The following is a 288358-nucleotide window of genomic DNA, read 5'->3' on the forward strand; positions in this document are numbered from 1 at the left end:
AGGAGATTATTAACTTCAAAAGAAAACTAAACTTATCCTTACTTCTTTCCCTCCCAAGCCCAGAGAAGGCCCACGCTGGGCCTGTCTGCATCATCAGGGGCCCCTGGGAAGGTGGCCAGGCCTTGGTTCCCATGCCTAGGTGCTGACTCTTACACCCACTCTAGAAAAAGAAAGGGGTTTTTTCCTCCCTCAGAAACACGTGGCTTCTCTGGGTAAAAATACAGTTACTATAGACTTATAGGCAAAGAATTGGAATAAAAGAAGTAGAATATAAGAAACTACACTGCAAATATGTTAGCTTCTTAAGGGTCTCCAAACCGCCAAACTTTACCCTTAGTGAGAAAATCCTGAACCCAGACAAAACTTCTCCAGTTCTTACCACTTGTTACCAATCAAGTGTACTTGTCAACATTTAGATGATAATATACAATGATTCCTACACAGATTTAACTGAGCAAAGGGCATGTTTCCATCCCTCCAGTTGCGTGTATAAATTTAATTGATGTGCGTAAATTTAAATGATGTTATTTTTAAATTGTATATTTACTATCAATGCATTGGTTTGGAGACTCTTTTACCTTAAATGGAGTTTTCAGTCTTTGCCCCTCCGGATTTCATGTCTAAGCCATAGCCACCAGAGAATTCTCATGCCAGTGTCCCACACCTCCCAACCCTTCTCTAAAAACCACCATTTTCATCACATTCTCAAATCTCCCCTCATGGCTCTTGGACTTAGCTGTTTCTCATAGATTTCACCTCAAAATGGCCTTAGCTGCATTGCTATGGTTCTCTGACCTCCCACGACCCAAGCTTGGGACTCAGGGCTCTGCCCAAGGCTGTCACTAGATGTTACATGTCCCAGTGCACCCCTGGCCTGGCAGAAAGCACAGGGGCCCATTCCTCAGGCTTTTGTAGGCCTGTCCTGAAGAATTCCAGTATTGGAGGGGGTGTGGTGAGGGCATGTTGTACCCCACAAAGAATCCTGGCAGAGAGACAAATCCAGGAGGGCACTGCTGTGGCGAGGCCATGCAGACTCAGCTCCAGCTGGCCCTGAAGGGGTGTGTGCTCTCTGCCCCCCACCTTGTCACTGGAGAGAAGGAACCTATCATAGGCCTCTCAAGAGACCCTTTGTTGCCCTCCCAAGACCTAAGAGGGTTCGCATAAGTACGTGCAATGAAGCCTTTCTAGTCCCTGCTCACAGTCAGCCTTCTGGAATGGCTCCTGTGCCCTCCTGCCCTCTCACAGCCTGGCCTGTTGGTCTCCTTCACTCTCAGGGACCATCTGGTCATTGGTCATGCCTGAATCTTGCTCTCCTGCCTGAACAAGCTCTCCTGCCCTGTTTCCCCTGCTGCCGTTAGCAGCACTTTCCAATTATGTCATAGGAAAGGAGATTTGGAGGCTGGCTTTGACTGGAACTGTCAGCTTCTGCCCAAAATCTGAGCAAACCATCTTGAGGACCAGGCCCATCCTGCGTGATACTGTAAGACATTCCTGGTGGCCCCAGCCTTCGTCATTTAGTCAGAACCTGTGATTAACACCACAGAGGCTGCTTATATAGATGCTTTAAAACAAGCCAGCAAGATGCTGAATTACCCGCCAATCCACTCCATCTCTCTGCTCCTTGACATTGCTATACTATAAATTAATGAGGTGTGTCCAATTGAAAATTCGAAACCAAATATATTCATTAACAATCTAAAAATAGATGATTCCCTATGTGATTTTAAAGCCCGTAGGCTCTTCGTCCAATGTTGATTGTCTTGGTTTTGCTATAATAAAAACAAGAAAATAATCTTTTAAGGTTAATAGCTCTGAACAATTAGTATAAATAATCACACACTTGATATTTTCTGTAATATTAATTTCAGAACTGGGCCTCTATTTTGCTGAGCCACAGTATTCAGCTAACTAAGATTTATTTTTCTTTTTCATTTCATCCATGGAAATGAATCATGGTGTTTACCATCTTAGCTCAATGTTCCCACAGCCATCTTAACTCTACTGGCCTGACTTTCAATGGTCATGTCTACAGGAGGCCACGGAGTCTAGCTGTGCTTTACCATCTGGACAAGAAATGGTCTTCCCCTCCTTAAGGCTGTGCAGAAGACACTCAACAAGTGCTCATTGGGCACACAAGTGGAGCACGACAGTGTTTCAGGTGCTTTAAGAACACTGGCACCCTGATTTTCTTAGCCTCAGGGCCTAGCACAGTACCTGGTCCACAGGAGGTATTTAATACTTAATTGTGGGTGTTGGCGTAGACATTGGCAGCACCTACACCAACAAATAGTCCCAGGTTAGGAACTATTCCTGCCCACCCTAGCCGCGACTTACATTTCCAGTTTCCTGTGGAAGCAGGATGAAGCCAATGGACTTAGGTATTGGTCCTGTTCATGGGGCTATAATAAAACCCCAGACTGAGGACTAAGGCCCAGTGCTTATGTCAGATTCCCTTATCCTTTATCTCTGGAAGGTAAAGGAATCCTATAAGCCTCAGAAGAAATAAAATCTGACCAGATGAGTTTTATCCTGAGAATGTAAGGGTAGTTTAATATTAGTGAATCTATCATTGTAATCCATCACATCAAGAGGTCACTTAAGAAAAACTTCACCAAATGCTTTCAATGACAAAAAATCATCTGGCAATATGCTGCCCAGTTTCTATTAGAAAGATGAAGAAAAGAAGGAAGCATGGACTAGTGGACACACAGACACATCTTCAATGTAGTCAAGATGATCTACCTTAGACTACCAGTTACTATTAATTGCAAACATTAGAACTCAGAGAAGAATGCTTGCTATCACAATAACTATTTAACGTTCTGCTATAAATTCCAATTAAATGATAAGATATGAAACAAAAATATACATAATAGATAATATTTTATATGACATGTTATCAATTATATGTTTTATATTATATACATGAATAGATGCATTACAGTGATTTATAAATATTACACACCTCAAAATACCAAGATGTTTTTGTAAACTTTGAAACTCACTAACTGCATTCAAGAGTTGTTAATATAGGTCGGGCACAGTGGCTCACACCTGTAATCCCAGCACTTTGGGAGGCTCAGGCAGGTGGATCGCCTGAGTTCAGGAGTTCGAGACCAGCCTAGCCAACATGGTGAAGCCCCGTCTCTACTAAAAATACAAAAATTAGCTGGGCATGGTGGCATGTGCCTGTAGTCCCTGCTACTCAGGAGGCTGAGGCAGGAGAATCGCTTGACCCAGGAGGCAGAGGTTGCAATGAGCCAAGATCTGCACTCCAGAGCCTGGGCAACAGAATGAGATTCCGTCTCAAAAAAAAAAAAAAGGTTGTTAATATAAGATAAAAATTCAATAATCAATAGCTTTGTGAATATCAGTAAGAAACAGAGCTTATAAAGAAAATAGAAAAAAATACATATTCACAAAGCATTCATGCCACTGCACTCTAGCCTGGGTGAAAAAGCAAATATGTGTATATTTTTTTTCACAGAAAAATCCTAAAAATAATCTCAACAATAAATGTGTGGTATTTATGAGAAGAAAATTTAAAACCTCCCTGATAGACATAAAAGAATTAAATGAGTGGAGTGACCCAGCATGTTCCTGCATGAGAAGACTGAGGGCTGTAAAAACACCAGTGCTTCTGAAATTAATCTTTACCTCTATCAGAATCAAAACCAAAACATCAATGGCAAGCAGGAAATGGGAAAGTGGGAGAAGTGAAAAATACATCTGAAGCAATGAAACATGCCAATGGCTGGGTAAATTAGGAAGAAGAGTAATAAGAGGAATCTTACTCTGCCAAATATGAAAACACAAAGCCAATTAAAACAATATGATCCTGGCACAATAATCACTCTGCAGTGACAATTTGTTGATTACCAACAGAGAAAAAATGGAGAGCCATGAAACAGCCCTCGTACATTATGATAAACCATCACAAATAATGAGCGGGGGAGAAAGACTATTCAAAAATCTGTACTGAGAGGATTAGCTATTTTCAAAGAGATCAGGTATGAGCTGGAGTTCACCCATTGCACCAACATAAAATCCAGATGTATAAAAAAGAGTTAAATGTTAAAGACAGAGAAAAACAGAGAAAGCAAGGAGGAACGAAGGAAAAGAAAACTAAGGGAAAGGGAGAGAAGAGAAAAGAAAAGTCACAAACTCAAACTCAAGGACTGTCTAAGCATAAAAGCAAGGGAAGAAATATTTTTTAAAACAGGCAAATAGATCTGACCACATAAAAATTTTCACAAAATATTTTCAGCATATTTTTTAAATGAAAATCATTGCCAACCAATAAACCAGACAAAAAAATTGCCACTAGTCTGATAAAAGTTATAGATCTCTTAGAAATCAATAGGAAAAAATACCAATAGCCCACTTTTAAAAATTCAGAGGAAATAAACAGCACCTCAGAGAATGAAAATTCAAATTTCTAAAAACTATACTCATTAGTAATCAACGAATATGCAAAAAACTTTAAGTTGTGTACCACTTCACTCTATCAAATTGGCAAAATTCATTAATTCTAAAATAAAACAATAATTTTAATGTAGTAAATGTGCATGCCATAAAATGGACATTCTCATACACCCCTGAGAAAAATGTAATAGACACAAACGTTTCAAATTGCAACTTGAATATACACATAAACAGCTTTTCGCTCTAGTAATTACACTTTCACCAATTTATCCTAAGAAAACAATCAGAGATATGGACAAAGATTTATGTACAGGAATGTTAATTATGCATTATTTATAGTGGTGAAAAATAGGACCCAATCTAAACAGGGAAGAGTTAAATTTCTTATGGCTTCTATTGACTATATAATGGAATATAAGTAATATAATAGAGCCATGAAAAATCATATTTTATAAGACTATAAAATGGATTACTCAGAATGTGTGTAAAGACCAAATATGTACACAGACCCACAAACACATAAATTGGAAAGAAATACACTAAATGGTAAACAATGTCTATTTCTGAGTAGTTGGATCATGGGTGACTTTAATTTCTCCTAAAAATTTTTCATATTTTCTAAATTTTCTAAAATAGTTCTATATTATATTTAAAACATTGTCATGAGCTAATAACCATTCAGTGCTTATCCCGTGCCAAGCCCTATTCAAAGTATCTAGTATGATCTCAATTATCTCCACAAATCTATGCATTATCTAATGCACTCATTATCTAATGAGTGTTTTCATTATTCCCATTTTACTAATTAAGAAACGGAGACCCAGTGAGAGTAGGTAGCTTACCTAAAATCACATTCACCTAAAGTGGCAAAGCCAAGATTCAAGCTCAGATCCTGTGACCTCCACACTAACCATCAGCCTACACCGGCAATTCTCAAACATTCCAGGATGGGACCCAGAAAAATAAAGATAGTAAAAACTCTCTTAAAAAATCACTGAGGCCCACAGAGAGCTTTTGTTTATGTGGGCTGTCTCTATCGATATGTCTACCGATATTTACTGTTTAAAATATTTAAAACTGAGAAATGTTTAATTTATTTAAAAATAACAATGAGAAACCCTTAACATGTTAACATAAATTATATATATTTAATTTTAAAAATCACTTTAATTCCAAAACAAAAAATTATAGTGATATTGTCTTATGTTTTTCAAATCTCTTAATGTCTGGCTTAAGAAGAGAGCTGAATACTCATCGTATCTGCTTCTGCACTTACTTTATTACAATATTACATGTCACATAGCCTCTGAAAAACTCCGCTGTAAATTCTTGAGAGAAAGAGAATGAAAAGGTCAAATAATGTGTTAGAACTATTATCATAATGTTCTGGATCTTGTGAACCTCTTCAACAAGTCTTGGGGACCTCCAGAGATCCTGGAACCACACTTTGAGAATCACTGATCTACACTGAGTTTTTGAAAAAGGATAAACTGACTCTCTAGTATTTACAGCACACTATGCACTCATCACCCCTTCTGATGTTTGAAGGGCACCAAGGCAACAGTCCATAGAGGAGGGAGAGGCATTGTGCTCTGACCCAACTCCTTAGCCCAGAGCAGCTTCTAAAACACCAGTCACCTCCAAACCACTAGCTGAGCCGCAATGAAAATTTGGGTCAAAATAGAGCTCTGGAACTCTGTTAACCTTGGACACATCAGATCAGAAGAGACAGAGACAGGAGATTAGACAGGCTGAGCAGAGAGAACCAGCCTCAAGGTGCAGGCGCTGCTGTAGACAATCAGAGGAAATCCATGCAAGAAGCTGAGCACTGTACCGTGAAGTAAGTTGTAACAAGTCATTCGTTCATTCATTCAACAAACATTTGTTGATCACCCACTAATTAAAGGAATTGTGCTTAAGGCTGATGCTACAAGGAGAAAAGGAAAATGCCGAATGAGAGTTAGATGGATGGACATGGGGACAGATGGAGAAATGATCCAGTCACTGCCCTCAAGGAGTTTACTGTCTATTGGAGGAGACAGATATGTAAACAAGAAATCAGCACGCCTGCAGCCAGTGCTTGAGCTGAGGTGTCCAAATAACAAAATGTGATTTTCAGCAATTGCCCATGTACACCATCACCTTGAAGTCTCTGGAAGAAGGCAAGTGGAAGAAGTAAAGATGGCAGGCCCTTCCAGAAGGAGAAGGAGTGCTGGCAGGAGCAGGCCCATGCCTGGAGGCCTATGTCCTGGCTGGATGTGCAGGCACATGGATCATGGTAGAAGCCCGGTCCCTAGAATGAAGTCTGGCCTTGTGGCTTGGTTACAAGGCTAGGGCAGAGATCTAGGTACCAGAACTATGGCGGAAGATTGGAGAATAACAAGTAATCCATTCAACCTGATCTGATGGTAGATTATCCAAACCTCTGAACCAGGGCTCCTAACATCCCTTGGCATGTGTCTTAGTCTGCTCCAGCTGCTGTAGCAAAAACACCATAGACCAAGGGCCCTAAACAACAAATATTTATTTTTCACAGTTCTGAGGCTGGAAGTTCAAGATCAAGGCGCCAGCAGATCTTGGTGCCTGGTGAGAGCATGAATCCTGGTTCACAGGTGGCCAACTACATGTTGTATCATCATATGGCAGAGAGCAGAGAAGCTCTCGTTTCTCCTCTCTCTCTTTCTTTTGGAGACAGGCTGGAGTGCAGTGGTGCAATCTCAGCTCACTGCACTGTCACTGCAGCATCGACTGTCTGGGCTCAATCAATCCTCCTACCTCACCTCCCTAGTAGCTGGGACTACAGGCATGCCCCACTGCAACCTTTTAATTTTTTTTTTTTAGGAGATGGAGTTTCATCATGTTGCCCAGGCTAGTCTCAAACTTCTGGGTTCAAGTGATCCATCTGCCTCAGCCTCCTAAAGTGCTGGGATTCCAGGTGTGAGCCACTGCACCCACCCTTGCTTCTCTTCTTATAAGGGCATTAATCCCATCATGAATGCTCCACCTCCATGACCTAATCCCTTCCCAAAGACTCCATAGCCCAGCCTGCAGGTGAAGGCTAAATGGCCAGGGCAGACAGGGAAAAAGCCTGGAGAGCAAGGACCAGACTGGGGTTCTCCTCTCCTGCCCCAGCCTCTTCCACCTACCTCCCACTAGGCAGCTCTAAATCGTTAACCACTGTTATCCTAACCATTGCTAATATTAAGTCACATTAAAATAAGTGAAACAACCATTGCATGCACAGCCCAGACCCCAGCATGTAGCTGGCTCTACCACATCTAAATCCAATCATTCATTCCTATGACAGCAAATCCCAGACACTGCAGACGTCCACTAACAGCACCCTACTGTACTTCGATTCCCAAAGCAACAAAGGCTGTCAATGTTCTTCGAGTTGGGGTATAAATAGGGTGAGACAATTTTCAGTGCTATGTGGGAAGAAGTAACACAATATTCTCAGCCTAAAAATAGTTGGATTTGTCACAGCAATGTTTTGTTTTATTGTTTTGTTTTATAGAAAGCCAAGTCAGTTCTTTTGCATTTCAAGGTATAGAAAGGATTTGCAAACTGTAAATACAACCTAATGAGCTCAAATTCTCACCTGTATAGCACTTTTCACACCAACCTCCCAAGGTACCTCACCCAGAAACCAGAGCACCACAGGTGTTTGAGAATGTGGCACGTTAAACAACATATCTCAGGCCGCAGCCAAAAGCAGAACTCCCCAGCCCGCTGAGGCTAGAGAGGAAAAAGAGTCCAGAACTCCATAAACAGCCACTCCCACACGTATGAGTCGACAGTGCTGGCTTGCTGCCACATTCCAGACCCTTCTCAGGGTCTGCCCCACCAGGAGAGGCACACAGGATGCCTAGCCATGTCAGGGATTCACTATGACAGTAACGAGAGTTGTATTCTCACTGCTTTGTGAGATGGAAGACCAGTCAAAACCATGACAAATAAATACATAAAAAGAAGATGATCATCAATGGGACAAGGGAAAATCAACTGCCCCAGCCAATCTGGCTTCTCAGATTTGAAGGCTTTATTAAACTCGGTCAGCATGCCCACCAAACAAAGAATATATGCTATTCAAAACAAATTTTTTTTGGCTGGGCATGGTGGCTCACACCTGTAATCCCAGCACATTCGGAAGCCAAGATAGAAAGATCTCTTGAGCCCAGGAGTTTGCCTGGGCAAAACAGCAAGACCCCATCTCTACAAAAATAAATTTTAAAAATAATCAGCCATAATGACGTGTGCCTATAGTCCCAACTACTTGGAAGGCTGAGGCAGGAGGATTGTTTGAGCCCATGAGTTTGAGGCTGCAGTGAGCTATGATCATGCCACTGAGCTGCAGCCTGGGCAACAGAGCAAGACCCCATCTTAAAACCAACATAAATTTTAAGAGATAGAGGCCCCACTGAGTGAGCATAAGGCTATGGAGATCAAAATATGCCCCCAGGTGATACAGTCATGGACAAAACATCCTGAACCTCATATTTGAGCTGTGTTTATTTTAAAAAGAAGGGTGATTTCCAGGCTGCAACTAAATGAGAATTGCTGCAAACTAGAAGATCCCACTACTTCCATTATATCTTTCGGCATGACCATAGTCCCCAAATCTCGGCCTCTTAAAAGCTTAAGCGAAAACATAGAGCCACTTACGGCAGGGAGGGCAGACAGAAGAGAGAAGAAAGAGAAAAACCTGAAGATCAAAAAGATTCTCCTGCTTTTGAGTGACCTTTATCAGCTCTCTTTCCCAAGGTAAATTTCATCTCTGCTAATCTCAGAGGCTAATATTAAAACTAAATATGACAAACTGCTTCATATAACATTTCTCTCTATGTGGCCATCCTCAAGACTGTATATTTACCTAAGAAACTCCCACCGGATTTCCAAATTGAACTAGATCTAACAGCCCAAGAAAACAGGATTACCGCTATTTACATATGACTTAATCACACTTACAGACTGGTTGTCCTTTAAGCATAACTCCGTTTCGGCAGACGGGCATAGAATAAGCCATCAGCTCCAGGACCTATTCAACATGCTTTCAATTAACTAAAGCTGCAGCACAGTAAATAATACTTTAGGAACCTCAAAGAGAATGCATCTTCCGAAGGACCCCGTCTTATTGGAAGTGGAGGCATATTTAGGCACTGGAAACACTTGGCTCAAAATAATTAAAGGAGAAAATGGACTTGCAAAACCTGTTTACTTTCCATCTACTTCCCGACTTTGACATGCTGTATTAGGACCTAATTAAAACTGTGGGTAGATACTCGAGGAAAAGTTTCCTGAAAGACGCAGGAAACCACATTAGATTAGAAAGAATTTAAGTATTTTCCTTTATGTAGAACTCTGGCTTATATACAAAATTTGGAAGACTGAAACCAATTCTTGGAGTACTGAATTTAGAGTGGAGGCAAAATAGGTTAAATGGGCCTATCCAATTGCAAGAAAAATCTCGCAAAAAAACTAAAAAGTAGAATTAACAAAGGGAAGAAAAAGATGAACCCATAGAGACAGTAAAAGATCAGGGATTCGTGGGGAGGGAAGACGGGGCAGGAAGGAATAGGTGAAGCACAGTTAAAACCACCTTGTATGATACTGTATTGGTGGATTCATGACAGTATGCATTTTTCAAAATCCATAGAACAGTAAAACACAGAGGGATCCACAATTAAACAATGGACTTTAGTTAATAATAAAAAGTATAAAATGGGTTAATCAATTGTAACAAATGGAGCACACTAATGCAAGATGTTTATAATAAGGAAAGCTTTGAGGAGTGGTGTATACGGGAAGTCTACTTTCAGCTCAATTTTTTTTGTAATATTCCATTCTCACATTGCTATTAAAAAAAAAACCCTGAGACTAGGTAATTTACAATGAAAAGAGGTTTAATTGGCTCACGGTTCTGCAGGCTGTAGAGGAAGCATAGCGGCATCAGCTTCTGGGGAGGCCTCAGGGAACTTACAATCATGGTGGAAAGCAAAGAAGGAGCCAACACTTCACATGGCCAGAGCAGAAGAAGGTGGGGAGTTGCCATACACTTTTAAACAACAAAATCTCAGAGAACTCTATCAGGAGAATAGCACCAAAGGGAGATATCTGCCCACGTGATCCAATCACTTCCCACCAGGCCCCACTGCCAATATTGGGGATTATAGTTCGACATGAGATTTGGGTGGGGACACAGATCCAAGTCACATCATCTGTTTAAAAAAATAGTTAGGGGGTGGAGCACAGAATGGGAGAGAAGGAACACTGAAGTTAGATTACACAACCAGTATAGAATCCAGGTAGGAAAGAAAAATAAGTTGTAAATTACTATTGGTTAGGGTATAAAATGCCCAGGCAAGACATATAGGTCAGCCCAGCCATTGGGTGCCTTATCCATTCTATTTCACCTTCTCCAGGCTTAGCACTGCCTCGGGTATATGCAGGTTCAGAATCGGGAGGCAGTGCTGTTTTTGCTGTATACCATTAACAGAGCAATAGTAATTATCAATGAGTACACCTCAGAATAAGTAAACAAAACACTTGTCTCCCAAAGGTATTTGGAAGAGACACAAACTTAAAATCTATTTTCCTTTGGCCCGAATGTTGATACTTACCTTAAGAAACAGAAATAAAATAAGGAAAACACCTGTTTGTTGTTTGGGTTGAAGACTCAGTTTTGCCACATGCCCTGAATTTAAAGACCAGCAATTTAAATAGCTGACACTTCCCTACCTTCCCTGCTGGTTTTCTGACTTTCTTAAATTCCATATAGGCTGGTGCCATGAGCACTGATACATACTTGGGCCTAAATTAGCCAATTTCATTAAGCATTTTTAGAAATCTAAATTAAATATATGGCATGATTCAACGTTTCCATTATTTTGACCTAATTTTTCTCTTAATTTCAGTTCAAAATTTATTATAAAATCTAGTTAGCCAGTTTTTTCTATTTATTAACAGTAATAGCTAACATTGAGAGCTTGGTTCAAAAGCCAAGCACTGCCCTGAAACAGGAGAAACAGCCAAGTAGTTCTCTAAATGAACAGTTTCTGTCTTACTCTCACTGCAGGAGGAGTTTGAAGTGGATGAGAGGAAGCATTTTTCCCTTTCTCTTTCCTCTCTGCCTGGGCATGAGGCTGGGGGTTGGGAGGGGCTTTAGCACCCCTCCTATTTGGGGGCAAAGGAACAGAAGTCGGCCAGGCACCTGGAAGATTAACCTTCCTGGCTTTTGTTTGCAAAGTGTGGTCTTAGAAGAGAAGTTTCCCCGATGATGCTGCCGGAGGAAGAGGTGGCTGTACCTGGGCAGAGCCAGGTAAGGGGGAAATGAGGATGACGGAGAACAGTGGGTTCTGCCAGGGACCAGGTCCATGCACGACTCTGATGAGGCTGGACATGGGTCCTGGAGAGACGGGACACTAAGAACTGATGCCTGAGGAGCCAGTGTAAGATCTCCACTTCCCTCCTGCCATGAAAGAACAGAACTGCCAACCTGGGCCAAGACGTCTCATTGGCACTGTTGGAGGAAGACTATTAGAGCTCCTTCTCCTGCTTTCTGGCACTTTGCATGCCTGAAATGTTAGCTGATCCTCCGATAGGAGAAGGCAACCCGTGCCATGCTGGAGCTGGCCTCACCAGCTCAGGAGAGTCAATTATTAAACTTGCAGGAATTTTGTGAGCCAGTTGTTAAACACAGCCGTCATTAAAACTTAAATCATATAAACTTACCATTAAATTATATTAAATACAAAGGCAATAAATACTCAACACTCATTGCTTCCTAAGTGTTCGACTACACTTTACTGTTGTCCGTGCTCTTGGTGTCATTTACCTTTCACTATATCTACATGATGGAAACGCTATTACAGGGTGAGATCGTGATTTATCGTAAGCAATACATATTTGGTCTGCATCCCAGTTCCTGTCACAGAGCTCCTAAACCCTTGAAACTTCCTATGTGATAGGAGCATCTTTTCTTATTCATAGCAAGCCTCTCTCACCCACACCTGAGTTTATGCTAATGAGGTGGCGTCTGGAAAGCCTCTAGATAACGACAGGATTGGGGCTGGTTGCCACAGGAACCATCCTTGTGATATGAGGTTGGAGCTTCCAGCCCCACTCCCAGACCTCCAGCAGAGGAGAGGGAAGGGAGAGTGACTTAGTCACCAAAGGCCAGTGATTTAACCAATCACACCTACATAATGTAGGCTTCATAAAAACCCCAAGGACAGGGTTTGGAGGGCTTCTAGGTTGGCAAACGGGTGGAAGTGCTGGGAGGGTGGGGCTCCTCTAAGGGGCATGGAAGCTCTGTGCCCCTCCCCACGCCTTGCCCTATGCAGTCCTCCATCTGGCTGTTCCCGAGTAGTATCGTTTTATGATAAAACAGAAATCCAGTAATGAAACTGTTTTCCTGAGTTCTGTGAGCCATCCTAGCAAACGACCAGACCCGAGGAGGGGTTCGTGGGAAGCTCCAATTTGCAGCCCGGGCAGGTCAGAAGCACAGGTGACAGCCTGGACCTGCAGCTGGTGTCCGTGGTAGAGGCACCCTCGTAGGACTGAGCCCTGAACCTGGGGGCTCTGATGCTGCCTCCAGGCAGAGTGTCAGGATCAGTGTAGGATGCCCAGTCTGTGTCCACTGAGAGGCAGAGAATTTCTTGGTGTGGGGGCAAAAAATCCCATGTCTGGTGTCAGAAGTGAAGACGTGTAGGCAGAGCAGAGGTTAACGTGAGGAGTCGTCCTCTCCAGAGGCCTGTAGTTGTGTCTGAATAGCACAAAAAAATTAAAGAAATATTCTTCCAATAATCAAAACTATTATCCAATTCAGTAACAAAGATGTTCCCATCTAGTGATGCTGTAAACTAGTGAAGCTTTGAAACACATCTTCATTCTTTCATTTTCACACAACTCATTAACATAAATGAAAATATCAACCAACATCGGTATCAAAACTGTACTCAGGGAGCCAGTTGTTACACATTTAGCAACAAGCCCATCACTGAAGCCAACTGAATAATCCTGTTGAATTGCACACCATTCTGGTGAATGGCATGCCTTTCTGCTGAGTGTGTTTGGTTTTCAGAAAAAGAACCTTATACATTTCTTGCAAGTGTTGTGGAATATACTCATAAGGTGCCAGTTACACTTTACAACCATCTGATGATTCTGGTATTATCAACCCCACTTAATAGATGAAGTAATAGAGATAGAGCGGATAAGAAACATCACACAATATTGACTCTAGGATTCAAACCTAAGTTATTGAAAAGCTGAGTACAGTCACTTGAAAAATATAGTTTTCGTAACCATTTGAGAAAATACACCATAATTTTATTTTTTATATTACACTTTAAGTTTTAGGGTACATATGCACAATGTGCAGGTCTGTTACATAGGTACACATGTGCTATGTCGGTTTGCTGCACCCATTAATTCATCATTTACATTAGGCATTTCTCCTAATGCTATCCCTCCCCCTTCCCCTCACCCCACGACAGGCCCCAGTGAATACACCGTAATTTTAAAAGGAAAGCAACTGTGAACTCGGTTATACTTTACAATAAGTTTATATTTTATTCATTACATTATCAATATATGTTTGAAAAAGTGACATAAGAAACATTTACCCATTCCACAGGCGTTGCTTGGCACGGAATCACAAGCCCCTGATAATAATTCAGCAGCGACCTCAGAGTCCTGCGGCCAAAGGCTGGAAACTTGGGCAGCAATTCTTGTGGCTCATCTTGAAGATTCCTCCTGCTGAGAGGCCGATTCTCTACCACATACTTGACCCCCGACTTGGCTCCTTCCCCGTGAACCATCACTCACCATCTTCCTGGAACTCAAGTTGGCTTCATCAGATCCCCCCAGCCTGATCCCAGAGTTGGCACCCAGGGATGTCCCTCCACCATGGGGGCCTTCCACGCTTTGGGAACCTCTCAGAGTGGCTGGGGTTGGGGGGCATTCCTTATAAAGGCTCTGTGGTGAGACAGCAGGCACTCCAACCTTCCAACAGGCACAGACACTCCAACAAGCAGACTGGAGCCACCAGGAGTGAGAGATTTCAGAGGAAAGAGGGAAGAGGCCTCTGAGAACAGTTCTAAGCTGATAAATTACACAGTCTGACTCAAATGATATCACCAATCTCTGTCACAGACTGAATCCCACCACATCCTAACCTTTACCCTCACCCCAGAGAGTGCTATTCCCTGGGCCAAGATCAGGTGCAGAGACCTCCGAGGGTGGGCAATATGGGAGGGCAGGAGAACAGAATGACTGGAAGCTTCTGCCCAAGAGGCCAAAGGGGTAGTCTGAGTAGTTGCAGGGCAGGGAGGCCCTGGCAAAGGTGCAGCCATGAATCCAAGAGCCAGGGCTCCATGAGCGAGGCTGGGTGACATGGAGAGTCAGCCTGGAGGGTCCAGCCAAAGGGCTCAGAGGCACTGCTGTCAACAGTCCTCTGCAGGGTGCTGCCCAGGAGGCCTCGCCGGAAAACTGAGCGTAAAGAGACGATACAGGGCTGAGTGAGATGGCTCACGCCTGTAATCTCAGCACTTTGTGAGGCCAAAGCAGATGGATCACTTGAGGTTAGGAGTTCAAGGCCACCTGGCCAACATGGTGAAACCCTGTGTCTACTAAAAATATAAAAATTAGCTGGGTGTGGTGGCACATAGCTGTAGTTCCAGCTACATAGGAGGCTGAGGCACAAGAATCACTTGAATCCAGGAGGCGGAGGGTGAAGTAAGCTGAGATAATGCCACAGCACCTCAGCCTGGGTGACAGAGCGAGACCCTGTCTCAAAAAAATAAAAGAAAGAAAAAAGAAAGAGACTATACAGACAGTGATCAGAATTACCTGGCACAGAAAAATCAGGTTTTCAGTTTTTCTCTTTTGCTGTCTTAAGTCATTAATTGAGGTTTTGATAATAATGGACTGAAAAGTAAAACACATTCCATGGAATGCTTTAATCAATTATTTAATTCAAGGCGGCAAATAATCTAGACCAAACCAATGTGCAGAGGGCAGTTGCATTGTTCTTGGTCTGGAGCTTGTGCAGTGCCAAGCCTTTCCAGGCAAATAGCCCCACACAGCCTAGATGTCTCCGTGCGGTCGTGAATTTCAGGCACGCGCTGATTCACTGCAGACAGATGGGGAGGACGGAGTACCCGCCATCCCCAGCCCCCTCGATCACCGGCACCATCCAGGAAATAAAAACACAGAGGAATAAGAGGACCAAAGCTGTGATGCTGGCCTGCAAGCTTGGATGAGAAGGATCTTCTCAGTTTTTTTTTTTTTTTTTGCCCTTCGAGTGAACAAACATCCTATCAGAAATTAATCTGTGCAAGGTGTAAGAGCCTTCTCCGTCACATTTTGCTTTCTAAAGCCCTATTTAGTCCTTTGAGGTCTCACACACACTCTCCTATCGTTATGCTGAAAACCCTTTCAGAAGGGTTGCCCATGATGACCATACTGCCAAACCCATTGATCCTTTTAAGTTCTCATTCCTCTTAGTTTCCATAACACACGACTGCCTCTCTGTGCAACCAGGCCTTTGTCAAAGGAAAAACTCCAAACGATTTGATATCTACAACATGGAGACGGAGGGAGAGGCAGGGGGCCAAGACCACATTAGTGGGCATGCGTGTTTGACATGTATTGCCAAAACAGAAACTGGGAAGCTGGGAGGGGACCGTGGTCTGCGGGGAGTCTTGGATGTGTTCGGCAGGCTCTTGGAGACCTGAAGTCCAAATCAGGGTAGGGGGCCATCCTTATGTTGTAAAAGTTGTTCAAGTCGTGGAAAAGAGTGTGGCCATACCAAGAAAAACTGTAGGCTGCCTTGAATTCAGCTTCCCTCTGTTCAGCCCAGTCCTCGCCACTGACAAGTATTTTGTAAACACTCTTTATTTTCTCCAGTTCAAAATCAACTCTCTTGATTCAATTCTAAAGCCCCTTTGCCTGGCATTCAAGGCTCCGTATAAGCCTCTAATTTTCCCATTGGATTACTCACTACTCTGCGACAGCTCATGCCTTCTGGGGGCTCACCCCTGCCTTGCGCCAGGCCATTTCTCCCATCTTCACGGGGCCCCACTTTTCTCCTGCCTCCAGCCACGCTGTCTTCCCATCACACACTCCTCCCTCTGCAACTTGCGTTCACTGCACTGCCTCCATATCGGGTGTCGTGAGGATCACCTAATTCATTACTGAAATGTCACCTTCCATTTCCCCTCCTTCGTCTGAGTGCAGTCTTTTCCCAATCAAATTGGCAAGAAGGTTGTATCCTGCGTTACTTTTTTTATGATCTTCTGAAACATCCAACAGAGAGCAAGTATACACTATATTTTTGATGGATGGATGGTCCTAGAGTTTGGATATGCTTGCCCCCCAGATTTGATCCCCAATGTTGGTGGTGGGGAGTTGGGAGGTGTTTGAGTCACGGGGCCAGATCTCTCATGGTGTGGCTTTGCAGTAGTGAGTGAGTTCTAAAAAGAGCCTGGTACCTCCTCTCTCTCTCCCTGGCCCTCCCTCTCCCTCCTCTTCCTCCTCCTCTCTCACCATGTGAGCACAGCACAGCCAGCTCCCCTTCCCTCCCACCAGGAGTGGAGGCAGCTTGAGGCTGGTGCCATGCTTCCTGTATAGCCTGCAGAGCCATGAGCCAAGTCAACCTCTGTTCTTTATGAATCACCCAGCCCCAGGGATTCCTTTGTGGCAACACAAATGGAAAAGACAGATGGATCACCTGACATGGGGAAATGCCTCAGTAAAACTAAAACGCTGATTATTTGCAGTATTGAAGGAGTTTCTCTTTGCAAAATTAGTCATTACATGTTTTTTGTTTTTTGAGACAGAATCTTGCTCTGTCACCCAGGCTGGAGGGCAGTGGCACGATCTCGGCTCAATGCAACCTCTGCCTCCTGGGTTCAAGCGATTCCCTGCCTCAGCTTCCCAAGTAGCTGGGACTACAGGCACCTGCCACCACGCCTGGCTAATTTTTGTATTTTTAGTAGAGACAGGGTTTCACTATGTTGGCCAGGCTCATCTTGAACTCCTGACCTCAGGTGATCTGCCCTCCTCGGACTCCCAAAGTGCTGGCATTACAGGTATGAGCCACTGAGCCTGGCCCATTACATGATTTTACTATGGTATAATTGGCATAACATAAAATTTAGCATTTTAACAATTTTTAAATGTGTATTTCGGTGGCATTAAATGTGTTCACAATGTCATGCAACCCCCACCACCTTCCATCTCTAGAATTTTTTTATCATCCCAAACTGAAACTCTGTACTCATTATGCAATAACTCCCCATCCCCTCCTCCCACCCCCTAGTCACCTCTATTCTACTTTCTGTCTCTATGAATTTGACTACTCTAGGTGCCTCGTATACGTTGAATCATACCCTATTTTTCCTTTCGTGACTTGTTTATTTCACTTAGCAAAATGTCCTCAAGGTGATTACATATTCTTTTAGCAGGTTCCCAGCGAAACTTAAAATACATTCATTTCTAAATATTTGACATTTGGTGTGGCAGGAACATTGACTACAAGGGAAGAAATCAGGACCAATCAGAACAGGTGATAACCAGAAATGACCCGTACCCCAGCCCTGCCTCCACCACACCAGAACCCTTCCAAGGCTTCTCAGAGACATGTCTGTTCTGGAATATAAGGAACACTGCGTCTTAAAGTAATGTAGCCAGGAACCAGCATTGTGCAAAATTCTTTATCATCTCACTGAATCCTCACAACAACTAATGGCTTGGACCTGTATTGTTCCCATCTTAAGCATGGGGAAAGCAAAACTGAATGAGACCAAGCAATTTGCCCCAAATCACAGTCAGGAAATACTGGAGCTGAAACTCAAACACTCAAACTGATGTCTATTGACCCCAAATGCCACGTTCTTAAACAACCCCCACAATCGCCCCAATACCCCCACCGAGTGTACAGAAAAGCAAGGAAGTCAACCAGATGATCCCAAAAGTAGAACCTGAAAGTGGGGTTTGTAGCATTTAAGTTAAGAACACTGAGAAGGTGACTTCAAAACATTCTGAGTGTATAAATTGCAATCAGACTATCAAACTCTTTTTTTTTTTTATTATACTTTAGGGTTTTAGGGTACATGTGCACAATGTGCAGGTTTGTTACATATGTATCCATGTGCCATGTTGATTTCCTGCACACTCTTTTAAAGAGAGAACAAATGAGGTTCAACAGTACCAGAAGGAATTTCATTATCAGACGCATTATCTAAGGGTTGTGAGTTCCCTTCCCAGGAGATGGCAGGAGCAGGAGGGGCTGGAACCTGTCTCGATGCAGCCTGCCTGGAGGCAAAGAGCTAACCCGGTGATCTCGTGCAACCTCCCCAGCAGGAGAAGTCCCCGAGGTAACACTCGTGAAGCCTTTGAGTTCCTGGAAGAAAGGCTCTCTAGAAACACTAGGCAAGTGTCATAAATATGCATGTGTATTTTATCCTCTGTTATCATTATAGTCCTACTGGGTGGGGTGCATGTCTGACACTCTCAAAATTTAAGGGGCAATGTCCCCTTTGATTACAGGGCATTCTGCAGTGAACTAACTTCCAAACTATCTCCAACTTGCATTCAAGCAGCATCTTTTAAATTCAAGCCAAGCGGTGAGTTTGCCTTGAAGTGACTATTTCACCGAGCAGGGAAGATGCCGGCTTTTCATTTCCATGCCTTTATAGCTGGTTCTCTATGCATTGCCTCAGAGGCTGACTTTGTCAAGATATGTAAACAGCAAAACCCAGTGTGCTTTTTCTCAGGACGACCCCGTCTTCTGAGGCAGATTAAGTGTAGTGAAAGCTGACACCCAAGCCATTCTACCTTCAGAAATTCTCTAGGAGGAAAAATGAACTCAAAAGCATGCCCATTCCAGGTGACAGGGAGCGTCTAAATGTTGCAGGCATTCCTAGGGGTAAATTTATGTCAGATGTAGGATTTTTCTACAGCAGACATGTCACCTTTGTCTTACCTTCATTCGGCCAAACCTATGCACTTTCGTAGTTCATGTTCAATTTCTGCTCCTCGGCCGGGCGCGGTGGCTCACGCTTGTAATCCCAGCACTTTGGGAGGCCGAGGCGGGCGGATCACGAGGTCAGGAGATCGAGACCACGGTGAAACCCCGTCTCTACTAAAAATACAAAAAATTAGCTGGGCGTGGTGGCGGGCGCCTGTAGTCCCAGCTACTCGGAGAGGCTGAGGCAGGAGAATGGCGTGAACCCGGGAGGCGGAGCTTGCAGTGAGCCGAGATTGTGCCACTGCACTCCAGCCTGGGCGACAGAGCGAGACTCCGTCTCAAAAAAAAAAAAAAATTTCTGCTCCTCGTGTGGTTTTAAAGGGACTCCAAGTGAGTCCACATCCATTTAGCTTGTTAAGAGGGTTTTTTGGCCACCACCATTGCGTCCACCTTCTCCTGCGTGCTTTCTACTGATGATCCATCACCAGGCAATCCTCAATAGAATGTAAATGGTGTTTTGAAGCTGCATGCATTCTTTAGCTTCTGAGGTCAATTCATCTCAGGGATTATCCAGATTTTCACTGTCTAAAACAGTTATTTTGTATGTGGCAATTATATAAACATCTGGATGAATCTAGACTTGTATTTGCTAACTTTTGTACCAAATGCAATTGGCTCCAAAGCATTGGTATATATGGGGGCTAAATGGAAAATAGTTTCTGTATGAAAATGTGGAAATTCTGTCTTCTAAAAATATGGTTATATCTAATTCCCAAGATTAACGCCTTCCTAGTATTTACAGAGCAGCCGATGTCTACGATGGACCTCTAACCCTGGAATGCAGACTTTTTTTAGCATGCAGTCAATGCACTGACAAAAGCTATAGGCAGCTTTTGATCTATTGGCATTTTTGTATTAAGAGGAGTCAGAACATATATACACATACAGCCACCAGAATCAACCTTGACACAGTCAAGTCAGTTATTTCAGCTACCTTTTCCATGAAGTACAGGATGGGACCACAGAGAACTCCTAATGGTGTAGCAATACACATTGACCATTAAGATGGATGGAAGGTCAGGATACACAAGCCATGACCCAGTCATTTCTGCTCTAGAGACATGTCCTGCACCTTCTCCCAGGAAGACATCAATTCATGTCTACTTCTATACCACCAAGCCATTCAGTGGCTATTGTCAAAGTGCCTGAATTAAAAGGGTGAAGAGAATCTCCCAGAAATTCACCCCAAACCCATACCAAAGCCAGACTTAAAATTCACAGTTATTATTCAGCGAGTGGATGGAGCACTGGTACCCCGCTGCTGGTGAACATGGAGAGCTCCAAAGTTGATATTGTCTACTCTAGTATAGCACAGTGGGCACGCAGCAACCACGATTATGCAGAAGGGGGTAAGAGGGACAAAAAATTAGACACACAAATTTGGAGACAACATTGTCTTATGCAGTTGAACCATAAAATTGATATCTATAGACTAAGGAGACAGGCAAAGCCTCCTAAAATTAGAGAAAGAGCATAGGCCTGTATGACATGACTGTCACCTGGTGATTAGGTTAAATATAAAGAAAGGCTTGATCAGTCAGGAGGAGTTTGACAATCATGAAAACACAGAAGGCCAGGCATGGTGGCTCACACCTGTAATCCCAGCACTTTGGGAGGCTGAGGCAGGAGGATCAGGAGGTCAGGAGTTCGAGACCAGCCTGACTAACATGATGAAACCCCATTTCTACTAAAAATACAAAAACACACACACAAAAAAATTAGCTAGGCGTGGTGGCAGGTGCCTGTAATCTCAGCTACTAGGGAGGCTGAGGCAGGAGAATTGCTTGAACCCTGGAGGTGGAGGTTGCAGTAAGCCGAGATCGTGCCACTGCACTCCAGCCTGGCTGACCGTGCAAGACTCCATCAAAAAAAAAAAAGGAAAAAAAAAAGAAAGAAAAAGAAAACACAGAGAAAGGAGCGCCTCCAGTCCTGAATGAGAAGGAGAGCCACCTGGTCTGTGGACACAACAGCTAGTCTTGGGGGCAGGTCATCTCTGAGGAAGGCAACTGGGCTGTTTCTCAGAGCTTAATGCCAGTAAGCATTCATGTTCTTTCACCAGGCCCTGTTAGAAGTGCAGGCTCACCCACATGACCCTCTGACAACAAGGCACCTTCCCAGGTCATGTGCACATTTCAAAACAATAAACTGGCATTCTAGTGTATACATCAGCCTTTTGGAGTTTAACATTGGTTAATGTCAACCAATTAACATTGGTTAATGTTGGTGCATCCAGTGAGACACATCCAGTGAAAACTGCCTTCCTTCATGGTTACATTTCAACCCCCTTTTTAAAGCAATGAACACGCATTATTTACAAAAGTGGGTAAACATATACTAATACATTTTCCATTATGATGGCTGAAACACTATGATGGCACCACAAGGGCAACGATAAGAATAAAATTATCCTATTTGAGGAAAAGATGTTAATTAAGTAAATTATTTTCTCACCTGACTGGCTTGTCAGCAGTTGGAGGGCAGAAGCTGGGTTTTTATATTGGATATATCTCTACTTTATGTTTATTTTGTCCCTTACAATGCCTGGCCCAGTTCTGGGTATACGCACATGCAAACATTTGTTAGTTTATCAAGCCAATGAACAACAGCAGCTGAACGATACATTGCAGCCAACCGCAACTATGGGATGCAAACTAAGCCAAAAGCCTCGATGCATGAAGCCAAAGGGCAAAGCCTCAAACACCAGTGGGCCCAAGAGGTTTCCTCAGGACTCAGGCCATCCTGTTCCCAGCAAGCAGGCACCCGGCTCAGATGCTTGATTTCATTCAGCCACATTGTCTTCAGCTCCCCAGTGCAGTATGTAAAGGAGCAAGGAAATCCTGGCACCGGGAGGTCATTGAGGGCCCATCGCTTACTCCTTCTGAGGTCACTGCTGGTACTGGGACAGGTTGGGTCCTGGGATGTCTCAGTGTCTAGATGTTACTGCAAGCGGCGGCAGCATTGACGGAACATTGTCAGCTGTCCCTCCCTGCTCACTGGGCGAGAAAAGATTTTTCATTTCATACATCATTTACAACTTGCTGCTGTGATTCTAAAAAACCAGTGGGCTTTATCAAGTTAATGAGCAAGAAAAACATATTTGGTGAGTGTGTTAATTTTTTGAAAGTTTTGCAGAGCCCAGGACATTAGGCAACATGCATAGGGCAGCTCGGCACACTGGGGAGTCCCCTCCCCCCTAAATTTATTCTACCCAGCTATGGGGGCACCTGCTATTGACTAATAAGTCAGCAAATGTGTCTTGATAGAAATTCAACAACAAATAATACGTCACTCACTTTGTGTTCTCTGTACGTTTTCATGTGGGAACATTTGGAACCATGAGCAAGTTACCAATGGCCTAACTGAGTTTCTGTTTCTATACAGGGCAGTCTCTACTACAAGAGAGAGCAGCACGGAGGAACAGCTCCAGTGACAATTCAGATCAGAAGGAGAAGGAATCATACTGAATCTTAGTGTGCAGGATTTCTAAAATGATAGGAGACAATCTATCTAAAGAACGACGCAGTAATGAAGGGGAAAGACTAGACCTTTGGATGAAATGGCTCTGTCAGAGCACCAAAAGAAGATACTGAAATAAGTCTTCATTTATTAAAGGATCCTTTTAGAGTTCTTAGTCTTATCTATCAAAATCGGAGACTTTAAGCTGGTTAAATACATCTCCGAATTAGTCTGCCCATGAAACCACTGAACCAGGAGAGTCACATTACATTTTACAGTTTGTGTCTTTGAGTTTCATCATAAATGAGACATCTGAGATTATCCCCAGCAAGTTCATGGTGCTGGCAGAACTCACACCCAGACCTGAAAGACTGTCTGTATTTTTCTCATCTCTTTTCGACACACTGGAGATGTGTGAATTTGTGTCTTATTAGAGATGGGGAAATGTTTGCAGCACTATTAAATTGCAACTATGTGAATTGAAATGAATTTTAAATTGAAACACAAAATGATAGTTACTACCTCAGGGCTTAGACTATTCCCCTCTCTACACAAAATTGAGAATGGATGGGGCAACATTTTAAAATCTCATAAAATTCATTTAAAGGGGGTCAATTTCTGGACTCCCACCTATCACAAAGATGACCACGTATAAACACACATACACACACACACACAATTCAAAACTCCCGGAGACCATAAATAGAATAGATCATTTAGATGAAGCAAATGGCATAGGAGACAGAATACTTTTGCTGAGAATCATTGTGCTAAACTAGTTGTTTTCTAGATAAGACAAAATGTAAAACAGTCTATTTCAGAAAAGATACGAAATAAGTATCACTATTTTGGGGAGGAACATAATTGTGTTTTGTTGGAGAATATAAATCCAGGAAACACTTTTGTATTTTGATATTTAATGGCATTTTATATTCCTTCTTGCTGTGGTGGTGATAAACCTCTACTTGACAAAGAAATGCAGTTTTCAGTAACTGAGGCTGCAGCCAAGCTATCAGCTCAGGAAGGTGCGGACTCATTCCACACCCAAAGACAGGATATGTCTGTGGCACCCGGTGATTGTTCAGGAATGTCAGTGAGAAAAGTCTTGATTTGCAAATCATTTCTGGAGAAGAGATTTGAGAAATGTGACCCACAAGAATGAGGCCAAGGAAAGCAAAGAATCAGCACTGCCTTGGGTGTTAAACACCTGCCTTGGGTGCCCCACTTCTAGGAAGAAGCACACCGCCTTCCCTGCATCCTCTCAGCATCCCAGTCACCTCCCTGGGCTGTACAGGGCAGGCAATGGAGCCAAGTGTCTGCATCTATACAAGGACCTTATGGGCAAGCACCCCATGCCCTCCAGCACAACCCTCAGGCCCTAAGTAACTCCCCCATCTAAACCTTAGGCTCACTTGCCACAGCTCACAGTAGTAAATGTTTGCAGGTCTACACTGTAAAAGTAAGGCCTGGCCAGACCACTTCACAGGAAACCTTCAAAATTCCCAGCAGAACCCATACACAGATGGGGAGAAACAGTAACAAATGAATGATGGGGAACGTTGGTCAAGAGACAGCTGCCTAGGGCAGGACCCGACTGCAGTGAGGAAAGAATATTCTGGAAAGGCTGGAAGAAAGCCTCCCTCCCTTCTTCATTGTAGTAGGAGTCTTAAAGGCCACCTGGTCCAACAGCTGCCAGGCAACCAAAACACCCCACCCCACCCAGCTTCCAGCTCTGTAGGGACACACCAGAAAGTGACCCTAGTGAGTCACACACTTGCATCCTCCCCTCCCCTGAATACAGAGCCTGTGACTTGCTTCCAGCCCAGAGAAATGGCAGAAGTGATTGGACAGTCCTTTCCGTGACTTTGTCACATTAAATTCAACTCCATTTTAGCAGACTAGAATGAGAGATTCTCTTGCCGGCTGTGATAGGCAGAGGAATGCTCCCCACCCCACCAGAGATGTCTATGCTCTAATCCCAGGAGCCTGTAATGCTACATCACATGGCAACAAAAGACCCTGCAGTCCGGGTGCTGTAGCTCGCACCTGTAATCCCAGCACTTTCAGAGGCCATGGGGGGTGGAGTACTTGAGCCTAGGAGTTAGAGACCAGCCTGGGTTACACAGGAAGACCTGTCTCTACAAACAAAGACTCTGCACATGTATTTAAGGTTACAGAATCCCAAATATGAAAATTATCCTGGATTATCCAGAAGGATCGCAAAAGCCATTAAAAGCAGGGAATGTTCTCTGGTTGGAATCATGGAGATGCTGGCCAAAGGAAGGCAGAGACGTTTCCAGCATGAAAGGGATTCAAGGCACCCTTGCTGGCCCCGAGATGCGGGACCCACGTGCAGGGCTTCCAGGAGCCGAGGGTATCCCTCGGCTCACAGCCAACAAGGCAGTAGGGACCCAGTCCTACAACTGCAAGGACCTGAATCCTGCCAACAACCTGAATGAGCCTGGAAGCCACTAGCTCCCCAGAGCCTCCAGAAAGAATCAAAGCCCTGTCTACACCTTCTGGGACCTGGAGTCGAAAAGCCAGCTGAGCCCAGACTTCTGACATGTGGAAATTATGAACTAATACACTCGTGGTGTTTTTGGCCACTAAATGGTGGTGATTTCTTATAGCAGCGATAAAAAACGAATACACTGGCCGTGAAGAAGTAGGCTGCCATGCTGCAAAAGAGCCAGCTGGCAAGGAGCTGACAGCAGCCCCACCTGATGGCCACCAAGGAAACAGAACCTCAGCCCCACAGTCACAAGCACCTCAATTCTGCCAGCCACCACAGAAGCTGGAAAGAGGACCCCAACTCCAGACAGGAATTCAGCCTGGCCAGCACCTTCACTGGAGCCTTGTAAGGCCCAGACCCCTGTGGCTCAGCAACTAGGAGATGGTGAATGGAGGTTGTTTTAAGCCCCAAGGCAATCTGTAACTAATGCACCCCCTTCAGGACTGTGGTCCAGGCTGCTTCCTGACCACATCATCCCAGCACCTAAACTCACTTTTACTGATTCAGAATTGGGACCATAGAGGCTTGTGTGTAACATATAAGAGTTTAGGATAAAGACCTAACATAACTGAGCACCAATTACATGCAAATATAGAGTCTCTCTTTCCCAGCACAATTTAAATCATGTCTGTTTAAGTCTAGAGACCACGCCCTGCTCTTCACAACGGCGATACAGTTCTCAGATGTGGACGCCACACAATAATGAACCCCTTTTCATGGCATTTACATTCAGAGTCTGCCTCTGCGTCACGCAAGAACACCATCCCATCGTTTTACTCCAAACATTTTCCTCCTAAAGTATCTTATCCAATTTGTAGCCACCAAAGAAATTTTCCTAGAAAAAAAGCTATCACACCAGGAAGACAGCCATATACTGTGTCTGGACTAGACTACGGCTTGGAACGTCCGTTCCATCTTGAGAGTCTGTGATTCTAACTCCCACTGGGGCCTACTTGGAAAACACATTTGGTCTCCCAATATAAGTATCTTTGAAATTATTTTTGAAAGGACAAACATTCACCTGCTTGTAAAACCAGTCCCATCGCTTCCTAGTGGCCCCCAGGGTCCCCTTCTTGCTTGCTCCACATTGAAGGGTCACCTAGCCCCCCATCCACTACCGCTAACACCCAGACGCTGACTCTGAGTGTCTGTGAAGGGGAGGGAGGATGCTTGGGAGAGCGCTGAGCACGCACTTTCTCAACTCTCCGAACTTTCTTTTTCAAAAGAAAATTTCTTCAAACAAAGCAGTTACGAGTCCTTAGTCCGTTGAAGTTTGAAAACAAAGATACCTTTGAGTTTTCTAAACGCATACTAAAATAAAGGTTATTTTTTCACTTTCAAAAAAAGACAGATCGATTCTTTTGGTGTTCAAATACAGCCAAGCAGAATTTAACTAAAAACTTTCCCGAGTACTATTTTTGCAACAGAGACCAGGCACCAACATTTTTTAATCTGAAAGGGGTTATTTTTTCTTTCAAAAAGAAAAAGACATCATTGGAAGAAAATGAATAAAGGAGCTAAATAGGAAAGCCTTGCCAACCATATAAGTGCCTAATATTAAGATATCATCAAATGAATTGTTCATACCTTCTCGTTAGATGTCATTTTTGGATCCAGATGATAATTTTAGCGGAAATCACTCAAACTTCCTTGAGGTAGAACAGCCACTAAATCTCTTCCCATTTCAGAGATATATTGTACCATTCTCCTATTTTTAGTGCCCTGCCCTGCCTCTTCTTCAGCATAATCCAGGTGGGTGAGGGGAAGAATGTTTAATCTCCCTCCACAGGCGCCACATGTGTTATTTTCTAGTACCTATGTATAATTATCGGTGTTATTTTAATCATCAATTTCAGTGTAACGGCGGGATTTGCTTCAGTTGCATTTAAATCATAATAAAGCTCAATAAAAAGAAAATGAGAAAGAAAGAGAAACTATCATTCGGAGGATTAGCCAAACACTCCAACAAAAGAGACCTTTTTAATTTTCATGACGTGATAAAGTGATAGCCTTTTGAATAGACAATTAGGCTCATAAACCTGATACACCAAGGGCTTAATTCACAAACACACATTGCCAGTAATACATTTGCAAAGGAACTCTCTGCTTAACAGGATTAGAATACAGCAAATCATTCATTATTAATGGGAATCTACATTGCCTAGGCCTTCATCCCTAGATAGACCAGTATTTAAATCAAATAATTTAGCACAATTTCAGGAGCTTAATTCTGCACATAGGTTGCTCATAGACAGCTCTGTGTTTCTGTGCATAGAACTGGGAATCATTACTAGGGGCATTGCTAACCTGCCTCAGCTCCTGTTACAGGGAGGATTTCGATTCCAGAAGCTCTGTACCTTGCCCTGTTCACCCATACAATGAGAAGGAACCACCTGGCTGGTGCATTTGCTTCCAGAAGAGGCTGTGAGCTCCACCATATTCCATGCTCCCTGTTTTCACTTTAGCTCTGGTCAGTGATTTTGCAAAAATGCAGAACACATGTCACAAGGGGATTCAGACAAAAACTCACCTAGAGTAGAGATGGAATTTACAGAGTTGTCATTTCAGCAGTGTTGTGAAGGGCGTTGTCATCCCACAGAAAAGACATGGAAGATTTCCCTCCCTTTGCCTTACAGTAGGTGTAGCTGCCTTTACAGGCAGGTGTAACAATGTGAGGTGTAACAACTCAGGGGAGGTGGCACCGGGAAGTGACTCATCTTTATTATTGAGCGTCTAATTTGTCCCAAGCCTAGAGTCACCAACTGTCCCAATTTGGCTGAGACTAAAGGGTTTCCCAGGGCACAGACTTTTAGGTTTAAAACCAGAACATTCCTGGGCAGACCGGATGAGCTGGTCATCCTGGCAAAGCAATGAGTTTTCCATTATTTCATGATACCTTCAACCTTATGAAGGAGATATCCTTATGTTTAGAGGTAGAAAATGAGCCTCAAAGAAATTAAATAATTTTCTCCTACATCACAGCCAGTAGGGCTGGTACACAATCCCAGATCTCTCTAACTTCTCTGCCCATCACCTCTGGTTCTTCTCAGGCAGCCAAACACCCAGCCAACCTGTAGTACTTTGCTACTGTGGCTGCTGCTGTAGCCACCTAGGTCATATGCTTCCCTGCCCAAAGGAAATCAAGACTTTCTAGGACTTAAATAAAAGCTTCAGAGGATCTGAGAACTAACCAGACCTATGAGCAAGGCTTAACTAAGGGCCAATTCAATTAGCACCTCACTGCCACCCCCGAGGGTCCTGGAGAGACTACTGTCCACTGGAAGAAGAGTATACAGCAAAACCACTGCAGATATTTAAAAAAAAAAAAAAAACTCTCCTGCCTTCAACCAGGAGACTTTGATTCAGTAGGCTTAGTGGTGTGCCTGACACACTTAGTGGTGTTTTCAGATAAAGATCTCAAGTCCCCCACAGGATTCATGAAGCCTTGATACCTGCCCAGTTCTGCTGCCCTGGGCTAAGTAAGACTGAGGCTTACTCCACAGCCTGGTCAGCCTCTGGGCCTCATAAATGAGCCCAGGGTAAGCCCAGGCAAGCCTTTGTCTGCAATCAAATAAACCACATGGAGGGAAAAGTTTGAGGAAGAAAAACTATCCTAGCTCTACTCTGCAATGTAAATCCCTTCACCTCTTAGCGCACCCACATCCTCCTTCGTAGCGTGGGGATCATACTGTTGCCCACCCAAGGATGGCATACATGAGGCACTGGGCACATCAACTCCCCTGGCGCTGACTCCCACACTCTTTCCACCCTGGCACCCACTCAACCTCAGCTGAGATCCTCAACAATCACATTATTTTGTTTCAAAGAGGTTCTACCCCGTCGGCAGACACCACGGAGACTCGCCCATTTTGTTCTGGCCTCTGTACGGCTGTCCATTCTCATCTTTGGAATAACAGTGCCCTTCACTCCCTTCCAGAACCCAGTCCAGCAAGAGAGGCCTCAGTGGGTGCAACTCATAGATGAAATTATAGACTGAAAACCGTATGTTAAGCTGTGGGCTATTCTCATTAGAAAAGGAGTGTTTGCTTCACAAAAGGATTAATGAAAGTTTTTAAAATAGAGCCTGAATTGCATTTGTCATTAGTTTTGAGTAACAGTAAGTAGTAGTATATTTCCAGCCTCTGAAATCTAGAATCCTTAAGATCTGGTCTCAGGAAGCTTTCTAGCTTATGGAAGAAAATAAGTTTCCATGCTCGTAATTCCCTTCCCTTTTCAGTCTCCTTTGCACATTGGCCCCTCCAGGTCTTCGGGACTGATTTGGTGGCCCTCTCTCTTCATCCCCTGCATTTTCTCTCTCTAGGGGATCTCATCCATTACTGTTTTGTATCCGCCCCAAGATATCATTTCTGGACGTCAACGGCCAATCTTGACCTGAAGGTCTACATGCATGTCCAAGGTGATGTGCCTGTTATGGGTTGAATTTTTGTCTCCAAATAAAAGATCTTTTGACATCTTAACCCCCAATACCTCCAAATGTGACCTTACTGGGAAACAGGGTCATTGCAGATCTAATTGGTTAAGATTCAGTCTTAGTGGAGTAGAGTGGGCTCCTTATCCAATATGACTGGTATCTTTATAAAAAGATGACCTTGTGAAGACACAAAGACACAGATACTCTGTGAAGATGGAGGCAGAGGTTGGAGTGATGCTGCCACAGGCCCACCAGAAGCTGGAAGGGGTAAGGAAGGAGCCTCCCCTCCAGGTTTCAAAGGCAGTGTGGGCCTGCTGATGCGGTGATTTCAGATTTTTGGATGCCAGAATTGTGAGAGATTACATTTCTGTTGTTTTTGAGCCACATGCTTTGTGATCCTGTCATGACAGCCCAGGGGACTCATACAGCTCCCAGCCTGGACTCCAGTGTCCCCCTCAGGAAATGGGACCTCCCGCACTCAGCTTCAGGTAGCAGACACCTGGTCGCTGTCCTCGGCCCTCCCTCTCCCTCTCCCTCCCTGTGTATCCAGCCCATCCCAGAGCCCTCCAATCCCACCACTTCACTTACAGCCACCTCCACCCAGTGACGGCGTAGCCTCCTGACTGGCTTTCGTATCTATCTGGCTGCCCTGGTCCACCCTCCACAAGCATCCGGATTGGCCCTTCTCCACATGGGTTCACATCACCGCACTGCTTATTAACACTCTGTGGCCTCCACTGCACATCAGGTGAAACCCACACCACCACAGAACTGCCCTGCATTGCCTGATGTCTGCTGTCCCTTCTGGCTTCATCAGCTGCCACCACCATCCCCTTGATCATAAAACTGGACAATGCTGGCCTTTGGGTCTTCCTTCATGTGGCTGTTATTTTTGCGAAAGTCTCTAACTCCCATTTGCCATTAGGTCTCAGCCCAAAAGCCACTTCCTCAGAGAAGTGCCATCTGTTTCCAGCCCTCCTGCCACACAATCTCTCTTCACAGTCCCCGTTTTCCCCTCGCAGCATTTGTCACAGCTCTTAGTCACATATTTATTAGTGTGGGGGCTGTTCGCGGGTGCTGTTGCTTTTCATGTCTTTCTCTGCCTCACTGTGGGCTCCATACAAGCAGGGACAGTATCTATTTGTTCTCCTGGTGTTGGCAGAGAGTAGAACAATGCCTGGCTCCTAGGAGGTGTTCTATAAATATTTGTGGAATGGTCCAGCCTAAATGCCTCTCTTTGTGGCATGATGAGGTATAGGGATGTGTTGATTCTAAAATAAACACTATGAACGCTGGCACTAACTCTGCTCACACCAGGAGGGCTGTAAGAAGGCAGAGCTGCTGAGAAACACCACATCAGGACTGCTGCCTATGGAGGCGTGGCCAGGCATCTGAGTCCTTGATTTTCTGCGGCCTACAGGGTGCGTCCAGCCAGATTCCTGATGTAAGTGATTACCTGATTGGTTCTTGATGCTTTGCAAAGCTCTTCCTCAAGGATGACCTTACGGAGACTCACAACAACCCCATGAGGGAGGTCCCATAGGCGTCACTATCCCCATTTCCCAGATAAGGACAGAGGGGCAGGGTTCACGCAGCTCATCAGGCCAGGTCTGGTCTCCTCACTGGGTGGAGAGGCCCTTAACACAACAGGAAGTACTGCGCTTCTAAAGAATGACTTTTTGACAAAAAGCAACATATGATTCTAGCAAGGAACTGATCCTAACATATGGGATTATCATCTGGGTTCCATCAGAGCCACCCCTGTAGTCACATGATCATTTTCTAACAGTGTCATCAGAAGCAGCTGGTGGTTATCCATAACTCTTGGAACAAGAAGAGAAACACCAGCCTGAGTGTTTCCTGGCTACAAGTCATTAAGACAATTTCACTTTCTCATTAAGAATTAAAGAATTAGGCTGGACGTGGTGGCTCACGCCTGTAATCTCAGCACTTTGGGAGGCCAAGGTGGGTGGATCACCTGAGGTCAGCTGGCCAACATGGTGAAACCCCATCTCTACTAAAAATATAAAAATTAGCCAGGCATGGTGGTGGGCACCTGTAATCCCAGCTACTTGGGAGGCTGAAGCAGGAGAATTGCTTAGACCCAGGAAGCAGAGGTTGCAGTTGGCTGAGATCGTGCCATTGCACTCCAGCCTGGGCCATAAGAGCGAAATTCTATCTCAAGAAAAAAAAAAAAAGAATTAATTAGACAAAATACTGGATTTTTAAAACCAAATCTGTAAGGAAAAACAAAAATTTTAGTTCTAACTCTCTAGTGAATGGGAGTAGCCTAATGAAATCAGCAACTCCACCCACAAATTGAAGTTACCGCTCTGGGACCTGCAGTACTCAACTCATCTCACCTCTGCCTTTCCAGGCAGAAGATCCAAACTAAAGCAACAATGGGTCAATTTGCCAGACTTGTTTATGTGTCAAGTGCCTTTAATGATAAAAAACGATTGATGCTGCATTCAAGAATGACTCAAAGGTGATGATGGAGGCTGCCCCGGTGATGGCCTCAGCCTGGAAGGACAGATCTGCCAGCTGCTGTTAGAAGCAAAGTGGTGGCCCCGCACAATGGCTCATGCTTGGAATCCCAGCACTTTGGGAGGATGAAGGAGGAGAATCACATCAGCCCAGGAGTTTGAGACCAGCCTAGGCAACATGGTGAAACAACATGTCTATGAAAGAAAGAAAGAAAGAGAGAGAGAGAGAAAGAAAGAAAACGGAAGGAAGGAAGGAAGGAAGGAAGGAAGGAAGGAAGGAAGGAAGGAAGGAAGAAAGGAAGGAAAGAAGGAAGGAAAGAAGAAAGAAAGAGAAAGAAATTTTTAATTATCTGGGCATGGTGGTGCATTCCTGTAGTCCTAGTACTCACAAGGCTGAGGTTGGAGGATCACTCGAGCCTAGGAGGTGGCGGCTGCCTGAGCAACAGAGCAAGACCTTGTCTAAACAACAAAGAAAAAACAGCGAGCCACATACAATGCTTTTCTGTTGACTCCAGGCTTTAGCAACTCTCAAAAAGGTCTCCCCTGCTCACAAAACACTCACCTTACTGACAATCACTGTGATCACTCAACACCTCTCAATCCAGCCGCTCTCCCCATCTCCAATATCACTGCCTCAGCTCTAGCCATCATCTCTCATCTGCATTGCCACCAAGGCTGCCAGCTGGGTCCCCAGCCTCCTCACCCCTTTCCAAGCCAGATGTGTTTTCAAACATAATTATGCGACTCCCAAACTCAACTGTGGCTGAAGCAACTGGACACTGCTGTGACCATCCGGGGCTGGCACAGAAGTTTTTGAGGAGAAAAAACAGTACTCAACATCTGCCAGGCACTGCCCAAACTGCCAGCTCAAGGTAGCTCTCACTTTCCTCATTGAGTCAAGGTACATTCCTTTCAATGATATCATGTGTGTGATGCTGGATTTTCCAGACTGCTGTGATAAAAAGTAAGCACCTTCTTATATACCCAAAGGAACTGAACACAGGAGCTCAAAGAGATGCTGGTTCACCTATGCTCACAGCAGCACTATTCACAATAGCCAACAGGTGGAAACAACCCAAATGTCCATCAACAGATGAATGAATAAACAAAATGTGGTGTATCCATACCATGGAGTATTACTCATTCTTAAAAAGAAAGGAAGAACTGAAACATACTACAACATGGATGAAAACTGAAAACATGCTAAGTGAAAAAAGCCAAACACAAAAGGATAGGTATGATTCCACTGATATGAGGCACCTAGAGCAGTCAAATTCACAGAGACAGAAAGTAAAATAGCGATTTTCAGGGGCTGGGGGAGTGCAGAATGGGAAGATATTGTTTAATGGGTCCAGAACTTCCCTTTGGGGTGATGAGAAAGTTCTGGAAATGGATAGTGGTGATGGTTGCACAACATTGTGAAGGTACTTAATCCCATTGAATTGTGCACTTAAAAATGGTTAAAATAGTAAACTTCATGTTAGGTATATTTTATCACAGTAATAAAAAAATACATACCATGTAAAAATCCAGATGAAAGAAGAAATGAAGGTAGCAGTGTTCCAAAGTTTGAGAAACCATTTGGTGCCCAACTAGTAAGTAATTGTGATATTTAAGAATGCAATGAAAATTTTTTTCATTTAATTTACGTTCATTCATTTTCAAAAAACCACTAAGTTGTTAGAGCATAAATACTTATGAGGCTTTTTGAATGTGCTACTTCATCAACAGAACTGTTGGGTATTCTTTTGCTTTAAGGGTACCTTGGAAAGGTTACTGACACTCCAGTGCTATGAATCGAGACACCACCCATGAGATTTACAAAACAAACCTGAATCTCACCCACCTTCCAATTTACAGTAAGTACAGGGGACAGAGGAACACGTTAAATGACACCACAAGGAAGTAGTCAGCAAATCTAAACTGTGGGGAACACAGGACAAAGAAACCATGTTCTTCAACAAATATACTGCCCAGAAATAAAAAGAGAGAAAAATGAATTAAGAGGCATATCAATCAATTGCAATATATATATATAATTATTGGATCCTGATTCAAATAAAGTATAAGAATATTTTTTAGAAAAATCAGAAGAAATTTAAGAACCACCTGGATGTTTGATGTTATTTAGGAACTGTTAATTTTTTTATACAATAATGAAATCATGGTTCTGTTTTTCAGCAAGTTCTCGTCTTTCAGAGATACATGTTAAAATGTTTTTAAAATGTTATTAGGACCTTGCTTCAAAATCATCTAAGTTGGGAGAAGGGAAGGGAGTGGTAGAAGAGATAAAGCCAGCTGTGAACTTATCAGTATGGAAGCTGGGTAGTGGGTACATGGAGAGCTTGGGATGAAGTTTGGACTTGGGAGCAAGGCACCATACCCCCGCCCACATACTCTGGCCCCTGACACTAAACCCCACGCTGGTCCCCAGACTCACAGCTCCCTCTCATCTTGTGGCCTTTGGCAGAGCCTGTTTCCTTTGCTCTAATTCTCTTCTCCCTCCTCTTCATCTGAAAACCCTCCACATCACACAGATCCCAGCACGGCCCCTTCTCCTCCTTGGATACACTGTCTAACACCCTCTCCATCACTGGATTGGGAGCTTTTCCTCAATGCTTTGTGGTCCCTATCATAGAACTTTGTAAACTATACCTTAATTTCCTATTAACTGATTGATTGGACTGATGTCTGGTATGTAGTATATATTCAATAAACATTTGTCTAATTAAGAAATGAATGGCTAAACAACTGAATAAATACTATTATTATTACAGATCATTCTCTCCTGTGCCAGTTTGCCATCAACATAGATACCATTATAAAGCTTTTATTGCAGGGAGAAATGGAGTTTCTCTCTTACCTGGAAGGAAGGACCTGAGAAGACACCTGTAAGAATGAAAAGGCACGCATATGTAAGGCCACCTCACTGTGTCACAAGTGGAGACACAAGGAATTGAGCCAACAACACAGCTCCCAGAAAGGCAAGATCCTAATGGAGGGTAACAGGGTTAGAAGGGGGCCAATCTGGTAATGGAAAACGTGACTGCAGAGAAATCCCGGCTCACTCTCCAGATGCTTACCTGACTCTGAGCCACTCCTGGGGACTCACACGTCTCTTCAAATCCCCTTCCAGGCTGAACCCTGGTGTCTGACAGGCATCCACCCTGCTTCATGTGTTCATTACACAAGAACGAGTTACCGCTCACTGACTGCACTGAGCCTCACCCAGACTGTGTGCTGGGCAGTGAGACCAATTCAAACGTGAATATTGACAGAGACAAGACAGGTGCAGACACAACCACACGTCAACACAGGGCCCACTCAGGAGCGGGAGGGGGAGAAGGTCAGGCAAGTGGGGAGATGGTGACTGAGCTGGCGTCCTGCCAGGTAAGCAAGCCGGGACAGAAGCCCAGAACCTGAGCCACAGCCCATGAGGGGTGGCATGGGACAGCTGCCTGGCAGCGGGTGCGAGGGGCTGCCTGAGTTGGGTTTCCAGTTGGACCAGGGAAGGCTTCCTCCTGTGGCAAGTGCAGAGGCAGAGTGGCCACGGTGCTGTCAGTGGCCCCGTCAGGGCAGGCTCTTCCCATCCTCCCCGCCTTGCTCAGATGGGAGTGTCCGGGAGTCAGGGCTGCAACACCCAGGCGTTGCCCCCGATACCACACAGTTCAGAGGAAGGAGAGGCAGTGAGGTCAATGTGCTGTCTCCTCCTGGAGCTCTCTCTTAAAGGAAAACAAAATCTCCCCCAGGAGACCAGCAGCCAATTTCTGGTCAAGCCACCTGGCCAAAACTGGATGGCAGCCCACCCTGGGTTTGGCAAGCACACAGTGGCAGGTCCACGTGGGACCTGTTTGCCCGGCCGTTAGCCCTTCTGACTCCTGGGTAGAATCAGGTGATGTCTTCAGCAGTCTCCCACAACCCAAGCAGGCTGTGAACTGAACAAATGGCCTGGGGTGCTTCCGAGCAGAGGTCTGGAGATGAGACAAGACTTGCCCCGAGTTCAATTCCCACCATGCCATTTCTCTGCCCCACTGGGCCTGGGGCCTGGCTGCACGGAACAATTTCCCAGGCCCCACCCAGACCAATTACATCCAAGGCTCCAAGGGTTGGGGTCCAGGCCCCTGTGGCTTTGTTGTTTAACCTCCCAGTGGATTCGGATGCACGGCGAGGGTTGAGGACCAGTGCTCTCTAGGTCAGTGGTTCCCAAACTTCAACAGCATCAGAGTCACCAGAGGGCTCCTTAAAAATACAAATCCCCAGCCAGGTGTGGTGGCTCACGCCTGTAATCCCAGCACTTTGGGAGGCTGAGGCAGGTAGATCACCTGAGGTCAGGAGTTCGAGACCAGCCTGGCCAACATAGAACAACCCCGTCTCTACTAAAAATACAAAAATCAGCTGTGTGTGGTGGTGCACGCCTGTAATCTCAGCTACTTGGGAGGCTGAGGCAAGAGAATCACTTGAACCCGGGAGGCGGAGGTTGTAGTGAGCAGATATCACGCCACTGCACTCCAGCCTGGGTGACAGAGCAAGACTCCATTGCAAAAAAAAAAAAAAAAAAAAAAAAAAAACAGATCCCCAGCCAGGCATGGTGGCTCATGTCTGTAATCCCAGCACTTTGGGAGGCCAAGGCAGGTGGATCACCTGAGGTCAGGAGTTTGAGACTAGCCTGGCAAACATGGTAAAACCCTGTCTCTACTAAAAATACAAAAATCAGCTGGGTATGGTGGCGGGCACCTGTAATCCCAGCTACTCGGGAAGCTGTGGCAGGAGAATTGCTTGAACCCGAAAGGTGGGGGTTGCAGTGAGGCGAGATCGAGGCACTGCACGCCAGCCTGGGTGACAGAGTGAGACTCCATCTCAAAAAAAAAAAAAAAAAAATGTACAGATCCCCACACCCCACAACCAAGTTTCTAAGGAAGTCTAGGGTGGGGCCAGGAATCTTCATCTCTAACAAGCTCCCAGGCAATGCTGATGCTGTCAGCTGAGAACCACTGCTTGACCCAATCTCCATCCAATCATTAGCCCTTTTGGAGCTTCACCGCCTTTCTCATCTGTGAAATAGAAACAAAACAGCTGCCCCACCGCTGTCACTGGAGGGATTAAAGAGAACATCCACAAAGCACCTGGCACAGAGCTCACAAGGCACCTAGCACGTACTCACAAAACAGAAGGCGCTATTATTAGTCATGTTACAATGGAGGTGAAGGTGTGCTGTACGCATGCAACCCTGTGCTGGCCCAACCTCCCCGAACCTAGTTTTTTTTTTTTTTGCCTTCTCAAAATGTGTAAGCACCAAAAAAAAAATGTGCATTCCTGCTTTCTGCACTGATTCTAACCCTCTGGAGTTTGCTTATAGAATGATGCTTATCAGAGGAAAAACATCTGTTCCACTTTCTTTAATCTCTAATTTATCTAATCTTCCTGTATAAAATAGGTATATTGCTAATGAGTAAATTCCTGCCAAGGGAATGAAAATGCTTCTTACAATTACTTATTCTGCTCATTGACTGTACCCTCTGTGGTCCAATATCACACAACATAAATATAATGGATGGGCCACTTTTTTCTGGCATCTTCATCACCGGCCACTAATAGAGAGCCTTTCAGAATAGAAAGTTGTCATTTTCCATCTCTCTACCCGAAGCACCAGACACACGTTTGCCAGAGTAAATCTCCTCCTCAGACAAGTGAGTGTCCACGCCCAGCCCAAGACACAAGCCCCGAAGAATCCTGTGCGGGTGGCGACGGTGAGGGAGAGAGGCCACCAGAGGGCGCGGAAGAGCAGCAAGGCTGCCCCCTCCAAGGCCGACGCCTCGGCCACCTGGGCCGCCAAGCCCCGCCTGGGGTGTTTATCGTTGGAAAGGGTGTTTTTCAGAACCTATAGCACCTTGGTGGTTCTTAATTTTTTTTAAGTTAATAATCAAATACAGTTTGCTCCCATGTGTTTATAAAAAGTAAGCCAAGATTTCATTATTTAAAAGAATAGAACTAGATCAAAAGAAAGTGAATGAACTTTGAGAATTGTGGTGCTATGGGGGTGAGGTGGGGGCGTGGAAGGCCATCTGGAATAAACGCCTTATTTTACAGAAGAAACAAGGATAGGACAAGTAAACGGAGGGCCACAGCCAGGTCCAGGCCCTGGCTGCTGGATCTGTGTCTGCTCAGCGTCTGCTCAGCCACCAGGCTCGGGCAAAGCCGAAAACGTCAAGGACCAACAGACAGGCCATCAGCCCTCGTCTCCTCTCTTTTCCATGTCTCTCTTACCCTGGGAAAAAGAGAACTGACGTTTCATATTCTAACCTGAATTTGTACCATGACTTTCCATGGTTATTGGAGTTTTTTGCTATTTTTATTTTGGTAGAGTATAGACAACACAAAATTTACCATTTTCACCATCTTTAAGGTACAATTCAGTGGCATAAAGTGCATTTGCATTCTTGGGCAACCATCACCAACCATCCATCTCCAGAACTTTTCCATCATCCCTAACGGGAACTCTGGACACATCAAATTCCAGCTCCCTAATCCCCTGGCCCCCAGCCCCAGGAACCCCCATTCTCCTTTCTGCATCTACCAATTTGCCTATTCTTGGAACCTCACATAAGGGGAATCCTGCAATATTTGTCCTAATGCGTTGCCTTCTTTGATATAGGATGATGTTTTCAAGGTTCAGCCGTGGCGTGGCAGGTGTCAGAACTTCCTTTTATGAATGAATACGACTCTTGCACCTTTGTTCTTGATACCCAGAAAAATGCTGCAAGGCAAAATGGAGGGGCAACTCTGGTCTTCATCTTTCAGATGAGGACTCTGAGCCTGGCACTTACCTGCCCACATCCATACAATGTGACAGCAGATCTTGGACTCACATCCAGGGCTCTTTGCCCTCCTTGTCCTGGGATTTTTCCGGGCACAGACAGTGGCCTTCTGTCATCGCTCTCTGCACACAGACATGGAGAGATGCTTCCTTCTCAGGAAGGCATTCAACCCACCTAACAAACACATGTGTGTCCCCACTGCGGGAAGAAGGTGAACCAAACTAGAAAGAAACAACTCCGTGTGGTAACGTTCGCATAGGTTCTACCACCCAGTCACAAAGCTCTTCTACACACGGGGTCTCAATGTTAATAAAAACTTAGCTGGGGACAAGGGTGTGAATATTCTGTCTCATCCCAACTGAGGTTAAGACAGCAAGCCACTATGTATGCCGAGGCCCTTTAAAGTCCCAGCTTCGGCTGAGAGCACTCAAGGGTACAGTGGCTGGATGTCTTTATTCCAGTGAAGTTTCCTGGGGCCATAATTCACAGAAGTCCTCTGTCCTGGGGCCACTAAGGATTAACTTTACAAGTGAGCTGTTTCTCACATCTACCTATGCTTTACAAAAGCACACACTGTAGGTTATCTCGCGTTCCCATTATCGAGATGACTGTTAATAGTTATCTGTACACTTTTTGTACATCACCTCAGTTAACTCCTGCATATGCTCTGTGCAGAAATGAAGGTTTAAAGATCATGTAACCAGCTCAGGGTTATTACATGGCTGGTATACCATAGTCGGGATTCCAGCTTAGTTTTAGGACTTCAGAGCCCAGCTGGCCAGCATGGAGTTAAGTTAGGTCATGTTAAACTCTTCCCCACTGCTCAGCAGGTGGAAGCTGCCTTTGAGGCGTATATACTCTCTCCCCAAACCAAAGCGTAGGCAACAGGTCCAATGCAATAAAACCCATTCCTGTACCTGCCTTTATGCTGCTGTGACAGATGCTTTGAGGAAGACCAAGATGAAGAGGACCGGCCTCCCGGGGCTCACATCCAATGAACACATACTTGTTGAGTTGTATCTGTGGCTTGTTGGACTTAGAAGTAATACAGAATTTTGAGCGTAGTAATTTCCTGGTATGTTGTGAACGAAACGGAGAAATAGTTTATTGGATGGCGTTCAGGTGGGAAAACATAATACTGTGATTTTTACTAAAACACTTTCCCCAAGCACTTCCACACTTCCCTTCATGTTTCAGAGATACCTGACGTTCCCCGAGATTTGTAATCTCGGTCCAATAGCTCCAATAGCGTGTTAAAGGGCACCACTTGGAGAAGGGCGAGTGTTGCCAAGATTCCAGCCAAAATGTGTTTCAAAATCACACGGGGTGTTTTCTGAAACCGTATTTACTCTAGAAATACTGGGAGAAATAAAAAGAAAGAAAGAAAGCCTGGATCCATCCTGCTTTGTATCCTAAATACTGAATTTTCTTGAACTCTAAGAATTTACATAAGATGAAGCAACACTTAGAAAAGGTTGGCTGATCCTGAAAGGATTAAAAAACCTGTCTCAGTGGTCCAAGAACCCTTTGTAATTTCAGCTGCTCATCGTCCTTGACTATATTTGCCAATTTTCTGATATGAAAATGCTGGAGGTGTTCAGCAGCGTGCCTCAGTTTGGGAGGTCTGCAGACACAGTGGCGGGAAGAGATGCTGTCTGATTTTTACACTTTGATTCCCTCGGCTCCCACCCACCATGTTACCAAGGAAAAGGAGGCGTATTCTCTAGTTTGTGGTTAAGCAGGAACACTTGTATCAATAAATGAGAAATATAAAGGAAGAGTGCTTTCCCTTCTATTAAATAACCTAAGACAAAAAAATAGGAAAAAGTTGTTACCCAAGAACAATGTTTTAATATCTATGTATCCTAAGAATGAGAAAATGGGGCCAGGCGCAGTGGCTCACTCCTGTAATCCCAGCACTTTAGGGGGCCGAGGTGGGCAGATCACGAGGTTAGGAGTTCGAGACCAGCCTGGCCAACATGGTGAAACCCCGTCTTTACTAAAACTACAAAAATTAGCTGGGCGTGTTGGCGTGCGCCTGTAGTCCCAGCTACTTAGGAGGCTGAGGCAGAAGAATCGCTTGAACCCAGGAGGTAGAGGTTGCAGTGAGCCGAAATCACACCACTGCACTCCAAACTGGGTGACAGAGCAAAACTCCATCTCAAAAAAAAGAATGAGAAAATGATAACACAAAGGTTATTTCCACTAAGAAAGTCACTCTGAAGGATGGGTGTGGTGGCTCACGCCTGGAATCCCAGCACTTTGGGAGGCCGAGGTGGGAGTATCTCTTGAGCCCAGGAGTTCAAGACCAGCCTGGGCAACATGGCAAGACCCCATATCTACAAAAAATATAAAAATTAGCTTGGCATTGTGGTACATGCCTGCAGTTCCTGCTACCCGCTACTTGGGTGGCTGAGGTGGGAGGATCACTTGAGCCCATGTGGTTGAGGCTGTAGTGAACCCAGATCATGCCACCGCTCTACAGGCTGGGCAGCAGAGTAAGACCCTGTCTCAAAAGGAAAAAAAAAATAAAAGAAAGTCACTCTCAGTATAACTTTTAGGTAATATTCTAAAAGAAATTGGAAAAAAAATTTCCTACAAATAATCTAGTAAATAACCAACTACTTACTTAACACGGTAAAACCACATGGATGGTTCCAAGGTATCTCAAACTGAACATACTCAAAACCAAATTCATGATATTTTTCTGTCAAACATGCTCATTCCCAGTGTTCCATTTATCAATGCCCTCATTCACCCAGCTACATAAGGCAAAAACTGGGGGGGTCATCCTTGACATTCACTCTCCCTCACCCACAAAGTGGTCACCAAGATTATTCTTTTTGCCTTCAAATTCTTTCTCCAACCTACTTTCTGCATCTCCACCTTCCCACTACCACCTCCTCACCTGGAGCATTACCTGAGCCTCTTCTTGCCTCAGTTATTTACCCTTGCACCCACTTGGGTCCAATCACTACACCTTTCAGAACAGATCCGATTCTGTTACCATCAGTCCAATCGCTGCACCTTTCAGAACAGATCTGATTCTGTTACCATCAGTCCAATCGCTGCACCTTTCAGAACAGATCTGATTCTGTTACCATCAGTCCAATCACTACACCTTTCAGAACAGATCTGATTCTGTTACCATCAGTCCAATCGCTACACCTTTCTGAACAGATCTGATTCTGTTACCATCAGTCCAATCGCTGCACCTTTCAGAACAGATCTGATTCTGTTACCATCAGTCCAATCACTGCACCTTTCAGAACAGATTTGATTCTGTTACCATCAGTCCAATCGCTATACCTTTCAGAACAGATCTGATTCCATTACCAGCAATCCTGTGCACAAGTAAAACTCTTCAAGAGTCCACAGGAAGGGGCCCTAATCCTAATTATTGCTGCCCCTCTCTCTCTGCCCATCCCTGTAGGCTCCTGGCTGAGGTTTGGCCGTGGGATTTTCTTTGACCTGAGGATGTGATCAGAGGTGGCACATGCCTGAGGGCCCTACAGGGCTTTGTCAACCCTCTTCTCCCTCTGCCACGAGATGGGCATGACCCACATTCAAGCTGCTTCTTCAGCCTGGGTCCCACAGTGAACAGGGTCCACGGAGCATAGCTGCAACCGGCCCAGGGTCAAGATGGAACATGAGTGAGAAATCAACCTTTGTTACTGAGCCATGGAGATCTCTGCATCTGTTTGTTACATAGCATTACCTAGTGAGTGCTAACTAATACACAGGGCTTCTCACTACTGTTAGATTCAAATCCAAAATCCATAATTTGGCTTCAAAACCCTGCTTCCATTTCTTTGTTGAACTTGCTTCCTCACACCAGTGTTCACCCTCTTTAGAGCCCCACTCCCCTCTCGGATGTGTTGGCAATGACCAGTTTCCACTTCAGTTTAGAAGTCACTTCTTCAAGGAAGAAACTCTCTGACCCCTCTGTCAATCCACCACATACCGCTCCTTCCCTTCCAAGAATGTATCAGATTTGTCATTTGATATTTATTTTCTGGTTTGATTGCTATCTCTACCTCTTCTTGAGGCATTAATAACCACGAAAATTTCTTTGCTTATTTGTTTAGTGTCTGTCCCTCCTCCAGCCTCCACACACTCTCAAAATCTCAGAAGAACAGATACTTTCTGGTTTTGCTAACCATTGAACTCAAAGGCTAGCTAATTGCCTGGCACATAGTAGGTGTTCAATACGTTTCTATGAATGAATGAATGATTCATAGAGGACCAAACACTATAGCTTAAAATATATTCTAAAATGTAAACATAACAATTATTAAAGCATTTGCTGAATTGAGTAACATGATTAAATGCTTGTATTAAGAGCAGTAACAAGATTATAGTAATCTAGATGTCTGTCTTCTCCCATATCATTCCTGCCTCTGAAGGGCTGATTATAAATAACACCCTACTCCGGTGTCACGTGGCCTGACAGCAGTGCTTCTCAAGCCCCAGCCTGCGTCAGAATCAGCTGGAGGGCTCGTTAGACACACACAATGCTGGTCCCACCCCCAGAATGTCCGATTCCGTACTATAAGGTAGGACTCAAGAATGCACATTTCTAACAAGTTGTAGGGGGTCCAATGCTGCTGGTCTAGGGACCACCCTAGGAAAGCCACTGCCTTAGAATTTACAAAGCACTTTCACTGGGAGAGGTGGGAAGAGACGAGAAGCAACTTCTGTGCCTCGGAGACTTCCCGTTGGTTATCGCAAAGATTCCAGAAGCAACCAGAGACTCCGACTGAGACATTCCACAACCCATCCAGGAGCCACTTCCATCCAACAAGCCGGAGCCTCTACTCCAAAATGTCCATTCTTAATCATGCCACGTTTTCACAAAGGAGAAAAAGACACATCAGAAACCACAACCCAATGTTTCCTTTACACATCTGTGTATTATAAAATGTCAGGTTTGCTCAGCAGAACGAGGAGAGCGAAGGGGAAGTGGGAGCCTTGCTTCCAATTGAGTAGAGGTTAAATTCGCCTGTGCTCAGGAATGACATTTGAGCATGAAGTGAACCTGTTGGGGAGTGGCCCCCACAAACACTGAGGCTCAGAAGAGGCTTGTCCCCCACCAGCTCCTCCTTGAGTGGAGGCAGGCATCTGAGAAACACCGCCCAGGCTATGCAACTCTTAGTCACTCTAAGAATATATTGATTTGGTCCCGTACATGCTTCATTTACTCATCTGCTGCTATTCCTTGCCCTTCAGTCCTTGTCCTGATTATTTTTATGCACAGAGAAATGTCTTTCCTTGAGCTCCAAACCCCATTTATTTTCCTGAATCTGGAAAACCTGGTGTGACCAGCACATTCCAGGCACCCGGTCCACCCTGTCTCACCCCATCACTGTGTGCTGCCTGATGCCTCTATTGGACGCCCCACACAAGGAACAAGATGTCCAGACTCCTCAGGAAAAAGTGGGGACAGGGCAGAGGAACTTGTTGATTCCACCCTAATCAAACCCCATTTCAAACCCTGAAATGAACGTTTCTCACTTAATCCCAATTCTTCACACTCGTCTTAGGATGTGATTTAACATGAAATGTGAAATATTTGCTTTGTGGCACTCGGGTCTGGTCTGCACACCGATTCCACGGTGCTAATCCCCTCGGAGTGCTGCAATTTAAAACCGGAGCTGGCAGGAAGCGCCTCACTCTCTGCGGAGCTGCAGCCAGTCTATGAAACCTACTCAGGAGAGAAACCAGGGGAAGGACTGAGCAGGAAAGCAACTATGTCTAAACTGCCCCCAGGGGAGCCCTGTGTGCCTCTGACACTCACAGCTCCATAGCACCTGAGGACCAAAAGCAAGAGGCCAAGTCTACCACCTGTCCTCTTTGAGAGGTACAAAATACAGCACTGTACACTCTTTTCCATCTTTCTCTCATTTTTCTGAGAAGCAGCAGTGGTTAAGAATGCAAGTTTTGGGACCAGGCACAGTGGCTCACACCTATAATCCCAGCACTTTGGGAGGCCAAGGTGGGTGGATCACCTGAGATCAAATAGTATTCAAATACAATACTATTTGTCCTCAAAAAAGAATAAAAGAATGTCATCTGCAGCAATATGGATGGACTTGGAGGTCATTACGTTATTGAGACTAGCCTGGCCAACATGGCAAAACCCCATCTCTACCAAAAATATAAAAATTAGCCAGGTGTGGTGGTGCATACCTGTTGTCCCAGCTACTCAGAAGGCTGAGGCAGGAGAATCGCTTGAACCTGGGAGGTGGATGTTGCAGTAAGCCAAGATCACACCACTGCACTCCAGCCTGGGCATGCAACAAATCTGTCTCAAAAAAAAAAAAAAAAATGCAAGTTTTGGACTTTTATATTAGGTTCAAATTCTAAATCTACCACATTTATAATACCTTGGACAAACCATTTTAAACTTTCAGCAGACTTAAACTCTGGAAATTGGGATGGTAGCAGCAACTATTCCATAATGATTTTGTAAAAATTAAATGGGGTAATTTCTGTGAAACACCCAGGATAGTGATGGTAAATAGAAAGAGATCAATCCAAGGTAGTTGCTAAAACTATTTTATTGCTGTTATCACTAAGAGTGCTTATAAAGAAGAAACCAGGTTGTTGTGGTTGTTATAAAAGATGTCGCTGATGCTTTGGCTCTCCTGGGTACCACGTTTTTGCATTGTTTAGGTGACTGTTGGATGTCTCCACATCTGTATTTCACTGGAGTTGTCTTGTGTAGACCTATGCACAGCAGAAATAATGCATATTTGTGATTGTGGCTATTAGAAAAGCCAACTAACATTATATTCATTTTACAGGCAGAAAAACAAAAATAGGAAAAGACTGCATCTCTTGTGCATGGCAAACCAACGTGAAAAATGAAATCCCAGCTTCATAATTCACCAAGTATTAGTCCCAGAGGTGGGCCTGTTAGTGATGCCTTGGAGGAGCTCCCAGAGAGAAACCCCACGACAGCGGCAGCAGCAGGAACAGCAGTGGTCTTCTCATTAGTTCAGGTGATGGTTTGCCCGGGAACACGGAGGCTAACCCATGCTACTCTAGTGAGATATTGACGGTGTGACCCTCGGTTTAGTGTGTACCCCAATGCCATATGCTGCAAAATCAAGGCAGATCTGAGAACATGTTACTGTTGGGACCAGGGATATGGGTTCGACACCACTGCTCACACCATGCCAGGGGACTCGATTCAAATGCTCTGGGACACAATACACTGTGACTGATGCTCCCTGTCGTCACACAAACTGTGGGCTGAAGAAAAAAAAAGAAGAGAAATTACTTCATTCCTGCTGTGTCCCAACCATCCACGTGAGAGGCTAGAGCCTAAAGAAAAAAAACAAATTCATGATCCCTGGAAGCAGGAACAGTCAAGGGATTTTCATGAACAAGAATGGCTGATATTCCATTATTAAACCGTTTGTGACACTCAACGGTGATGCTGCTCCACTCGGCGACACCAGACCTACATCCATCCATGTGTTGACAGTGCCTTGTTCTACAGGGGGATTAGGGCATGGTGTGCTGGGAAATGTTCAACACTTCGCTGCCTGGGAAATAAAAGTCTTGATTTCCCGATTTCCATGGTGTAAATACTGCCACTATGGTCATTTCCAAGTTACCAATGTGATTTGAATGCAGAGTTGGGAAGGGAAACACATCTTTTAGGGTTATGGCTCCCAAGGACATGGGGACGACAGGGAGAAAACACAACACAGAGGTCAAATAAGTAAGAATTCAACAAAATTAAAATCTGAAGAGGTGTGACTAGGGAAAATGGAAATCACTTGTAAGAATCCCTCCATATATTTGCAATGATGCTGATTTTTCTGCTGTGCATAGGCCTACACAAGTCAACCCCAGTGAACTACAGATGTGGTGATATCCAAGAGTCACCTAAACAATGCAAAGACATGGTACCCAGGAGAGCCAAAGCATCAGCAAAATCTCAGCCAAAGCACACAAGAGACTACTGAGGAGAGGGGTCTAAAACATTTTTCTTACTTATGAAACAAACAAAAAAACTATGAGAAAGCCGAAAGGTATGAGATTTTCTGAGTTTAAGATTGGAGCATACTTATCCAAATTCTATTCATCTCTTTTTGAAACTTTGTCACTCACTCCCCAGGCTTCCAATTGCTCATGCCTCAATTTCTTCCTCTATGAAATGGGTGTGCTAATCATGAATTTCCTATCCCACAGCATGATACAACTACCTTTTTATTTTTTTATTGATACATAATATTTGTACATATTTATGGGTTACATGTGGTATTTTCTTGCATGCACAGAACGCACAAGGATCAAGTCAGGGTATTTAGGATATCTATCACCTCAAGCATTTATCGTTTCTATGTATTAGGAACATTTCAAATCCTCTCTTCTAGCTGCTTTGAAATATGCAATACATTATTGTTAACTGTAGTCACTTTACTCGGCTATCAAATATTAAGAATGTATTGTTTCTATCAAACTGTATGTTTGTACCCATTGACCAATCTATCTTCATCCTCCCACCAACCACACACCCTTCCCAGCCTCTAGAATCTATCACTCTACTCACCACCCCCATGAGATTAGCTTTTTTAGCCTCCACATGTGAGTGAGAACATGTGATATTTGTTTTCTATGTCTGGCTTAACATAATGACCTTCGCTTAACGTAATGACCTCCAAGTCCATCCATGTTGCTGCAGATGACATTCTTTTATTCTTTTTTGAGGACAAATAGTATTCTATTTTCTTCATCCATTCATCTGTTGCTGGCTATGTAGGTAGATTCCATATCTTGGCTTTTATGAATAGTGCTGCAATAAACATGGGGGTGCAGGTGTCCCTCTGATATACCAGGTTCCTTTCCTTTGGATTAAAACCCAGTAGTGTGACTGCTGGATTGTATGGTAGTTCTATTTTTAGTTTTCTGAGAAATCTCCATACTGTTTTCCATGGCAGCTGTACTAATTTACATTCCCACCAATATCATCTTGAACACCCTCCTAACTACCTTTTAAAATGAAAGCAAACCACAGAAAGTTCACTGAGGGCATTTTTTCACTCACCCCTTAGATTGCAAGAGCTTGGAATTCAGAAATGCTCACCTTTCAGAACTATAAATTCTAGAATCTCTAAAACTAAATATCAGCAAACAAAACCTGAAAATCAATTTTTAAAGAATGTCACTTGAGGGTAACCTGGACAAAATCTGAGAAACCTCTGTTCAAAGGTATCAGAGAACCACCAAGACGGAAAAGACTTGAAATGCCAAGATCCTTCTAGAGAAAGGAACTCACTGGCATCACTTTTTCCCTGTAGGCACTTCTATTTAAAAGTAACAGCAGAGAGGCTAAGAAGCTGAGCAAAGATTTCAGGCATTTCACAGAGCTGAGAAGGCAAAGATTGGAATATAGCACTCACCAAGAAAGAGAGTCCTACTAAACATCTGATGCTTTTAGTTGGGACCCCTCAAAAGTTATTCCTAGGAAAATATTTGCCTTTCTATATAGGAAGATATGGAGATATATAAACCCCTAGAAATACTGGAGATGAACTTGAATCAACCCAACATCTGATTGAAGTGATCAATTCCTATACTTACTACCTACCAAAAGCAAAAATAAATTTTCTTGAGAGGAAAATAAAATAATCTCAATAATTTTATACAAATTGAAACTTAATCAAAATAATAATTTGATCAAAAGTAACTAGGCAAAGCCAGGCATGGTGGCACGCACTGGTAGTCCCAGCTACTGGGGAGACTAAGGCAGGAGGATCACTTATGCCTAGGAGTTAAAGACCAGCCTGCAAAACATAGCCAAAAAACTATCTTTAAACAAATAAATAGGCAAATTGATAAAAAGACAAGAGTGTGCCAAAAAGCAAAAGAAACAAAAAGAAATAGAAGACACAAGAGATCAAGATACAGTATTAGAATTATATGACATAGATGTGAAAAAAACATGTTCAAGAAAATAAATGATAAACATATTCAAGAAAATAAATGAGAATATGGTCAATTTCAGTTGAGAACTATAAATTACTTAAAAAGAATAAAAGGAAATTTTTGGACAGAAAAATATTAATCACAAGAACTCAATGTGTTTAATAGCAGATTCAAAATGATAAAAGAGAGATTTAGTCAAATGGAAGGTAGTTAATAAGAAAATATATAAACTGAAGGACAGAAAACCAAAAGAATGCAAAGTACAAAATAGAGTATAAGATATATGGGACAGCCAGAAACCGTGTCATATTTGCATTTGGAGTCTCGGAAAGAGAAGAATGAGATAATCAGTTGAGAGATGAATTTGTATCATGCAAACTTGGCCAAGCTGGTATTACTTTTGTTAGACTTTCCTTCCCTGAATAGCATGGGTTCGTGTGGGTTACAAGAGATGTTTTGTGCTAGCTTCAGAAAACAGAAGTGAGGTAGCAGTCATACTCCCTTCCACTCAGAAGGTCATAGCAAGGCACAGGGTGCTATTGCCACTCACATACCTCATCATTTACCTGTGGACTGAAATCCTGTCAGATTTCCCCCTTCCAGTAGAGGAGATGGAGCAAGATGGCTGAACAGAACCCTCCAGCAATCATCCCCTGGCCAAAACACAAAATTGAACAACCATCAAGGCAAGAAAGCACCCTCAGAAGAACCAAAAAATCAGGTGAATGAAGCATTGAAGAGGGTAAGAAAGACAGTCCTGCATTGCCTACACCACCCCTCCACCAACCCGAGGAAACACAGCACAGACAGGAAATCTGTATCCTTGGAGTGGGGAGAGTGAAGTGAGTGTGGGACTTCACATTGGAACTCAGTGCTGTCCTGTCACAGTGGAACATAAAACGGGCCAGAATTCTGCTGATGACTATGGACGGAGCATCCAGACCAGTCCAGGGCCAGAGATGAATGCTCCACCCCAGTGGGGGGAAACTGAGTCCTAGCTGGTTCCACCACCAGCTGACTAATGTGGCCTGAAGCTTGGAATAAATATGACTGGCAGTCAGGCCACAAGGACTGCAGTCTTTGGGCAAGCCCTGGTGCTTCACTGGTCTCAGAGGCAGTAGATTTGTGGTGCAACCAAGTGTGACACCGGCTACGGTGGCCAAGGGAGGGCCTATGTCACCCCTCCCCCAACTCTGGGCAGACATTCAGAGAGAGACTTCTTCTGATTCAAGGAAAGAGAGGAAAGAGAGTGAGAGACATTGCCTGATAACCCCGAGAAGTCTCCCTTCTTTTCCCCAACAGTCCATTTTTAAAAGCAGCAGAACAACATCAAATGCTGACAAGGATGTAGAGCAACAGAAACTCTCATTTGATAGTGGTGGGAATGCGAGATGGCACAATACTTTGGAGGACACTTTGGCAGTTTCTTATAAAATTAAACATACTCTTATCATGTGATCCAATAGTCATCCCCCTTGATATTTACCCAAGTGATTGAAAACTTATATGCACATAAAAACTTTCACACAAATGTTTATTGCAGCTTATTCATAACTGCCAAAACTTGAAAGCAACCAAAATGTCCTTCAGTAAGTGAATGAATAAATTGTGGTACATCCAGATAATAGAATATTATTCAGCACTAAAAAGAAATGTGTTATCAAGCCATGAAAAGACACGGAGGAATCTTAAATGTACATTACTGAGTGAAAGAAGCCAATTTGAAAAGACCACATACTGTATGATTCCAACTATTTGACATCCTGGCAAAGGAAAAATGATGGAGATAGTAAAAAAAATCAGTGGTTGCCAGAGGCTACCAGGGAGGGAGGCCTGAATAGGCATAGCAGAGAGGATTTTTAGAGCAATGAAACAGTTCTTTATATCATACTGTAATGGTGGACACATGGCATAATATATTTGTCAAAACCCATAGAATATACACCACCAAGAGTCAACCCTAATGTAAACTATGGACTTTGGGTGACAGTGATGTACCAATGTAGGTTTATCAATTCTAACAAATGCACTACTCTGAAGTATGATGTTGATAGTGAAGGAGACTGTGTGTGATGGGGGAGAAGGGTATATGGGAATTCTGTACTTTATTTTTTTAGACAAGGTCTCATTCTGTTGCCCAGGCTAGAGTGCAGTGGCATGATCATGGTTCACTGTAGCCTCTACCTCCTGGGCTCAAGTAATCCTACCGCCTCAGCCTCCTGAGTATCTGGGACCACAGGTGCACACCACCATGCCTGGCTAATTTTTTGTATTTTTTTGTACAGGCAGGGTTTCACCATGTTGGCCAGGCTGATCTTGAACTCCTGGGCTCAAGCAAACCTCCCACATCAGCGTCCCAAAGTGCTGGGATTACAGATGTGAGCCACCATGCTCAGCCTCAATTTTTCTATGAATTTAAAACTGTTTTTAAAAATAAAACCTATTTTTTAAAGCAGCAAGGAGAAAAAAGCATATTACCATCAAAGGAGCAACAGTAAGACTGACAACATACTTTTCAATAACATTGTGGAAACCAATGGACAACAAAATCACACAAAAGGGCTAAAAATAAAATAATGTAACTTCCAAACTTTAGAATTGTATCTGAATTTTATACCCAGCAAAACTACTCATATAAAAATGAAAGCCTGCACAGCAAAAGAAACTATCATCAGAGTGAACAGGCAACCTACACAATGGGAGAAAATTTTTGCAACCTACTCATCTGACAAAGGGCTAATATCCAGAATCTACAATGAACTCAAACAAATTTACAAGAAAAAAACAAACAACCCCATCAAAAAGTAGGCAGAGGACATGAACAGACACTTCTCAAAAGAAGACATTTATGCAGCCAAAAAACACATGAAGAAATGCTCCTCATCACTGGCCATCAGAGAAATGCAAATCAAAACCACAGTGAGATACCATCTCACACCAGTTAGAATGGCCATCATTAAAAAATCAGGAAACAACAGGTGCTGGAGAGGATGTGGAGAAATAGGAACACTTTTACACTGTTGGTGGGACTGTAAACTAGTTCAACCATTGTGGAAGTCAGTGTGGCGATTCCTCAGGGATCTCGAACTAGAAATACCATTTGACCCAGCCATCCCATTACTGGGTATATACCCAAAGGACTATAAATCATGCTGCTATAAAGACACATGCACACGTATGTTTATTGCGGCACTATTCACAATAGCAAAGAGTTGGAACCAACCCAAATGTCCAACAACGATAGACTGGATTAAGAAAATGTGGCACATATACACCATGGAATACTATGCAGCCATAAAAAATGATGAGTTCGTGTCCTTTGTAGGGACATGGATGAAACTGGAAAACATCATTCTCAGTAAACTATCGCAAGGACAAAAAACCAAACACCGCATGTTCTCACTCATAGGTGGGAATTGAACAATGAGAACTCATGGACACAGGAAGGGGAACATCACGCTCCTGGGACTGTTGTGGGGTGGGGGGAGGGGGGAGGGACAGCATTAGGAGATACACCTAATGCTAAATGACGAGTTAATGGGTGCAGGAAATCAACATGGCACATGGATACATATGTAACAAACCTGCACATTGTGCACATGTACCCTAAAACCCTAAAGTATAATAAAAAAAAATAAATAAAAAATAAAAAGTTAAAAAAAATTAAAAAAATTTAAAAAAAGAAAAATAAAAAAAAAAAAAAAAATGAAAGCAAGCTGCTTGGGGATATAAACAGCTGAAAACAGCATTGCTCCCACACTAATATGAAAAAGCTGGACAATCTGAAAGTTCATTACTTTCTAAAAACTATCAGAGAACTCGGGTTTCAGAGAAATCAAATGGCCCCAAATCTAAAGAGCTATAAATCGAAGACCTTCAGGGAAAGATTAGATATGAGCACTGGTTTCCCAGAGGTGGACACAAGTGTATGCTTGTAAGAGCAGTTCAGCTAGCATAGTTAGTGAATTGCTGAAAGCTGAGCATGCACTGGCAAGTGTGTGAAGCCCCTCCGAGTCAAAAAAAAAATTGGAGAATCTTGACCAGGCGTGGTGGCTCAGACCTGTAATCCCAGCACTTTGGAAGGCCAAGGCGGGCAGATCACTTGAGGCCAGGGGTTCAAGACCAGCCTGGCCAACATGGTGAAACCCCATCTCAACTAAAACTATAAAAATTAGCCAGGTGTGGTGGAGCATGCCTGTAATCCCAGCTACTCAGGAGACTGAGGCAGGAGAATCGCTTGAACCCAGGAGGCAGAGGCTGCAGTGATCTGAGATCGCGCCACTGCACTCCAGCCTTGGCAAGAGAGTAAGACTCCATCTCAAAAAAGAAAAAAAAAGAAATTGGAGAATCTGTCCCTTCTTCAGGCTTTTTTTCCATGGACCCCAGTGGGAGCTCACAAAAATTGGAAAGGGCCCTACAAAAGTGTTTTTTGAGGTGTAAAACAGGAGAAAAGAAGAGCAAACACAATGGGAGGGGTGCAAAATCCATCCACAGCCTTCTCTTCTATCACCTGTCTGAAATAAATCCTTAATCTGTGCAGAGAAGGGCAGCAAACACTATTTTCCTTGGGGCACCAGTGAAAATACATTGCAGCTGGTGGAAGAGAACCAGAAAAAAAAATACCCTATCACCCTGAGGAGAGAGGGGAGTAAGAAATATGTGCTGGGTCCAGGACTACAGCCAGCAGAGGAGCAGGGTCACTGAGTCTTAGGGACATAGTGCCCATCTAAGACTGAGATTCAATCAGAACAACAGAGAATATTACCCTCATTATCCCACTACTACAAGGCTAACTAGCATTGAATAACAGGTGAGAGTGTAGAACTCCTGGGACAGGGAGAGAAGAGGGACAAGAGCGTATAAACAGACTTTCTCTGAAAAAAGAAAAAGAGGAAGAAGAAGACTTAAAAATGAGCATGGAACACACATTGAAGGAAAAACCCTCTGGCAAATCTGCCCCCTCTCTAAACAGTAGGTGTCATTAGAGAAATTTAAGGCTTGTGATGCACTGAAGTTAACCATAGCAACAACAAACCTCAGTCCAACCTCATCCCTAACTAGCTTATTTCACATCCCAGCACAAAAGGCCCAGGAGGAACCAAAAGTGAGCTCATCCCAGCCTACAAAATGATTGACCCTGGTTTACCGCATATGTGAGATACCTGGCTTTCAGCAAAAAGTGAAGAAACACGTGAAAAGGCAAAAAAATAATAACACTCTTGAAGAGGCAAGGCACTCATCAGAACCAGACTCAACTATGATGGGGATGTTTGAACTATCTAATAGAAAATTTTAAATAACTGTGATTAATATACTAAAAGCTCTAATGGAGAAGGTAGACAACAGGCAAGATCAGATGAGCAATTTCAGCAGAGAGACTGAAACTCTAAGAAAGAATTAAAAGCAAATGCTAGAAATTTTTAAAAAATGACAGCAACAGCAACAACAAAAAGTAGCAGGGATGAAGAAAGTCTTTGATGAACTCATCAGTAGATTTGACCCAGCTAAGGAGTGAACCAGTGATCCTAGTTCATAGGAACTACCCAAACTGAAAACAAAAAGACAAATAAGGACACACACACACATATATATACATATACACCCTTCACATATATTTAAACTGCTGAAAACAAAAGACAATAAGAAAACCTCAAAGGAAGCCAGAGAAATAAGACACATTATAAATGGGAAAACAAAGTAAGAATTAAACAGCCTTCACATCAGAATTCACACAGGCTAAAAGATAATGGAGTGACATCTCCTAAGTGATAAGTATAAAAACAAAGACAGATGGAACAAATAGAAAATGGCTAACAAGATAGATTTTAATATAGATACATCAGTGATCGCATTAAATGTGAACAGTTCAACCATACCAGTTAAAAGACAAAATTGACAAACTGGATAAAAAAGCAAGACCTGTCCACATTATATCTACAACAACAAACTTCCTTTAAGCAAAGATACAAAAATAGGTTCTTAGAAAATGAAAAAAAAAAAGGACAAACACAAATGAAAAGAGAGTTGGAGTAGCTATATCAATATCAAAGTGGACTTCAGAACAAGGAATATTATTAAGAATAAAGAACTTTATATAATGATAAATAAGTCCATAGTCCAAGATGACAAAACTGCCCTAAATGGACCTAAGAACAGAGCTTCAAATTACACGAATTACAGCAAAACACAATGAAACTGAAAGAAGAAACAGACCAATCTACAATTATAGCTGGAGACTTCAATATTCCTCTCTCAGGAATCAACAGAACAAGTAAACAGAAAATCAGTAAGAATATAGGGCTGATCAACACTATTGATCAAATTGACCTAAAGCAGAATACACGTTGTTTACAAGTGTACGTTCCTTAAGAGAGACCATATTCAGACCATAAAACAAACCTTAACAAATTTAAAAGAATAGGAATCATACAAGGTATATTCTCAGAACATAATGGAATTAAACTAGAAATCAGTAACAGAAAGATTTCTGTTAAACTCCAAAATATTTGGAAATAAACAATATACTTCTAAATTATCCATGAGTCAAAGAGGAAGTCTTAAAGGAAATAAGAAGATATTCTGAACTGAATGAAAATGAAATCACAGTATACCAAAATTTATTGGAAGCAACTAAAGCATTATTTAGAGAGAAGTTTGTAGCATTAAATGCTTATATGAGGGAAGAAGAAAGGTTTTCAATCAATACTCTAAGTTTTCATTTTGTGAAACTAGAGAAGAAAAGCAAATTCAACCCAACATAAGCAGAAGAAAGGAAATAATTAAGAGCAGAAATCGATAAAATTGCAAACCAAAGAAATGAAAGCATGAGAAAGACATTTTCAAACAGAATCTGACAAAATTCATTACCACAGACCCACATTTTCTTAAAGGAAATGACTAAAACAAGTTCTTCAGATAGAAGCAAAATGATTCTGCATGAAAACAGAGATATAGAGTATCAGTTTCCATTTGCCGCTGTAATAAATGGCCACAAACATCATAGTTTAAAACAATGTGCATGTATTATCTTACAGCTCTGGAGATTGGAAGTCTGACATGGTTCTCACTGAGCTTTAAAATCTGTGTCCACGGGGCTGCATTCCCTTCTGGAGACTCCAGGGGATAGTCTGTATCTTGACTTTGCTGGGTCTAGAGGTCTCCTGTGTTCCTTGGATCAAGGTCCTGTTCACCATCCTTAAAGCCAGCAATGTTGGGCTGAGGCCTTCTCACACTGCCATCTCTCCTTCTCCTCTCCTGCCTCCCTCTTACACAGTTAAGTCCTCCTAGTGATGATTAATTGGGCCGGCCCAGGATAATCCTTCTGAACTGATGAGCAGCCTTAGTTCCTCCTGGAACCATTATTCCCCCTAACATATTCACAGTTTCCGGAGATTAGAATGAGATGTCTTTGTGGGGGCCATTATTCTGTCTACCACACACAGAAACGAAGAACAAGAGAAAGGAAGGCTACACGGGTAAATCTAAAAGAATACTGGCTGTCAATAATGACTGATATTTTGTGAGGTCTTATATATATTTAGAATTAAATCCTGCATAAAAGGCAGGATTGAAGGTAAATAGAGTCAAACTGTTTGGGGTCTGTGCATTGTCCAGGAACAGATAGATGTGCAACTTTATATTCAATTTTAATAAGGCAGTGCTATTGTCATCTCTGGGTCCTTGGATAACCAGTAAACGAGTGTATAACTTAACAGCTGATAGAGGTGGCACACGGAATAATATTTTTGTTTCTTATTTTCTCTGTCACCCAGGCTGGAGTGCAGTTGCATGATCATAGCCCACTGCAGCCTCAAACTCCTGGCCTCAAGCAGTCTTCCCACCTCAACCTCCAGAATAGCTGGACTACAGGTATGGGCCACCATACCCAGCTGCTTTTTTTTTTTTTTTTTTTAATAGGGATGGGTATCACTGCATTATCCAGGCTGGTCTCGAACTCCTGGGCTCAAGCAATCCTCTCACCTTGGCCTCCCAAAGTGCTGGGATTACAGGCATGGGCCACTGTGCCCAGCCATGAATAATTTTTAAATACATAAATAATCCAAAAAATGGGCAAGAAAGGAGAAGAAAAGGAACATAAAACAAGTGAGATAAATAGAAAATAAATTTTAAGATGATAGATCTAAGTTCCAAGAGTGTCATTTGAGAAATCCATAGCTCGGAAATTTAAGGTAAGTTGCCTACAATCACAGGGCTTATGAGAGCAGACAGCAATTCTGAATCCCAGTCTCTGTTAACCAAAGCTCATTGTGCCCAAGCCCTAGCTGCCTCTAGGGTGCTCCCTGAGCTCCTCCACAGTCACCTGGGCTCTCCTGGTAATGGCCACCCTTTGCTGCCAAGGCACCCACACCTCCTGGATCAGTTTCAGCTTGATGGGAAGTGCTTTGTTTCTATAACTGCATGTTGTGGTCATGTACAGGTGTGTCTGCTAAGATTTATGACCATAAGCAAACGTCTGTCGCTGAGCTCTTCTGTAGTGGCAGCTGAGGTGCTGCTTGGTGCAGCAGGGGCGCCCAGGGAACGCATCACACAGAACAGTAAATTACACACCTGAAGTGAAAGAACCGTTCCCAGGCACAGACAGATCCATTTTGCACTCAGAAGCATCCCACGCACAGCCGTGAGTACTTGCATTAGTGCCAATTAATGTAAGGTGGTACCAACTCAGAGAGGCCCTGAATTTGCTCTAGGGGATAAAAATGGAGGTGGGGGAGGTGAGGAAGGAGAAAGGAAAAATAGAGTTTTCCCTGCTAAATGGAAACGTCTCTAGGAGAGTCCAGCAGCTGGATGACTTGGTTAAGAAGGAGTGACCTGCCCACTTTGTTCAATTAGACATTTTACTTTCCCCAGCTAAACCACAACAACAAACAGAAAAGAAGGGGACAAGGAATGGTTTAGAAGCAGGATCACTGATGTTGCAGAAAGGAGCACCGTGAATCAGGACCTCTCACCACGCATGCCTCATGGGGTTCAGAGCATTTCAGCCCAAATGAAAATCAGGCAACAGCTAAAAATTCCAACACTGCCTTCTCCTCCCACCCACATCCAGGCCCACGTGTGGGGCAAGGCAATTCAGGTATGGTATTACAAACAAGCCCCTCATAACTCTTCATTTTGAAAATCATAATATGTTGATTTTTATGTTTTTCAAGTTTTCATACTCTCTCTGTAGTAGGACCTTCCCACCGCCTTGATACCCTTCACTGTGCTTCAATTTATTGTGTTTTTAGATTAAACTCATGACCGTTGGTGTCTTCACCACCACAGAAAATGAGACATAAAGGAGTAGGCCACACCCTCCTGAGCTTTCCCTCCCCTCACACCATCCTGGCCTCTGGAGAGATTTGCTGTTCAATTCAACAACACATGTTGAAACCTATGCTGTCCTAGACTCTGCTGGGAGTTGAGACTGCGAAGATGACTAAGACCTGGCCCCCATCCTCAAGCAGCTCTCAGTGCAGGAAGGGAGAAATACCTGTAAGCAGACTCTGCAGTGGTAAGGAAGGTACAACACCCAGGGGGCTACCCCATTCAGAGACAGTCTCAGAGAATGCTGAGCACCAGCCCTTATCACCGCCAACAACTCATCCCTAGAGGTGAGCACATTTTCCTATGAAAAAAACAACTCATCCAAATGGGATCACATCAAGTTAAAAAGCTTCTCCACAGCAAAGGAAACAATGAACAAAGTGAAGAGACAACCCATACAATGGGAGAAAATGTTTGCAAATTATCCATCTGACAAGGGATTAATAACTAGAATATACAAGGAGCTCAAACAACTCTATAGGAAAATATCTAATCATCCAATTTAAAAATTGGCAAAAGATCTGAATAGACGTCTCCCAAAAGAAGACATACAAATGGCAAACAGGCATGTGAAAAGGTGCTCAACGTCACTGATCATCAGAGAAATGCAAATCACAACTACAATGAGATGTCATCTTACCCCTGTTAAAATGGCTTTTATCCAGAAGACAGGCAATAACAAATGCTGGTGAGGATGTGGAGAAAAGGGAACCCCCCCTACACCGTTGGTGGGAATGTAAATTAGTAGAGTCACTATGGAGAACTGTTTGGAGGTTCCTCAAAAAACTAAAAGTAGAGCTACCATATGATCCAGCAACCCCACTGCTGGATATATACCCAAAAGAAAGGAAATCAGTATATCAAAGAGATATCTGCACTCCCATGTTTATTGCAGCACTATTCACAAAAGCCAGTGTTTGGAAGCAACCCAAGTGTCCTCCACAAATGAATGGATAAAGAAAATATAGTACATATACACAATGGAGTATTATTCAGCCATAGAAAAGAATGAGATCCTGTCATTTGCAACATGGTGGAACTAGAGATCATTATGTTAAGTGAAATAAAACAGGCACAGAAAGACAAACTTCACGTGTTCTCACTTATTTGTGGGAGCTAAAAATTAAAACAGTTGAATTCATGAAGATAGAGAGTAGAAGGATGGTTACCAGAGGCTGGGAAGGGTAACACGGGGGTGAGGGGAAAGGAGGATGGTTAATGGGTACAAAAAAGTAATTAGAATGAATAAGATCTAGTATTTGATAGCATAACAGGATAACTATAGTCGATAATAATTTAATTGTAGATTTTAAAATAACTAAGATGGCATAATTGGATTGTTTGTAAAACAAAGGATAAATGCTTGAGGTGATCAATACCTCATTTACCCTGATGCGATGACACATTATGCACCTGTATTAAAAATCTCATATGCGCAATAAACATATACACCCAGTATGTTCCCACAAAAATTAAACATTATAAAAAACAACTCATCTATTCCTCTTTATGCCTCCATCAGAAACCATTTCAAACAGCAACTAGAACTCTCACACACTGCCTGGGGGAAGACAAAATGGTACCATCAATTTGCAGAACTGTTTTGCAGTTTCTTAAAAGGTAGATACACATTTACCATGTGGCCCAGCAATTCTCCTAGGTTTTTACCCAACAGAGATGAAAACTTATGGCCACATAAACATCTATAGTTAAGTGTTTATAGCAGCTGTGTTCATTGTAGCTCAAACTGGAAACAAGTTAAATGTTCAGCAATTATTGATAAGTCAAATTGTGGTACATTCATAAAATAAAATAATCGTGAATGAAAAGGGAAGAAACTACTGATACACACAACATAGATGAAAAAGGACACACACACACAATTTCGAGAAAAACAATTATTAAAGTGCATAAGCCTTTCTAGATTTGAAATATTTTTGGAATTCAAAAATTTTGGAATTCATTGTTCCTGAATGCTGAAACCAAGAAAGTTACTTTTTTTGGTAACTTGAATAGTAACAGGATAATGACCAATAATGCAGGTAAATTCAATTGGATCATGGGCCAGCCCATGTTTACTTTATGATTGATGTTATTGATACTGTTTTTCTAAAAACTATGACAGGTTCACAAGCTGATATGGTCATTTTAAGGAGGCCAGAGCAGTGCCTTCCTGATTATGTTACCTAATTAAGGGTTCCAGTTGTGAGGTGTCCAGGTTCTTGGTGTGTTAAACAAAGAATTGAATGACACACACAAACGAGTGGGGAAGAAGTGGATTTATTAGAGCAGAAAGCAGGGAAGGAGCAAAAGCAAAAGTACACTCCACAAGATGAGAGAGGGCTCTAGCAATTGGCTCAAGAGCCCTGGTAGCAAAGTCTTTGGAAGCTTAAGTACTTGCTAGAGGTTTCTTCTTGGTTACACCCTATGTAAATGAAGGACTGGCTGACAGCCAACTAGCAGCTGAGGTGAATTGGCCCATGGCCAATCCAAGACTGATGTGGTTTGGCACCTTATGCAAAGGAAGGTCCTAGAATGAACCAATCATTCGCCAGAGTGCAGATTTGGCCTGTGGTCAATCAGAGGCTGATATGGTTTGGAATCTTATGCAAATGAAGGTCCTGGAATGGGCCAATCATAGGTCAGTGTGCAGACTCTTCTGCTCCAGGGAGCCTGTCCAAGTCATCCTTAGATTCCCTATCTCCAGACCCTATATTCCCCTGCCTCAATTACACAAATAAAATGAATTCATGTTACAGTATTAATATAATACCAATTCTGAGTATTTTAGAAATAGCCCAAATTAGGGTTGACTTCTAGGTCTTTGCCTCTGTAAAGACATGTTATATCAATGACAGTAAAGTATCAAGGCATCAGAAGACCTTGACCAAAGACTTTTGCCTCCCTTTTTTCTGTAATCAATAGATTCAAGCAAAAGTCACCGTACACTACTGAAACATGAATTTTTTTTCAAATATCTGAATAGTCCTGATTATTCAGCTGACACAGCCTACTTGGATTATTCAGCTTACAGATACAGAGGAGTTATCCATGGACTTGGCCTGGCAAGTATCCAGGTGGGGAAAGAGATGGGAGGTTCTATTTCCTTTTATTCCCCCTTTGGGGAAGAGACAGGAGTTTAGGGCTTTTATTTGAGATGCTGTTGGGCAGGTGACTCCCTGCACTTCAACTAAATCATAAAACAACAAACTAGTAAATTTCCCAAAAAGAGAGATATTTTGAAGAAGTAAATGTTCTGATGTGACTATTCTCCCATGTTGCAGGATCTAAGTATCTTTGGAAAATGGATTCATAGATCTTGGTGTAATTGGAATAAGAATAGTGACTAATTTCTTTGCTCTCAAAAGAACCCCAAAAAGAATTGTGACCCAATAATAGCAGAGGATCTTGAGAATTTTTCAGGGATCCCCAATAACATCAACTAATTGCATTTTAAAAATAAAAGAATACACGGGGTAACAGGAAACAACTAACTCCTAATTCTAGGAGTTTGAGGCACATTTACAGCCTGGCGGCTTTGGGATTGAGAATAAGACATTTAAAATCCCACCACATAAACTGAAAAACATACATTCATTTTTATCTTATAACCTCACCTCATGTGACTGCCCAGATATCAATTTGTTAGTGCTCAACCCTTGATAAGTCCCTACCTTCTTTTGTTTCCATTTCCTCCACTGTAGAAGATTTGTAACAGATCAGTGTTTCTCAAATGTTAATAAGCATCACAACCACCTGGGAGGTTGTATAAAATGCACACTCCTGGGCTTCCACCCAGGTAACTGGATTTATTACTTTAAGGATGGAGCCCAGAAATTGGTCTTTTATGCTGTCTCCTTAGGTGATAGATCTGAAACACACTCGACCAAATGATATTTTATATTTCTCCCAGCTCTAACAGTTTATGATAAGCCATTTAAAAGCGAGGCTAGAGTTGGAAGTGGTATCACTAAAGCTATCAACACTTGAATGAGAACAAAACAAAGAAATGAAAGTTTCAGGAAAAGGTCTTTGGGGCCATAGCCAGAAATATTCTGGTTAATTTTTCATCACTACATTTAAACAACTAGACAACTTAAAAGTACATTACTTTAAGTGTCATCATATCCAATCTTCACAAGTAAAAGATTTACTTTTAAACAGAAAATCTACATTTAACCATAGGGATGAAAAACAACACCTTTTCCGCAGTTGATTTCCTGGAAAATGTACATTTTTTTACATTAGATATTTAACATAGAATAAATACCAGGAACAACTTTTAAAATATGTGGAAGCTGGGCATGTTGGCTCATGCCTGTAATCCCAACAACTCAGGAGGCTGAAGCGGAAAGATCACTAGAGCCCAAGAGCTCAAGGCTTCAGTGAGCTATGATTGTGCTACTGCACTCTGGCCTGGGCAACAGAATGAGATCTGCCTGTCTCAAAGAGAGAGAAGAGAGAAAGAAAGAAGAGAAAGAAAGAAAGACAGGAAGAGAGAGAAAAGGAGGGAGGGACGGACGGAGGGAGGGAGGGAGAAAGAAAGGGAAAAGAAGGTTACAGTGTGGTTTAAGAGCACGAAGAATTGCATTGATCATCTCCAGTGCCCAGAGACTACCCAGACTTACTGAAACTTGAAATTCCACAATGGAAGTTCTATTCCTTTCTTTTTAATCCATGCCCATGACTCTAGCTGAGTTTTAAAGTCCATGAGAAAGGTAATCTATTAAACCTGGGGTGGTAATAAGTGGCTCCTAAGCGCCCACTTCCCCAGGCCCCATCCATGTAGACATTGATAATTGATCACAGCACTCTTTCCTCTAAGCCAAGATGAGGCTTCAATTCAGTGCTCAGGGCAGCCCCTTTGTCTGGAGTTGCCCTAAATTTTATGTCACTTACAATATTCGATAAACATTTATTGTTGTTGACTATGTGCCAAGCAGAATGCTCAGATGATCCCCTAAGAAGAGAATAAGGAAGGGTAAAAATATATACCAAAAGGCACCAATGACAAGCTTTGTCCCACTTTTTTGTCCTCTGGTGTTGCCAAGAGTTGGCCAGGGTAAAGATGCAGCTTGTGCCCATTTTTGGTAGAAAAACAAATACATAAATTACACTATATCCACAGAGTGAAATAACACCCAGCAGTAAAAACTCACCACAGCTACTTGCTATAAGATGAATGAATCTTAGAACACGATGAAAGATTGAAATAAAAAACTGAAAAGAAAAAAGAGCTAGCCCCAGAAGACCCCAAGAGGAACGTACAGGGAAGGGTAATGAAAAACAGAAGTCACTTTCAATGTTCTATTAATTGGGTTGGGTGGTGAATCTTCAGATATCCATTATTTTACAGTAAACAATAAAAGCTGTGTATGGATCAATAATGAGAATATGCCATAAAGCCAGGATTGTGGCTAATCAAATCCCCCCCCCGCCCACCCCCCAACCCCCCCACCCCCACCCACTGAGGTCCATTCTTGGGGAGAAAAGACATATTGTAGCAACGTTGTTAAGAAAGCCAGACTAAGGATCATAAAAGCTACTGCCTACATGCTCCTTGAACCAAACCTCAAGAATCCACCTCACCACAAGAATTCATAAGATAGACTCTTACAGACAAGGGGCATTGCAGAAAGGGCAATGCATGAAGTTCAAGTTACTGGTATGAAAAAAATCCTAGAAGCCAAAAAGTCTTCAGCCAATATGATGAACTAATTCATGTTACTGATATTTTCTTTACTTTTGAAAGGAAGTTTGGAATACCCTAAGAAGCACTTTAGTTCTGAAATTGCTACAGTAAATAAAAGAAATGTTATATAACTCATTTCTAAAAGAACAAGAGAACTATATTAACAGATTGACAGTATTCATAGGTTAATTAGGAAACCCGTTGATGCTGTTAAGAAACTCGGCATATTTTAATTTAGATTGACGTTCTTCAAGATATAGGTAGAAGTGATGTTCATTCAATAATAGATGTCACAGAGTCTGTGAGAGACTGATTCCTGGAAAGAGCTTACAGTCAAGTAGTACATAAAATGTGTTCTGGATCATGACCATGTTTTCAAATCAAAGCTATGTCTTTGAAAAGGTATTCAAGACATGAAATTGATGCACCCTTGAGATAAAAGAAAGGAGTTAAAAGAAAAGTCTTATTAGACTGATTTGAAACTGGTTTAAAAAGGAATCATCTAAACAGGTTTGTACTGTGGCTAACATTTTAAATATGGCCACTACAGCTTTTAAGGGGAGGGGTAGAAAAGTCCTCTTAATTATTTATTATGTTATCTATTAGATTGAATCCTAAAGAGTCAGACGAAAGAATAGGTTCTTGGCAAGAGCAATGCAAATATTTCTCTACTGTCATTCAAAGACCAAGTGATGGCTTTCAGAAATAGTTGGATCTTTTCTTAGAATTTTTATACCCGTCACCTCACTGAGTCCTCACAACCCTCTAAGATGAAAGCTCTTCTTTCCCACAATTTCAGATAAGGGTTAGAGACATTAAGTAACTTGCTCTAAATCACACAGCTAGGGAGCTGTGTGAGCAGCACATCTAAGACAGGAGGAGGTCTACCCAACCCGAAGCCTGGGTCCGCCATTATCAGGCCAACATGGTGCAGGGGTGCCAGCAGCCTCCAGAGGGGGATTCCTGGATTGGATGCCCTACTGGGCTGGTGAGGAGGAGAAGCATTGGAGCACATGCTCAATATATAGACTCTTACTGGATTACTTGTTATCGCTGTGGCCTCTGCCTTCAGTTGAGCCTGGTATTCTCTCTGCTGGAGGGACTGGGTCGGGAAGGGTTCTCATTGCTTCCTAGCAAGACTTTAAACCAGTCTCCCTGTTTATGCTCCCACCTGCACCTCCACGAGGTTGCTAATGACACCAATTCCTGAGGCTTCCTAGAAGCTATGGCTCAATTCAGCCTGTGGCTCGGTTTCCTCTTGACTAGCTTAGGCTGTAGGTTTTCCCTTCTGCAAAATCAGTGACCAATATCCATCTGACTTAGAGCCTCCTCATTGTTGTTACTTTTAGCAAGCATATCTATCCTCCTACTCTCTTTGCCCTTGTAGGACTATGCCTTTTTAATTCCGTTTTTATTATTTTAATGCAATTTTCAGAGGAAGCAACAATAAACGTATTTGTTGAAAGCACCATACTTACCTGGCTCTTTGAAACAAAAATATGTCCATGGACAAGAAAAATTTGCACTGAAGACTTTATGCAAGCTAAGGGTTATAGACAAAGTCTACTTTCAACATGCAAAACATTAGAGCCCACAAGCTCTAATTGTAAACAGGTGAGCTGTGTCCTTACTGCAGACATTTTTGTAAATATGACCACCTACAATTATATGGTCTGTTTTCAAGCTTGGAGAAAGAACTGAGAAAAGCCAGCCCCAGCCATTTTCAATTGTTCATGTCTCCAGTAACAAGACCATCATTTGTAGCATGAGCTGGACCATTTTTCACAAAGCTTAGCCACTGTTATTTTAGGGCAACCCTATGAAATGGTGCAGCCTACTAAATTGTACCATTGCCAGAGCTCTGGACACTTTGTAACTTCTAAATTTTGCAGCTGTAAAATAGAGCAATAATATATCACTTGCAAGAGAATGGAAGTAATTTCTGGCCATAGTCCTTTAACACCAAAACCGGGTTAACCAATCCAGTTGTCTGGGATGTGTTTCTGTAGCCCAACGGGAAAACTTAGATGATTGCTGATATTAACTGGGCAGTTCCTTCACCTGACCTTGCTCCCTGGCATGGGCAATAAGACATTGGCAAGAAAAGACTTGAGCAGAAAATAACCACAAAGCCTAATTTCCTGACCCTTCCCCCCATGCACACTAGAAAATACAAGTTATAACAAAGCGATTTTATAAGATGTCACTTCTATTGCTCACCCCTATTCTAGAACACCCTTGAGGAACCTTGCCCTGACAGTGTCCTAAGAGACTTTTTGTCAATTTACCACGTGATAATCCTTCCTTCATTTGGAAGTATAAGTTCTACACTATATCATGTCCCAGAGAAAATGTATATAAATTACAGTAAAGAATAGGAATGAAGTGGGAACATGTCCTATAAATTTCTAACATCATGCTTTCTTGTCCTAAGATCTTGCACATGCTTGAGACTGGAGAAAGCCCACCTCTCAGATCCACATAGAAAGAAGGAAAATCACAATAGATTTCATCATGGCCATCATCTCAGATATAAAAAAGAAGTAAGTAAAGATGCTTCACACCATATATCATTAGAAAATTGCAAACTAAAACAACAATGAGACACCACTACATACTTACACACCAAATACTGTCAAAGATGTGGGGCAACAGGAACTCTAATTCATTACTGATGGGAATGCAAAATGGTACAACTACTTTGGAAAACAATTTGTCAGTTTCTTACTAAGATAAACATACTATTACCATGTGACCCAGGAATCATGCTCCTTGGTATTTACCCAAATGAACTGAAAACTCATGTTTGCATAAAAACCTGCAACAGATATTTATAGCAGCTTTATTCACAATTGCCAAAAATTGGAAGCAACCAAGATGTCCTTCAGTAGGTGAGTGGATAAATAAACTGTGGTACATCCAGATGGTAAGATATTATTCAGCGCTAAAAAGAAATGAGCAATCAAGCCATGAAAAGACATGGAGGAAACTTCAATGCATATTACTAAGTGAAGAAGCCAATCTGAAAAGGCTACATACTGTATGATCTCTACTGTATGCCATTTCTGGAAAAGGCAACATGATGGAGACAGTAAAAAGATCAGTGGTTGCTAGGGGTTGGAAATTGGAAGAGTGTTAAATAGGCAGAGCACAGAGGATTTTTAGGGCAGTGAAACTACTTTGTATGCTACCGTAATGGTGGATCCATGTCATCAAACGTTCATCAAAACCCATAGAATGTACAACACCAAGAGTGAAGCCTAATGTTAACCATGAACTTTGGATGACAATGGTGTGTAAGAATTTAACAAATGTGCCACTCTCGTGCAAGATATTGATAATAGGAGAGATTGTGCATGTGGGGGATACATGGGAACTGTATTTTTGCTCAATTTTCCTGTAAACCTGAAAATGTTCTACAAAAAATAAGATATATTTTAAAATAAATAAATCTTAAATGAATTCATCTCAACTCAGGGAAGCAGTAACCAGGTTACAGCCATAGAACTTGACCAAGTTTGTCAAGGAAGGGAGGGAGGGAAAGAGAGAAAGAGGGAAGAGGGAGGAGAGGAGAGGGGAAGACAGAGGAGGGGAAAAGTGGGTAAGGGAGGGGAAGGGAGAGAAGGGAAAATGAGGGGAGGGGAGGGAAAGGAAGGAGGGATGGAAAACTCTCATTAACAGAGGGCTGAGAAACCAGAATGGATGATAACTGATTATTACTATAGTTGACCCCTTGAACAACATGGATTTGAATTGTGCTGGTCCACTTATATGGGTGCATTTTTCAATAAAAGTTACACCAAATGTGTCTACCTCTCCTGCCTCCACTTCCACCTCCTCCACCTCTTCTGCCTCTGCCAACCCAAGACAGCAGGACCAAGCCCTCCTCTGCCACCTCCTCAGCCTACTCAACATGAAGAAATGAGGATAAAGATCTTTATGATAATCCCTTTCCACCTAATGAATAGTAAATATATTTTCTCTTCCTTTTGATTTTCTTATTAACATTTTCTTTGCTGTAGCTTATTTTATTGTAAGAATATAGTATATAATACATATAACATACAAGACATATGTTCATCGACTGTTATAGGGAAGGCTCCTGGTCAGTAGTAGGCTATTAGTAGGTAAGTTTTGGGGTAGCCAAAATTACATTCAAATTTTTTACAGCATGGGTGATCAGCACCCCTAACCCCCGCATTGTTCAAGGGTCAACTGTGTATTAGTTTTCTGTTGCTGCCTAACAAATTACCACAAATGTAGTGGCTTTAAACACCAGGCGTTTATTGTCTCACAGTTTCTGTGTGTCGGGAGCATGCCAAGGCTTAGCTGGTTTCTCCACTCAGGGTCTCACAAGGTTGCAGTCAAGGTGTCAGCTGGGCTGCATTTCAACACAGGCTTAACGGGGAAAATTCGCTTTCGAGCTCCCCAGGATTAATCTCCTCGCAGCTGTAGAACTCATAGCCACTTGCTTCTTCAAGGCCAGAAGGAAAAAGTGTCTCTGACATCAAGGAGGGTCCCAGTTCCTCTTTTAAGGGCTTTCACCTTTAATTCAGAACCACCCAGAACAATATCTTTGATTAACTCAAAATCAACTGATTAGGGACCTTAATGATACATCCATTTATCTTTGCCATACAACATAACATCATCACAGCAGCGGCATCCCATTACATTTACCATATTCTATTGGCCAGAAACAAATCACAGGTGCCACAAATATTCAAGGAGAGGCGATTATGAACAACTGTGACTCATTGGGTGTCACTTTATAGTGTATCACCCAAAATTACTCCATTTTTTTTTTTTTTGAGATAGGGTCTCTGTCACCCAAGCTGGAGTGCAGTGGTGCAATCATGGCTCACTGCAGCCTCGACCTCCCAGCTCAGGTGATGCTCCCACCTCAGCCTCCCAGGTAGCAGGGACTATAGGCACAGGCCACCACGCCCAGCTAATTTTTTGAGATATGGGGTTTTGCCATATTGCTCAGGCTGGCCTCAGACTCCAGGGCTCAAGCCATGGAATTACCCAGGCATGGTGGCAGCTGCTTGTAATCCCAGCTACTCAGGAGGCTGAGAAAGGAGAATCGCTTGAACCCGGGAGGCAGAGGTTGCAGTGAGCTGAGATTGCACCACTGCACTCCAGCTTGGGCAACAGAGCAAAATCCTGTCTCAAAGAAAAAAAAAATTCGCTGGGGGTAAAGGTGCAAGAAGTAGTGGCCCCTCTGGCTGTCTTTTGACTGTCAGTTACACAAAACAATGAAAAATGACTGGACACCGTGTTTATGAGCTGAAAAGGGGCAATATTTTGAAAATGAGTCATGCTCTTTTCTTTTTGCCTTCCCTAACCTGATCCATCTGAGGTATTTCTTGGCCTGCAGGATGGCTAGGATTTGATACCAAAAGAATGCCAGAGAAAGACCTTAGCTTTTGACACACAGGCAAAAGAAAATTTTCAGCAAGGAAATAACTTTAGAGTATAGGCCACTCCCTTCGGATGGCATTGTCTGTATTCCTTCACTTCCCCTGTTGGACGTCAAGGGCCAGTTTGGTAGAATGGGCCATGAAGAGGCCTTGGGCTGAGAGAGAACGTGTGGTGTAGGAACCCTGGCAGCAGCAGGAGGAGGCCCCACAGCAAAGGCTAGAGGAGCTGGAGGTTGCAGGCTGGATGGAGGATGCAGCTGGGAGCAGCAGAAATCAAGGGAGCTGAGCCAGCCGGGGAGCTTCACAGGCTCTGACCAAGCTCAGCCAGGCCAAAGTGGCATCACCCCACTGCAGACGTCACTGGGAACAGCAGAGGCAAACTGCTGCCAGCTGAGCTGGGGCCATAGCCCTTGCACCAGAGGAAGCAAAAACACTGATTCCTAAGACCCCCACCCCTTCTAGCAGCTCCGAGATAGCATATGCCATGCCCCTCCAACCTGTGTATCTGCACACCACCTTCAGGCAAAGGGGAGGCTGAGAAACTGACCACATGTAAAGAATGCTCCCATTTCTATTTTTAAAATGAGTTCATAAAACAATATTATGTATTTTGTATTAGAATAAATCTATATATGTACGTTCCTAGAAGTGGGTCTAGATGTATACAGACCAGACTCTGTGGGAATGGGGCTGGAATGAGAACAGGATGCGAGAGCAACTTTATCAAATATAAATTTCTGAATTATATGTATAATTAAAACTTAACTCACAAAAGAATCATTTGGGAAATTTGTTTAAAAATATGTATTCTTTGGCCCTACCCTGAACCTTCAGAATCAAACTGTACTAGGTGGAGAACCGGGATTCTGCACTGTTCATAGGTAGCTCAGGGGCCTATTAACCTGAGCTACTGATGTAAAGAGACAGACACCTCATCTGCAGACCTGCATTTTGGAACTGCTGCAGAAGATTCTGTTTGTTCCAACACTGATCTACTAGACTTTGTCAACAACAGGTATGTGGTTTGAGTCCTATCTGAATGATCTCCTGATCTGTCAAAGCAGATAAACAGCAAAGTTTAATTCCAACTGTGAAGGCATTCTCTACATAGAATGTGAACTCCATGAGGACAGGGATTTTGTCTGTTTTACAGTTGGCTGAATGAATGAATGAATGATGAGCATATAAAACCTATTCACATCCCCAACAACAAGTGAAATAGTCACACGTAAAAGGATGTCTGTCATGGCCTCAAAATGTAAGGGATTTATTTCCTTCCCTATTCTCTCTGCTCCAATACATCTCAACAGGAGAAATCAAATTGCTTCTGCCTTCTGAAGTAGCTGGGTCTCCGAGCAGCCTTGCTTCCCTCCAACGCTAACCTGGCGCTCTGCCACATGCACCACAAAGAGACATAAACCAGGCTCCAAAAATCCTTGCAAAGCCACAATTTTTACTGATGACTCTAGAAGAGTCCCCAAAGGGAGACACACAAGAAGCAAAACCTCCCCCAAACCCCATTCCCCTATTTCTCCTCTAGGAGTCTTGGCAACGCATAGCAGCTGCCACCAACCCCTCCCCTGTCCCCCAGCTTGCCGGCCTGCACTTTCCCCATAATGCCCCCTCCTCCTCTGCTGCCCCAGCTCCTCCTCTGGCCTTTTTGCTCTCTTCCACTTTTCAGGGAGTAGTGACCTCACACCCTCTTAAATGACTGGATAGTAATAGATTCACACTCTTCACACAACTAACGCCAGCAGCACCCTAGAGTTCTTTCTCCACTTCTCAGATCAACGGAGGGGGTCCAGGGCATGATAAGAAAGAACCTTCTCAAAGGCAAGAGAGGTGCATGGGCTATGAATCTATGAAGTGGAATAGTTTGTCCCTACGATCGGTCAAACCCAAAACGAGACTGAGACTCTACCTCGTGTATTATTATGAAACAGGCTTCACATTAAATGATTTTGTCCAGCTCTACAGTTGGGTAAGGTAAGTGTTCTGACCATGTTTGCGGAAGGCTGGGCTAACCTGTGATGTTCAGTAGGCTAGGTGTATTAAATGCATTTTCAACATGATATTTTCAATTTGTGGCAGGTTTATCGGGACATAGCCCCATCGTAAGTCACAGAGCATCTGTATTTGCAGATTAGGTGCTGGATAAATATTTGCTAATTTCCAAAAAAGCTTCAGGTAACACGTCTGCCTTTTCCAAAAAGAATATGCCTGGGGAGTAAAAAAGCAACCAAGTCATCTCTGAATACAAAGGACAACTGTGTATGTAAATATATGACAGGAATAGTCATTCAAACATGAAATTGATCCTGGAGGACTCATAAAATAAACTGTAGGCGATCCGAACATCTCCTGTGGATTAGCAGCCAATTAATTCTACTGACACTGTACAAGGAATGGTTTCTATTAGAGTAGGCTTTGAAAGGAGGCCGTGGCAAGTCATTGCCCGTTATCCCCCCTCCTAATGTGAAAAGTGTGTCTGGCTACTGGACCAGATTTGTATCCGTGACTATGCCCTGCAGGGTGGATAAACCCCAGCTGGACGGGATTATGCCTGAGGACCCCATATTCAGGGAATTTGTCTTTTCCCTCTGGTCCCCAAAATACCTGAGAAAGAGCTATCGCAGGAGGAGGAAGAGGAGGAGGAGGAGATCAGTATGGCATAAAGGAAGAACTTAGCAGGGGTTTTAGGCTCATTAATACCGAATGGTACAAAATAGTCCAGTGCAAGAAAGTAGGTCATTGAGAAAGAAAGGAGAGACTCCCGGAGAAAATCATACGTGCTCTTCACCCTGACACAGCGATTCCTGGGAGTCGAGTGAAATGCCTTGTTGTTGTTGTTGCACCACACACACTCTCTGAAATGCAAATCGGCAGCAAATCGCCTCGCAGGCCGGCAAGAGCAGCGAGAACTCTCAGCCTCCGAGCCCTGTCAAGTGCAGTTCACGCAGAGCAAAATTAATGCTGTAAACGAGAGGCAAAGTTCACTTATGAGCAACTCTCTAATGGGCAATTACCTCTTCACTTTGCTTTCATTCCTTTTTCCTTTTTTTCCCCCTAGCGTTAAGGTATAGTAGGCAATAGAGGATATGAAGGAGACTGCAGTTTTATTTAGTCTGGCTAAGAAGGCAGCTTTTATGCATTTTCTGAGGTGTGTATAATTACAGGTGCAGTTAATGTGCTTAAGAGATTAGGGGAAGCAATTGTATGTGAAAGATAACTTCCTAACAGACAGCTTTATTACAGCTGGGCCCCGCAGCCTCTCGGCTCCGGAATTATGCACACTTCTCCACACTTCCCGTCCCTCTTGTCCTAGCGGGGCTTAGCCCTGGAAAGATGTGTCGCCTGTGGAAATATGTCAGCTAGGCCTCAAGAGTCACACATATGCTTAATACACGTCCTCAAATCTCTCAGAGCTCCTTGAAAAAGAGAAACCCAGAAAAGGGCAGGCCAGGACCAAAGATCCTAAACCACCTACACCTGGCCAGAAAGGGCCCCAGGCAACCACGTGGAAGCCTCTTAAGAACCCAGATGGGAAGTTCCATTCGGGCCATTTTCAAATGAAGATGCGATTGGAGTAGTAGGACAGCATTCCATGTTGGTCTTGGCACGGAGCCCACTGAATTAGGTACCACTCAGCGCCCTACAAAAGTCCCATCCAGGGCAGTCGCCGACAAACCATTGTTGGCTTAAAAACGCCCCTTCCCTGAAGGATCAGATGACCAGGTGGGGAACACGTGCTCTGCCAGGGCCACTGGCCCACACCGGGAACAGAATCAAGACTATGGTTACGGAAAATGTGGTGTGGCTCAGTGTTTTCGTGGGGCTGGATCAGAGATCAAACTCAAGGGAAGAAAAAACTAGAAGGACATGAAGAGCCAGGAAGGGTGAAAGGGAAAACATGAGAGAGGAGAAGCAACAGACCAGCACCGAATCACCTGTCTCCATCCCTCTGTGTCCCTCTCTGTCTCTGTCTGTCCCTCTCCGTCCCTCTCTGTCTCTGTGTCTATGTCTCTTTGTCCCTCTCTCCCTATTTTTCTGTTTCTCTTTCTCAGTTTATACCCTGCATTTTCCAGGGTTTTCTTACACTTATCCTCTTCAAATTCCTGGAGAAACAGAGTCCATTCCAGAACTCATTCTCTCTCCCTGTCCCTCTCTGTCTTTGTGTCTCTCTCTGTCCTTTGCTGTCTCTGTGTCTCTGTCTCTGTTTTTCTGTTTCTCTGTCTCTTTCTGTTTCTGTCTGTCTTTGTCCTCCTCTCTCTCTCATCTCACTCTCTCTCTGTCTCTTTATATCTCTGTCTGTTTCTCTATCTCTGTCTCTCTCTGTCTCCATGTGTGTGTCTCTTTCTGTCCTCTCTCTCTCTCTCTCTCTCTCTCACACACACACACACACACACAGAGGAGAGAGAGAGGGAGAGAGAGGGGGAGGGGGGGAGGGAGGGGGGAGGGGGGAGAGAGACAGAGAGAGAGAGAGAGAGAGAGATTGAGATTTGCCAAAACTACATAACTGGGACAAAGACACAGATGCAGAGAATGATGCATTGCGAGACTCAAAGGTGAAGACCCCCAGGGAAAGCCGCAACTCCAACCCTCCTTTACCCCTCAAAGGCTGAGACGCAGACTGCTGTTTTATCGTTTTGTTTTTGTTTTAATGTCAGAGCTTTGTACTTTTGTGAATGTAAGCACAATTCATGATAACATCTCCTGGTACTTACTACATTTTCTGCCTGAAACAGAGCTAAGAACATCGTGTCTCTGTCCACATGGGTTGTTAACGGGAAAAGCAACAGGCCAAGGCCTAGACTAGATGTGATAGTTTATAGCCTGCATTTTCCAGGGTTTTCTTACAACTATCCTCTTCAACTTCCTGGAGAAAAAGAGTCCATTCCAAAACATATCTTCTGAGTCTTTTGCCTCGTTCCTCGCTCACCTAAGCCCTAGTCACATGGCTTTTTATCTAGATCCCTCCTCTCACAAAATATTTGTTTTCACAGAGAATCCAACACTTCCATCCTTCAGTACCAGCAGCCCCGTGCCAGGTTTTTCTCTCCCAAATACTGTGTTGGGTAAGCATTATGAAAATGATCTGGGATGGTGCTGGTCACGTTGCTTAACGCCGTGCCACAGAGGCACCAGTGACTACTGTCTTTCTGCTTTTCCATTTGAGCCTGCCCCTTTCACCCCGGTGTCACCTCACAGTCCACAGTAGCTGCCAGACCTCACTTATCATGTCCACTTGGAAAGGCTACAGAGGGCCTCTCCCAGCTGAGTGGCTGTCCTTACAGAGCCTCCTGGAAGCCCCCACTCAACACTTCTGTTTCCATATCTCGGTCAGCCTGTCACCTCCTTGTATCTTACTGCAAGGGAAAACAAATGATCCAGCCTTTTACTGAGCCTCGTTACTCCAAGTCAAATGAGGGTGCTGCCATGAAGGAAGAAGAGAACATTGGATATCAGAAAGCAACTGATAAATTATGTTTTATGTAAAACTGAAATGAAAAAAACTTTCATTCCACAAACGTGTACTGAATGTCAGCTCAGTGCCAGCTCTCTTCTGCAGGGTCCACACCCAGCCCTCTGGGGATGCTCTCATTTTTCCCTGACAGATGCTGGCCTTGTAGTTCATTCCAGGCAGCCCTGCTGTGGTGACACCTGGCAGGGGCAACCACACCTCACACCTCAATGACCTCTTGGCAGATGCTCAGTTCCTATGTCCCCAGACTTCAGGGAACACATGTCAAGCCCTCTGAATAATTCTCCAGAATCAACTCCCAGCATAACTTGTGGAAGTTCCCCGTGGCAGGTGGGAGAAGGGGACCCAGCACACTGATATTCTGTCCGCAGACACCCTCACCATCAACCTCTGGCCTCTGGGGTGGGTTTGTACTATATTCTCCAGAATTCTCTTCCATCTATGGTTCTAGGCTAGTGTAGGCCACAGAGACATTTTGCACAAGATCTGGAATATGGATGTGGAACTGCAGCTGTGGTTTTGATGTCATGAAGGCAGGCTAGCTGCAGGCTTATCTGCTGTCTCTCCTCTTTGCCACGGAGCAGCATCCACACGCCCACCCACTCCAGCTCCCATAAGATCTGCTCAGCCTCTCCGGGTCCTGCACCAACTGGGTGCAGCCCCCAGGCCTACAGCCCTGCAGGCCCCGACAGCACTGAGTTGATGCCAGTGAGAGTCAGGGGCTGATCCTCGCAGGTTTCAATTGTCCTTGTGGGTCCCAGCTCATCTCACAGGTTTCATTTTCTCCCTGCTCTCATTCACCTGCAATGTCCCTTCTCACTGCTCGGCTGCCTGGTCCTCAGCTAGATCCAGCTCAGCAGCAGGTGCAAAGGAGCAGCCCACATGGCTGCCTGGGCTCCCACAGCTGCATCGCATCTGACCCTGTGGCATCACCCATCACCCACAGTGCTTACACTTCTCCGGCCAAGCCCGGACGCCTCCTGTCTGACCCTGTGGCATCGCCCATCACCCTCAACAGTTATGCTTCTCCGGCCAAACCCAGATGCCTCCTGATGAATTTTCCGCTTCTCCTAAAGAGCCTCACACAGGTGGGCACTGGGCTGATGCTGTCGGTGCCTACATTTTCACACTCCCCTCTGCAAGGCCTCCCTGGGTGATCTAGCACCTCACTTCAGAATGAGGTTACACGTGACAACTAATGCTTGCTCTCAGCCTTTGGGGCTTCGTGACTTTCAGCTGAAAGTCAATGCCTGGAAGGATTGTGTTTAACATACTGTCAAATGTGATTGATTGATTGATTGATTGATTGATAAATAGATGATAGCTAGCTAGCTAGATAGATAGACAGACAGACAGACAGATAGATGTTAAAAATAAATACGCAGGCCGAGTGGGGTGGCTCCAACCTGTAATCCCAGTGCTTTGGGAGGTCATGGTGGACGGATTACTTGAGCCCAGGAGTTTGAGACCAGCCTGGGTGACATAGTGAGACCTCATCTCTACAAAAAATACAAAAATTAGCCAACTGTAGTCTCAGCTACTCTGGAGGCTGAGACGGGAAGATCACTTGAGCCCAGAGTGGTTGAGGCTGCAGTGAGCCGTGATTGTGCTACTGCACTCCAGCCTGAGCAACAGAGTCTTGGAAAAAAGAAATAAATCAATAATTTTAATTAAAAATTAAAATAATAATAAAATAAATATGCAGAATTCCTCTATCATACCACCCTGAGAGCTCACGCCATGGGGCTATCTAAAAAAACAATTACTATAATAAGGTTTTTGCCACTGAGAACTTCTGTGGCTCTGATTTTATTAATGGAAGTATGAGAACCCACTTTATGTTAATCTCTCCATTACACTGAGTAATATAATATTCAATATAAATATGTCCCAAAAATGATTTGACTAAATTGGAAATATTATTAATATTGAAAAACAGAATTCATACTTGAAATGTTTTCTTATCCATATGTTAGCTTACAGTTATCAATTAAAAATCATGTTTAATAAACTTAAGTGCTTTTATAGATAACAAAATGATTTTACCTTGTAGGAGAAGGACATTGTTATGTAATTTTATATATGAATTTAATTTTATTTTAAATAAATAAGATTCGGATAGTAGAAGATTACATGGAATACTTCTTGTGTGTAAATTAACTAAGAATTTAAAGATTATCTTGACAAAAACATGCTCAAAAGCACAGCATCTGCCAAATCGTGTTTTACAGAATGGAATACTAACAAGTGTTACTTAAAACAATAAGAATATTTCTTTGGTCAAATAGGTTTGGGACACACTGCGTTAGCAAAATTCAAACTAATTTCTTTACCTCAAGGTTCCTAGTGTCATATACTGACATTCTTAAAATTCATCAAGAAGAAGTATAAGAAGCAGCAAGATTTTCCAACTTTATCTGCTAGTGGAACACTTTTTGTAAAATATTTTGGGAAACCAGTTGATACGGTTTGGCTGTGTCCCCACCCAAATCTTACCTTGAATTGTAATAATCCTCACATGTCAAGGGCAGGGCCAGGTAAGATAATTGAATCATGGGGGCAGTTCACCCCATACTGTTCTCATGGTAGTGAATAAGTCTCACGAGGTCTGATGGTTTTATAAACAGGAGTTTCCCTGCGCACGATCTCTTGCCTGCCACCATGTAAGACATCCCCTTGGTCCTCCTTTGCCTTCCACCATGACTGTGAGTTCTCCCCAGCCATGCGGAACTGTGAGTCTATTAATAAACTTCTTTCCTTTATAAATTACCCAGTCTTGGGTATGTCTTTATTAGCAGCAAGAGAATAGACTAATACACCAGTGTACTAAAGAACACACATTGGGAAAATATCACAGGAAAGTTATATAATATCTCAAACAACTTTTAAGTCAATAATGGACAATATTTAATTATATATTACATACATACTAAATATATGTCATATATACGATATAAATATTTACAAATTTCAAGTTATATAATTGAAATTTATGTTACATACATTATACAAGTTATATTTAAGTTTAACATATGCAAGCCATATATTATATTTGGCTTACATATCAAGTATATATTATATATATTAAATATTATACATTATATATGATAGTATGTATATACACACACACACAAATTTCAAGTTATATACTGGCTACATGTCTTGACTGTGTTCTACTGAAGTCATTATTTTATCATGACAACTTCATATTATTACTCCCACATACACAATGCCAATGATACTACAGCACATTCTGAAGTCAAAAATAAAGGACTCATTTAGGAAATTTCACTGCTAATAACACAATAATTTGTAGAGCATTTACTGCCAATAATGTGATTTTGCACTTTATTTACCAAATTATTTCTCTCCAACCTACTTGACACTAGAAGGCAGGAGTTCAATGCTGACATGTAAGAAACAATCATGATCAGTTTAGTTCTATCTGTTGATGAAATAAATAACCTGAAAATCCTTCCACTAAAAGTATACCTTAAAAATGTGAATAGGGGTGGAGCCAAGATGGCCAAATAGGGACAGCTCCAGTCTACAGCTCCCAGCATGAGCGACACAGAAGACATATGATTTCTGCATTTCCAACTGAGGTACCGGGTGCATCTCACTAGGGATTGTCAGACAGTTGGTGCAGGACAGTGGGTGCAGTGCACCGAGCATGAGCCAAAGCAGGGTGAGGCATCGCCTCACCCGGGAAGTGCAAGGAGTCAGGGAATTCCCTTTCCAAGCCAAGGAAAGAGGTGACAGATGGCACCTGGAAAATCAGGTCACTCCCACCCTAATACTGCGCTTTTCCAACAGTCTTAGCAAATGGCACACCAGGCGATTGTATCCCGCGCCTGGCTTGGAGGGTGCTATGCCCATGGAGCCTCACTCATTGCTAGCACAGCAGTCTGAGATCAAACTGCAAGGCAGCAGCAAGGCTGGGGGAGGGGTGCCTGCCATTGCCGAGGCTTGCGTAGGTAAACAAAGCAGCCAGGAAGCTCGAACTGGGTGGAGCCCACCGCAGCTCAAGGAGGCCTGCCTGCCTCTGTAGACTTCACCTCTGGGAGCAGGGCATAGCCAAACAAAACGCAGCAGAAACCTCTGCACACTTAAATGTCCCTGTCTGACAGCTTTGAAGAGAGTAGTGGTTCTCCCAGCACGCAGCTTGAGATATGAGAACGGACAGACTGCCTCCTCAAGTGGGTCCCTGACCTGCAAGTAGCCTAACTGGGAGGCACCCCCTAGTAGGGGCAGACTGACACCTCACACGGCCGGGTACTCCTCTGAGACAAAACTTCCAGAGGAATGATCAGGCAGCAACATATGCTGTTCACCAACATCTGCTGTTCTGCAGCCTCCACTGCTGACACCCAGGCAAATAGGGTCTGGAGTGGACTTCCAGCAAACTCCAACAGACCTGCAGCTGAGGGTCCTGACTGTTAGAAGGAAAACTAACAAACAGAAAGGACAGCCACACCAAAACCCCATCTGTACATCACCATCACCAAAGACCAAAGGTAGATAAAACCACAAAGATGGGGAAAAAACAGAGCAGAAAAACTGGAAACTCTAAAAATCAGAGCACTTCTCCTACTCCAAAGGAACACAGCTCCTCACCAGCAACGGAACAAAGCTGGACGGAGAATGACTTTGACGAGTTGAGAGAAGAAGGCTTCAGATGATCAAACTACTCTGAGCTAAGGGAGGAAGTTCGAGCCCATGGCAAAGAAGTTAAAAACTGTGAAAAAAGATTAGACAAATGGCTAACTAGAATAACCAATGCAGAGAAGTCCTTAAAGGACCTGATGGAGCTGAAAACCATGGCACGCAAACTACGTGACGAGTGCACAAGCCTCAGTAGCCGATTCGATCAACTGGAAGAAAGGGTATCAGTGATGGAAGATCAAATGAATGAAATGAAGTGAGAAGAGAAGAAAGAATAAAAAGAAATGAACAAAGACTCCAAGAAATACAGGACTATGTGAAAAGACCAAATCTACGTCTGATTGGGGTACCTGAAAGTGACAGGGAGAATGGAACCAAGTTGGAAAACACTCTGCAGGATATTATCCAGGAGAACTTCCCCAATCTAGCAAGGCAGGCCAACATTCAGATTCAGGAAATACAGAGAACACCACAAAGATACTCCTCAAGAAGAGCAACTCCAAGACACATTGTCAGATTCACCAAAGTTGAAATGAAGGAAAAAATGTTAAGGGCAGCCAGAGAGAAAGGTCGGGTTACCCACAAAGGGAAGCCCATCAGACTAACAGCTGATCTCTTGGCAGAAACTCTACAAGCCAGTAGAGAGTGCAAGCCAATATTCAACATTCTTAAAGAAAACAATTTTCAACCCAGAATTTCATATCCAGCCAAACTAAGCTTCATAAGTGAAGGAGAAATAAAATCCTTTACAGACAAGCAAATGCTGAGAGATTTTGTCACCAACAGGCCTGCCCTACAAGGGCTCCTGAAGGAAGCACTAAACATGGAAAGGAACAACTGGTACCAGCCACTGCAAAAACATGCCAAATTGTAAAGACCATCAATGCCAGGAAGAAACTGCATCAACTAACGAGCAAAATAACCAACTAACATCATAATGACAAGATCAAATTCACACATAACAATATTATCCTTAAATGTAAATGGGCTAAATTCTCCAATTAAAAGACACAGACTGGCAAATTGGATAAAGAGTCAAGACCCATCAGTGTGCTGTATTCAGGAAACCCATCTCATGTGCAGAGACACACATAAGTTCAAAACAAAGGGATGGAGGAAGATCTACCAAGCAAACGGAAAATAAAAAAAGGCAGGGTTTGCAATCCTATTCTCTGATAAAAGAGACTTTAAACCAACAAAGATCAAAACAGACAAAGAAGGCCATTAGATAATGGTAAAGGGATCAATTCAACTTGAAGAGCTAACTATCCTAAATATATATGCACCCAATACAGGAGCACCCAGATTCATAAAGCAAGTCCTTAGAGACCTACAAAGAGACTTAGACTCCCACACAATAATAATGGGAGACTTTAACACCCGACTGTCAACATTAGATAGATCAACAAGACAGAAAGTTAACAAGGATATCCAGGAATTGAACTCAGCTCTGCACAAAGTGGACCTAATAGACATCTACAGAACTCTCCATCCCAAATCAACAGAACATACATTCTTTTCAGCACCACACCATGCCTATTCCAAAATTGACCACATAGTTGAAGTAAAGCACTGCTCAGCAAATGCAAAACAACAGAAATTATAACAAACTGTCTCTCAGACCACAGTGCAATCAAACTAGAACTCAGGATTAAGAAACTCACTCAAAACTGCTCAGCTACATGGAAACTGAACAACCTGCTCCTGAATGACTATTGGGTACATAATGAAATGAACGCAGAAATAAACATGTTCTTTGAAACCAACAAGAACAAAGACACAACACACCAGAATCTCTGGGACACATTCAAAGCAGTGTGTAGAGGGAAATTTATAGCACTAAATGCCCACAAGAGAAAGCAGAAAAGATCTAAAATTGACACCCTAACATCACAATTAAAAGAACTAGAAAAGCAAGAGCAAACACATTCAAAAGCTAGCAGAAGGCAAGAAATAACTAAGATCAGAGCAGAACTGAAGGAAATAGACACACAAAAAACCCTTCAAAAAATCAATGAATCCAGGAGCTGGTTTTTTGAAAAGATGAACAAAATTGATAGACCACTAGCAAGACTAATAAAGAAGAAAAGAGAGAAGAATCAAATAGACACAATAAAAAATGATAAAAGGTATATCACCACTGATCCCACAGAAATACAAACTACCATCAGAGAATACTATAAACACCTCTACGCAAATAAACTAAAAAATCTAGAAGAAATGGATAAATTCCTCGACACATACACCCTCCCAAGACTAAATCAGGAAGAAGTTGAATCTCTGAATATACCAATAACAGGCTCTGAAATTGTGGCAATAATTAATAGCTTACCAACCAAAAAAAGTCCAGGACCAGATGGATTCACAGCTGAATTCTACCAGAGGTACAAGGAGGAGCTGGTAGCATTCCTTCTGAAACTATTCCAATCAATAGAAAAAGAGGGAATCCTCCCTAACTCATTTTATGAGGCCAGCATCGTCCTGATACCAAAGCCTGGCAGAGACACAACCAAAAAAGAGAATTTCAGAACCAATATCCTTGATGAACATTGATGCAAACATCCTCAATAAAATACTGGCAAACAAAATCCAGCAGCACATCAAAAAGCTTATACACCACGATCAAGTGGGCTTCATCCCTGGGATGCAAGGTTGGTTCAACATACACAAATCAGTAGATGTAATCCAGCATATAAACAGAACCAAAGACAAAAACCACATGATTATCTCAATAGATGCAGAAAAGGCCTTTGACAAAATTCAACAACCCTTCATGCTAAAAACTCTCAATAAATTAGGTATTGATGGGACGTATCTCAAAATAATAAGAGCTATCTATGACAAACCCACAGCCAATATCATACTGAATGGCCAAAAACTGGAAGCATTCCCTTTGAAAACGGGTACAAGACAGGGATGCCCTCTCTCACCACTCCTATTCAACATAGTGTTGGAAGTTCTGGCCAGGGCAATCAGGCAGGAGAAGGAAATAAAGGGTATTCAATTAGGAAAAGAGGAAGTCAAATTGTCCCTGTTTGCAGATGACATGATTGTATATCTAGAAAACCCCATGGTCTCAGCCCAAAATCTCCTTAAGCTGATAAGCAACTTCAGCAAAGTCTCAGGATACAAAAATCAATGTGCAAAAATCACAAGCATTTTTATACACCAATAACAGACAAACAGAGAGCCAAATCATGAGTGAACTCCCATTCACAATTGCTTCAAAGAGAATAAAATACCTAAGAATCCAACTTACAAGGGATGTGAAGGACCTCTTCAAGGAGAACTACAAACCACTGCTCAATGAAATAAAAGAGGATACAAACAAATGGAAGAACATTCCATGCTCTTGGGTAGGAAGAATCAATATCGTGAAAATGGCCATACTGGCCAAGGTAATTTATAGATTCAATGCTATCCCTATCAAGCTACCAATGACTTTCTTCACAGAATTAGACAAAACTACTTTAAAGTTCATATGGAACCAAAAAAGAGCCCACATTGCCAAGTCAATCCTAAGCCAAAAGAACAAAGCTGGAGGCATCATGCTACCTGACTTCAAACTATACTACAAAGCTACAGTAACCAAAACAGCATGGTACTGGTACCAAAACAGAGATATAGACCAATGGAACAGAACAGAGCCCTCAGAAATAATGCCACATATCTACAACTATCTGATCTTTGACAAACCTGACAAAAACAAGAAATAGGGAAAGGATTCCCTATTTAATAAATGGTACTGGGAAAACTGGCTAGCCATATGTAGAAAGCTGAAACTGGATCCCTTCCTTACACCTTATTCAAAAATTAATTCAAGATGGATTAAAGACTTAAATGTTAGACCTAAAACCATAAAAACCCTAGAAGAAAATCTAAGCAATACCATTCAGGACACAGGCATGGGCAAGGACTTCATGTCTAAAACACCAAAAGCAATGGCAACAAAAGCCAAAATCGACAAATGGGATCTAATTAAACTAAAGAGCTTCTGCACAGCAAAAGAAACTACCATCAGAGTGAACAGGCAACCTACACAATGGGAGAAAATTTTTGCAATCTACTCATCTGACAAAGGGCTAATATCCAGAATCTACAATGAACTCAAACAAATTTACAAGAAAAAAACAACCCCATCAAAAAGTGGGCAAAGGATATGAACAGACACTTCTCAAAAGAAGACATTTATGCAGCCAACAGACACATGAAAAAATGCTCATCATCACTGGCCATCAGAGAAACGCAAATCAAAACCACAATGAGATACCATCCTACACCAGTTAGAATGGCGATCATTCAAAAGTCAGGAAACAACAGGTGCTGGAGAGGATGTGGAGAAATAGGAACACTTTTACATTGTTGGTGGGACTGTAAACTAGTTCAACCATTGTGGAAGTCAGTGTGGTGATTCCTCAGGGATCTAGAACTAGAAATAACATTTGACCCAGCCATCCCATTACTGGGTATATACCCAAAGATTATAAATCATGCTGCTATAAAGATACATGCACACGTATGTTTATTGCAGCACTATTCACAATAGCGAAGACTTGGAACCAACCCACATGTCCAACAATGATAGACTGGATTAAGAAAATGTGGCACATATACACCATGGAATACTATGCAGCCATAAAAAATGATGAGTTCATGTCCTTTGCAGGGACATGGATGAAGCTGGAAACCATCATTCTCAACAAACTATGGCAAGGACGAAAAACCAAACACCACATGTTCTCACTCAGGTGGGAATCGAACAATGAGAACACATGGACACAGGAAGGGGAACATCACACACCAGGGCCTGTTGTGGGGTGGGGGGAGGGGGGAGGTATAGCATTAGAGATATACCTAATGTTAAATGACGAGTTAATGGGTGCAGCACACCAACATGGCACATGTATACACGTGTAACAAACCTGCGCATTGTGCACATGTACCGTAAAACTTAAAGTATTTAAAAAAAAGAATATCGATTTAACAATAATTCATTAATATATACTTAGAAAATAGTTTATAAAGCAACGATTCTGAATAAATATATTCTTTCATTTTTTTAAAATGTGAATAAAGTACAGTAAGTGCTCCATACCTGTGAGTTCCCCTTCAGGGATTCAATCAACTGTGGATGAGAATATGCAAAAAATAAAAATAAAAAATAATAATATAACAGTTTTTAAAGTACAAATTAAAAACAATATGGTATAACAACTATTTGCACAGCCTTTTTTATTGTATTAGGCATTACAAATAACCTAGAGATGACTTAAATTATATGAGAGAATATGTGTAGGTTATATGCAAATACGAGCACCGCCATTTTATAGAAGAGACTTGAGCATCCACAAGATTTTGGTATCTGCAAAAGATCCTGGAACCAATCCCCTGCAGACACTGAGGGACAACCGTATAGGAAATATCCTGTGAAATTCATAGTGAAACTTATAATAAAATAAAGGAATCACCCAATGGCTAAAAATGAACTGGAAATTAGAAACTAGAAAGTTAAGGCTGACTTTGTTGGAGCAAGAGTAGCTCCAACCAAACCAAGAGGCTTAGGTTTTAATGTCTCACAAGCACAGACAATAAGACCTTAGCCCCCAACAAGACTGGGAGTTAGAACTGAGACCCCCAGATGAAGACAGGGTCCTCACATGATTATATTCTCAATAAAAAGGTGGTTTTTAAAAATCCATTCACTGACCCAGAGAAACATCAAGGAATTTCTTTAATTATTAACTGAACTTTGGCTGGAAATAGATAGCCTCTTAGAATTTGCAACAATGAACTTACCCTCTCTCAAATTTTTGGTTTGAATTTATAGGCTCAGATGGTCCAGAAACCTCCATGCCAAGAAAATAGATAAAAATATTTCCAGTATGCTTATATTCTTAAGGTATCTTACAGAAGCAAACTCAAAAACTACTCAGAAGACTGGAGGGTGGGGATTGCATCACACACTCACATTCCCAGAAAAATTCACAAAGATAAACCCCACCAAAGAAATGCTCGTGACCTAGAATGTAAAATACATGAGGAAAAAAATCCACTATGAGAGAAAAGGATCAACAAGCACCAAAAACAATGCAATTAAACCCCTAAGAACTTAGGATAATAGAGCAATTAGATACCCTATGAACGAATGTATTTCTAAAAGATGTAAAAGAGGAAACAAAGACATAAAACCAAGAAACTATTTTAAAAAGACATTTAAAAAACTATCCAAACAGAACACCTAGAAATGAAAAATGTAGTCACTGTGTTTTAAAACTAAATAGATAGGTTAGACAGCAGGTTAGACAGAGGTGAGTGAAGGAATTGGTGAATCAGAAGATATTTCTGTGAAAATTTCCCAGAATGAATAACAGAGAAATAAAGAAATGGAAAACGTTGTAATTTAAGAAACATTGCGGATAAAATGAGAGGATCCAAGAATTTTCTAAAAGAATATCCAGAGAGAGAATATAGCAAGAGGAAGAGGCAATATTTTCAGAACTAAAGAAAGACAGGAATCACATAATTCTAGAATCACTTCAAATACCAAATATAGTAAATAAAAATAAATCTCACTTAACACATTTAGAGAAAAACTGTAAAATACTAAAGACAAAGAGAAAAATTTTATATGAAGCTTTAAAAAAACATATATTACTCATAGAGGACCAAAAGTCAGATTGACAACCAACTTTTCAACTATGATAATACAACCCAGCAAACAATGGAAAATATTTTCAAAATATTAAAAGGAGAAAAAAATAGTCATCTTAGAATTCTAAACCCAGCTAAACTAGAATTGAAGAATGAGGACAAATACAGACTTTCAAACAAACTAAGACTTCACTTGAAAAAAATGACAAAATATTATTTCAGCAAGAAGAAAAATTAAACATAGAGGAAAAGACTGAGGTGAAAGAAAGTTGAGCAAAGAAATCAGTAAATATGTGGATATTTGTAAAGAAGCTTTAGCTAGTATAAAGCAATGATAATAATAACACATGGGGTGAAAACAAGTAAAACTAAAATACTGGGCATGAATTTTTCTTAAATGGTGTATTAATCTGTTCTCACACTGCTGTATAAAATCACTACTTGAGACTGGGTGATTTATAAACAAAAGAGGTTTAAATGACTCACAGTTCCACATGGCTGGGGAGGCCTCAGGAAACTTACAATCACGGCAGAAGGTGAAGGGGAAGTAAGGCATGTCATACACGGCGGCAGGAGAGAGAGGGTGCAGGGGAAACTGCCAAACATTTTTAAAACCATTGGCTCTTCTGGGAACTCACTCACTATCATGAGAACAGCATGGGGCAAGCTGTCCCCATGATCCAATCACCTCCCACTTGGTCCTGCCCTCAACACCTGGGGATCACAATTCAAGATGAGATTTGGGTGGGGACACAGAGCCAAACCGTATCATTCCACCCTGGCTCCTCCCAAATCTCATGTCCTTTTCACATTTCAAAACCAATCATGCCTTCCCAACAGTCTCTCAAAGTCTTAATTCAGTATTAACCCAAAAGTCAAAGTCCAAAGTCTCATCTGAGACAAGGCAAGTCCCTTCCACCTATGAGCCTGTAAAATCACGTTACTTCCAAGATATAATGGGGGTACAGGTATTGGGTACATGTTCCCATTCCAACTGGGAGAAACTGGCCAAAAAAAAGTGATCAAAGGCACCATGCAAGTCCAGCCAGGCAGTCATTAAATCTTAAAGCTCCAAAATCTCCTTTGACTCCATGTCTCACATCCAGGGCACACCAGTGCAGTGGTAGGCTCCACAGCCTTGGGCAGCCCCACCCCTATGGCTGTGTAGGGTACAGCCCCTGCGGCTGCTTTAGGAGGCTGGCATTGAGTGCCTGCGGCTTTTCCAGGTGCAAGGTGCAAGCTATTAGTGGATCTACTTTTCTGGGGTCTGGCGAACCATTACCCTCTTCTCACAGCTCCACTAGGTGGTGCCCACATGTGGACTCTGTGTGAGGACTCCAACCCCACATTTCCCTTCCACACTGCCCTAGGAGAGGTTCTCCATGAGGGCTCTGGCCCTGCAGCAGACTTCTGCCTGGACATCCAAGAGAATCCATACATCCTCTGAAATCTAGGCAGAGGTTCCCAAACCTCAACTCTTGTCTTCTGTGCACCCACAGGCCCAACACCACATGGAAGCCACCAAGGCTTGGGGCTTGCACCCTCTGAAGCAATAAACTGAGATGTGCCTTCACCCCTTTAGCCTGGGCTGGAGCTGGAGTGGCTGGGACACAGGGCACCAAGTCCCAAAGCTGCATAGAGCAGTGGGGCCCTGGGCTGGGCCCAGGAAGCCATTTTTCCCTCCTAGGCCTCCAGGCGTGTGATGGGAGGGGCTTCCCTGAAATTCTCTGAAATGCCCTGAAGACATTTTCCCCAATGTCATGGCTATTACCATTCATCTCCTTGTTAGTTATGAAAATTTCTGCAGCTGGCTTGAATTCCTCCCCAGAAAATGGAATTTTCTTTTCTTCTACATGGTCAGGCTAAAAATTTTACAAACTTTTATGCTCTGCTTCCCTTTTAACCATAAGTTCCAATTTCAAACCATCTCTTTGTCAATGCTGAGTATTTATATATTATAACTGAACATTTTCGGAATAAGCCAGGTTATCTTTTGGATGCTTTGTCACTTAGAAATTTCTTCTGCCAGATACCCTAAATAATCTCTCTCAAGTTCAAAGTTCCACAGATCTCCAGGGCAGAGGCAAAATGCTGCCAGTCTCTTTGCTAAAGCATAGCATGAGTGACCTTTAATCCATTTCTCAATAAGTTCTTCATCTTCATTTGAGACTACTTCAGTCTGGACTTCATTGTCCATATCACTATCAGCATTTTGGTCAAAACCATTCAACAAGTCTGTAGGAAGTTCCAAACTTTCCCACATCTTCCTATCTTCTTCTGAGTCCTCCAAACTGTTCCAACCTCTGCCTGTTACCCAGTTCCAAAATTGCTAAACATTTCCAGGTTATCTTTACAGGAGTATCCCACTCTGCTGGTACCAATCTTCTTTATTAGCCCATTCTCACACTGCTATAAGGATACTAAGTGAGACTGGATAATTTATAAACAAAAGAGGTTTGATCAACTCACATTTCCACATGGCTGGGGAGGCCTCAGGAAACTTACAATCATGGCAGAAGGTGAAGGAGAAGCAAGGCATGTCTAACAAGGTAGCAGGAGAGACAGAGTGCAGGGGAAACTGCCAAAACCATCAGCTCTCATGAGAATTAACTCACTATCACGAGACTAGCATGGGAGAAACCATCCCCATGATCCACCAGGTCCCTCCCTTGACTCCTGGGAATTACAATTTGAGATGACATTTGGGTGGGGACACATAGCCAAACCATATCAAATGGGAAGGGTGGTTGAAATTAAAATATTCTAAGATGTTAGTCAAGTATTAAGTTATTAGTCAGGAAGTATGTAAATAACACTTACCTTGACACGAATATGAAGTATCATGTTATACTTTTAGGGTAATCAGCAAAAAAAAAAAAAAAATAGGAATAGTATGCATAGCTTCCAGTGAAATTGAGGTGCAGGGGGAAAAAAAAGAGTGAAAACTAAATTAACCAATAAAGTGGATAATAGGGAAGTTAAAGCAAAGAAAAGGTAGAATAAGTGAAAAGGAAAAATTGATCTGTAATCATAATAGATATCTATCTACCAGGTAGAAGAAAGATTCTTCAATCACTTTTTAAAAATCAAAATCTGGCTATGTGTTTCTATAAGAGATATGTTTAAAACATACTAGTAAAGAAATGTTATAAATAAAGAAATAGAGAAAAAACATGCCAGCCGGGCGCAGTGGCTCATGCCTATAATCCCAGCACTTTGGGAGGCCAAAGCAGGTGGATCACTTGAGGTCAGCAGTTTGAGACCAAACTGGCCAACATGGTGAAATTCCCTCTCTACTAAAAATACAAAAATTAGCCAGGTATGGTGGCAGGCACCAGCAATCGTAGCTACTTGGGAGTCTGAGGCAGGAGAATCACTTGAATCCGGGAGGTGGAGGTTGCAGTAAGCCAAGATAGCATCACTGCACTCCAGCCTAGGCGACAGAGCGAGAGTACGTCTCAAAATAAACAAATAAAAAGTAAAAAGAAAAGAAAAAAGCATGTCAAATAAATACACACTAAATGTAGGCTGGTATTGTTACATAATATAAGGAGACACAATACAACGTTAAGACAAAAAGCTTAACCGGGGAAAAGATGTTCATACACAGTGATAAAGGGAAAGCTCATGGGCAAAATCTTCCCATCTGAAACTTATATTAATTTAATAAAACAACCTCAGAATATATTAAATTGTTAGAATTATAAGGAAAAATAGACTGATTGAAAAACATGGTGGGAGATTCTAGCACATGTCTCTCTGAATGTTTGGTAGATTAAGCAGAATAAAAAATAGAAAGGGCCAGGGCTGGTGGCTCATGCCTATAATCCTAGCACTTTGGGAGGCCGAGGTGGGTGGATCACCTGAGGTCAGGTGTTCTAGACCAGTCTGGCCAACGTGGTGAAACCCCCATCTCTACTAACACTACAAAAATCAGCCAGGCGTAGTAGCAGGCACCTGTAATCCCAGCTAGTCAGAAGGCTGAGGCAGAAGAATCACCTGAGCCTAGGAGGCAGAGGTTGCAGTGAGCAAGATTGCACCACTGTACTCCAGCCTAGGTGGAGACTCCATCTCAAAAAAAAAAAAAAAAAAAAAAAAGAAAGGATGTAGGAGATTCATATAGAAGGATGCAGAAGGATGGCGAACACCATAGTTACCAAGGGGTTGGATGGATAGATGATAGATAGATAGATAGATAGATAGATAGATAGATAACATATATACATAGATGACAGATAGATGGATACTAGATAATTAGATGATAGATGATAGAGAGAGGAAATTATTTTTAAATGTTTTTTATGTATTTGAAAATAAAGTATATTTTCTAATTTGAGAATCCAGTAATTTTTTTTAATCCTAGCTGTGGGTAATATAACCAAGACATAAGTGCATCAGGATTTTGAGGTACTTTTCTCACTCTCAACAGCATTTGTCAGACTTTTATTCGAAGCATCATGTTTCACGCCACTGCACTCCAGCCTGGGTGACGGAGCAAGAACCTGTCTCTGAAAAACAAACAAACAAAAAATTTTTTTAAAGAAGCAGCATCGTGTTCTGTTCAGGATACCCACTCAGAAGTGAAGGACAAGAATACAGGAAAGGCTACAGCAAAGGAACAAAGGAAACCTGAAAATTTTGGAAAGAGACTCCTTCCATTCAAACCAGTGGCCAGGAGCTCATACAGACTTCTTTAAGAGGTTAAGATAAGAATTTGTTTACACTTTGGAACAAGATAATGGGATGTGGGAAGAATGCTCTTCACTAAGGTAAGCTCAAGCAGAAAGGAGAGGAATTTAAGGTAAGGACAAGAAACATCTCTCAGAATCCAAGAAACCATGCACAGGTGGCATTCCTGACGCCCTTGGGAACCGAGTCCCTCTTTCTGCCTCTCAGGGCCACACAACATTCCATCCGTCTTCCGCTGCTCACTGCCCCACTCTCCTTCCTGCAGACCAGCTTCCTAGGTGCCTCATTAGTCTGCCAGGGCCCCAGACAGCGCCCCCAGACCAAAGTCTACATGGCCTGCATTCCGGCAGCACTCTCGCTCATTTCCTAATTCCAAATGACTGGCAAAGAGCCAAGCCATGCAAGACTTAAGTTCCCAGACAGGGCAGAGTCAGGAACGCACCCGGCCTTATCACCCAAGGCCAGGAGGAGTGGTGGATTCTAATGGTGCACGGCCGTTTACAGCAGGAAAAGCTGTGGGCAGAGAAGCTGTAATAGATGTACCCTCTACATTGAGTAACGTGAATCGTTCTACTCAACTTCAAAGAAAGAAATAAGTATGCCATTTGCAAGAAGAGATATTAAGGTTGATAAATGAGAAGAACAGACTTAGTGGAGGAATTGTAATCACTTTGATATTCATTCAACTAGCGTGTATTAAACACTTAACGTGTGTCAGGGACTAAACCAGGCAAGGATGATACAAAGGTAGAAGGCCTGCCCACAAAGAACTCACACTATCATAGAATACATTGCCTAGAAAAGCAATGCCATCACCTTCCCTAGAAAATGTAAGGATCAAGTCTTCTGCAGAACTGTAAATTGGCTAGAGTCCAAGGCACTCCAACTATTCTTGAATGCCCCCTTGAAATGTCACTCCTCTCTTGCTCGTACGACTCTCTATGTGTGAGCCTTGGATTTTTTGTGACTCTAGGAATAGCTACTTCATCTTAGGAAGCCACTTGTAGAAAGGCAGCTAGAATCAAGCACCTTTGTATTTTGTTGTGTTTATTTTAACAAAGTTCAGATGCCATTTAGTCAATTTTCTCTTAAAGTGTGTAGTATAGAGACCTAGGATTTACCAGCACACATGATCTAATATGACAAAGTCGGGGTGTCTTCAGCTCGTTACATTTTTCCTGCCATGGCCATCTGTTCTGCAGACAGAGTGCTGCTGGGTTTGCACAGTAGCCCCTTGTTCTGGGCTGCTCAGGAAGCATCACAAACATATTAGTCCTAATGCACGACTACGTTTCAGATGCTAGGAAATAAAATATTATTTTCTGGTGGGAAAGTTAAAACACAGTAAGAGGGCTTAACTCACTGCACAAAATTCGTGGGGAAAGAATCCTGGGCTCCTAATTTCCAGTTTCAAGTGAGAAACAGAAAACTCACAGCCCAGGCACTATCCCAGATCACCTGCTTCTAATTATCCCATTTTGTGGCGATGAGTTACTCATTAAGCTCAGTCTGCAGAACAGAACCAGAAGAAGCAGAGGTAAAAATTTATTTTCCTTAAAAGGGTCTGGAGGGCACTCAGCACAGTCCTGCAGGGACCCCAGCGATGACAGTCTCAGTTGCTCTCGTAGCTTCTCCACCAATAAGCTTTGGAGGTGGCTCTGTACAGAGCTGGCCAGAACCCAGTCTGCTTGGGCCTTGGATTATTGGTCATAGAAACCCCTCCAAGTGGCTTGTTTGCATGCCACGTCTCTTTGGTTGAGAGGGCTCAAGGGAGATCAGTGGGAAAAGAAAGCTGGGTGCTTAATACAAATTAACTGGGACTTTGAGGAGTTCGCTCACTGGAGTGTGAAACCTGATCTCACACAAGCCCATGCTGGAGCCCTTCCAGGGGGGTTCTGTTACCAAAAGCAGCAGACGAGCTGTTTTCTAGCATAGCTCCCTTCTAAGCCAGCCCTGCCTGCGCACCCTGAGGTCAATGATGGAACGACCCCCAAATGGGGGCTCAGCTGAAGTGCCACTTGCCTCTCCTTGAGAAAGACCCTCCCCAGAGCTGACAGTTTTGACCATGGCTTCATTTCCACTGTTCTATTCCGAGAATTTGTCCTCATGAAGGTTATTTTTCCAAAAAAATAAATGGATCCAACTTGATGCAGAATTACATTGAATAAAGTCCATTGTACTGTCTAATTTATTTTTTCTAAGAACAGCTACAACGCGTCTTACCAACCACCTGTCTGGCCGGGAAGGTCAGTGAAACGTGCCTTGAAACTTCCACATTGTGGTCCCACTTATTAACCGTAGGACCTCGGAAAAGTTATTTAATTTACGTAAGCCTATTTCCCCATCTGTGATATTAGGACAATAGTACTACCCATCTCGTGGTTGTAGATTAAATGAGAAAATGTAAGCATCTGGCAACCACCACAGTGATAATTGTTTCAAGCAAAGAATCATCAACAAATGCTAAAACTAGTGGGTGACGGTAGGATAGAAAGTAGGCTGGGAAGCAGATATTTACATAGTCTCAAAGAATCTCTTCAAGAGATACCAATTAATTACAAAGTGAAAAATACTAACTTTACAGAGAAGGAAATGGCCAGATGCCACCCTAGTCAAGGGATAAAAATTAATGACACCCACACTAATGGACAGAGGGGTAGCACACTCCTCCTAACACACAGGATTGAGAACACAGCAGCAGAACCACCTGCCAACATTGCATCTGGATTAGTCCATTTTCACACTGCTGATAAAGACATAGCCAAGACTGGGCAATTCACAAAAGAAAGAGGTTTAATGTACTCACAGTTCCACATGGCTGGGGAGGCCTCACAATCATGGCAAAAGGTGAAAGGTACATCTCACATGGTGGCAGACAAGGGAAGAGAGATTGTGCAGGGAAACTCCACCTTATATAATCATCGGATCTCATAAGACTTATTCATTATCATAAGAACAGCACAGGAAAGACCCACCTCCATGATTCAATTACCTCCCACTGGGTCCCTCCCACAACACGTGGACAGTGGGGGAGCAACAATTCAAGAGGAGCTTTGGGTGGGGACACAGCCAAACCATAACAGCATCTCTGAATCGAAGCATGTGGAAACACAAGATAAACTCAAATCAAGAAAGAGTTCACAACATAGCTGGCCTGTCTTCTTCAAAAATGTCAAAGTTACAGCAGCAGAGAGAATAATGACCCCAGTAGTACCTGGAACTTGTGGAGAGGTTAGCATGCATGGCAAAAGCGTCCTTATAGATGTACTGATTATCCTGGATGAGCTAGGCAGACCCAATCTAATCACATGAGTCCTTAAAGGGGCTTTCCCAGCGGTGATCAGAGATCAGACAGACGTTAACGACATGAGAGGAACTCAACTAGCCATTGATAGCTCTGCAGATGGAGAAACGGGCCACACGTTAAGGAATGCAGGTGACATCTAGAAGCTGGAAAAGGCAAGGAAACAGATTCCCCACCCCCTAGAGCCTCCAGAAGGGAATTCTGCCCTCCCCACACCTTTTTTTTTAAGCCCACGGAGACCATCTTAGACTTCTGACCAACACAACTGTAAGGTAATAAACTTTTGTTGTTAAAGACACTAACTTTATGGTAAATTGTTACAGCAGCAATAGAAAACTAATACAGTCATGAAAGACAAAGAATGAGAAACAGGCCAGGTGCTGCAGCTCACGCCTGTAATCCCAACACTTTGGGAGGCCAAGGCAGGTGGATCACTTGAGGCCAGGAGTTTGAGACTAGCCTGGGCAACATGGCAAAACACTGTCTCTACTAAAATACAAAAACTAGCTGGTCATGGTGGCTCACACCTGTAGTCCCAGCTACTCGGGAGACTAAGGCATGAGAATCACTTGAACCCAAAATGTGGAAGTTGCAGTGAGCCAAGATCATGCCACTGCACTGTAGCCTGGACAACAGAGCAAGACTCTGTCTCAAAAAAAAAAAAAAAAAAAAAAGAACAAGGAACTGTTGCAAATTAAAGGAGGCTAAAGATGCCTGACAACTAGATACAAGGTGTGATCTTGGATTCAATCACGGATCAAAAAGAGATATTAGTGGGGCAACTGGAAAACTCTTAAGATCTTTAGCACAGCAAATACTCTTGTATCAATGTTAGTTTTCTGATTTGGGTTATTGTACTGGTCATGGAAAAAAATGACCTTGTTTTAGGAAATACACACTGAAGTATTTAGAGGTAAAGGAGCATCATGTCTGCAACTTATTCTCAAATGTTTCATATATATATGTGTGTGTGTAACACACACACACAACATATATACATACTTATGGAGAGAGAAAGAGAGAATGAGAGAGAAGTGTAGTAAAATGTTAGCATTTGGTAAGTCTGTGAAGAATACACAAGAATATTTTATACTATTATTGCAAACTTTTGTGTGTCTTAAATTTTGCAAAATGAGAAATTTGAAATACAGAAAAAGTAATAAATGTATGTAAAATACTTAGCACCCTCCCTGACACTCAGCAAATTTTCAGCGAATCTCGACTTTGGTTGAGCTTTCAGAGTTTAGTATCTATGCCCTCCTTGCCCATGGCAGGAGTAAATCAATGCACAGACCTGGGGCCGGACTGGGTTTCCGTCCCAGCTTTGCCACTTACTGGTTGTGTGTGACTTTGGACAAGGCATTAGCCAGTCTGATCTTCAGTTTTTCCATCTATAAAAAGCCAATAATATCTGTGCCATTAGGTTGTGAGGATTCAATGAACTGATTTATGTGAAGTACATAGAACAAGGCTGGGCCAGTTATAAGTTCTGTATAAGGATCACTTGAGCCCAGGAGTTCAAGACCAGTTTGGGCAACATAGTGAAACCCAGTCTCTAAAAAAAAAAAAAAAAAAAAAAAAAAAAAAAAAAAAAAAAAAAAAAAATTTAATTAGCCAGGCATGGTGGCACACACCTGGGGACTCTGATCAGTCCAGAATGGTGAGAGAGAGAACAGTGGAAGAGATTGCTAAACAGGTGGCTTGGAGGTGGCAAAGAAGAGGGAGGCCAGCCTAGGGCACCAGCATAAGCCCAGGTACCTGGGCTGGACTCCAAGAAGGAAGGTAGAGTGTGGTAAGCAAGACAGGAAGCCAAGATCCTATCCAACTCACTCAGATTTCAGTATCTATTCAGCTGCTATTTGTCCTGTGCGTGTTTAATGACTAAGAATTCAGTGCCACTCTGTGCAGACTGCTGAATCTAGAACCATCATGGATATCTGTGAGTAATAGATGATCCTTGCCCTCAAGATACTCAGATTTTAGTAGAGAAGAGAGGCATCCTTTGCAGTAATTGAAGAGTATCAACCAGAGCTGGGAGGAGGGTGGAGAGCTGAAAGGGAAGTAATCAGTCTCACATTCTGTGATGAGTAACAGCATGGGATCTTTGGTACAGAAGATGTTAGGGACATGCTGGCTCTTAGAAGCAGAAAACAAACTGGCTGTGCTAGAGAAAGATTATTTGTAAATCCCTAACCAGTGGCAGAGCTGTACTATGCATCATTCTGGTTTCTAAGATAGTCCACAAACTGGAAAAAAGCAGAGGGATCTCCCCTCACCTTCCAGGCAAGCAACTAAATATTTTCCCTCTTTTACAGGGCTCAGCACACCAAAGCTCTTCATTATGTGATGAACTCTGGGTGTTTCTGAAAATATGGACAGACCATAAAAAACCTCAATGTGATTCAGGCAATATGTTGCACTAAAGATACTTCAGCCTTTTTATTCTAAAAGATCAATTATCGTCTATTAGTTCAACAATTCTCATCCCATCAAAATTTAAAAATAAAAAGATTTTACATGACTAACGAGCTACTCCTCTCTGTTGGGTCATAATCTTCATTTTAAAGTGTCTGTATTCACAAGAGCAGGGTAAACTGAACCTCACGATGTCATTGTTACTGACTTTGTGGTAATTAATGGGAATTTTTCAAATTGTCCGAATCTCTATTTAAATGATTTATATAATGGACTTTCACATTTGCTGTTACAATCTATCACATTGTAGTGAAGTAACTTAGATGTGTTTATTACCAATTTATAGGGAATATAGCAGACTAGAGGTGATAAAACTTTTTTTCTTTCTTGGTTTTTTTAGTTCTAACATTCTGTGATTGGAATAAGCAGGACAGACACATCTTAGCACATGAGACATTTGTAGTCTAAAGCCAAAGTTATTTTTATTTTAGGTGCTGGCCAGTCCCCTGTGATTTATGACATTATTTCACTACGAATTGCTGTAAGGACAACCATTGCTCACCCATGAAGTGTTCTACATTTACTCATAAATTTTCAGGAATTAAACAGTGTGTGTGCCAGGAATGACGGCATGCTATTTGCTGTTCCCTCCAACTTTGTAAAAACAAAAGAAGGTTTTAGGAAATTGGGGTTTCAGAGTCCACCTTGAGAAAAGAGGAGTGATTCAAGCTAGTATGTGTGTGTCTTCGTTACATCCCAAAGCAGACACACAAATATAGGAATGATGTTCTCCCATCTATCAGTATGGCAGAAGTCTGCAGTAGTGGAGCAGAGTTTTTGGAGCAATATCAGTTCCTTTAGGGTTAAGACCAAGATTTATTCAAATTTCTTATGTCCTAGGCCTATTGCATTGAGTGCCTAGAAAAATGTAGTTGCTCAATGAACATATAATTTGAATTAATCTACATAAGTGTTTAAACTGTGTAATATGTATTTGAAAAATAAAATCAATATCCAAAAAAAATCTTTGTTTGAAAGGTGCATGCAATAGGGAAGTTTTTGCAAATTATAAGATATTTGAATATGATTTGAGGTCTTGAGGGTAATGCCATTTCAAATTCTTAATATCCTAATTATCTTTCATGTTTCTTAAATATTGTAAATAAGCAAAATGATAATTTTTATCTGACATACATTGAGAGAAAATAAAGAAAACAACACTTTTAAAACACAGAGTTCTATGTAATGATTAACAAATACAGTATTTCCTATTTCAAGCAAGCTCAATATATGAAAATGTGGATTTTTCTAGATATATGGGAGTTCTTTATACCACTATTTTTACTTATGTAAAAAAGCATTTGACATTTTTTAAATTAAAAACAAAAGTTTTAAGTTAAAATGGTTGAGTTTTGCTCATCAATTGTGTTACAGAAGGATTTACCCAGGATTGTGAGACCCTCAAAGCATTTTTCTAAATTAAAGCATTAAGTTTTTTACCACATACCCTCCTTTTGAAGCTCATTTTTTTCTTTCCTCCTAAGTATTTTACAAGTTAATAAAATTTAAATTGTCCTTATCTTTGTATATCTAAAAATGTCTTTTTTATACCCAGTCCATTTTTCCTTAACATATTTATTTAGGAATAATTTATATATGTGAACTGAAACCATTTAAATGAGTCTCATTAGATACAAATAGTCATAAAACACCCACCACAATAGAGATACAGAACATTTCTATTACCTCAGAAGATTCTTGGTACCCATTTGCAGCCCATCATTGCCCCTACCCCAGCCCTGGGCAACCATAGATCTGCTTTCTGTCACTACAGAATTCTCCACGGTTTATATAAATGAAATAATACAGTATGCACTCATTCGTATCTGGCCTCAGCATGACTGTGCATCTGTAATTCAGCATGATTTAAAGATTTCTCCATTGTTGCTGTATGTTTCAGTAGTTTGTTCCTTTTTGCTGCTGAGTAATATTCTACATATTGGATATACAATATATTGTTTATTTATCAGGTGATAGATATTTGGAGTTATTTCAGGTATTAGCTATTATTACTAAAGCTTCTATGAATTTTTTTATGTAAGTATTACTGTAGACATACATTTTCCTTTCTTTTGGGTGAATACTTAAGAGTGGAATGATCCTATGGTAGCTATATGTTTAACTTTTTAAGAAACTTCCAAACAGATTTCCAACACTGCTGTACAATTGTATATTCCTAACAACAGGTTATGAGAATTCCCCTTGTCCTGCAACATTGCCAACACTTGGTTTTGTCAGTCTTTTTAATTTTAGAAATTCTAGTGAGTAAATAATGGTTTGTCATTGTGGTTTTATTTTTGCATTTCCCTGATGGCTGAGGACACTAGACATCTTTTCACATACTTTTTGTCCAGTCATTTTTCTTTTGTATTCAAATATTTTGTCTATTTTATATTCAGTTGTTTGCTTTCTAATATGAAATTTAAGTGTTCTATGTACTCTGCATACAAATTCTGTCAGATATATGGGTAGCAAATATTTTACTTCACTCTGTAGCATTTTTTTTAATAGGGTCTCACTCTGTCACCTAGGCTAGAGTGCACTGAGGCAATGACAGCTCAGTGTAATCTCAAACTCCTAGGCTGCAGCAAACCTCTCTCCTCAGCCTCCTATGTAGCTGGAACTACAGGTGTGAGCCACTATGACTGGCTTAAGCTTTTAATTTTCTTAAGGGCATCTTTTGGAAAGCAAAAGTTTTTAATTTTTATAAAGTTCAATTATTAGTTTTGGGGGTTATGTTTTATGCTTGTGTTCTAGCTGAGGAATCTTTATCTTTCCCAGGTCACAAGGCTTTTCTCCTACGTTTTCTTCTAGTTTCGTGGCTTTAGCTTTTCTGTTTAAGGCTATGGTCCACACTGGATGTTTTCATATCATTTTTGTTGTTTTCTTTTTCTACTTTTTACGTGCTCTGAAAAGATGATTTAGCCAGATGCAGAATCTAACTTTGTAGTTGTTTTCCTTCAGCACATTTTTTTTTTTTTTTTGAGATGGAGTCTCACTGTGTCACCCAGGCTTGAGTGCAGTGGCACAACCTTGGCTCACTGCAACCTCCGTCTCACAGGTTCAAGCGATTCTCCTGCCTCAGCCTCCCTAGTAGCTGGGATTACAGGCCTGTGCCGCCACACTCAGCTAATTTTTGTATTTTTAATAGAGACAGGGTTTTGCCATGTTGGCCAGGCTGGTCAGGAACTCCTGACCTCAGGCAATCCACCTGCCTTGGCCTCCCAGAGTGATGGGATTACAGGCATGAGCCACCACGCCCAGCCATCCCTTCAACACTTTTAAGATATTATTCCATCATCACCTGGCATCTGATGTTGCTATCAGTCTGATTGCTGTTCCTTTGTAAGTAATGTATATTTCTCTCTGGTGCCTTTTAATCTAGTTCTTTTCCCTTGTCATTGTGCAGTTTTACTAGCATGTATCTAGGTGTGAGGTGGTTTGCTCTGTTTGACAAACAAAATGCCCTTTTAATGCCAGGATTATGTCTACCTTTAATTCTAGAAAAGTCTTAGCCATTACCTTTTCAAATATTGCTTCTCTGCTATTCTTGCTATGGTGTTTTAGAAATACCTGTTGTAACAACTTGCAATTTCTCAACTTACCTTTCATTAAAGCTCCCTCTTAATTCACCATTATCTCTCAATGCTGCGTTCCAGGTGACATACAAAATTCTGGCTTCTCTCTCAATTTCTTCAACTATATATTCAGTTCAGTATTTCATTTACAAGGGTTGCTTTTTTGAGGCCTCTATTTTTCATTTGCAAGATTTCTAATTGGTTTTTATTTATATTCATCTATTCTTGATGTAATTACCTACTTAATTTATATTTTATAGTTGTTGCTCATCATATTGAAGATTGTAAATGTATTTACTTTAATGTAAGTTTCAGATTCTTCTATTATTTGTAGTTTTCCAGGCATGAATTATTTCAATTTTGTTTGAGAGTCGCCTACCTAACAGCCATTCCCCACTTCTTCACTAATGAAACCTAGTTTTATCTCAAGTGTCAATGTGTCCAGCCAACAGGTGCTCCAAGACACACCTGCTCTAAGACAGTTGTGACCAAGTTCATCCTAACAATACATGATGGAGATTCTGTTTGGGAGCTTCTGAGAAGACAGGAATCACACGTGATACCTGGAGCTGCAGCAGCCATCTTATGACCTAAGGCAACAAACAGCAAACTAAGCAGTAAAGAGAATGTTAGAGGGAGCCTGGATCCTTCATGGCATTGTTGAGCTGCTAGACCACCCTAAAGCAGCCCACCTCCATTCTCTTTTTATTAAGAAAAAGCATTAATGTCTGTATGGTTTAGGCCACAGTCACTTGCTGCTAAAATCATTCCACACTGGCACAGGAGGTTTTTCCCCTCCCCAGGCTGGGATGCCTCAACATCAGAAGCTCAGAAGTATAGCCTCACCCTCCTGGGTCTTTACGGTTCCCAACCTTAAGCCAGGACAGAACTTGGTCCACCTTCTGATCACGCGGGTGTCTCTGCTTCCACCTCTGCCACAGCTGGTAAGCAGCTGGTTTACTTACTATGCACAGTTTAAGTATATAAACCTGCTGAAACCCCAGGTGGGTTAGCTGGAGTTTCCTCCACTTCCAATCACCTGCATAGAACCACAATCCCAGCACTGACTTCATGACAGCAGCCTGAGGTGAGACTCCACTCACCTGCTCTGTTCCACTCCCACTTTGAAATCCTAGATACTAAACTGGCTACCTTCTCCCCACCTCCCACGGGCCTCCAGCCTCAGCCAACACTCACTGCTGTGGGACTCTGGTCCTAGATTTCCCACTTTTCCTTTAGCACAGCTATGCAGTTCTAACTTTTGTTTCTAAGTTGTCCCTAATTTGTGTATGTATGGAATAGAAGTTTCCACATCTACTCATTTTGACACCTTGCCTGAAAGCCATCCCAGTGCATTTTTTAATTGTTATATTTGGGCTTTTTACAAATAGGCCTACTCTTGTAAAAATTTAGAAGCACAGAGAAATGTAAAAATAAAAATCAACATTAACCCGCCACCACTATTAACATTAAGATACACTTCTTTCTAGTCTTTTTCTATGCATATATATAAACATACTGTTTTATAAAATTGTGGCATACTTATAGACTGAGTTATATCTTACTTTTTTAATATAAACATTTTCATATATATGTAATATCGATCTATCATAATTTCCTGACTCCCTTATTATGGATATGCTACTGTTTTTAATTCGTACCCACCATACATAATGTTGCATTATAAATATTTCATTATTTCCTTAGGATAAAGTCCTAGAAGTAGGCTTACCAAGACAGAGGGTACGAACATTTAAACATAAAGATACATATTGCCAAAGCATTCTCCCAACAGATGTTTATCCTCTCAAATTCTGAGTTTAATAATGTTTCAAACTTGCCAATCTGATAAACAAGAGTCAGTGTTCTTTTAATTTGCATTTCTTTGATAGTCATAAGTTTGAATATTTTTTATGTTAATTAGCCATTTGTCTTTCCTTCCTGTGCATTTTAAATAACATTATATTTACAACTTTGCAGAAACAGCTATTCCACAAATTAAATCAAAACACCTCTTTGTGCATAGTAAGTATATAAACCAGCCTCAAAATTGTCCATGTTTATATCTGTTTTATAATAAATATCTCTATTTTTCATGTTGAAACGTCATCTTCATTTTACTTTGGGTTCAAATTCTAACTGGACTCAGTCTTTAGGTAATTTACAGCCAAAGGTGTGGGAATGTAGAGAAGACATGTATATGAACACAAGTGACAAAATTACGTGTGTGTGTATACATATATGTATATGAGTATGTATAGCCAACAACAACATATGGGTCAATGGCAGACCACATATACGAAGATGGTCCCATAAGATTATGATGGAGCTGAAAAATGCCTATCACCTACTGATGTCATAGCTGCCATAAAGTCACAGGGCAATGCATTAGTCACCTGTTTATGGTGATGCTGGTATAAACCAACCCACTATGCTGCCAGCCCTATAAAAGTCTAGCACATACAATTATATATAGTACATAATACTTGATAATAAATATGTTACTGGTGTATGCCTTTACTATACTATAATCATTAGAGTATATTCCTTCTGCTTTTTTTTAAAAAAAAAAAAAAAAGAACTTAACTGTAAACAGCCTCAGGCAGGTCCTTCAGGAGGTATCCAGAAGGCAGCATTGTGGCCATAGGAGATGACAGCTCCATATGTATTATTGCCCCTAAAGACCTTCCAGTGGGACAAGTTGTGGGGGTAGAAGACAGTGATATGGATGATCCTGACTCTGTGTAGGTCTAAGCTAATGACTGTGTTTATGTCTTCATTTTTAGAAAAAAGTTTTGAAAGTAAAAAATAAATTTAAAAACAAAAAAAGCTTATAGAAAAGGATATAAAGAAATATTTTTGTGCAGCTATACCATGTGTTTGTGTTTTCAGCTGTTACTGAGTCCAAAAGTTTTTAAATTTTTAATTTTATAAAGAAAGTTACAGTGAGCCAAGGTTAATTTATTGTTGAAGAAAAAAATTTTTAATTAACTTAGTGTAGCTTAAATGTACAGTGTTTATAAAGTCTACAGTCATATGCAATCATGTCCTGTGCCTTCATATTCCCTTATCACTGACTCACTGACACCCAGGGCAACTCCTAGTCCTGTAAGTTCCATTCATGGTAAGTGCCCTATACAGGTGCACCATTTTTTCTGTACTTTTTCTATGTTCCCACGTGTGTAGATACACAAATACTTACTACTGTGTTACAATTGCCTACCTACAGTATTCAGAACAGTAACAGGTGGTACCAGTTTGTAGCCTAGGAGCAATAGGCTCTACCACATAGCCTAGGTACGTAGCAGGTGGTACCATCTAGGTTTAGTAAGTACACTCTATGATGTTCGCATATCATTAAATCGTTTAACAACACGTTTCTCAAAATGTATCTCCATTGTTAATCGACACATGACTGTATATATACAACACACATGCAAATAATTCATATGTAATTAACCACAGGCGTAAATGACTTTTAATCTGTGTACTCCAATGTAATTATGTATTTCCATGATCTCTGGTCATGTACAAACTTGCTTTGAAATCCATTAAAAAATGCATTTAAAAATGTTACCATTTTGGCCGGGAGCAGTAGCTCATGCCTATAATCCTAGCACTTTGGAAGGCCGAGGCGGTGGATTGCCTGAGCTCAGGAGTTCGAGACCAGCCTGCGCAAACTGGTGAAACCTAGTCTCTACTAAAATACACAAAATTAACCGGAGTGATGGTGGCACCTGTAGTCCCAGCTACTTGGGAGGCTGAGGCACAAGAATTGCTTAAATCCGGAAGGCGGAGGATGCAATGAGCCGAGATCGCTCCACTGTACTCCAGCCTGGGCAACAGAGTGAGACTCCCTCTTACAAAAAAAAAAGAAAAAAAGAAAAGAAAATTTTACCATTTTGTCTCATAAACCACAAATCAAATCTAAGACTCAGAATGAACTAAAGACAAATGCTCTGTGGTTGACTTAAGACTCACCCTTTCATACGTTCAACGATAATGCAGTGGCTTTTTACATCATGTCTATGGAAACTGAAAAAACTATTCAGGGAGATTATTAGGGGAAAGATGAGTTCAGTTGTAGGTAGATTTTAAGAGTGTCTGTGAGGAGATGGGGCCCTCCTCTGCGGAGAGGCGCGAGAAAGGCCTTGGGTTTGGGAGAAGCCTAGAGGTCACGGTCGGGTGCAAGGGCGTAGCAGACCCGGTTCGGATCCTGGCTCAACCGTGCCCCTGGTTCATCCTTGCGCGAGGGACCGGACATCTCCGTGGATAACAGGTTAATAATAGCAGCCACCTCACAGTTTAGCTTTCAGGAGGTAATACCCATGCCTGAAGCAACTCAGCGCAACGTCCGGCATATGGTAGGTGCTCGAAAGTTGTTACTCTTACCTATGAACAGTGGTGATGTGCGATGACCACAGTGACGCTCGCAGGAGACCGGGCTGGGCCGGCGGGCAGCCAGAGAGCAAGGTCCGAGCGCAGGGGCCCCTGGAGATGAGGGCCAAGGCTGCTATGGAAAAGTAGCTTTAGCGCAACGCCTGCAGCTGACTCGTGTTTTGCATTAGGAAGCGTTTCACTGCCTAACGACGGATCACCTGGCCCAGCCTAAGGAACTGCAGCCTCGCAGATCCACGGGACCTGCGCGCAGGGCTCCAGGTGAGGGCCGAGCGCGGCCCCCACAACCGGGAGCCCGGTTCCCGGGCTAGGATGTGTCTTAATAGGGTGACTTGTCAGGTTTGAGGTAGGCTGCTGGGGACAGACAGGGAACAGTGTCCTGCGTGCTCAGACCAGGGCTGTTCACACTTCTGGATTTGGTCCCACACTTATCACAAACAATTAGGCGTCATAGCCTGTGTGTCTGAATGTGGCACTGGCTTCTCAGATGACAAATTTCTTCGTGGTGGTAGCAGCACATCTCTAAGGCGTCCTGAAGCATCCTAGCGTTTCTAAATTTCAAGATACCCTGTTTCTCCAAAACTTTGTTTGGCAGGTGTCTGAGTGCTCGCACGTGGGACTACTAAATAACGCACCTGGAGGAGCACTTAGCATCCAAAGAACCATCACGATCATGGTTTCGGAAGTCTCGGATGCTCCCAGGGACGGGACGAAATCCTGCTGTATGAACCTCCCACCCAAGTCCGCTGATCACAGATTTGCTTCCCGTTTGCCAAATTTCGGTGGAATTTACATTAACTCAGTGTTAGGAAAAATCCTTTACCAGATTTTGTTGGTTTATTATTTAAAACAGTGTAATTTTTTAATCCTCTTACCCCTAATCATTTCTGCTTTTGGACACCCTGAAATACACAAACATTTAAATTATTGGGCCAGTTTCTTAACATACTTCTTTTTTTCTCTCAGTGGAGACCTAGAAAAATAATACCAAACAGTGGAGATGAAAATTTGATCTGATATTTCAACCAGTATTTTAAATCCATTTCTTGATCATTACCAAAGTATTTCACAAAAGAATCAGCCCAAGGAAACTGGAGTTATCCTTTCACATTTTTTTCATGAAAAAGCCTAAATAAATGTGTCTTGAAATTGTTCTTCACATTTTCTGGTCAAGTTACAAAGTCTCCCTCCAGTCAGTCTTGTGTATCTCAGATCTGGCTAAGCGGAGGACCTGGGTGTCTGTCTCCCTCAAGCCTATTTTAATCATTTGTAGCTGGAACTTTTGTTAATAAAACTTAGTTTAAGTGCTTCTTAAATAGAAAGGAACCATGATAGGGCCATGGGAGGGCCTAGGTGTGAAATATATTAAAGTTAAGTCTTGTGATCTTAGTTGCCTCATCAATTAATATAAGATGTCATTAGTAATAATAATGCAAGCTTCAAAAGATTTTGTCAGAACTAAGAGCATATACCTATATATTCCTATATATAGGAATATACAAATATATATAATATTCCTAAGAATATATAAATATATTATAAATAATATATAAATATACAGTATATATATTGCTAATAGTATATATAGTATATGTATTGCTAATACATATTTATAGTGTATATATTCCTATATGCTTAGAATATATATATTTTTTTCTTTTTTCCTCTTTGAGAGAGACTCATTGCCTAACATGGAGTAAGGGTGCAATCATTGCCTCCATCCTTATTTTTTCATTACTGTGACCTCCTTTTTTGAAATCAGAACATGGGATTTTTCATCAGAGGGTCTTGAAAATTCATGATCTATGTGCATAGCTACTACCACACCTCCGACTTCCACTCCAGAACACTCACTCTAACCTCAGCTCTCTCACCTTGTAACGGCTCAGGCTTGTAGCCAGAGGTACTTAATAAATCTTTGTTGATGATAAGCCAATATGTTTCATATCATAGCAGCTTTAAACGGCCCTGGCTCACTTAAATAAGGGCCAGAAGCACGGAAAACAACCACCAGAGTGCTGGCACCCTCTCTAGATTCCATCTGGACCACCTCTGAGGCACAAATTCTTTCCTGGGCGAATCTCACACCCATCATCATCCCAGGTGGTTCTCTGCGCGTTCTCTGGGGAAAGCGCCTCAGTTCCCGATGCACAGTCGGGTCTGCTTGCCTTTGTGGCCCATGTTAAACCCACCTTTCTAGTGCAATCTCCAGCCTCTCCCTCGCTCATGGTTCTGGCGTTTGCCCCCTGCTCTCTCACCCAGCAGCCATGGAGGGGACCTACCCCTCCTATTTCCCCGATATAGGGGAGAAGAACCAGACACTCAGGCACTTCAGGACAACATCAGGTGTGATGCAACCAAACAATGCAAAAGAATGCTTTCCAGAAAGATTGGATGCAAGAGTGGCCCAAATGGGCTAGAACAAGGAAGGTCTGAACTGGTCGTCTGCAGATGGACACAGGGCTGGGCTCGGAGCATGAAACCAAGTCCCAGGATGGCCAAATGAGGACTTGGCACACAGGGCCAAGAGTCCAGAGATGAACCAAAACCAGGAAGCTGTTGGAGCTGTCAAATCTTCTGCCAAAGATCTAGACCCAGCCCAACCTCAAAGGGCTGCTCTTGTCAGGGGAGAACAGGTGATCTGAGGGAGTCGAGTAGGCACTCGGGTGGCATCAGCGGGGCTGAGTCCTGCAGATGCTGGCTACAGGACAGAGAAGCACAAGGCTGTCATTTTAGAAGCACCGAGGACAGTGCAGGGCCAGGTCCTCCCAGAGGCTCCTACAGATGAAGAAAAGGGTTGGTTCAGAGCCAAAGGCAGAGCTGAAGCCACAACTTCCAGGTTTAAGTGCTGACTCGGGATGGGTGCTGGAACATGCACCAGGCAAGCCATTCTATAATGTGTATCTGCATGTCTGGAGGTTGCATGGTTGTCACTGAGGAGCTCTCTCTGACTGGGGCCCAGCCTGCACCTTGGCAGATGAAGCAAGGTCCAGGGGAAGGCCCTGAAGCCTAGGAGCACTGGGATTTCTCTGTGGGCCCCTCCTCTGCCAGAGCAGCCATCTTTACCAAAGGGAGAGAACATGGAGGGCTGGTGGGAAACCAGGGAGAGTTTATGGGCTCGCCAGCTGTCTGAGCAGCAGGCAAGCAAGTCTGTCTAAGCTACAGGACTTCAGAGGCAGCCCATACTCCAGACATCCCAGACCTCTCCTAGAGGATGTGGGCAGGCAAGAAACACATCAGCAGCTTGGTAAGACACCAAACACAATCAGAGGTGAAGGAGGAAGTGGGTAACGCCCAAGCACACACAGGCTTGATGGTAGAGGTGGCCATAAAACTCACTTAGGAGACCTGTTCTTATTTACTCCTAAGGCCATCTTACCATTCCCAGGCAAGAACGGTGCTAAATAATGGCTTCCGAGTGCCCATTCCGGAGGGAGACCATCATTGCCATGAGGCAGACCATCACTGCCATTAGCCCACGCTTGCGCACTGCACCCTCTCTGCTCACAAGGGGTAAAAACACAGGAACTCCTGCTTAATGCTGGTTTTTCATTTGGCTCTTTATTCGTGTCTGTTCTTGATTCAATGACGATCTGCAGTTAGATTTTTTACCTAAATGGATGATGGTCACCATTTTTTTAGTTACCCCATCTCCAGGGCTTTGACTGCACAAAACTTAAATCCAACTCTTTAGCTAAAGTTAGATTCACCTTGTGTCTTGGCTCTTAAGATTTTGACAAGTTGGCTGGCCTTGCTTGAACTCATAGCTCTGCAAATACAAGGTCTGTTGGAAATCTGGAGTTGTCACCTTTTTCCCCTGGGCAATCAACTGTACAATCACAAGGAATGTTCGCGATTGCTATTACTGTAACTCTCGGAACACAGGCACCATATAACTCTGCTGAATAAAAAGAAGAAAAAGACTCATAACTTAAGAAGCTGCCAGGGTTTAAAGACTGGTCTTCAGAAGCCCAGGACTGCTGAGCCACTAACGCCTGAAACGCTTGAGTCTGAAGAGAGACATAATGCATATTAGCATTCTCAGCAAAAGCATTTTAGCCAACTCTGTTTTCATATTCCTCACTCAGTTCCTTTGAAAATGAAAGTAAAAATAAAGCAATACTCCTTATAATTTCCTCAAGACCTTGGAGTGTGGGTTAAAGAAAATCTGCTGATTCTGCTGACCTTCGCAAAGGTGTCGTGGGGGCAGGGAGGAGCCACTGCATTTGGGTCTCATGCAGGTCCCTAAGAGCTGGGCTTTCGATATTTTCTTTCAAACTTGCCATTTTGCTGCTGCAGCTGGGCTTGTCAGTTTTCAGTACTAATGGGTTGTGATGGGGTGTCAGGGGAAGTCAACAATCAATGCTTGAAAAAAACTGGTGGGGGCCGTTGGGGGGCGGACCATCACTGCTGATATGGCCAGGAACAGAAATACAATGGCCTTCTTTTGTAGAAAAATAGACAAGAAATACCGCACTGTGTTTTGCTTTTAAGATTAGTATAGATTTTTATCCTTTGAAGACTGGGCTGTCTGCCCTTCCCCCACTGTAAGTTTGGCTATCAAACAACATAGATTCTGGCTTTCAAATAAACCACTTTACAGTATAGTTAACATTACAATTCATGGTGTGAATTGGAGTTGTTTCTTGCAGGAAGATGAATGAAGATGGGGAAATGTCTGCCGAAACAAAGGCATGAAAGAAATGGTGTGAGATGGCTGGGCTCACCTTGTGAATAGGCCTGTTTTAGGAAAAACTCATTTAGACTCCAGTGTTGTGTGACAGTAGAATACCATTACCGTAACATTCAGCATAATGATGCTAATGGGAAAAGCATCAGTGCCTGGCTGAAGTTTACATCCAGGGCAAGAAATCTCACTGAACATGATTTTTACTAATAATTCAGTAGAACCCTATTGTGATACTGGTATCAGAATGCAAGAATAATATTTGCCTCATACGTTGTTTTACTCAAGTCATATGTCAGGGATTATACGTGGAAAACGATTTGACCCTACTGTAATATAATCTGTGATAGCAAAGCACTTTCAAAACAGGAGTTTACTGTACTTATTGATGTGAATTCTATTCATGCCAAGAATCCCAGAGTGATAATCAAGTAAAATTATTCTGAGTTGACTTTATATAATACTTGAGTTCCTGAAAAATTTGGGGTGACTCAGAGTAAAACTCAGAATCACATCCTTATCTATTCACTTTGTAAATTCAAATCTACATGTAACAGGTTTTCTTTTTTGAGACGGAGTCTCTCTCTGTCGCCCAGGCTAGAGTGCAGTGGCACAATCTCGGCTCACTGCGAGCTCTGCCTCCCGGGTTCACGCATAACAGGTTTTCTTAAAAGAAAGTTTATCTCTATTCATCTTTCTTTATAAAACTGAAAATTTTTGCCTGTAATCCCAGCACTTTGGGAGGCCAAGGCAGGTGGATCACTTGAGGCCAGGAATTTGAGATCAGCCTGGCCAACATGGCGAAACCGCCTCTCTACTAAAAATACAAAAATTAGCTGGGCGTGGTGGCAGGTGCCTGTAATTCTAGCTACTCGGAAGGCTGAGGCATGAGAATCACTTGAACCCAGGAGGCAGAGGTTGCAGTGAGTCAAGATCGCACCACTATACTCCGGACTGGGTGATAGAGTAAGGCTCTGTCTCAAAAACAAGAGAAGAAAAGAAAATTTTTGTTACAGAAAAAAAAATGTGAACACAAAGTGTCTAAAGTTGTAGTGAAATAAAAAGCAGCTTTGCTAATCCCATATTCTTGCCTGAACTGTGTTTTTTCTTTTACCTACTTCACAATCTTACCCAGCCCAATTATTACTCTCAATTTCATCATTTCTATACCATAAAGATGTTAATAAGCATATAGTAATGTAATTATTGGAGTAAAATAACACAAGTTTATTTTAAAAAAAAATCATCCACCAAGAAGATAGGGTGTACTTCTCCTATTTCTCCCACTAATTGCAACTAAAAACCCTAGACATTATATATGTATATAAATCAAACATAAGAAGACTTCAAAAGGTAGATGGAAGGAGGTAGACTGAATAGGGGACTTGGGACGCAAACAATGAAGAGTGTTGAGTTCTCTGGGTTTTCTTTCTGTCTCATATAGCCTGGATTTGGAAAGGAAGAAGCTGGCAACCCTGAAACCAATAGGTGCAGACAAAAATAACCCCAGCGAAAGTCTCACTGGCCTTTTTCTTATCTGCAGAAAATTCTTGATCTTTGCTGATATGCTTGTTACATGTATATTAAATATTAATTAACAAGGCCATGTCTCTGCAACGTAGGCTATTTTATAATGCATGTTGCAAAAATGCCTGCCTGTTCTTGCTGATTGATGCAGATTGACGCAGGAAGACTCCCGTTTCTTCTGGTGTGTGTGGCTCCAGGTCTTCTCTGCAACCTCAGTGCTCAGTGCTCAGAGCTCCGGCCCCGCGGGTCTCTGTACCCTGAATCTGGCTTCACAAGGGCATGGCTTCAGGAGGGGCTCATTGTGCAGCTTTGGTAGGAAGACAATCTTTCTGTTTGGGATCCAAGCTAAAAATGGATTCCACTGCCACAATTGCACAGCAACATCTATATCTTGCCTGTTAGTGTATTATGATTTAACATCTTCCCGAGTTACAGGAGTTCAGAAGATTACTATTTAGTCATCTTAGGCTTATCATTGTGTAGGCTATAAATGGTCAGAAAATCTTGAATGAACAAATAAATATCTATTGGCACCACAGTTCAAACAGAACTGAAAGTAGGTACACACATACACACACACACACACACACACACACACATACACCCCAAACACTGAAAATGCTGAATAAACTATTTTTTAATGCACACTCAAAAGCAAGGGAAGAAAATTCCCTGATGTCAGGAAAAAAGAACAACTCAAAGAAAAAGAGGTGAGTGCGAGCTGAAGCCAAACAGATGACGGGGGCGTTGTAAACAGATACAGCCTAACAGGCGTGGGACTCAAGTTTTAATGCCTGTACAGCAAAAGGAGATGAGGCCTTGGGCCTGTGCAAGACAGAAAGCTGAAACAAAACTCCTGTTTAAACTGGAAGCCATGAAGCTGTGCCTAGGTGGTGACACTGAGCTTAGAAAGTCGGCGCCTTGGTTTAGAGAATCAGCAAGGGAGCTTGCCATCAGCTTAGTGCAAGGGGTAGGAAGGCTCACCCATAGGAAGCTGAAGCCAGTGTCTGCTACACACGTGTGGTGTTCACATCTGTATTACCTACGTGAGGAGAGAACCCCAGCAGAGAAATTAAGACAAGCACTGATCCAGCAATCCCACTTCTGCAAACATATCCAAAACAGTTGAAAGCAGGGTCTCAAATAAATGTTTGAACACCGATGTTCATAGCAGCATTATTCACAATAGCCAAAAGGTGGTAGACACAAGTACTCAGGTGTCCATCAGTGGGTGAACCGATCAATAAAATGTGATATATACATACAAGAAATATTATTCAGCCTCAAAAAGAAGGAAGATTCTGTCACATGCTGTCACATGGATGAACTTTGAGGACATTATGCTAACTGAAATAGGCCAGGTACAAAACGACAAATACTGTTTGATTCCATTTATATGAGGTACCTGGAGTAATTAAAGCTCATAGAGACAGAAGGCAGAACGGTGGTGGCTAGGGGCTGGGGAGAGGGGAAAACAGGGAGTCACTGTTTAAAGGGTATAAAGTTTCCATTTTCTAAGATGAAAAAGTTTTGCAAATTGATTGCATAATACCATGAATATATTTAATGCCACTGACCATTACTGTACACTGAAAAATTTTTAAGTTGAGCAAGGTGCAGTGGCTCATACTTGTAATCCCAGCACTTTGGGAGGCCAAGGTGGGAGGACTGCTGGAGCCCAGAGACTTTGAAGCAGCAATAAGTTATGACTGTGCCACTGCACTCCAGCCTGGGTGACAGAGCAAGACCCTGTTTCAAAAAAAAAAAAAATTGTTAAGATGGTAAACTGTAATTTAAAAATTAACAAGAAAACTGGTACAGAACCAAGGAAACCTTTGGGCGTCACAGAAGAGCAAATGGAAAACAAGAATATCTAGACAAGAGCACGGTCGGGATCCTATGTCACTCCAGAAAATTAATCCCCACCGAAGATGAGCTCGTGCACAAAGATGACAAGCCACATAGGGAAATGAGTCACTGTGGAATAATCGGCAGAGGCAGCAAATGAAAAAAAAATGTGTTCACCGAGAGAGATAAAGCAAACATTCCTACCCAAGACACAAAAGATTGTCTATAAACCGTAATAAAAGAACAGAAGACTAAGGAGGTTAGGAGAGGGAGAAGGAAGAAGTAGCATTAAAAATAAAAGACAAACTAAATAGGAATTATAGGAATAAGCAAATAGACCATCATTACAATTTTCAAAAAGAACATCATTGCATGGGTTAAACACTGGTCTAATTGATACTGCTAATGAATCCAGAGCATGGAAAATAAAAGCAACACGTTTTATTCAGGCCCAGACCTTTTCCCAGCCAATTGTACGATTTATGACCCATGATGCAACACCCATTCTACAGCCAGGCACAAAATAATATCAGGCATTCCTTTTGTTCATTCTCAAATATTCAAACTTTGGATCAGGCACTATTTTTAAGCCCTGGAAATACAGTTACAAATGAGACAGACAAGGTCTTTCTTCTGGTTCTTACATTCTAGTAGTTTGTTATCTAGAAGATAACAAATGGGCATAAATAAAATAATTTCAGATATTGATAAGTATAAGGAAAAAAATAATACAGAACATAAGATAGAAAGTAATGGGGCTGTCATTGGGACCACCTTAGACTGGGTGTCCAGAAAAGGTCTCTCTGTAGAGTTGGCATTTAAGCTGAGCTTAAATGAGAAGGTGCCAGTCAAGCCAAGATCTTTGAGAAGAGCAATCCAAAGGGAAGAAGAGTTGAGGACAAGGGCTCTGAGAAAAGAAAGGAGTATAAGCCTTTGGATTATGGTTTAGGATACACATAGTAGAAAGAAATGAGAAGGATGTTTTCCATCAGCCATAGTTATATAAGATGCCCTGGTTCAGATCCGCCCAGTTACTTGCATTGCCATATTGCTATTGGTTCCCTTAAAGTTCAAGTTGTAACTGGGTTCTAGGATACAGTCTGTAAGAATCAAAGCCCCAGGCCAGAATTTTACTCCCAATGCAGACACAGAACTTTGTTCTCCCAGAATTTCCTGGGTGACTTTGTACTGCATATTGCCTGCCCCTGCATGAGGGAACAAGTGAGTTGATGCTAAGCACCCTCAAGCTCCATTTATTTTCTAAAACAACAGTGGTGACCTTCTGTAAAGGGGCATATAGTAAATAGTTTGGGCTTTGAAGCTCACATCATCTGTTGCATGTGCCCAACTCTGCAATGGTAGCACAAAAGCAGCCAAGATAATACATAACCAAAGGCGTGTTGCTGTGTCCTAATGACACTTTTATAAAAACAGCCAGTACTTTGCCAACCCCTGTTCTAAAACATTGGTCTTTAAAGATGAGGCTTGGGCTGAGTGCAGTGGCTCACACTTGTAATCCCAGTACTTTGGGAGGCTGAGGCAGGCAGATCACCTGAGGTCCAGAGTTCGAGATCAACCTGGCCAATGTGGTGAAACCCCATCTCTACTAAAAATACACAAAATTAGCCAGCATGGTGGCACACGCCTGAAGTCCTAGCTACTCGGGAGGCTGAGGTAGGAGAATTGCTTGAACCTGGGAGGCGGAGGTTGCAGTGAGCCAAGATCAGGGCATTGCACTCCAGCCTGGGCAACAGAACAGAATCCGTCTCAAAACAAACTAAAACAAAGCAAAACAAAGATGAGCCTTGGGATGTGGTGGGGGAGAAATGTTAGTACTTTTATTTTATGATTTTTATCCACCCCACCAAAAAAAAAGCCAGAAAGACACTAATCTATTAATACTTAATACACAGGTTGACATTGGTGGCCTCACTCAATCTGATGTCAGAGCATGAGATCACCTGGTACAGAAAGAATTGGAGGGTAAAGAGCCATCCAAGCACAGCCAGTGGTCCTCAGTCTTTCATCACTTTCAGTGCCTCGTAGTACATTAGTTTGCATGTAACATCCAAAATACAGACAAGTAGCTTAAAAGATTTCCACAAAGAAACCTCAGACTGAAGACAATACCAACAACACAATCACAAATGAATAAAACGAATAACACAAACATGACAGAATCAACACTTCTCCAAGTCCTAGTGTGACATTTGAAAGTCACATAAAAGAAAAAAAAATGGAAAAATTAATCTAGCAGAAAAGCAGTCCACAAAAATGTTCAAATCTGTATTCATTATCTATTGCTGTAAAACAAATCACTGCAAAACTTAGTGACTTAAAACAATAATAAGGACTTAGTATCTCCCATAGTTTCTATTGGTCAAAATTTGGGTGCAACTTCTCTGAGTGATTCCGGCTTAGACTCTCACATGAGATTGTGGTGAAGATGTTGGCCAGGGCTACAGTCATAGGAAGGCTTGACTGGGACTAAAGGAGCTACTTCCAAGATTCACTCATTTAGCTGGCAAGTTGGTGCTGTCTTTTGGGAAGAGGTCTGAATTCCTCACCACGTGAGCCTCCCTATCAGGCTGCTTGAGTCTCCTCACAACATGGCAGCTGGCTTCCTCCAGACTGAGTGTTGCAAGAGAGCAAAGCGAAAGTGGCAAAGTCCTAGCCTTAGAAGTCAGCACCATCGGGCCAGGCGCAGCGGCTAATGCCTGTAATCCCAGCACTTTGGGAGGCCAGGGTAGGTGGATCACATGAGGTCAGGAGTTCAAGACCCGCCTGGCCAACATGGTGAAACCCCATGTCTAATAAAAATACAAAAATTAGCCAGGCATGGTGGTGCATGCCTGTAGTCCCAGCTACTCAGGAAACTAAGGCAGGAGAATTGTTTGAACCTCAGAGGCAGAGGTTGCAGTGAGCCGAGATCGCCCCACTGCACTCCAGACTGGGCAACAGAGCAAGACTCCTTCTCAAAAAAAAAAAAAAAAAGAAGTCAGCACCATCACTCATCACTCTCACCATACTCTGTTGGTCACACAAACCAACCCAGATGTAGTATGGGAAGGGAGTATACCAGGAGGTGAGGACCACTGAGGGCCACCTTGAAGGCTGGCTACCATAGTCCACCCTTTGACCCCTAATAATTCACATCCTTCCTACATGCAAAATACACTCGCTCCCTCTCAAGTGTCCCAAAAGTTTAATCTCATCACAGCCTCCATTCAAAGTCTAGAATCTCATCATTTATATCAGGTCCAGGTGCATATGAGGATCCTCAAAGGCCAGTGAAATTTACCCCAAAGGTATCTGGGGTTTGAGGGTTTTGAGATATTTAATGAGAGCAAAAATTATTCATATCATGGTATTAGTCTGGGTCCTCGTGTGTGTGTGTGTGAGTGTGTGTGTGTGTGTGTGTGTGTGTGTGTGCGTGTGTGTGTGTGTGTGTGCATATAGAGAGAGAAAGAGAAAGAGAGACTGACATTGTAAGGAATTGGCTCATGCACTTACGGTGGCTGAGAAGTCCCATGATCTACCATCTGCATGCTGAAGACATGGGAAATCTGGTGATATAATTCAGACCATATCTGAAGGCCTAAGATCCAGGAGCACCCCTGGTATAAGTCCCAGTCTGAGGGCAGAAGAAGACCAATGTTCCAGCCCAACAGTCAGGCTCAGAGAGTGCATTCTCCCTTACTCTGCCTTCTGCTCTATTCAGGCCTCCAAAGGATTGCATGAGGCCCTCCACACTGAGGAGCGCCATCTGCTTTACTCAGTCTACCCATTCAAGTGTAATCTCATCTGAAAACACCCCCACAGACACACTCAGAATAATGTTTAACAAGATACCTGGGCACCCTGTGTCCCAGTCAAGTTGACACATGCAATTAACCATCACAACCATTAAAACAAGATAAAATAAATTAATGCTTAACGTATTATCTATCTCACGTCTCATCCCATTTACTTATATTTGTATGTATGTTTCATGATATGCATAATACAACTATGCATAAGTACACTTATATATGTACTATATCTAAAACACGCATATGTTACATTGTGTGTTTACACTATTCTTTGTAATAGAGGCACAGAATCAATTGTGTATAAGCGTTCAGGCCATGGTAAGATGGCCCTTGGAGAAACAATTTGATTGGGAAATTCTGCATTGGAATTTACAATATTCTTTTTAATAGAGGCACAGAATCAAAAGAAGTTTGGAGACAACTGGTGTAAAGAGCCTGAAAGGTGAAAGAAAATGCTCATCCATTCCTAGCTGCTATTTTCAGTAATCATTGTCAGGGCTTCTATCTGGTGGTTGGTAAGTAGTATCAAAATATAGTTACCAGCTTGACTGCCTTATGGGAAGTGGCAGAAAATGAGGTGGTTTTTGAGGGGAAGTAAGTGTAAAAATCACATCAAGGAAGAAGAGGTGGTAGCTGTGGCAAGCATTTAGCCTGTTCTTGAAGATGAACGGAAGATTTAGAATCAAGGACAAATTTCCCTTTTAAAAAGCCAGTAAATGCATGACCCATTTACAAGACTATAGCAACAAATACACCTAAGAAAAGTACCTAGGGAAGATTTTAAGGGGGGAAAGTGTATCCTTTCCTATAAGAATTATGTCTTATTTTTTAAAGGGAGGGCAGTGCAGAGAGATAGTGGAAAGAAGAAAAGAGAGGGAGGACCGAACAAAGGGAGGGAGAGAAGGTGGGAAGGGAGGAAATTAGCAATGTCTACCACCATTAGCTGCCAGCTCATTCCCCAAAATGTTTAATTTTCTTCTCCCTTTGCTGCTCCTTTTCATTGAAACTTTGCATTTATAGAACCAAAGGTCACAAGAACAATCCTACTGCAGTTCTTCGCCAGTAGGGCCGTCCCCTGTGGTAGTTCCACCCAACACCACAGTGCCAGTCACCATAGGCCCTCCAAGAATCCTGCTCTTATAAACCCGCTTTCACCTAGTCAGCTCCTGTGGACCAATACAGAATGTCCTAATTGAATTGTTTCTCCAAGGGCCATCTTACCATGGTCTGAACACTTACTCAGACAACTACTATTACCCATATTTACAGTGTGCATTGTGCCATAAGTGGTGTAAGTTGGTACATGTTGTCACCAAAAGGTTTGTATAATTTTTAAATGTCTTAGTTAAATTATTAAGAATTACAGTCTAGGCTATAAACAATATCTACCATTTACTGAGCCCTTGTTTTCAGCCAAACACTTCATATATGATTTTCATACATTATGTCATTTCATCCTCACAATAATCATATGTGGTAGGTTCGATTACTATTCCCATTTTACAGAGAGAAAACCAAGGCTGAGTTCTCTTACGGCAGAAACTTTCAAAACAAAGTGCCAAACACTGCCCATAAGCTGAACAAAAGTGTTTGACCACTAAAACTGAAAAAAAAAGGCAGAATTTCCAATGCATAGAAAAAGAGACTACTGAATGTAGCTTTAACCATTTAAATTTGTCTCCTATATACTTTTCTTAAATATTTGGTACTTGTACCACTTATCTGCTCCTAAGGAAGAGTTGATAAAGAAGCAAACAAACATGTACTAAGCAATTATTAAAGAAAAAGGACCAATCATGTCACACTTGATAACCTGATTTTGGGGGGATTTCATGCTTGTGATTCTATATTGCACTTACATGGTATAGTCATACCTTCTGCTGGTAAAGTTGTCCCTGACTCACGTGATGTTACAGAACGTGTCTCTGACTCACGTGATGTTACTGAACGTGTTTATACTGGAAAGAACATCAAGACTTCTAGTTATACAACCGTCTAAACAAGTTTGTGAACAACTGGCCTAGCTCTCTCTAAACATGATTTTACTTATATCATTTCAATAATATACTTTGCAGAAACACACTTATTATGTAAGATGGTATGTGAAAGAAATACCATCTTCTCTCACTGTGAGTTGAAGCTGTTGTTCTTGTAGTTCTTTTCGTGTTCCAAAGCAATAGTGACACCACCCAGGAGGGCCACATCTCTGAAAGCCATGAGCAGAACTCTCCAGGATAACTCGCATCCTGGGCTCCTGGATGTCATCACCTCTGCTCTGCAGAAGAACAAGGGGCATGGCTCCCCAAAGACGGAGGAAGTGAATGGGAGCACCCCGGAGAGCATGCTGGAAACACAAAGTTAGTTGTGCTGTTGGTGGAGCGAATGGAATGTAAAGAGGCTCCAGGGATGACTAAGTCTAGATTCCAGTTGGAAGTTAAGAGACTGAGCTTCATTTCTGGATAGAGTCAGCTTTCACCATCAATTATGTGTCAAGCTCAGTAGCCAGTTCAAGGAAACAACTCAGGAGGGAGGAGTGGGCCTGAGCGAAAGGAGGCAGGAACCTCCTGAGTAAGGACAAAGGAGTTGGGGGCAGAGAAGTCCAGGGCTGCACAGAGCCCAAAGGCAGCCTCCAGGAGCCTGGAGATGAGCAGCACTCCCCACGCGGTGGAAGTGCAGCCCCCACAAGCCCCATCCACTCACTCAGTCTTGGTGCCACCAATAGCCTGGTCCTGGGGCAGTGTCCCCAGGTGGATGGAGACAGTTTGTCTCTTGGAGCCACAGCACTGCCCACTTCCACTCTCGTTGGGCCCTTTGTGTGTGTCAGAATCTGCCCTCCCCTCCCACCAGGGCTGATTACAAATCTGTCATCATCTTTTCCATTCCATGCATCCCAGCCAACATGCCCACGAGGATACTGGGTGGCTGGGATGGGCATTAGGATGTCTTGACTTAATGAAGCCCACAGGTCCACAGTCCACTTCACATCCAAGAACACCTGCCAAAGCAACCTATCTACAAACAGAAATTGACACAGACCAAACAGAGCACAGGGGGCTGAAGGGATGCTAAGCACAAAAGTGGGTCAGATGCAAGTTAGGTCAAAAAGGGGAAGGAAGCTTTCCTGGGGAACCTCAGCTTGAACTGGCAGAAGACCATGGATGAGTGTTTGGGGCACCATTCCGGAAGAGAAAGGAAGAGACAGAGGCTGACCCACTCCCAGTTTCCCTGATCAGCCAGGAGGGCCCTCCTAGGTAGTGAGTAAACTGTATTAAACTGCGCTGGAGAAAATATCTGTATGCGTCTTTAAAGTGTTCCATGCATATATGCCAATGTCATCATTATTGCACTACTGCCGTGGTGGTGATGACTGATGGAATTCCTCACTTTAAATAAGAATGGCTCATTCATACTGAACAGTTGCCATGGCCATGAACCCTGATAAGTGTAATTTCATTTAATTCACCCATCTGCCCAATGAGGTAGGCACTACTGCCTCTCTTTTACAGGTAAAGAAGTTGATTCTAAGAAAGGTAAAGTAACATGCCTTCGCTCAGAATGAGCAGTGAATGATCTGAGCCATTCAGCATAGCCAAGCAGTCCTAGGTAACGCCATGGCCTGGAGGGACAGCCCTGCTTTACAGCACAGCAAAACCAGTAAATGCAAAGATGCCCCCTAATCCCTGAGATAAGGCTACATCATGTGTGTGGAAGCCATTCGAGAAGGCAAGAGTTTAAAACATTTTAGGAAAATCGTTATTCAGAATGATGAAAACAAACTAAAGTTTGACGCTCAAAGAAGCGACATCAGTGAACTGGAAAATGTAGTTATGTGGAACACTAACCCCAGATGAGGCTGGATGAATGAAGTGTTACCATATTAGTAATAGTAATAAGAGAGCAGCACAATGGAGATGAACAACATTAGTCAAACTGCAATGGCTGGACAAATTGGTGCAGGAGAGAAGGGAGAATCTGAGAAACATAGAAATCATTTGTCTGTGGAACAGCTTCACAGAGACCTGGAGGACCCAGGCTATCCCACCCACTTCCTACCACAGTCACTGACTGCTCAGAATGTGATGCTGGAAGCCAGGCGTGCACCTGTAGTCTCAGCTATTCAGGTGAGGTGGGGCTGGGCGTGGTGGCTCACGCCTGTAATCCCAGCACTTTGGGAGGCCGAGGCAGGTGGATCATGAGGTCAGGAGATCGAGACCACGGTGAAACCCCGTCTCTATTAAAAATACAAAAAATTAGCCGGGCGAGGTGGCGGGCGCCTGTAGTCCCAGCTACGCGGGAGGCTGAGGCAGGAGAATGGCGTGAACCCCAGGGGGCGGAGCCTGCAGTGAGCCGAGATCGGGCCACTGCACTCCAGCCTGGGTGAAAGAGCGAGACTCCTTCTCAAAAAAAAAAAAAAAAAAGAGGTGAGGTGGGAGGACCGCTGGAGCCCAAGAGTTTGAGGCCAACCCTTAGACAACATAGCGAGACCCTGTCTGTTAAAAAAAAAAAAAGGAATGATAAAAAGACCAGATGGGTTTTTCCAGGTAATATATTTATTTCTTGCAGCAAATGCTTGGCTCTTCTCTAATTTTGAAACCCCTGACTCTGGGTTCCTCCGTACTTTGGCACTGCCAGCATTAGAAAATATATATGTGCTGCAGCCTTTGTGCACAGTACAAGGCTATAGTAAAAGCAAACTGATTCTCCTTGTCTGGTATATTTATGCTGTGCAGCAGAAAACCAATAAGTGCATGACCTTGTTCCACACACAAATATGTTCTTTTAACGGGCTTCTCCTTTAAGGCAGCAAGTCTGCACTGGCTGGGAGAACAGAATGACTTTTCCTTCTAAGAAACGTGTACGATGGTACTATTTTTTTTCAGCAATTTTTTTTGTCTTTTATTTTCTCGGTTTCACAAAACATACTCATAAAAGCATATCCCTTTTTTTCACATGATGACGTTAGCAGAACCATTGTGCAGGAGGGCTTCCCTCCCAGGGCTGCTGGTTTGGTTTTATCGGGTGCTAGAAGTAGACCCCTGCGACAGAGACTCACACCAATTCAGATTCTTATCATTTACATTAGAGGCACCATATTTCTGGCTGTATTCCTATCTGACCTCTTGACTGTGTTAGTCACATGGATATATGGATGGACAGAAAGACAAATAATGAGACTCTACAGGTCAATAACTGCTTTCAAACCACTACTATAATTAAGAAAGCACTGGTTTGATTTTCCTGCTCCTACATAACTCTTGTTCGGGGTTGAGCAAAGTTGAGACTGATTTATGCCACAGCACTCCATGAATAAAGCTTTGGAAGTAGAAAAGTGTAGCCACAAATGTTGTGTTTAATTCACATGTGTATTAATAAGCACTTCGCTCCACGCGAGAGCCCCTGTGTGCTACACAGAATCGAGTGTACCATCAACATTCTGTGGTCGACACTCACCAGAAACCTGCTCTGTGCCAAGCACTGTGCTGGGTGCTGCACATTCAAAGACAAGCAGAAAAAGAAAAAGGAGAGGGTGGAGCCAAGATGGCCGAATAGGAACAGCTCCGGTCTCCAGCTCCCAGCCCCAGCGACACAGAAGACGGGTGATTTCTGCATTTCTGCTTGAGGTACCGGTTTCATCTCACTAGGGAGTGCCTAACAGTGGGTTCAGGACAGTCGGTGAAGCGCACTGTGCGCGAGCCGAAGCAGGGCGAGGCATTGCCTCACTCGGGAAGCGCAAGGGGTCAGGGAGTTCCCTTTCCTAGTCAAAGAAAGGGGAAACAGACGGCACCTGGAATATCGGGTCAGTCCTGTCCTAATACTGCGCTTTTCCAACGGGCCTGGAAAACGGCACACTAGGAGATTGTGTCCCGCACCTGGCTCAGAGGGTCCTATGCCCACAGAGTCTTGCTGATTGCTAGCACAGCAGTCTGACATCACGCTGCAAGGCGGCAACGAGGCTGGGGGAGGGGCGCCCGCCATTGCCCAGGCTTGCTTAGGTAAACAAAGCAGCCAGGAAGCTCAAACTGGGTGGAGCCCACCACAGCTCAAGGAGGCCTGCCTGCCTCTGTAGGCTCCACCTCTGGGGGCAGGGCACAGACAACCAAAAACTCAGCGAGAACCTCCACAGCCTTAAATGTCCCTGTCTGACTGACAGCTTTGAAGAGAGTAGTGGTTCTCCCAGCACGCAGCTGGAGATCTGAGAACAGACAGACTGCCTCCTAAAGTGGGTCCCTCACCCCTGAGCAGCCTAACTGGGAGGCACCCCCCTAGTAGGGACAGACTGACACCTCATTCAACCGGGTACTCCTCTGAGACAAAACTTTCAGAGGAACTATCAGACAGCTGAATTTGTGGTCTCACGAAAATCCGCTGTTCTGCAGCCACCAGTGCTGACACCCAGCCAAACAGGGTCTGGAGTGGACCTCTAGTAAACTCCAACAGACCTGCAGCTGAGGGTCTTGTCTGGTAGAAGGAAAATTAACAAACAGAAAGGACATCCACACCAAAACCCATCTGTACATCACCATCATCGAAGACAAAAAGTAGACAAAACCACAAAGATGGGGAAAAAACAGACCAAAAAAACTGGAAACTCTAAAAAACAGAGCACCTCTCCTCCTCCAAAGGAACGCAGTTCCTCACCAGCAACGGAACAAAGCTGGATGGAGGATGACTTTGATGAGTTGAGAGAAGAAGGCTTCAGACGATCAAACTACTCTGAGCTACGAGAGGAAATTCAAAACAATAGCAAAGAAGTTAAAAACTTTGAAAAAAAATTAGAAGAATGGATAACTAGAATAACCAATGGAGAGAAGGGCTTAAAGGAGATGATGGAGCTGAAAGCCAAGTTTCGAGAACTACGCGAAGAATGCAGAAGCCTCAGTAGCAGATGCGATCAACTGGAAGAAAGGGTATCGCTGATAGAAGATGAAATGAATGAAATGAAGAGAGAAGGGAAGTTTAGAGAAAAAAGAATAAAAAGAAATGAACAAAGCCTCCAAGAAATTTGGGACTATGTGAAAAGACCAAACCTACGTCTGATTGGTGTACCTGAAAATGATGGGGAGAATGGAACCAAGTTGGAAAACACTCTGCAAGATATTATCCAGGAGAACTTCCCCAATCTAGCAAGTCAGGCCAGCATTCAGATTCAGGAAATACAGAGAACGCCACAAAGATACTCCTCGAGAAGGGCAACTCCAAGACACATAATTGTCAGATTCACCAAAGTTGAAATGAAGGAAAAAATGTTAAGGGCAGCCAGAGAGAAAGGTCGGGTTACCCACAAAGGGAAGCCCATCAGACTAACAGCTGATCTCTCAGCAGAAACTCTACAAGCCAGAAGAGAGTGGGGGCCGATATTCAACATTCTTAAAGAAAAGAATTTTCAACCCAGAATTTCCTATCCCGCCAAACTAAGCTTCATAAGTGAAGGAGAAATAAAATACTTTACAGACAAGCAAACGCTGAGTGATTTTGTCACCACCAGGCCTGCCCTAAAAGAGCTCCTGAAGGAAGCACTAAACATGGAAAGGAACAACCGATACCAGCCCCTGCAAAAACATGCCAAATTGTAAAGACCATCGAGGCTAGGAAGAAACTATAGCAACTAACGAGCAAAATAACCAACTAACATCATAATGACAGGATCAGATTCACACATAACAATATTCACGTTAAATGTAAATGGGCTAAATGCTCCAATCAAAAGACACAGACTGGCAAACTGGATAAGGAGTCAGGACCCATCAGTGTGCTGTATTCAGGAAACCCATCTCACGTGCAGAGACACACATAGACTCAAAATAAAGGGATGGAGGAAGATCTATCAAGCAACTGGAAAACAAAAAAAGGCAGGGGTTGCAATCCTAGTCTCTGATAAAATAGACTTTAAACCAACAAAGATCAAAAGAGACAAAGAAGGCCATTACATAATGGTAAAGGGATCAATTCAACAAGAAGAGCTAACTATCCTAAATATATATGCACCCAACACAGGAGCACCCAGATTCATAAAGCAAGTCCTCAGTGACCTACAAAGGGACTTAAACTCCCACAGAATAATAATGGGAGATTTTAACACCCCACTGTCAGCATTAGACAGATCAACGAGACAGAAAGTTAACAAGGATATCCAGGAATTGAACTCAGCTCTACATAAAGTGGACCTAATAGACATCTACAGAACTCTCCACCCCAAATCAACAGAATATACATTTTTTTCAGCACCACACCACACCTATTCCAAAATTGACCACATAGTTGGAAGTAAAGCTCTTCTCAGCAAATGTAAAAGAACAGAGATTATAACAAACTGTCTCTCAGACCACAGTGCAATCAAACTAGAACTCAGGATTAAGAAACTCAGTCAAAACCGCTCAACTACATGGAAACTGAACAACCTGCTCCTGAATGACTATTGGGTACATAATGAAATGAAGGCAGAAATAAAGATGTTCTTTGAAACCAACGAGAACAAAGACACAACATACCAGAATCTCTGGGACACATTCAAAGCAGTGTGTAGAGGGAAATTTATAGCACTAAATGCCCATAAGAGAAAGCAGGAAAGATCCAAAATTGACACCCTAACATCACAATTAAAAGAACTAGAAAAGCAAGAGCAAACACATTCAAAAGCTAGCAGAAGGCAAGAAATAACTAAAATCAGAGCAGAACTGAAGGAAATAGAGACACAAAAAACCCTTCAAAAAATTAATGAATCCAGGAGCTGGTTTTTTGAAAGGATCAACAAAATTGATGGACCGCTAGCAAGACTAATAAAGAAGAAAAGAGAGAAGAATCAAATAGATGCAATAAAAAACGAAAAAGGGGATATCACCACCGATCTCACAGAAATACAATCTACCATCAGAGAATACTACAAACACCTCTATGCAAATAAACTAGAAAATCTAGAAGAAATGGATAAATTCCTTGACAAATACACCCTCCCAAGACTAAACCAGGAAGAAGTTGAATCTCTGAATAGACCAATAACAGGTTCTGAAATTGTGGCAATAATCAATAGCTTACCAACCAAAAAGAGTCCAGGACCTGATGGATTCACAGCTGAATTCTACCAGAGGTACAAGGAGGAACCGGTACCATTCCTTCTGAAACTATTCCAATCGATAGAAAAAGAGGGAATCCTCCCTAACACATTTTACGAAGCCAGCATCGTCCTGATACCAAAACCTGGCAGAGACATAACCAAAAAAGAGAATTTCAGACCAATATCCTTCATGAACATTGATGCAAAAATCCTCAATAAAATACTGGCAAACCGAATCCAGCAGCACATCAAAAAGCTTATCCACCATGATCAAGTGGGCTTCATCCCTGGGATGCAAGGCTGGTTCAACATACGCAAATCAATAAATGTAATCCAGCATATAAACAGAACCAAAGACAAAAACCACATGATTATCTCAATAGATGCAGAAAAGGCCTTTGACAAAATTCAACAACCCTTCATGCTAAAAACTCTCAATAAATTAGGTATTGATGGGACGTATCTCAAAATAATAAGAGCTATCTACAACAAACCCACAGCCAATATCATACTGAATGGGCAAAAACTGGAAGCATTCCCTTTGAAAACTGGCACAAGACAGGGATGCCCTCTCTCACCGCTCCTATTCAACATAGTGCTGGCAGTTCTGGCCAGAGCAATCAGGCAGGAGAAGGAAATAAAGGGTATTCAATTAGGAAAAGAGGAAGTCAAATTGTCCCTGTTTGCAGATGACATGATTGTATATCTAGAAAACCCCATTGTCTCAGCCCAAAATCTCCTGAAGCTGATTAGCAACTTCAGCAAAGTCTCAGGATACAAAATTAATGTACAAAAATCACAAGCATTCTTGTACACCAATAACAGACAAACAGAGAGCCAAATCATGAGTGAACTCCCATTCACAATTGCTTCAAAGAGAATAAAATACCTAGGAATCCAACTTACAAGGGATGTGAAGGACCTCTTCAAGGAGAACTACAAACCACTGCTCAATGAAATGAAAGAGGATACAAACAAATGGAAGAACATTCCATGCTCATTGGTTGGAAGAATCAATATCGTGAAAATGGCCTTACTGCCCAAGGTAATTTATAGATTCAATGCCATCCCCATCAAGCTACCAATGACTTTCTTTACAGAATTGGAAAAAACTACTTTAAAGTTCATATGGAACCAAAAAAGAGCCCGCATCGCCAAGTCAATCCTAAGCCAAAAGAACAAAGCTGGAGGCATCACGCTACCTGACTTCAAACTATACTACAAGGCTACAGTAACCAAAACAGCATGGTACTGGTACCACAACAGAGACATAGATCAATGGAACAGAACAGAGCCCTCAGAAATGATGCCGCATAGCTACAACTATCTGATCTTTGACAAACCTGACAAAAACAAGAAATGGGGAAAGGATTCCCTATTTAATAAATGGTGCTGGGAAAACTGGCTAGCCATATGTAGAAAGCTGCAACTGGATCCCTTCCTTACACCTTATACAAAAATTAATTCAAGATGGATTAAAGACTTATATGTTAGACCTAAAACCATTAAAATCCTACAAGAAAACCTAGGCAATACCATTCAGGACATAGGCGTGGGCAAGGACTTCATGTCTAAAACACCAAAAGCAATGGCAACAAAAGCCAAAATCGACAAATGGGATCTCATTAAACTAAAGAGCTTCTGCACAGCAAAAGAAACTATCATCAGAGTGAACAGGCAACCTACACAATGGGAGAAAATTTTTGCAACCTACTCATCTGACAAAGGGCTAATATCCAGAATCTACAATGAACTCAAACAAATTTACAAGAAAAAAACAACCCCATCAAAAAGTGGGCAGAGGACATGAACAGACACTTCTCAAAAGAAGACATTTATGCAGCCAAAAAACACATGAAGAAATGCTCATCATCACTGGCCATCAGAGAAATGCAAATCAAAACCACAGTGAGATACCATCTCACACCAGTTAGAATGGCCATCATTAAAAAATCAGGAAACAACAGGTGCTGGAGAGGATGTGGAGAAATAGGAACACTTCTACACTGTTGGTGGGACTGTAAACTAGTTCAACCATTGTGGAAGTCAGTGTGGCGATTCCTCAGGGATCTAGAACTAGAAATACCATTTGACCCAGCCATCCCATTACTGGGTATATACCCAAAAGACTATAAATCATGCTGCTATAAAGACACATGCACACGTATGTTTATTGCGGCACTATTCACAATAGCAAAGAGTTGGAACCAACCCAAATGTCCAACAACGATAGACTGGATTAAGAAAATGTGGCACATATACACCATGGAATACTATGCAGCCATAAAAATTGATGAGTTCGTGTCCTTTGTAGGGACATGGATGAAACTGGAAAACATCATTCTCAGTAAACTATCGCAAGGACAAAAAACCAAACACCGCATGTTCTCACTCATAGGTGGGAATTGAACAATGAGAACTCATGGACACAGGAAGGGGAACATCACGCTCCGGGGACTGTTGTGGGGTGGGGGGAGGGGGAGGGACAGCATTAGGAGATACACCTAATGCTAAATGACGAGTTAATGGGTGCAGGAAATCAACATGGCACATGGATACATATGTAACAAACCTGCACATTGTGCACATGTACCCTAAAACCCTAAAGTATAATAAAAAAAAAAAAAAAAAAGAAAAAGAAAAAGGAGAAGAAACAAAAAAAGAACTCGCAACTGATGGGGCAGTGCCACACGATCCAGATTCGTGAACACCATTTGTGAAAATTGCTTCAACATCGTTCTATGTTTCAAACGGAAAACCACCCCTTCCTCCCTCCACCCATGAATCAGTCAAGAACAAAAGGAAATGATTCTGAATTTTTCCTTTCTTTCCAAGCACCTTGGGAAGAGCCAGGCATAGAGCCAAAAAGAAGAGGGGTTTTACTAAGGAAAAACACCACCCTGTTTGGCTTTGATGGGAAAAAAAAAAAAAAAGAAAGAAAGAAGCAACTGCATCATGTACAGAGGCTTGAATGATGTGTATGAGAAGAGTGTTTTTATGGATAACAGCCATGGGCAAAACAGCAGATCTAATCAAAAGCACTACACACATGGACGTTCCCGGCCTCTGGGAGAAGGGAACTCATACAAGGCTGAGTTTCTCCATTTTTCTTCTTCAGTTCGACACAGAGGGTAGACAGCCTTACTGTGCATAAAATATTCCTCACAGCCTTCCTGTCCTCCATAAGAAAAAAAAAAAAAAAAAAAAGACTCCATCACTGAGACAAGCCATTAATTCCAAACTAATAAAATACTCTTCCCTCTATCACACAGGTGAGTTGTGGTGTGAGTATCCATGCGGTTCCGCACATGTAAGCGGCCAGAAATCGCCACAGCTACCCACCTCTCCCTTCTTCAGAGCCCAGGAACCCAGTCCTGGCTAGGGGAAGCAAGGAGGCTAAGAGGAATGCTCCCCCTTCTTCTCTCCACTCTCCTCCTCCCCGTGCCCCTCCTGCTCCACTGTTGGAGAGGCTGACTCTCTGTGAAAGGCCCCCGTAGGGACCAGCAGTGATGGGGGGCAGCAGCTGCTGTCACCCTCCACAGGGCGTCATGTTCTCCCAGCTTAGGAGTCTTCACTGAGGTCACCTGCTCAGGTTCCTGTTCTCCCCGTCATGGGCCCAAGACGCAGGGTTGCCATGTTTTGGAAAATCTGAACAGTGAACAACAGCCTGAGCAGACAGAAGCCGGGAGGAAGTGACCAGAGGAGCTAGGGCCTGGGAGGAGGAGAGAGGCACTCCTAGCATGTGCTGGGAAACAGCAGGCCAGACACCAAGGCCAGACAAGACAGCGGGGCACCGAGAACCGGTATTAGAGTCTTGTCCAGAAGAATTCTGGGTATTGGAAAGCCAGATAAAAGATACCAAATCCACCAGGACGCTTCTTGACTAGACTCCAAATGGGTGCATTTTGTGCTTTTTTTGTTTTTACTTTGTTTTGAGACAGAGTCCTGCTCTGTCACCCAGGCTGGAGTGCAATGGTGCGATCTCAGCTCACTGCCACCTCCACCTCAGGTTCAAGCAATTCTCCTGCCTCAGCCTCCCAAGTTGCTGGGATTACAAGTGCCCGCCACCACTTCTGGCTTTTTTTTTTTTTTTCTGGTATTTTTAGTAGAGACTGGGTTTCACCAGGTTGGCCAGGCTAGTCTTGAACTCCTGACCTCAGGTGATCCACCTGCCTCGGCCTCCCAAAGTGCTGAGATTACAGGTGTGAGCCACCGCGCCTGGCTGAAATTGTTGCATTTTAAAGCCACATCCACATTCCACTATTTTCTAAATCACTCTTGACCATCCCCAAATAATCTGACCACAACGGTTGATGGAAAGCTGGGGCCCTGGCTGCATACCCGGCACCTCACCGAGTGTTTACCAGGATCTCATTCACAGCTCAGTCGTGCTCTGGCCTACATGTGGTTGCTCCCTCACTTAGAGAGGAAGAGGCAGAGACTCAGGGTAAAAACCCACCCAGGTTTGCCCAGCCAGCATGGACCAGAGCTGGGATCTGCACCCAGCTGATTTGATTCCCGTCTCCACATCCTAACTATGCTCATGCCATACTTTTAGAAACAGCCAGAAAAATACATTTTTGTAATGTGACAACATAGCTAGGTTAAACTGCAAGTCTGAGAATTTCCTAACCTGTGTGGTTCTGGCTTAGGACTGGCCACCGAAGAAATAGATGCAAGATATATAGGGCAGGATCAAAGCCGCAGGCTACCACTCAGAGGTCCCACACTGGTGCAATCTGCTGGCTCGGGTGTTGGCCTGGAGCCTCCTCCTCCCGCTGGACCTCCCCCTCCAGCTTCTCTGTGTCCTGAGTCAAGCACCACGAAGCTCCACAGCAAAGGACGCCAGCTTCTTCAGGTCACCCATGTCATCCAGGTTGCAGGTGGTCAGAGACACAACTGACCATTTGTTCTTGTGGGTTTAGTTTGTCTTCACAGTTTCCAGTTCCTCCTCAATTTCCTGTGCTTCATTCATGTCTTGCTTTTCTTCCCAATTTCTGGTCCTGCTGACTTAGAATAGACCCTCCACTACCAAACACAGAGGCTACAGCCTTCCAAGATGTCTTCATCAGCTTCCATGATTACATACAGCCCAACTGCCGTAAGAGAGGATCCCAAAAGCACATCACTCACAGTGGTTCTGCTTCTCTGATGCACATATTGGGGCTGGCAGTGATTTCTGGGGAACAGAACTTTAAAGATGAGTTCTTAGACTTGGAACTGGCGTATCTAGAATTGGTTCACTGATCTCATTAGACATAAAGGCACTAATAGCCCTGTGATGATAGCCAAGGGACATTGGTAGCCTGTGACACACAAGGGCAAAATATTCACTAAATTGTCATTTGTAATCAAGTGTCTGAAAGACAAGGCTTTAGGTGACCAAGTAGTTGCTGCTATAATGTTTTTGGTAAAAATAAAGAGTCTAATGGAGTTGGTTGCCTTTAAGAGTAGTGCAGAACTTAGCAAAAGAAAATGAAGAGATTCGGGCTTCTAATTCTCAGCTCAAAGTCTGGGGAAAGAACAACATGAAGTTTCTAGGCCTTCCCTAAAGGATCTCTTGTCTTCTGTAGCCAACATCTCTGAAAAACAATCCTGAATTCAATCCTAAGGACTGCTGAATGACAAAGCACATTGAATTCACAAACTTTCAAAAATCTTATATGTTAAAACCAGGGCATGAATTGGGCCGCTGAAAATGTGAGATCATTTCTGCCAAGCCTTTTTTGTCAGTGGAAATAGTGCTTCTTCCTCATCCAAGCTTCCTTTTTCTGAGGCCTTCCTGTGCCTGAGAAACTTGTCATGGTCTCCACTGAGGTCGCTACCTTGCAGGGGACCGATTCTCCTCTGACCTTACCCAACTGCCTCCCATTGCTTCTAGACCTCCAACCAGGCTCAAGTCCTGGCAGGCCTCAGGAGTGAGGGCACAAAGTGTAACCCACGGGGAGGCGCCATACACACCAGAAGGACCAAAAGACCGTGAACTTTATCCACAGTATCCTGGAAAACATGTTTGGGAATGAATCCCCATGGTGTTGGATCCAGGTGGAAGGAATATTCCAGATTAAGCCAAATTTGTTGACACATGTACGCTGAGCAGAGACCCTGGATTCGGTGTGTTAATGTGAGCAGTTGAGAGTGGCTCTAAACGTCTGTACAGGTCACTTCCTGAAACACAGTAACAAAAGTGGCCTTTACTGACTGACATTGAAAGGCCGGCACTTCCTCAGCAAACTTTAAAAGACAAGATCCAGAGGCTTAGGAAATCAGAATTGTAGAGTGGATTTATTACTTAAGACCTGTTCAGGCTGGGTATGGTGGCTCACGCCTGTAATCCCAGCACTTTGGGAGGCAGGCAAATCCCTTGAGGTCAGGAGTTCAAGACCAGCCTGGCCAACATGGTGAAACCCTGTCTCTTCTAAAAATACAAAAATTAGCTGGGCATGGTTGTGTACACCTGTAGTCCCAGCTACTCAGGAGGCTGAGGCTGGAGAATCTCTTGAACCCAGGAGGTTGCAGTGAGCCAAGGTTACACCACTGCACTCCAGCCTGGGAAACAGAGTGAGACTCCGCTTCAAAAAAAAAGATGACCTGTTCACCCATTTCTAACTGTACCTGCCAGGAGAATCCAAGGCTGATATAAATTTACATATCTACCAGAAGATAGAAGAGGTTAGGTTGGCTCTTCTCTGCAGGCCAGGAACAACCGTGGGAACTGCAGTCACTGAATTGGACTGCCAAATTCACGAGGATAGAAATGCCAGGGCGGCAGGCACCCTTATTCACAGACACAAGGCTGGCACCATTACTGTAATGGGCAGCAGAGCTACTGCGGCAATCACAGTGGTTTGACCCACAGAAATCTTTGGTATCTCTAGATTGAAATAGACATACCACCTGCTGCGTCTGATGAATAGAATTCTGACATGAATCATCCCAACAGAATTGTGACCCCTCAACCAATTTCTAGATTTGAGTCATTAGAAAGCCTCAGAGCCCCTTCAATGAGGGTAGGCTGGTTTCCCCTTCACAAAGGTCCCAGTTACATCGCTAATGGTCAACTAACGTGTCTCCTGAAAGTCGGCCGTGACTCCTGGTTGCCAAAATACTTGCCTGTGGGTGAAAATGCTTGGCACCACTGACGACTCTCACTTTAAACTTCCAACCCTGGCATCCCTGGTTCTTCTGCCTGTTCCACTGCTCCTCTGACTCTCCTTTGTGGCTTCCTCTTCTTCTTTGTAGGCCCTAAATGTGAGAATCTCTGTGTTTCTGTTCTGGTGCCTTTTCTCTTTCCATTTCCTAAATATCTGTATCTCCTCTAGGTAGAAATTCCAAACTTCCCTCTGCAATCCCAACTTTTTCTCTGAGCATCATCCCTGCTTCTCCATTAGCTAAACATCAAACCCCTGGGTGCACTATTGCCATCTCTAAACCATCCCGTATCATTTTACTTCTGTTTTCCTATCGGTGAGGCCGCCATCTTCCCGGTCAATCAGATGTGAAATATCAGACATCCTTGACTCCACCTGTATCTTCTCTTCCTACATCTAAACAGTCACGGAATATTAGCCATTTGTTTGTATCGTGTCTTACCTACCTTTCTATTGCTGGAAACCCAGCCCTAGCTCAAATCGTGAAGCTCCGGTTCTCTCCAGAGGAACCATAGCAGGCTTCCACTTCTATTCTATCCCCCAACCATCCCCCAACCAGCCTATTCTCAGCATAGGTTCTGTTTTGGTGTGTGTAGTTCCATTATTCAAAAGCCCACCATGACTCCTCCTTGCCTGCACAACACAGTCCAAGCTTCAGAATTTAGTATTCTTGCCGTTTATTATCAGTTCATCAACCGACATTTTTCATGACCAATTTTTGCATCCTTTACATAATGGATATTCCAACCGAACTCCACCATTCCCAGAATCTAACCCACAGTTTCCACCTCTACATCTTTATTTGAAGCATTCCCTTTTTCTTTCATACCTTCCTCCTCTCCACCTTTTCCCTTGTTCCATAAATATTATTGAACATCTCCTTTGTGTAAGGTCTTGTGAACATCAGGGCATCATTCTTCCCTTGGGTTGCTCAGAATCCAGCCTATTGAAATCGTACAAATCTTGCAAGGTTTAATCTAGGTACCACCACCTCCTTGGACTCCTCTTTGATCTTGGTCAGAGGTGACCACTAACCATTGCACTCTTGCCCTTGCTTGTGATGTTTTCTCAATGCTAGATGCCAGTGCTTCATCCTTGAAGGTCTTTGTGACGGCTCTTCCTTCTGGCTAGCATGCCCTTACTCCATGTAGCCAAATTCTTACTTCCCTTAGTCTTTGCTCAAATTCACATCTTCAAAGGCCTTTCCCCACCACCCTATCTAAAATATCCTCCAACCCTTCCCCTGATTCATTTTTCTTCCTTGACGTTATCAGCACACATACAGAAGTACGTGTGTATGTGTGTGTATTTGTGTGTGTGTGTGTGTAGTTTGTTATTTGCGTATTGTACGTCTTCCCCACCAGGCTATAAGCTCCATGAGAACAAGGATGCTATATCCGAGAACTGTCCTTTGGCAACACCAATCATCTTTCCCTCATCTTCCCTCTTAATTTCACAAAGAAGACACAACTCTAAAATTATGGTTTATACGTTCTTTGGACCAGATCAAATTCCTAGACAGGGCCTTCTTTCCCCAATAATTATTTCCACAAGCAGAAAGGGAGAGAGAAATGCATTTATCCTCTCCTGTCCAGCTCATTGTTTTTGATTCTGGTTACATCGAAAACAACCACTGCCCTCTCCCCAAGCTTAGCAGACTCTCAAGTAAGAACTTGATCTATGTCTCTTGAATGAATTCCCCCTACCCAAGAAACAACCTCTTACATATCTTTTCCACAGCTCAATATCCTCCCCACAGCCTGAAGTATTGATGGTGTAGACCACTGACCACAGTTTTCTCTTTTAGGGCAGCTGCCTTCAGCAGGGACTACCACAGTTCCTTCTCACAGAACAGCCACGGAGCCCAGGAGCTGCAAAAGCAGAGAACACTAAAAGTGGGAACAAAGGTGCTCAGCCCCACCTGTGCCTGGCTTTAAGACAGAGCACCCCTTGGTGTCCCATTAGGTCCAGAAAGAAAAATCACTGGAAGTGGGTCTTTCCTCCTGGTGCCCTGGCCTCTCAAGACACTTTCTCCTTTAATTTTTCTTCTTGCTGGGAGTCAGTATTTTTGTAACCATCACTGACTGGATATAAGGGCTCGTTGGGGGAGACCCAGTCATCCTAAGTGACAGAGACGCTTGTTCCTCCACGATGTATCTTTCTGAGAACAGCACATTGGTAGCAAAGGTTGTTTTGTTCATTACTTTTTTCTGGTATGATTGTGAGCACCCTGTGGAAAAGCAAACCTTGGCTTTTCTTCTGCGATGGCGTGGTCCCCTACTGCAAGATCAGACACAGAAAGGCCTCTCTTTGAGAGGAAGAAGCACCCACACCCTGACAGTACTAGGACACCCAGAGCACAGCCTGTAAAGACCATGAGCTCTGCAAACAAAGCTCTCCAGGAAACAGCCAAGCCAGGACAATTCCCTTTGGTGACCTGCAGTGTTGATCATTTCCAATGCCTTTATCTGTGGTCCATCGAGGGCTCTGAGTCACTTATTATTGGCACCTGTGACATGGGGGTCCTCATGGTACACACGTCTGAGCCTTTATTACCTGTCTTCTAATCAGCCAGATCGGTACCTTGCACATCTCTAATACGTGCTCTGTGTCTATGACTTAATTATCTAGCCTAGATTCATGTAATTCGCCATAGAATCTGGCAAACTGAAAATTGTCAGTCCAAAGACATTCTGTGCAGCTCCTCTGATGGCCACCTGAAGGTAATAACAACCTGTCACCTTTAGACAAGCCGCTTGATTTCTCTGGGCCTGGGCTCCCTCACTAATCAAATGAGAGAGCTAGAAGTATTCGGTGGCTCTGACCATGGCTGCATATTAGAATCACCTGGGGAACTTGTAAACTAACTATGGTGCCTGGGCCCCTCCTTCCCAGACTAATTAAGTGAGAATCTGGGGGAGGAGGTGGAGGCCAAAGCCCCAGTAGGTTTTAAAAGCTCCCTAGGGAATCCTAATATGTAGCCAACATTGGGGAACCACCAGATTGGAAGATCCTCAGGTCCCTTAGTGCTCACCTCACTCTGCTCTGCAAGGTGCCCAGGACGTGCCCAGGAGTAGCTATTGCTGTTTGAGCACGGAGAGACATTTCTAACAATGGCTTGCCTGGACAGAAAGATAGCCACAGGATGGAGGACCCACCCAGTGATATCTTACTGTTCAAAGTAAAAAAGTTCAATTACAATCACAATGGCCTCTGCAGGGGCTTAATGTGTCCATGGAGAACACGGGATCGGAGGTCTTCAGGATTTTTCCAAGAGTTTCATCTCAACAAACAGTGCTCAAAACAGAGACCTGTCAATCTAACAGTATAAGGAGCCCTATCACTTATAGGGGCCTTGTCCCTCTCTACAAAGGTGTATGTGCCCAGCCTTTGAGGCCCACCTAAATCCCACCTCTCTGTTTCTGCTTTCTGTCCCTACTTAACCTCATCCATCCATTCATTCCTTCAACAAATGTCTATTTCAGTGCCTAATTTATTGAGGCACTGTTCTAGGCACTTAGGATATATTAGTCAACAAAAGCAAAGAAAAAACAAAGGAGAGTAGGCTAAAGCTGATTAGCAGAGCTGGGGGAAACACCAAGGTGTAAACTGCAGTAATAAAGAGGTAGTGGGGCTCAACCCCACTGACAAGGTGGTATTAGAGTGAAAACTTGAACCTGTTCCTCTTAATTCTGCGCTACCGTTCCCTTCCACCCGGAATTTTATATGGCTGGCCAGGTGCAGTAGCTCACACCTGTAATCCCAGCACTTTGGGAGGCCAAGGCAGGTGGATCGCTTGAGCTCAGGAGTTTGAGACCAGCCTGGGCAACATGGCTAGACCCCATCTCTACAAAACATACAAAAATTAGACTGGGCATGGTGGCTCACACCTGTAATCCCAGAACATTGGGAGACCAAGGCAGGCAGATCACTTGAGGTCAGGAGTTCGAGACCAGCCTGGGCCAACATGGTGAGGCCCTGTCTCCACCAAAAAATACAAAAATAAAAATAAAAAAAATTAGCCAAGCATGGTGGTGCACACCTGTAGTCATAGCTACTCAAGAGGCTGAGGTGGGAGAATCACTTGAACCCCGGAGGCAGAGGTTGCAGTAAGTGGAGATCGAGCCACTGCACTCCAGCCTGGGCAACAGAGCAAGACCCTGTTTCAAAATATATATATAGATATATACACACATATATATATATACACAAAAATTAGTTGGGTGTGGTGGTGTGAGCCTGTAATTCCAGCTACTTGGGAGGTAGAGGCTCAGGCAGGAGGATAGCTTGAGCATGCGAAATGGAGGTTGCAGTAAGCAGAGATCAAAACATTGCACTACAGCCTGGGCAACAGAATGAGACCCTGTCTCAAAAAAAAAAAAAAAAAAAGAATTATCTGTGGCTCCATGTTACTATTTCATATGTTAGTGACTTCCTCCACGAAATGTTAAGCATCCTAAGGGAAGGAATATGGTTTATACTTTTCTGAACCTGCTCAGCACAGAGCAGATAATATGCACCGAGGGAAAAAAAAAACACCTTTGAAATGGGGAAAGGGAAAGGCAAAAATAAGGCTAAAAGGAGTGTTTTATCCTATCTGCATTACAATCCATTCCTCCATCATACACACACGCAGAAGGTTTTTGGTTCCAATCTTAGATCAAATGGGCTTAATTTCATAGAATCATAGCATCTTAGACTGGAGGAGGACCCTGCAAATCATCTAATCCAGCTCTCTCATTTTATAGGCAAGGAGCCTGTGGCCTGAAAGTCTGGGATTCTCCCAAGTGGGTGAGTGGCAGGCATTCCCCTGAAGGTCACACTGCTGCTGAATGAGCTGTCACTGCCACTTAGGAGCACCACAGGCTGCAGCACCAGCCGGGGCCACCCCTCACCCACTTGGTGACTCCTTCGAACAGACACTGACCTGCAGTGCAAGGCAGATGTGGGGGCAGCGCGAAGCATCACCACGCCTCATGCCCCTGTTTCTGCTGGGCCCTCCACAGCACTGGAGCTCCCTTCCAATTCCCTTCAAATCCAGAAATTTGGCCCAATCAATTCACAGAACAAAGTTTTTTCAACATACTGTGTTTTTCTGTAATGAACCTACCTGCACCTTGGTGTCTCTCTCAGAAAAGACGTAGATGGTAACTATCACTTTAAATGAGCAAGGAATTCATAATAAAACTGAAATCTACAACAGTCTTTTCAACCTTTATTAACCCATGCCCTCTAAGATAAGCACAAAATCACCCATTCCTTTAAGGGTCATTAAAGTTGCAGAATAAACCACATACCATAGCTAAATACAAAAACAGTAATATTTAAAATGCATTTTTATCTTGAAAAATACCTTAACTTAAAAACATGTAATATTGCTATGAACACTAAGTCTGCTCGCTTACTTGCTCCTCAGTTTTTTTTAAGAGGAAATAGATTTTTTTGTTTTTTTTTTTTCCAAATACAAAATACTGTAATATTCACAGTGCTTTTCTAAAACTACATAGGGTCTTATTAGGTGTTAATGGAAAAAGGCAAAGCTATTTTTTAAACTCTGTTGACCTAAAAGTTAAATGATGCCAGAAAACATAAGACTTTTTGGAATGAGTACACAGCTTGGAATCTGGCACCATGTTTTTTAATTCAGATAAAAGGGGCGTTTGGCAGGGACAGCTTTGCCAAGTCTGCATGATTTGACTCTGCAATCACGAGTTCTGAAACCTCAATCTAATTCCCAAGATTACTGAGATCTTGGGGTCTGTCGTCAGCACCATCCCTGACCAGAGTGGACAAAAGATGAATGGAAACTGAGTACCACGTGTGTAGCCTTGGAAAAAAAAAAAAAAAAAGATTTATATGTCTGCGGCGGCCTGCCAGAGGCTTATAATAGAACCTCAAATAATAGCCAAGCAGGGAAATAGGCAGGGGCTTGTAGTTTCATCCCCTGTAGGAAGAAATCATAATATTGTCAAGTAGTGAGAAAAATAAAAAATTGGAAAGGACCGACAAGAATGTTGGGCTGAACTGCAGACTGTATTACACTTTGTTGTCCTTTGTATTCAAAGATAATGTGCCTGACAGTGATTGTTTGCTGAGCCTCAGAATGTGGCTTAAATACCAATGGGAAGCTCCAGAGTCTTTTCCATGCTCCATAAATTGTGCCGTGGTTTGCTGCTGCTGCCTTGTCACTCTTTGTGCTCTGCTCTTTAGATTCATGGGTAAGCTGAAGCCTTTGGTCCAAGGGGAGGGAGCTCATACCTTCCTGCCCATGGTGGGATGGTCAACTCATGCCTCTGGTTTGACAAAAATTGATGCTACAAAGAGGAGCTTGGGAAGCCACTGTTGCTGTAGGAGGAACGTACTTCCTTTGCCCCCAATAACCCAGGAAACAGCAAGGGTACCAGGAAAACGCTGAGCATCCTAGCGATAAGGGCATTGAGTAGAGAGCATGGACAAGTTCCAACCCCACACCACTGCCCAAATGAAACGTTGAGCTTCAGAGAGTCCCCCCACCGCAGCTACCATCTATCAAGCATCTATGCCAGGAGATTTACAAACTGCGAAGTCAATGACTCGTATTATAGCCCTCAGAGAAATGAGGTCAAGGGCACACTGCTGCCCCAAAATTAGAGAGGCAGGCAGGCAGATACAGAGAATCACAAATTACCAGAGCAGAAACCGCTATGGGAACCAGTACCAGGGTGGAAAACCCTGGACTGTAATTGATAAATTGTTGGAGGCTCAGTGTGGACAGGTCTGAGAGTTAAAAATTCCAGGATGACCCAGTCACAGGGGGCCCCCACACTTCTGTAAGTTTACCTTTAGGAGCTCCAGCAGCTGCACAGTGAATGTTAAAGAAAGAAAACCCTCTTGAGCTTCCAGCAGGGGGAGGAGAAAAGGAACCATTTTGAGATAAAACAGAGCATTCTGTTCCTCTAACAAGACCTGCCCTCAAGAAAAACTGTTTTACCCGAGCCGCACCTGTCGGGTGCTTTTCAGAGCCTAACAGACCTGGAGAAGGGAAATAACCAATCCCAGCCTGCTGTAGCCTTCCACGTGGAGCAAGGGAAAATCCCAACTCCTACTCCCTCATATAAGTTAATATGCAAAGGGCTTTAATGAAGAAAGTAGACAACATGTAAGAACACTTGGATAATGTAGGCATAGAGATGGAAATTCCACAAAGGAATCAAAAAGAAATACTAAAGATTAAAAACACTGTAACAGAGATGAAGAATGCCTTTGACATGCTCACAAGGAGACTGGACATGGCCAAGGAAAAAAATCTCTGAGCTGGGAGATATGATAACAAAAACTTCCAAACTGAAACACAAAGAGGAATAAAAAAGACTGAAAAACACTGAACAGAACATCAGAGAACTATGGGACACTTACAAAAGGTGTAATACATGCATAAGGAGAATCCCAGAAGGAGAAAAAAGAGAAAGGAACAGAAGCAATATTTGAAGCAATAATGACTGTGAATTTCCCTCAAATTAATGTCAGACACTAAACCACAGATCCAGGAAGCCAGAGAACATAAAGCTGGATAAATGCAAAAAGGAAAAAAACTATACCTGAGTAGGCCAGGCTTGGTGGCTCACACCTGTAATCCCAGCACTTTGGGAGGCCAAGGCAGGCAGATCACAAGGTCAGGAGATCCGGACCATCCTGACTAACACAGTGAAACCCCGTCTTTACTAAAAATACAAAAAAATTAGCAGGGCGTGGTTGCGGGCGCCTGTAGTCCCAGCTACTCGGGAGGCTGAGGCAGGAGAATGGCATGAACCCGGAAGGTGGAGCTTGCAGTGAGCCAAGATCACACCACTGCACTCCAGCCTGGGTGACAGAGCAAGACTGTCTAAAAAAAAAAAAAAAAAAAAAAAAAAACTATACCTGAGCACATCATATTCAAACTTCAGAAAAATCAAAAGGAAAAAATCTTGAAAGATGCCAGAAGTTTAAAAAAAAAAAACAAAAAACCTTACCTATGGAGGAACTAAGATAAGATAAGATAAGAATGAATAAGATAAGAATTACATCAGACTTCTCAGAAACATGAAAGCAAGAAGAGACTGGAGTGAAATATTTAGTGTTAAGAGGAAAAAAAAAAAAAAAAAGAACACCAACCTAAAATCCTACCCTGTAAAATTATCCTTCAAAAGTGAAGTAGAAATAAAGACTTTCTCAGACAAACAAAAATTGAGGGAAATTGTTGCCAGTAGCACTGGTTTGCAATAAATTTTAAAAGAAGTTCTTCAGAGAGAAAATAAACACTGATATAGGTCAGAAAGTCAGATCTGCAAAAGAAAAGGAAGAGCATCAGAGAAGGAATAAGTGAAGGCAAAATAAAAAAATGTATTTTTCTCATTCTTAATTGATCTAAAAGATAATGACTTGTTTAAAATAATAACAACAATATATTTATTTCTGTATGCTTTTGTGTGTATGTGTATACATGCTTGTGTATGCATATGCGTGTGTGTTTCTGTATGCTTATGTATAAGTGAAATGAATGACAGCAATGCTACAATGGACACAAAAGTGGAATTAGGACTGTGTTTTGTGATAAGATATTTGTGGCCAGATGCAGTGGCTCACACCTGTAATCCCAAGGGAGGCCAGGGCAGGCAGATCATCTGAGGTCAGGAGTTTGAGATCAGCCTGGCCAACATGGTGAAATCCCATCTCTACTAAAAATACAGAAAAAAATTAGCCAGGCATGGTGGTGCATGCCTGTAATCCCTGCTACTCAGGAGGCTGAGGCAGGAGAATCGTTTGAACCTGGGAAGTGGAGACTGCAGTGAGCCAAGATCGCTCCACTGCACTCTAGCCTGGGTGACACAGCAAGACCCTGTCTCAAAAAAAGAAATACATAAATAAATTTTTAAAAAGATATTTGCATTACTCCTGATGCAATATAGTGTAATTTGAAAGTGAAGTTAGATTAATTGTGTATGTATATTGTGAGCTCTCAGGCAACCCAATTTTTTTTTTTTTTTTTTTTGACAGGGAGTCTCGCTCTGTCGCCCAGGCTGGAGTGCAGTGGTGCAATCTCGGCTCACTGCAAGCTCCGCCTCCCGGGTTCACGCCATTCTCCTGCCTCAGCTTCCCAAGTAGCTGGGACTACAGGCGCCGGCCACCACGCCCAGCTAATTTTTTTTGTATTTTTAGTAGAGACGGGGTTTCACTGTGTTATCCAGGATGGTCTTGATCTCCTGCCCTCGTGATCCACCCGCCTTGGCCTCCCAAAGTGCTGGGATTACAAGCGTGAGCCACCACGCCTGGCCAGGCAACCCAATTTTTTTTTAAAAAGTGTAATTGATATGCTGAAAAAGGAGAGAAAATGGAATCATATAAAATGCTTAATTAAAACTGCAAAAGGAGCCTCTCTTGCCCCACCTTCGTTGTCTAACACCAGCGCCTCCTCTACCTCTGTGCGCTCCATGAAGGAGATGGGGCTAGAGCCAGGAGGTCTCCACACCTGGGCTCCCACAAAGCGGACTGCCCACAAGGCCACCAATGTAAAGCGCCCAGGAAGCCACCGGCTGCAAAAGCTGCTTGCAGAGTGCGCCCTCTACCGGAGGGGTGGAGGAACCTCATCGTCCCAGGCCCGGTACTGTGGCACTCCAGGAAATCAGACGTCATCTGAAGTCCAAGAATTCCTGTTTCACAAACTTCCTTCAGAGCATCTGGTGTGAGAAATTGCTCAGGACTTTAAAACAGATCTGCGCTTCCAGACCGCAACTATTGGTGCTTTGCAGGAGTCAAGCGATGCCTTTCTGAAAACATTAACTTGTGTGCTGTCCATGCCAAACGTGTAACAATGTGCCAAAAGACATCCGGCTAATATGCCCCATATGTGGAGAACGTGGATAAGATCACTATGATGGGAAACATTTCATTCTCAAAAAAAAAAAAAAAAAATTCTCTTCACCACCTGTTAGTGATAGTTCTGAATGTTAGGTTTTTTTTTTCCCTGGGGTCAAAAGGAACCTAAGAATGTGATTGTGAATGGAAAAATACAGGACTTAAATCAGGTATTGGCAGTTTTTCCATTTTTATTTGTGTGTGAATTTTTAATATAAATGCAGGGACACAAGGCATTAATGCAAGTCAAAATGTTTCAGTGAACAAGTTTCAGCAGTTCAACTTTATAATAATTATAAACAAACCTGTTAAATTTTTCTGGATAATGCCAGCATTTGGATTTTTTTAAAACAATTCAGCTTCTATGGACAGCAAGCAAATGGGGTTTGTAGCATTTTTATCATACAGTAGACCCCATTCATTCACTATTCTGAGTTATCCTACATGACAGTACATGTTTCTAATATTGTCTGTCTTCTGTGCTGTTCCTGTAAGTTTTAAAATGCATTAAATTTTTTAAAAAATTAAAATAGAAATTTAAAAAACAAACTACAAAGGGCAAAAAAAGTATGGAAGACAAAAACAGGAACAAAGAACAACAGCAACCAATAGAAAACAATAACAAATATGGCAGACATCAATTCAACTATATCAATAATCACTTCAAATGTCAATGGTCTACCTACACCACTTAAAAGATTAATAAAGAGCTGGGTGTGGTGGCTTATGCCTGTAATCCCAGCATACTGGGAGACCAAGCCAAGCAGATCTCTTAAGCCCAGGAATTCAAGATCATCCTGGGCAACATGGCGAAAATCTCATCTCTACAAAAAAATACAAAAACTAGCCAAGCATGGTGGTACACACCTGTAGTCCCAACTTCTCTGGAGAGTGAGGTGGGAGGATCATTTGAGCCTAGGAGGTCAAGGCTGCAGTGAGCCAAGTTCATAGCACCGCACTCCAGCTGCAGTGACAGAGCCAGACCCTGTCTCAAAAAAAGAAAAAAGAGAAAGAAAAAGATAGATATTCAAAGTCATCAAAACACATGACCCAGGACCGTTCCAAGATGGCTGAATAGGAACAGCTCCAGTCTGCAGTTCCCAGCATGATCAACACAGAAGATGGGTGATTTCTGCATTTCCAACTGAGGTACCTGGTTCGTCTCATTGGGACTGGTTGGATAGTAGGTGCAGCCCACAGAGGGCAAGCTGAAGCAGGGCAGGCTGTTGCCTCAGCTGGGAAGTGCAAGGAGTCAGGAGATTTCCCTTTCCTAGCCAAGGGAAGCCGTGACAGACTGTACCTGGAAAAACGGGGCAATTCTGCCCAAATACTGCACTTTTCCAATGGTCTTAGCAAATGGCACACCAGGAGATCATATCCTGTGCCTAGCTCGGTGAGTCCCACGCCCATGGAGCCTTGCTCATTGCTAGCGCAGCAGTCTGAGATCAACCGGCAAGGCAGCAGCCTGGCAGGGGGAGGGGCATCTGCCATTGCTGAGGCTTGAGTAGGTAAACAAAGCGGAAGGGAAGCTAGAATGGGGCGGAGGCCACCACAGCTCAACAAGGCCTACTGCCTCTGTAGACCCCACCTCTGGGGGCAGGGCATAGCTGAACAAAAGGCAGCAGAAATTTATTCAGACTTAAACATCCCTGTCTGACAGCTCTGAAGAGAGCAGTGGTTCTCTCAGCATGGTGTTTGATCTCTAAGAACGGACAGACTGCCTCCTCAAGTGGGTCCCTGACCCCCGTGTAGACTAACTGGGAGACACCTCCCAGTAGGGGCCAACTGACACCTCATAGAGGTGGGTGCCCCTCTGAGACAAAGCTTCCAGAAGAAGGATCAGGCAGCAATATTTGCCGTTCTGCAGCCTCCGCTGGTGATACCCAGGCAAACAGTGTCTGGAGTGGACCTCCAGCAAACTCCAACAGACCTGGAGCTTAAATATCTGTTAGAAGGAAAACTAACAAACATAAAGGAATAGCATCAATATCAACAAAAAGAACATCCACACCAAAACCCCATCTGTAGGTCACCAACATCAAAGACCAAAGGTAGATAAAAACACAAAGATGGGGAGAAACCAGAGCAGAAAAGCTGAAAATTCTAAAAACCAGAGTGCCTCTTCTCCTTCAAAGGATCGCAGCTCCTCGCCAGCAATGGAACAAAGCAGGACAGAGAATGACTTTGACGAGTTGACAGAAGTAGGCTTCAGAAGGTCGGTAATAACAAACTTCTCCGAGCTAAAGGAGGATGTTCAAAACCATCATGAGGAAGCTGAAAACCTTGAAAAAAGATTAGAAGGATGGGTAGCTAAAATAAACAGTATAGAGAAGATCTTAAATGACCTGATGGAGCTGAAGACCACGGCACGAGAACTACGTGATGCCTGCACAAGTTTCAGTAGCCAATTTGATCAAGTGGAAGAAAGGGTATCAGTGATTGAAGATCAAATGAATGAAATAAACTGAGAAGAGAAGTTTAGAGAAAAAAGAGTAAAAAGAAACGAACAAAGCCTCCAAGAAATATGGGACTATGTGAAAAGACCAAATCTATGTTTGATTGGTGTACCTGAAAGTGATGGGGAGAATGGAACCAAGTTGGAAAACACTCTTCGGGATATTATCCAGGAGAACTTCCCCAACCTAGCAAGGCAGGCCAACATTCAAATTCAGGAAATACAGAGAACACCACAAAGATATTCCTTGAGAAGAGCAACTCCAAGACACATAATTGTCAGATTCACCAAGGTTGAAATGAAGGAAAAAAATGTTGGGTGCAGCCAGAGAGAAAGGTCGGGTTATCCACAAAGGGAAGCCCATCAGACTAACAGCTGATCTCTTGGCAGAAGCTCTACAAGCCAGAAGAGACTGGGGGCCAATAGTCAACATTCTTAAAGAAAAGAATTTTCAACCCAGAATTTCATATCCAGCCAAACTAAGCTTCATAAGTGACGGAGAAATAAAATCCTTTACAGACAAGCAAATGCTGAGAGATTTTGTCACCACCAGGCCTGCCTTACAAGAGCTCCTGAAGGAAGCACTGAACATGGAAAGGAACAACCAGTACCAGCCACTGAAAAAACATGCCAAATTGTAAAGACCATTGATGCTAGGAAGAAACTGCATCAACTACCAGGCAAAATAACCAGTTAACATCATAATGACAGGATCAAATTCACACATAACAATATTAACTTTAAATGTAAATGGGCTAAATGCCACAATTAAAAGACACAGACTGGCAAATTGGATAAAGAGTCAAGACCCATCAGTATGCTGTATTCAGTAGACCCATCTCATATGCAGAGACACACATAGGCTCAAAATAAAGGGATGGAGGAAGTTCTACCAAGCAAATGGAAAGCAAAAAAAAGCAGGGGTTGCAATCCTAGTCTCTGATAAAACAGACTTTAAGCCAACAAAGATCAAAAGAGACAAAGAAGGCCATTACATAATGGTAAAGGGATCAATTCAACAAGAAGAGCTAACTATCCTAAATATATAGGCACCCAATACAGGAGCACCCAGATTCATAAAGCAAGTCCTTAGAGACCTACAAAGAGACTTAGACTCCCACACAATAATAATGGGAGACTTTAACACCCCACTGTCAATATTAGACAGATCAATGAGACAGAAGGTTAACAAGGATATCCAGGACTTGAACTCAGCTCTGCACCAAGCAGACCTAATAGACATCTACAGAACTCTCCATCCCAAATCAACAGAATATACATTCTTCTCAGCACCACATCACACTTATTCCAAAATTGACCACATAGATGATAGTAAAGCACTCCTGAGCAAATGTAAAAGAACAGAAATCACAACAAACTGTCTCTCAGACCACAGTGCAATCAAATTAGAACTCAGGATTAAGAAATTCACTCAAAATCGCACGACTACATGGAAACTGAACAACCTGCTCCTGAATGACTACTGGGTAAATAACAAAATGAAGGTGGAAATAAAGATGTTCTTTGAAACCAATGAGAACAAAGACACAGTGTGCCAGAATCTCTGGGACACATTTAAAGCAGGGTGTAGAGGGAAATTTATAGCACTAAAGGCCCACAAGAGAAAGCAGGAAAGATCTAAAATTGACACCCCAACATCACAATTAGAAGAACTAGAGAAGCAAGAGCAAACAAATACAAAAGCTAGCAGAAGGCAAGAAATAACTAAGATCAGAGCAGAACTGAAGGAGATAGAGACACAAAGAAACCCTTCAAACAATCAATGAATCCAGGAGCTGGTTTTTTGAAAAGATCAACAAAATTCATAGACTGCTAGCAAGACTAATAAAGAAGAAAAGAGAGAAGAATCAAATAGAAGCAATAAAAAATGACAAAGGCGGCTGGGTGCGGTGGCTCACGCCCGTAATCCCAGCACTTTGGGAGGCCGAGGCAGGTGGATCATGAGGTCAGGAGATTGAGATCATCCTGGCTAACATGGTGAAACCCCATCTCTACTAAAAATACAAAAAAATTAGCGGAGCGTGGTGGTGGGCATCTGTAGTCCCAGCTACTCAGGAGGCTGAGGCAGGAGAATGGCATGAACCCAGGAGGCGGAGCTTGCAGTGAGCTGAGATCGCACCACTGCTCTCCAGCCTGGGCAACAGAGCTAGACTCCACCTCAAAAAGAAAAATAAATAAAAACTAAAAAATAAAAAATTATAAAGGAGATATCACCACTGATCCCACAGAAATACAAACTACCATCAGAGAATACTATAAACACCTCAATGCAAATAAACTAGAAAATCTAGAAGAAATGGACAAATTCCTCGACACATACACTATCCCAAGGCTAAATCAGGAAGAAGTTGAATCTCTGAATAGACCAATAACAGGCTCTGAAATTGAGGCAATAATTAATAGCTTACCAACCAAAAAAAGTCCAGGACCAGATAGATTCACAGCCAAATTCTACGAGGTACAAAGAGGAGCTGGTACCATTTCTTCTGAAACTATTCCAATCACTATTCCAATCAATAGAAAAAGAGGGAATCCTCCCTAACTCATTTGATGAGGCCAGCATCATCCTGATACCAAAGCCTGGCAGAGACACAACAAAAAAAAAGAGAATTTTAGACCAATATCCCTGATGAACATCAATGCAAAACTTCTGAGTAAAATACTGGCACACTGAATCCAGCAGCACATCAAAAAGCTTACCCACCACAATCAAGTCATCTTCATCCCTGGGATGCAAGGCTGGTTCAACAAATGCAAATCAATAAACGTAATCCATCACATAAACAGAACCAAAGACAAAAACAACATGATTATCTCAACAGATGCAGAAAAGGCCTTTGACAAAATTCAATAGCCCTTCATGCTAAAAACTCTCAAAAAACTAGGTGTTGATGGAATGTATCTCAAAACAATAAGAGCTACTTGTAACAAATCTACAGCCAATATCATACTGAATAGGCAAAAACTGGAAGCATTCCCTTTGAAAACTGGCACAAGACAGAGATGCCTTCTCTCACCATTCCTGTTCAACATAGTGTTGGAAGTTCTGACCAGGGCAATCAGGCAAGAGAAAGAAATAAAGGGTATTCAATTAGGATAAAAGGAAGTCAAATTGTCCCTGTTTGCAGATGACATGATTGTATATTTAGAAAACCCCATCGTCTCAGCCCAAAATCTCCTTAAGCTGGTAAGCAACTTCAGCAAAGTCTCAGAATACAAAATCATTGTGCAAAAATCACAAGCATTCCTAAACACCAATAACAAACAAACAGAGAGCCAAATCATGAGTGAACTCCCATTCACAATTGCTTCAAAGAGAATAAAATATCTTGGAATCTAACATACAAGGGATGTGAAGGACCTCAAGGAGAACTACAAACCACTGCTTAACAAAATACAAGAGGACACAAACAAATGGAAGAACATTCCATGCGCATAGATAGGAAGAATCAATATCATGAAAATGGCCATACTCCCCAAGGTAATTTATAGATTCAATGCCATCCCCATGAAGCTACCAATGACTTTCTTCACAGAATTGGAAAAAACTACTTCAAAGTTCATATGGAACCAAAAAAGAGCCCACATTGCCAAGACAATCCTAAGTAAAAAGAACAAAGCTGGAGGCATCACACTACCTGACTTCAAACCATACTACAAGGCTATAGTAACCAAAACAGCATGGTGCTGGTACCAAAACAGAGATATAGACCAATGGAACAGACCAGAAGCCTCAGAAATGACACCACACATCTACAACCACCTGATCTTTGACAAACCTGACAAAAACAAGATATGGGAAAAGGATTCCCTATTTAATAAATGGTGCTGGGAAAACTGGCTAGCCATATGTAGAAAGCTGAAACTGGATCCCTTCCTTACGCCTTATACAAAAATTAATTCAAGATGGATTAAAGACTTAAATGTTAGACCTAAAACCATTAAAATCCTAGAAGAAAACCTAGGCAATACCATTCATCCTAGAAGAAAACCTAGGCATGCACAAGGACTTCAAGACTAAAACACCAAAAGCAATGGCAACAAAAGCCAAAATCGACAAATGGGATCTAATTAAACTAAAGAGCTTCTGCATGACAAAAGAAACTACCATCAGAGTGAACAGGCAACCTACAGAGTGCGAGAAAATTTTTGCAATCTACCCATCTGACAAAGGGCTAATATCCAGAATCTACAAAGAACTTAAATTTACAAGAAAAAAACAACCCCAACAAAAAGTGGGCAAAGGATATGAACAGATGCTTCTCAAAAGAAGACATTTATGCAGCCAACAGACACATGAAAAAATGCTCATCATCACCGGTCATCAGAGAAAGGCAAATCAAAACCATACCATCTCACACCAGTTAGAATGGTGATCATTAAAAAGTCAGGAAACAAGAGATGCTGGAGAGGATGTGGAGAAATAGGAACACTTTTACACCGTTGGTGGGAGTGTAAACTAGTTCAACCATTGTGGAAGACAGGGTGGCGATTCCTCAAGGATCTAGAACTAGAAATACCATTTAACCCAGCCATCCCATTACTGGGTATATACGCAATGGATTATAAATCATGCTACTATAAAGACACATGCACACATATGTTTATTGAGGCACTATTCACAATAGCAAAGACTTGGAACCAACCCAAATGTCCATCAATGATAGACCGGATTAAGAAAATGTGGTACATATACATCATGAAACACTATGCAGCCATAAAAAAGGATGAGTTCATGTCCTTTGCAGGGACATGGATGAAGCTGGATACCATCATTCTCAGCAAACTATCGCAAGGACAGAAAACCAAACACCACATGTTCTCACTCATAGGTGGGAACTGAACAATGAGAACACTTGGACACAGGGCAGGGAACATCACACACCGGGCCAGTCGTGGGGTAGGGGGCTAGGGGAGGGATAGCATTAGGAGAAATACCTAATGTAAATGACGAGTTAATAGGTGCAGCAAACCAACATAGCACATGTATACCTATGTAACAAACCTGCACATTGTGCACATGTACCCTAGAACTTAAAGTATAATAAAATAAAATAAAATATGACCCAACTACATGTTGTATAAAGAAACCCACTTTAAACATAAATACATAAGTAGATTAAAAGTAAGGGGATGAAGAAAGATTTACCATTCCAACACTAATCAAGGGAAAGTGAGAGTAGTTACTTTAATTTCAACAGAACAGATTTCAGCGCAAAGAAAGTTATCAGGAATAAAGAGGGACATTACATAATGATAATGATAATTGAGAAGTCAATACTCAGAGAAGACATAACAATCCTTAGTGTACATGCACCTAACGGAGTGCCAAAATACATGCAGCAAAAACTGATCAAACTGCAAAGCAGAATAGATAAAAGCACTATTATATTTGGACACTTTAACACACCTTTATCAGAAATGGACAGATCCAACAGGCATAAAAATAAAATCAGTAAGGACATAGCTGAACTCAACAGCACCATCAATCAACTGGATATAATTTACATCTATAGACTACTTTATCCAACAACAGCAAATTATACATTTTTCTCAAATTCACATGGAACATTCTTCAAGATAGGCCACATTCTGTTCTATCTTAGGCCATAAAATATATCTTAACAAATTTAAAAGAATGGAAACTATGGCCAGGGACAGTGGCTCACGCCTGTAATCCCAGCACTTTGGGAGGCTGAGGCAAGTGGATTACGAGGTCAGGAGTTTGAGATCAGCCTGGCCAGGATGGTGAAACCCTGCCTCTACTAAAAATAAAAAAAAATAGCTGGGCATGATGGTGGGCACCTGTAGTCCCAGCTACTTGGGAGGCTGAGGCAGGAGAATCGCTTAACCCAGGAGGTGGAGGTTGCAGTGAGCCGAGATCATGCCACTGCACTCCATCCTGGGCTACAGAGTGAGACTCCATCTCAAAATAATAATAAAATCATCATCACAGAGAAAAGCAACCAGTAGTAAAATCTTGTCCTTTGGAGAGATCAATAAAATTGATAAACCTCTAGACAGACTAAATTTTTTTAAAAAGAGAGAGAGAGAACACAAATTACTAGTATTGCAAATGAAAGAGAGAATGTCACTACAGATCCCATGGACATTAAAAGGATAATAAAGGAATATTATGATCAATCCCCACCCACAAATTTTATAACCTAGATGAAATTTGCTAATTTCTTAAAAGGCACAATCTGCCAAAACTCACACAAGAATAAATAGACAATCTGTATAGACCTATACTTATTAAAGAAATTGAATCAATAATTTAAAATTTCGTTGTATAAAGCACCTTGTAAGAGTGAAACTATCAAACCCAGATGGGTTCACTGATGAATTCTACCAAACAGTTAAATTAGAAATTATACCTATATGATTTATAATATAGATATACCCTCTTCCAGAAGGTGGAAACAGAGACAATACTTCCTAACTCATTCTATGAGGTCAGTATTACCCCAATACCAAAATCAGACAAAGACATTACAAGAAAAGAAATCTACAGACCAACATCTCTCAAGAGCACAGAAGCAAAACTCCTCAACGAAATATTAGCAAATCAAATCCAACAATGTACAAAAAGAATCATGCACAACCAAGTGGAATTTATCCCAGATATGCAAGACCAGTTTACTATTCAAAAAATCTGTTAATGTAATCCATCACATCAACAGGCTAAAGAAGAAAAATCACATAATCATATCAATAGATGCAGGAAAAGCATTTGACAAAATCCAATACCCATTTATGATTAAAACTCTCAGCAAACTAGGAATAGAGAGAAGCTCCTCAACATGATAAAGAACATCTACCAAAAACCTACAGCTAACATCATACTTAATGATGAGAAACTCAGAACTTTCCCACTAAGATCACAAACAGGCAAGGATGTCCCCTCTCGTCACTGATTTTCAACGCTATACTGGAAGCCCTACCTAATGCAACAAGACAATAAAAGGAAATAAAGTGTATGCAGATTGGGAAGGAAGAAATAAAACTGTATTCATTCTCAGATTACATGACTGTCTAGAAAAAAATTTTTAAAGACCAAAAAAAACCCCTTCTAGAACTAAAACGTGATTATAGTGAGGTTGCTGGATAAAGGTGAATATTAAAAAGTAAAAAAAAATCTTCAACAAAATACTAACAAACTGAATTCAACACATTAAAAAGATCATTCATCATGATCAATTGGGATTTATCCCAGGGATGCATAGATGGTTCAACATATGCAAATCAATCATATCAACAGAATGAATGACAAAAACCACATGACCATTTTGATAGATGCTGAAAAGACATTCAATAAAATTCAACATCCTTCCATGATAAAAACTCTCAACAAACTCGGTATAGAAAGAACATACTCCAACACAATAAAAGCCATATATGACAAACCCACAGTTGTTGTCATACTGAATGAGGAAAAACTGAAAGCCTTTACTCTAAAATCTGGAACAAGACAAGGATGCCCCCTTTCACCAATTTTACTCAACACAGCACTAGAAGTCTTAGCCAGAGCAATTAGACAAGAAAAAAAATATAAAGGGAATCCAAACTGGAAAGGAAGAAGTCAAGTTATCTTTGTTTGCAGATGATGGGCTCTTATATTTAGAAGAACCTAAAGACTGCATCCACCCAAAACTATTAGCACCGATAAACAAATTCAGTAAAGTTGCAGGATACAAAATCAACATACAAGAATCAGTAGCATTTCTATATGCCAGTAGCAAACAGTCTGAAAAAGAAACTAAGAAAGTAATTCCATTTTCAATAGCTACAAATAAAATAAAATATCTAAAAATAAACTTAACTGAAGAAATAAACTTAACTAGGAAAGTCCTCATCCCTAGAAATAAACTTAACTCAAGAAGTGAAAGTTCTCATCAATGAAAACTATAAAACGCTGATGAAAGAAATTGAGGAAGATCTGAGCACTTTGGGATGCCAAGGCAGGTGGATGACAAGGTCAGGAGATCGAGATCATCCTGGCTAACACAGTGAAACCCGGTCTCTACTAAAAATACAAAAAATTAGCTGGGCGTGGTGGTGGGCACCTGTAGTCCCAGCTACTTGGGAGGCTGAGACAGGAGAATGGCATGGACCCGGGAGGCAGAGCTTTCAGTGAGCCGAGATCATGCCACTGCACTCCAGCCTGGGAGACAGAGCGAGACTCTGTCTCAAAAAAAAAAAAAAAAAAAAAAAACAGAAATTGAGGAAGACACCAAGAAATGGAAAGATATGACACGTTTATGGATCGCAAGAATCAACACTGTTAAAATATCCATACTACCCAAAGCAATCTACAGATTCAATGCAATCTCTACCAAAATACCAATGACATTCTTTACAGAAATAGGAAAAGAATCCTAAAATTCATATGAAGCCACAAAAGACCCCAAACAGTTAAAGCAATCTAGAGCAAAAAGAACAAAGCTAGAGCTATCGCTCTGCCTGACTTCAAATTATGCTACAAAGCTACAGTAACCAAAACCACATGGTGCTGCAATAAAAACAGACACATAGACCAATGGAACAGAATAGAGAACCCAGAAATTAATCCATGCACTTACAGCCAACTTATTTTCAGCCAAAATGCCAAGAACATACACTAAGGGAGGGGCAGTTTCTTTAATAAATGGTCCTGGGAAAACTGGATATCCATAGGAAGAAGAGTGAAACTAGACCCCTATCTATCTCTCACCATAGAAAAAAATCAAATCAAAATGGATTAAAGACTTAACTCCAAAACCTAAAACTATGAAACTACTAGAAGAAAACATTGGGGAAACCCTCCAGGATGTTGGTTTGGGCAAAGATTTCTTGTGTAAGAGCTCAAATGCACAGGCAACAAAAGGAAAAATAAGTAAATGGGATCACGCCAAGCTGAAAAGCTTCCACACAGCAAAGGAAACAATCAATAAAGTGAAGCGACAGCCCACCAAATGGGAGAAAATATTTGCACACTACCTATCTGACAAGGAATTAATAACCAGTATACATAAGGAGCTCACACAAATCAATAGGAAAAAAAACAAATAATCCAATTAAAACATGGGCAAAAGATTTGAATAGGTATTTCTCAAAAGAAGACATAAAAATGGCCACTGGGTATATGAGAAAATGCTCAGCATCACTAACCATTACAGAAATGCAAATCAAAAGTAAAATGAGATATCATCTTGCTTGTTAAAATGTCTTTTATCAAGAAGGCATAACATGCTGGGGAGGATGTGCAGAAAGGGTAACCATCATGCACTGTAGGTGGGAATGTAAAGTACAGCCACTATGGAGAACAATATAGAGGTTTCTCAAAACACTAAAAATAGAGCTACCATACAACCCAGCAATCCCACTGCTAGGTATGCATCCAAAAGAAAGGAAATCAGTAAATCAAAGTGTTATCTGCACTTGCATGTTTCTTGCAGCGCTATTCACAATAGCCAAGATATGGAATCAACCTAAGTGTCAATCAACAGATGAAAGGATAAAGAAAATGTGGTACATATACACGTTGGAATATTATTCAGCCATAAAAAAGAATGAAGTCCTGTCTTTTGCAACAACATGGATGGAATGGAAGTCATTATGTTAAGTGAAGTAAGCCAGGTACAGAAAGACAAATATCACATGTTCTCACTCAAATGTGGGAGCCATAAAAGCAGATCTCATGGAGGTAGAGAGTAGAATGGTGTTTACCAGAGGATGGGAAGGGTAATGGGGTGGGAGGAATGAAGGGAAGTTGGTTAATGAGTACAAAAATATAGTTAGACAGAAGGAATAAGTTCTAGTATTTGATAGTATACTAGGAAAAGTATAGTTAACAATAATTTATTATATATTTCAAAATAGTGAGAAGAGAAGAATTGTAATGCTCCCAACACAGAGAAGAGTTACGTGTTTGAGGTGATGGATATCCCAATTGCCTAATTGCCCTGACATTGTATATATGTATCAAAATATCACATGTACCCCAAAATGTATACAACTATGATATATCAATTTTAAATAGGTAAAACTCCTGCTCTGGGAAGGACAATGTCAAGAGAATAAAAAGACAAGCCACACACTAGGTGAAAAAATTTGCAAAAGACAAATCTTTTTTTTTTTTTTTGAGACAGAGTCTTGCTCTGTCGACCAGGCTGGAGTGCAGTGGTGCAATCTCGTCTCACTGCAACCTCTGCCTCCCGGATTCAAGCAATCCTCATGCCTCAGCCTCCTGAGTAGCTGGGACTACAGGCACATGCCACCACGCCCAGCTAATTTTTTGTATTTTAGCAGAGACAGGGTTTCACCATGCTGCCCAGGCTGGCCTTCAACTTTTGAGCTCAGGCAATCTGCCCACCTTGGCAGGGGGATTACAAAATGCTAGGATTACAGGTGTGAGCCATCATCACACCTGGCCTGCAAAAGACACATCTGATGAAGGACTGTTATCCAAAATACACAAAGAACTCTTAAAATTAAACAATAAAAAAAGAAGAACCTAATTAAAAAATGGGTGAAAAGCCTGAACAGATAACTCACAAGAGAAAATACACAGATGGCAAATAAGCATATGGAAATACGTTCAACACCACATGTCATTAGGACATTTCAAGTTAAAATAAAAATGAGATACCACTATATACCTATTAAAATGGCCAAAATCCAAAACACTGACACCACCAAATGCTGGTGACGATGTGGAGCAAAAAGAACTCTCCTTCTTTGCTCGTGGGAATGCAAAATAGCCACTTTGGAAGACAGTTTGGCAGTTTCTTACAAAACTAAATACACTCTTATCATATGATCTAGCAATCTTTAGTATTTCCCCAAATTAAGTGAAAACTTACGTTTATGCACATGAATGTTTATAGCAGCTTTATTCACAATTGCCAAAACTTGGAAGCAACCAAGATGTCCTTCAATAGATAAATAAATAAATAAACTGAGGTGCATCCAGACAGTGGAATATTATTTTGCAACAACAGCAACAAAAAGAGCTATCAAGCCATGCAAATATATGAAGGAAGCCTGAATGCATTTTTTTTTGAGACGGAGTCTCACTCTGTCACCAGGCTGGAGTGCAGTGGCATGATCTCAGCTCACTGCAATCTCTGCCTCCCGGGTTCAAGCAATTCCCCTGCCTCAGCCTCCCGAGTACCTGGGACTACAGGGGCTCACCACCATGCCGGCTAATTTTTTGTATTTTAGTAGAGACGGGGTTTCACCAGGCTGGCCAGGATGGTCTCAATCTCCTCACCTCATGATCCGCCCGCCTCAGCCACCCAAAGTGCTGAGATTACAGGCGTGAGCCACCGCGCCCCGTCTTGAATGCATTTTACAAGTGAAAGAAGTCAATCTGAAAAGGCCACAAGTCGTGTGATTCCAACTACATAATATTCTGGAAAAGGAAAAACAATGGAGTAAAAAGACAAATGGTTTCCAGGGATTAGGAAGAAGGGAGAGATGAACAAGGAGAGCACACAGGAATTCTAGAGCAGTGAAACTCTGCTGTATAACACTACCATGGTGGATGCATGTCATTATACACCTCAAAACCCATAGGATGTACAACACCAAGAGTGAAGCCTAATGTAAAATATGGACTTTGGGTGATATTAACATGTCATTGTAGGTTTACAAACTGTGACGAATGTACCACTGTGTTGGGAGATGTCAACAGTGGGGAAGGTATGCGTGTATGGGGACGGGGTATACGGAAACTCTTTGTACTTTAAGTTCAATTTTTCTGTGAACCTAAAACTGCCCTAAAATATAAAATTTACCAATTTGTTTAAAAAGTTAATGAGTGCCAGAGCTAGGATTTTATTTCAGATGGAGTCAACTCTAAAATTGTGGCTTAATTTGGCAATGCCAGCAGGTCTCCGAGATTATAGTTGCAGCTCCTGAGCAACTAAATTTGGACCCTGTAACACTTTACGTTTCTTTGACCCTTTCTTCTTAAGGTTTTCCAGCTTTAACTTAACTTCCAGCAGCCAAGGGCATCACACTATCAACCAAGCCACACATCAAGGAGCTATATTACTACAAGCAGGCAAAAATAATTAAGGAGGCCAGGCGCAGTGGCTCACGCCTATAATCCCAGCACTTTGGGAGGTCGGGGCGGGTGGATTGCCTGAGCTCAGGAGTTCGAGACCAGCCTGGCCAACATGATGAAACCCTGTCTGTACTAAAAATACAAAATTTACCTGGGCATGGTGGCAGGCACCTGTAATCCCAGCTACTCAGGAGGCTGAGGCACAATAATTGCTTGAACCCAGGAGGCAGAGGTTGCAGTGAGCCGAGATCACTGCACTCTAGCCTGGTCAACAGAGAGAGACCCCATCTCAAAAAAATTAAATTAAATTAGACGTTAATAAATAAAATAATTAAGGAAATCTTTATTCACAACAACCAGTTCTAAATTGTAATTCGTACCAGGTATCTATTGCTACATAACAAGCAACACCCAAAATCTAGTGGTTTAAAATAACAACAGTTTATTATTACTTGTGATTCTAGGGCTTGGCCAAGAAGTTCCGTTGCTCCCACTGGGCTGACTTATCCAACCATATTCTGCTGGTGGACCAGCTGGATACTGTGCTCTGCTGAGTCGGCTGAAAGAGCTGCGCCTCTCTCTCTCCATACAGTCTTTTATGTTGAGTTTTTCACGGCACGGTGACCTCCAAAGTCCGAGCCATAAAAGCAGAGGCTCCAAGCCTTTTAGGCTCTAGCCTCAGAAGCTGGACAGTGTGCTACTGTTATGTTCCACTAGTCAGAGCCAGTCCATTCACCCAGCCCATACTGAAGGAGTGAGAAACTAGATGCCACCTCTTGATGAGAGGAGCAGCAAAGTCACATTGCCAAAAGGCATGAACACAAAAAGACATGATTCATCAGGGGCCATTATTTTAAATATTGTTATGCCACAGCTTCCTTCGGTCCCGTTGATTCATGTCTCCTTCACATGCAAATCCCCAAAGTCTCATCTAATCCCAGCATCAGGCTCAGAGCCCATGATCTCATGCAGATCATCAAGTACCAATACAGATGAGGCTACCAAAGAATGGCTCTTTGATGAGCAACTCTTAATCTAGAGCTCTGTGAACTAAAAACAGTTATCTGCCCCACAGACACCAAATATACAATGGAAAGACAGGGATAAGATAACAGCAATTGATACTTCCACTCAAAAACAAGGGGATGGGAGGCACGGAACTGTCACTGGCCCATAACACTCTTGAAATCCAGCTGGGCACATGTTTCAGACCTTCCCTTCTGGGAATAAAGAATGTTCCTTTACTGGGGGCCAATTCTGCTCACTAAGATTGGTTCTCTCCATTCTTATTCTTCCCAGCTCTTGGTTCTGTCCTAGCCTTGTGGCATTACCTTCTGAGACACCTTTCATTTATCTCCAACAATGGCCCACGTTTGCAGCTAAGAAACTTTCTTAGTCTTCTTTCCGCCAGTGGAAAGTTGGGAGTCCAGAGGCCTCTTTTTAATTTTGAATTCCCTCTTTCCCTTTCAGTCCAAGCTGACAGTGCTCTCATAAATACAATACTCTCGAAAAACTCTGTGGGTTTCCTATTAACTTTATAGTTTCTCTCCAAGCCCAAAAGGTATATCTATAATTATTTTCAAGACATACCTCTACTTTGAACATGTCGAGTTGCTATGAAACAATGCCCTTAAGATTCTTTGTCTGGTGAGAGAGTCTGTTAGGTACCTCCTTAAATTTTTCTGAAGTCTTAACAATATCCATTTCCTCATTGTTCTTCCAGCATCTGCTAACAAACTTCTTGCTTCTATTGCAGCCTCTACCTGATGCCCCGTCACCAAACCATTATCACATGTTTTAGGATTTTGCTACACTTGCATCTAGTGTCAGATAACAATTTCTACATCAGTTTCTCTGACAAAAAGCAAAGGCAACACAATGGAGCAAAAATAGCCTTTTCCAAAAATGGTGCTGGAACAATTGGACATCCTCATACAAAACACCCTAAAACTTCATGGTTTCTAACAACCGCAATTTATTATTTGTCATGATTCTATAGGTTGGCTGAGGAATTCTTTTCTGGACTTGCCTGCGTATAGTCCACTGGCAGTTGACTAGGACTGAGCTTACCTGGGCCTTTCTCTGCAGAAGTCTTTCTTCGTGAGCATAATTGTTCACAGCATGGGAGTCTCAGGGTTACAAGAGACCAAAAGCAGAAGCTCCCTAGCCTCTATAAGCCTGGCCTCAGAAGACATCCAGTGTCACTTCTGCCAGATTCCATTGGTCAAATCAAGTCACAAGAGCAGCTTGCAGTCAAAGGATAGGAAAAAATGTAATTCTCCTTATGTCTGAAGGTGTAGCAAAGAGACATGAATACAGTGAAGTGTAATTCACAATTAGGGGTTATCATTATAACAATCTCACACACACATACACACATAATGTAGGGAAATATGTGAATATGTGCACATGATTTTTTCACATCTGAATTTGGAATCGTGATATTTGCTTTATTAGTTTACTTAGATAAATGTAGTTGAGTCATAATATTTTATGACAGCTAGTGAATGGCCTGTAGTATATTTGGCAAAAATAATGGATTCTTAGTGATTGGAGATGTCTAGAGCTCCTGGCTATAAAATGTTTCCTGTAAAGTAAAATGATATTGCTGAGGAATTTTTGTGGAAATTACAGAGTTTATGGATTAGCAAAGTGAGAATTAATGAGGTTCCTCTATCTTTACTACAACCTAAGAACTAGAACTCCTATAAAGAAATTAGCTCTAAGAGTGAAGGCCCTTTTTCAGATCATTCTGGCAAAGATGACATCATATTGAAAGCAAAAGACTGTAAAAGCCGAAATTTGGCCATTATAGAGATCATTTTTACTGCAACGTGTAATTTATGTTAATTAAATTTTCACATGGATAACTTGGCAATAAAATTATTTATAATCTGTCTGTAATTTTACTATGAAATATTTTTTACAAAGATTTGAGACAATGTGAGCTATAGTTTTCTATCTTTATTTCTCAGCCACTTTTACCATTAAGAAATTTTTATACAGTAGAGTATAAAGTGTTGTTTCTCAGATATCTGTAACTGAAACAAAATATTATTTTTACTATTTCAGAAATGTGTAAAATGAGTGATTACAAAAAAACATCATAATGTTTACCATCTTCTTTCATGCATTAAGGGAGCTACTAACAAAGTTGCACTGAGGGATATTGAATAAGACTGTTTCAGTTGGAGGACATTTAATTTTACGTATGGGAGAAGGATCCAATCAAATCAGATAGAATCTCACGACATAATTTATACCTGTAGTGCTATTATGTCATCTTAATTGTTTAATAGTCTTTATCAGGCAAAAAGTTTTGACCTCTCCCATCAACGCTGACTTAAGACACACTGCTATAGCCAGCTTCAGAATAAATTACACAGTCACAGAAAATTTTTTTTTTTTTTTTTTTTGGAGACGGAGTCTCGCTCTGTCGCCCAGGCTGGAGTGCAGTGGCGCAATCTCAGCTCACTGCAAGCTCCGCCTCCCGGGTTCACGCCATTCTCCTGCCTCAGCCTCTCCAAGTAGCTGGGACTACAGGCGCCTGCCACCACGCCCGGCTACTTTTTTGTATTTTTAGTAGAGACAGGGTTTCATCGTGGTTGCGATCTCCTGACCTCGTGATCCGCCCGCCTCAGCCTCCCAAAGTGCTGGGATTACAAGGGTGAGCCACCGCGCCCGGCCCACAGAAAATTTTAAAACTGTATGTAGAACACTTAAGTACATTAAAATTTTCAGTAATTCATCTTGTACAATCTTTCTCCAATAACATTTCAAGTCTGACAGCCATTCTGCCGAAAAGTTTAAAATGTAAAATGATTATATGAGATACCCAGAGTAGTCAAATTAATAGAGACAGAAAGTAGAACTCTGGTTGCCAGGGGATGGGGGAAGGGAAAATGGGGAATTACTGGAGATGGATGGTGACTATTGCTTGCACAACAACGCAAATGTACTTAACGTCCCGGAACTATACTCTTTAAAATGGTTAAAATGGTCAATTTTATGTTGTGTATATTTCACCACAATAAAAAAATTTAAAATGAAATTAAAATACTGCAACTAGAAATAAATGCTAACATCTTGGAATGTTTGTAGGTACAAAAGGAAGCAACTAAGATTACAGAACATAATCAACATCAACAATGGCACTGAAATGCACCAAAAAAGTGAAGGAAAAAAAATCCCTTTTCCAAAATGGCAGCTACTACCACCACTAATACAGATGAAACTTGGCTTCAGAGGGTCAGTCAGATTCAGGATAAGCATTGCTGACAGACATAAGTGCAAGCAGAGCACATTTAGTCTGCAAAAAAGCTCATAGCTTAAAAGGTGACTAAGTCTTGAATTAATCACTCCACTTACGTTATTATTTTTTTTAATCAGGACTAGCTTAAGCATCACTACACCTAGTTGTCTTTACAGATCCCAGGGCAAAATCAGGAACCTCCATACAACATCTCAAATACTTGCAATTCCAATATCTCTTCTTACTACGTTTCCCCATGCCCTGGCTTTCACCTGGCTGATTCATTTATCTAGGTCTCAACTCAGACTCTCTGAGGACGCTCCCCACTTTTCCCTTCTCTGATGGCTTCCGTAGTGTTCAAAATCACTCCAGTTTCCCTACCAGTGTTCCCCTGAGTACCTGTGGGTCTTTCCCACAAGCCTGGAAAATGTTGGAAGGCTACAATGGTGCCTTGTTCATCAGTGTATCCCCGGCCCCTAATACAGTGTTTGGCCCATAGTAGACAGATAATACATGTTTGTTGAAGGAATGAATGAAGAATTAAATGAATGGAACACATGGATCAAGCTTCTTGAAGAGGGGTCAATTGCAAGAGACAGGCTCAAAGCCAAAGACAGATCTGGGGACACAATCCATCCAATTGGAATGAAGTATTAAAAGCCACCATGGAGATGATACAAACCAAGACATAGCAGCAAGAGGTTGGAATGCAACTTTAGCCAGTAGCTCATCAGAAGATATTACACTTCCCAACTGGTGCATTCCAGAATGCAATTTCTGTTCTGGAACATCGTTGTAATTGTCGTATTCAGAATATAATCTTTGAAAGTCCTATGAAGAGTTATGTAGAGTAGCTGTCCCATTTGCTCATGAAAAATATTTTTCACTGGGCTTATTATGTGTATGTATACCCGTATCGACAAAATCAAAAAAGGCTTTGTGTTTCATCTATGTAAACATTTTACTGTAAAAGTAAGAAAAAACACAAAAACATGCAACTCAAGATATTCCCAGAATCTCTACACCCCTAATTCAAGTAAATATCCATGTGACACAGACTCATCCTGGGATCCACCAGGCCACTTATCCCTCTTCTCTCCACACTCAAAGCACCCACCTTTCTCTTCTTGTCCATCTCTGCCTTTAAATTGTCATTGTTGAGATTTTGGGGGTTTTTTTTTACATGTATAATATTTAATTTTTTTTTTTTAGATGAAGTTTCACTCTGTTGCCTATGCCGGAGTGCAATGGCACTATCTCGGCTCACTGCAACCTCCACCTCCCGGGTTCAAGCAATTCTTGTGCCTCAGCCACCAAAGTAGCTGGGGTTACAGGCGTGTGCCACCATGCCCGGCTAATTTTTTTGTATTTTTAGTAAAGACAGGGTTTCACCATGTTGGCCAGGCTGGTCTCAAACCTCTGGACTCAAGCAAACCACCCACCTTGGCCTCCCAAAGTGGGATTACAGGCATGAGCCACTGCACCCAGCCTATTTATTTAATTTTTAAAGCAAGTCAGTAAGTTTAGAATTTCTTTCAAAAATTTAAAAAAATTGAGTTGCACTTTATTTATTTGTGAACCCCAATTGGTTTCCTGCCCACACCTCCCCTTTCCTCGAATCATTCTTGGGTAGAATCACCTGTGATGGAAGAAAAATCTCTGGTGACCACTGTAGCCCTAGCAAATGAAGTGCACGGCAGATGCAGCCCAAGCTCTAGCCCTTCCACATGAAAATCATTGTTTACACTTGATCAAGGGCCAAATGGCACTGACTGTATTACGAACAAGAAGATGTATCTTCCAAGTAATTAGCTAGTGCCTAAATATCAAAATTAATAAAATAAGATACTATATCTTCTCATTTTGGTGGCTTCTGAACTAGTAGAAATTTGTTCTCCTGAACTCTAAGAGTTTCCCAGGAAAGGTAGAACTACATCAGAAAGAAGCTGAAAGAAAAAAAAAATCCCTATAAGCACAGGCCAGCTCAAACCCTAGATAAATTTTCCTCCCTCCAATCAGCATGTTACAGAAAATAAATAATGTTTTCATTTAACAACAGATAGTTTAACAATCATTATTCCATGCCAGGACTTAGCAGTGCATAAACGGCTTCCCCTTTTGAAAAAAGTTTCTTCTTGCCCAGTTGGACTCTAAGCCTCCTGAGGAAAGGGCTTACCAAATTCCATTCTAATGTAGTCACAGCTAGCTTAATAACCTCAGGAATAAGGGCTGGCATGCCACTGGGGATGTCAAAGAATAACAGGGGCAGGAGGGAAGAGGTAAGGAAGAGATTGCCAAGCAGCTAGCTTATTTCATTTCTGTTTATTCAACAAGCAGGTTTAGTACCTACTGTAAAAATTTTTATATTATCTCTCATGGTTCTATGGGCTAAGCTCAGCTGGGCAGTTCTTGCTTGGGGTCTTTCATACAATTGCAGTCAGACAACAGCTGGGGCTGGAGTCATCAGAAGTTTCCCCAGGCCTGGCCATCCAAAATGGCCTATTCACTTGGCTGGCAGTGAATGGCTGGCAGTTGATGTTATCTGTTGGCTGGGAGTTCGCTGCACACTATCAACCTGTCCACCTGATCTCACCTACACAAGATCCCTGATTCCTGAAAATTGCAGCTGGGTCCTGGGAGGGAATGTCCCAAGAGTGAGCACTCCAAGAGTCCCAAGTAGAAGCAGCAAGATTCTTATAATCTAGCCTTGAACATCATAAAGCATCAATCCAGCTACAGTCCAGATTCAAGGAGGGGACACACCAGAGTGTGAATAAAGGAGTCAGGGCTTCTGGGTGGGAGAAATCTTAGGAGAAGGAACAAGATAGGTAGACAGATAGATAGAACATAAAATTTATAGATATATTTAGACACATTATATATGTATACATATATTTAAATATATATGTATATATAGCCAGATGTTACACATTACACAGTGTGCTTTACGAACATTTCATTCACAAAAGTGAGTCCTGGTAGCTAGATATAAGCATTCAAACTTTACAGATGAGGAACCTGAAGCTCAGAGAAGCTAAGTCACTTCTCTGAGTTTACCCAGCAATGACTTTTCCTCTCTAAAATCCAAAGGGGCATCTACCGCTATTAACCCAAAGTGCTCAATGAGCTATCTCTACTATTTCCCAGGTGCAAAGTTTTGTTCTAAGGGGCATTGTTGGAAATATGAACGATAGAAGAGATATATCCCCTGCCTTCAAGGATTTTATAATCTAGTAGAGACCAAAAATATTGAAGTAAGATAATTCATGGCTCAACAAGGAAACCTCCTTTATAACAGATCTCCCTTTATCCAAACTACTGAAATTAAATATTAGGAACACCCAAGGGAAATTGCCCTGAGAAACCTCTTTGACGCCTTTTATGTCCTTCGAAGAGATTGAAAGAAAAGGTAAAAATAAGGAAGATGAGTAAAGGGTAGGACTAGAATGCAGGAGCTCTGGAGGAGCCCCTAAAAGGCTATTGAAAGGAAGGCTCCAACACTGCAATAATGAAGAAACTTTGTTTAACATGCAAAAATGTAAAAATGTAAATTGATTTCTTTCTAAAAGGCTATGCAAACAGGGTGTATATTTGTGTTTTTCTGTCAAAGAATGGGTTTTAAAAACCTTTTTCCCTTTCCCACTGTAGTAGATGGATAGTCATAAAACCTTCCACCGTTTTTATCACACTGTTGATCACTTTCTCTACCTACAGGGCAATAATTTTCCACTCTGTAACCCAATCAATATGCTATCTACCACTAACTCCCCTTGCTACCCTTCTCCTCAACCTCGGTTATCAGATTTTTTTAAATTACAAATTTAAGTTTCAGACAATTTAAGTCCGTGGTATCTTTCAAGCTATTCGTTTAGTTTTTTATACATTTTTTAAGTGTCTATGTTCTTGCTGTCAACTGTTAAAAGCTGGAGAGTTTAGTTTTAAGAACTTGAGCCACAGTACACCTTATTTGTCCCCTTGCGTCTCTCTACTGCAGCCCTAGGTGCTTTGTATAATGCATGAGTGAACCCCGCTTAGAAATAGAAATGCATTTTCAATAAGTATTTATTATGTTGTTCTGAGCATACAGCTTTAAATTTGCCCGCTGTAGCTTGAAGCATTACACAAACTGTTGGTCTGCTGACTGCCTCTCTGGCAGCAACACACAGAGAAAATAGATTGCTAAGGGTTTTTTTCCCTCCTCCTCCCCCTCTCCTCTCTCCTCTCTCTCTCCTTTCTCTCCTCTGTTTTTTCCTTTTTCTCTTTTTAAACAAGTCGTGGACATTTTTTAATCTTGTGGCATTTTTAATTAACACGTATTTCCTTCCAAGACCTATGATCCTTTATTGATTCCCATTAAAATGCTTTTCTCTTCTTTGCCCCCTCTGCTGATCGAATTTCAGATCAGCCACAGGAGATGCAACTAACCTTCCGGCACTACTGAACCCAACCGAGCGAGGGTGATCAAAAGGCTTGATGCATTCATTAAACATTCCCATCGCCCGGGCAGGAGCTCTAATGGAAGCTATCTCTCTGCATTGCAATTTTTTCCCCCTTTTGTCTTTCCCCCCACCTCCAAAAAATGTTTTTTGCCTTTGATCGCAAGGGGCGGGGGGAGAACATGAGAACAAAAGAGACCTATCTTTTTCCTCGGGGCTGACGTCAGTTTGATTTTACTGACAACTATTCGAGCGTGTGTAGCAGTTGGAAGCGGCCCCACGCCCGCCCCACCTCCCACCTTCCACTTTTGGGAGAAAACAAGACTTTTAGCGGCTCCAGAGACGCGCCCTGAAAATGGCCCGCTCGGGCGCTGCTCTTGCTGCCCTCCCGCCTGCTCGGCAAAGGGCATTCGAGGCTTATTTGTGTGGCACGATCTTTACTGGGGCGGAAAACACGCGGCGGGGGAGGAGCGGGAACAGACGCAACCGGGAGGGGAGAGCCAGGAATGTTCCTCCCGGCGTGGGGAGAGGAGAGGACACGGGCAGAGAAAATAGTCCCCGCCCGGCGCGGGGCGCGCGGGGTCCGTGTCCCGGGCGGCTCCGGGCGGGGCGGCGGCGCGAGGGTTCCGGCCGCGCGGAGTCGGGGCGCAGGGAGCCTCAGACGCCGCGGGCGCGCGTGCGCGGTGCGGCCCCCACGCCCCGGCCGCGGCGGCCTCGGCGGCGCCAGCCTCCGGTTCGGCGAGCGCGGCAGCGGGCGGGCCCCAAAACCTGGGCCGGAGCCGGGCGCGGAGCGGGCGGCGCCGCGGAGTTTGGGCGGCAGCGCGGCCCGGCGAGGAGCTGGAGAAGCCGGCGGCAGTGGGACTCGCACCGCGAAGAAAAGCCCCACTCCCGCGTCCCTCGCTCGTGGAGGCCGAGGAGCGGGGCTCGCGATGCCGGTGCAAGATTCCCAATCAGGCCTGGGAGGAAATGGATGCAATTAGGGCACACCCCCGTCCCGCAGTTGCCAGGAGCCTGAAGATCTATGACCGACGTAAGCCATTTCTGGAAAAGTCATATTTTCCAGGCTTTCGTGAAATAGTCATTGCTCCTATTCTAAATCTGGAGGCGAATGTGCATCTATTTCAGGGGGAATGAAAGATGTGAAAAGTAGACTGGGCTCCGGGAAATGTGGGTAATGGGACTGGACCTGCGCCTGGGGTCCGCCCACCCGTCCTCTCCCGGGAGCCCCTCGACGTGTGCCATTAGCATTAGGCGCGTTAAGCGCTGCCACAAACAAAGTCCCGAAAAGGCGAATTAAAAAGGATCACTTCTCCCTCAGGATCTTGACTTTTACTAAGGGAAAACGTGCCTTAAAGAAAAGCCAGCGAGCTCTGGCGTGGCCGTGGCATTCTCTTGGCGTCTCTGCTGACCTCCATTTCAGCCTGGACTACACTGGGTTCCAGTTCTGTTTTCCTATTTCCCCGGACTCCTAGAGGGTGGATACCAAGGCTAATTGTCTGTTCTGCCCCAGCCCTCCAGGGTACACCATAGGTGCTCAGTAGATGCCTCCTAAGTGAGTATATATTGGAGGTGATAGTAAAATGCGCCAAGCACAGAGGAAAGAACAGTTAAAGGGTCAGACGGTGCTTTGTGAAAGGCCAGGCATTTGAGCTGGATTCTGAAGACCAACTCTAGATGACAGTAAAGGCCACTCCAGGTTGAGGGAACAGCATGAGCAAAGCAGGGAACGTACAATGAGTAGGAAAGTGGCGAATCTGCATAGGGGGTTACTCGGGGCATAGGAGAGGAAGCCAGGAAGCCACTGAATACCTTGCCACACAGGTAACAGCCAGGAAAAGCACAAAACATGCTGTTTGGTGGTTCTGGAATATGGACATGCAAATATATAATAAAATAAGCAAAGTGGATATACAAAAACAAAAGTAAAAAGAAAAACGGGACAGTGTATTGGGAAATTTCAGAAAAAGTACATGAAACAAAAAAGAAATGTCAAGGAAAATCCCTGACCTGAAACTCCCAGAACAAAATATTTAATCCCATTTGTGGGGGGTCTTTATGAAAGAGGGAGAAAGAAAAGAGGTAACAAAGAGGCACTAGTGTTTTAATTAAAGATCTTTGACCATAACAATGCGAAAGCATAAGAGACACAGGAGATTTTAGACATCATTGTTAAGAAAGAGCTGGAACTCAGAATTAAGAGAAGAGGGAGAGATTAAACAGAAGATAAATGTGGATCATCAAGGAATTTTAAATAAATTGTAGCACAGTCACTCCATAGAGTATTATGCAGACATTAAAACTGCAGTGTATTTGTTGGAAGGATGTTCACAATCTATTGTTATGTGAAGAAACAAGTTACAGATGAGCAGATCTGGAGGCACATACTTAAAATGTTAGCAGCGGCTCTCTCTTGATGTTTTGATTGTTAGTGATTTTTCGTTTTCTCCTTCATGCCTGTAAGTATTACCTGAATTTTTACAATGAGCAATTAATAAAACAATAAATAAATGAACACAAGATTAAGCAAAGTTTTAATCTTGTGAAAATGTATGTGGGTTTTCTGTTGTGAAACTGAAATGCTGTCTGTGGCATTGGAAATCCTCAAGGCAAAATAGGAAAGAAGAGAGCCTCCCGAGTCACATTAATTAGAGGCCTGCACACGTGCTCTTTGTTACTCTCTGTACCATCTGGTTCAAGCTACTTCAAGACCTGTCTGGGCCTCAGTAACGTGATCTCGAAATGAAGGGAATATTAGCATCTACCTAACAAGTGGCTGTGAAGACCAGAAATGATACTTGTAAAACGCTTAGTGCTCAGACCCCACGAGGCGCCCACGGCTCCGTAAGTGGAAGCTCTTATAGGAGCGAAGAGCATAGACTTTAGAAAATGCCTTTCTTCTGGGATCCTTCCTCCACCACTGTGGTGGTCATTAGAGCTGTCTGCAAAAATTCCTCCTCTCCCTTTGAGATAATAAAAGTGTACTTCCTTGGCCCTCTGAAGTAACAGGTACCATGTGACAGCCTCTGGCCAACAAAATAAACAGAAGTAACATATGCCAGCATTGAGCATTTTGCGGTCTTCTCCTTTTCCACTTGCATGACAACCAGCAGTGTCCTGGTAGTGTCTGCCGAGGTCCTAGATTGAGGAAGAAGCCTCCAGAGACCTTGGTAGACCTTTAGCAGGAGGGAGGAATAAATCTTTGATATTGTAAGCCACTAAGATTTGGGAGCTCTTTGTTATCAAAGCCCAGTTTAAGTCATCCTGACTGACACAGCTACTTACTAGTTTCGTGACCTTGAGAAAGTGACCCACCTGCTCCAGTTTGCCATCTCTTCCCCTGTAAAATCTAGGTGTTAGCATTCCTATTCCATAGGGTTGGAGGGCAAAATGAGTTCCATGTCCAAAGTGCTTGGCACATCCTGGCACCTGGTAAGTATATGTGGAATGACAGGAACTGTTACCATTTCACACGCTGGCTTCTCTCCCCATCTCTTAAATGGGAGCAGGTGTCAATGCCGAGGGGATCATCTGATGGTTCCACCTTGTCTTCCTGCCATTGGATTTGCTTTATGGCAGCCTTATGAATTGAGATACTACCTCTGAATAAGAGATGACAGAGGCAATGTAGGTAAGAAAACTCATTCAGACATTATTTACCATGTCCTTTTCATCCTTGGAAGAAATTCCAAATGTTCATGTCCTAGCAGCCACATGGCCAGTAGGACAGGTCTCTACCACAATGGCCAAGGGAGTCCTCTGGAGAACTAAGAACACCAGAAGGTTCCAGTGACCCTCAGGGTCACAGAGAACATGAATGAGATTTAGAGAGATGGCTATAAGGATGGTGACCACCAGTTTCTTCTATAATAAACCAGTTTTCTTATCCTCTCTGGGTCATAAAAATGCAAGTGGTATTGAGTGTGTGTGTGTGTGTGTGAGAATGAGAGTTGTGTGTCAGGTTGTTCTGATGCTCTGTGGACTCCCCTGCTTAGGGAGTGGAGAGCATGTGGCCATTTAAAAAAAAAATCTGGTTTTCAGGGCATAGGAAAGCTTTGTATCCATTACTACCTAATCAGGAAGGCTTGCAATTCTGACAGCAAATGAACAGTCCTCTGAGGGTGTTTGGCATGAGGACAGACACCTCAGAGAATCCAGGAGTGCAATGCGTGGCTCTTCTCCCCAGCGGGGCTCAGCAGGGAGTATTGTCACACCTTCCCAATTTGGAGAGGGATATAAGACCAGAGAAATTCTCAGGCAATGCACAGTGGAGTCTCTATTACCTGGATTTCAGTTACTAAAGCCTCATGGGAAGTGAGGCACTGAGAAAACCTCTTCACTACCTCTGAGAAAGAGTAGTGTGCAACAGTGAGTAATGAGGAGCCATAGCTTTACATTTCAGGGCACTTTCTAGTTAACCAAGTGGCTTCACACGCATTGACTCATTTCATCCTGACAATGAAAGGATCTGTCATGTAACAGAGAAGTTTTGCCCCATTGTGCCTCTACTTGACTCGCTGGAAATCGTTAGTCTTTCTAGACTTTTAAGCCCTCCACCACTACAGAAGACAGCAGAAAAGCAGAGGAAAGACAGGGAGTTAGTTCAGGGACTTGGCAGCCCCTCGCAAATGAAGATCATTAAGCAGTGGGCACATAATTTGACTGTGACATAGGCATTCGACTTCTGTTTCTGTCACAACCAACACACAGCTGCCTCCCCCTTTCTAGCTCCATTGCACAGATCCATGCTTGGAGAGCCACACCCCTGGATTGCTCCTGCCCCAGCTCTGCACACACCCACCCATCCTCTGCATTGCAGCCCGACTCATCTTCCTAAGCACCACTCTCGTCGTGGCAGTGCTCATGAAACGCTTTCTAGTGCCTAAGTACAAGCTCCTAGGCCCATCGTTGATGGACCCCTGAAGACTGGTCCCACCCTACCAACTCCTACTTCAGTCAAAAGTCCATTTCCAAGTTGCTTCCACCCTGGCTGGAATGTCCTTCCTTCTCTCTGCCACAAATCAAAATTCTACACACAAGGCCAGTTAGATGTTATAGCCTCCATGAAAATGTCATTGACGTCTCCACGGACAAAGGCTTTTCCATACCCCTGAATTTCGGTAGGTATTTTACGGCTCAGCACAGCCGTCTTCAAACAAGGCACCACATCTAGTCCTCTGGGCCTGAGACTTTCCAAAGGGGCCCATAGACAAGGATATTTTGAAGGAAAGCAACATGCAGACCTTCAAATTCAATATCTGCTTTTTATTAAACACCCATGTCCCTTTCACAGTGGCTCCTATTCCACTTACAAAAGAGAAGTGTCCCTCTCCTGCATTTCCAGTCTTCCTGGGATGCCTTGCTTTGGGGTTTAAAAAACCCTCCTGGACACCAAATAAAAGAAACATGGAAAATATTGGTGTAGGTGTAAGGGAGTGAGTGGCTCTAAGTTTGCCTTAACAAAGGACCACAAGCGGCAGGGCTTAAACAACAGAAACTTATGGTCTTGCAGTTCTGAGGCCAGAAGTCCAAAATCAAGGTGTTGGCAGAGTTGGTTCCTTCTGAGGCCCCTAAGGAAGGATCTGTGCCAGGCCTCTCTCCTTGGCTTGTAGATGGCTGTCTTCCTCCTGTGTCTCTGCACATCATCTTCCCTCTAGATGTGTCTGTCCCTATGTTCAAATTTCCTCTTTTTATAAGAACACCAGTCATAGTGGATTAGGGCCTACCCTAATCACCCCATCTTAACCAATTATATCTGTGATGACCCTATTTCCAAATACGGGCCCATTCTGAGGTACTAGGGGTTAGGACATCAACATATGCGTGTGTAGGAACACAGTTCAGTCCTTCACAGACTGGGTAACAAAGGCTTTGCAAACCATACGGTTTCCAATATTTTGATTTCAACAAAACTGAAGGAGAGGATCTAGTAGAGTTGTCAGCTGACAGATCGTTAGAAAATCATCTTTGATCATACATTACCATGTGATTGAAAGACAATTTTTGACTTATTTGCCCCAAAAGACAAAACTCGAAAGACATTTTTACAACAAAACTTTTTCCATTCCCCTCTCCTTATTTATAAGAACAAGGATTTCTTATCTCTAAGAAATGAGAAATAGAAATAGAAATAGAATTAATGGGCCGGGCGCGGTGGCTCACGCTTGTAATCCCAGCACTTTGGGAGGCCGAGGCGGGCGGATCACAAGGTCAGGAGATCGAGACCACGGTGAAACCCCGTCTCTACTAAAAATACAAAAAATTAGCCGGGCGTGGTGGCGGGCGCCTGTAGTCCTAGCTACTCGGAGAGGCTGAGGCAGGAGAATGGCGTGAACCCGGGAGGCGGAGCTTGCAGTGAGCCGAGATTGCGCCACTGCACTCCAGCCTGGGCGACAGAGCGAGACTCCGTCTCAAAAAAAAAAAAAAAAAAAGAAATAGAATTAATGCCACACACTGTCATCCTAGCAATCTAGCAATGAGTAGCAAGTCGGGAGACTGAGGTGGGAGAATCGCTTGAACCCAGGAGGAGGACGTTGCAGTGAGCCGATATGGCGCCATTGCACTCCAGCCTAGGCAACAAGAGCGAGACTCTGTCTCAAAAACAAAAAAAGAAAAGAAATGAAAACTTCCAATAAAACTTTACTTTTCATGTTAGCATTTATGAAAATTTGGTATTCCTTTAGGTCGTTTGGATCAGTTGTGTAACACTAGTCATTGCAATGATAACTCAATTCAGAGAACACTTAGAGCGTATGGTCACAAGAATTTCAAAGTGTATAAATTTTAGTTTGTATACATATGTGTGATAGATAAAAGTACAATGAGATATTCAGTAAAAGACTTTCTATCATTATATTACATTAGCATAAAATTCTGAAGGGGAAGTAGAGTGGAAATAAAATTTCAAAGAGAAAATGGAATACAATTTGTGCTTGCTGAAGATGAGCTTGCATGTGTATTTCTTAAATAGATGATGGTGGGTAACAAACTATGATGGAATCTGAATTCCATTGAGATGCATTTAAAAGAGTGATGTCACAGTTTTCTTTTAAAATGTCATTTACAATATGCTAGAATTCACATGTTTATAACTATTCAAATGTATGATAAAATTATAGGTATCACTTTAAAAATATGCAAAGAAGAGCACTGTTTTCTAAACTATTTTAGGGTTCTTGAGCAAAAACTTTAAAGACTAATTCAGCATACAGTGACAAATTTTGTATTGTTCTTTAGTGGTCTGAGTGCCTCCGGGGATATTTAGAATGTAGTCTTCCATAGCTGTTTAATCCAGGGAGATTAACTGAGCTTTTGTCTTTTTTTTTTTTTTTTTTTTTTTTGAGACAGAGTCTCACTCTGTAGCCCAAGCTGGAGTGCAGTGGCGTGATCTTGGCTCACTGCAACCTCCACCTCCCGGGCTCAAGCGATTCTTGTGCCTCAGCCTCTCTAGTAGCTGGGACTACAGGTGCATGGCACCACGCCCAGCTAATGTTTTGTATTTTAGTAGAGACAGGGTTTTACCGTGTTGCCTAGGGTGGTCTTGAACTCCTGAGCTCAGGTGATCTGCCCACCTCAGTCTCTCAAAGTGCTGGGATTACAGGCGTGAGCCACCTCGCTCGGCGAGCTTTTGTCTTGATTAAGCATTGTCACCATTTTCACCCACAAGTGGAATGGTGGGATTGGATGCAAGCTTGAAATCTTTGATTCCCTTCAGAGAGGTAGCGTGGTGGCATGAAAAGTACATGGTCTCAAAACCACAGTGAGATACTACTTCACACCCATTGGGATGGCTATTATTGGAGAGAGAAGAAAATAAGTGTTGGCACAAATGTGGAAAACCGGAACCCTGGTGCAATACTGGTGGAAATGGAAAACGGTGCAGCCACCGGGAAAGCACTATGATGATTCCTCAAAAAACTGAAAGTAGCACTACCATAGGATCCAGCAATCCCATTTCTGGGTATATATACCCCAAATAATTGAAAGCAGGGCCATGAAGAGATATTTGTACACCCATGTTGATAGCAACAATAGCCAGAAGCAACAATAGCCAAAAGGGGGAAACAACCCATATGCCCACGGGAGATGAATAAACAGGTAAATGGTGGAATATCCATACAATGGAATATGATTCAGCCTTAAAGAGGAACGAAATTCGCATACATGCTACAATATGGATGAGCCTTGAAGGCAATATGCTAAGTAAAATAAGCCAGCCACAGAAGGACAAATACTGTGTGATGTCACTTATATCTAGAATAGTCAAACTCATAAAGACAGAAAGTAGAATGCTGGTTACCAGGGACTAGAGAGATGGGAGGAGAATGAGAAGTTATTATTTTACGGATTCAGAGTTTCAGTTATGCAAGATGAAAAAGTTTTGGAGATGAAACCAAGTGAGGTAGCATGCATCTGTAGTCTCGCCTACTCAAAGGCTGAGGCAGGAGGATTGCTTGAGCCCAAGAGTCTGAGACCAGTCTGGGCAACATAGTGAGACCCTGTCTACACAAAAAATAAAAATTAGTTGCGTATGGTGGTGCACTCCAATAATCCTCACTACTCAGGAGGCTGAGGCGGCAGGATGACTTGATCTCAGGAGTTCGAGACTAGCCTGGACAACATAGCAAGACTCCATATATTAAAAAAAAATGTTCTGGAGAAGGATAGTGGGGTGGCTGCACAACAATGTGAATGTACTTAATGCTACCAACTTTATACTGAAATATGGTTAAGAGGGTAAATTTCACTTATGTATATTTTATAACAATTTTTTAAAGGATATGGTCTTTGCATTTGGAGAGATCTAATCTCAAATCCAACATCTCCTAGGTATGACCTTGAACAGGTTGCCTAAACTCCGTGAGCCTCAGTTTCCTCCTGTCTAACGGGAATAAAAACACCTAACTTAGAGGATTTTTATAAGAATGAAAACATAAACAGATCTGTAGCGGTTTCTGTGGAGAGCCACTCTTCAGGACTCAGGTGCCACTGCCCTAGCTGCTGGGGGTATTGACTGTGGGCAGCCTACAGCTGCATTGCTCTCCAGGCATCCGCTCCCACAAGGAGCTGCCTAGCCCAAGTCTATAACCCCTCTTGGGAGACAGCAACTGGTTGATGCTGGTTTATAAGGTCCAGCCCTCTTGCCTCAACTGGAGGAAATTCTGAAGGGTCCTCCCAACCTCACAGCTTTGGAGGGATCAGTTGGGGTCTGTGTCGAGATACCCCACGTTCTCCCTCTTCTCGGCCCTGCTTCTCTCTCGTTCTTCTGGTGGTGGGAGAACAGGGCTTCTGCCTGTGCATCGCCAGCTCAGGGTCTGTTTCCAGGTAACCCTCTCCTGCTTCAAAATGTTCCAAGAGCTGCCCGTTGGCCTCAGAATGAAACCTGCAATGATTGTCATTTCCTGCAAGACCTGACACGGCAGAGTCACTTACTGACTCTCCTGTTTCTTCTTCTGCCCCTCCTCCTGCCTTACCCCATTCCAGCTGCCCTGGCCTCAGGAATTCCCACGGCGCCTCTATACTTGCTGTTCTCTCTGCCTGGACCCTCGTCCTCTGGGGCTCACTTCTTTCTTCCAGGTCACCCCGTCAGAGAGGCCTGTCTAAAATATCCCCTAGCTGGGCCCCAATGCCCCTCTATCCCTGTACCCTACTTGTTTTTCTTTTTCTTTTCTTTTGTCTTTTTCTTTTCTTTTCTTTTCTTTTTTTTTGAGATGGAGTCTGGCTCTGTCACCAGGCTGGAGTGCAGTGGTGTGATCTCAGCTCACTTGAACCACTTCCCAGGTTCAAGCTATTCTCGTGCCTCAACCTCCCGAGTAGCTGGGATTACAGGCACATGCCACCACGCCTGGCTAATTTTTTTTTCTGTTGTTTCTTTTTTTTTTTTTTTTTTTTTTAGTGGAGACCAGGTTTCACCATGTTGGCCAAGATGGTCTCAATTTCCTGACCTCGTGATCCGCCCACCTCAGCCTCCCAAAGTACGGGGATTACAGGCATGAGCTACTGCCCCTGGCTCTTTATAGCACTGATCATTCCCTGAAATGATCGTGCATACTCATTTGCTTATGAGTACTAGAATGTTCCCCAAAGGCAGGGACTTGCTCTGCCTTCTGCCTTATGGTTTTCCCAGCAACTAGAATCCCTGGCACATACTAGGCACTCCAGAAACATCTGTGGAAAGAATTAATGAATTAGGGCTAATGCACACTGAGCATATAACTCAGTGTATACCATATGTCAGGGCCTCACAGATAGTACGTTATTATTTTGTTGTATTTCTTGTCTGTCCAATTCAGACAGAGAATGTCAGACAAGGTCCTTCTTTTGTATCCCTTTCTATAGTACTAGGCACAGAAGCCCTCCATAAGTAATTCTTAACTAGACTTAATATGTTCTAAAGCCAATGGTGAGATAGAACTGAGATTATTTTTGTCGTGGCTGGCTATCAGTTCTATTTCATTTGAATGGCCAAGATTCTCTCACAGCACATCAGGTCTCTATTAAAATTAATTATGATCAGACTCTATCCATCCATCACTTAGGGAGAAAAGATGACAGAGGTGTCCCTCCAAAGTCATCCTGGCCACTCCTGGAGATGGAAGGTTGCTCTGAGGCCCAATGTGACATGTCTTCACTCTAATCATCAAATATTTTTAAATATTACTCAATAATCTCTAAGAAACTACAAAAAGGGAGGTCATCAATGTGAGTTCTGCCCCCAAAATCACTTGAAGTCCAAACTTGGCAGAGAAGAGAGGCCCCATCACTCTGCACCTGTTCCCTAGCCAGTTCTCACGGCCCAGGGCAATTTCCCCTTTCACTTCCCCTCAAGGGGAAGGTACCGCCAAGCACTCCTACCTGGTTTGACATCCCATGTTCACAGCTGGATGATGACAGAGCCCTTCATGAATTCTATGGCATGCAGTATCTTCTGCTCTGCCATGTTCAGGGAGGAGCGAATACACATGCACAGCTGAAATCCCCTAGACAGTTACCATGTATCTATCTCCGTTCAGTGAAACAAGCCTGCAGAATGCTGTGAGCATTCTTTGTTCTTCTTCCTTTTTTGCAGATGTAAGAAAACCTAAGAAAGGGAAGCCATGTCCCTACCAGTAGGAACACTTTCAAAAGAAGGGAAGGCTGTGACAGCTGGGTGCCAGGCATGGTCCTAGAGAAATTGACATCCGTTTTGTACTTTAATCCACATCAGGACACTTCAAGGTAGCTGATATTGTCTTCAATTTGCAGATGAGGAAAAAGATTAAAGAAATTAAGTGATATACGTTGGGTCATGTGGATGATAAATCATACACCAGGATTTGAAGTAAGCTTCCTCTGATTCCAGAATGTCTTCTAAGAATCTGCTACACTGCAACGTGCCTTTGGGCTGGTTAGTTACTCCCTTGAATCCAAGCTTGGTTATCTTCCTTAATAGCTCCCTCTCTGCCCTGGATCCTATTTTTAAAAAACAACAAGTATAAAAAGTTACCCTACCAGATTAAAAAATGACACCAGTCTACAATAATTAAAACAGAATGGTGGGCAGTAAAATAGCAGAGTTCAAATATAAACTCAGGTGTGTGATAAAAGGAGCATTTCAGATCAATGGAGGAAAAGAAGATTGTTCTATAAATGGTATTGGAAAACCTGGTTAGTTAAACAATTAGTAGATGCCCAATAAGTGTTTGTAATTTGTTTTACTGTAAAATTAAATGAGATAACACATGTTCTCCAGCTTCTGCAGTGACTGCTAAGAAAAGAGAGTCAGTGTAACTTTTTGAGGTCTGGATTTCTTTTTTTTTTTTTGAGACAGAGTCTCGCTGTCGCCCAGGCTGGAGTGCAGTGGCGCGATCTTCGCTCACTGCAGGCTCCGCCCCCCGGGGTTCATGCCATTCTCCTGCCTCAGCGTCCCGAGTAGCTGGGACTACAGGAGCCTGCCACCTGGCCCGGCTAATTTTTTGTATTTTTAGTAGAGACGGAGTTTCACTGTGTTAGCCAGGATGGTCTCCATCTCCTGATCTCGTGATCTGCCTGCCTCGGCCTCCCAAAGTTCTGAGATTACAGGCGTGAGCCACCGTGCCCGGCCAAGGTCTGGACTTCTTAAGTTTCTCATCTAGATAGCACCCAGACCTTCATTCCTTACACAATCTCCTACAATACTTTCAAATTTACAAAGTGCTTTCACTACCCTATTAGTGCAGGGCAGGTGTTCTTATTCTCACTTTCTATATATGGACACTGAGACTCAGAGAGGTTACAATCGCAGCTGGCGTGGCCGTGTGAAACTTAAAGACGACTTCCTGGTTCCTCGTGCCATGGTCTTATCACTAAACTCTCTATATATAGTCTCTCCCCACCCCCACCCTCATGTTCACACCACAAAATTTAACAATGGAAATTTAACATCAATACTTTACCATGAGCACAGTAACTAGGTTAATTTCTATGTAATCCCAATCAGTCTTTGCCCATAGCACACATTTTACATCATTATCGTCATAGTTTAATTACAATTTAGTGGCCCATTTTCCCACTTAACAATGCTGTTTACAGTTTTGTAGCAAATGACTGATGTGCATCTTTCCTGTCTCTTGCACGCTTCTCTTAAGTCATCCATGTAAATCTCCATCTCTAACCCAATTGCTCTTAAATGAATTTCGCTCACTTGAGTGACTGCATTCAGTTGTGTTCCCCTTTACAGGCAGTCATTTATCACTCTTCCCCCAGCAAGAAGTCCTGTTTATTTTCCCAATCCATAGGTGACTTTAAATGTTTGGTTTCCTGGGCTTTCGGGATTTCTCTCCGGCAGGTGAACCGCCAGGAGCTCTTCTTCTGCAGGTTCCTGCCTAGGTGTGAGCGGCATAAGGAACTGTCTCTTGCCTTCTTGGAGTTTATGACCATGGCATTCCTGTTAAGGAATCACTCCTCACTCCTTTTTTAACCTGTGGCTTTCCAATTTCACTTCCCCAGGCCAGTCATCACTAAAACCATGACTCACCCCCATGGTTTCCTCCCTGGCAAGGGAGAAATTTCAAACCTGAACATTTTCATCACCGTTATGTATACAGTATGATTCATGGAGACTCTATTAGAGTATTAAGTAAGTCATTATTTTCAATCGTCCACACTGTATGTTAAAAAAGAGGCATTTTACTGCATACTTAATGTTCTATTCTCCCCATTTAGTAGATGCAAATGGCCTCATAGAAACATATCTGACTCCACCAGTCTCTGTTTGGAAACAATATAGAAAGAGACACAGAAAAGATACATTTTTTGGTCAGTGCCTGTCCTAAATGCTCCATAAGGTCAAGTTCAGTCAACTTGAACTAAGGAGTTATGGGGTCTTTACAAAGTAGCGCTCAAATAGTCTGTCAATAAATATCTATTGAATGTCAGCACGCAACTCTGTAGAGATGGCTGAAAGAAAATGCTGCTGAAAGCCACGTTGTCTGACAAACACATAAACTGGCAAAATCTGCCAAAAGAGGGTGACATAAAATGAAGGTTGTAATGTTTCTAAAAGGTTGCTTTTGATCAGGTTATAACTGTAAAGTGCTTTCATTTAATTAAAATAGAGATGATAAAGCTACAGAATAACAATAATAGTAATTGGGAAAGATACTGCTGTGATTGGTTTTGCCTTCAGGCATCTCCTTGTAAGGGTTTTGTGCAAGGGGAAGGGCAAGAATCATTTTTCCTAAGAACTTATTTAATCTATTGATAAGTCTCATAATTTTCTTTTCCATCATTAAGGATCTTTTCCTGGAGAAAAAGAAGTCCAAATTTCATTTTGGGAGGAAAGAAAGAAAATTTTAAAAAATTATGATTTAGCACGTCTTAGGCTGGGTGTAACTTTTCATGACTCAGCTAACATAGGTTAGGAATGGCCAAGCATGTTTGAATATTCTGCTTTTGTGAGGCGTGGGCATTGCCAATAGTTGAAAGTTATGGTAGCTGTAATTCAGAAGCGGGAATAGAGTGTCAACCTGAGAAAAATGTAGCACTATAGTAACAAGCCAAATTGCTGGCATTGTCAGTAGCTGTGATTTCACTGTATTGATTGTCCCCTGTGAAACGTGAGGCTCTTTATTTGAATCATTTGTATGGGTGTCATATTGGGTTAATTGCAAAGCAATTGGATTTAATAATAATATAATGGTGTATCCATGTACATCGATTGCTAGAATTGTGAGATGTGAATTGCACTTGATCATGAGGTTGGGCTTCCCGATGCTACAGGATGAGCAAGTCCCAGGCTAATCGTGTAAATTTAAGCTGCCTAGGGTGAGCTTCAACTTATATGCCAGTTTGGATTGTTACTGCAAATGCTTTATAGGCCTGGAACATGACTGGTTATAAATGGGATGCCCTTGAACTTGAATTGTTTTAAAAAGCATAGCTTCATGTTGAGTTAACAGCATGCCGTGAAGATCAGTACCAACATAAACACAGTGAATGAAGGCTCTCTGTTGGCCATGCTTTTTTGTAAAATTTCATATTTGCTAAAATTATTTCAGTTGTAGCTAAGTTGCTTAGTCCCATTAAGTAAGACATGCAAGAAAGATGGTTCTCGAAATGGGCAGAAATTCCCTGAACAGCATGGTCTCATGCCAAATAAACAAATCAATGACCGAATTAATAATTTCACAATAACTGAAGATAAAACATAGTTATATATTTGCGCAGTTATTTTTAATGTTTAAAATTGGTGGATATTTTTCACTTTTCCAGTTGAAGGATATTCCTTTCCAAAAGGGATGAAACAAGGAAACAATAGATTTTTATAGGAAAATTCCACACCCAAGAGATGAAAGAAAAGCTTTAAAAATCAAGACAAATCTGAGTAGGAAAACTTGAGGCTTTAAAGAAAGAAGAAAGAGGAAGAGGAGGAGGAAGAAGAGAATGAGAAATGGATGAGTTAGAAAATGAGAAGATTGGCTGGGCACAGTGGCTCACGCCTGTAATCCCAACACTTTGGGAGGCCGAGGCGAGCAGATCACTTGAGGTCAGGAGTGAGACCAGCCTAGCCAATATGGCGAAACGCTGCCTCTACTAAAAATACAAAGAAATTAGCCGGGTGTGGTGGCGTATGCCTGTAATCCTAGCTTCTCCGGAGGCTGAGGCAGGAGAATCGCTTGAACCTGGGAGGCGGAGGTTGCAGTGAGCCCAGATCGCGTCACTGTGGCACTCTAGCCCATCTCAAAAAAAAAAAAAAGAAACAAACAAAGAAAATAAGAAGACTAAGTAAACATAAATACTGTCTGGCACAATATAGGCACTCAATAAATGTTTTTGAATATATAATTTGATTAACTAAGTGAAAAAAGGTAGTAAAAAAGTGAGTAATAAATCAAAATGTATTGTTTAGACTGTTGTGTCTGATGTTTCTAAATAGAAACAACAAATGTTCTCTGTTTAGGCCAAGCTTTGCCACATGAGTTTACACTAAAATATCATTTCCACCAGTTATATTGACTGTGTTCACTGTTTGAACTAGTACAATCTCTATAACACTTTCTTCATATCATTTGACTTCATGATCAAATTAGAGAGGTGACTGGGAGAACCACTAACTTCTACAATTCATCCAAAAGCAAATACAAAATCATTCACCCAAAGCCAGTACTACTGGGACCAAATGCATCTCATTTCCCTTCTGCTTTGGTGAATCTGACTTTCTTACCAACTTAAACAGCATTTTTGGGGGTACTAAGTCAAACATAAAATTAAATACGCTTAATAAGTGTATTTATCTATTAAGATATTAGCTATATGTATTAGTTTCCTACAGGTTGCTCTTTCTAAGAGCACAGACCAATGCTACAAGATGTTTATTAAACATTTTTCCAAAAGCTGTTCGCATGAATGTGTTCAGGGCTGAGCGGAGCCCCTTTCTAACTGCTAATGAATTATATGACCACGTGTTCAGAGCTGTGCCTGACTGAAGTTGACAGCTGAATCAACTGAAAAGAAACAGAAGCAACAGAAGAGACAGAGAGAGAGAAAAGCTACTTTTAGCTTTTACACAGATCTTTATTTTAATTTGATATACATGTAGTGGTAATATTGCAGACTTAGGAGGACTTCAGGAATCTAGGAAATTCTAAAAGGGAGGCCTGAGGGAGATGAAACATACTAACACTGGGAAGGAAATGTGTGTTTGTGGATAAAGTTCCACTCATGGTATTCTGTGGTGTGATGGGGACCACAGGAGTCGGCACCCTCTGTCATGGCTACAGTTCCAATCTCTAGAGTTCCAATTTCTTGCTGTGATTTTACCATGTAGATGCCAGACACTGAATTTTCTTAATCGAAGCAAGACTGCTTAGATCAAAATAGTAGAATGATGCGAATTTAAGTAGGAATCAACAAAAGAAAAGCAACATGAACACAATGAATCTTATGTTACTATTCAAACATTTAGGTAGCTCCACATAAACATTCCTGTTTTACAAAAAGTACAGGTATTTTTTCAGATATTACTATGAAATTTGGACCTGATACCCAAGAAAAGTTAAAAATGAAATAACCTTCTCATCCTAAGCATGTCCTTCCTCTGAATGATCTGAATGGGCTAATATTATTAAATACGTAATATTTATTATGTATTCTACAGGCACATTTTTCTTTGTTCATAAGCATTTTATTCATCATCTGGAGAAACAAAAAATTGAAATCCCTATTTGCTTTCAGTTTCTCCTGCTTTATGGGAGTCCCACCCTCCCTCTTTCTATGGTATTTCTATGCCCTTGCTACTATAACAGGAAAGAAAAACAAGACCACCAGGCACAGTGTCTCATGCCTGTAATCCCAGCACTTGGGGAGGCCAAAGCAGGAGGAACATGTGAAACCAAAATTTGGAGACCAGTCTTCTGGGGAACATAGCAAATACTCTACTAAAAGTAATTTTTTGTTTTTGAGACGGAGTTTCACTCTTATTGCCCAGGCTGGAGTGCAATGGCACGATCTCAGCTCACCACAACCTCCACCTCCTGGATTCAAGTGATTCTCCTGCCTCAGCCTCCCAAGTAACTGGGATTACAGGCATGCGTCACCACTCCTGGCTAATTTTGTATTTTTAGTAGAGACGGGGTTTCACCATGTTGGTCAGGCTGGTCGCAAACTCCTGACCTCAAATGATCTGCCCAGCTCGGACTCCCAAAGTGCTGAGATTACAGGCGTGAGACACCGTGCCTGGCCTAAAAGTAATTTTTTAAAATTAGTCAGCTATGGTAGCACACAACTGTTAGTCCCAGCTACTTGGGAGGCTGAGGTGGGAAGATTGCTTGATCCCAGGAGATAGAGGCTGCAGTGAACTATGACCACACCACTGCACTCCAGACTGGGCAACAGAGAGAGGCCCTGTTTCAAAAAAAAAAAAACAAGCAGAAAGAAAAAGAAAAACAAAACACCTACAGTGTTTGTATGCAAAATCTCACCAAACTTCTCTCCCGTCCAAAACCTGTGCCCTGTGTCCCTGGGCAGACACTGGCTGAAAAAAATGGGACTCAGGGAGGGAGGAGGGAGGAGATTACAAAAAGCCAAATGGTACCACAGCACAGGGAATGCTGCTGGGGCTTCTCTTAGGCTTCAGTTCCTGTCTTATAAAAGATTTGCAGTTTTTATCCTGTCTCGGAACAAATAGAACCATGGCTGTTCTTTCACAATCTGTGCAGCTGATTGCATAGACGTTGTACATTTCTGATTCTATCACATTTCCTGCAGTTGTAAATGTTTCTACCTCTGGGACAGGAGGATGTTACATTGGTTTATTAATGGAAGAAAGGACAATATAACAGGGAGGGATGGTGGGAGACTGGGGGGTGGGAGAAGGCACATACTCACTGCTCTGCGTGACTCATTGCTTGGCCATCTTCTTCCTGCTTCCATGCACTTGTTCATGTTCATACTGACCATATTTCAGACTCAGAAGAGAGGCACCCACTCTAACAATTATGACCATACTTGCATAACCTGGATTATATTTGAAATCAAAACTATCCCAGAAGATCTAGAACATGAGATAGCCCTATTCACAGCATTTCTTCCTCTCCATCCATCTATTAAAATCTACCCCATTGACTAAGGACACATCCGAGCATTCCTCCTTCAAGAAAACTCCCTTAGCTATTCCAATGTAGTGCGACTCTCCTTCTGAACTGGCAGTGTGAAAAATAGTCTTATACTTATTATAATGTTGATTACAACTATTGAGTATATTATGGTATTATATAATCACTTCATCCATATTATTTTTACAATTTTACCATGTAAAAGAAATCATGCATGTTATTTTTATAAAAGTGCAAAAAGGGAAAGTTTTTTTGAGAAATATATATGTATGCTGTGGCATTAGACAGTGGCTCTAATATTTATGTTTTCATGTAGTGTATATAAATGTTGACCATTACTTAAGCACTGTTTAACATAACATGCTATAGTGTTGGAGGTCTTAGTTTCTGAGGCTGTTCATGTTTATAAACTACTTTGCCTACTTCCATAACCCTCTAAAAGAGATATATCTATATTCAATTTTCACAATTACATTAATAGATGAAGGCATAGATTAGGAGATAACCTATTTAATTATTCTTTTTGTAACAAGTTTTAAAATCACCAGCCAAGAGAGGAGCATCATCAGTATGGCACCTAGCAGCTGGGCCACTTTAAAGACACAGTTATAGTGCCTCATATTTGATGCCTTGTGTTTTCTTGTCTCCTTGTTTTACTATCTCTATTTTTTGTAATAGAATTATACCCCTTTGATGTTTGAAGGGATCAAGTATCATGCCTTCCTTCCACTACTGCTGCTACCTAGAATGTCCATTGACATTGTCTACATCTGATCATCTAGTCTTTGCCTCAACAAATACATGTGAGATAGAATATTTCTATCAATATTAGAAATGTGAATGTAACATTTCTAATATTGACGTCCACATTGTCAGAAAAGTTTGTTCTTATAGTCAACAAAAATTTGATCCATTACCTCTAACTTCTTTTTTTTTTTTTGAGACAGTGTTTCACTCTCGTTGCACAGGCTAGAGTCCAATGGCATGGTCTCGGCTCACTGCAACCTCTGCCTCCTGGCTTCAAGTGATTCTCCTGCCTCAGCCTCCCAAGTAGCTGGGATTACAGGTGCCCACCATCACGTCCTGTCAAATTAGTCTAATTTTTGTATTTTTAGTAGAGATGGGGTTTCACCATGTTGGCCAGGTTTGTCTTGAACTCCTGACCTCAGGTGATCCACCCGTCTTGGCCTTCCAAAGTATTGGGATTATAGGCATACAGGCGTGAGCCACCGCGCCCGGACCCATTACCTCCAACTTCTAAACTTTGCTCCTAAATATGCTCTCTGAAGGAATTTAAAAAAAAAATCTACCCCCAATTTTCCAAGAAAGCCCTTCATAAATGCATAGCTTTTTCACTGTTCCACATGAATATTCTCTTCTCCAAGTCAAAGGGCCTCGATTCTTCCAATGGTTCTTTTAGGCATTTCAACATTCTTCTCTTTCATTCATTCAATCAACTTTTACTGAAGATCCACTATGTTTAAAGCATTGTGCTGCACGCTCTCTATATAATGATGAGCAAAATCAGACATGGTTCCCATTCTCATGGAGCTCAGAGACAGGGAAAACATTTATCACATAATCACACTAGTGGATTGGTCATTAAAAGCTCAGATAAGGACTCAGAAGGAAAAGACCACCATTCTATGCAAGCGTAAGACAAAGGAACCTGCCTCTGAGAATCCAGGAAAGATTTCTCTGATAAAGAGATGACTGAGTTGAGACTTGAAGAAATAGCAGAATAAATGGGGAGAAGGGAAGACAGACAAAAGAACAGATAGAGGAAACAGCATGTCATGGATGCTGAAAAGAGAGGGTGCATGGCATGCTCAAAGCATGAGAGAATAGGATGATTAGGGTACAGAGAATGAGGGATAGAAAGGTGAGAGGTAAAGTTAGAGAGTCCAGCAGAAATAACATTTTCGGGAGCGCTAAAGGCCTGTTAGAGTTTTGGGTTTTATCCTCAAAACAATAGGAAGTCACTGACAGCTGTGACAAATTGTATTACTGGTCACCAAATACTCTGGTCTCACTTCCTCCAGTGCACCTCCCTATGGGAGGGTCACGCATCCCCTCCCTGTCAAACTCAGAAGATGTGACCTACTTTAGCCAATGAAATGTAGGCAGCAATGATGAGCATTCCTTCTGGGCAGAAGCTTTAAGACCCTGCATGTGGGTTGTCCTTTCTCTTTTCCCTCTACCTTGACCGGCAATGTTCTACATAGAGGCAACTTCCTCAGCCTGAATTCCAAAGTTTCCATGGAGCAGGGCCACAGACATACCATGAATGAGCAATAAACTGTTCTTGTTGAAAACTAATAAGATTTCTGAGGTTGTTTGTTACCACAGTGTTACCTCACTTATTCTGACAAATACAAAGGGTTTTACAAGGCCTAAGGGAGCATGACTGTTTTGGTCCATTTGGGCTGCTATAACAAAATAGCATAGACTAGGTGTCTTATAAACAAGAGAAATTTGTTTCTCACAGTTCTGGAGGCTAGGAAGTCCAAGATCAGGGTGCCAGCAGATCCCGTGTCTGGCAAGGACCTGCTTGTTGGTTTGCAGATGGCTATCTTCTCTCCTTGTGTCCTCACATGGTGAAGAGCAAAGAGAGTGGAAGTCACCTGTCTCTTCTTCTAAGGGCACTAATCCCATTCATGCAGGCTTCACCCTCATGACCTAATCAGCTCCCAAAGGCCCTACCTCCAAATACGATCACATTGGGTATTAAGCTTTTAAGAAAAGAATTTTGGGGGAAAACAAGTATTCAGTCCACGACAATAATGAAATTTGTGTTTTAAAAAGATGAGTAATTGCTATTCAGAAAGTAGACTGAAAGAAAACTAAAGTGGATTCTGGAAAACCAGTTAGGCAGTTATTATATTTACAAATAGAGGATAATGATAAATTGGACAATGGTGAACATAGAGATAGAAAGCTGTATATATATCCAAAAGCTGTTTAGGACGTAGAGTTTTTAGGGCTTGCTGATATATATGGATCTTTTGTGGGTGGCAGGGAAGATGGAAAAATGGAGGTATCAAGGATGATGGTGACTTACGATGAAATGGTTAAAATTAAAGGAGGACAATATTTGAGAGAAAAGAACATGAAGTTAGTTTAGAACATGTGGAATCTGAGGTAGCTTTGACACAGCCAACTGATGCTGAGCAGGAAGGTGGCTACAAATCTAGAACTCAAAGAAAAGACTGGGTTAGATATAAAAATTTAGGAATCACTGATGTGTAATGGTAGCTATAGGTGGTGGTGAGTTTGTCTGGGTATAAAAGTGAAGGGGAGAGATTTCATGACTAATGTTGAGAAGCTCCAAAATTTAACATCTGGGTAACAAACTTATTTATATTAAGAGGGGCTAGCCAGAACGGAGAGCAGAGAATCAGGAGAATATGATGTCTCAGAAGCCCCGAAAGACAAGAGTATTTTTTCAAAAAACAGAGCAAATAACAGTCTTAACAGTGTCAAGACTGCTCAAACCTCAAGAAAGACAAGGAGCAAACAGCTTATATTGGATTTAGCAACATGAAGGTCATCAGTGGCCTTTGCCACGGTGGTTGTTGCCACAATGATGAGGCAGAAGTCCACTGGTACAGAGCCACACACAGCTCTCCTGAGTCCCTGCAAGCTGTGGCAAGGACACCAATGAGTGACAGGTCTGTGTGCTCAGTGCATGGTATGCCCGCAGGAAGATCACCCTCTTACACACAAGTCCTCCTGATGGGGCTCACTACCATGAGCGTGAGCCTATGTGGACACAGGAGCCCTGGTCCCCTTCTTTATCTTCTCCAGAAGTTAAAAGGAAATTATAGCCCCAAGTCATTATAAAACAATTATTTAACACCATTTTGCAGATAGTTAGGAAAATAGGATTAAATACTAACACGGATGCCATGATATCCAGCTATAAAACTAAACAAACCCTCAACAAGTTTACTCACATCTGTTTAATAAAAAGAAAGCACGAGAGACCGGGTATGGTGGCTCACGCCTGTAATCCCAGCACTTTGCGAGGCTGAGGTGGGCAGATGACTTGAGGTCAGGAGTTCGAGACCAACCTGGCCAACACGGTGAAACCCCGACTCTACTAAAAATACAAATAATTAGCCAGATGTGGTGAGGGGTGCCTGTAATCACAGATACTGGGGAGGCTGAGGCAGGAGAATTGCTTGAACCTGGGAGTCAGAGGTTGCAGTGAGCCAAGATTATGCCACTGCACTCTAGCCTGGGTGACAGAGAGAGACTCTGTCTCAAAAAAAAGAAAAAAAAAAAAAAAGAAACCATATGCAGTGTAAAAAAGAAGGAAAGTAAGAAAAAGAAAACTTTCCACTGATTAAAAAAAAAAGTACATAGCCTTACTTTCAATTTATAGTAGTTTTATTTTTGGAGGGGGAAAGAATACTCACATCTGGTTTTTCTTAATTTCTGGTTCAGGTTGCTCTTACAAATATTGTGGCTACATATTTCTAGCTTATTCATTTATAACAGAATCTGACTCTTTTTGTCTTTTTACAGAATTCTTTGTTGGATGAGTCCCTCTTTTGAACAATCTTGCAGACATGGCTTTTTCTTTTCTTTTCTTTCTTTTTTTTCTTTGTGAGACAGAATCTTACTCTGTCATCCAGGCTGGAACACAGTGGCACAATCTCGGCTCACTGCAACCTCTACCTCCTGGGTCCAAGCTAATCTCCTGCCTCAGCCTCCTGAGTAGCTGGAACTACAGGTATGCACCACCACGCCCAGCTAGATTTTATATTTTTAGTAGAGACAGGGCTTCCCCATGTTGGCCAGGCTGGTCTTGAACTCCTGACCTCAAGTGATCCGCCTCCCTTGGCTTCCCAAAGTGCTGGGATTACAGGCGTGAGCCAACCGCGCCCTGCCCAGACCTGGCTTTTTCTTGCTCACCCACATCCGCCACCTCAAACTGTTCCTGCCTCATGCTTCTGTCTCTGTCCCCTGCCCTTCTCCAGTTCATTTTGCACAAGCACCAGCCTGCCAGAATCCTATCCCTAAAATCCTGCTTTCATCATTTCTCTTTTCGAAAACTTACAATGGCTCCCTATTTTCAGCACATAAAATGTAATGTTCTGTTTAGAACGCACAACAAAGCCCCATGCAATGGCTCACAACTGTAATCCCAGCACTTTGGGAGGCCAAGGTGGGAGCATCCCTTGAGTCCAAGAGTTCAAGACCAGCCTGGCAACATAGCAAGACCCCATCTCTCCAAAAAAAAAAAAAAAAAAAAAAAAAAAAAAAAAAAAAAAATTAGCTGGGCGTGGTAGCGCGTGCCCGTAGTCCCAGCGGGCTGAGGAGAGAGAATGGCTTGATCCTGGGAGTTCAAGGCTGCAGTAAATTATGATCACACCACTGCACTCCAGCCTTCCAGCCTGGGCAACAGAGTAAGGCCCTGTCTCTAAAAAATAAAAATAAATAAATAAGGACCACAGAACATTCCACAATCTGGCCCCGTTAATTCGTTCAATCATTTTACCTCCTCCTCCGCTGGGCTGGCAACAGAACCAGCTCCCCACATTCCTCTCTGCCCTTCCCTCTGTGCTTTGGTACCTATCTCTCCTTTGTCCGAAATATCCTCTGCTAGTCCCTTCACCAAGTTAAATGTCACCCATCTTTCAAGGTCCAGTAGGAAAACTCTAATGTTGAAATTGCTTTACCTTCTACAAGAAAATTGCCAGTAAAAAACTAACTTTATGGAGGTTTTGCTGTGCATGCTCTTTACATGCATTATCTCATTTAGTACTCAGAATAGACCTGTAAGGTAAGCAACATTTTGCAAATGATGAGATTAAGTTAATTTATGTAAAGCACCTAGAACAGTGCCTGCCCATAATAAAGATTCAATAAACATTGGCTGTCGTTATGCTTACTAGAGGAATTTAGTCATTTTCCCAGATCACTCAGCAGCAAGTGAAAGAGCTGGAATTCCAATTCTGGCGTCAGAGCCCACCCTCTATCTTGCTAAGGGCAAAAGTGCTCTATTTGCACAGCTCCCACCTTGCCAAACTTCCCCAACTCTTGAATGTTTTACCCATTGGGGTATCTGTTCTATTCTGCTTTGCACGCAAGGGCTAGGTTACTTGCACTTTTAGTTTTTCTTCAGTATATGTTTTTTGTTTTGTTTTTTGAGACAGAGCCTTGCTGTGTCACCCAGGCTGGAGTGCATTGGCATGATCTTGGCTCACTGCAACCTCTGCCTCCCGGGTTCAAGTGATTCTCCTGCCTCAGCCTCCCAAGTAGCCAGAATTACAGGCATGCGCCACCATGCCAGGCTAGTTTTTGTATTTTTAGTAGAGACGGGGTTTCACCATGTGGGCCAGGCTGGTCTCAAACTCCTGACCTCAAATGATCTGTCGGCCTCAGCCTCCCCAAGTGCTGGGATTACAGGCGTGAGCCACCACACCTGGCCCAGTATATGTTGTCTTAACACTATGACTATGCTGCTACTTGCTCAAGAGTAAACATCAGTGGTGTGCTGATGAATGTTTAACAACCAGCTCTCCAGGAGGGGAGGGTGATGTGTTTGCTGATTTCAGTGGTATAAACATTCCTCTCACAGCCAATTTCAAGATATCAAAGTAAAGTCAGTCATCTCAAAGCTCCTGAGATTTTAACAATTAGCTCTTGTGAGTTGGTGCAAGCTGGCTGTGGCACACCACTGATACTAAGGATTGTATCTTGTGCTGTATTCTCTTGTAACTTTCTTAGTTCCACGCACAGTGCTGAGCAAATAGGATGCATGACCACATATAGGGAGCTTCTGGTTCGAGATTGTAAATTGCTTATAAGCATTTATTCAGCCTACTCCCCAAAATCCCATTAAAATGATGATAAGCAAAAAATAATACTTCCATGAGAGTGCTTAAACACAAAAGGGTGCCAACAGCCAATTAGAAAATTTGAAAGCTGTATGAAAGACACAAAGGCAGATGGAATCCCATTGATGAATGAACCAGAGGAAATCACAGCTGAAATAAGTCCAGATGAGGGCTGCTGTGGAGAAGGGAAGTGTATTAGGCCATTCTTGCACTGCTATAAAGAAATACTTGGCCAGGCATGGTGGCTCACGCCTGTAATCCCAGCACTTTGGCAGGCAAGTGGATCATTTGAGGTCAGGAGTTCGAAACCAGCCTGGCCAATATGGTGAAACCCTGTCCGTATTAGAAATACAAATATTAGTCAGGCATGGTGGTGAGCACCTGTAATCCCAGCTACTGGGGAGGCTGAGGTGGGAGAATTGCTTGAACCCAGGAGGCAGAGGTTGCAGTAACCCAAGATCACACCACTGCACTCCAGCCTGGGCGACAGAGCGAGACTCCATCTCAAAAAAAAAAAAAAAAAAAATCAAGTGAGAAACTTCTACAGGTCCTGTGGAATGTACACTCATTCCACAAGAACACTTTCACATCCCCTAGGAAAGAAAAAAATAATAAAGGGCAGTTCACAGTCAAAAATTACAGGGCCCACGAAGAAATAAATTACCATGAGGTGGAGTCAACAGACACAGCAAACGGAAGAAACAGCCCTCAGAGAGCTGCATATAAAAGCAAGCACACTCTAAAAGAGACTATGAAGTAACTCTAACGTGACTAAAGGTATACACAAAGGCATATAAACTATCACAAAAGGAAATGATAATATAAAAACAGAGCAAACAACTTTGAAAAAAAAATTGAGTCTCTATACATGAAAAATATGGTCATTGAAATTAAAAACTCAATGAACAGGGCCGGGGGCAGTGGCTCAAGCTTGTAGTCACAGCACTCTGGGAGGCTGAGGTGGGCGGATCACTTGAGGTCAGGAGTTCAAGACAAGCCTGGCCAACATGGTGAAACTTTGTCTCTGCTAAAAAAATCCAAAAATTAGCCCAGCATAGTGATGCACACCTATAATCCCAGCTACTCGGGAGGCCGAGGCACGAGAATCGCTTGAACCCAGGAGGCAGAGGTTGCAATGAGCCAAGATTGCGCCACCAAACTCCAGCCTGGGTGACAGAGCAAGACTCTGTCTTAAAAAAAAAAAAAAAGAATAAAAGAAAACCTCAATGAACAGGGTAATGAACAGATAAGAGAAAAGTGAGGAAAGAATCCATAAATTAGTAGATAGGTTTCAGGAAATTTCTCAGAATGCAGAAAAAATGCAGAAACATTACCTTATAGGTACCATCCCAAAATTTTGAATCTACTTTGTTCTTTTAGGTAACATAATTTCTCTACATTAGGTCTAAACATGAATTACCTTATACCAGATTCTGCTCTGTAGTGAACTGGCCAAGGGGACAATGTAGCTTAATCCCAGTTTTGTAGAATTCAAATTACAGTTTACACACAGTCATGAGCCAAGTAACGACGTTTCGGTTAACAATGAGCTGCATATATGATGGTGGTCTCATAAGATTATAACGGAGCTGAAATATTCCTATTGCCTACTGAAGTCATAGCTGTCATAACATTGCAGCACAATGCACTACTCGTGTGTGTGTGTGTGTGTGTGTGGTGATGCTGGTGTAAACAAACCTACTGTGCTGCCAGTTGTATAAAAGTCTAACCCATACAATTATGTACATTACATAATACAGCTGAGAATTTTTCAGAACTAAAGAAAAACATAAACAAGTCTTCAGATTTCAGAAGCGTACAAAGGCCCTAGAGGTATAAAAATCAAAAATTAAAATGTCACAATTTGCTACACTATGATGAAACTTCAGAATGTCAATGATAAGAAGAAAAATCTTAACAAAGGACAAAAACAAATCTCCTAAAAGCAAAAAGCAAAAAAACACCCAATTAAACCATCGTCAAATTTGTCATCAGTCTCAATAGATGTTTGTAGGAAATGAATGGCATCTTTGGATCCCATGGTGCTAACGGAAGATAATTCTCATCTTAGATCACGCTCATTCCATACCCAGTTAAATTTTCATTCAAGACTGAGAATGAAACAAGTACATTTTAAATCAACAATCTTGGGAGTTAGCCACACAATAACCCTTTCTAAAAGAGCTACTAGGCTGGGCTCGGTGGCTCACGACTGTAATCCCAGCACTTTGGGAGGCCCAGGTGGGCAGATCAACTGAGGTCAGGCGTTCGAGAACACCCTGGCCAACACGGTGAAACCCCGTCTCTCCTAAAAATACAAAAATTAGCTGCGTATGGTGGCGCTCACCTGTAATACTAGCTACACAGGAGGCTGAGGCAGAGGTTGCAGTGAGCAGAGAGTGGAGATCATGCCACTGCACTCTAGCCTGGGCGACAGAGCGAGACTCCACCTCAAAAATAACAATAAAATAAAATAAAATAAAATACCTACTAAAGGGTTACTTCAGTAAGGAAAACCACAGAATCCAGACAGAAGAAGTCGAGGACAAAATCCAAGGGTGAATAAAGAAATTTGTACATACATTGTCAAATAACAATAAGAAATACTGATAACCAACTTGAGAGGACTTTAAAAATAAGATAATGCTGAGTACCAGCCAACAACAACATGGAAGACTGCAGAGGAAAATCTGAATGAAAAATTCCTAAGCTTCCTATATTAGTCTGGAGGAGAAGAGAGATACTAATTAACTTTACATTCCTTAAGAATTTTTAAAAATAAATATTAAAGGAATAGAATTATAATGTATAATTTCTTAACCAAAAGAAGGGAAAAGAAGGAAAATAAAAGAATATAACAATGAGATATTGACAATTCAATGAAAGGCGGGAATGAGAGGAATGGGAAAATACCCAGAAATATAAAATCTATATCAATCTCAACTAAATCTGAATTAACAGCCTAAAAAATATGTTGAGTGATACATAATAAGTTATATGAACACATACATATTTTTTAAAATAAATCAATACAAAATATTGTTCATGGACAGATATATGAAGAAAAATATAAAAACAGGCCAGGCACAGTGGCTCATGCCTATAATTCCAGTACTTAGGGAGGCTGAGGCAGGAGGATCACTTGAGTCCAGGAGTTTGAGACCAGCCTGGCCAACATAGTGAGACCTCATCTCTACAAAAAATAAACAAAATTAGCTGGGTGTGGTGGAGCATGTCTGTGATCCTAGCTACTCAGGAGGCTGAGGCGGGAGGATTGCTTGAGCCCAGGAGGTTGCACTGAGCCAAAATTGTGCCACCACACTCTAGCCTGAGCAACAGAGCAAGACACTGTATCAAAAAAAAAAAAAGGAAAGAAAAAGAAAAATATAAAAACATAGATGGGAAAGACAGTGGCTCCCTCCTGCAGGGAAGGAAGATTGAAGACAGGTACAAAGGGGTTTCAGAGTACCTTCACATTTTTTTTATAATGAGAAACCAAAAAAAGGAAGAAAGAGAAGAAGGAGGAGGAAGAGGAAGAGGAGGAAGGGAGGAAGATCAATGATGAGCCATTCAGACCAACACAAATAATTGTACACAAACAGGCAACTCAAGAAAACTGCCCCCTCAACAAATTAAAAAGCACAGAAAAACAGATAAGGCATGAGTAAGTACAAAATAAGACCTACGAAGGATGACTTAAAAACCATTTGTCTTCCATTACTGGTATTGGCTTTGACCTCCTAACTGGAAAATGGATTTAATTTGCTAAAAAAGATTGATACTAGGCCAGGCACGGTGGCTCACGCCTATAACCCCAGCACTTTGGGAGGCTGAGGTGGGTGGATCACGAGGTCAGGAGTTCAAGACCAGCCTGACCAACATAGTGAAACCCCATCTCTACTAAAAATACAAAAAATTAGCTGGGCGTGGTGGCGGGCACCTATAATCCCAGCTACTCGGGAGGCTGAGGCAGAGAATTGCTTGAACCCGGGAGGTGGAGGTTGTAGTGAGCCGAGATCACACCACTGCACTCGAGCCTGGATGACAGAGCGAGACTCTGTCTCAGAAAAAAAAAAAAAAAGATTGATATTAGAGTGAAGGGCGACTATGTGACTCTAGGATATTTTAATATTTGACAGAGTTTAGTGTATGTATTTTAGAAAAGTCTTGTGTCCTTGAAATATTTACAAATAAGAATAATTTGACTAATTTAATAAAGACCTCTTTCTGAAAGCAAAAGGGTACACTACTAGATCACTGGTTCTCAAACTTAGTGATCTGAAAATTTGGGGGTAAAAAACTGCAAACGGTGTTGAACAAGTAAAAGCAACCTCAGGATGCTTCCAATTCTTTTTTTCTTTTCTTTTTTTGTCTCTCTGTCTCCAAGGCTAGAGTGCAGTAGTACAATCATGGCTCATTGCAGCACAGACCTCCTGGGCTCAAAAAATCCTCCCTCCTTGGCCTCCTGAGTAGCTGGGACTACAGATGCATGCCACCACACCTCAGTAATTTTTTAAAAAATGTTTTGTAGAGACGGGCATCTCACTATGTTGCCCAGGCTGGTCTGGACCTCCTGGGCTCAACGATCCTCCCACCTAAGTGCTAGGATTAAAGGCGTGAGCCAATTCTAAAAGCCTCAAGCTAAGGAGGTTCCTCCACCCACTGCCATTTGTCAGTATTCTGAGGAGGAGGAGGAGGAGGAAAAGGAGGAGGGAGGAGGAAGGGGAGGAAGAAGAGGAAGAGCTCAAAAGTAAAACTAACTCACTCACTACTTTTACCTACACATTGCTACTTTCACCTACTTGCTCTCTGTCATTTCTCACTAAGGCAAAGAGTTGGATGCAAAGAGAATTTGAATAAATTTGATAGCTTTCTACTACATTTCCTCTCCCACAATTCTTCTTCAGGTATTGGCTCTTCCTTACCTTGGCCAGAGTCAAGAGAAAGAAGGATAGAATTACTTCTCTTTCAAATCAATTATCAGCGGGAACTTTGCTACTGGTTTTTATTAAGTTTATGGCAGCTAAAAATGTACCTTCTGCTCTTCTGTCTTCTTTCAAAGTGATGACAAAGATTTTTACCCAGACACCAAGACCACCAGACATATCTTGGGTCAGTCCTGTAAGACCCTTCACGACTGCAGAAAGGTACCATGAGTACTTTGGGGACCACCAGACTATATGATCTCAACCATTCCAGCCAGAGGGAGATTCTGAAATGGCATTTTTTTCCCCAATACTCTTTTCTTATTGAGGTATAATTTACCTATTATAAAGTGTACATACTTTAAATATACAATTCTGTTAATTTTGATGAAACTGTATACCCATCTCAATCAGGATACAGTGTAAAGTCATTTTTAAAGGGAGTTTATTACCTGGATAGACCCAATAGCAATGAAGCACAGTAACTTCTTCAATTTCCAGATCTTATATTTGAAATGGTAGAAACAGCATCGAAGACTTAACAGCTAATGAGAGACAGTGTGGCCAACAGTGCATTTTACCCCATCTGTAAGAGCAGTTCTATTTTCCATACTCACTTAGATAAGCAACAGTAAATGCTATAAATCACTGTAAAGTGATTTGTACTTTCAAGTACAAATCTTAACATTTATATGCTGAAAAGCGATTCATCATACTTTATTTCTTTCAAATTTCCTTACATGAATAAGCGATATATCTTATCTTCTGTCCTATCTGAAAAATCTGGATTAACAGCCTTGGCTGAATTCTATTCTAGCCACAGGGGTACAGGGCTACAAATAGTTCTCTTTAAGTCAAAGGAAAATAACAACAAATACAGGAACACCTCACTCTGAAGTTCCTTTATTTTGGCTTAAGCCTCTCTTAACAGGCTCTTTTCAAGCCTTTGGAGCATTATTAAACGATCCTACTATTGATTTTCAGCGCTGAGTACTGGTGAAAATGGAGCGCCTTCAGCTCTAATGACTGAAGTCCCCTCACTGTCTAAAGGACAGGTACAAAGGCAGGAGACGCACTTGGAGTTCATCCTTACAACCATCCTCATGACTTAGATTTTAATGCCTGGAAATAGGACAGGTGGGAAATAGGACACGGAATTTAACTCATCTCTCTTGCTTAAATATAGCACTGCTGCTATTTCTGTTACTTATCTTGTGAAATTTTGTAAGTATTGGTATATTTTGCTATTCAGCATGAAGCTGTATGCTTCATTTCCACCTTTGAAATCCAAATTTCCAAGTAATCACTTTTAGGAAAGCATTCCTCTATTTTCAGCTTCATTCTCCATGGACCATTTATTTATTTGTGATGCCAAGCCATTGAGTAACCAGAGGTTACAGTAAGAATTCGTCATGCCAGTTTCCATCTTAAAAAGAAAAGCCTTCAGGACAAACAAACCATTTTTTTTAATGGGTAAAAGAAACGAACAGGCATTTCACATAAGAGGGAAAAGAGAACAGTCTCATAAGTTCAACCTCATAAATAATCAGGAAAGTGCAAATTAAAGCCACAATGAGACACCATTTCACACCCCATCAGATTAGCAAAAATTTGTAGTCTGACAATACCAAGTGTTGATGAGGATGTAAAACTACAGAAACTCTCATACAAATTGGTATAGGGGGAGGTGTCTAAATGGGTAAAGCATGTTGGAAAGCAATGTGTATTACCTAGTAAAGGTGGTGCACACACCATTTATCCCAGGTATTCTGTTTCTGGGAGACATAGATACACACACACACACACAATGGACTGTACGTTAGGGTTAGGTGATATTGGTGTTAATTTTATTGTGTGACAATTCTGAAGTATTTAGGAGTGAAATGTCAAGATGCCTACAGTTTTTAAATGGCTCAGCAAAAAAAAAAAAAAAAAAAAGAAAAAAACGTGGAGAGAGACAAGGAGAAAGAGAGAGAAATAGAGAAAACAAATGTGATAAAATGTCTTTAAAAGGGAGTGGCAGGCTCTGAGGGCAGAGTCTGCACGTTTAAATCATGGCTCTGCCAATTATTGATTGTAATCTGGGTAATTTATTGAAGCTCTCTCTACCTCGGCTTAGTCATCTGTAGAATAGGAGTAATAGTGGTATATACTTGACAGAGATGTGGCATTAAATAAAGTAATTCATGTGAAGTACTCCAAGCAGTTGCTGCTTTCTCATAAGCCTTCAATAAATGTTAGTTATTGCTTCTGTTCCATTCTGCAGATGATGTAAGTTGAGACTCAAAAAAAGTGAAGTATAGGCGGGGCGCGGTGGCTCACGCCTATAATCCCTGCACTCTGGGAGGCTGAGACAGGCAGATTGCCTGAGCTCAGGAGTTCACGACCAGCTTGGGCAACACGGTGAAACTCCATCTCTACTGAAATACAAAAAATTAGCAGGGTGTGGTGGTGGGCGCCTGTAGTCCCAGCTACTCGGGAAGGCTGAGGCAAGAGAATGGCGTGAACCCGGGAGGCGGAGCTTCCAGTGAGCCGAGATTGCGCCACTACACTCCAGCCTGGGGGACAAGGGCGAGACTCGTCTCAAAAAAAAAAAAAAATTAGCTGGGTGTGGCGGCATGCTCCTGTAATCCCAGCTACTTGGTAGGCTGAGGCAGGAGAATTGCTTGAACCTGGGAGGCAGAGACTGCAAGTGAGCCGAGATCGCGCCATTGCCTTCCACCCTGGGCAACAGAGCAAGACTCTGTCTCAAAAAAAAAAGTTGTGGTTTAAAACCATGTTGAACTTTATCACAGCACTTTGTATAGGAGTGAGAAATTACTACCTAGATATTTAATAGGTGAATAGTAATAAACCAAAGAAATATTCTTACACTGAACTCATTTGCAGCCATTAAAATTGTATTTTTAAATGAATTTTTAGTGACACGATGAAATGTTCACTATATTATTACACATTGTTATATTAAATTTAAAAATATAGGATCCCCAAACATTAATAATTATAAATATATACATAACATAGAGCTACAGATGCACACATATATACATGTTTCTGTGTATATATTATATATGAATGTATACATATATGACATATAATGTATTTATGTGTACATATATGATATGCTGCATTTATATCTACATATATAGAAACATATATGGTATACTGGATTCTGTGTGTGTGTGTGTGTGTGTGTGGCACAGAAAAACCTGGAAGTTTATATACCAAAAAGATTTTGAAGTAGTTAGAAGTGGGTTTCTCTGAATGTAGAGATGGGGAGTGACTTTTCCTTTTTTTTCTCATCTAATCTGTATTTCTTATGTTTCTATAGTAAAAATGTAAAACTAGTGACTCTGGAGAACAATTTGGCAGTATCTAATAAGGTTGTAGATTGTATACTTAAAATCCTGAAACATTGCCACTCCTGGATGAAAATCTTTACATGTGCACAATGCAACACATATAAGAAGGTTCACACCAACACGGTTTATAACAGAGAAAAAGTGGAAACAAGGCCACGCACAGTGGCTCATGCTTATAATCCCAACACTCAGGAGGCTGAGGCCAGAGGATTGCCTGAGCCCAGGAGTTTGAGACCAGTATGGACAACATATGAGACCTCCTCCCTAAGAAACATAAAAAATAATTAGCCTGGCGTAATTGCACACACCTGTGGTCCCAGCTGCTTGGGAGGCTGAGGTAGCAGAATAACCTGAGCCCTGGAGGTTGAGGCTGCAATGAGTGAAGATCATGCCACCGCACTCCAGCCTGGATGATAGAGCAAGACCCTGTCTGGAAAAAAAAAAAAAAAAGATATAAACAACTTACATCCATCAACAGAAGCATGGCCATTCTAGGCAACGGACGCTTCGGCAGCAGAGCTGCTGTCATCAATGTGTATATATCAGAAAAACATTGTGATATAGCTGGAGTGATACAGCTGCCAACTGTAGAAATGTAAGTGCAGTATGATACCGTTCACATAAAAATTGTTTGAAATGCAAACTAACACTTTATGGTGTACTGTGTATGTGTATACGCCTGTGCATATGTAGTAAAGCTTTTAACGCGTGGGAACGATAAACACCCAATGTAAGGTAATGTTTATCTCTGGAATTTGAAGAAGGAAAATGAGATTAGGAGGAGGAAACAGTGGTGGGGGCTTCGATTACATCTGTAAAGCCTTATCTCTTGGGCTACGTAGTGGACTACATATGGGTTTTTGTTTGTTTGTTTGTTTTAGGTTGTTTTTCAGGGAAGGTCTCTTTCTGCTGCCCAGGCTGGAGTGCAGTGGCGCAATGCTGGCTCACGGCAGCTTCAAACTCCCTGGCTCAAGTGATCTTCCCACCTCAGCCTACATACGTTTATTATAAAATGCTCTGTAGGTTTTTGTCTGTATGCCTGAAATGTTCCATAATTTAAAAGTAGTAGTCATATAATGAAATTTTAAAATTAAAATTTAATTTAAATGTGTCTCTGAGAATGTAACTAGTTGGAAGGTACAATCATAAACTTTAGGAATAATTTGGAAAAATATTTTTACATTTTTATTTTTCGCAAAAACAGGATTTCCAAACCAGAACATATAATTTCTCCAAAACAGAAATGATTTTTAATGACAATATTTATTGTCATTATTACTCAATTTTGTTTAAAACCCAAAGTGTCTCCACCAGAGGGAAAAATTAAGACAAAACACTTCCCTTCCTAAAAAAAAATACATGTCTAAAAGAGGGAGATAGTGAAGACACTGAATCTGTAAAAAGTGGTAGTCATTTTATTCTACCAACATATTCTAAATTTAGGGGGAAATCCATGGCTAGAGCAGCCCCTGGGTGACTCACCCCAGCTTCCAGGCTTGGCAGAGCCGATCAGCACAGTGTGGCCGACTCCGCCAGGGGCTGGATTACACATCTGCACGTGGTTCAACAGCTTCCTTAGTGACACAGAGTCAAGCTAGCTTGAAAAGCAGGTAAGGAAAACACTCGGTGCATTCCACATTTTCCCTTAAGGAGAATTACACTTTCAAGTCAAGCTGCATTTTGCATGCCTAGGACCTCCAAAACACTATTTAAATTATGTATTTGTCTCTTCCGGAGAAATAAGGGGCGACCCAATCCCCAAAGGGCCCACCCCCCGGGGTGAAGACCCCCGCTCCGCAAGGATCACAGGTGGGTGTTCCAAGGCATCCACACTCTGGTTTTGTTTTGTTTTTTGTTTTTGTTTTTGGGGGTTTTTTTTGTATTAACTTCTCTTTTTTTTTTTTTTTTTTGAGACGGAGTCTCCCTCTGTCTCCACACTCCAGGTTGGAGTGTGGTGTGATCTTGGCTCACTGCAAGCTCCGCCTCCCGGGTTCAGGCGATTCTCCTGCCTCAGCCTCCTGAGTAGCTGGGATTACGGGTGCCCGCCACCAGGCCCGGCTAATTTTTTGTACTTTTAGTAGAGACTAAAAATTCGCCATGTTGGCCAGGCTGGCCTCGAACCCCTGTCCTGAGTGATTCACCCACCTCGGCCTCCCAAAGTGCTAGGATTACAAGCGTGAGCCACCGCGCCCGGCCATTAACGTCTCTTAAAGCACACACTCTGTCTCAAGGGCTGGAGGGTTTGGGGACGTTCTTGTCCTTTCTGTGACCCACCTACCACAGTCTTGGGGGTAAAAGCTCCGGTTTATAAAGCTGGGAAATTCCACCTCATGGCCACGCAGTCTCAGCAGCTCTGGCGACTGGGAAACGTGGGGTTACAGGGCGGTAAACATCATCAAAAAGGAGGGCTGAGGAGAGAAACTAAAGACTAAAGCTGAAAGGTCACAAACCCTGAAATTAGTAAAGATCTACGTTGTGGGGGGTGGGGGTCCGTGTGCGCCCGGCAAAAAGCCTCTGCGTCCACACAGGGATCCACCGCGGGGCTTCTGGAACTCACAGGCTCCCTCGGAGCCTCTAAGACGCGACTTGATTGACAACAATTTTGTTTACACACCACACGCCCTGGGGGAGCTACACACCATTGCCGGCGTTCCAGACGCTTCCTCTGCGCAGAGCCGGCCCGGGACGGGGGCGGGGCGGGCCCTGTTGCTCAACTCACCTCTCCCGCCCCGCACCCGCTCCCCGGGGAGGCGCCGGCCCAGCGAAACTGGTGCATGTGTCAGCCGCCCAGCACCGGCCCAGGAGGCCGTCCGCGCCGCAGGCCAGCCTGGGAAAACGCCCAGCGGCTGCAGGCCTCCCGCTGCGCGCTGCGTGGTTCTGCACTGCACTCAGGACCTGTCAGGAGCAACACACACGCACATGCACACGCCCACACACATGCACACAGACACACACATGCACACACTGCCTCGGTAGGAATAGCTCAAAGGTGCCCTTCCTTTCCAGGCAAAGTGCTTAGTAGCTGAATTCAGCGAGAAGAAATCATCCAAAGGTAACCCTTGCTCTAAGCCCTCCCCAGGAAGAAGAGAGAGGTCACTCTGGAAAAGCCTGGAACCTTCTCTCGCTTGAGGGTGCGGGAGAGCAGCCCACCTCCCCTTTGGCTAGGCCAAAGATCTCTCCTTCCTTTTAGGCCTGGCTTTCCCTGTCACTAAAAGGGCTACATTTATCCTTAAATATCATCTAAGCTGAAATATTACTACATTGCTTTGCAGTCGGTCATAGTGGAATCTTAGTTTCAGAACTACATTCAACACCTACTGCGCAGAAGCACCACATGGACACTGCCACAAAAATTAACACAGTGGATCCTAACAGAGCTGAAAGGGGTTGCTGTGAATATCTCCCTAGTAAGATAGGAAAAAGGACCATGTGGGCTATGATATTTGTATAAAGTGGTGTCGATGAGCTCATTGCAGGACTAGCTATTTAAACTTAAGTTTCAATGCAATGTAAGTGAGAACTGACTTCACCCTTGACTTATTTTTCTCTCCAAGTAGTTCTCACTAGCCATTTTCATTTCCTCCTTTTCCTACCATTCTCACCCTCATCTTTCTACCCTCTTCTTGAAGCAGAGCACTTTTTCTCCACACTCTGGAAGGCCAGAGAGGAGAGAGGATTAGAGGCCCGTAAGCAGGGGAAATCCTATCCATTAGAAAAGGACAAGGGCAGAACAGGGGACTTCCGTGCTTCTCCTGCCAAGTTAATACGCTAGGAGAAGCAGCTGGGTCGGGTCTGGACACGCTTTTCTGTTCTGCAGCTCACAGAATTGTTTTGTCACTTTAACTTCAGTGATCTCTGGTGCCCCCGAAGGCAAGTAGCACACCTGAATCATAAAGCTTCAGATGAGTTGAGTTCAAAGTTTTATTTTCTACTTTTAAAGCCCTCAATAAATTAGGGCAAAGGTACTTGGAACCCAGCTTCTTGCCCTGGCGTTCCTCTGGGATTGTTAAGGTTGGCTAAGCAATCTGCTCTTGAGAAACCAGGTGTAGAGAGACCTGGGTGGAGAGATCCGGGGGTTGTTTGTGGAACTTTCTCCTCCTCTGTGGCATATGCCAGCGTCTCTCAGGAGCAATCCTGCAAGGTTGCCACCAGAGCTAGGTGGTGTCGACCTGTCTTTATTATGCAAGTTGCTGAATTCACAGTGTTCCAGCGGAGTGTTCCTGGCCGGCGCATGAATGAGGAAATGGGTCGACACGAATTCTGGGCAGCAGGATTGGAATGCAGCACCTCCCCACCCCTGCCTTCCCTACACCCCCATCTTCTTGAGATAGCTGATACTCGAAGAGAAGCTAATGCTTCGTGTTGATTAAAGTGATACAGTACTATGTAGTCAGACGAACATTCTGAACAAATCTAAGTTGATCTTTTAAAAAACAATTAATTCTTACTGTTGTTGTTTTTTTTTTCTTTTGTTTTCTGAGACAGGGTCTCGCTCTGTCACCCAGGCTGGAATGCAGTGGCACCATCTCGGCTCACTGCAACCTCCGCCTCCCGGGTTCAAGCGATTCTCCTGCCTCAGACTCCCAAGTAGCTGCGATTACAGGCGCCTGCCACCACGCCCGGCTAATTTTTGTATTTTAGTAGAGACGGGGTTTCACCATGTTGGCCAGGCTGGTCTCAAACTCCTGACCTCAAGTGATTCACCCATGTCGGCCTCCCAAAGTGCAGGGATTACAGGCGTAGACCACCGCGCCTGGCCTAATTCTTACTTTTCTGTTTCTCTCATCTTTATGTGGAATCACGTTTTGTCCTGGCTCTCAGGTTTTTACATTTCCAGCAAAAGAGTTGTTTCTGAGATTTTTAAAATTATATTAACAGAGGGGAATTATTGTTTTTTTTTCCTGAACACTGCCTGCCTGCATATCCCCTGCGGCTGTAGCAACTAACATGCTTTTGAATTCTGGCTGCAGAGGTGACATTTGGTGTCATTTTCCAGGTGGTGCTGTCTCCCCAGGGACAATGCGGAGACCCTGGGATTTTGTATTAGGGTCTGAGACACAGGCGGGAATGGAGAGCAACAGAAGGAAGTTCTCTTAAGGTTGCTTCATTCCAGACCCGTGGGATGCCCCCACAGTTACACCAAAATTCTGTTCTGAAAGATCTGCCCACTCAAATCAGATTCCCAAGGCCAAAACAAACAATAAAATGCATGACCTCCAAAAGGAGGTGGGAGTATAAACTATGGTGAGATCAGCCCCATAAAGAGTGAGCTTATTGGCTGAGGCGGCCAACATGCCTGTAATCCCAGCACTTTGGGAGGCTGAGGTGGGCGGATCATGATGTCAGGAGATGGAGACCACCCTGGCTAATGCGGTGAAACCCCATCTCTACTAAAAATACAAAAAAAAAAAAAAAATTACCCGGGCCTGTGGCACACGCTTGTAGTCTCAACTACTCAGGAGGCTGAGGCAGGAGAATCACGTGAGCCCAAGAGGCGGAAATTGCAGTGAGCCGAGATTGTGCACTGCACTCCAGCCTGGGCGACAGAGTGAGACTGCATCTCAAAAAAAAAAAGAAAAGAAAAAACAGGCTGGGCGCTGTGGCTCACACCTGCTGTAATCCCAGCAGTTTGGGAGACCAAGGCAGGTGGATCACCTGAGGTCGAGAGTTCGAGACCAGCCTGGCCAACATGGTGAAACCTCGTCTCTACTAAAAATACAAAAAAAAAATAGCTGGGAATGGTGGCGCGTGCCTGTAATCCCGGCTGAGGCAGAAGAATCACTTGAACCCAGGAGGCAGAGGGAGCCAAGATTGCACCACTGCACTGCAGCCTGAGCAACAGAGCGAAACTCCGTCTCAAAAAAAAAAAAAAAAAAGATTGAGCTTATCGATTTCATTCACATCTTCTTTTTGAATGGACTGGAAATTAGAATAAAAAAAACAGAGACTTTCTTCCGAAAGAAAACTAAAAGAGAAAGTGAACCACTTTCCACAGATAGAGGAAATACCTCTCATTGTGCTTCATAAAGTGATCTAAACCTATTGGAAGTGACATCCAGGAGACATACAAGCTCACATGGATGAATGAGGCTAGCATGCTGTGAGCTCCAGGAAGTTTGAAAGAAGCTGAGAAATGGCTCCATTGCTCATGACCATCCAAGGCAATCTCCAGTGATCTTCATGGTGACACCAGCCGCTTCTCTTCTCATGTTATTTACTAGTAGGTGATATTAGTCCGTTCTCACGCTGCTCTAAAGAACTGCCCGAGACTGGGTAATTTATCAAGGAAAGAGGTTTCATTGACTCAGTTCCACATGGCTGGAGAGGCCTCAGAAACTTACAATCATGGTGGAAGGGGAAGCAAACCCATCTTCTTCACAAGAGAGAGAAGTGTCAAGCAAAGCAAGGAAAAGCCCCTTCTAAAACCATCAGATCTCATGAGAATTCACTCACTATCATAAAAACAGCATGGGGATAACCACCCCCATGATTCAATTAACTTCCACCAGGTCCCTCCCATAATACGTGGGGATTACAGGAACCACAACTCAACATGAGATTTGGGGAGGGGCCCAGTGGCTCACGCCTGTAATCCCAGCACTTTGGGAGGCCGAGATAGGCAGATCACAAGGTCAGGAGGTGGAGAACAGCCTGGCCAACATGGTGAAACCCTGTCTCTACTAAAAATACAAAAATTAGCCAGGCGTGGTGGCACATGCCTGTAATCCCAGCTACTCAGGAGGCTGAGGCAGCAGAATTGCTTGAACCTGGTATGCAGTGGTTGCAGTGAGGCGAGATCGCACCACTGCACTCCAGCCTGGGCGACAGCAAGAGTCCGTCTCACAAAAAAAAAAAAAAAAAAAAAAAGGCTGGGGGCCCCGTGATTCACACCTGTAATCCCAGCACTTTGTGGGGCCCAGGAGGGCGGATCACCTGAGGTCGGGAGTTCGAGACCAGGCTGACCAATATGGAGAAACCCCATCTCTACTAAAAATACAAAATTAACCAAGTGTGGTGGTGCATGCCTGTAATCTCAGCTACTTAGGAGGCTGAGGCAGGAGAATTGCTTGACACCGGGAGGTGGAGGTTGTGGTGAGCTGAGATTGTGCCATTGCACTCCAGCCTGGGCAATAAGAACAAAACTCTGTCTCAAAAAAAAAAAAAAAAGGGGGGTGAGATTTGGGTGGGGACGCAGCCAAACCATGTCATCGTCGTTCTGCTTAGAGTGAAGGATCCCTTTCCACTTTACTCAAGAGAATGGTCATGCTTATAGTACTTTATCTCAGTGTCCTCCACAGCATTTTGCTGAGGAATCAAATCCGTCTGTTATTATGGGAAGAGTGCAGACTTTTAGGGAACTGAGATAAGAAAATCCTTTGGCTGGAATAATTTGTTCTTTATTTTACTAAGTCTCTCAGTAACATAGTGAACCTATCTGGGTGGTAAATAGATTCAAAGTCATAGGGGAAATGACCCAAATATATTATTTTGTTTTTACTCTTTTGTTATGCTGAGTTAATTTAGAAAATCAATGATACCCCAAGTGAAATAGCCTTTACTTAAACTCTTACAAATAAACTAGACATATGTCCTTAAAAATTAAAAACCAACCAGGCACGGTGATTCACACCTGTAATCCCAGCGCTTCAGGAGGCTGAGGCGGAAGAATCACCTGAGGCCAGGAGTTAGAGACCAGCCTGGGCCACATAGTAAGACTCTATCTCTACAATAAAAATAAAAAAAATTAGGCGGGGCGTGGTGGCTCACGCTTGTAATCCCAGCACTTTGGGAGGCCGAGGCGGGCGGATCATGAGGTCAGGAGATCGAGACCACGATGAAACCCTGTCTCTACTAAAAATACAAAAAAATTAGCCGGGCGTGGTGGCAGGCGCCTGTAGTCCCAGCTACTCGGAGAGGCTGAGGCAGGAGAATGGCATGAACCCGGGAGGCGGAGCTTGCAGTGAGCCGAGATCGCGCCACTGCACTCCAGCCTGGGCGACAGAGCAAGACTCCGTCTCAAAAAAAAAAAAAAATTAGCCAGGCATGATGTCATGTGCCTGTCATCCCAGCTACTCAGGAGGTTGAAGCGGGAGGATTGCTTGAACCCAGGAGTTTGAGGCTCAGTAAGCTATGATTACACCACTGCACTCCAGGCTAGGCAACAGGTGAGACCTTGTCTCTTAAAATAAATAAATAAAATAAAAACAACTTTTTTTTTTTTTTGAGATGTAGTTTCGCTCTTGTTGCCCAGTCTGGAGTGCAATGGCCTGATGTCGGCTCACTGCATCCTCCGCCTCCTGGGTTCAAGCGATTCTCCTGCCTAAGCCTTCCTAGTAGCTGGGATTACACACATGTGCCACCACACCTGGCTAATTTTTGTATTTTTAGTAGAGATGGGGTTTCACCATGTTGTTCAGGCTGGTCTCAAACCCCTGACCTCAGGTGATTTACCCGCCCCGGCCTCCCAGACTGCTGGGATTGCAGGCGTGGGCCACCAAACAACTCTTAATTGCTTAAATAATGGTGCAAAAAAGAATTTGTTATAATCAGCAGACCAAGGGACCATTCATAGAATAAGAGATAGATGAATTGGACTGATGGGGAAGTAGGGGGAATTAATTTAAGTTACTGATTGTTCCTTTTCTCAAAATTCTTTGGCAAAAATTAAAGTATGCCAAGTATCTATCAGTTTTATGATGACAAGACCATAAAACTTGTTTCTTTAAACATTTCCCTTATCTTACAACTATCTAAACAGGAATTTTCCCATTTAGCGCCCTATCAATCCAGAGTTAGGATTATGCTGCAATCTAGGAGGTCTCGTGTATCAAATGTTAATATTTATATAGTTATTAAAATATTTGATAATTTGTACAGGGGCTCTGTAAAATTAAATATCACATGCCATTTATAGTATTGGAAAAGAGTATAAATAGAAAATTATGTTCTAGCCTTTGGTGTTTTGTTTTGTTTTTGAGATGGAGTCTTGTCTGTTGCCCAGGCTGGAGTGCCGTGGTACAATCTCAGCTCACTGCAACCTCCGTCTCTCAGGTTCAACTGATTCTCCTGCCTCAGCCTCCTGAGTAGCTGGGATTACAGGCATGCATCCCCATGCCTGGATACTTTTTGTATTTTTAGTAGAGAGGGGATTTCGCCATGTTAACCAGGCTGGTCTCAAACTCCTGACCTCAGGTGATCCGCCTGCCTCAGCCTCCCAAAGTTCTGAGATTACAGGCGTGAGCCACCGCTCCTGGACCCTAGCCTTTGGTCTTTGCTGTAACACTTGTAAGATGACATATTTATGTGGTAGGTGTAAGGAAACACTTCTTTAAAGTACAACATTTAAGCAAAAGCTTTTACGTTATGTTGTGCTGTGGTTTTCAGACTGCATTTATCCACAGACTCTTTTCCAAACAAAATATTAAGTAAAAGCCAAGCAAATAAAACAAATGTGAACAGAGTTGTTGAGGGAGCAGTGGAGGGGCGTTGGTGATCCGCACCCTCTGAAGGGCCACAAATGCCCCTTAGAGGAACACCGGACCTGTAGGAACTTGAAAGCCGATGTAGTAAGGCTTATTTAAAAGAAAATAAATGAAAGGTGCTGTTTGAGATGACATATCTTTTCCTTGCAACTGCATGCATGTATGCGGGTGTGTTTGCGAAATACCATTTAATTAATATCCATTTCTTATGTCTATCATTGTTACTTTCAAGCTGTAACTTTTGTGGCATTTTAGGAGAGTGCAATACACAGATAATGGATTCTTTGTCTATAAGTTTCAAATTCCATTTTTAGAAAAACTGCAGTACAAAGTTTTTTAAAAAAAAATGTGCACATGGAATGTGCGTCCCACACTCCATGTATTGCAATGTCTATATTAATATACAATTTTTACAACTTGAAAATATCAAAATTAGCTATTGGCTGAAATCAGCTGGATCTTCCTACATTTGTTTAGATGGTCAAGAGAATACATTGTGTCTGATTGGAGAGGATGTTAGCGTCCTTGCACAGCTGTGCTGCCAAAAAGATTTCAGGAGCAAAGGTATAGGAGGTGGTGCAGAGAACCAAAGAATGATGAGGCACACAACATATTCACGCTTTCCTTGTAAAGCAGATATTAATAAGCAAACACACAAATGAAGCTGAGATAGGAAGGCTGAAGCTTTGGTTTAGTTGAGTTTGGTATTTTCCACCTATGGCCAATACTTTTTTCATGAAACTCAAGCAGAAATTGTGGAAGAGACAAATCCAGAAACAGACCTTCTCATAAATCCAAAGCATTAAATCTTAGGCCGAATAGAAAGGTCTGTGATTTTGGCCTGTTACGTATGTACAGTTAAAATAAGAGAGGTTTGTGTGACTTTTATGTACTGTAAGATTATTTATGTGTATGCCAACATACATTTTCAAATTGGATGCTTAATGCTGCATTTCTTTAAACATGTCATTCTCTGATTCAAGCTAAGTTGGAATTGTTTAAGTTCTTTTGGGGCTTTCAAGAGAAATCCTAGAGAAGAATCTGCTGTGAACCAAATTAATACACTAATCTCCATTTTGGTTTTTGGCAGCTTTGCTTCTTCCATGGAATATTAGCTCCTGTAATTGTAGTCATTGTGCAACTAATTGTATATACAATTATATTGCACGCATTTTGATGTTTGTAAATGCAAATGCTTTAGAGTGAGAAACCACCACAGGCTTAAATGAGGAAGATGGACAAGTGGGTGGATCTGTGGGTGTGGCCACCTGGCCAAGCCTGTCCACAGTGTCTTGTAATGAGGCTCCAGCTAGGAGCTTCCCCAACCTTCAATGTAGTTTGGCCAGTGGAGGATACTCGTCTTTGTAAAAGCATCTGAGTTACTTAGGGCAATGATAATATTTTCTATCCAATTTATTCAGATTGTATTATCTAAGATGGCCTTTATTTTCAAATTATATGATCTCTACAGTATTTGAAGTTTCCTAAGAACATAGGTAAAAGGAAAAAGAAAATGCTTATTGTATGTTATGTAATACTTGCTCAACCTACTCACAGAATTAGTGCCAGGATCAAATAAACTTGAAAATGGTAAAAGACATTGCAAACTGTGAAAAACTATTCACATCTATTGATATAAACACATGTTTGAATTACGTTTCGGCATTGAAATAAACATGAAAAGTTCAGATGACCACGTCAGCCCTCTCCTATGAGAACATGTGATGTTCGTTTTTTCTTCAGCAGCTTTATTGGAGTTTAATTTACATAACATAAAATCCATTCATTGTAAGGCTACAACGCAAGGATTTTTAGTAAATGCATACAGATGTGCAGCTATCTTAGAATCCATTTTAGATTCTATTTCAGGACATTTCTAAGACCCTAAAAATTTTCTTATGCCCGTTTGCAGCTAATCTCCGTGCTCACTCTAAGCTCTAAGAAATTCCTGATGTGTTTTCTGTCTCTATAGATTTGCCTTTTCTGGACATTGCATATGAATAGGGTCATATAAATATAGTCTTTTGCATCTGGCATCTTTCATTTAACATATTTTTTTTTTTTTTTTTTTGAGACGGAGTCTCGCTCTGTCGCCCAGGCTGGAGTGCAGTGGCGCGATCTCGGCTCACTGCAAGCTCCGCCTCCCGGGTTCACGCCATTCTCCTGCCTCAGCCTCTCCGAGTAGCTGGGACTACAGGCGCCCGCCACCACGCCCTGCTAATTTTTTGTATTTTTAGTAGAGACGGGGTTTCACCGTGGTCTCGATCTCCTGACCTCGTGATCCGCCTGCCTCGGCCTCCCAAAGTGCTGGGATTACAAGCGTGAGCCACCGCGCCCGGCCTTCATTTAACATATTTTTTAAAGATTCATCTATATTGAAACATGTTTCAATCTTGGTTTCTTTTTATTGCTGAATAGTATTCCATTGTAGGACTATATTACACTTTGTTTATCCACTCACCAGCTGATGGACATTTGGGTTATTTTGAGTTTGGGCCTATAATGAATAATGCTGCTGTGAACATTTACATACATATCTTTGTTTGAACATATGTTTTCATTTCCCTTGGATAGATTCTTAGCAGTTAATTGCTGGGTTTACAGCAAATTGATGTTTAACTTTTTAAGAAACTACCAATGTAGCCAGGCACAGTAGCTCATGCCTGTAATCCCAGTGATTTGGGAGGCTGAGGCAGGAGGATCACTTGAGGCCAGCACTTCGAGACTGGGCTGGGCAACGTAATGAGACCCTGTATCTGCAAAAAATAAAATTAGCTGGGCATGGTGGCATGCTCCTGTGGTCCCAGCTACATGGGAGGCTGAAACAGGAAAATCGCTTGAGCCCAGGAGCTCGAGGATGCAGTGAGCTATGACGGCACCACTGCACTCCAGCCTGGGCAACAGGGCAAGACCCTGTCTCAAAAGGAAGGAAGGAGGGAGGGAAACTGCCAGTCTGTTATCCCGAGTGGCTATATCATTTTACATTCCCACCAGCAATGTACGCGGGTTCCAGCTTCTCCACATCCTCACCAACACCTGATACTGTCTGGCTTTTTTATGATAGCCATCCTAGTGGGTATGTCGTGGTATCTTGTTGTGGTTTTGATTTGCATCTCCCTGATGACTAATGAGTTGAGCATCTTCTTATGTGGTTATTAGACATTCATTTATCTTTTCTGTTGAAATATCTACTCAAATCTTTTGACCATTATTAAAACTGTGTCAGGCTGGGTGTGGTGGCTCATGCCTGCAATCCCAGCACTTTGGGGGCTGAGGCAGGAGGATCACTGGAGTCCAGGAGTTCAAGACCAGCCTGGGCATCATAGTGAGATGCTGTCTCTACAAAAAAATTTAAAAATTAGCTGGGCATTGTGGCGCACACTGGTAATTCCAGCTAAGGCTGAGGCTGGAGGATTGCTTGGGTCCCGAAGGTCAAGGCTGCAGTGAGTTGGGATCGTACCACTGCCCTCCAGCCTGGACGACAGACACTACTTGTTTTTTCCCATTAATTGCCACTTCACCCTACACTGTCTTGTGGCTTCTTTTATTCTGTCGTCTTCCACTGTTATTGAACTTCTGTACTATTATTTAACTTTTAGTGTACATATTTTTTCTTTCCTCAACCTTGATTTTCAAACCCCTTAAGAAGAGCACTTCTACCTTATTCATTCTCTTCTATAGCAAATCCAACAAATTACCCTGAAAATAATAAATCTTCAATAAATATTTGTGACAAATAATAAAAAGCTCATTGTCTTTATGTAAATATTGTCAGCTTATCTGGTATCATAATTTAATAAGTTGCCTTGAATTTTGTTTCCTTATTGCTTATTGTGTACATCAGAGTCTTTAGTTTTAAAATCATTTTTGAAGCCTCAGCACTTTGGGAGGCTGAGGCAGGAGGATCACTTGAGCCCAGAAGTTCGAGACCAGCCTGGGCAACAAAGAGAGAGCCTACCTCTACAAAAAATACAAAAATTAGCCACTCATGGTGGCGAATGCCTCCCATAGTGTTCCCAGCTACAGGGGAGGCTAAGGCAGGAGGATCACTTGAGGCCAGGAAGTCGAGGCTGCAGTGAGTCATGTTCATGCCACTGCACTCCAGCCTGGTGACACCAAAACCCAATGTAAATAAATAAATAAATAAACAGTTTTGAGAAGAAGGAGTATATCAGAGTGTAAACTGGGACAAACAGATTTAATTATCAGAGAAATATTTTTTTAAAATTCTAAGGAAACTCTAAACCTTATGGTAATTAATATATTTAAATAAAGTAAATTCAAAATTTTAGGCACTCTACTTTTTATCCAAATATCCCTGCGTACCTTAACAAAACAGCAATCGCATAATTGATCAAAATGGGCAACTCTCTCAAGTATACCAAAGACTAAGTAGAAAGCAAACCAAACACCTCACCTATCACCAGTACTTTTGACCCAAAATAAAAGATTTCAAATTATACATATAAACTTACTTATGTATAAGCCTGAATGTAAAACAAAAACAACTTCCCCTATTACAAGTAAATAACGAGAAAAAAAAAAACTTTTGAGCCTTACCTGGAAGGATGCCAAAGATATACACTTGAGAATATTTTAAGGTAATTAGCATTTTTGTCTCTGTGTCAGTTAAAATAGGCTTTTGCCTGCTACTAATTTTCTTTGGGTTACTGAGACCATTGTATGAATGAAGGGCTGTTAAAGGCCATTTATATTGTGCAAACAGAGGCACAAATTAGAGAGGGCATGTTAATAAGGAAAGGGGGCTTATGAGTGCTCAATTATGAGCCCAGAACCTGTTCCTATTTTAGAGGGATAGAAAACACATCAATCTTGCTTTTAGAATATTTTCAATTAAAATGAACAGCTCACGGCACACTAAGAGCCAGCAAAGGCTGCGGCCTTGTAGATTTTGAATCATTCTTGCCTACCATCTTAGTTTCAAAACTGATATACGTATAATGAGCTGAAATATCATTTGAGATCCCAGAAGGCCAAGGTCCCTGAGCTGCATAAGAAATTCGAAAGGAAAAGAAATATAAAACTGGACCATCTGTTTCCCTTTTCAACATGCAACCTTTGGAGTAGAAAATTTGGAAGAGGATGCTATTTAAAACCTGAATAGGGATGAAATACAGTACACACGCTCACAACATATCATTAACTTCCTCTCTCCTACGCATAATCAATAGCGTCTGCAAGCCTAGTTCTGCATGTTAAAAACAAAGCCCAATGTTAGCCGCACAGAGCAGCTCACCCTTCTCCCCACACAGAGACAATAGTGAGTCGTAATAGACTCACCAGGCAGACTCACTCTCCAGCCCTAGGCAGTGCCTCCTGCCTAATTGGCGTAAGCAAAGGGAGGCGACCACTCTGCGCAGGCAAGTGTTTGGGGAATCTAATTCTAGTTTGCATATGCAACTATATGTATGAGCCTGGTTTTGCCCCTGTGTTAGCCACTACTTCCAGTGGCCTGCTATCATGTTCCTGATATGTATTTATGAAAACATCGCAAGATATTGTCCCCAAAGCTACCTTTTCCCCTCTATGAAATACCTATTTTGGATTTATAGCTAAGCGGGTAGCCAGTGTTCATATAATGTTCATAGAGTGGAAATACACAAAATAAAACAGTAACGGGTGGCAAGAATGAAGGTCTTTAGTCTCAGAGTAGAAAAACCACTGTGCCTCAATACTATTCAGTAAGCCCAATGCTGAACTTTTGCAAACCATAATTGTATTGGATTTTTGGCCTTTCTTTTTCAGGTGGCATCAGTCCTCCCTCTTGAAACCTTTGTAACAATTAAGGTTGAAGTGCCATTTAAAGAAAAAGGAAGGCAAAGAAATGAGCTCTAGGAAGCCATGGTGAGTCATTTGTCAATGTATCCTTTCTGGAGCTCATTGGGGAAGCAGGCTTCAGGGTGATGGGATCATAGACTTTATTTTGAATTTGTCTGTTACAACCTTAAAGCTTTCTTCAAGGGAAATACGTAGGGTTCATGTCTGATATATAACGTCTGTTGCTATGGAAAGGTTTATACTTAATCATACGACAGTGTTCTCTTAGGAGTGGGGAAACTGGGGTATCAGTTCATCTTGTTTCAAAAATCCATACGTTTTACAGGATAAAACAAGACAAAAAACGTGTACAGCACATGTTTCTGACATTAGAGGAAAATTTGAAAGGCCTTTTTTACATTGTGTGTATCGAGATGCCATTCTGCATTCAAAAATGCATAGTAGACTCTTACTGCAAAAGTTAATGATAGAGATGTCAGTTACTCACAGTATATTATCTAAGCTCTTCTGATATTTCCATCTCTAAACTCATGTCCACGTTGCCTTTCTCGTTTCCACCCAAATGTCTGTTGTTGGCTCCACAAGAGAGCTGTCCTTTTGGCATATTATCTAGTGCTCTGTTCTTGGTGAACAATTTCACCACATTGTGATTGTACTATGAACGCTTGCTGTTCATGAGCCCAGCACTGTTTAAAATAGAAAGGTGGAGGCTGCCCTAATATTATAGTCTTGGCTTTTCTAGAAAAATGCAACAATTGTTCAAGCACAATCTAAACATTTTCAACGTTCAGATTTTTCTTTCTATTAAACATTGAAAAGTATTGTTTGTTTTTTCACAGTAATACGTTGTATGGTGCTAACTACTGCACTTGTATGGAAGGAGGCAGGAGCGTGGACTGTAGAGTCAGACAGCCCAGCTCTGCCGTGCGTAATTTTGGGCAGGCTTCTTAACCTTTCTCTGCCTGTTCCCACATCTGTAACATTGGGATAATAATAGGACCTATTTCATAGAGTTGGGGTGGGAATTAAACAAGATAGTTCTGATAAAGCACTTACAATGGTGAATGACACATAGTAGGTAGGCAGTTAAGTGTTGGTTTATTACATTGTTGAAAATCTTCATCATCCTACAATTTTTACTCTTGCCTTTCTTCTGTGTGTGTGTGTGTGTGTGTGTGTGTGTGTGTGTGTGTTAGACGGGGTCTTACTCTCTCGCCCAGGATGGAGTGCAGCAGTGAGATCTCGGCTCACTGCAGCCTCCGCCTCCCAGGTTCAAGCGATTCTCCTGTCTTAGCCTCCCGAGTATCTGGGATGACAGGCACCCGCCACCATGCCTGGCTAATTTTTGTATTTTTAGTAGAGACAGAGTTTCACCATGCTGGCCAGGCTGGTCTCAAACTCCTGACCTCAGGTGATCCACCCATTTCGGCCTCCCAAAGTGCTAGGATTACAGGCGTGAGCCACCACGCCCAGCCTGCCTTTCTTCTTGAATATGCAACTACTTCGTTTAACTCAGAGGAATTTAAAGTAGTAGACTCTGGGATAGTGTTGAAGGATGTTTGAAAAATATGTGGAAATGAGAACTTTTCAGTGCCCCACAAACAATATTAAGAATCTAACTGATGACCTTCCCACATCTGTGAGGACAACTTTGCCCTCAATCTGTAATGACTGTGATTCCCTTTCTGCCCACTGTCTCACCAAAACCTTCATTTTGGTTCTAGATGATCTAAACATGAAAACAGTTTGTCCAGGTGTATACGTTTTATATATGTTTTAAAAATCTGTTTACATCAACCGCTTTCTCTCTCTTTTTTTTTTTTTTTTTTTTTTTGAGACAGGGTCTTGCTGTGTTACTCAAGCTGTAGCACAATGGTGCAGTCTCGGCTCACTGCAACGTCTGCCTCCCAGGTTCAAGCAATTCTGGTACCTCAGCCTCCCAAGAGGCTGGGATTACAGGTGTGCTGCCATGCCTGGCTAGTTTTTGTATTTTTAGTAGAGATGGGGTTTCATCGTGTTGACCAGGCTGGTCTCGAACTCCTGGCCTCATGTGATCCACTCGCCTTGGCCTCCCAAAGAGCTGGGATTACAGGCATGAGCCACTGCACCCAGCCCCACATCAACTACTTTCGTGCAGTGAGTCTTCCCTACTCACAGTTCTTACATGTTATCAAATGTAGAAAGATGTTAAAAAACAGTTTTGATAATTAACCACAATATATATAAGGCTTTCCCAGTATCACAAGTTTAATAAATGTAGGTGTCTAGAGAAAGACAAAGAGCTCATCTTGTATACATCCAAACCGATGACCAAGGTTTCAGCCCAGACCTGGAATTCATTGTCAGTGTTTGGCATTTACCACAACCAGTGGAATCAATATTAGTGGGACCCTTTTTCTTTATGCAGGACATAATTTGGTACTGTCAAGTCAATCTGGCTACAATTGAATGGAAGTTTTTGTTCTTTAAATGCTATTTCAAAAACATTTTATTTATATACAATCTCTAGTGAGGTCAAATTCCCCTGTAAATATTATCTAATTTGTTCTCATAACATCTCTAAGTGATAGGATGCATTTGTCTTTATTATTAGCATCTGGTGTTAGGAGATTCACATTTACTTTGTCGGAAATCACCAGGAATAAATCTCATGTAGACACTAATGGAAAATATAATAGGAGATAAATACAGGTATGTCTGCAAATGAAGATATTTTCCCACCTTCGAAATCTGTTGACTAAAAAGATAAAAAGTGGAACAACTTATGATGATTGAATAGTAATAAAAAGCTGCATTTAATCTAAATCTCTCTTTCCTATGATTACAGCATGCTAAATATTACTCAATACTAGGAAGTCTGCTGATGAGCTATGTAAATGTTTTCCAATAAAATTAAATAGATTAGATTTGGAAAGAGAATGCTAATGTTTTGAAGGCTTTTAGGGAGTCTTCTTTTAAAACTTTTCTGAAAAATATAATTTAAGAGCATGTGTCATAGTTTCAATAGTCCCTAGCAGAGTGAACGCCATTGTTCCCGTGTGGGTAGAACAGGCAGAGGCAACCATGATGTTCGAGAAGTTCTTGTCATCTGTGATCCTTTATTGTTAATTCTCTTCATGTATTTTGCCTGCTGCTTTGTTTTGGTTGTCAAAGTTTGTTACTGAGACAAGACTAAGATCATCCTATTCTGACAGTCGCGGATTGACTTGGCATGACGCACCATGAGGTGAGTTTAATTGCTGTTAATATTAGAAGGATGAATAATCCTATTAAAAAGATGAACAGTTATAAAAAAATAAATAAGTGGAGGCAAGTCTGGATTACATGAAAGAAAGATAGCTTGATGAGGGGAAACCCATTAACCTGAAAGGAGACAGTTCTTTGCTTCTAATTTAGCAGTTGTGAGCAAGACTGCATTCATACCAAATCAAAATGGAAACAATTTTTCTGTATCATTTATAGACTTAAATATTAGGTGTTCTTATACAAGGAAAAAGAGATCCTACTGTGATTCCTAATTGCTCATAGAATACCAGGATGCCATGTTAGATGAGTTGACGTTGTTTATAGAATACCAGGATGCCATGTTAGATGAGTTGATGTTGTTTATAGAATACCAGGATGGCGGCCGGGCGTGGTGGCTCATGCCTGTAATCACAGCACTTTGGGAGGCCGAGGTGGGCAGATCACGAGGTCAGGAGATCGAACCATCCTGGCTAACACGGTGAAACCCCGTCTCTACTAAAAACACAAAAAAATTAGCCGGGCATGGTGGTGGGTGCCTGTAGTCCCAGCTACTCTGGAGGCTGAGGCAGGAGAATGGCATGAACCCAGGAGGCAGAGCTTGCAGTGAGCCGAGACCGAGCCACTGCACTTCAGCCTGGGCGACAGAGTGAGACTCCGTCTCAAAAAAAAAAAAAAAAAAAAAAAGAATACCAGGATGGCATGTTAAATGAGTTTTTTTTCCCCCATCTTGTTCTTAGATATTATTACTGAGTCAAAAGAGGTAACTCTACATTAGGTCAAGAGCACAATACTCAACACCAGCGCTTCTCAGACTCAAATGTGGCTGTGCATCACTGGGATCTTGATACATTGCGGATTCAGATTCAGAGGCTCTGGGTCAGGGCCTGAGATGCTGTACTGGAGAAGCTCCCAGGAGATTCCCAAGCTGCTGATTCATGGCCACTCTTTGAGAAGCCAGGCTTCAGACAACTGTTTTATTTTATTATTTATTTATTTGTTTGTTTGAGACAGGGCTCACTCTGTCGCCCAGGCTGGAGTGCAGTAGCGTAATCTCAGCTCACTGCAACCTCTACCTCCTGGGTTCAAGTGATTCTCCCACCTCAACCTCCCAAGTAGCTGGGATCACAGGTGCCTGCCACCATGCCTGGCTGATTTTTGTATATTTAGTAGAGACGGGGTTTCACCATGTTTGCCAGGCTGGTCTCGAACTCCTGACCTCAGGTGATCTATCCTCCTCCGCCTCCCAGAGTGCAGAGATTACAGGTGTGAGCCACTGTGCCCAGCCCAGAGAACTATTTTAAAAAGAACTCAGCCAGGCTTGGTGGCCCATGCCTATAATCCAAGCACTGTGGGAGGCAGAGGTGGGCAGATCACGAGGTCAGGAGTTCGAGACCAGCCTGGCCAGCATGGTGAAACTAACAAAATATAAAAAATTAGCCAGGCATGGTGGCACGCACCTGTAATCCAGCTGCTTGGGAGGCTGAGGCAGGACAGTCACTTGAACCAGGGAGGCAGAGGTTGCAGTGAGCCGAGATTGCGCCACTGCACTCCAGCCTGGGTGACAGAGCAAGACTCCATCTCAAAAACAAAAACAAACAAACAAAAAAACTCCGCACCCACACAGGGTAAGTTGTTTTGTCAAAGTCTGGGATGAGTAAAGACTCAGGACCATAGGAGGCATGCCTGGAAGGGCAGACTCTCCAGTCTCACAGCCAAATGCCACCTCTGTGCGCTGCGTGACACCTCCTGAGACACTGATGAGTTTCTTTTATCAAAGTCAAGTTTGCCCATGCTAGGCTCATTATTTTAGGAAATTGAATGTCATCAATATAACAAAATATGAACCACTTGTTCTGGAATGGAAATGGAGAGAACAAGGAAATTTAAAGTTTCAAGGACTCCTTTAAAGACAACTAGAAACACCAGTAAGAGAAGCCAAAATGGAGCAGTCTGGAAAGGCAGGAAGTCTCCTGGTTTCCATCAGAGCTTTATTAGTGGTCTCCTTCAATCCCTTCCTTCCTTCCTTATGGTCACAGTTATTAGATGGCTACAGGAAACATGGGAATATTCTGTCTATATGATAGACATCACCACTGAAATTCACAATGCCTTAGTAAAAGGGAGCAGTATGCTTCTCCTTCCTCCTCCCACAGACTAAGTTGTTAAGAGAACACTGCGAGGAACACACAGCATGCACATCTCAGCCATTCAGCCTGCGTCCAGGACATGCTATTTATTGGTGGTTACATACTAGTAAGATCATCTGACACCCCCCAGTGTGAAGTCTGGTGTTGTGGGCTCTTGAATGCATTAATCTTAATCAAACCTCAGATAGCTGAATAAGAGGGAGAACATTGAATTACTTTGAATAATTAAGAATGTATTTGAGTCAGGAGAGCTTTAAATGAAAAAAATAGGTTTCAGAAACTTGACTGCATGTTAAATACTGTGCATTTGGGTTATCAAGACTATCATTTATTACTTCTCTGGTTAAGTGTGTAGGAACAGCACAAACATGAAGCATAGACTTGCTTGAATAGATGATAGGAAAGCAAATGACAGGTATATGCACAGCAGGTGCATTAAAAGTCCATGAAGTTATCAGTGACTTTGCGGTTATAATACAGCCACAAAGATGAAGACTTTTTTCTTGCTTTTCAACTTACAATTATATATGTATGTGTATGTATATATGCATACATATATAACTTATAATTATATGTGTGTATTATATATGCATGTATATACATATATATAAAATACATCTATTGTTTCTGAAACCATGAACCACTACATATATCACACTGATGTCCTTAAATCTGGAAAAAAAATCTCTGATGATCATTTCATGACATTATTGAAGGTTATTTATTCTAAAATTAATTTATTCTTCTATCCACAACATAACCTTTTTTTAAAAATGGTTGTGACAAATTTATTAGCTACTAACTCACATAATTTCTTTGGCCTTGCTCTACAAAGACAAATTTACTTCTAGCATGTTAGAAAACTATCTACTCTTTCTAGTGCACACAATTAGAAAGCAAACACAGCAGATACACGTGACATGGAAAGCCTCCCTTCCTTCTACCAGGTCATGAAAGTGATGGAGAAAACAAAACAACAAACTCAGACATTGTCTGAAACTGGTACCAGACTGGGCCACATATTGAGAGTTCTGAATTTATAATACTTGCTTGGAAACCTAATCCTAAATCCATTGTCTTGGAATAGGACACTAAGCAAATAAATTAACATAAAAATAGGTCCAAAGACTTTAAAACCTTTGGATCCGATAGAAGCAAGTGCAAAAGAACTCTTTGAGGTTACTTTCAAAACATAGAGGTCAGAAGTTGTATTAATTGGCTGGGGCTGCCATAACAAAATACCATAGACTGGATGGATTAAACAATAAAATTTTATTTTATTTATTTTCTCATAATTTTGGAAGTTGGGGAGGCCAAGATCAAGGTATCAGCAGGTTAGATTTCACTTGAAGACTCATTTCTTGACTTATAGAGGGCACCTCATTGCATCTTCACATGGCCTTTTCCAGAGCAGATACATCTCTGGTGTCTCTTTCTTTCTCTTTTCTTTCTTTCTTTCTTTCTTTCTTTCTTTCTTTCTTTCTTTCTTTCTTTCTTTCTTTCTTTCTTCCTTTCTTTCTTTCTTTCCTTTCTTCCTTCCTTTCTTCCTTCCTTCCTTCCTTCCTTCCTTCCTTCCTTCCTTCCTTCTTTTCTTTTCTTTTCTTTTCTTTCTTTCTTTTCTTTTTTTTTTTTGTGAGATGGAGTCTCACTGTGTTGCCCAGGCTGGAGTGCAGTGGCGCAGTCTTGGCTCACTGCAACCTCCGCCTCCTGGGTTCAAGTGGTTCTTCTGCCTCAGTTTCCTGAGTAGCTGGGACTACAGGCGTACACCACCACGCCCAGCTAATTTTTGTATTTTTAGTAGAGACGAGGTTTCAACACATTAGCCAGGCTGGTCTCAAACTCCTGACCTCGTGATCCGCCTGCCTCAGCCTCCCAACGTGCTGGGATTACAGGTGTGAGCCACCGCACCCGGCCTCTCTTTCTCTTTTCATAAGGATACCAGTCATGCTGTATTAAGGCCCCATTCTTTTTTTTTTTTTTTTTTTTGAGATGGAGTTTTGCTCTTATTTCCCAGGCTAGAGTGCAAGGGCACGATCTCGGCTCATTGCAGCCTCCACCTCCTGGGTTCAAGCAATTCTCCTGCCTCAGCCTCCTGAGTAGCTGGGCTTACAGGCATACACCACCACTCCCGGCTAACTTTGTATTTTTAGTAGAGACGGGGTTTATCCATGTTGGTCCAGCTGGTCTTGAACTCCCGGCTTCAAGTGATCCGCCCACCTCGGCCTCCCAGAATGGTGGGATTAGAGGCATGAGCCACCATGCCTGGCCCCAGCCCCACTCTCATGACCTCATTTAACCTTAATTACCTCTTTAAAGGCCCTGTCTCCAAATCTGGTCACATTGAGTGTTAGGGCTCTGTACTTTTGTGTTCTCCAAAGAAACAGAACCAACAGAATATATATGTATAAATAATGAGATTTATTTTCATATGTATACATATATATGAAAAGCGATTTATTGTAAGGCATTGGCTCATGTGATTATGCTGACTGAGAGGTCCCATGATATGCCTTCTGTAAGCCAGAGCCACAGGAAGGCCTATTGTGTTGTTTAAGGGCTTGAGAGCCACAGAACCAATGGTAAAGATTCCAGTTGAAGTCTGAAAGCCTGAGAACCAGGAGCCTCAAGGGCAGGAGGTTGATATCCCAGCTTAAGCAATCAGGCAGAGAGAGAATTTAACCTTCCTTCATGGTTTTCCTATTGAGTTCCTCAGTGAACTGGATGATGTCCACCTTGGGGAAGCCCATCTACTTTACTCAGTTCACCAATTCAAATGCTAATCTCTTTTGGAAACACCCTCAGGGACATGCCAGAAATGATGTTTAACCAACTATCTGGGCATTCCATGGCCCAGTCAAGTTGACACATAAACTTAACCGTCACAGGCTTCAACATATAAACAGGGTTGTGGAGAGGGACACAGTTCAGTCCATAACAGAAACCTTTCTCTGAAAAACGAATTAAAGCACTGAAGATGAATACAAAACAACAACCACAAAAAATGTTACAAAGTACACAAGGAATGAAACTACCATTAAAAAAAGTCATTGGAGGCAAAAATCAAGAGAATTAGCACCAAAACAACTACAGATAACAGAACAAAATAAAAAACACTCTAAAGTAATATGCTTAAAATGAGTAAAGAGATTTTTAAAGGAAGTGAAAACATAATGAAACAATAGGACACTGAAAATAAAGAGTAGGCAAACTTGAAAAGACATAGAATGTCTAGAAATGAAATGTATAGACCTGGAAATGTTAATGGATATGTTAAATAGCATATTAGACACATCTAAAGAAAAAATTAGCAAACTGGAAGATATATATAAGGAATTTGCCCATAATGAAGTATGGAAAGAAAGAGAAGAGATTAAAAAGTGGTTCAGAGATAAGGAAGATAAAACGAGAAGGTCCAACATATATCTAATATGTCTCAAGGAAACACTGGAGAGAGCAGAAAATGGGATGATGATTTTCTGTAATGAAATACAAGAGTCTAAAACATGAAGAAATACAGTGATTCCCAGGCAGGAAAAATAGACAGGTAAGTATATATCTAATTTGAGAAAAATTCAACAATTTCAATGTTTCCCACAAAGGAAATCTCAATAGACAACACAAAATTGATTTCATATACAACACATTCTCTGGTCATAATGCAGTAAAATTAGAAATTAATAACAAAATGATAGCTGCTTGGAAAATGAAAATGACCATAGTATCAATAAAAAGGGTCTGAAAAAAACACAACCTACGTTAAAGCATGAATTGAATCTTTTTAACTATTTTTTCACCCCTATATATATATATATGAAAACAAATTTTTAAGGTACAGTATATGGCATATAGCTGTACCTGATTATTTATAATTCTGGTTTTTTTTTTTTTTTTGAGATGGAGTCTCGCTCTGTTGCCCAGCCTGGAGTGTAGTGGCGCAATCTCGGCTCACTGCAAGCTCCGCCTCCCGGGTTCACGCCATTCTCCTGCCTCAGCCTCCGGAGTAGCTTGGACTACAGGCGCCCGCCACCGCGCCCGGCTAATTTTTTGTATTTTTAGTAGAGACGGGGTTTCACCGTGGTCTCGATCTCCTGACCTCGTGATCCTCCCGCCTCGGCCTCCCAAAGTGCTGGGATTACAGGCGTGAGCCACCGCACCCGGCCTGGTTTTTTGTTTTTTGAGATGGAGCCTCGCTCTGTTCACCAGGCTGGAGTGAAGTGGTGCAATCTTGGCTTGCTGCAACCTCCACCTCCCGGGTTTGAATGATTCTCTTGCCTCAGCCTCCACACCATGCTCAGCTAATTTTTGTATATTTGGTAGAGACAGCATTTCACCATGTTGGTCAGGCTAGTCTCAAACTCCTGACTTCAGGTTATCCACCTGCCTCAGCCTCCCAAAGTGCTAGGATTACAGGCATGAGCCACTGTGCCCAGCCTATAATTCTGGTTTTATAAGCAAATAATTTTCCTTTGCTTCATGGCTATTCCTGAGACTACTTTGCTAACTTCTGTCTGATCTTGATACTAGAGGACTACATTTTGTTGGTACTTTACAAAGTGCTTCTGCATACATTCCTGTCATCCTCTAATTTCCCCCTCTTGATGATGTAAATGAGAGATGCATTTATGACATCCTTAACTTAACTAGAATGCAAATCACTTAGCAATATGCAAATGAATGAATACTGCTAGAGTCAGAAATTTCTTGTAAGTGATTTTTACTTCCTGTTACAGAATATAGAGACTTCATTCAAATATGCCCAGTGAGTACAGACTTACAGTGGAAAATTACTGATATTAAGGATTGAAGAGCTTGAAGACAGTATTCTCCCACTAGTATTAAGTATTAGATACACAATATAATAGATTTGTTAATTGATTTAAGAAAAGAACAGTCTGAATAATCCTAAGATATTTAATAATAAAATGTAACAGAAACATTGTATATAGAAAAACATTGTTTCCTTTAAAAATGTGACAATGGCCGGGCACAGTGGCTCACACCTGTAATCTTAATATTTTGGGAGGCTGAGAAGGGAGAATCACTGGAGGCCAGGCCAATTCAAGACCAGCCTGGTCAACATGATGAGACTCATCTCTCCAAATTTTTAAAAAAAAATTAACCAGGCAGCCGGGCGCAGTGGCTCACACCTGTAATCCTAGCACTTTGGGAGGCCGAGGCAGGCAGATCACTGGAGGCCAGGAGTTCAAGACCAGCCTGGCCAACACGGGGAAACCCTGTCTCTACTAAAAATACAAAAATTAGCCAGGTGTGGTAACGTGAACCTATAGTCCCAGCCACTCCGGAGGCTGAGGCAGGAGAGTTGCTTGAACCCAGTGGACAGAGGTTGCAATGAGCAGAGATCGCGCCACTTCACTCCAGCCTAGGGGAAAGGGCGAAATTCCATCTCAAAAAAAAAAATTATATATATATATTAACCAGGCACGGTGGCACACTTCTGTAGTCTCAGCTACTCAGGAGCTAAGGCCAGAGGATCCCTTGAGCCTAGGAGTTCAAGGTTACAGTGAGCTATGATCGTGCCACTGCACTCCAAATTTTGATGTTAAGACCTAAACTTCTACTAAGGATTATGTTCATGTCATTTCTTTAATAAATAACCCATAGTGAGCTGGGCACATTGGCTCACACCTGTAATCCCAGCACGTTGGGAGGCCAAGGCGGGCAGATCACTTGAGGTCAGGAGTTCAAGACCAGCCTGGTCAACATGGTGAAACCCCGTTTCTACTAAAAATACAAATAATTAGCTGGGCGTGGTGTCGAGCATCTGTAATCCCAGCTACTCAGGAGGCTGAGGCAGAAGAATTGTTTGAACCCAGGAGGCAGAGGTTGCAGTGAGTCGAGATCATGCTACCGCACTCCAGCCTGGGTGACAGAGCGAGACTCTGTCTCAAAAAAATAAACAAACAAACAAACAAATAAATAAATAAATAAAATAACCCATAGAGGTCTACTTGGGGAATATTTTCATTTCTGAACGTGTCTGTAGTGAACTTTGGTTGATACTCCAGACAGGCAGGCAGCTGTGTCAGGAAACGCTGCATAGGCCTGCTAGGATTCACAAGCCCAGGCACAACCAAATGGCAAAGCATTGAACAAATAATTCTGACAGTTTTTAGTGTCGAAAGGACATGTCTGCTGTCCTTTTTATCTATGTTGGGCTGAATATTTCTGCCTGGAGCCAACCTTGACATAAACTCTTTCTATTCACTGGCTTCCCCAAGAAATCCAATCAGTTCAATATCCTTAAAGATTTACTGAAGGCTGATGGTGGCATCACAAGGGGTTACATCTCACACTGTGCAAACTTTCACCTCCAGGCCTGTTGAACATTTCTTACTTTATCTCTTCTCCCAGGTCCCCAGGCATCAGGAGTCACCTTTTCTGGGACACTCACCAGCACAGCCTCACTGCACTCTTATTCCTCCAGGACTTTCTCCAAGGGAAACTTGTCACCTGCCCTTCAGCCCTGCACTATTAGACAGAGTAATTCAGTCATCCAATCCAATTTTCTTATTTTATCACTGCACCCAGTAAACTGAAGGCTCTCCAGCTACAAGAATGTATCCTCAGAGAGCAATGAGGGCTACAACCAACAATCATTCTGTTACATAAACAAAAAATTCTTTATTAAACTACCAGTACTGACATTTCCCCCCAAACCATCTTTGCCTTATAAATAAATCAAAATGTAAAATGGAGTAACTTATAAAGAAATACAATAATCTAATAACAGATTGGTTACATTCCCAATCTGTTAGTGTATCTTGACTAAAACTTGAATTTTTTTTTGGGTAGATAAAAACTTCAGGATTAAATCCCTTTAGATTTAATCCTTCTTCTGAGTAGTTTCCAAGCTTGGTGAATATCTAAAGATTTTAGAACATCCTGATATCTCTTTACTCAGATTTCAAATGCTTTTTAATTTAGCTGTTATCTAAATTAATCTCAAGAGGTGGCCAATAGATATTTGTTTAATAAATGAAAAGATCTGTATATGTTATCACCTCCAGGTAATCCTTATATCAAAAGTTTGCCTAACTTCTGATATGTTTACTTTTTTAAATTTAGTCAAAACCAAAATACATTGATCTCCCTTGACCAAACAAAAAGAAGAAAAAATAAATATTAATAAAATAACATCCTCTAAAACCTAAAGTATAATAATAAAAAATAAAAAATAAATAAATAAATAAAATAAAATAAAATAACATCATACATTATAATAAATCTACTTTGCAATGTTAAACAAAACAACGTATTAAGTAGCCTTACTTCACTTGTATTTAAATATAAACTGAATATGCAGGCCAAGCACAGTGGCTCACTATTGTAATGTCAGCACTTTGGGAGGCCGAGGCGAGCAGATCACTTGAGACTGGGAGTTCAAGACCAGCCTGGCCAACACAGTGAATCCTCATCTCTACTAAAAATACAAAAATTAGCCGGGTGTGGTGGTGGGTGCCTGTAATCCCAGCTACTCAGGAGGCTGAGGCAGGAGAATTGCTTGAACCTGGGAGGCAGAGGTTGCAGCGAGCTGAGATTGTGCCATTGCATTCCAGCCTGGGGGACAGAGCAAGACTCCATCTCAAAAAAAGAGAAAAAAATAAACTAAAAATGCTTGCCTAGAAACATATTACTTTCTCTGTAATATATTTAATTATATTTGATTTTAATTTAGTTACTTTATTACTATGACTGCAATTGTCTAGCCTGTTTGGTTTGAGGAATTATTTATTTCTTAAATTAGTCCACTAATTACCTAATTAATGGTTTAAAAGAAAATAAGCCATTGAGCATCTAAAACAATTTGGAACTTGAAACAGTGGTTTGTAAACATAGTTAAATAGTTACTTCCATATAAAATCCTAGACTCATAAGTTCATAGAATTTTAGGGGTTAAATCATAGAATGATGTGATTCTCAGAGATTTAGAAAAATTAAAGAATTTCATTTCACATAAACCAGCATTTAGTATTTAGGCTATTTCATCCAGCATTATTGTTACTAATTTGCCTACTCAAACTGTTTCAGAGATAAGATTTTGTGAGCATTAGTTAAGCAAGGTTAAGACACAGCTGCTGATAAACTGTGTGTACAGTGATCTGAGTCTTTTGCAATGACCTACCTATAGAATTGTGTATGGAATCTAACGGTGATTAACTTTTAAGTCAAACTTTGGTCCCCTCGAAAAATACAACATTTCAGAAGATATGTGAGATAATTTGGAAAAGAGGATGTGAGTAAAGAGAGGGAATTTGGAATATGTCCTCTAAAGAGGACATTGCAATAGAAATGATAAAGAAAAAAATTGGCAAAGTAATTAAGAGCAAAGTTCCGAGCAAAGCTTGAAATCCCCATGAATGTTCTATGTCTTATATTCTTAATTTATTTTATTCTAAAGGTTTCATGAGACATGAAGATGGTCATCATTATTCTTTGACTTTTCATTGTTCTTTCTTAATTTTTTTCTTCTTTCTGAATATAAATCTATCTTGGAGGTAATGACTATGTATTAAAGTTACATCAAACAACTATTTTAAGATTGAATCAAATAGAAGAATGCATTTTCTTTGGAAAAATTGATTAAATCCAGTTTCTCTAATGAAAGATTTAAATAGGAACGATTTTAAATCAAATTTCTCCTGGATAAGGAGTCTACTGATAAAACTAGGACTATTCTTTTAAATGGACTATTTAGTATACATTCTTGAAAAAACGTTTTTTATTTGTATGACAAGGTGTTAATTTCCTTAATATTCAAATGTTCTTACACATTAATTAAAAGATAAACAAGTCAATTTAAAAATAGTAGATAGTTTTGTTTGCAGGGGAAAAAAAACCTGACCAATAAAAATATGCAAAGTTCAAACTCATTTATAATTGAAGATAGGAAAATTTCTAAAATTGAGAAATGAATTTTCCTTTTTCATATTGCCAGTGATGAAAACATTTGTTGCAATTGGGAAATCTGCCCTCTCTGGTACGATTACTAGGAGTGCAAGTTGATAAAACCTCCTTCCAGAGCAATTTGGCAGGATGTATTAAACGTTAGCCTATAAATTTTACTTTTAAATTGAAATAACACATCTTTTGATCTTCCAGTTCCATTTAGAAATTTATCCTATGGTTTTTTACACATGAACAAGCATAATCATCACATTGCTTTTTTTTTTTTTTTTTTGAAATGGAATTTCACTCTTGTCATCCAGGCTGGAGTGCAATGGGGTGATCTGAGCTCACTACAACCTCTGCCTCCCAGGTTCAAGTGATTCTCCTGTCTTAGCCTCCTGAGTAGCTGGGATAACAGGCATCCACCACCACGCTAGGCTAATTTTTGTATTTTTAGTGGAGACGGGTTTCACCATGTTGGCCAGGCTGATCTTGAACTCCTGACCTCAAGTGATCTGCCCACCTCAGCCTCCCAAAGTGCTGGGATTACAGGCTTGAGCCACCGCACCCAGCAACATTGTTTTGTAAATAACCAAAACCCAGCTGAAGGTCCATCAGTCAGGATCTTGTGTCTTCTGTTACGGATATCTCTGCTTAAAGGGAGGAGATGGAACTATATGTACTGGTAGAGAAAGATGTCCAAGATAAATTGTTTTGTGCAAAAAAAAAGCAAGCTGGAAAACAATATATAATATAATCCTATTTGTCTAAAATAAATAAATATTTAACTGAGGAGTTGAAGAGTGAGAAGTACTTTTGCTTTATACATTGTTCTATCACATACCATTTCTTTTCTTTTTTTCTAGTTTTTTTTGTTCTGTTGGATTTCTTTGCTTGTTACCATAAGCATCTATAATTTTTTATATAATTTATAGCTAATGGTGAAAGTCATTTTTACCTAGATTCAATATTTGGTTTCAATGTCTCTCAGTCTTCTGGGAAACACAATATATGCGCTTTTAGGAACTAGAGTAGGAATATTATCAGTCCCTTTTTTTTTTCATTTCTCCCCCGTGGCATTCCTGGTGGAGAGGCTCTTCTTTAACACTTGACTAAAGAGAGAAATATGCCTCCGAGGTCAGAGAGGATGCTCAGAAAATTAGCATCACTGGGTCTGAGGGACAAAGTGGGCTTTAAAAACAAAACTTAAATGTGCTTTTAATAAAAGAAAAAAAAAGCCCCTACACTTACGTGCAGCACTTTTTTATTTCCTCTCATACAGTCTCACTTAACAGCCATTAATTACAAGTAAGGGAAGGCAGAGAGGATTTAATGGCACAAAATGAAGCGAACATTTTTAAGCTCTCTTTTGTGGGGTAGACCTATTTCCAAATAACTCTTCCAATTCTAAAAAGCAGCAACAACAAGAACCAAAAGTATTTTGCTTCACATCATGTAGATATCAGTTATATGGGGAGAAAAAAATAAAATATTCATGCTACAGGAGAGTGGCTTTTGCAGACTGAAAAGCAACTGTGATACACTTAGAAATGCTTATTTCAATGAGATTTTCTGCTATCAGACTCAGTACATTGAAAGAAATAAAACAGCAGAGAAATAAGTTGTCCCAATAGCTGTTTTATTTATTCCTCTTATTTTCCTATTTGATCAAATTTTCTTGCAAACTCCTTTGTAGATTAAAATTTATTTTAGTAGGCAATACCTTGGTTAAAGCTGCTTTGCAATAAGGAGGAGGATGGATTAAACTGCCCTCTTCCTAATTGCTTTGTGAAGCCTTCTTCTCTCCCTAATCTCACTGTAGTTTCTTAAGAAATGAGGCACTTACATATCCCAAGGGCTTAAACGGAGATTTCTGCTGCAGAGGGTAAAGTAGGGAGTTTGCTGCATTAATCATTGAGTAACATCAATCACGCATCCACTTGGGCAGTTAAATTTCTGTTGAACAAAGTACAGAAGTACCTGGGGAATGTCTCCCCCTCTTTATAAGTGGTGTCATTAGACATCTGTTGTGAAGACTGTAAAAATAGATTTTAGATGCAAACAATGTCATTTTAATGCTAACACAGTGCTAGGCACATAGCGAGTAATATTCTATGAAAAGTATTGAGTAAATAAATTAAATTCCAAATTAAAGTATTGCACCAATTCCCTAAACAGACTATTAACTACCTCCTTACTCCAAATTTGTCCATTGCAGCAGGAATATCTTTTTTAAGCATCATTTTTATTTCAGAATCATTTTCAGAAGCTACAATAGGTCTAAATTTTTGCTCACATAAAACCTATATTGACGACTCATCTTGAAAGATTTTCTAGCAATTGGTCTCCTTCTCCCTCATGCCTCTTTTAAAAGATGATTGTATATTCACATGATCTTTGCTAGCCTAGAGCACATGCGAATTTGCTTCGTGACTTGTTTTCTCTAATCCAAATGCCATTTCTGCCATCTGCAATGCCTTTCACCATCTCCTTTACCACTCCAGATCAATCCCATTCTGCTCTTATTGTCACTTGTCCTCTCAGCCAACTTTGCAGAATTCAAGTACAGAACAGTGTATTTATAGTAATAAAGTATGGAGAGCTTTATTTCTGTTTTACTTGACTTTATGTCAACTTCATAGAGCTACCTTATCTTTTGTGGAATATAAGCACAGTGAAGGCAAAGGCCGCTTTTATGACTTTCTCATTCTCAACAAAATGATTGACATATACAAGAGACATCATGACTTAATTTCAAGGGTCTGCTAACAACTCAGCAAAAGGATCAAAGTGACTTCATTTGAAAATAAGAAGAAATATGATATTAAATATTAATGGGAAGAGTCAATAATTAAAAGTGTTAAATATTTGCAAATTAGTCCAAAAGTATAATGAAATTCAAATCAAAGTCTCAATTGTGGTGGATTTATGTGTTTTTGTTTGTTTGCTTTGTTGGAACATGAAAAGCATTATAAAGGCCAGGCACAGTGACTCATGTCTGTATTCCAATAGCTTTAGGAGACTGAGGTACAGGGATCTCTTGAGGCCGAGAGTTCAAGACCAGCCTGGGCAACAGAGTGAGACCCTGTCTCTACAAAAAATTTTAAAATTAGCCAAATGAAGTGTCATGCACCTGTAGTACTAGCTGCTCAGGAGGCTGAAGCAGGAGGATTGCTTGAGCACAGAAGCTCAAGGCTGCAGTGAGTTATGATGGTGTCACTGCACTCCAGCCTAACTTACAAAGCAAGACCCTGTCTCTAAAATATTAAATAAAACAAAACAAAATTACTCTAAAACTCATCTTAAATGGTGAATTTGTATTTATGGAAAAGAATCTTTTAAAAATTGTATCAGGGAGAATATACCGTATCAGTTATTATACACTATTCAAAAGCTAGAATAATTAAAGCAATGGAATTGGTAGAAAAATAGATATATAGATCAACATAGCAAAACTGAGAGTTAAAAACGATCCGTGGACGTAAGAGAATTTAGGTTTTTCTACAGACAACATTTTGTATCAGGAAATAAAGGATGACATATTCAATAAAGTTTGAGACATTTGGTTAACCATTTGGAGGAGGAAAAATTTAGATTCCTACCATATAACAAAACAAATACTAAATGGATTAACAATATCAAACTAAGTAAAATAAAAACAAGACAACAAATAAAAGTACTAGTGGATTGTAGGCAATTTTTTTTTTCTCTGAGACGGAGTCTCACTGTGTCGCCCAGGCTGGAGTGCAGTGGCGTGATCTCTGCTCACTGCAAGCTCCGCCTCCTGGGTTCACGCCATTCTCCTGCCTTAGCCTCCCGAGTAGCTGGGACTACAGGCTTCTGCCACCATGCCCCGCTAATTTTTTTGTATTTTTAGTAGAGACGGGGTTCCACCGTGTTAGCCAGGATGGTCTGGATCTCCTAACCTTGCAATCCGTCTGCCTCGGCCTCCCAAAGTGCTGGGATTAGAGGCATGAGCCACTGCGCCTGGCTAAAATGATAGAATTTCTAAACTATCTTTTTGGTTTTTACATTTCTGACTACATTGCATTGTAATGTGAAATGTGCTCTGTAGGAAGTGAATACATTGGTATTTGGGTTTTGTTTGTTTGTTTGTTTGTTTTGAGACAGGGTCTCACTTTGCTGCCCAGGCTGGAGTGCAGTGACACGATCTCAGCTTACTGCAGCCTCAACCTCCCAGGCTCAAGTGATCCTCCAGCCTCAGCCTTCTGAGTAGCTGAGACTACAGGCCCGCACCACCACACCCAGCTAATGTTTTTTTGCATTTTTTGTAGACATAGGGTTTTACCATGTTGCCCAAGCTGGTCTTAAACTCCTGAGCTCAAACGATCTGCCAGCCGTGGTCTCCCAAAGTGCTAGGATTACGGGTGTGCACTACTGTGCCTGACCTCCTTGTAACTGTTGATGTATTTGTTGTGTGTAGACTGTGGTCACTCTACTAATTATCTGTTTCCTCTAATTATTTGGGGCAGGATTCTGTATATGTCCATTAGAATGTGCTTATTAATTGTGTTGTTCAAGACATTTTATATTTCCTAGTTATTCATTGGCTTGCTATATCAGTTTCTGAGAGGAGTGTGTTAAAAATATCTACCATGTGGGGTGGCGGGAGCGAGAGCATTAGGAAAAATAGTTAATGCCTGCTGGGCTTAATACCTAGGTGACAATATTAAGCAAAACACCATGGCACACGTTTACCTATGTAACAAACCTGCACCTCCTGCACATGTACCCCGGAATTAAAAAAAAAAAAAGAATAAAAATATACCACTCTTTATCAGCCATGAATAAAAAAAAACTACCATAATTGGGGAATTTAACAACTTCTTTTAGTATATCTATCATTGTTTATCTTTATGTATTTTCATGGCTATATTGTTGGGTGCGAAGAGGTTCAGGATTGTTTTATTTTCTTGATAACTCTTCTTTTTATTAGTAAATAATGACTTTTTATACCTAACATTATTGCCTTAAATTCTATTTCATTTGATTGGTATTGTTTCATTACCTTTATTTGTTTAGTACTTACCTGAAATACTTTTCCATAAGTTTACTTTTAAGAATTATTGTATTTTATGTTTCTGAAGAACATGAGAGCATAAAACATAGATAAAATTTGTATTTCAATTCAGATAATCTCTGATTTGTAACAGGTGGTTTCATGTTTACATTTATGAGGATTCCTTATATTGGATTTATTTCTATCATCTTATTTTATGTTTTCTAGTTACCATATTTTTTCTTATTATTTGGGTTTTTACTTTTTCCTGCTCTCTACTGCATTTCTTGAGTTTGTTGCCTTTTTTTCCTCCTCCAGTGTTTTGAAAGACATGTATTTTATTCCTTTTAGAAGTCACCCTTAAATTTTGAGTATGTCATGCTTAATTTTTAAAAAAGCCAAAGCTCAGCAGTAGCTCCATTCTCTCTCTCCCCATGTTATTGTTCTCTAATTTGTTAGTTTCACCAGTTTTTGAAAATCTCTCTAAATCAGCCTTTATTAATAGAGTTGTAGGGTGTCTTATATACAGAACTTATCTTCCTCTCTTGAAATTAGAATCCATATGGAGAAATAAGGGTGGAAAGAGGCAACAAATTATAATATATAAGTTATATATTATATATAATTATAACTATATATAATATATAATATATTTATAATTATATATAATTATATATTATATATAATTATATATATAATTATAACTTATATATAATATATAAGTTATAATAAAATAATTGAAGATTGTATTATAGTCCTGGATTTTGTGAGGCTTTGAGGCACTTAACTACAATTTAAATTGTCGTGATTTTTATTTTTATTCTCAGTAAATCTAAACTTTTGTACCTAGAGAGTTGAAAATCAAAATACAATGTTAGCTTTATTTCAGGTAGGTCTGATTGCAGAGAGAGATTTTAGATCTGTGGACAGATGAGCTTGCTGATACTGTATTCCTGAATTAAATGGACATTATGCCTAATGGCAGAGTGGGACAACAAGTGTCCCCAATAAGGCTGTTTGCACAGACCACGCAGAAAAGAATGCAGCTTCTCTGGGAGATGCAGCTCTGAAGGAGAGAAAACAGTAGGGGCTGAGCCAAGCACGTTGAGGCCTTTCTTCTAAACTTTGCGATCCTCCTGCCTGGTGGAAGAATGGTTGAGGAAGCAGAAAGAAGTGCAAAGCACTCTCATATTATCACTTGAGGAGATTAGAGTAGACCTTTTCTCCTCTCTATGGACATATGAGCGGGAAACAGTTGTTCCTCTAACCATTGTTACTATTATTGCTGCTGTTATGAAGGTTGTTTTCTATATTTCCTGCAAAAGTCTGATTTACGTTGGAGCTAATATTTCAGTTTCAGGATCCCTAGTCTGCAAAGACACTTCCAAGGTCCGGGAAGAAGAAGTAGCCCCAGGAGAGTTAGAGGAAGGCAGCTCTGCCAGCCTGGAGGTCACTCTGCTCACCCTAGTGGTAATCCCGGAGCTGCAGCATGGGGGTTGGGTACCAGGCCCCAGTGACAATTTGAACTTGATGGACCTTATGGGACATCAGCCTCTTCCCCAAGGAAAACATTCTGAGACTCAGCTCTACTCCCAGCCCCAGGGCCATGTGACTGGGCTTCATGGTCCCTTTGGCACACTCTACCCCTGACAACAGCCCTGGCAAGGCCGAGGGTGGCAGGGATACTGGGTGTGGTAAAACCCAGTCGACCTTGACCAGCTTGCTGTGACTGTGAGATCAAAGGGCTGAAGTTATGTCTAAGGATTCCCCTCGACTACCAATAACAAATTGTGAAGCTAAAATAAACTTTTCTCAACTATGACTGATTAAAAACAAATAAACAAATTTTGCTACTTGGGGAGCTGAGGCAAGGAGGATTACTTGACACCAGGAATTGGGGGCTGTAGTGTGCTACAATCACACCTGTGAATACCCAATGCATTCTAGCCTAGGCAATATGGTAAGACCCCATCTCTAAAAACAAACAAACCAACAAATCACAAATATTGATCTGCTGTGTTAGAAGACTAATCTATCCTTACAAGACAGACTTATCTTTCTACTTTTTTAAAATAGAAGGTGATACTTAAAAGTCATTGTCACATTAAGAGGTGATCAAAGAATATATAGCCAAAAAATGTAAGGAATAAAATGTATAAAAAAGGAAGGGATTGGTTATAATAAAATAATTGAAGATTGTATTATAGTCCTGGATTTTGTGAGGTTTTCAGGCACTTAACTACAATTTAAATTGTCGTGATTTTTTTTTATTTTTATTCTCAGTAAATCTAAACTTTTGTACCTATGTATTTATTAACAATTTGGTACTCTTTTCTTTAAAAAGCGCCCCCCCCCCCCCACCAAACTATTAAAGCTTTAGATCCCACAAAACTTGGGCCAAACCCAGCTTTTTTTGTTTTATGAATCATGTTTGCTGAACTAGGTTCAGGGGCTCACACCTGTAATCCCAGCAACTGGGGAGGCTGAAGCAGGAGGATTGCTTGAGACCAGAAGTTTAAATCCAGGCTGCAAAACATAGCGAGATCCTAAGTTTCTACAAAAAAATTTTACAAAATTAGCTGGGTATGGTGGCATGTACCTGCAGTCTCAGCTATTTGGTAGGCTGAGGTGGGAGGAACCCTTTAGCCCAGCAGTTTGAGGCTGCAGTGAGCTGTGATTGCACCACTGCATTCTAGCTTGGGCAAGAGTGAGACATTGACTCAAAAAGATTTTAAAAAATTAATAATGTTTATTTATTTTTATTTTTTGAGACAAAGTATTGCTCTGTCACCCAGGCTGGAGTGCAGTGGTGTGAACTCAGCTCACTGCAATCTCTGCTTCACAGGTTCAAGTGATTATCCTACCTCAGCCTCCCAAGTAGCTGGGACCACAGGCATGCACCACCATACACAGCTAATTTTTGTATTTTTAGTAGAGATGGGTTTCACTATGTTGGCCAGGATGGTCCCGAACTCCTGACCTCAAGTAATCCGCCCACCTTGACCTCCCAAAGTGCTGGGATTATAGGTGTGAGCCACTGTGCCTGGCCTGTTTATTTAATTCCTTTGCTTACCATTTCTCCTTATTTTTCCCATCTCTCTTCTGGGTCCCTTTTCCTTATTGATCATGTACAGTCATGCAGCACGTAATGATGGACTGCGCATATGACAATGGTCCCATAGATTGTAACGGAGCTGAAAAATGCCCATGTGACATCACAGCTGCTGTAATATCATAATGCAATGCATCACTCACTTGTTTGTAGTGTAAGCAAACCTACTGAGCTGCTAGTCATATAAAAGTATGGCAAATACAATTATATACAGTATATAATACATGATAATAAATGACTATGTGACTGGCTTTTATATTTACTATATTATACTTGTTATCATTATTCTAGAGTGCACGCCTTCTAGTTATTTAAAAAAAAGTTAACTGTAAAACAGCCTCAGGCAGGCCCTTCAGGAGGTATCCAGAAGAAGGCTTTGTAATCATAGGAGATGATAGCTCCATGTGTGCCATTGCCCCTGAAGACCTTCCAGTGGGAAAAGATGTGGAGGTAAGACAGTGATGTGGATGATCCTGACCCTGTCTGGGCCTAGGCTAGTGTATGTGTTTGTATCTTAGCTTTTAACAATATTTTAAAAGGTGTTTTTGTTTGTTTGTTGTTTTTGTTTTTGTTTTTGTTTTGAGATGGAGTTTCACTCTTGTTGCCCAGGCTGGAGTGCAATGGCACGATCTCGACTCACTGCAGCCTACTCCTCCTGGGCTCAAGCAATTCTCCTGCCTCAGCCTCCCGAGTAGCTGGAATTACGGGCATGCACCACCACACCCGGCTAATTTTGAATTTTTAGTAGGGATGGGGTTTCTCCATATTGGTCAGGCTGGTCTCGAACTCCCGACCTCAGGTGATCCACCCGCCTCGGCCTCCCAAAGTGCTGGGATTATAGGCATGAGCCACCGCACCCGGCCAACATTTTAAAAGTGTTTTAAAAAATTAACAAAAGGAAGCTCGGCCAGGGGCAGTGGCTCACCTCTGGATTCCTAGTGCTTTGGGATGCCAAAGTGGGAGGATGGCTTGAAGCCAGGAGTTTAAGACCAGCTTTGGGCAACAAAGCAAGACCTCGTCTCTACAAAAAAAGTTAAACATTAGCCAGGTGTGGTGACACACACCTGTAGTCCCAGCTAATCAGGAAACTGAAACTGGAGGATTGTTTGTTTTTGTTTTGTTTTGGTTTGTTTTGGGTTTTTTTTTTTTTTTTTGAGATAAAGTCTCGCTCTGTTGCCCAGGCTGGGGTGCAGCGGTGCGATCTCAGCTCGTTACAACTTCTGCCTCCTGGGTTCAAGCGATTCTCCTGCCTCTGTCTCCCGAGTAGCTGGGATTACAGGTGAGTGCCACCACATTCAGCTAATTTTTTTTTTTTTTTTTTTTTTGGTATTTTTGGTAGAGATGGGGTTTCACCACGTTGGACATGCTGGTCTCAAACTCCTGACTTCAAGTGATCCACTTGCCTCAGCCTCTCAGAGTGTTGGGATTACAGGCGTGAGCCACTGTGCCCAGCCTGGAGGATTGTTTGAGTCCCGGAGTTCAAGGCTGCAGTGAACCATAAAAGCGCCGCTGCACTCCAGACAAGACATCACTATTGTATGTTGTTTTTTGATACACTGTATCACGTTTTTTGAAACAAGAGTGAGAACTTGTATCAAAAAAAAGAAAAGAAAAAGAAAAAGAAAGAAAAGAAAACAGCTTATGGAATACACATATAAAGAAAATATTTTTGAACAGCTCTTTACTGTGTTCATGTTTTAAGTGTTATCAGAAGAGTCAAAAAAGGCCAGGCACAATGGCTCATGCCTGTAATTTCAGTGCTTTGGGAGGCTGAGAAGGGAGGATGACTTTAAGCCAGGAGTTCAAGACCAGCTGGGGCAATAAAGTGAGACCCTCCAGTCTCTAAAAACAATTTTAAAATGAGCTGGGCCTGATGGCACATGTCTGTAGTCCCAGTTACTTGGGAGGCTGAGGTGGGAGAATCACTTGAGCCCTAGATTTTGAGGCTGTAGTGAGCTATAAGTGCAGCACTGCACTCCAGCCTGGGCAACTGAGCAAGACTTTTTTTTTTTTTTTTTTTGAGACAGAGTCTTGCTCTGTCACCCAGGCTGAAGTGCAATGGCATGACCTCGGCTCACTACAACCTCCACCTCCTAAGTTCAAACAATTCTTCTGCCTCAGCCTCCCAAGTAGCTGGGATTACAGGCGCACGCCACCATGCCTGGCTAAATTGTTTTATTTTTAGTAGAGACAGGGTTTTGCCACGTTGGCCGGGTGGGTCTCGAACTCCTGACCTCAGGTGATCCGCCCACCTCAGCCTCCCAAAGTGCTGGGATTACAAGCGTGAGTCACAGTGCCCGTCCAAGCAAGACAGAAAGAAACAGAGAAAGAGAGAGAAAGAAGAAGAAGAGGAAGAAGAAAAAGAAGAGGAAGAGGAAGAAGGGAAGGAAGGAAGGAGGGAGGGAAGGGAGGACGCAAGGAAGGGAGGGAGGGAGGGGAGAGAGAGAGGAAAAGAGAAAGAAAAAAAGAAAGAAAGAACGAACAGATGGAGGGACGGAGGGAGGGACAGAGGGAAGAGGAAGAGGAAGGGAAGGGAGGATGGAAGGGAGGGAGAGAAGAGAGAGAAAGAAAGAAAGAATGGACGGAGGGACGGAGGAAGGGAGAGAGGGAGGGAGGGAGGAAGGGAAGGGAGGATGGAAGGGAGGGAGGGAGGGACGGAAGAGAGAGAGAAAGAAAAAGAGGAAGGAAGGAAGGAAAGAAGGTCTAAAAGTTTTTTTAAATTAAGATTATAAAGTGAAAAGGTTACAGTAAGCTAAGATTATTATTGAAGAAATGAATGAATTGAACGCAGCCTCAGTGTCCAGTGTTGATAAAGTCTACAGTAGCATACAGTAATGTCCTAGGCCTTCACAGCCACTCCCCACTCGCTCACTCACCCAAGCAACTGCCAGTCCTGCAAGCTCCATTCATGGTAAGTGCCCTATACAGGTGAACCATTTTAAAATCTTTAAATTGTATTTTTGCTGTCATCTTTCCTATGTTTAGATACACAAAATACTTAGCATTGTGTTCCAGTTGCCTGTAGTGTGCAGCACAGTCACATGGTGTACAGGTGTGTAACCTAGGAGCAACAGGCTGTCCCACACAGCCTAGATGTGGAGTAGGCTATGCTGTGTAGCTTTGTGTAAGTGCACTCTATGATGTTCGCACAAAGATGGAAGTGCCTTACAATGCATTTCTCAGAATGTATGCCCATCATTAAGCGACACATGACTGTTTATTTGTAGTTCTTCCAGTGAAGGTCTGCTAATGGTGAATTCTAATAGGGTGATCATTTAGCCCTCACTCTTGAATGAAGCGGCTGGATAAAGAATTCTATCCTGGGGTTTTCCTCCCTTGGCCAGGCACGGTGGCTCATGCCTGTAATCCCAGCACTTTGGGAGGCTGAGGCAGGTGGATCATGGGGTCAAAAGATTGAGACCATCCTGGCTAACATGGTGAAACCCTGTCTCTATTAAAAATACAAAAATTAGCTGGGCATACTGGCATGTGCCTGTCGTCCCAGCTACTCAGGAGGCTCAGGCAGGAGAATCACTTAAGCCCGGGAGGCAGAGGTTGCAGTGAGCAGAGATTGCCCCACTGTACTCCAGCCTGGTGATAGAGCAAGACTCTGTCCCAGACAAAAAAAAAAAAAAGAATTCTATCCAGGGGTTTTCCCTCCTTTCAGCACCTAGAATTGTTATGTCACTTCTGGGGTGTGTCACTGTTGTACAGAATTGAACGTTTTCCTTTGAAGGTAGCCTATCTTTACCCCCTGTCTTTTCTCTGTCTTTGGTGCTCTGCAGTTTCACTCTCATATGTCTAGGTTTGAATTTGTTTTTATTTAACCTGCAAGGGCCTGGGGGCACTTCTACAATCTGAGGATATATATCCTTTTTCAATTTTGGAAAAGTGTCGCTCTTTAGTATTTTATTTTTTAAATTGTTTCTAATAAATACTGAGAAGATACAAAACAATGTTTTAAAAACATGTAAGGTATAAAGTATAATGGAAAAAACAAAAAGAGAATAATAGTACAACCCGTATGTCCTCACCCTCGAGTGTAGGAAAAGGGTGCCAAAGCCACACCATTGCTTTTGAATTCCTTGTCCGCCTCCCCAGCCCCACTGGTTTCCATTCTCGAGACCATTTTAATCCTGAATTCGATAGTTATCATTTCTTTGTAGTTTCACAAAGAAAATATAGTTATGCATGTTTTAAACTGTATATCATTGGACTAAAGCTGTGTTTTTCTTTGTCTTCTCCACTCAAAATTATGTTCTTCAGATTCTCTTGCATTGACGGGCACAGATGTAATTTATTCATATTACTATATAGTATTCTGTCACCCATATTTTATTCATTCTGCTGTCAATGGACATAGATTTGCTTCTAGTTTTTTTATTAGTAAGAATAGTGCTGCTTGGGCTGGGTGCGATGGCTCATGCCTGTAATCCCAGCACTTTGGGAGGCCAAGGCAGGCAGGTCACTTGAGGTCAGGAGTTTGAGACAGCCTGGCCAACATGGTCTCTACTAAATATCCCCATCTCTACTAAAAATACAAAAATTTGCCAGGCGTGGTGGCATGCACCTGTAAGCCCACCTACTCGGGAGACTAAGGCAGGAGACTCACTTGAATCTGGAAGGCAGAGGTTGCAGTGAGCAGAGATCATGCCACTGCACTCCAGCCTGGGCAAAAGAGTGAGACTCTGTCTCCAAAAAATGAAAATAAAAATAAAAATAAAAGAATAGTGCTGCTTTAAGCATTTTCATAAATGCCTCCTGGAACAGGACAGTTTCTCTAGAGTTTACACCTAGGAGTGGAATTGCTAGGTCATAGGGTATGTATGTGCATTTTCACAGAGCAAAATTTCACAGAGCAAGTGCCCCTAGGCCCTTGCAGGTTAAATAAAAACAAATTCAAACCTAGACATATGAGAGTGATCGAATTAATTTACACTTCCATCAACAATATAGGAGAAATTGTCTTGCTTCACATCCCATTCAATGCACAGTAGTGTCAGGTTTCCATTTTTGCGAACTTTGTGGATGTATAACAGTACTTCATGGCAGAATTAATTTGTATTTTCCTGATTGCTAATGAGTGAGTGACATTTTGTACATCTATAAAACACTTGTGTTTTATATTTTGTATATTTTGACTCTTTGGTGAAAATAGATGTCTTTTTTTATTGATTTGTAAGAATTCTTTACATGTTTAGGAGACTAATCCCTTGACAATTACACATTTAGCAAATATCCTAGTCTGTGGCTGGTCATTACATTCTCATTATAGTGTCTTTTGATAAATAGATGTTTTCATTTTAAATGTAGGCCAATTTGTCAATTTTTCCTTTGTAGATTTCAATTTTTGTTTCCTGTCTAAGAAAATGTTTACATCCCTAAGTTCAGATGAGTATTCTCACAGACTAACTTTTAAAATTTCTGTAGGGTTGTATTTCACATATAGCTCATTAATCCACCTAGAGTTGGTTTTTGTGTGTGATGTGATGTATCAGTGTTAAGTCCTAAGTACCCTTATGTATTCTACCCTTGTTTGTTTTTATAAGTATGTTCTTATCTCCCATCTCACTTATATACACAGCTGTACTATGGGATGTAGAAAAATGGTACTTTTTGAGAAATTTATAGCCTTAATGCTTAAAGGCTGAAAATTAAGTAGCTATGTTTTCAAACTTGCATGTTAAAGAACAACAGAAAAAAAATCACAAAAAAAGTAGGATGAAGAATGCTATACAGATAAGAGCAGAAACCAAATAAATAACCACCATATAAATAATAGATCAATTAAACAGAAGTCAATTAAATAGGAAACACATAAATAATAGAAATGCTCAAGGAATCCAAAATACTGCTCTTTGAAAAGTCCAACAAAGTAGATATCTGGTAAGACTACTCAAAAAAACAAAAGGAGAAAAGGCAAAAATAAATATTGTTAAACTGAAAAAAGTGTCATAAGTTCAGATGCAGCAGAAATTAAAAGGTGAAGAGAATGCTTTAATCAACTTTATGCAATAAAATTAAAAATTCAGAAGAAAAAATACTCATTTCCAGAAAAATGTATGTCGATTTTGCATCTATCCGGCTAAATTCTCTTGTTAATTCTAATAATTTCCCTGTGCATAATTTTCAGTTTTCTGTCTGGAGCAACTATACAATACATGAACTGTAACAGTATTACTCTTCCCCCATTGTTTCTTTGAATATCTTTCTGGAATGCCAATAAAAGTATAGTTATTTCGTACTTCTCATTCTGTCCTCCAGACCTCCTAACCTCTCTTTTGTATTTTCAGTTTGTTTGTTTTTGTTTTTTGGTGTTTTTTTTGTTTTTTTCTGAGACAGAATCTTGCTCTGTTGCCCAGGCTGGAGTACAGTGGCATGACCTCGGCTTACTGCAACTTCCGCCTCCCAGGCTCAAGCGATTCTCAGCCTCAGCCTCCCAAGTATCTGGGACTACAGGCGCGTGCACTATGCCTGGCTAATTTTTGTATTTGTGGATTTGACCCCTGTTGTGTGGATTTATATTTGGTTCTCAAGGGTCCCAGAGTTGTTGTGGGCCTTGGCTCAATTTGTTTTTTCTTGTGCAACTTTTTTGTTAGTTTAGCAGCTGAGGATTCTCACCTTATATAGTGACGTGTGATGCGTCTTGGGTGTGAGGATGTGTATGTGTATTTGTGAGAGGTATTAGGGGTATGAGGATGTCTGTGCCGAGTGATTTCTAATTCTTCTACTCTTGAATACATTTACTTTATTTTGTCCTTATTCAAACAATCATGACTTCTAAATTATTGAGGCTCAAAAAAAGTTTTTCTCTAAGTGATCTGCCAATATGTATGTACTGATTTTCTTTAAGTCAAAGATTTTTTAAAATACTTAATTCTAAAGCGAGAGGAAAATAGAAAATATTCTGCAGAACTATCACACCAAACTTTGCTCAGTATATTATTTGAAAATTTTTCTCATGGTTCCTGCTTCCTTCAGAAAGCTTTTGCAATAAATTATATTACAACAAATTCTATACAGAACACAAGACTGCCAGTATAGCAAAATGTGTGAGATAGTTTCTCACAATGGACTTTCAGTGGAATATGAACATCTCTTTTCTAGATGATATAACTTTCCTAAGATCTTAGACGACATTTTAAAAGTTTCTCTTGCCAGGCGTGGTGGCTCACGCCTGTAATCCCAGCACTTTGGGAGGCCGAGGCAGGCGGATCACGAGGTCAGGAGATCCAGACCATCCTGGCTAACATGGTGAAACCCCATCTCTACCAAAAATACAAAACATTAGCCGGGCATGGTGGCGGGCACCTGTAGTCCCAGCTACTCGGGAGGCTGAGGCAGGAGAATGGCGTGAACCCGGGAGGCGGAGCTTGCAGTGAGCCGAGATGGCGCCACTGCACTTCAGCCTGGGCGACAAAATGAGACTCAGTCTCAAAAAACAAAAAAAAAACAACAAAAAAAAACAAAAACAAAAGTTTCTCTTATACAGAAGCAAAGAAGAAAGGAGGAAGGAAGAAAGGAAGGAGGGAAGGGAAGGGAAGGGAAGTGAAGGGGAAGGGGGGGAAGGGAAGCAAAGGGGGAAGGAAAAGAAGGGAAGGGAAGGAGGAAAACAGGAAGGGAAGCAAAGGGGGAAGGAAGGGAGGGAAGGAAGAAGGAAAGAAGGAAGGAAGAGAGGGAGGAAGGAAGGGAGGGAAGAATAAAATCTAATAAAGTTTTACCAAATATACATACATTTTTATATGTGTTCTTCATACCTAGCATTTCCCATTATTAATTATTGGTAGTCCCAGATAAGAGAAGTATGGGCATGGCTCATATGCTGTGGAGTGGGTAAAAAATGAAAGCGCCAATTATGACAGAATAGCCTGGCAGTGTGTGACCCTGGAATTGGACACATCTATTGAGTTGGGGCCAAAGCAACAGCACCAAATTCAGCCCAGGCCATGGTGACAGGTGCCTCAGCGCAGGCTTCACCGGGGACCTATAGACTGAGGCCGCAGGGCTTCCCCGGAATGGGAACCAGCTTGAGACTCCTCCAATCTGAGAGTCTCCCTTTACTGGTTGTATAACCTGATACAAATTCTTTTTTTTTTTTTTTTGGCAGGGGAGGGGGATGGAGTTTCACTCTTGTCGCCCAGGCTGGAGTACAGTGGCATGATCTCAGCTCACCACAACCTCCGCCTCCCAGGTTCAAGTGATTCTCCTGCCTCAGCCTCCTGAGTAGCTGGATTACAGGTGCCCGCCACCACACCCGGCTAATTTTTTGTATTTTTTTTGGTAGAGAAGGGGTTTCACCACATTGCGCAGGCTGATCTCGAACTCCTGACCTCAGTTGATCCGCCTGCCTCGGCCTCCCGAAGTGCTGGGATTACAGGCATGAGCCACCGCACCTGGCAACCTGATACAAATTCTTTTACTTCACATTTTCCAGTATCCTTACCTGTAAAACAGAGATATTATCTACCTCATAGGATCCTTAGGAAGATCATATGAGGTCACGAATGCAGAGCCCATGGCACTGTGCCCTGTCACACCGCAAGCCCTCGAGTAATGTGAACTGTCAATGCAAGCAGTAGGCGTCAGGGCGTGTTCAATAAGCAGGGAGCTGATATTTGGCAATCCAGGCAGGCTGGCAGCATCATATACAGTTTTCAGCAGGTAACAAGATGACAGCAATGAACCAAGAGTTGAAGGACCAGATCCCAGTCCCAACGGAGGTGGAAGGATAAAATAGACATTGTGGCAAAAGCAAAGAAGAGCCCCAGGCTCAGGAGAATAGAGTAGGCAGGATTCAGTGGCTGGGGCTCAATCCTAAGAAACAAGACGAGGATGTGGTTAGCAAAACTGTTGGACAAAGTGAAGACTGGGCCTTGGCTGCAGGTACAGCACAGAACTGGAGGAGCAGTAGCAAAGGAGAACGGGTGTCCACTCTCAAAGCATCTAGACATAGCTTTGGAAATTCACTGCATGTCACCCTACTGAAGCCCCGTTAGCTGACTATTGGTCCTGGAGCCAGCGTAGGGGAACTTGCTGGAGATGATAAATAAAATGTTTTTAGATTTATTTATTTATTTATTATAAAAGAAATTAAATCAGATCCTGACCAAATAATGTAATGCCAAGATGCATATAACATATAGCATCTTACACTTGAGTTAACAAAGTTAGAAATTAAACCAAAGTATCTAGAAAATACATCACAACTCAGCTATAAATAGCCTATTTTTAGACCCATCATGCTAATAACTTTATTTCTCTGTAGTGCAAGGAAATATCTAATGTCTATATCTACTAATTGTAATAGTCTGAGCTCTTTGGCAGTATAGAGAAAAAGCATTTTCGACAGGGGTTTTAGTTATTTTTTTAAAAAAAATCCCAAGGCTGGGCATGGTGGCTCATGCCTGTAATCCCAGTAATTTGGGAGGCCAAGGCAGGCGGACCACCTGAGGCCAGGAGTTCGAGACCAGCCTGGCCAACATGGTGAGATCCTGTCTTTACTAAAAATGCAAAAATTATCTGGGTGCAGTGGCGTGTGCCTGTAGTCCCAGCTACTCGAGAGGCTGAGGCAGCAGAATCTCTTGAACCCGGGAGGTGGAGGTTACAGTGAGCTGAAACTGAGCCACTACACTCCAGCCTGGGTGACACAGCTAGACTCTGTCTCAAAAAATAAAATAAAATAAAATAAAAATAAAAATAAATCCCAAGTCTGTAGGGTGGCCACACAGCCTTTTTGCATGCCATTTAAAAATTATATATGTGCTCTGCATTGCACAACTTTTATTTCCCCCATGTTGTCTAGAAATTTTCCCCATGTTGATAGCTGGAAATCATTAAAGCAATCCATGATGGCTGTTTCTAGTTCTTTGACTCTTGCTACGTGGAGCAGAGAACTTTTCTTCTATAACGTCCCAGGGCAAAATTCCACATTTCAGAAGTATGGGCTCCTGGGGAGGCCCTGTGGGCTTGGGGTACCCTAACTACGAGAGCGGAGTACTGGCATAGGAGGGTGGTCGCCTCACGTTCTCCCTCCTGCACAGACCACCCTGCAGTATGTTCAGACGAGCAGAGTGACTGGCATGTGTCTTGAAAAAACATGGCTCCAGCAAGTGATTTTCTGAAGTCATTGCCCACGTTGGAACACAAGGATTCTGCTCAATTTCCCTAGAATAATGGATTGATCAGCCGGGCTCGGTGGCTCACACCTGTAATCCCAGGTCTTTGGGAGGCCAAGGCGGGAGGATCACTTGAGGTCAGGAGTTTAAGACCAGCCTGGCCAACATGGTGAAACCCCGGCTCTACTAAAAATACAAAAATTAGCCAGATGTGGTGGCACATGCCTGTAATCCCAGCTACTTAGGAGGCTGAGGCAGGAGAATCACTTGAATCTGAGAAGTGGAGTTTGCAGTGAGCCAAGATGGTGCCAATGCACTCCAGCCTGGGTGACAGAGAGAGACTCCATCTCAAAAACAAAAAAACAAAGAAAGAAAGAAAGCAAACAGAAGAGAAGATTGATTGCTAAGGACATATCCTCATGCATAGGGGCCTTGTACCTGCTCAGGAAGTGTCGGGAAAGCTCAAATATATCAGTCACACTGGTCCCCTGCTTGGAGGAGCAGGCATTGCCCCGGTATTGCTCTAACTGGCTTCAGAGGTCATTAGTTCAGTGGAGGACCAGGTCCTAGGTTAGGCCTTGGATATGCAAAAATGTGGGGGTGCCCTTCTGGAGCACCCTTTTTGGGGCTGGGACATGAACACTCACAAATATTTACACCATAATACAATAAAGGCTAAGATCATGATGCCCACAAGCTGGTTTCATAGCTCTGAGGTGACTATTCCACAGGGCGTGTGGGAACTGTGATCAAGGAGCGCTTCACAAAGGCCGGTGACATTTGGGCCGAGTTTGGAAAGATGGCAGCTTCTTACCAAGCAATGGGAAAGAACGCAGGAGGTAGCAAACGTAAAGGCAGAGAGGTGTGAGCGAGCCCGGTGGGGCAGGGGTTAGCAGTGGAATTCATCAAGGACCACTTCTCAGAGAGGGCTAGTAGTGAGCCTGACTTGGGAGCAGTGGCTGGACATTTGGAGGAATGACACAAACCAAGGCACAGAGAGAGGAACCAGCAACAGTGGGTGAGGGCGGAGAGGCCAGGGCCATCCTGAGGGGCACCATGGTGGACTGGAGGGCCACAGGGCAGTGGGGCCCGAAAGAAAAGGAGCAGATAGGGGCTGCCTCAGGATTGGAAGGCTGTGGCTAGGAGGACAAGAAGTTGGTGAAGGAAACAGAAAGTGTGGAAGAAGCTAGAATGGTCTCAGGGAAATCAGGGAAGGGGAAAAATAATTTTGAGACTCACACAGTCACCAGTGGCCACTAACTGGTCCATTCGCCACAGGAAACTGAAGTCTGTCAGCAGGTGCCTCTTTCAGGTGGAGGACCGCCATCTGCCCTTGAGACTTCCATCCCACCCACACCCCTGAGTCCTCTGGCACATATCTGGCACTTAGAAGGGCTTATATCATGTAAACAGACCTCCTATCTCAGCTCCAATCAGCAGGAGTAGAATTAGTCACAAAACACCACGCTCCAGATATCAATACATATTTCCAAAAGATGGAAGCAGGGGAAAGCCAAGAAAAGACAAGAGGGTTTTTCTAGAAGAAAGAAGGTCATGAGAAATCAGAGATGGAAATTTTCCAAGAACCAGATGAGGCTAGAAATTAGAATGTGGCAGGGGTTATGGAATAAAATGGAGTCAGTGGGGCCAATTGTTTAAGGAATTTCTCTCTGGAAAATCAGCAAGAAAGGATACTAATTGGAAAGGCTAAGAGGGTCTTACTCATCTTCTACAGTTTTGTTTGTTTGTTTCTGAGACAGCGTCTCTTGCTCTGTTGCCCAGGCTGGCGCATAGTGGCATGATCATGGCTCACTGCAACCTCAACCTCCCAGGCTCAAGCAATCCTCCCAGCTCAGCCTCTCAAACAGCTGGGACTGCAGGAGTGCACCACCACACCTGGCTAATTTTATTTGTTATTTTTTTGTAGAGACTGGGTCTCATTTTTTTGCCCAGGCTGGCCTAGAACTCCTGGCCTCAAGTCACCCTCCCACCTAGGCCTCCCAAAGTGTTGGGATTACAAGTATGAGCCATTGCAACCATCCATCTTCTACAGTTGTAACTTCAAGCCTAAAATTGCTATGACTTCCATGAATTATCTCACATTAGTAAGAGGATCTAGCCTGGCTAATGATACATGTATCAAATGATAAATTATAGTTTGTAACATTGTTTTTTTCCTAGACCCAGTGATGTCTTTAGTAACTATGTCTGGCTGTCTCTCTGGCTCTCTCTCTGTCATTCTACCTCTCTCATCCCTCCCTCTTCTTCCCCACTTTCGTTCCCTTCCAGTTTCTTCCTTCCTTGTCCTCTTCGCCACAGCACTGTGGGCGACGTGGACTGTCATCTCTGTGCACGCACCAATCCTTGTCATTGTAGCCAAAGGGACCCACGTGGCCCCACATGGTAGGTGCAGGTTCCAGAGGCTTATAGCCAGCAGCTTCCTTTACTTCCCTCTTCCCTCCTGCCTTGGTACCAGCCTCCTTTTGTAGCGGTAGAGGATGTATAGTGCTTCGTCATCACCTCTAAAGTAAGAATGTTCTACATCATCCCCTGTCCTATGTAGCCACAGAATCATGGAATTAACTTGGGCTTGCCTGGAAAAGAGCCCCCCGCCTCTACTGCATGACCCCCCTTCTCAGTACCCACCTCCATCTACCAAGAGTCTATCACGCCATGGTCAGCGGTGGTAAACCCTGGGATTCCAGCTTTGAGGGAATGGGTTGAGGATCCGTGAGACTGAACTGTTCAGATGGAAAGAAAAACTTTTCCAATATTTAGGTATGTTCTCCTTTTCATACCTTCGGCTCATTAATATCTAGGGCTGGGTCTGAGGGGATATTGTGCAGGAAATAGACTTCGTCCCCACAATTCAGCCTCCCATTCACTGACGTCCCTCCTCCTGCTTCAGTTCACCTTCTCTCTGGCACCCACATCCTCTTTCTCGTCTCCTCTCCTTCTTCATCAAAGCAGGCTTTCAGAAACAGATCCAAAATATGTTCATAAGAAGGTGTAAATAACTGATACAAGTTTAAGGTATTACTCGTTAGAAGCAAATTTGTATTTTGACAAGGCTCAAAGCCTTTGCAGAAAAGAATAAATCCATAAATCTTTAATGGAGAAAGTTTAATTACATAGCAGGAGAAATGCTTGGGGTTGAGTGGAGTATACCTGGTTTTCCTGAAAGCATGCAACACACATCTATTCTACTTAGACATTAACACACACACACACACACACACACACACACATTCTCAAACCTCCTTACCTGTCTAATTCCAGGCAATATGTTAAGTACTTACATATACTTTCTCATTTAATTCTTACCCCCAGAAATTGTACGAAGTAGATATTTAGTGTCTCACATACATCCTGGTACACAGGAAGGTCAGCACATTGCCCAAACTTGCACGACCTGTAAACATGGAGCTGGGATGCGAATATACCTTCTTTCCACAGATCACGAAGCCCCCGGCAGGAATACTCCATCCATGTGGTGAGGAGTAGTTTTCCTGTTTGCCTCCTGGGTTGCTATGTTAAGGAACATATAGAGCTTTAAGTACCTTTTCTCGTAAGTCATCTTTAAAAGCCCCTTAATCATCTTTGTTTTTCTCTGAACTCCCCAGAGTCTGTGTGTGTCATCCTCATAATGATTTGCTTGAAATGAAACACAGTGGCCTGGTCTATTTTCACTTTTCAGCCTATGCAGGATATAAAAATAAACAGCATATGGTGAAAAGTTAATGAGATTTAAAAAAATAAGTTCACTTAAAATAATCCATGGGGTTTTCTACATGTGTTCTTGGTCTGGTTTCAAAAACCACAGGAGTTTTACTATGCTTTAGAAAAGGGTAAATATTTTGCATTGTTTCTGTTGGGGTCAATGGGAAACCAATCTTGAAGAATCAGCACTAATAATCACGTTGTTTGTAAACAACTGCCATGCTAGACTAGTACAGACCAAGCCTTACTGTGATGTGCCCAAGCCTTAAAACATGTACATAGCAACTCTGCAATGCTCTCTACAGTTGCGAATCTCATGCCGACACAATAGTCCTTTAGCTAACGAGAATGAGGACATCTACCTGGAGGAAGATGGTAAGTCAGACAGAGTTCCTTTCTTAGAGCAGTAGCCCTCTGAACACAGCTGGAAACATATGTTACCTTAATAGGTAGAAACCACCTTTTAAGAAAAATGCTCTGTGCCTTATTTTTCTATTTTTTTTGGGGGGGGGGACGCGCAGGGGGACAGGGTCTTGCTCTGTCACACAGGCTGGAGTGCAGTGGTACAAACATGGTTCACTGCAGCCTCAGACCTCCCGGGCTTAAGTGATCCTTCCACCTCAGCCACCCAAGTAGCTGGGACTACAGGTGCATGCCACCATGCCCAGCTTTTTTTATTTTTTGTAGAGATCGGGTCTTACTATGTTGGCCAGGCTGGTCTTGAACTCCTGAGCTCAATCCTCCTGCCTGGGCCTCTCAAAGTGCTAGAATTACAGGTGTAAGCCAACAGGAGGAATCCTGTATTTATTTATTTTATTGAGACAGGGTCTCACTCTGTTGCCAAGGCTTGTGTGCAGCGGTGTGATCACTGCTCACCGCAGCCTCCAACCTCCCAGGCTCAAGCGATCCTCCCACCTCAACCTCCTGAGTAGCTGGAACCACAGGCACATACCATCATGCTTAGCTGATTTTTGTATTTTTTGGTAGAGATGGGGTTTCACCATGTTGTCCAGGCTGGTCTCAAGCTCCTGGGCTCAAGCAACCCACCCACCTCAGCTGCCCAAAGTGCTGGGATTACAGGGCATGAGCCACTGTGTCCAGCCTGTCTTTATTTTAAATGACCAGCATAGTCATTGCTCCTTTAGCTACATCAGTTCTCTGCACTGAAAGAAACAATTAATTTGAAAATGCATGTAATAATTTTATTTGCATGTTTGGATTCAGCCATAAAATTATGTTGACAACTGAGTGCCCACTGTGGGTTCAGGAGTGTTCTGCGTGTGGTAGACAATATAACAGAAATTGAAGACAGGGACTTTGTCTTTGCAAAATTGATCATCCAGCTAGAGAGATGAAAAGTACCTTAATAAAGTACAGTTATCAAACACTTCCGGCGTGCCAGGTGCTGTGCTCAGAGCTTTGAAGGCATTATTTCACGGAATCCTCAGAAGCCTGGGGAAGTAAGTACTACTGCGATCTGTGTGTTATACAGGAGTAAACCAAGGTTTGGGACGTTTACAAACTCTTCAAAGGCTTGTTGTGAGGATTATGTGAGAAACCATAATGCATTATATCAGTTGGGTTTATATGTGATTTTCTACTAAAAAAAGAAAGAAAAAGTGGGGGGGAGAAACAAAGCAAAAAATACCAGTAGCTTAAACAAGACGGGAGTTTATTCTTATTTCTCCCACATGAAGTCAGGAGGTAGACAGTAGCTGAGCTGTCCTGAAGCTCCGCTTGAGCGTGTGGACGTACTGACTTCCAAGGGAATCTGCAAAATGTAGATGTTTTTAAACAGGTGGTGCCCAGCTAAAAATTGGGGCTTCTGTAACTAAAGGTGGGAAGAACAGATATTGGGTTAGGTAGCTTGCTTCTCTGCCATATGTATGCAAAGTGCCACACACGGGATAAACATACAAAATGGTATGTAATAACAGTTATAAAGCTCAATGCAGCCTAGAGGTGGTTTGGTTCATTGATTAAATACAACTCTTTGTGTCTGAGGTTTTCTGTTTTTTAGGCTTGCGCACTAACCCTAAATAGGTAAGTGAATGAGAACAAGGGAGGGGTGCACCGCAGGCTGGGGGCATCCCCATCCCCGCTCGGGCCAGCTTCTCCTTTACCTTTTCCAGAGATTCAAGGTGGTTTGCCCTAAGGTTTCACACCTGTGTGAAGGTGGCAGGAAGCAGCCAAGTCATGATGCAAAACAAGGATGCTGCCCAGGCCTGGGCACTTCAGCTTCTGCTTGCCTCTCCTGCTCCCTCTCAGCACCTGTGAATGACAGCTCAGGTCTCTGGCAAGTGGGAAAAACCGAGGACATGCCAGTCGCATTGGACAAGACATCCTCTGTATCAGTGACAACAAGCAAGATGCCCCTGGTGCTGTGCAAGCAGGTGGCCCTGAGAAGGGGTTGGTTGTAACTCATGGTTAGGTGTCTTGAATTTGGTCCATTTACTTTGAAAGGTTTTCCATGGATCATCTCAATCTCACAAATTCCTAGATAAGAGAGAAGATGCTCAGGCTACAGAATGTTCCCACTGTGTGGAGTTGAGGGTTGTCCTCCGCCTCTTAAACCTTGAAGCTTGCTTTTTCTTTTTTGAGACAAGTTCTCACTCTGAGGCCCAGGCTGGAGTGCAGTGGTCTGATCACAGCTCACTGCAGCCTCGATTTCCTAGGCTCAGGTGATTCTCCCACCTAGCCTCCCAAGTAGCTAGGACTATAGGCACATGTGACTGTACCTAGCTATTTTTTTTTTTTTTAATAGAGATGAGATTTCACCATGTTGGCCAGGCTGGTCTCGAACTCTTGGGCTCAAGCTAACCGCCTGCCTTGGCCTCCCAAAGTTCTGGGATTATAGGCATGAGCCACCATGCCCAGCCTGAAGCTTTCTTTAGATCTAAGTTTCTATCGTGAGCAGGGTTGGCTTATCAGAGCAGGGGTGGGAGAACAAGCTGGGTAGGACTGATGGGTAGGGTGGAATGGTCTGGACGGCAGGGATAAAAGCTGGAATTTCCAGTTGCTTCATATATTGGTTTGGGCAGGAAGGGGTGGAGAGGAAAAAGAGGAAAGAGAAGGCCTTGGCCCTGCCATCCTCTCACCTCCTTATCTAATCTACGACCTCATTCTTCAGTGTTACCTCCTCACTGTCTCTCTCATGGAGGCCACTGGTAGCATACATGGAGCTTTGTGTAAGTTAGAAAAAGACACCCCATTCTCCAGTGGACTCTGCTCTGTGCCAGGACTCAATGAGTGGCACGCAAGGCCCTGGCTGAATCGGAGCCCCCACCCACCTCCTTGGCCTTGAGCAGTGAGCAACCTGCACATTCTGAAGTAGTGGACTCTGTGGGGTCAGTTCACTTATCTCTATCCCCATACAACTCCACCATCTCTCTTTTCTCACTTGGGCTATGTGCAATCATCACAGATAATTAGGAGAGCCACTTACAAAGACGCCTACATTTAGACGTTGTTGTTGTTGCCAGGTACAGTTATATATTTAGTCCTAGAGATACAACTAGATTAAAAGATGTTCATCATGTTTTTTGCTTGTTAGGTTGGGATCTATTATCAGCTCACACTGCCCTATGAATTAAAAAGTAAATAAATCTTAAGATTTATTCCGCAAAAGGCGTATTTGTGTGGCATTGTATTCTTGGGTCTGTACATTAGGAATTTAAAAATGTAAACATTAACATAAACATTTGTATGATCCTCTTTTATGGTTTTTAAAAATATCATAATATCCTCAGAGCCTCAATAAATGAGAGTGGCCAGGCCTCCCTGGTCCCAGAGGTCTGAGCCCTGACTCCTGGGACCTGCCCCCCGATTCTAGCTCTGGCTGCACCTCCAACGTGCTGTCTTCCTAGCAGTGGTTTCTTGCTATAACCCAGATCTGATGTCAGCCCCCTGCTTAAATGCCCTGGTTACTTCCCATTGCTTTTGGGTCACAAGCCCTGATTTAATTGGGCCTGGGACAAGCATGGTGGTCCCGGTCTCCCAGCATGCCTGCCCTCACCCTGCTCTCCAGTCCCACTTGCCTCCTGCCGTCTGCGGCACTCTTTCCCTTCTTTATCTAATGTTTTCTCCTCTTTCTTTAGTGGTCAGCCCAAGTCACATTTCCTCAGGGAAGCTGTCCCTCAGCCCCCAGTCTGCATCAGGCTCCCTGGCTATTTCCCTCATAGAACCCTGTACCTTTCCTTCAGAACCCATTGCTTTGTAACTCTCCATTAGTGATCATTCAATGAATGATCTGGTACATTCAATGTGGTCAAGTATTATTAGTTTTTATTGTTCACTACAGTGCCCACAGAACCTAGCACAGGGCTAGGGCAGAGTAGGTGATAGACAGTTCCCTGTCAAATGAATAATCGGGGTTGAGGCAAGGAGTCCTCTTCCCAGATGCTCCTTGTGGGTTATGCTTTGGTAAGGAAACCTTTTGGCATGTCCGGTCCTTGAGAAAGAGGGTCACCTATACTACACAGAGTACAGCTTGACACAGGTGTCACCTGAGGGCCCAAGAAGATGCCAGGGAGAGCTCACTGAAATTTAAGTCTTAGAGTTACATGTTGCAATGTAACTTCAAGTTAGAGAGAGAAAAAAATTCTTTATATTTAACTTGGGCATTTTTAGGGGAATGGGTTAATAAGCAGATTCCTCAATGAAATTGTCATTTTGTGTACAAAAAGCATATAACCAAGTCCTTTGGCCCTGACCAAGACAATTAGATGACTGTCGTAAACCCTTAAAGGTGCTCGCTGACTCGCATAATGAATTAGAAACCAAGTCATCAGGTATAAGCAAGGTGAACTAAAAACAAGGAATGCGCTCCATTAATGCATGAGTTATTGTTATTTGGGACTTACTGTTTTTGAAACATAGTCGTATTTTCCAAGTTTACCTGTACTATAAAGCAATTAATCATATCTGTGAGAGACCTAGAAGGCCTTCAGGTAAGTTGCTGAAACTTTTCCAGAAAACTGAGGTGATTCAACTGCCAAGTGACTTCTTTGTATACCTGATTATATATGCTTACTACCTAAATATTTATTTTGAGGAACTAGAGAGGAGTTACCTATTCAGGACCTTTAGCCAGCCAGGCAGCATGTTATCACTAAGAACGGCCACATAGATGACTACATGATGTGATGTAGAATACTGAAAAACACTGGTAGGTGCTCAGTAAGTGATTCTCACTAATGGCAAAATGATTGAGGACAGTACTGGAAATAAAAGAAGCCATTGAACACACATTTGTCTAAAAGTTACAAGAAATTTATAAATGAGGCTGTAATAAAGTCATTCAAAAGCGGACAGTCCAGGATAAAATAAAAAGTACAATGTATTAAAATGTAGTAAGGTGTTTCTTAATGTATTTCACTGGTGTTACTATGTTTCTAAGGACGTTGGAGAGAAACTGTAGTAGCCTGATGTTAAACTTAAGGTTCTGGAAGTCCACACTCCACAGTGGTAGGTTCCAGGTGTCAAGTCAGACCTGTGTCAGAGAGAGGATTAGGGTCAGGTGCCCGCTAATGGCAGCCAGCAAGGCTCCGCTGCAGGAAAATGCCGTGGGATGGGGAAGGTCTGAGCTTGCTTCTTTACTGGCCAAATCCCATGTGACATTGAAGGGCAGACCTTAGTAGGTATGAGTGATGGTTAATTGTTTATCTCCCCTATGAAGGACAGGACCAAGGTAATTATCTTTCATTTTCAAGGCACGGCACAAGGTAGACTCTAAGTAAATTTGTTGAATGACTACATGCAGTGTATCTCCATCCAGGTTTATTATCCCCACAATAATTTTCTTAGCAAGTTTATTAGTGCTACCGTCTGCCATAGTTCCCAAATTTAAACTATTTTTTTGCCTTTTTTTTCAAATCCTACCTAATTGATTTGCATAGTTGTTTCAAATCAAATGCTACATCCCATATCTTGCAGTGACGCAGTTATTCACTGCTAACGTCTAAATCGGAGAAGTGAAAAGGACAATTGTTTCGTGCTTTCTTAAGTCCCTGACCAAGATCAGTAGGGAAATCCCATTAGCTCTATTCATCGCATTTCTCATAAATCTAAAAGGAAAGCAAGTATCCAAAGCTTTACTCTTTAATAGTTCTTATTTGTAAAACCTTGACAGGGCTTTATTCTAAATTGCTTCCAAATTACATAAAGAATAGTTAGAAATATGATGGGCAGTGAATCGTGATAGTTTCAGTCATCGAATAAATAAGAAGAACAGTAAAAGGGGACTAATCTGAAAGCAAACAGAGTATGATGGGCTTCGATGAGGCAAAAAGAACAGAACTGTGGAATTCTTAAACTACCATCTGGCTCAATCCCCTTTAAGTGGCCAAGTTGAAGAGCCTTTTATTCAGTGCCCTAAAACTTATTCAAAAGGCGCAGTATTTGAATATTAATATTTCCATACAGTAAAAAAAAAAGTCTTTTGTAACCAAAAAGGAATGTTTAACAAAATAATGGGTAATCCTTTGGCTAAACATGAAGGCGTGGGGAGCACCCTGTGGGTGGGAGGTCGGCTGGGACCCAGGGTGGCTGCGGGCAGCCTCCGGGCCTTCCCCTCATGGCTTCTTTGTGGTTAGGGTAACTTATTAAAGTTGTCATTGTGGTTTGAAATTTAGGCAAGAGGTGTAAAATTAAGGAATTAATTAGGAAAAATGAGCGCAGTGATTTCTAGTACCTTATTTCATCAAAAAGAAACAATAACGTAGAATTGCCATATGAGATAGTTGAAGCAAGGAACACAGTGGAAATTCAAACCTGTGCTTGAAATTGTGCTTTTGTGTAATGGGAACCTATTTCATCACTTTGTAACAGACCCCTAACAATTGGTGTTTTGTTTATTAAGCCCTGGATGTTTAAATGAAACTAAACAGGCTTTTATTTTGTTTTCCTGAGGTGTGTCTGAAAAGTTGAACAAATTCGAGTGCACTTCTTATCTTCAGCAAAGATGCTTTAGAAAGGGATTTTAGCATTCTCCGTGGTTTAAAAGACAAAACCAAGTCCTGCCGGCTTTGTGTTGTGCTTCTCCTACAGGCTGCAGTGCCTTCTGTCTGCTTTAGGGTGTGGCATCTGCCATTGGGGAGGAAAAACTGGCATGTGTCGCCTTTTATAGCAGACTGATTTCATTGTGCTGGGGGCCTCTATTTTATAGCCTCTTAGGTCCAATCTTCTAGTTGACTTGCTGAAGCAAATGGAATTAAAAGAGATTTTGACTTCTCTACTAATTTTTTTTTTTTTAGTTTCATGATTTTCCAATATGAAAAAATATTTTAAGGAAAAGGGCCATAGCTGAACTTGGTGACTCATTTTCCCTTTTAGAATTAGTTGTGAAAATAAGCTGCAACATATGGCCACACTTGTATGAACTGACTTTGATATATTGTATCAATTTGAAAAAATGCACTTTTATGATGATGTGTACATACTTAGACTATAAATGTCTAAAAGCATAAATGTGTAATTGATTTTAGAATATATATATATACACACAAAACAGACATATATTTGTATTTGCATATGAAAAACTAAAAATTCAACTTCTGTGGTGTAATGCATATAATTAGTATGTATTTGAATATATAAAGGGAGAAAATCCAGGAAAAAATGTCAAAAAGGCACACTAACAAAGATGTAGTATTCTCTTGGCAAAAACTGATGAATGATTTGGCACGAATTCATCTTATGGTTCTGTTATTCTCTCTAACACACGATGATATACCCCGCTTTCCAGTTGTTTGCGTAGAATTGCAATTTGTTGTTTCTACACTCTATAATGACCCTTGGGTGTGCACCTGATTCCCTCCCCCCATCCCAATTAGTCACCAGTTTTCCCGTCAATCCTTTTCTATTTAGTCATGTAACATATTTACACTTGGTCAAACAAATAACCACTGCTGCAGTGGAAATGAACTAAAATAGTTTTTATGGAAAGCTGAAGAATAAAATAATTTTGGAAACTATACTCTACCAAAACTGTAAGTATTGTTTCTGCCAGGTTTTAAATGCTTTCGCTCAATGAAAACTGAGTCCACACTAGTACAAGTGGGTCATTGCCTAAGGTTAAGAAGTTTTGCTTTTTAAAATGTTACTACGTGACAACGCAAATATTGAAAACATTAATAACAATGCAAATATTAAAAACATTATAAAATGTTAATAGACACCAATTTTTAAGAGAAGAAAGTATGGAACATTTCTACTTTAGGACTAGAGTTGGCTGTTTTATATTATTATTGATGTTATATTTATTAAATATAATGTCTATAATATTTTAGTTTCGTTCCACATCTCTTTGAATGTATATCGAGAGGGTTAACTGTGCACATGAAGCTCTGAAACATGATGAAAGGTGTCATACAGATTTATGAAGATACGAGCTAACCCATAGCTGTCGCTGTTCTGGCACCAAGAGTTAAATTTTCATGTGAAAGTTGGCGCAGAAAACACCACTGTACATACTCGAGAGAGGACATCCAAGTGCATGTAAGAAAAATGCTCCTTTGGGAATACTTGGACATATTCCTTTGGGAATACATTGACAAACCTACATACGTGTTTAAGGTGCCTTCAAAAAGAGTTATGTAAACATTCTCTCTGGGGCAGGTGCAGTCAGTCGTAAGCATTTATTGAGTACCTACTGGGTACAGGCCATAGCTCTGACTGGGGCTAACCTTCATTTCAAATCTTTCCTAACTTTGCAGTTGGAAGAAGTTGTGGGAATTACGCCGATGGCCCGAAATCAAGGCAGAGGCGAACGTTCTGAAAATTACATAACTCCTGGGAGAGACCGTGCCTTTGCAGATTGCCTAAATATTTTCTTTCTCCGTCAGCTCCTTGTAACCTCTGAGGCCAATAGACAACTTTGTTTCCCAGCCCTTCTCCCTCTTTTGTCTGCTAGTCAGACTCGTTTTCCACCTTTGTATCGTTCCTTTTAGACGTGAAAACAAACACGCGAACGCCCGGTTGGCAAGGAGACAGCGGCCCGAGGGGAAAGTGCAGGTTCCGGCCGCCCCACGCCGCCGCGCTCCGAGCGGCCGCGGAGCCGCCCCGGCCCCGGCCCCAGCCCCAGCCTTAGCACCAGCCCGGCTGGGCCCCGCGAGGCTGCGCCGGGGCGGGCGGCGGCGGCCCGGGGACGAGTCCAGTCCGCGTTTTGCGAGTGCGCGGGAGTAATGCGAGCGAAGTGGATAATAGTTGTTCGAGCTCGCCCGCTCCCTCTCAAGCCATGCTGGGCCCGATAGGCTCAGCCAGTCGTGTATTTACCCATATCCGGGTTAGAGAGGAAAAGAGAAAAGTTTCATTTAAACCTGAACTAAAAACTTTCACCATGAAAGCACACAGCGGGAGCAGGCCCAGAGCGTAAGGCGTGCCCGGCCCGGCACTCCGGCGGGGCCTGCGGAGGGGGAGGGGGTCGCGGCTTCCCGGCGGGCCGCGTGGATGCGCACAGGAGGGGCCGCGGCCTGAAAAGTGGGGGTTATTGTCTCCCCCCGTCCCCCGCCCGGCCTCGCCACGCCGCGGCGATCATGGCCGCGCGGGCAGCAGCAGCGGCGGCGGCGGCGGCGGCGCGGGCGCGGGCAGGCAGCGGCGAACGGCGGGCGCCCCCCGGGCCGCGGCCGGCGCCCGGAGCCCGGGACCTGGAGGCGGGGGCGCGCGGCGCGGCGGCGGCGGCGGCGGCACCGGGACCCATGCTGGGGGGCGGCGGCGACGGCGGCGGCGGCCTGAACAGTGTACACCACCACCCCCTGCTCCCCCGTCACGAACTCAACATGGCCCATAACGCGGGCGCCGCGGTCGCCGCCGCCGCCGGCACCCACAGCGCCAAGAGCGGCGGCTCCGAGGCGGCTCTCAAGGAGGGTGGAAGCGCCGCCGCGCTGTCCTCCTCCTCCTCCTCCGCGGCGGCAGCGGCGGCGTCCTCTTCCTCCTCGTCGGGCCCGGGCTCGGCCATGGAGACGGGGCTGCTCCCCAACCACAAACTGAAAACCGTTGGCGAAGCCCCCGCCGCGCCGCCCCACCAGCAGCACCACCACCACCACCATGCCCACCACCACCACCACCATGCCCACCACCTCCACCACCACCACGCACTACAGCAGCAGCTAAACCAGTTCCAGCAGCAGCAGCAGCAGCAGCAGCAACAGCAGCAGCAGCAGCAGCAGCAACATCCCATTTCCAACAACAACAGCTTGGGCGGCGCGGGCGGCGGCGCGCCTCAGCCCGGCCCCGACATGGAGCAGCCGCAACATGGAGGCGCCAAGGACAGTGCCGCGGGCGGCCAGGCCGACCCCCCGGGCCCGCCGCTGCTGAGCAAGCCGGGCGACGAGGACGACGCGCCGCCCAAGATGGGGGAGCCGGCGGGCGGCCGCTACGAGCACCCGGGCCTCGGCGCCCTGGGCGCGCAGCAGCCGCCGGTCGCCGTGCCCGGGGGCGGCGGCGGCCCGGCGGCCGTCCCGGAGTTTAATAATTACTATGGCAGCGCTGCCCCTGCGAGCGGCGGCCCCGGCGGCCGCGCTGGGCCTTGCTTTGATCAACATGGCGGACAACAAAGCCCCGGGATGGGGATGATGCACTCCGCCTCTGCCGCCGCCGCCGGGGCCCCCGGCAGCATGGACCCCCTGCAGAACTCCCACGAAGGGTACCCCAACAGCCAGTGCAACCATTATCCGGGCTACAGCCGGCCCGGCGCGGGCGGCGGCGGCGGCGGCGGAGGAGGAGGAGGCAGCGGAGGAGGAGGAGGAGGAGGAGCAGGAGCAGGAGGAGCAGGAGCGGGAGCTGTGGCGGCGGCAGCAGCAGCAGGAGGCGGCGGCGGCGGCTATGGGGGCTCGTCCGCGGGGTACGGGGTGCTGAGCTCCTCCCGGCAGCAGGGCGGCGGCATGATGATGGGCCCCGGGGGCGGCGGGGCCGCGAGCCTCAGCAAGGCGGCCGCCGGCTCGGCGGCGGGGGGCTTCCAGCGCTTCGCCGGGCAGAACCAGCACCCGTCGGGGGCCACCCCGACCCTCAATCAGCTGCTCACCTCGCCCAGCCCCATGATGCGGAGCTACGGCGGCAGCTACCCCGAGTACAGCAGCCCCAGCGCGCCGCCGCCGCCGCCGTCGCAGCCCCAGTCCCAGGCGGCGGCGGCGGGGGCGGCGGCGGGCGGCCAGCAGGCGGCCGCGGGCATGGGCTTGGGCAAGGACATGGGCGCCCAGTACGCCGCTGCCAGCCCGGCCTGGGCGGCCGCGCAACAAAGGAGTCACCCGGCGATGAGCCCCGGCACCCCCGGACCGACCATGGGCAGATCCCAGGTAACCCCCGCGCCGGCCGGGCCTGCTTCCGCCCGGCGGCCTCGCCGCGCCGCGAGCCTGAGTTTCTTTCTTTGCCGCGTACTTTTCCCCGTCTTCTCGCGGGGGCGGCGGGGGCGCGGCGACCAAAGCCATCTTGAGGGGAGGCCGCCTTCCGCCGCGGTCGGGGCGCCCCGGGGGCCGGCGCGCTGTCCAGGCCTGGGAGGGCTTCGCCGGGCCGGGCCGGGTGGCTTCGACCCCGCCGGCCCGCACCCGCGTCGCCCCCTCCCCCAGGCCCGGGAACGCGAGCGAGATCCCGAGGCGCCACCCGCGCGGTCGCCGTTTGGGGCGGCGGGGACCATTCGGGTGCTTTTGTAACAAATAGGCTCTCCCGGCCAGGACGGCCGGGGCGAAGAGCCACCCGATCGGCTCTGGAAGCGCCCACAATGTGCTTTAACGGGGGAAAGAATGAGGAACTTTCTCCCACCTTTAGCCACAGCACGTTCCCTCTTGGCTTCCGAGGTCCAGGCAGGGAAAATAGGTTAGCTTTGTGACAAGCGAGTGGGTTTTTGCTACTTAGGGAGAGCCATTCAGAGACACTCGGTGCGGGCTTCGAGCTCGAACGTTTGCTGGCAGGAATAATAACAAAATTTACAACGACGTGGAGGTGCAATATTCTAAAATACATCGATTCGTTCCTTAGAATAGCCAGGGAAATCCATTATTGGGCTTACGGGCTGCTTGCAGGGAGTCACCTTCAACAGGCAGGCTATGTGAAAGGAGCACGTTCCGGATCAATTGAACTTATTTTGGTCATGGATTAGGCATGCATTTTATTCAGCAAATCCAGTAAGATAGCAGACCAGTGAAAATTGATCTTTTGGGATCGTATTTATTTGGATTTTCTTTATTTTGCTGTCACCCGAGTCCTACAGCGCTGTTAGGAAGTGTCCTGCACTCTTGCTGTTTCTTGCTAGTAGGCTGAGCCTAAAGACTGACTTGATCTCCTTTGCAAGGTTTGGAATTTGAATTGTGGAGGTAAACTGGCTGTAATAGTCTCCAGACAGCTGCCTCTGAGTTGACATCTAATCTGCCATCTGATTGGCTCCCCTCTCACCATTGGGCATTTAGCACTGCTGATGTAAATAGAAGTGCTGAGCAGTACAGTCACAAAAATTCTTGCCACAAATAATAACTGAGCTCTATTACAAGCAGATGTAAGGTTCAGTATTTAAAGCTGAAACTATTATGAATCATAGTTATTAATAAGAGGATCAAATGCAGAAAAACAGTTCGCTAGTGTCCAGTATTGGGCATTTACAAAATTCAGATCTTTGATGATAGTCTTACAATATGCACACTACATATATCATAGACTTTAATTGGAGGCTGAGGATAAGGCCATTGAAAAATAAGTAAACCACGAATTTTACCAATTTTTGGATTTGTAAAGCCTTTATGAAAGTCTCCCCTTTACGAATTCAACTATGGAAAAATTTGAATTCTATCAGCACACGCAGCTTAATAAAACCTTAAAATTTTTTTAATTTCAGGATTTTGATAGGCAGCAATATATTTTGATGTGTAATTCACCTGATAAGATTTAAGTTTCATTTTTTTTGTGATTTATCAGTTCTGACTGTTTAAAGATATTTGTGGATGAGGAGTTTTGGTTAGAATTGACATTTAAAAAACGAAATGAGAAAACTACGTATTGTTGCAGATAACAGTAATTAAAAGGGGAAAAATCAGATATTCCTGTGAAATACTAAGAATCATTTCATATTTGCTTTTGATTTGGAGAATACAGAAATGCCCCAATAATCTTTTTTTTTCTTGTTTTGTTAGATTAGATAATTTGAGGCTTGTTTGAACTGCTTACACAATGAATTAGGGAAACTATATTCTAAGCAAGTTGTGCTGCGTGTGTTTTTTCCAAATAATTTTTCTTTCATGTTAATGCTATGAAAGTTTAAAAAATTCTAATCCGTTAGAGGGGAACAACAGTCGTTGTATGTGTATTTTTATGTAACTCATTTATTTTAGGAAGAGATATTTTAACAATAATCATACCTTAGAGACTTGTCAGAGTGAAGGAAGGGCTGAATTTAACAATTAATCTTGTGAATCCTAGGCTGAACACTGCTGTCCACTGCTTTCAGATCTTTAGTTATTGGAGTTTTGCTTTTAAGGATAATATATTTTTCTATTCTAGATAGAAAACTTGTGATTTCAACTTCTGTTTTTGATTCACACGAGGAAAAACGTTACAGAGAAGAATCATGGACATAAACCCACGTAATTAATTTTAAAAAGGTTTGCTTTGTCAGCCTGCTTTTAAAGGAGCAGTTTAAAATCCACATCTTCGTAAACTACAGACGAATGAAGTTAGAGGCAGATATAGGGCCATGTTACTTTAGAGTATTTTTTTCTTAATGGTACCAATCATTTTCAGTATTTTGTTTTCTTGGAATGAGAATGAATCCATTATGTCCATGTGACCCTTGGGAATAGCCTTTTTTTTTTTTTTTTTTTTTCTGAGGTGGGGGGAAATATGATGGACATGCGACCTAGATTCAGGAATTTCTTTTAAGTACCTTACCGTGTAACATGTGGAATGTGTCTTTTTTACAATCCTTTTTTTCTTTTCTTTTTGGAAGGCTAGTATTATTATTTGTTGTTGTAATTATACTAAGAAACAGTCATTTGTCCAAAATATTAAATTACTGCTTGACTGTAGGTCATAAAATGCTATTAAATCACGTTGTTAAATGATGAAATATTTTGGCTTTTAATATGTTTTTAGTTTCATTTTTGATTTCAGGAAATAGTTTCTATTGGGTGGCAAATGTTTTCGTAATCGGGACAAAACATGTATATATTATAGGAGAAGGGTCTTTTTAAAAAGTGAAATAAGCCATTTGACAGTTCAGTTTGTTACTAGATTTTTGTAAGATGAGTATTCAGATGGAGCAGTCTCAAAAGGAATATTGAGGTCTACTCACACACAGGTTTTATGATGTCCACATTTCTACTGAATCCCATAAATGCTGTTTTAACTTTTAGTTTTATAAAACGTAGTACAATGTATTAAGAAAAGGACCTTATTTACCATTAGAAGAAAAGTGATTAGCTAGCATGCGAAGCAGGAAGTTACAAACTGGTTCCTGATTACCGTAAAATGTGTGTGAGATACATTATTTGATAAAATCACTCCCAGTTAAATCTTAGGGTGTCTGATATTTTAAATCTTGTAAATAAATTTTTGTGGCCTAAATTTATATATTTGCCAAAGTATGGATGGCTGTGTATAGTTAGAAAAGGTGGACTTAGTAACTGTGGCTCATGGAAAGGGCCTATCATTTAAAAAAACAGAAAAAGAAAATATAACAAATGTCTGCAGTTTTGTTTTCTGAATCATCTGGGATGAAATTATGCATGGCTTAAAATCGTTTTCATTGGGAGTCCTGATTTTTGTGGTACATACTTTTGACAATATTTTGGTATTTTTTTTTTTTTAGTGGTAGCCACTCTTTAAGACAGCTATCACTTAGGTTTATGTTTATATTAATAATACATCAGTAAGCATATGCTAGGGACTAGCATATCCTTACCTTGAATCTACAATGAGGAACCTTAACCCCTCTTTGCTTTGGCTCTGCTTGTCTATATTTAGTCATGAATTTTTGGCAAGGCTTTTTATACTTGTTCCATTTTTCTCAATGTCATAGTGTATCAGAAGTGTGTTATGGGTGTGGAAATAATGCAGATCACACTTGGACACTTTTACTAATATACTTAACCTCTGAATGTCATTTTCCTTTACTGAAATAGAAGAAAATAACGTCTTTATTCTGATATTTAAAAAAAAAATTAATTCTGGTTTGAGAACTGATTTTAAAAATATAAGACAATGTAGAGGAAGACTTAATATAAGCTCATTTGATCGTTTTATTAGACACAGATACCTTTTAAAGAGAATAGGTGTAATAGAATACAGTTGAGTTTTCAGTTCTATTTCTTATTAATAGACTTTATTTCTTTATGATTCCGGGCAGGGTGTATCTATCTAAAAAGATGACTTCTGATGTAATAGGAACACTTGCTTTCCTAGGATAAATTTTACTATCACAGGCAAACCGAAAAGATGATCATTTCATTTATTTAACCCTACCCTTTCCTAGGAGATGAGTGATTTGATGAACATTTGTTAGGGTTCCATGAAATTTTCTACTCAGTTTGGAGACTCACTGGGGATGTAAATTTTGGATGTGCTGGCATAGAACTCTGTATTAGCTTTTTGCCAGTGTCCTCAATCTGGAGGCTTTTCTCGCAGCTCTGCACTAGACTGACACTGCTCAGCTCATGGGGCTGTGTGCTTTGATCCATGTGGGTGGAAAAGGGACTGATATTTCACTCGTGTCACTTTCATTTTGGTGTGTATGTGTAGATTTGTAAATTTGAGATTGATATTTATGTTTGATAGAACTGTGGTGTGTTGCATAAAACAGCAGATTTATGGAGGCTGAACATGAATATTATTATATAAAACAATTCCTTTTTTTTGCAATATTTAGGTTTTCAAGTTGGATGTTATAACATTTTTATGACATTTTACACTGCTGTTGTTACTCAAGGGGTCGTATCCACCTCTTGGGCCTTTTTGGGATTGGGTGGTTTTGGTTGCATGCCTTTTCGGAGGTGCCCTTTCCAGAATGGGAGGGAGGTTTTTGCAGGTTCTCTGTGGATATGTAAAGTAGTGCCGCATACTTGCTGTGTGTGCTTGCTTGAGGCTGAGGAATTCCAAACCCTGTTCCCTGTGGTGTCCGGGAGAGGCATCAGGCAAAACTGTTCCTCTACCAAGAATATATTTCTGTATCATAGTTGTAGAACTATTATAAATATCTTTTCTCTAGCTTGGAGGCTATTTGAATAAGACTCAATGGCCCATTTGGTTTAATTGGGTAATTGAGTGAATTAATTCTGATCTAAAAACTTGGTGTACTTTAGCAACTTTTTCTTCATGAAATTTGGTGAAGATAAAATGACTTTTGGGTATCAGTCATTACCTGAGTGTCCTAAGTATTCATTTATTTTTCCTTATACTGACATCTGAATGAATGGAATGATTGATATATACTATATAGTTTTAATTATCAATTCACTTTAATTGAGTGAGTGAATTTTTTCAGAGTAGAATATGTGTTTCCACAGTAAGTTTTCACTAAATATGTTCTATTTTCAAAGTCTTTGACTTGGAGTAATTCTAAGAAAATTATTTCCTTACATTTAGTTATTTGTTTTTCTTTTTGAGACAGGGTCTCACTTTGCCACCCAGGCTGGAGTGCAGTGGTGCGATCTTGGCTTACTGTGGCCCTGACCTCCCAGATTCAAGTGATTTTCCTGCCTCAGCCCCGCAAGCAGCTGGGACTACAGGTGCACGCCGTCACATCTGGCTAATTTTTGTATTTTTCTTAGAGATGAGGTTTCACCATGTTGCCCAGGCTGGTCTCGAACCCCTGAGCTCAAGTGATCCACCCACCTCGGCCTCCCAAAGTGCTGGGATTACAGATGTGAACCATCGTGCCAGGCAAAATTTACTTATTTGAATAGGATCCAGTAGGCAGTTTTCAAAACCACATCTGTATGGATCAATGCCAAGAATATTAGAAGGCTACTGAGTTTGACAGATGAACTAATGATCAAATTAACTTGTTTCTTGGATGAGATTTATTACCAGGCACTGGACTAAAGCCCTAAAATCTTAAGCATATCTGGTTTATGAATAGCTACTCTTATTTCCATTATTAAAATCAGGTAGATGGCAGCAACATCTGGAGGAGATTCACCCTCTGTTGACCATCTTCTCAATGTCTTCCTGGGCCTTGATGAATGATGAGCTGGAGAACTAGACCAGAAGCCATTCCTTATCAGGTGACTCTGGAAGGGAAGCCATATTTGATGAAATCCAGAAGAAATCCTGGACCATAATGCCTCATTTTTTCTTTTTTTGTAATGGGATGCCAAAAAATTAAATATATGTATTTTTTTTAAATAGAGGTAAGCTATATGTACATAATATACAATTTACCATTTGAACCATTTTTAGGCATACATTCCAGTGGCATTAAGTACATTGTCATTGTTGTGTGGCTGTCACCATCATCATCTATCCCCAGAACTTTTCCTTCTTCTCAAACTGAAATAAAAATATTTTTCTCTTTCTTTTAAAATTGTTAGCTACTAATGTGTATTGTAAGTAAAATAATCTTGTTTTTGTAACCATTAATCTTATCACTTCACAGTTTATGAGTAAATTCTTCCACAGACATTCCATCAGGATGCTAATGGTTTTTTTTGTTTGTTTGTTTTTGTTTTTTATTAGTACATTACTTCCTCTCAATTCTAACTTTGGGGTAATCCTCATAGAGTTGGTCTCTTTGGAGATGTGTATTACAAAGGTTAGTAGTTTCACTGCCAGTTATGTTATTAAAAGTTTGAAAAGCAGCTTTTTGGAAGCTTTCTAAAGTTTAAAGGTTGAGGGTATTTTGTTGAGAGAAACCTGGGACTTGGTTAGATAAATAGGGTGTGGAAATGAACTGTTACCATTCACACTTTTCATTTGCCTTTCTTCCCTCACCTTTTGCATTTGTAGTCTCTTAAAAATTATTAATTTTATTTTCCCACTATGAGTGAAAATCATTTATAGTGATACTTTTTTCTATTCTTTCTGTGTTTGAAGTTTCTGGGCATCTCACCCCCGCCAACCCAGAGCAAACCCAGAGTCCAGGTGGTGCCACGTCCTTTTCCATAGTGTTCTCTGCCGCCAAATTTGTGCCTCCCCCTCATGTTTTTACTTTTTAGTCCTCTGCAGAACTTCAGAAATTCTTTGTATGTGGAAAAATTACTAAATTAAGATGATTGACCTTTTAGAATTACATTTTAAAGGCAGCTGTGAAGGGAGACTTCTAGCTCCTGCCTAGTCTCATGAACAGGCGTCTTTGGTTTGTGTAAAGTCTTAGAATTGTACTGGAACTGCTGCTGATGCTGATAGGTAGTCACATCTTTGTAAGATCAGTTATGTACTTTTAACACCAGCTTCCACAGAGAGGAAATGAACTGTTACTTAAGAGCTTGTACTGGGAAGCAATAATTATTTCTTTAAGGTGTAAACATTTAGCATTTGTGTATGCAGTGAGGTGTATGTTAGATAAATATCTACTCCAGACAGTCAATTGGCAAATATTTATTGAGCTCCCACTTTCTTAATCAGCCCTGTGCCAGAGACAGACAATAGCTGGGGTCTGGGGATTGCTGCTGTTGGTGTGTGGATCATGCAGAGATACTGCTAACGCTTGCTCCCTCCATTCCTGGATCGTGGTATTGTTGACATCATTGACTTAGAACTGGCTCATTTAAACAAAGTGCAGATAGCAACCATGTGGGTCAGCAGTCTATTTGGCCTGCTTTTTTTTTTTTTTTTCCGGTGGGGGAGTAGATTTTGGCAAAACAAAATCTGGCCAACAAGTGTAGGTTGTTGTGATACAGTTGATGTGATCTAGTGACTCTTTTCCATTTCTACCAATCAGTTGCTGGGTTTGTGCCAGAGCAAAATATAGATCCACTACCGAGAATAATTAAAAGAAGGAAAATATAATCACTTTCAAATTTATATAGAATGGTCCTTTTTCTTTTTCTCAGTTTTCTACATTACATAGATTCTTGGAAAAAAAGTTAAAACAGTCTGTTCAGATTTAGGAAGATACTTGGATTGCTGGGGTATTTTTGGTAACTGTTTAGATAATGTATGCTGGCTGAGGAGTAAATTCAGCTACTGCTTCTGGGTCCTGAAATAAACTTTTCAGAAAGCGAGGCATTGATGATTAGTGGAGGCAGTTCCAGAATTCTTAGTATCTACTGTTTCTTTTTGTGATGAGCATCTTAGAAGTTAAACCACTCACCATATTTCATAGCCTTATATTGAAGTGATTGTTAATTCTAAAATTCATTTAGAAGCTGGCATCTAATTTGTGAAATCTTGAGAACCACCTTTTAAGATTCAGTGATCATATATCAAGCTACACACCCATTTTAATGCCCTTTAAATTTTCTGTTACCACTGATATATTTTATAATAAATTCACTCTAACCAATGAATTATAAATGACCTTGGAAATAGGAATGTGGAACATTGCTACTGCTGAGCCAAGTATCTTTCTGAAGAAGCAGACATAATTCCGAGGGGACTGGCATGTTTGCTGTGTATTAGTTTATTTTGGTGATTCTGAGGATTTGTGAGCGAATAAGCTTCTATGATGAGGCATCCTGATATAATGGTAAGATCATGGGCTTGGAGTTGGTCAGACCTTAGCTCATTTGGAGGCCTCAGCACCCATATTCTCTGCGCTCCGGTGGGAGGTCAGTTTCCTTACCTGGAATGTTGGCTGCCGGGCAGGGTTGTTGAAAACCTTCACTGAGGTCATGGCATCTGTTGCATCTGTATGTGGCCTGTCTCTTCTCCGCCTACCTGCCTTCCCATGTGGGGCTTGTTTTCTCGTTCTCTGCCTGGTCCTGCTGTACTTCGGGGTGTGGCTGACTCAGGACAAGCCCTTGCTGGCATTAATTAGGTGATGCTCAGCCCCTCCCAGCTCCAAAAATCTGTGCTGCTTTGAATTTTTAAACAAATAGTGCCTAATCAGCTACGCACCACTGAACAGCTTATTAAACCACACTAGATCCCAGACATATTCTGTGAATATAAACTGAGACCTGTGCAAATACATAGATTTTTGCATTCCACTGTAGTTTCCCTTACAGAATGTGGTTTTGTACTGATTGGGACTCTTTCTCAGCAGTTATATAAATTGGTTTTGGTTTACCCACAGAGCCTATGGCTGATGCCATTGGACCCAAGCTGCTACCCCATTCAATATCCCATCCCTAATATTAATTAGTAGTCTCTTCTTCGGCCAACAATCATTCCTCTGTTATACTTCCTAAACCTTCCCACTTTGATGATCTGCAAAAAATGACTGGCTTTTTAGGAGAATTACTTTTTGCAAAGGAAGGAAGTTGCAAAAATTTAAAAGTAGGCTTCTTGGAGCTTTTGGGTGCTAGACTTTGGTCTCTCATTAGCTAAGTAACTTGCTTCTGTGTTTGCTTCAACTTCACTGAATATATGATTTAGACTTGATCCTTAGCAAAATTATCATTTACTATGCATGAAGGGTTCGGGCTGCTCTTAAATAGTCAAAACAAGAACGTCAAATCTAAGAATACCGGGGTCCTCCCTCAAATATATAAAGAACAGTTTTTTTTTTTTTAAATGCTGAGATTTATAAAACTATCAGGGACAAAATGTAATTCTATTATGAACAAATACTTACTGAGCACCACTTGGTGCTTAAGATACACAGAGTAAAGATGACATATGATCCTTAATTTTCCCTGGTATATTATCATAGATTCCTGGTGTTTTACAAAGTGGAAATTAAAGTGAATGGCTGCAGTTTTCTTCTGTAGTTCTTATGCAAAAAGACTATATCTATACCTCAAAGTGCACCATCTAAGAAGTATTTATGGAGTAGATGATGTATCCAAACTGAAACTTTCCTAATGAATGGAAATTATTCATTTCCAATATCAGTTGCAAGGAAATCTGTTTGGTCAGTATTTGCTATTCTATGTGAAAGGTCAGTGTACTTGGAGATTGTTCTTTGGTGCTGTGACATTGCTGAGAAAGTGATCCTAATTTGGATTTTGTGTTGGGTGTCATTCATATGGTGATTTTTCTGCTAAAGAAAAGCCTTCACATCAGTAACATGAAGGATTTAATACTCAGTTCATTTACTTCACTGTATTGAACCGTCTGTGTCAGGGCTTTGGAACTATAGATTTGTGTCATCACAGCAATAATGTGGGCAGAAGGCACATGTTTGTGAAGAGCCCACTGTGTGCTGGGCACCATGCTGGGTGATGGGATTCTTTGGTGACCTCCACAAATGGACAATGCAGGAATTAAGGACAAGTAAACATGCTACACAGTAAGGTGTAAAGGATTTTGTGAAAGAAGTTTTGATGTTAGAGGGTCACTTTATATAGATTAGGTTGGGGTGGAGTTGAGGCAGGAAGGCTCCTACAGCAAAGGAGGTCTGATGAGCTAAGACTTGGTTGATGAGAAACAAACAGTGAAGGTAAAGAGGCGTGGGGCTTGGGGCAAGGGCTAGAGCCAAAAGCTGGCAGGTTAGACAGCACCGGAAGATTAGACATTTACTAGCTGTGTGACCTCAGGCAAGTCACTTAGCTTCTCTCTGCTGTGTGGTTTCCTCATTTGTCAAAGAATGGGAAAGGATACTTAACTCATGGAATTTTCTTGAGGACTAAACTTTATAAGAAACATGTATGCTGCTTGGCAATGAAAAGGACCTTTTAATAGAGTAACAAAGGATTGTATTTTCTCATGAATAAGGAATTAAAATGAATTAGAGGCGATTCTCTATTAGTTAATTTAACAAGTTACTTAGCAGCCTATCAGTCTTTCAGAGCAAATAGGTTTATATTTGAAGCTTAGTTCTAATCCATACCATGGCAGTTTTCAAATTTCCTGATATGTTTTTACCTTATCCAGTGTTTAGGAAAAGTAAGTTATTGAGCAGTTCTAAAATGTTTGCTGTAGTTTGCCTGTTTTTTAAACAGTCATATTTTTAACTGGTGAGGAAATAAATTCAGAAGATTTATAATTGAAGAATTTAATTTTCCTACCATCAATAAACATTTAGTGAGATTGGTGTAGGGTCACTGTACCACAGAAGTAGATAATCTAGAAAATATTTGTAAATTGTTAAACATTGTATTAATTGTTGAGCATAGAGTGATGTCCTTAGATTACTGAGAAAATAGTGGTGATTAAATTAATTAAGATAGTTTGTGGGGTGTTTAAATTTTACTTAGTATTCCATTTAATTAGAAATATAGATTTAATAACTTTGGCCTCATAAGCAATCTGAATTTTGAGTTGAAGGAAATGGGTGGCTGGCAGACAATTTCCAAATTGGTAAAATGGATCTTTTGCTTCTACTTTATTTTCTTCATGTATTAAACAAGTATTTATTGTTGTTGACTGTTGGAAAGTTTTAAAAATTACAGTCCTACTTTTTATGACTTTGCCGGGTGTGGAAATCATCCCTTTCCCCCCATCTTAGTGCCAACTGCCTTTAACCTGAATTGGCTGATGCAGAACGCATTTCAGGAAGGCGCCATGCGTACAGGAGGCAGAGATATGCCCTCTGCAATCCTGACTTCTCCACTTTCACCCATGTCTATTGTATATGGCAAGACTCTGTCCTTCCTCCTCCACTGTGATATTGGTCGGAGATACAAGCACTTAGAAGCACCAGTATTTTATTCTACAATTAATTACTGAAGAGGGAAATTGAAAGGAAAGCAGTTTTGTGTTTTATCTTTTATTGTGCATTGTTTCTGTAATTTTGCATATTGCTATATTATTAGTGAGAAAGAGAAGAATAGAGAAAGATGGAGATGAATTTTATTTAAGACAGTTATATTTGGATAACTTAAAAGAATATGCTTTTTTAGTCTAAATACCCTTTCCTGGTCTAAATAGTTTCATGCTTCATGGAAAAACTAATGCAAAGAAGTTGTAATCAGCTGTTAAGATATTTGAGCCAACTGGCTGTCTATATGTTGAAGTTTTGTTCTTGGTGCATCCAAAAATTCCATATAAATGTATTTTATGAAGAGGAAGGTGTACTAGCATGGCTAAATTGGTAAAGCTGAAATCTGGATTTGATTTGCATATGTGGTATTTTTCAGGGACTCTCAAACTTTCACACATGAAATAAACGAGGTGATGTGTATGGCGTCACATGATCAAAATATTTTTCCCCTTGCTGCTGCCAGAAGCTATCTGTTGCTTTTCAACAGTCTTACTTGTTGGGCATCATGCCAAGATGTTTAAGACAACCCCTTACGTGAGCTGTTCCATTCTTAACCTCTTTGACTGAAGTGCCGTGACCTTCACATATGTAGATTAGCCATGTGCTCTGTGAATTGAAACTTGCTGCCTCAGGAAGAAAAGCGTTTTTCTTTTTATTCCACTGGGAATTTAACGGCCATTCATCCCTGACCTGGGCAGAGGTAATGCAAGGAAATTGGATTCAAACGGAACGCGGACAGATAACACAGGGAGGCAGTCAGCGTGTACAGGCAGGCAAGCTTTCTACCTGGTCCAGGGTGAAAATACCCACCGTCTGTTCACAATGTGCTGATGTGCAGGATCCGAAGAGCAACTGACAGATGGAGATAGAGAGATAAATGTAGGAATTCTGGAACCGTCTCCTTTTAAAAAAGGACATTGTTATGGCATTGCTAATTCGTTTTGACTCTCCTCTTTCTCTTCCTTTCCAAACTATATTTTTGAAATCTTTGAATTTTTGTTTATTTCCTAACGCTAGGAATTAAATACTTTTGACATAGTGGACAATTTAGATGAGTCTTTCAAAAGCAGAAATCTTTAAAAAAAAATGGAGAGATGAATGTATGACCTGTATCTGGAATTTTGAAATGAATTGATACTTACAGCTTTACTCATATGAGAGTTCTTAGCTTTGTAATAACTGAGTATTTTTATTATAGCACTGTTATTTATGGCTCTTCTAAGTCTTTCCCTAAACCTACATTTCTTTATTTGAGAGGCAAGAATGAGAAGCAGCATATCCGTAAGAGTTTTGCCAATCACTCCTGACTAGAACAACAAGCTGATTTCATGTTTCCCCAAGTATCAGTCCTATGCAGCCCACCCTTTTTAAAAAATCGTGCAAGGCTGGACCCAGTGGTTCAACACCTATAATCCTAGCTCTTTGAGAAGCTGAGGCAGGAGAATTGCTTGAGGCCAGGAGTCCAAGACCAGCCTGGGCAACATAGTGAGACTCATCGTAGTGTAATGATGAATAAAAGTAATTAGTAGCGCATTTTTCGATTTTTATTAGACAAAACTAGTTTTATTATTAGACAAAACTAGTTTTATCTTTGCCTTGTTAATAAACATACTTGCAGTTAGTGTAAAATTCAGTGTAAATAATAGTCATGGTGCTTGAGTAGGCTGATAGGACGAGATGCATAAGGAAGGTTGTTATAAGAATAATAGGTCTGAAATGGTACTCCAGCTAGTGTCTTAGCAAAAGGAGGGGTGCTTAGGGCAGTCTGAAATTTATGAGTGCTTTTGTATAGCTTTCAAAGCTGAGCTTTTCCTGTGTACATTAGGGTTTATGAAATATCGTGGGTTAGAGCATCCGTTACAGGCGCTGTGGGAACTGTCATAGATACCTGGCTCTTTCCGTGGGTGTAAAATAGGTTTAGTCCTTAGGATGTCTGTGTAGGGAATGTGCTTAATGGATATGATAGACTATGGGGGAAGCAGAATTATCTTTTCACCCGAGGATGACTTGTTTCTTTTTCAAATGAGGACAATGAAAAAAAAATTGGGGAAAGTATCTTATCACAATCTTGTAGAATGTGGGGGCTTTCCTGGACCGCAGTTCGCATGGCAGGCATAAGGAGGACTAATGCACTGATGATAGCATCTTCATGCCTACCTGGGAAGATGCAGTAGCCAGCGCAGCCCTAATATCAGATTAATACCGGGGTGAGGGCATGAGGCGTGGCTGGCACCTGAGAAGGCAAAAGGGAATTCTGTGATTGGAGAAGAAGCAAGGCAGGTGTGTCCTTAAGGTCAGGATGGCCAAGTGCAGAGTGGTCCTGCTGGTGCACACAGTGAAGGAGATCAGCCAGCTGGGTGCAGAGGAGGCAGCAGAAATGTCAGGGTGGCCGTGAGTCAGCAGCTGAGCATTGTGGGATTTTTTTTTTTCTTTTCTTTGAGACAGGGTCTTACTCTGTTGCCCAGGCTAGTGGGCAGCGGCGCGGTCATGGCTCGACTTTCTGGGCTTAAGCAATCCTCCCAGCTCAGCCTTATGAGTATCTGGGACTACAGGCGCATGCCACCATGCCTGCCTACTTTTTAAAATTTTTGTAGAGATGGGGTCTCACTGTGTTGCCCGGGCTGGTCTTGGACTCCTGGCCTCAAGCAGTTCTCCTGTCTCAGCTTCCCGAAGAGCTAGGATTATAGGTGTTGAACCACTGGGCCCGGCCTTGCATGGTTTTTTAAAAAGGGTGGGCTGCATAGGACTGATACTTGGGGAAACATGAAATCAGCCTGTCGTTCTAGTCAGGAGTGATAGGCAAAACTCTTACAGATATGCTGCTTCTCATTCTTGCCTCTCAAATAAAGAAATGTAGGTTTAGAGAAAGACTTAGAAGAGCCATAAATAACAGTGCTATAATAAAAAGCAATAGTAATAATAATAATGACTACCATTAATGGACCCCTAGTATGTGTGCCAGGCACATTGCACGCATTATCTACAATCCTTTCAACTGTCTTGCAAAAGCATCATTATCTCTCTTTTTTTTTTTTTTTTTGTAGAATTTAGAAATTTGTTCAATACCCTGTTTTTTCTGGTGCTAAAGCCTACATTCTTTCCACTAAACTAGTGGTTTTCAAACCCAGTTGTGCTTCAGAATCACCCAGGGAAGTAACCCCTGCCCCCAGGGACTCAGATGCCATCAGGCTGTGGAATGGCCTGGAAGCCCACCTTTCTGTCTCTTACAAGGGCCACTGAAGAGCAAGTGGTAACATTTCAAAAAAAAAAAAAGACTTCTTTTTTGTTATTGCTAAGACATGTAAAATTGCATTCTTTTTTTTTTTTTTTGAGATGGAGTCTCGCTCTGTCACCCAGGCTGGAGTGCAGTGGCGCGATCTCGGCTCACTGCTAGCTCCGCCTCCCGGGTTCACGCCATTCTCCTGCCTCAGCCTCTCCGAGTAGCTGGGACTACAGGCGCCCGCCACCATGCCCGGCTAATTTTTTGTATTTTTAGTAGAGACGGGGTTTCACCGTGGTCTCGATCTCCTGACCTCGTGATCCGCCTGCCTCGGCCTCCCAAAGTGCTGGGATTACAAGCATGAGCCACCGCGCCCGGCCTGCATTCTTTTTTTTTGGAGACAGACTCAGCCTAGAGTGCTGTGGCATGATCATAGCTCACTGCAACCTTGAATGCCTGGGCCCAAGCAATCCTCCCACCGCAGCCTCCTGAGTAGCTGGGACCGCAGGTGCATGCTACAATGCCCAGCTAATTTTAAAATTCTTTGTAGAGATGGGGGTCTTGCTGTGTTGGCCAGGCTGGTCTCTTTAAATTCTGGGCTCAAGCGATCCTACTGCCTTGGCCTGGGAGGCCTGGGAGTCTGGGCGTAGTCATTCATATGAACCATGGAGCCTGGCACTTTTTTTTTTTTTTTTGAGACAATTTCACATCATCACCCAGGCTGGAGTACAGTGGTGTGATCTTGGTTGACTGATCGCAGCCTCTCTCTCCTGGGCTCAAGTGACTCCCACCTCAGCCTCCCGAGTAGCTGGAGTTAAGGCACGCACCACCACACCTGGCTAATATTTGTTATTTTTTTATAGAGACGGGGGTTTTGCCATGTTGCCCAGGCTGATCTTGAATTCCTGAGCTCAAGTGATCCACTCACCTTGGCCTCCCAAAGTCTGGGATTACAGGTGTGAGCCCTTCTGCACCTGGCCCACATTCTTACAATTCAGGAGCTTTTAGTGTATTTTGGCTCTGTAGTCATTATCAGACATAGAAGAGGCAAGAATTTGGGCTACAAGGGCGGGAGGGTGGCATTGGGATTTTCTGATCACATCACCAGACATTAATTTACATTTGCTCTTCAGGGGAAACTCCCTACCATTATCTGGGTCATTGCTCCCTACCACTGTCTGGGTCACTGCATATTACCTAGGGTGGCCGTGAACTAGTCAGCAGCCATTTAGAGGAAAGCCTGCTTGGCTTGGCTGGTTGAGGAGGCGGAGGCTGCTGCAGGGCCTGAGAAAGGGGTAAGGCAGCACACGGTGGCTGTTAGGTCATTTGTGTTGGATGAAAGAGAGTTGGTGCACAGACTGGATGGTGTCTCAGATTCGCTGGGGTTTACGAGTCCAGAAATCCATGAGTCCAAGGAAGTGGGAAGAGAGAATAAGGGAAGGGAGGCCGGAAGGTGGGAGAGAAGGGGAAATCCAGGCAGCCGGATGAGAGATAATTTTAGAGTAAGAAACCAACAAAATATAATATTCATTATGTACCCAGATTGAAGTACTATGGTGCTAAAAGTTGTCAACCAAACACCAAAATTAGCATATCTAAAAATCATCAAGACGGTAATGCATAGTTAAAAGAACAGATGTAAGGCAGAAAACTCCTCCAGTTCTTCAGTGAGGTTATTTCATGACATAGAGTCTTGATTATTTCTATCTTTGTAGCCACACGGTCATTTTGGAGCCAGATTCAGTGGTGTTAGGAGGTTGTGGAAAGTACTCAGCGGACACCTTCTTTCCCTCCCTCCTCAGGCTGCCCAGGCCTCCTCAGGTGTGGGGGGGCTCCCGAGACCCTCCGCGCCCTTCGTTCTCTTCCTTATTATTACTATGCCTTATGGGTAAAGTACAGTACTGGGAAAAGTTTCTTTTTATGTCCCCAACTATTCCTTTCTTCTAATTGCCAATAAAACTACATCTCACAGCTTTTAAAAAAATTCAGTTTAGCTCATATCCTTGTCTTAGACAAGGGGTGTAAGTTAAATTTCACGTAAGCAGTCCTGCTGGGGTTCCTGCGCGGTGGGAAAGCTCGGCACTCCTCTGCTCATGCCTGTTTGCAGTGGGAAATCTCGGCACTGCTCTGCTCATTCCTGTTGTCTGGGTTTTCAGCGTGTGTGCTCCTCATCTGCTTTCTCTCTAATTTGAGGCTGAGACTGTTTCCAAGTGGCATACCCCTGTAATTCTGTTTTTAGCTTAGAATTAAATGAAGTCTTTGCTGTCTCTTGTTTCCTATTTTATAATATTTCATCTTGCTTTATTGTTTATGGTAATGTATCACTATGGATTTCCAGTTTTTCAAGTTAAAGATGACTGTGCCTAACCCATCTCAAGCAAATGAGTGGGCAGTTTATTTTTAAGAGCCCATGGGAAGAAAAAAACAACAAAATCTGTAACCTGCTTTTTAGGCTTTTGCTATGTGTCTGTAAGACTGGACCTTTACTTTTTTTTTTTTTTTTTTTAACTTATGAAAGGACCGGGCATCTTCAGTGTCTTAGCAGCCACGTTTAAATCTCTATCATTATGATAAAAGGTATCTTTTGCCTAGAAAGCTAACACCTGTCTACTTGTGTTATTTCTTTCAGGGAATTTCAGTAGTAATGTGTCATTCATCTAGTGGTAAGATTTTCAGCAATGAGAACATTCTGAAGCTGCTGAGAAAGCCCTAAGAAAATAACTGTCAGAATGCTCATGAGCTTCTCTCTGTTGGAGAAGAATCAAGCCATTTCCTCCTTTTCCAGGCATAGAGGATAGTTATCCTTTTTGCCATATTACAAGGACAGAGTGGAGAAGTTCGTCATGCAGCTGTGGGCGCAGGCTAGTGTGCGGGGCTTGGGGAAGCAGACAAGTGGTGAGATGGTGGGCTCTGCTAAGCCCTGGGGTGGGCATAGGAGCAGAAGCCAGAGCCTGGGGCCTCCGAGTGACCAGGCTCAGTGAGGAGCAGGCCCAGCCTCATATGCTTTGAGGTCTTTGAGAGCCTCAGACACTAACCTGGTAGAAGAGGCATTTGGAAGGATGCCTTCCAAGACCCTGGGAAAGGAGAGTGGGGCGTCAGCGTTGGGGTGGGTGGGAGGCCTGAGTTGATTGCCAGCAGTTGCCAGATACCATGCCCCTTTGTGTATATACTTCAATTATTCATCAAATAGCTGCTGCCGTCTATTCAGTTGCTGGTATCTATTGAGTGCCTGCCATGTGGCAGAGTGTTCTAGGGGCCGGGGATACCACAGTGACAAAACCTAGTCCCTACTTTCATAAGGCTTACCTTCCAGAGAAATTTAATCCTAGAGACAGCAGACCAACCATCCACATGGGGGTGCTGCCGTTATTGTAGGGATGAACAGCAGTACAAGGGAATTCAAAATAATGGAACATTTTCAAAAATTGGTTTTAATGGAGCTGTAGATGAATATGCAGTAAAATCAGTTTGGAGAGGAACCATCGCAGCTATTTCTCTAGTCTTTCAGATGCCCAGCCTGAGCCTCTTGTGCTGCAGGACAGTTGTTAAATGTAGCATTTCCATTGCCTGGGGTTGAAATGACCAGTGGCAGCCCCGATGCCACCTTTATTTCCTCAAGGCTGGACAGAAGAGGGGGTGCAAGCACAAGGTTCTTGACCTGACTGTGGGAAGGAATCATACAGCGCTGGATTTTTTGAAGGTGTTCCTGCTTTTGGATCATCTCATGTACTTGGTGCCAGGCTGTGGTTTTGGATTTGGACATGTTGGGTTGAGATGGATTCCAGGCAGCTCGATGGAGATGCTGGAGCAGAAGGAAAAGAGGGATGTGCAGTTGAGGCGGGGACAAGGGCCGCAGCCTGAGGTGCCAGCTGAGAGGCCAGTGGCATTGCCCTGTGGAGCGCGTGTCTGGTGAGGAGAGAGGTGCTGGGGTGTTCTAGGGAGCACCAACCTTTAGGGGTGAAGAGGAGCCGCCCAGAGAGCCAGAAAGGGCGATGGAAAAGCTGAGGAGAGTTCCACGGGTGGCAGGAAGACATGCACAACTGATGTGAGCACTGAGGAATGCCCAGTAAGCCTGGGGGCTGACATCGTGGTCATTTCGTCACTGGTGACCTTCAGAGGAGTGGTCGGGAAGGCGGTAGCTTGCAGTAGGTGGAGCGAGAGATGGGTAGGAAGCCAGAAAAAGGCTCTGGACAGCTGGAAGAGAAGCGGGGTGTTTGATGTGTTCTTTCGCTGGAAGAGGGTGGAGCACCTGCGCCTGCGCCTGCCTCTCTGCTTTCTCTGCCGGGTGCTGTGCTGGGCGCTCCCTGCTGGGGCCCCTGCATGTCCACCCATCCTTCCTCCTCTCGGGTGGGCCTGGAGCTGCTCAGGGGAAGGCGGGAGCACGCCTGGCTCTTTGTGGCCCAGTGCCTGGGGTGGTGGCTGGCATGTGGTGGGGCTCAGAGTATGCTGGTGATAGAGTTCCCTTAGCACTCCTAGTGACAGGCTTTCCCTTCTGCATTTTACAGATTCTAAGGTAACGTACAACGAAGGGTGTGTGCGCTTTGGCCAAGGCTATACATGATGGTACCAGGAGTCAGCCCTGAGGCAGATGAACTCCAAAGCCTGTGCTGCCCTCGCGCCTTGTTGAGGTTGGAGAATATTTCACTAGATTTGTAGGCTGAGGGGAAGATTATTTACAAATATTTCCAGAAGATTAGTTTTGTAATATATTGAACTACCAGTATATTTTGGATGCCTTTGATCTCTTTGGTAAACTGGATTGTCACCTTGATGTAGTGAGTCAGCTGGCTTGGTGGAGACATCTCTGAGTGTCTGGAGAAACTTCCTAGAGATTATTGCATTTGGGGAGTTAGTTTTGGTCATTGCCACTTGTGTGGCAAAAATCTTGGGTTAAAGCACGGTCAGCATGAGTAAATGTTGTTATTGTACATTTTCTCTTTACCCCCTCTGAAAGCTTATGTTCTAGAGCTGTCATTCAGGATTGGATACTAAAAAACTTGGCAGTCGTGAAACAGTTGTCTCTCTGTGTGTATAGGTTATTCTCTGATGTTAAAATGGCTAATGCTACACGGGTGCGTATTTCCTACCATATATTTATGACAAAACCACTCTTTAAACTTCAACTTGTATACATGTCCCGTCTCAAGTATTACAGACTGTAGGTCAGATTCCCTCATGATATGTGGAACCTCAAAGGGAAATCAATTGTTTTGCTGTTGTAGTGAAATATTAAGTGTTGAATAAATAATATAAAATAATTCATCAAACAATTTCTAGGTGCCAAGCGCTGTGCTAAGAAGTCTATATGCATTTTCTGTGAGGTAGGTTCTATTACTGTACTCATTTTAGGCACACATCTAGCAAGTGGCATAGGTGCAGTTTGCACCCAGGCATTCTGACTCCATTGCCTTTTCATATATGTTGTATTGCCTCTCAGGAGGGACTGGAATGAGTAGAGTTGGACAAGTGGTCTGAATTTACATTGTGAAAGGTGTTGTTATAATACATTTTTTTTATTGCTTGCTTGCGCATTCACATCAGTTGATATATATGTATATATATATTTTCAGACACAGAGTCTTGCTCTGTTGCACAGGCTGGAGTGCAGTGGCGCTGTCTCCTCACTGCAACCTCCGCCTCCCAGGTTCAAGCGATTCTCCTGCCTCAGCCTCCCTTGTAGCTGGGATTACAGATGTGCACCACCATGCCTGGGTAATATTTGTATTTTTTAGTACAGATGGGGTTTCACCGTGTTGGCAAGGCTGGTCTTGAACTCCTGACCTCAAGTGATCCGCCCGCCTCAGCCTCCCAAAGTGTGAGGATTACAGGCATGAGCCACTACACCCGGCCTCAAATCATTTGATATTCTATGAAGATACTGGAAAAGTTGATGAAAGATCTTCCTTTCCCTCCAAGAGGATACCATTTGGTTAGAGAGACCTGTGAAACAGAGTCATTGAAGAAGCTGCACAGTAATAAGACTCCCAGCCAGCAGGTGAAACAAGAGTTGTTTTCTTGTTCTCGGGGTCCTAGGTGACATGGCTCTAAGGTGCCCACCCGGAACCCCCACCCCCACCCCTGCCATGGCAAACACTTTTATTATACACGTCCCTCCTGTCCCACCAGTTACAAAGCAGATTTGAACTGAAGCGAATTTCTTCTTTTGATGAGAATGTGAAGGGGGATCTTTGTACTTGGTTAGTTTTCATTACAATTCCGCCTTCCTAAAGAGAAAACTCAGAATCAGGATGCATTTCATGTGTCTGAAGAAACTTTTTCCAACATAAAACGTTTTCAGCATTAAAAGTATTCTCTGAAATGGCTGTGTTCAGTATGGCAGCCATCAGCTTTGTGTGGCTATTTAAATTAAAATTAATTAAAATTAGGCTGGGTGTGGTGGGTCACCCCTGTAATCCAACACTTTGGGAGGCCAAGGCGGGTGGATCATCTAAGGTCAGGAGTTCAAGACCAGCCTGGCCAACATGGTAAAACCTCATCTCTACTAAAAATGCAAAAATTAGCCAGGCTTGGTGGCAGGCACCTGTAATCCCAGCTGTTCGGGAGGTTGAATCAGGAGACTCTCTTGAACCCGGGAGGTGAAGGTTGCAGTGACCTGAGATTGTACCACCGCACTTCAACCTGGGTGACAGAGCAATACTCCATCTCAAAAAAAAAAAAAAAAGTAAATAAAATAAAATAAATTAAAATTAGGCTGGGCATAGTGGCTCATACCTGTAATCCCAGCATTTTGGGAGGCTGAGGCGGGAGCATCACTTGAGCCCAGGAGTTTGAGACCAGCTTGGGCAACATAGTAAGACCCCCGTCTCTACCAAAAATTAAAAAGTTAGCCAGGCGTGGTGTGTGCCTGTAGTCCCAGCAACCTGGGAGGCTGCGGTGGAGGATCACCTGAGCTCAGGAGTTCGAGGTTGCAGTGAGCCACTGCACTCTGGCCTGGGAGATAGAGAAAGACCCTGTCTCTTAAAAAAAATTAATTAAATGAAATTAGTTAATGTCTGCAGTGGCATTAGCCACATTGTATGTGCTCAGCAGCACAATCTATTGTCAGTAGCTGTCTGTCATATGTTGCAAAATAGATCTAGAGCATTCTCATCACTGTAGAAAGCTCTCTGGGACAGTGTTTTAGAGACTCTTGAGTTGCATCTTGTAGTATTTATAACAATTTATACCTACTAGTACTGTGCCTGGCTCTTAGCAAGTGCAGAATGTGAGCCACTTGAATTTTGGATGGCTGTCAGTAGGGTAGGATCTTGAATAATCGTTGTTTTTTTTTTTTTTTTGAGATGGAGTCTTGCTCTGTCGCCCATGCTGGAGTGCAGTGGTGCAATCTCGGCTCACTGCAACCTCTGCCTCCCGGGTTCAAGCAATTCTCTGCCTCAGCCTTCCGAGTAGCTGGGATTACAGGCGCCCACCACCATGTCTGGCTAATTTTTTGTATTTTTAGTAGGAACAGGGTTTCACCATCTTGACTGGGCTGGTCTTGAAACTCCTGACCTCATAATCCACACACCTCAGCCTCCCAAAGTGCTGGGATTACAGGCGTGAGCCACCGCACCTGGCCTAATCATTGTTTTTGAAACTGCCTTTGATAGTACAAATGTATTGCAGTGATCTAAACTTTAAAAGTAATGAAAAACCATTAAAACCACATTATAAATAAGGAAAGATTTCTTCCTCTGCTTGAAGCATCTATCCAGGTTCTGCCATGTTGTCTAAGGATGGTAAGAGCAGGGAGGGGTCTATGTTCTTTGCTTTTTTTTTAATAGTAGAGAAAAGGCTGTTTGGAACCAAACATGTGGAAGGCTGTTTTATTTCATTTTGTTTTATATCCACTGAAAATAAATATAAGTTTAGTTAGTGTTTTTTTTCTTCCACGATGTTTGAAGGAAAGTCTTGATTTCTCTCTGTGTTGCAGTTTGAACTTTAACCTGTGGCTTGATAGTTGATATGGATTGTGCATTTTGGTGTGGAAAAAAAATCGAATTGCTTTCTCAAGATTGACTAAAATGTTTTAACTCTTCCTAGCAAATGAGGCGTGAAACAAATTGTCAAAAGCATGGAGACAAAATTATTGCAGTACTGAATGTTTAACTGGCTGGTGCTATTCTATTGAAGGTGTGAGCCGAGCAGATAAATGTGTAAACGGCACCTTTCTTCTTCTCTCCTACCCGATTTTTCACAGCTTGTCTTCACTAGAAGACCTCCATCTATGTCAGAAAAATCACAGCCCTTCTGAAAGTGTTAGATTACAGTGTTGCTATGAGGAATAATTAGGAAGTCCTGTAGGCTATGGATTAGAAGAAATAAACTTCCTGTTTGCAAACATTTTATTTCACATCATCATTAGATGAAGCAAAAATACATTTTTTAGTGTCTCTGAAAGCTTGATGATATGTAAAGAATGTTAGTTATTCATGCTCATATTCTTTCGTATTCATTCATTGTGTTTCATTCGACTTGGAATATTTTACGCTTCTTTTTAGGATTTAGTAGTTTGAATAATAATGCTTAACCTGAAAAATAATAAAATATTTAAATCATATACTTTTTAGTTTTAGAATATCAAATGTTAATTTAAGGAATGTCCAGAGGTTTAATAAGGAGGACTTTAAATTTTTGGCTGTTCCTTCACTTTTCTTTTTGAAGCTTCTATTTAGGTTCTTAGGTTAGGATTTCTCAAGATCCCCACCTATTAGAAGACTACAGCTCTTCTAGCCCACTGGGGCTTTGATTTCTAATGCAGGTCATTGAATGGTCAAAATAGATGTGCCATACAGAGTGCAAAGCTTTTAAATAAGGAGAAAGATTATGTATTGGCATTGTTTTTCTGTGGCTAAGTATAAGTTGAGGGTTATTGTTTATATTTCTAAGTATTTTTAGCATCTCATAAGCAAAGAGATAGGTGAATATATGTGTACATATGTGTTTATGAGTATGTAGCTGTGTGTATTTGTGTATGTACACAATATGTTTCACAGTTTTATTGTAACTACAAATATGGAAAATAGAAATAAAGCATGATCCTTATACTAATGCAGCTGATTATACTTTTGTGTCTTTCCATGTAGTTTTTACTTCTGATAGGTGTATGTGTGAGTATGAACATTTTTTTTCTGTCCTCCCAAGCTATTTTGTTTTTTTTTAATTACTGCTATAGTGATAGGTATATGTAAAGAGTATAGTAAATTGATTATACAACTTCCAAGTAATGATGTTTTCTTTTTATCAGATTGACTGTAGTATGCAGAGATGATGGAATTTTCGTGCGTGTGGTTTTGTACATTTATTAAGCCTTTTCAATGAAGATTTCAGAGCCAACATTTTATTTATGAAATGCAGTCCACATTTATAATGTTGTATAATAGAAATGTATGTACATTTCCTGTGATTTTTCAGTATAGAAGAATAATGGATCTTGCAAAGATTGTAGTGGCTGCTAGTTGCCTTTTTAAGAGAGAACCAAAATATTTTCCTTTCCTTTCCTTTCAGTGTTCTCTAAGCTGTCTGTCTGTCTATCTGTAAATCTTTATCCATCCACCATCTTCATCCCTCTGTACTTATCTGTCTTATACTTACCTAGACTTACCTTTGCTTTCGTTTTGCATTTATGATTTTTCCCTCCTTGCTCTTCAAGTGAATCCTTTATTTTTGTTTTCATGATGTGTTTTTTCTTGCTTTCATTTTATGTTTTTCTCTTTTTTTTTAAATTCCTTTTGTGATCTAGTTCTTCCTGCCCCTCCACAGCTGCCCACATTGAGTGGGTTAGTTGTAAGTGTCCCATTCCACATCCTGTCTTGGGTGGGCTTTCCCATAAGATTTTTTTCTGGGTGTCTGTTATTACCTTTTTTTCCAATACATATTAAACAACTGGCCATGTTTCATCATGTTTAGGAAACACTTAGCCTTGTTTTCCTCATCTGCAAAGTAGGGATGATGAAACTTAATTTACATGATTGCTAAGAGAGCTAAATTAGTTGAGGTATGTAAAGCATATAGCTTTACATCCGATGTGAAATAAGTGTTCATTAAATGTTAGTGGCAGAGGTAATAGTAGTTGTAATGTTGAATTGCCTGGTATGATGGAAAATGCTTCTAAAGAACACCCCTCAAGGCTGGGCATGGTGGCTCACTCCTGTAATCCCAGCACTTTGGGAGGCTGAGACTGGCTGATCAGTTGAGGTCAGGAGTTCGAGACTAGCCTGCACAACATGGCGAAACCCTGTCTCTACCAGAAAATACAAAAATTAGCTGGGTGTGGTGGTGCACGCCTGTAGTTCCAGCTTCTTGGGAGGCTAAGGCAGGAGAATCACTTGAACCCAGAAGCGGAGGTTGCAGTGAGCTGAGATTGCACCACTGCACACCAGCCTGCGCGACAGAGCAAGACTCCGTCTCAAAAACAAAACAAAACAAAACAGAACACCCCTCAATTTTGGATTGCATTGATAATTAGGGGCCAGATCATAAAGAGAGCTTTATTTACTGTACCCGTATTAGTTTGTTCTCACACTGCTATCAAGATATACCCGAGACTGGGTAATTTATAAAGGAAAGAGGTTTAATTGACTCATAGTTCTGCATGGCTGGAGAGGCCTCAGGAAACTTACAATCATGGTGGAAGGCACCTCTTCACAGGGTGTCAGGGGAGAGAATGAGTGCCCAGCGAAGGGGGAAGCCCCTTATAAAACCATCAGATTTCGTGAGAACTAACACAATCACGAGAACAGCCTGGGGGAAACCACCCCCATGATTCAATCACCTCCCACCAAGTCCCTCCCACAACACATGGGGATTATGGGAACTCTAATTCCAGAAAAGATTTGAGTGGGGACACAACCTATATCAACGTATCATGAAATAGGACAAGAGTTTAACAAATGTAAACATCTCACTAAATTTTAGTACTTTACTTACCAACCCTTGGATGTTTAGCTAATAATTGCTAATTATAACTATGCATTTGTTTGCATATACTACTCTGGCGGGAACAGGGCTGTCTCAGCTTAGTCAGTAGGCCAAGTTAGCGTTTCTGGGTTGGGCCCTAGTTTTTCAGGGGTATAGTATTGGCTCCTTGGATTTGAATCTTAGAGAAAATCTGGTGGAGACACTTTGCCTCCACCTGCACCCTGCTGTGCTGGATGTGTAGTGAGGGAATGAGACAGGATAGGCCCAAGAGTGAAGTGGTCTGTTTGAATCCCCAGCTCTGCCACTCATTTTCTGTAAAATGGGAATAATGGTAATATCTAAGGTCTAGGGTTATTTTGAGGATTAAATGAAGTCGCATGTTTAAAGCATATACGATGTTATCCGAGTATCGGCTATTATTGTTACCATTGCTATTATTAAGGAAACCTAGCAGGTTTACACTTCACCAAGGAAGAGTAGCTGTTGGTTTGCCTATAGGAATATGCTCTCTCTGCCCTCAGAGGGGCCTACAAGAAAAATTTTTTTCTATCCAAATGTCACCTTTGCTTTTATTTTCTTTCCTTTCCATATATAGAAGAAAAAATAGGAAAAAATTACATATACTTTGCAACTTTTTTATTATTTAATTTTATTTTTTTTTAGAGACAGTGGAGTGTAGTGGCACCATCGTAACTCACTGCAGCGTGTAACTCCTGGGCTCAGGTGATCCTCCCATCTCAGCCTCCTGAGTAGCTGGAATCACAGATGCGCACCACCACAACCAGCTAATTTTTA

The 288358-nt window shown here is 42.3% G+C and overlaps 1 protein-coding gene and 1 long non-coding RNA gene across 10 annotated transcripts in view; one reads left to right on the top strand and one right to left on the bottom strand.

The window, feature by feature from the left end:
* Positions 1–49662: 49662 nt before the first annotated feature.
* LOC134735766 (uncharacterized) lies at positions 49663–202443 on the bottom strand. Of its 2 annotated transcripts, none has more exons than XR_010119208.1 (5): positions 201792–202443; positions 199461–199582; positions 176801–177397; positions 143601–143718; positions 49663–49755 (listed from the first exon to the last, which is right to left on the bottom strand). It is a non-coding gene; the product is annotated as an uncharacterized lncRNA (long non-coding RNA). The 2 variants fall into 2 exon arrangements; XR_010119209.1 differs by lacking the exon at positions 201792–202443 and adding an exon at positions 201431–201739.
* Positions 202444–256334: 53891 nt separating this feature from the next.
* Positions 256335–288358, top strand: part of ARID1B (AT-rich interaction domain 1B) — a 441225-nt gene continuing 409201 nt past the window's right edge. For 3 of the 8 annotated variants that reach the window (XM_055267976.2, XM_055267989.2, XM_063632612.1), the window contains exon 1: positions 260360–261991. In XM_055267976.2, coding sequence (XP_055123951.2) covers positions 260396–261991 — 1596 coding nt within the window. In that variant the 5' untranslated portion in view covers positions 260360–260395. Of the gene's footprint in view, positions 261992–288358 lie in introns of all 8 variants that reach the window. The other 5 variants (XM_055267947.2, XM_055267966.2, XM_055267956.2 and 2 more) reach the window with 4 other exon arrangements.

This window comes from Symphalangus syndactylus, chromosome 2, assembly GCF_028878055.3.
Source record: "Symphalangus syndactylus isolate Jambi chromosome 2, NHGRI_mSymSyn1-v2.1_pri, whole genome shotgun sequence".
Lineage (NCBI taxonomy): Eukaryota > Metazoa > Chordata > Mammalia > Primates > Hylobatidae > Symphalangus > Symphalangus syndactylus.